Source organism: Monodelphis domestica, chromosome 2 (genome assembly GCF_027887165.1).
Source record: "Monodelphis domestica isolate mMonDom1 chromosome 2, mMonDom1.pri, whole genome shotgun sequence".
Classification (NCBI taxonomy): Eukaryota; Metazoa; Chordata; class Mammalia; order Didelphimorphia; family Didelphidae; genus Monodelphis; species Monodelphis domestica.
In genome coordinates, this window is record NC_077228.1 from 285,664,039 (window position 1) to 285,874,333 (window position 210,295).

At 36.3% G+C, this 210,295-nt stretch overlaps 2 protein-coding genes across 3 annotated transcripts; one reads left to right on the top strand and one right to left on the bottom strand.

The window, feature by feature from the left end:
* Window positions 1-944: 944 nt before the first annotated feature.
* On the top strand, window positions 945-169,880 carry UBR2 (ubiquitin protein ligase E3 component n-recognin 2). Of its 2 annotated transcripts, none has more exons than XM_001362230.4 (47): window positions 945-1,460; window positions 20,837-21,096; window positions 41,346-41,424; window positions 44,439-44,552; window positions 62,564-62,694; window positions 63,484-63,622; window positions 64,077-64,139; window positions 71,159-71,279; window positions 74,037-74,144; window positions 74,809-74,897; window positions 76,143-76,241; window positions 80,763-80,926; window positions 81,302-81,401; window positions 82,846-82,974; window positions 85,783-85,966; window positions 104,818-104,879; window positions 105,305-105,415; window positions 106,438-106,503; window positions 107,332-107,454; window positions 108,871-108,934; window positions 109,950-110,074; window positions 111,133-111,185; window positions 113,457-113,559; window positions 115,125-115,173; window positions 115,903-116,057; window positions 117,309-117,411; window positions 122,881-122,990; window positions 123,283-123,363; window positions 130,153-130,331; window positions 133,594-133,793; window positions 138,286-138,379; window positions 139,690-139,851; window positions 143,789-143,889; window positions 145,894-145,972; window positions 146,623-146,771; window positions 147,054-147,109; window positions 148,957-149,053; window positions 149,386-149,453; window positions 150,198-150,333; window positions 152,109-152,199; window positions 157,032-157,162; window positions 158,634-158,742; window positions 160,700-160,756; window positions 161,652-161,729; window positions 162,611-162,781; window positions 164,897-164,998; window positions 167,270-169,880. In XM_001362230.4, exons 1-47 carry the CDS (start codon window positions 1,383-1,385, stop codon window positions 167,409-167,411), a joined length of 5,265 nt encoding a protein of 1,754 aa, XP_001362267.1. In that variant the 5' UTR covers window positions 945-1,382; the 3' UTR covers window positions 167,412-169,880. The 2 variants fall into 2 exon arrangements, with proteins under 2 accessions (XP_001362267.1, XP_003340529.1); XM_003340481.4 differs by lacking the exon at window positions 76,143-76,241 and adding an exon at window positions 76,312-76,410 and having other exon boundaries at window positions 946-1,460.
* Window positions 169,881-172,751: 2,871 nt separating this feature from the next.
* Window positions 172,752-202,306, bottom strand: PRPH2 (peripherin 2). The gene is made up of 3 exons (XM_056818251.1): window positions 201,426-202,306; window positions 176,496-176,742; window positions 172,752-174,043 (listed from the first exon to the last, which is right to left on the bottom strand). The coding sequence occupies exons 1-3, from the start codon at window positions 202,004-202,006 to the stop codon at window positions 173,831-173,833; spliced, it is 1,041 nt and encodes a 346-aa protein (XP_056674229.1). The 5' UTR covers window positions 202,007-202,306; the 3' UTR covers window positions 172,752-173,830.
* Between the last annotated feature and the right edge of the window lie 7,989 nt (window positions 202,307-210,295).

Genomic DNA, 210,295 nt, shown 5'->3' on the forward strand with positions numbered 1-210,295 from the left:
TAAAATTCTGGCAGATAGAAAGCTGACAGTGCCAACATGTTACTCCTTCAACCATAAACAAAAATGGACCAGATCCTTATTCATGATACTTACAAGTTTTGTCTCTGTTGTATTTAGACAACACCACACATATACCTTAGATATGAAATTAAATCAAAGTGAATTTTGGCGGGGCAGGTTAGGGCAAAAACAACATTCTATAGGGGCAAAGTTGAGGTGAATGATATAACCAATTCCTGATTGATGCAGAAGATATTTTGGGAAAGAAAGAGACTCATTAGGAGAATGCTGCAATAGTCCAGGTGAGAAGTAATAAAGGTACGAATTGTGGTGGTGATCCGGTGAGTACACTATAGTAATCAAAGTTTACTGAATGAATAATAAGTGAATGAATGAAGAGAAAGGGACCAATATGAGAACTATTGTGAAGCTATTGTGAAATGATAAGACTTGGCTGCTGTTGGATGTGTAGGGCGAAGGATCAGAGTACGACTTCAAGGAGAGTGCTGAGGATGCTAACTTGAATGAGGCACTCTTGAAAGAAATAGGGAAATTCCGAAGGAGAGTGGGGGAGAGGGGGAAGGAGGTAACCAATCCATCCATCTATAAGTATTTATTAAACGTCTATTATTGCTCGACATTGATGATTCAAAGACAAAAAAAGAAACAGTTTCTGGTCTTTTGGGTGGAAACACTCGTACACATATGAATAAATTCAAACTATATGCAGTGTAAATATACTGTGATTTTTGGATGTGGGAATTAAGAGGAAATTAAGAAATACTTCATGCTGGAAGTAGCTTTGAGCTAAACTTTAAAGAGAGATAGAGAACTTCCCCCACGCTGTTTCCGTGGCAAAGTCACTCTCGTTTCATTCCATGCCTTAACTCCCTCCCTACTCCACCCCTTCCCCGCGCTTGCATTCGGAAGTTGGACTACAACTCCCACAATGCCCTTGTGGTTCGCCTTCCAGCACCACCTCCCTCCCGGCAGCCCCGGGGAGAAGACTACAGTTCCCACAATGCCCCGCTCGCTCTCCATGGTGTTATTGCCCCTTCCTTGGTTTGGGACGCGATAGAGGAGATCTCCAACGCTAGGCCCCGGGGCCCGCCGTGTCCTTTCCCCGGGACCGGGAGGCGGTGACGTGCCGCTGAGCCCCGGGAGGTAGAACTAGGGGCTTCCCCCATCCCCGTCCCCCATCCTGCTCCCGGACCCCTGTCGTCCTCCTGCTTCCCTCCCTTCCCTTCTCCACTCTATCCTTCCTCTCGGCCCGACCCCCCCTCCCCCGGCGGGTTCCGGGGAGCGGAGCTGCCTGAGGCGGGGGCGGCAGCCGCTGCCCGGGTAGCTAAGGCAGGCGGGCGGCGGCGGCCGAAGGAGAGAAGATGGCGTCGGAGCTGGAGCCGGAGGTGCAGGCCATCGACCGGAGTTTGCTGGAATGTTCCGCTGAAGAGACCGCGGGGGTAAGCACCGGAGCCCGGAGGACGGCCCTTGGAGGGGAGGTCGGGTTGTCTGGAGGCACTATGGGCACCGAGGGACCAGCTGGGCCCCGCCTGCCGGAACTGGGTCACTTTCACTCCGCTGTCTGGAGTAACGGCCCGGGAGAACTAACCCGCTCACGTCGTCCCGTCGTGACCCTTCCCTTCATGTCCCCGAATCGTCGAGCTCCGGCGGCGGGGCTCCCTCCTCTTCTCTTCCCCATACCGGGAGAGTGCGAACCCTCCAGGCATGGACTCTTCCTTCCCCCCTCCCGCCCCCCCCCCCCCCGACCCTTCCACAGCCCCAAAACTGTAATATGCTCCCTTCAGCGGCCCCGGCCGCTTGTTCTTGGCAACTTTGTAAAGATCACCCTCTCTAGGTTATTGGGTGTCATCGAGTGGCTGCTCACTCACCCTAGAAAGGAGCATGTAAACAATTGTAGCATCCGAGGACCCTCTCCCCCTCACCCCCAACTCCTTGGTATTCAGCATTCATTGGAAGTGTCCAGAAATCGACTCTCCTAGGGGACAAAAGAGTAGGTAGGCCTTTTTTCCTTTCTCCCCCTAGCCCCACCTCTCTCTTTCCTCTCCTCTCTTCTGCCTGTTCTGTCTTCTCTCTTCTTATCCCTCTCTACTCTGTATTCTCTCTCCTATGTTCATCTCTCTCCTTTTCCTCTCTCTACCTCCTCTCTCCCACCTCTTACCTATCTGTGGGACTCTCTTCTCATCTGTCTTCTCCCTTCCCTCTCCTCCCTCTTCTTTGTTTGCCTTCTCTTTCCCTTCCACTTTTTCTGTCTACACCCTCTTCCTCTTTCCTTCTTTCTTTTCTAACCCCTTCCTTTTTGTTCCAAATATTCACCTCTCCCCTTCCTCCTCTTTCCTTTCTCAGTCATTTTCTCCTCCCCTTCTTTCTTCCTTTCTGTCTCTTCTCTTGGTCTCCTCTCTTCTCCCTCTCTTTCCCCCTCCCTTCCTCTACCCTTTTCTTTCCTTCTTCAGTTCTCTCTGTCCTTCCTTCTCATTCCCCTCTTTTTCCTTTTCTCACTTCTTTTTTCTCTTCCCTCCCTCCCTCTTTTTTTTTAAACCCTTACCTTCTGTCTTAGAATTGATATCAAGTATTGGTTCCAAGGCAGAAGAGAAATAAGGGCTAGGCATTGGGGGTTAAGTGACTTGCCTTGGGTCACACAGCTAGGAAATGTGTGAGGTCAGATTTGAACCCAGGACCTGCCAAATCTCCAGAGACCTGGTTCTCCATCCACTGAACCACCTAGCATCCCTCCCACCCCACTCCATACACACCTTGATTTCTCTTCCTTCCTTTCTCCACCCTCACCCCTTTTCTCTGGAAGAACAGAAATAAGAAATCATTTTTACAGAAAAGCAGATCTACAAATGCAATAGAACACCCAAACCTTTACTTTCTTGTTTTTTGTTGTTGAGGCTTGTCTGACTGGTGACCCTGTTTGTGGTTTTCTTAGCAAAGATACAGAAATGGTTTAGGGTTTCCTTTTCTAGCTCATTTTACAGATGAGGAAACTGAGGCAAACAGAGTTAAGTAACTTGCCCAGGGTCACACAGCTTGTAAGTCCAGATGTCCAGATTTGAACTCTAGAAGATGTCTTCCTGACTCCATGCTCAGTGCTGGATCCACTGTATTGATATTAGAAGAGTTATGATTAGTAGTGCCAAACTCAAACAGAAATTAATTTTGACTTAGAAAAGCAACATAATAACATTAAATATATGCTATTTTTATTTATTTTGTTAAGTATTTCCCAATTACATTTTCATCTAGGGAGTTTGATAGCTCTGTACTAGACCATTCTTTTGATTGTTTTTAAACAAAACTATGTCAGATGAAGCTATGGAATTGCACCTTGTATTTTTTTAATGGCAGTAAAAACTAGCAGACTTTCAACATGACCCCCAAATGGTGAAGGGACAAATGGAAGAAGAGCAAATCATCTAGACTGCCTGTAAACCAAACTGAAAATAACTTTAGTTTCTTAGTGATTTCTTGGCATAGATACATTCTCTAAGGCTGGAGATCTTTTTTTTTTTTTAAGCTACTATTTGCCTTGAATGGCCTGTGAACTTATGGATGGCTATGTTTGAAAGGAACAGAGAGGCTGTTAGTGTATTAAATGAATGCTTAGAAGTTCTTATGAATGAAAGAGTGAACTGAAGTTAATTTGCCTAAATAAAGGAAAGGGGTGAGGGAAGGGATTAGGAGGTGGGCTCCATATAGATCTGTAAATGGAATTTAGTTAACTCATGTATTGAATCTGTGTAGCAACTTTCCTCAAAGAATCAAAACAATTTAGTCTTTTTATTTATAATATATAACTGCTTGGTTAGACTTTACTTTCACTTTATACTGAATTGTAACTTTTTCTACCCTACATCTAAAGATCAGAAAACCTTTGGCTAGATTCTGGCCACATATTCTGTATTGACTCATGGAAACAAATGGGAATAATCTTCACTAAGTAAATAATGAGATAAATGGCAGCTAATATACATTGTTAAACTGTTCCATCAACACAGTCCATATTTGCTTACTACTTGTTTGACTGGGCAAGTAACCTCTCTCCACCTTAGTTTTCTCATCTGTAAAATGAAGCTGCTGACTAGATGACATTTGACATTTCCTCCAACTCTGGAGCTATGATTCTGCTTCCCTAAAATCCTCCAAATTCTCCTCTCTTTCTGCTATTACCTAAGTTTAGACCTTTATTACCACTTGCTTGGTCTATTGAAAATACTTTTCTATTTTTGAAAAAAATTTTATTGATGTCTTTTTTTTTTACATCCTTATAGTTTCCCCTCGTATTCTTCCCTTACCGCTAGAGAAGCCATCTCATATAACAAAGTCAAAAGATAAAGCAGAGGAGAAAAAATCAGGACAACCGATCAACACATTGAAAATGCTGAAAACATGTACACACCACTTGTGGACTTCTAAGGAGTGAATTGGGAGCATCCTCATATCTCTTTTTGAGTCATGCTTACAATACTTTCAAAGGTCTTTCCTTGTTTGTACATTTTGTACCTTTCTACCTCTGTTATATCAACCTATTAGATTGTAAGTTTCATGAGGTAGGGATCCTCATCTATAAAACCTTGCAACTTTCCCTACAGTTATCAGAGCACTCTGCACAAAATAAACATTTGACAAATATTTATTCAATTGAATAGAACAGTGAGATTGTAATAGAAAACTAGTAAGAAAACCTGTCTTAGAATCCCAGACTACCTATAAACTATATATAGTCTAGTAGTAATAGACTGTAATACTCTAATTGAAGTGCAGCTGAATTCATTAGTTTGGATTTTTACTGAATTAAAATTTTTGGTAATTCAAACTTTCCAAGTTTTGTACTCTTTTAAATGGGATAAAGTGAGCCATTGCTATGCACATTAATAATGTAAAGAAGAAAGAAAGTTTTGTCCTGAGAATTGAAGGTTAACTGCATAGGATCATTGTGCACACTGGTTCAATAATGACTATTATAATTATTAAAATATAAATTCCATGAACAATATAATATAGAGACCATCTCATCTCTGTTTCCCCTTATCACTTAAGGGTTATTTGGGAGGTGAGGAAGACATCCTGTAATGCAGATTAGCTGCTGTTCTGCCTCTTATGGTCTTAGAGAATTTGCTGAGGTACTAAGTGGTTAAGTGACTTGCCCCGCTTCACAAAGTTTGTGTTGGGATGAATTTTAACTCAGGTCTTCACTCCAAGGTTAATTTCAATAGCTTTTGCTGCCTTTCCACCAGAATTATATGCTTAAGACATTTAAAGGAACACTTTTTGTCTTCCTTCAGCTAATTAAATTCTAACTTTTCTAAACTTTGGTTAATTTTTCTGGGTTGTTGGTTGAAAAAAGAAAATCATTGCCTGGTGGCCAGCCTGATAATAAGACTCTTAAGTTAGATCAGCCATGGAATAATTTATACCATCTCCAAACCTGTTCACAAAATCTTTCCTATTAACCTCCCTATTGGTATAGTAGAAAAACACTGAGCTGGCATCAAGAGACATCCAGGCTCAGGCTCTAATTACTAGCTTATAAGTTACTTGACTTTTTTGAGCCTCTGTGTCCTTATCTGTGAAGTGGGGATATATGGTTTGTTGAGAATCAAATTAAATAATGCATGTAAAGTACTTTTTAAATCTTAAAACCCTAAATATAATTTATGAGGACATTGTCATTAGATTTTAGATTTAGGGTTGAAAAGACCCTAGAGCAGGGGTCCCCAAACTACCACCTGTGGACCACATGTGACCCCCTGAGGCCATGTATCCGACCCCCACCAACCACACTTCCAGAAGGGGCACCTCTTTCATTGGTGGTCAGTGAGAGGAGCACTTAACATGTTGCAGTGCTGCAAAGTGCGGCATCGCTCACGTACAATATTATTTCCAGGGACATAATCCTTTGCGTGGCACCTTAGAACAAGGCACCACACAAAGGATTATGTGGCTGCGCAATGGAAGATATCAGCATGGTGAGTGGCAATCTGGGGGAGGGGATTCCGCACTGTGTATACTGCTGCCTGGTTAGGGTTAGGGTTAGGGTTAGGTTTTTATAGTCTGGCCCTCCAACGGTCTGAGGGACAGTGAACTGGCCCCCTGTGTAAAAAATTTGAGGACCCTTACCCTAGAAATTATCTAGTTAACAGAGATCCAGAGAGATCAAGTTATTTGCCCAGAGTCACATAAGTAGCAAGTGAAATTGTTCTCCTTCCTTTATTTCATATTCCAACCAAATTGGACTAATCACTATTCCCAAGGCATCTCTTGCCTCCATGCATTCACACAGGCAGTCCCCCCTACTTAGGATGTTTGCTCTTTTCATCTGTGCTATTGGAGGAATATTCCCTCCTCCACTACCACCCAAAAGACTGAGTTCAAGTGCCACCTACTTTGTGAAGTCTTACCTGAGCCTCCCAGTTATTAGGGTTATTTTTTATTTTATAATAAATAATTTGTAAATGATCAAATTTTCCAGAACACTTCAATTTCTTTTTTGCCATCTTTATGCCATACTTTGTATCTTATACTTCTTTGTGTGCATATTGTTATCATTCCATTAGAATATTCATTCCTTGAATGTAGAAATTGTTTCATTTTTGTCTGTTTCACCAGTGCCTAGCACATTCCCATGCTGTGGGTGGATGGTTAATGTTTGTTGTATTGAATTGTAAGGGAGCAAGCACATCAGGAATTGCCTTCCAATGTTATGGCCTTTAGAAATTAGAGGTCACTGGATATGTCAGATAGTTAATGAACTGGTATTCTTTTCACAGTATTCTCCAAGCCTAATTTTAAAGTCAGGCTGAGTTTCCCCTCAAATTAAAATGAATTAGTAATATTTTATTAATAATGACTTTCATGTTGGTACTATTATAGGGCTAAATAGGTCTTGAAATTATTTTTCAATTATATAGTTAAATTTAAAGAAAGGCAAACAAGTAACTTGTTTTTAAAAATAGCTTTTCTTTAGCATCTTATTTTAGTTGGTGACTGGTTGGAATCACATTATCTTTGGAAATTGTAGCTAATAAACACTTGTCTCATCTCTTCATTCCTTTTCCCTAATCTGTAAGTATATCAAATGACTGGGAACATACTGCTTTTCCTAACACTATATGACTGAGGATGTTCTTCTGCCTATCAGTGATCCCATCTGTCACTTGGAGCTAAGGATTACATATTAGATGTTGCAACCAGTCAGTCCTTCAGGGAAACCCAGAGAAGCCAGTGTCCTGGGACACAAGCCCAAAGGGTTTTGGACTTGGAACTTGACTCTATTCCTGACTTTGGATTTTCTTTACCATGCATGCTACCAAAGGTTTCTCCTGTAGGAGGTTCACCCCACCCTTGGACTTCTAATGGAAGTATACTCTGCTCCTATGGTCTTCCTTGGATTGGCTGTTTCTTCCCAGAATGTGCATTTTAAGGAAAGAACCCTGGGCAGCCATGTAACAACAGCAATAACAATAGCTAGCTTTTACATAGTGCTTTAAAGTTTGCAGATGAAGGTATGCAGGTTAAGTTTTTTGCTCAGGACTGCACAACTACTTCATATTTGAGGTGGCATTCAAATTCATCTTCTAACTCCAAATCCTCCCTTTTATATGCTGCTTTATATTGCTTTACCTAGCTACTTCTAAATGTTTTCATTCTTCAGACTCCACTCTTGACTACCATGCCACCTCTCAAATCTTCCCTATCCCTACTTAGTTTTTAGCTTCTATTTCTGTGTTGTCTTCCCCAGTTCATAAGAACACATAATGGCTGGGATTATCATTATTTCTGCTTGCATTTGCATTCTCAGTGTTTAGCACAGTTCCTGGCACATAGTAAGCATTTAATAAATGCTTCTTGACTTGACCTGTCACTGCTTTGTGTTGATTAGTATAACTTTGAAATTTCAGTGTCTTAAGATAATTCTTCATCATATTACACTTTTATATAATTACAGAAAATGGCTTTTCCTCTCCTCTATTTCCAATTTCATGACAGTGTTGTTTTCACAGCAGGCATGGTTGTCCCAGACCTATGCTATATGTCTACATTTCTTGAACTGGCAGGTTTGAGTATAATGCCACAATTAAGTATTTATAGTCTCCAGTTGTTACTTTTAATTATTAAGGATATGTCTCAGTGAAAAGTAAACTTCTATACTTGGAATTAATTTTTAGAGTTCCTTTGAAATTTTGCTAAATATTTGATTTTACAGGTGACTTTTTGTTTTATGTTTCATAGAAACATAGATGTGCATTCCTACACAGAAACAGCTCTGGTGTTGGAGTCAGCAACTTGTGTTCAAATCCTCTGATGATTATTAACTGTTTAACTGTAAAAAAATTGTTTAAACTCTAGACCTTAATTTCTTATCTGTAGAAGGGGGCTAATACTTGCACTACTTACCTTATCATACTGTTATGAAGAAAGCAGTAGGGTATGGTGGAGAGAAGGCCAGATTTGGAATGGAAGACATTATGATATTCAGATCCTGGCTCTTAGACCTTGAATAAGTAACTTTTACCTCTGTGAGCCTCAGTTTTCTCATTTGTAAAATGAGGGAATTGGACTAGATCACCACTAATGCTCCTGCTAGCTACAAATCTTATGATCCCATGAAAGCTTTTTGTAAAACTAAAAGCATTATGTAGACAGACATTTTTATCATATTGAAAGAGGAATACAAAAGGAAAAGATAGTTTCTTCCCCTAGAATTTGTTTTTTGTTTTTAAAACCTTCACCTTCTCTCTTAGAATCAATACTATATATGTACCAAGAAAGAAGAGTGATAAGGGTTAGATAATTGGAATTGAATGACTTGCCCAGGGTCACATAGTTAGGAATTGTCTTAGATCAAATTTGAACCCAGGACCTCCATCTCCAGGCCTATCCACTAAGACACTTAGTTGCCTCTTCCCCTAGCATTTGTAATCAGTGATTTAAAAAAAAATTTTTTGAAATATCTTTTTATATTATATTATGAGAAAACACTCTTCCTAATAAAAAATGTATATTGAGATGTTTTCACAAAAACTTCATCAGATAAATGCAGGTTATTATTGTTTTAAGAATTGTTCATGAGCAATCCTTACCCTTTCTAAACAACATAAAATAGTGTGTGAGAGTAACTGATACTTTTTAGGATAAATGTCTAACAATATGACAAAATGAGAACTTATGGGCAGGCAAGGAAGGCAGCTGTCTTGAGCATTGAAGAGGAGGGATGCATCAGGGAACATCTACAAAAATGTACTTGTTTCATTACTTAAAGGTTAGTCTTTTTATTGGCATGAGTGGCCCATTTACTTATGTCACAGGAGACCCCTTTATACCTTAGTCGATGATCTTTGAGAATTGCTGTGGTTGTAATTCATTACCTTGCTGTAAGCTAGTCATAAGCATTTCTGAACTAAGCTCTTTTGGTCTTTGAAAGATAGACATAACAGGCCATACCTAAAGGCTTCCCAGTTTAATAGGACCTGCCAGAGCTTGCATTCTACTCAGGTGTATACTTTAAAGCATCAGAGTCATCATTTCCACACCATGAGGAAGTATTAGAGCAAGATTTTAGTGATGATTAAGAATACTTTTCCATAATCATGTTTTTTTCTGTGGAGTATAATTTTAATTTTGTACTGTATCAAGTTTCATATAGTACATTGAAGGCCCAAATCTTGCAAGAAATGGTAATACAAAAACAGTTCTGTTTTCAACACTTACATATTGGTGACTACCTCCATGGTCCTAAAGCTTTGTGTTAGGAATAGATTATTTATATCCTTGTAGTTTAATGAGACCAGAGGGGAGACTTTTTAGGGTCTCACCATACTACTTTCAGATATAGTACTTTGTATCCAAGGAACTAGACCAGTGACGAGGAACCTTTTGGAACTTTTTAGGGACCTCATGCCTTGCCATCCCCCACCCCGAATGCTCAAAGAAAAGTTTTGTTTGTTTTTTTAAACCCTTACCTTTGTCTTAGAATCAATACTGCATATTGGTCCCAAGGCAGAAGAGTGGTATGGGCAAGGCAGTGGGGGTTAAAGGTCTTTCCCAGGGTCACACAGGTAGGAAGTGTCTGAGGTCAGATTTGAATGCAGGGCCTCCCATCTCTGGGTCTGGCTCTCAATTCATTGAACCACCTAGCTTGCCTCCAGAAAAGAACTCTTTACAAAGTAGAATTGGCCAAATGTAAAGGGAGATACAAAAGCTCACTCAAGAAAATGATGTCTTAAAAATTAGAATTGGGCAAGTGGAATCTAATGACTCCATGAGACATCAAGAAACAAAGTCAAAAGAATGAAAAAAAAAGAAAAGAAAATATGAACTATCCAGATCAAGAAGAAAATACTATAAGCAGCTAAAGAGAAACAATTCAAATATCATGGAACCACAGTCAGGATAACACAAGACTTAGCAGCTTCTATATTAAAGAATTGGAAGGCCTGGAATATTATATTCCAAAGAGCAAAGGAGCTAGAACTTGAACCAAGAATCACATACCCAGCAAAATTGGTCATAATTCTTCAGGGTAAAAAATGGGGATTCAGTGAAATAGAAGACTTTCAAATACTCCTTATTAAAAAACCAAAGCTTATTGGAAAATTTGACTCTCAAATACAATATTCAAAAAAATCATAAAAAGGTAAATAGGGAAGAGGATCAAATAACTTTCAGTAAGGTTAAATTATGTACATCTTTATATGGGGAGATGATTCTTGTAATACCAACTTTGTCCTTATTAGGACAGTTATGTAAAAATTAAAATCTTAAATAATAAAAATATTATATTTTAAGAGGTTTATTAAATGATCATTAGAAATCAAGGAATAAAGAGGATACAAATAAAGACCATGGGTCCATGACTGGTTAGCCATTTTCAAAATCCCCACTCACCACCATCACTACTGGCTGCATGCCAAAGGAAGGCCAGGTAGGACTGCCCACTAGATATTTATTCCCTGTCTACAAGAAGTACGTAATGACAGGAAGTCAGTGGGATCCTGGGAAATGTAGTTTTTTTTTTTTATGGTAACAGATTTTCAATTACACATTCCCCCATGAGACCTGCGGGAGATTAGTCTTTCCAGTAGGTCTTGTAAATGTACCAACTTAGAAATTACAATAATTTGAGGATAAAAGGAAAAGAAAACAAAACCAATTTATTATTAGACACATTGATAAAAAACCTGTTAGGGGGCAGTCCCCTTTGACATAAGTATGTACATACAAAACAAATGCATTCAACTCCACACAGTTCAAATCACCATACCCCAAAGTTCACTCTGGATCTTCTGGTGCAGTGTGTTGTCTGTGTAGGCATCTTCATGGTGCCTTCTCCAAACAGTTCACTTTCTGGATTCAGAGAGGTAGCATGTTTCTTAACCTTAAATTACTCTCAAAAAGAATTTAAACTTTGCGACTTTGAATAATTATACATTCCCCCCTGAAGAGGGTGTTAAAAAACACAGGGATTATTTGGGAATGCATGGCTGAGTTATGAGGTATATGAATCAATCGACAAGAGAAATAAAAAATATTTTAAAAATCCAAATAAAAGAGAAAAGATAACTTCTGGATGAAATATCAAAGTCTTATGTGTAAAAAATTTAAGTAAAGGAAAATAAACATATAACAGGTCCTTGAATTAGTGCCCAATTTAATACATTTCAAACAGACCCTTGTATTAGGGTTCAATTAATTTTTATCCCACAAGTCTGTAGGACAAAATGCAGTAATATTTCACTTACCCATTTGCAGCCAAGGCTACAGGAAGTTGCCACACTATGAAGGACAGAATAAGGACTAAATTATAGGAGCTAGGCAGGAGCCAAATTTAAGATACTTGGTAGAATGTGGCACAAGGAAGACCTGCCTTTGACATGTCAAAACAACCGCAACCTCAAACAAGTTCAAGTTCTTTTGTCTTGGCTCAAAATTTCATCAATCCCATTAGGATTGGTTGGTCTCTTTGACCTTGTGCTCGATTGGCACTATGCAGTTTAGCTTTGTGCTTCTTTAGCACTGTGCAATGACTCTTTTTGTTTTCTCTTGTCCTGGAATCAGACAGAATCATTAAGCAAAGTCCCATAATTTTTTTAAATGATCAGTGACATCATTTTTATAGTCTAAAGCCTTTTGAATATGTTTTGACATTAGGGCAAATGTATCAAACTTATATTACTGCAAAATCAAAAATTTTAAAGAAAATCTCAATACTGATGACATGTGCTTCAAATACAAAAAGGAGAGAAAAAAATAAGAAGTTGAAATAGTATATTTATATTGCACATGCAAACGTTTAAAAACAATAATAAAAGGGTTTTAAAAATAAAAAATATATAGCTTATAATCATTGACACACTTTGTCAGCCAAGGAAAGGTAGAGTACAAAGGTTCCTCACCCAAAAAATGAGATCCATTTCCTTTTTCAAACCTGGCCATGATCCATTGTTTTCAAAGTAATAGTTTTTTATAAAGAACAGTGATACAACAGGTAATGCACATTCTAAAAGTATCAATATCCCCAAATTATAATAGCCCATTTAATGACAATAGCAAACAAACCCACTATCATATTTTACATGAATATTCTGTATGACATTTAAAGAAGAAAAAAAAAACCTTAGAAGCTAATGGATACTTATTACAAAATTTTCAGGTGTAGCAATGTTTCAACCTTGGCTGAGATATTTTTTTTAAAAATCTATTACTGCCATCATTATAAAAATATGCCAGAGGAGTCTAGGAAAAAAAAATCTCTATACTGTTTATGTTGGGTTTAAAAATGTCACCAAGAATCTAGAGATCATTCTGGTGGAAGGGTATAGTAAACTGAGGAGTTATAAATGAGAGATGCTCCCTTCTTGGGAGCCATCCAGGGATACCATGCCCTGGGATCAACTTCCCAGCTCCTTTGGTATGAGACTGTAATGTCCCATCCATTCACATTTTTACAAATGCAGGAGGTGGGATGATAATTGTACTTCACTTCAGCTACTAAAATGGACCTTATGTCTTGTTAGAGGCAGTCAAAATGATCAGAGTTGTTGAAAAAAATCTAAAAATCATGTTTGAAGACCCCTTAAAATCAATTTGAGATATTTAGCTCATTAAATTTTCCAAAGGTTACAATTGTAACAAGTTTTGATGAAGTCCATCCATCCTCTATGTGACAATTTATAAAGCCAAAATAGAAAAAAACCCTTTTTTTTTTTTAAATGGGCTTATACAAGGAAATTTTGTTCAGTATAGTTATAGGGGAAAGGTAGCCAAATATAACAGTAGTTAAAATACAGTAGATTAAAATTATTCAGGGTAACAGAATAGTATTGAACACATTAATAGATGAACTTGAAACAAATTTTAATCTTAAAACAATCAACAAAATACAATGAAATCCAGAGACTTTCATTAAAGAAAAATGGAGTCTGAAAAGGCTTAAAAGTTCTCCTCCAGACTCTTTAACGTTCCTTTTTCTCTGTTCAGATCCCTATTGTCAGTGCTCTTGGATCTCCCATAGCAAGGGAGAACTCCTTGCTGAGCACAGTGTGAAGGAATCCCAAATTGAATGAATCTTAAGAGACTGGACAGGCCAGAATGGCAAAGGGTTGATTCTCCCCTGAATCTCAAGCAAGATAAGTGAAAGGATCAATGCACTCATGAATGGTAGAAGCTATTTGAAATAGGCAAGGTACCGCTCTTTCACAAGAGTACCCATCCTTGGAATCAACTTCCTCTTTGGAAGAATAACTTCCTTCTCCCCATCCCCACTACTAGTTTCCCCAGAGGGAGTTAGGAGGCTAATAGTTGCCCTAAGGAAAAAGACACCTGGTTTGTTTGTTTTTTTTACCATCTGCCCTGAGGAGATACTCCAAGGACTCCTAGCTTCTCAGTGGCAACAGTCAGCAACAGCAGTCAGGGGGTGGAGGCCGATTTTAGAAGCAGAGCTGGAGATCAGGAGGAGGATTGCTCGGTGTTGGGGGCTGGGGCCAGGCCGGGGTAGGGGCCGGGCTGGATGAGTGAGGGCTGGATGAGTGATCAGGGTCAGGTCTGGAGGAAGCAGTATCAGCAATGCCAGAGTCAGCAGCGAGGAACTGAGGAACATGGACTCAAGCAGATGGATGAGAGAAGCCTCTTATCTCTTCTTTACCAAGAATCCCCTGGCTAAAACTAGCCCGGCCAGTAGGGAGAGCAAGCAACTGGGCAAAAAGTAGGAAAGGAAAAAGACTTCAGAAGCTCCAAAGAGAGTTCAAGTTCTCTCAGAGTTTGTGAGGGTGGGTGGGTGAAAAGTCTTGGCAGGAGAAATGTGGCTTCAAAAAAAAATTGTATCTAGGCTATCTTTAAAAGAAAATTGAGAGTTTTTCTCATCCCTTCTGGTTGCCAACTATAAAAATTAAAATTAAATCTCAAATAACAAAAATATTATATTTTAGGAGGTTTGTTAAAAAAAAGTCATTAGAAATCAAGAAATAAAGAGGATACAAATAAAACCAGCCCATGGCTGGTTAGCCATTTTCAAAATCCCCACTCACCACCATGTTAGATTTAAAATGGTTGAGGTCTTAAACTGTAGTAATTAAAATAGTGGAAGATATAAATTGTGATAGATATAAGAGAGGGTGAGTAAATTTTACCGCAGAAATATGTTTCACTACAGTGTCTTGGTTTTTAAATCAAATATAAGGTGGTCGCCAGGGAAATATTCCCAATTATTCAATTACCCAAGTCAACTGGATTTATAGAGATTTTTAATTAATACAAATGTGGAATTAAAGAAAGAGAGAAAGAGAGAAAAAGGAAATAAGTATGAAGGGCCTTAAGCCAACACGGCCTAGACCAGAGTCTTAAGAGAGAGAGATCAGTCAGTCAGTCTTTTAACACTCACCACAAGGTCTGTCTAAGCAAGGATTCTAGTGACACCAGGCCAGCTCCATCTCAGCTGACTTCACCAGAGAGAGTTCCAAAGGGCCTCTCTCCAGAGCCTCCAGAGGGACAGAGTCCCCTCAGAGGAGCTCCAGTGAGATCTCCTTAGAGATTGTCCTCCAAGAACTTCCCTTCTCCAGAGCCTCTCTCAAGAGATTCTTCCCAAGCGATCCTCATCAGAGATCCTCCAAAAGGATCTTTTCTCAAGAGATTCTGCTTTTTCTCATGTAGGGGTTTTTCTCCTATGTCACCTCCCCTAAGTCCTTACATCTACCAATCACTGTAGACGTTTTCCAAAGGACTGCCCATCTGAATTCTTGCTAAGTCGACAAATCTCAGTAAGTCTGAACCAGAAAAAATGCTGCTGTGTCGACTAATCTCCTCAGTAAGTCTGAACCAGTGAAAACACAGCTGAGTCAACTAATCTCATTAAGAGAAAACTTGCCCGACCCTTTTAGGTACCTAGCATCTCATTGTATCAATTCTAAAAAACAGGCATGGCTCAAAGAACTCCTTGCCTTATTATAAGCATGGGTCCAAGTACTTTCTTTGTTTAGCAAGGAGTTTTCTCCCCTAAAGCAGTCTTAAGTACGGGTGGAGTAGAGGTCCTCCCATAGCAAGGAGTTTTCTCATCAAAATGGGGAATGTTCCCAGTCCAATGGGGAAATTTTTAACATTCACAAGTCTGAGAAATTTCAAGGTTTACAACCATCACCACTGGCTGCATGCCAAAGGAAGGCCAGGTAGGACTGTCCACTAGATATTTATTCCCTGTCTACAGGAAGTACATAATAACAGGAAGTCAGTGGGCTCCTGGGAAATGTTCTTTTTCTTAGGGTAACAGATTTTCAATTATACAGTTAGAAGGAGTATATACATCAATGGAGGGCAACGGTGTGAATTGAATATGATGGGATGCTGTAAAAAATAAATTAAGGTATGAGAAAGAGAAATGCATTAGAAGGGGGAAGGGAAAACTAGATGGGGTAAATTGTTGCATGTAAAAGAGACATGAAAGAGCACAGTAGAGGATAAAATCAATCCAGAAGGTAAGGAGAACATGGGAATCTTAATCTCTTCAGAATTGGCTCTTTGGGAGAAGAACACATATATAGTCAGTTGGATTTGGAAAGCTGTTTTATCCTATAGGAAAATAGGAAGGGAAGGGAATAAGAGAAGAGAGTGGGGCTAATCGAAAAGAAGGCAAATTGGGGGAGGTGGAGGTCAGAAACTAACCTGGTAAAAGAATAGAGAATACACAGTAATTATAATGTTGCAGTTTTTTTACAAGTCTGTAATAAAGACCTCATTTCTCAAATACACATAGAAATGAGTTGAATATGTAGGAATACAAGTCTTTCCTTAACTGATAAATGATCAAAGGATATGATCAGGCAGTTCTCAAAGTAATTAAAGCTCTATTGTCATATAAAAAGTACTCTAAATCACTGTTAGAGAAATGCAAATCATAACAGTTCTGAGGTACTACTCCACAGCTATCAGATTGGCTATTATGACAGAAAAGGAAAATGACAAAACGTGGAGGGGATATGGGAAAGCTGGGACACAAATGTATTATTGGGGGAGTTGTGAACTGATTCTTGGACCTATGTCCAAAGGGCATATGAAGACATACATACCCTTTGACCCAGCAGTACCATTACTAGGTTTATATCCCCAAAAGATAAAAAAACAAAAAAGGAAAGGACCTATATGCAGAAAAATACTTAAAGCAGCTCTTTTTAGGGAGGGGCAAAGATTTGGAAAATGAAGGGATACCCATCAATTGGAATGGCTGACTAAGTTATGACATAAGATTATAATGGAATATTATTATGCTATAAGAAATGACAAACAGGAGGAGCTCCAAAAAATATGGAAAGACTTAAATGAACTGAAACAGAATAAAATAAGCAGAACCAGGAGAACATTGTACACAGTAATAGTAATACTTTGCAGTGAACAAATGTGAATAATAGTTATTCTCAGCAATACATTGATTTAAAACTATCACAAAAAACTCGTGATAAAAAAAAAGCCACCTACTTTCAGAGAAAAAGAACTGTCTCACTACAGACCAAAACAAACTTTTTTCATTTATTTGTGTTTCCTTCCACAAAAGGATTAATGTATACAATCATGTAAAATGTATATGGAACTGCTTACCATCTCATAGGAATGGGTTGTTGGAAGGAAGGGAGAGAGTTTGAGACTCAGTATTCTTTGAAAAATATTGGAAATTTTTTATATGTAATTGGGAAAATTTAAAAAAAAAGAAAGTGATAACAATGGACTAAAAGTTTTGGAAGGTCCCACCAAATTGAAAAATATTCAGGAGCAGGCTTAGTGGGAGTTGGAGAACATGCCAAGTTCATGTCAAAGAAGTTTGAAGCTTGACTAGTAGATGATTTTTCCCCCTTTGGGTACAACAATTAAAAACTACCCACTAGAGGTTAGCAGTCTTCCAGTTGAAAATGTACTCACATTGATGAAATCTTAAATCCTTAAGTATTAACAACAGTAGTTGAAGCAACTGCTGAGAATGTCAAGGAATTTAATTTCAATTTTAAGCAACAGAATTTCTTTTGTTTAGAAATTCATGGCTCTTGATTTTTCTAAGGGAATTTTTTCCTCCCTTTTTTCTCATTCTTTTTCTCTTCTGTCATTTCCAGTAATTAATATAAAAAATAAAAAAATAAACCTAAATATACACAGCTTTACATAAGACATACGTGTTTCTGACAAGTTATTTGTAAATCAGGACACTTTTCAACTAGTAGGAGAATTGAGGTTTCCAGTGATCATTTCTTTCATGATATAAATAGTTTCACCTAGTTTCTTTTGTTTTATAATTTCAGATTTTAATATATTATACATTTTTAATATGACTATACCTTTTTTGAAACAAGAGACTTCTTAATTCAGCTACTTTTTAAAATCTTACCATTATAATGAAATGTTACATAATTAAAACTGGATTTTGAGAATGGTTTGTGCTATGTAAGTTTGTAACTTTGATTTGTCTTATATAATTTGTATTTCATCAGTGGAAACATTGATTTAACCTCAACTGTTAGTTTGTTTAGTTTGTTTCAATGATCTAAGAATGTTTGACCCCTTCCTGACTGGTAGATATATTAATTCAGTGATAGTGAACCTTTTAGAGACTTAAGTGCCTAAACTGCAAACTTCATGGAGAGGGGGAGGGGAACAGCCCCTTCCCTCATCCCTCTGGCTTTCTAGTAACAAACTCTAGCAAACTCTGCTGGGATGATGGCACGTGTGCCCATTGAGAGGCTCTGGGTGCCCTCCTCTGGCATGCATGTCATAGGTTCACCAACATGACATTAGTGCTTTTAGATAACTTCATCTCTTGCCTTCCTGGAATTAAAATACTGGGAAAGGGGGTCATTTTTACAAGATTCGAGACAATAAATAAGATGAAGGAAAAACAAGAAGTGATTTATTTCTGTTTTTTCCCCCCTACAAATCATTGAAGTGTTTTGCTCCAAAATAAAAACTAAGAGATAGGAAAACTTTTTTAGGATTGTATAGAGATGATTTTTTTCATTAATCTTTGATGATGCTTTTTATACATATTATGCTTTGCTAATGATGCATTGAAAGCATCTGATTCTCTTTTTTGAAAAGCTTTTACCCTTTTATTTGCTGTGAAACTTGAAGGGTTTTTTTTTCCTGAACACTCCAGTAAAAATAATTACCTTATATATTTTGTTTATTTATTGTTTGTGAATTTGTATAACCTGACACTGTTGGCTATTCCATTCATTTGTTCCTGTTTTAATCTCTGAACCTAAGGTATATTCTCAGGCCCAGTTACTCAAAGGAGAGACTGAATTCTTGAAACATCATAGGTTGAAAGGATCTCTCTTGTACAAGACAAACACTACAAAATTAGTGGTGTTTGGAAATGATAGTTTAATTTAGGAATATTAGCTTAACCTGTCTTCCTGATAAACTACCTTGAGTTAACTTGCATTCCATTTTTATGTCTGCAAGAGAGACAATCTGCTGTAGTGGAGGGGTCAGCATTGACCTGGATTTAAGTTGTACTTCTACAATATACTGGCTATATTGTATAATCCAAATTATTTGACTTCTCAGTATCCCAGCAACTTTATTATTTTTAAACTTTATTTTTTTTTCAATTAAAAAGCACTTTTTTCCTCCCTTCCATATCTTCCCCGTCAGTTAAAAAAACAAAAAACAGAAACAACAACAACAACAACAAAAATCCAAAACTCTTGAAACATGCATAGGTAGGAAAACCAATTCACATATTGACCATGTTCAAAAAGCATGTTTCATGCTGCATCTTAAGATCATCACTTTATTGTAAGAAGGTATGTAGCATGCTTCATCAGTGGTTCCCTGAGATCATGATTGGTCATTTCATTGATAACAAACCCAAGCAACTTTCTAAGAATATAAATTATTGAATAGTTAGGACAGTTACTTCTTTATAGGAAGTTCTTACCCTCATGATATAGATCCTGATCCATCAAAAACAAACCAAAAAAAACACAAATTAAACTTCTTAAGAATTCTTAAATTCTTAATGTTCTCTAAAAATATGAAATTGACTAGGAAGAATTTTTTTTTAGATCTTCAGAATTAAGAACTTTCACTTAGAAGCATTCTTTGTGCCAATAATATCTTTTTTCATTTTGATTATTTAGCTCAGAATTAGGAACCATTTACTAATGTTAACCTGTTTCAGTGAGAAATCTTCAGTGTTTGCAGGTGGTAAGAATATTTTGTAGAAATACATTTTTATCCTCAGTTGTACAAATTTCTGGAGAGTTAGAAGAAATGTAGCTCTAAAGTGTATATTAGTACTGACCTTGGACTTAGGTTGTTAATAGTATTACAGTGAGAGAGCAGCTAGTTGGGTTAGTGGATAGAGAGCTAGGCCTAGAGTTGAGAGGTCCTGGATGCAAATGTGGCCTCAGATACTTCCTATCTGTGTGACCCTGGACAAGTCACTTAACTCCCGTTGTCTAGCCCTTACTGCTACTCTTCTACCATGGAGCCAATAGACAGTATTGATTCTAAGATGAAAGTTAAAGGGGTTTTTTGTTGTTGTTGCTAGGAACACAAAAGAAGGGATAAGTGAGAATAATACCAAGTTTTTGCATTTAGTTTCTAAAACTAGATATTCTACCTTTCATGTGTTTAGATATCTCAGAAGGAAATATTACTATGTTTGTGCAGGTGATCATTATTGTGGTCTCATTTAACTACTGGACAGTTTTGATAGTTTAATGTTATCACTTTGAAATGTTTCAAAAGTGTTTTCTGTGCAAAATGCTAGCCAATTATGAGTTGTTGGTTATGTTCACTTAATTTTAGTATGGGAAGGAACAACTTAGTCTTTTTTTCATATCTGAAATGCCAAATTTGATTTGGTTTCCATCCAAGGTACAACATAGAGGTGAGAGAGAGTCTAGTTCTAACGTTGGGGATGAATGATAGAATTGGAGAGGTAGAGCATACAAAATGGAACTAAAGAAAAAATAATAGAACAAATTACCTTTAGAATAATATGTGACAGATTTGAAGAGTAATTTCCTCTAAACAGCCCTGTGAATTAAGTAGTTTAAGTATTGTTATTTTCATTATACAGATAAGAAAACAGTGAAGGAACTGGTCTAGAGTATGAGTCTTCTAATAGTGCCTCTTTCTATGAGGATGACAGGCATTGATCATAAAATCATGGATCTATCAAAGTAAAGCAGACTTTTAAATGAAATGAAATTTATCTTTGAAAGGATCAATCAGTAGCACTTAAATTGCATGAAAAGTAGTTGGTTAGTTTCTTTATTTTTTACTTGTAAGGTGTTGACTTTGCTTTTTTGCTTTTTTTTATTTTTTTAAGAAATGGCTACAAGCAACTGACCTGACTAGAGAAGTATACCAGCATCTAGCCCACTATGTACCCAAAATATACTGTAGGGGTCCCAACCCTGCTCCACAGAGAGAAGATATGCTGGCACAACATGTTTTGTTGGGACCCATGGAATGGTATCTTTGTGGTGAAGATCCTGCATTTGGATTTCCAAAACTTGAACAAGCAAACAAACCTTCCCATCTTTGTGGCCGCGTTTTTAAAGTAGGAGAACCTACGTATTCTTGCAGGTAACATATCTTCCTCCTAAAATATTAAAATATTTTTACTTAAAACTTCTAACATGTTTTTCCCCTATTTCTTCATATTTTATTTTAAGAAAACAATTGGGACATTCCTAAAACAAACACTTATTAAGTGCCTGTTGTGTAAAAGGCACTGTGCTAAGAATACTGAGACAAAAGAACAAATTATCTACCTTTTTGGAATATACATTCTTTTGGAGGTACAACATTTACACAGATAAGTCAGTACAAGAAAATTTAAGGAAGGAGAGAACAGTAGTAACTGGAGGCAGCAGAAAGACTTCAGGGAGGTGCTGGGCTGCTAGGGAAACAAGTATTCAAAGAGGCAGTAGTTAGATTGTATTCCAGTCCTGTGGGCCACCTTGTGCAAAGGCATGGAGATAGAAGATGAAATATCACGTTTGGAGAACAGCAGGTAAGTCAATTTGTTTATAACATATACTATGTGAAAGAGAATCATGTAATAAAAACCTGGAATAGTAGTCTGGAGTTTATATGTAAAGGGTTAAAATGCCAAGAAGCAATTTTTATCAACTCTAGGAATTCATATATTGGATATGAAATGTTCATTTTTGAAGTGATGAGATTTGCATGTCTTTAGGTGTTTGATTCTCTTATGTTACACCGGGCCTGAAAGCTTTGTTTAAAATGGGTTACTCTGTTTCTGTTTTGTTCCCTGGCCTGCTAGCCTATTTATTACTATTTCTTGGGTAATCCATGACTGCTGCATCATTAAACTTTGCTTTGGTGCATAGAAGTAAATTATTAAGACATTTCTTTTGCTTTATCTGATGCAACTTTGTGTACATTGACTGCTCAAGTTGTTTGCTATTGCCCACTATCTTTCTAAAAATAATTTTTCATTAGAAACTTATTAACAATCTCAATAAATATGAACAAATAAAATGTGGAATAAAATCCAGACTAAACCTTAAGCTCCAAACTATTTACATTTTGTTTAAAAAAATGTAAATTTTAACAAAATGCTAACAGTATTTTATTTCTTTTCCATCTGTATACTTTAAAATTTTGTTGCTGTTATATTTGTATAGTCAACATTGTATCTCTTCTCTTCTTTTTTTTTTCCTGCTTTGCATTTCATGTATCATAACATTTCTTAGGCAACTCTAAATATTTATGTAAGCATCTTTAGGCTGTCCCAAAAGTAGGATCATTGGGGATTAAAAAATTTTTTTTTCACTGTTGCCAGATTTCACTCCAAAAAGATTGTATCAATTTATATAGCTCTATACTTATTTTTCCATAGCCCTGCCAACATTAAATTTATCATCTTAAGTTATTTTAATGGGTATAGCATAGTACTAGAGAGTTGGTTTTTTTTTTTTATCTCTCTTTGCAATAGAAAGTTTGATTAGTCTTTCAAGTGATTAATAGTTTATATTTACTACTGTGAATATTTTAACCATTTATATCTTGGGGAATTGGTTTTACTGCTGTGAATTTGTATAGATTTTAGATGTCAGATTTTTGTCGAATACATTTTATGCAGGTATTTTTTTCATAATCTGTATTTTATTTTATTCATGTTATTATTTTTTTAACCCTTACCTTCCATTTTAGAATCAATACTATGTATTGGTTCCAAGGCAGAAGAGTGGTAAGGGCTAAACAATAGGGATTTAAGTGACTTGCCCAGGGTAACACAGCTAGGAAGTGTGACCTCTTGTCTCTAGGCTTCGCTCTCAATCCACTGAGCCACCCAGCTACCCTCTGTTTTTTATTTTGAATGCATGGCGTTAGTCATGTTTAAAGCCCTTCTTTTATGTTTTCAGATCCATCTTTTTTGTCTCTAGTAATTTCTTGTATTTGTTAGAAATAGGGTTCTTCTAAAACTGAGAAATTTAATATTTTTATGCTTTGGTGTTTTATGTTTGAATATGAATACAGTTGGAGTTTATTATAATATGTGCTATGAAGTATGAATCTAAAGTTCCTTTTTTTTTTGCCAGCCTGCTACCAATTTTCTCAGCAATTTTATTGAATCCCATTTCAATAATTCCTTTCCCCAGGGTTTTGTAATCTTGCCTTTATCAAACATTGCTTTCTACATACATTTGGTTCCTTATCTTTCATTGATATATTTTTCTGTTAATTATCCAAAATCTGGTCATTTTGACTATTACATTTTTATAATGCATTTTGAAATAATGACAGGGTAAATCACCCTATGTAAATGTTTTCCTCCATAATTCCTTTTGATATTCTGCTATGTTTTTCTTCTTTAAAAATAAGTTTTGTTGATGGCTTTTGTTTGTACACTTGTCTGTTTCCCAATGTAGAAATACAGTTAATGAAAACTTATAAGTATCTACATATGGCATATAATATCTTTCACTGATAATCTTGCACTTTTTTTTTAACCCTTACCTTCCATCTTGGAATTAACACTGTGTATTGGCTCCAAGGCAGAAGTTAAGGGCTAGGCAACGGGGGTTAAGGGACTTGCCCAGGGTCACACAGCTGGGAAGTGTCTCAGGCCAGATTTTAACCCAGGACCTCCCATCTCTGGGCCTGACTCTCAATCCACTGAGCCACCCACCTGCCCCACCCCCCTTTGCACTTCTCCCCTGATAGGGAAGACCTGTTATTATCTATTCTCTGAGACTGATTAGTCATTCCAGTGATTCAGAGTTTGGCTTCTTTTTAGCTATTTATTTTCATTATAATTATCATAGAATAATAAATTTAGATCTTCAAGGTACTTCAGAAGTTATCTAGTTCAGCCTCTTCATTTTGTAGATGGTGCAGCTAAACTCAGAAAAGTCAATTGACTTGCCCAAGATCACAGAGGTAGTAAGTAGCAGAATTAGAATTTGAACCCACATCTTCTGACTCCAAATCTTTACACTTAACTACAGTTTCCCTACTATGTTGTTCTCCTGTTTCTGTATCAGTTCATAACATCATATGGGTTTTTTTTTAATTCCTCATGTTTGTTTTTTCTTTTGGCATAATCATTTTGCTTAATATACCATCATGTGGTATCAGCTCTCCCTAAATGATAGGCATATACTTCATTTCTTTTGTTTTTCTATAATAAAAATTACTGCTGTAAATATTTTGGTATATAGGGGGAGCCTTTCTGGTTTTCAGCTCCTTAAAGCCAATTATGGGATTGTTAGATAAAAAAGAATCAATAGTTAAGTGACTTTTGTTGTATAATTCTGAATTTTTTCCCAGAATGATTGAACTAAAGCCTACCTCTAGTGGTCAGGGAGATTGCTATTAATATTTTTTCTCCTACATTTTCCTTTGATATTCTTGTCTGTTTATTTTTTCATATAAATTTTATTAATATCTTTTCCAATTCTGGCAAGCTGTTAATTGGCATCTTAATTAATTTTGCATTGAATCAATAAGTATGAGAAATATTAATGTTTTAGCATATTGGCTCAACCTAGCCTTGGGTAAAGGGATAGCCCTCCATAATTAATTTATTACTTTTTGTCAAGATCACTTAACATTTGTTTTTATTTAAACCTCATGTCTTATAAATCAATGACCAAATATTCATTAATTTGGTTATTATAATTTCACTTTCTGTCTTTCTGATTTTTGTTAATGATAGTATAAAAAGATAGATATTTTTTGTGCAACTATCCCAGACTTTGTTACTTTGCAAGTCTTGTTCATTATCAGTTAATTTGTTTAGCTCCCTTATAGAGTCAGGAAGTTCATATAATCAGGAAATGGGGATATTTTAGCCTTTTCATTGTCCAAACTCCTTTTTTTCTTTTTTCTTGACTTTTTTTGCTAGAGGTAACATTTCTAAAATTGTTAAACAGATGCAATAAAACTGGGCAGCCTTACTTTTAACCCATTGTTAGCATGAATATCTGTAATGCTTCTCCTTTCAATTAAAGTTTCAAATATTTTTAAGTTATTTAATTTCAGGGACAGAAATGAAATAGTCCTATCCTTAAGAGGCTTAACCTTCTGCCTAGAGAGAATAAAGCAAACACATAAATAACAGTACAAAGAAAGTTGAGGAAGAAGATTATAACAACTGGGGAGTGTTTAGGAAGACTTCATAAAGGAAGCTTCCAATTTGGACATTAAAGACATGGTCTCTAAAAGTTGGAAAAGAGAAAAGAGTTCTCTAGTTATAAGAAGTGTGGTAACTGGGTGAAGAAGCATTGAATTCTCAGTATGATTAGTAAAATAGTTTGTCTGGAGCATAAAGTTCTTAAAAGGTAATAGTATGAAACAAACCATTTTATATAATGCTAGCTCTTGGTTTCAATTGTAAATTGTCATCCCTTGCTATATTATGGTTCACTTACTGCAGATTTACTATATTGCAGGGTTTGTTTGTTTTTTTATCTAATTCTGTATCATGGAGTTTTTGCTATATCATGGGGTTTTGTGGATGAATACCATACTGTACACATTGGAAAGGAAGTACACCACTACTGCTTGTGCAAATTTGCCAATATGAGATTGTACACTATTGGCTAATGGAATGAAAAACAACCAACCACAGTTCTGTGTTCTGTATCCTGGGCACCAATTGACTCAGATTATAGGTTAATAAGAGTGTGGAAAAGGTTTATAGGAGAGTGGGAAGGGTTCATAAAGCCTTAAAATACAAATAAATAATAAAATAAATACAACAGTCCTACTTCGTGGATTTTCACCTATTGTGGTGGTTTCTGGAATGTAATTTCTGCAGTAGGTGAGGGATCACTATATATTTTAATCTAATTGGAGAACATAGTTTTTTTTTTCCTGTATTTTGTTGTTTGTTTGTTTTTTTTTTTTAGTGCAAATGAGATATATTTTATTAGAGTTCTTTTCTGTTAACCTCTGTCACTTTAATCATATAATGAGAACTTTTATTATATTGTTTTTCTCATGTTGAACAATTCATACATTTCTGGTATATGCTATCTTGGTTGTGCTACATTTTAAAATATATTACTGGATTCACCTAGCTAGCTTTTAATTCATTATTTTTGCATTTATAATCATTAAAGATATTAGCCTATAATTTTCTCTTATCTGTGTTAAGTTTGAAGGTTAAAAATCATAATTAGCAACACAGAAAGAACTAGATAACCTATTGTTATATTTAGAAAAGTCTATGTAACATGGGAATTATTTGTTCTTTGAAGGTTGGGGAAATTCACTTGGTCCTAATACCTTGGTTTTTTTCCCCCAGGGGAATTCTTTAATAACCTGATTTTTCCTTCTGAGCTTGTTTACTTTAGATTGTCTATTTACCATTTTTAATATGATATTTTATATTTTTTGAGATAAATCACTTTTAAGTTAAAATTTTTATTAACATAAATTTTTAAGTATTATAATTTGTTTTGCTCATTTCTAATTTTGAGTTTCTTATATCCTTTTAAAAAATAGACTTTTCTAGCTATTCATCTATTTCACTAGATCTTTTTAAAAAGCCAGCTTTTTGTTTTATTAATTCATTTTTTGTTTGTTATTTTATTAACGTATTCTAATGTTAATAATCTCCTTTTTTTCTCTTTCCTTAAATGTACTCTTGTTTGTTTTCTCTTTCTCTTAGTCATCCAGCTCTTTTAACTTACTTATGTATGCTACTCAGATTGCATTCCATAAAAACTTTTTTGGTTAAATTTAACAAGCATTTGTTAAGTTTTAATATATACAGGACACTATGATTAGTACTGGGGAGAGAGAAAGATGAAAAATAGCATTCTGTCTTGAAAAAATTCACAATCTATTGGAAGAGTAGAAGTTATCTCTTTGGTGCACTGTGTATTTTCAGGTTTTTCTAATATACACTCTCAGCAGTAGCTGAACTCTCTTTTTCCCTAGCACATTTAGTGTACCCTTCCATGCCTTTCCTTGTGTTGTGTTCTTTATGCTTGATGTTTTTATATGTGTCATTTGTTGTTTTGGTTGAAGTAACCTTTTACTGTTTTTATAATTAGTTTCTTTAACACAGGCATAGTCTTAATTACTTTTAAATTTTCTTGAAGATTTGTATATCATTTTTGTTTAATTCTGTTTTTATTAAATTATGGTTCATAAATGTAGTATTTCACATTTCTAGCTTTTAAAAAATAGCCCTTACCTTCTGTTTTAGACCCAATATTAGTTCTAAGGCAGAAGGGTGGTAAGGGCTAGGCAATGGAAGTTAAGTGACTTGACAGTTAGATTTGAATCCAGGACCTCCTATCTCTGGGCCTGGATTTTTATCCAATAAGCCACCTAGCTGCCCCCAATTTCTGTCTTTTTAAGTTTTCCTAGGATTTTTCCATGACTATGAACAGGATCCATTTTTGTAACTATTCCATGTGTATACCCCCCAAAATGTACATTTTCTATTTTAATTTTAACTTATTTAATGATTTTTTCAAGTCTATAATCTTATGTGTCATTTTAAAACATGTTCTGATCTGCTATAATTTTCAATTTATTTCTCACAATTTTTACTTTATAATTGTAGCTACTTAATGCATATACATTCAAAATAGACTTATTTTCTTTCTGAAATTTTACTTTTATTGATGCTTTTCATTTTTTCACATTAATTTCTAATTTTTTCCCCTTTCATTTCCCCAACAAAGATATCCTTTGTAACAAAAAATTTAAAAGATAGAGTAAAATGGTTCATCAAAATCAATGAACATATTAGCCAAATATGACTATTTCATACTCATTGTTTTCTACCTTTAAAATCAAAGATATATTTTCTTATTACCTAGTACCAAGCTTGGTAATTGTAATTTTAAAACATTCAGTTTCTTTTTGGTGGTGTTATTGTATATGTTGTTTTCATGATTCTTCTTTATTGTGTATCAGTTCATACAAGTCTTCTGATCTTCTGAGTTCTTCACATTCATTTCTTAAGGTATAGCAATATTCCATTTTATTCATGTATGATCATTTGTTTGGCCATCCCTCAGCCAATGGGAACCTACTTTGTTTCGACTACTTTACTAACCCCCAATCCCAAGTGCTATTATGAATATTTTTATATATTTGGGACTTTTCGTTCTTTGACCTCTTCTAGCAGTGGAGTTCCTGATTTAATGTGTATATGCATTCCATTCAATTGGTTAGGGGAAAAATACCATAATTCCAAATTACTTTCCAGAATGGTTGAACCAATTCATAGCTCCGGAAACAGTGTACATGACTTCCCATAGATCTCCAATATTGACTTATTTCCATCTTTTATCGTTTTTAGCAATTTATATGCTCATTTTCAGTGGTGCTTTTCAGCATGATATACTTTCCTTACTTATCTGTCAATGTTTTTTTCTTTAAATTCGGCATCCTCAGCTATCATCAGTATAACTCTGTATTTATTTATTTTTACCTAGATGTAGCATATGATGTGTGTGTGTGTGTGTGTGTCACTTTCAATTTGAAATCTTCACAGGAGTTAGTTAATAATATTTAGAGATAGGTTTTTGAAATTATCTAGTCAACCTCTTTATTTTTTAGGTTTAGGAAACCATGTCTTTTGGGGGAATGAATGCTTCCTGTGTAGATATAGTATTGAATTCTACTTTAAAATCCATTCCATAGTTCTTTTATTGGGAGAATATATCCATTTATATTCAGCTGATAAACTTTATTCTATCTTTGTTGCTAGTCATTTTGTCTGAAAGAAATAGGAACTTTCTTATTTTACTTTGCTGTTTCTAAATCAAAATTGAATCAGTGCAGTATATAGTAGATAGAGAACTAGCCTTGGAGTCAGAAAGACCTGAATCAAATCTTATTTCTGACGCATACTAGTTGTATGCTCTTTGCAAAGTCCCTTAATCTCTCATTGTCCTAGGCTACATTTTAAGACTACATGTTACAAATAACTTGTTGGTCCAGGAAGTTTCTTCACCAGGAGTTCTCCATACTGACAAAGTCATAGGTACCCTTAAAAAAAAAAACCAACAGCTAAACTTAATAAAAGAATACTAAACACAGTTCCTATATTTTATGCTATTAACTTTGTAAATACCTTGTTAATAGGCCTTAGAGATGGATGATGCCTTAGGGACCATCTGGTCTAATTCTTTCCTTTTGCAGATGATTACTCATCTGTAAAACAAGTACCTGAAGTACTTTACATCTGTAAAAGAAGAACCCAGAGAGATGAAATGGCTTGCCCAATGTCAAAGCAGTAGTAAATAATAGAGCTGGGATTCTAATCCAAGTCTTTTTTAAATTAAGTGATCCTTTTACTATACCATGTTTCCATTGTAATTCTCTAAAACTCAGCCTCATCCCCTTTGTCAAACACAGGAGTTTAACCCTGAAACTACCTCTAACACCATCAAATATTTTTTTGAAACACAAGATTTTCTGGAAAACTGATTATTTGAAGGCCAGTATTATTTATGGTATGTTCCTCCTACTTTATTCTTTCTTTATGAAGAAAAATCATGTGAGATCTTTTATGATAAGTAATCTCTTTCTTCCTTCTGACAGCTTGAAAGATTTTTTTTCTTTGTCAGTCATTGTAGTTTTGAAGTTTGATGGTGATGTGCCTGGATGAGTTGAATTTTGAATCTCTCCTTGGGTTCTGTGAATTCTTTCTATTTTCAATATATCACTTGTTTTAGTTGTTCTGGATTTTTTTGGGGGGGGGTATAATTTCTTGAAAGAGAATGATCAGATTTTTTTTCTTTGTTATTTTATGTGACCTCAATAATTCTGAGGCTTCCTTTTCTTTATTCTATCCTTCAAGATCTTCATTGCATCAGACCTTCCTCATCTTTTCTGGTTAAATTATTTTGAAGCCATGTTTTTCTGTTTCAGCAGCATTTTATGCCATTTCATCTTCTACCATATTACTTTTGTTTGCCATTGTTGATAATTGTCAAATTCTCTTTATAGTCTCCTTAGTACTGAGTTGTAACACCATTTCTTACTCAGATATTTTAGCAACATCAATTATTTTATTTCACATAAATTTTTTGCTGATTTTACATTCTTTGAATGTATCCTTATCTACTTAATTGTATACTTTGGTATTTCTTGTATTATTTTAATGTTGCTACTCTTTCAATATTAAAATTTTAACTTTTTACTTTCAGTGACAAACATACATATTCAATTATGAATGAGGGCATAACTAATGAAAATAAGAAAATGGAGCATACAAGCTGAAACAACAAATGTGAATGATTTTATTTACATGTCTCTAACTTCCATTACTTACTGATCATTAACTTCATCTCTAAAAGAGGTACATATTAACTTTAATATAGTAATACCCACATTGTTTTTCTTTTCCAATTCCTTTTTGACCTTTACTACATATATATAGCAATAATTTGTTGCTGTTATTGAGGTTATTCATTACATGATGGTAATCAAAATGTATATTTCTCTTTTGGTTCTGCTTTCCTTACTCTTGATACTACATCTGATTTTATTTTCATGTAGTTCCTTCTGGTTCTTTTCCTAAAGCTTATTTCATTCCATAGTGATTTTTTTTTTTAGTTCTCTGCTGTTGTGTTTTTTATGGGTTACATTTTCCATGTGAGATTGTCTTGCAACTTTTTTTCAATATTTCTGCAATTTTGTAGGAAGTTCATGAGGTACCAGATAACTATACAACCTCCCACTCTCATCTTTCTTAAAGTCCCTATTGTTTCTTCCTTCACAATTACTCACAACCATTCAATCCAGTGGATTTGTATTGAATTGATGGTAGGTAGACTGTGTTCTAGGATATGGCTACTTGTGATTCTGTGTAGAAAACTGTCTAGGTTTCCCATTCTACAATTTCAAATATTAGCTGCCCACAAAGTGCAGCTGTTATTTGAAGAAGTTAACTTTAATTGTTCTCTGATTCAATCAGAGGACTATACCTATATTAATTTGCTGGTATGGATTGTTTTAAAATTTTAATTTTATTTTTCAGTTAGCCTACCTAATTTATTGTTAACACAAAGCAAATTGGACCTTTATAGAAAGCTTTTCTTAAGTCTCCCACAAGTACAGAATAGACTCGTATTTAAAATGGGAAGATATTTAGTCTAAATCTCCTCATTTTACAGATAGGAAACCCAGGTCCCAAAAGTTAAATGACATTATAAGAAACCATAGGAAGAAATGACAGATTTGGGATTTAAATCATTTCTAGAACTTTTCCCATTAAACTACAATATATCCAGGATATGCAGAGATTTTACTGTTCTTGGGACCAGCCAGTAGAAGAGAGCCTCCTGTCCTTTTTTTGCCATGAAGTATTAGATTTATTACCGTCCATTACTACTATGTCATGTTGCTGACTCTTTTCAGTCTTGGAATAGTTTTCTAAAATTGATATTTCGGTACTTAGAACAATTCTAGGCATAATCTGGTAATATTCCTCAGATGTATCAACAGTTGATTTGTTTGCTTTTTCAAGTATGATTTCTCATAGTTTAAATGGCCATGAACTAGTGGATCATGTGCCCTGGGCATTAGGTAGATACTAGTTTTAGAACTTGGAGCAGCAGATATTTCTTTTCTTGTAAATGTAGATATTCTAAAGAGATCCTGTGTTCTAAAGGATGGTGGCCTAGAGGTGGTGAAATGAGTTGTAAGGGACTGAGGAGGTTTTCTAATATACAGTATTTCCTCAGAAATGTCTTCTACATTTTTGACAAGTTATCAGTCAATGAAGATCTCTAGCAAGTTGGGAGCTCATTATCTTATCAAGCAGTCCAGCCTATTTTTAGAATCTTAGTTTTAGAGCTGGAAGAGACATTAAAACCTATGAAGTTTCAAATCCTTATTTTACAGATGAGGAAACTAAGGCCAAAAAAAAGGTTAAGCAACTTGCTCAAAGATGTATGAGTAATAAGTAGCAGAACTGGAATATTTAACCCCAATCTTTTGTCTTCTGTCTCTAAATCCAACATATTTTCACCATTTCATACTGCCCTCTCTCTGACTTTTCATACTTTGGCACTGGTTCTGCCCTTTGGAGCCAAGCAGAACAACTATCATCCTTTTTCCACCTGAGAAACTGTTAAATATTTGAAAGTAACTATCATCTCCTCCCTCCGGCTTCACCTTTCCAGGTTAAACATCCCTTGAACTTTAATCAATCATCATATTGCATAGTTTTGAGTCTCCTCATTATACTTGTCACTCAACTCTGGACCTACTCCAGTTTGTCACTACACTTCTAAAATGTAGATCCCAGAACTGAGTAGAGTTCTCATCTTCCTCCTCCTCCTCCTCACTGTCCTCCTCTTCCTCATCATCATCTTCCTCCTCCTCAGAATCCTGTTTGGACAGAGCTGCTCCCCCCTTGGCGGCTTTGGGGGGCTCAAATTCTTCATCGTCCTCATCTTCACTATCTTCTTCTTCAGACTCGCTGTCCTCTTTCTTGGCATTTTTTCCATTTTTTGCCCCTTTGGCCGGGGTGGCTGCTGCTTTAGCTGGGGTGGCTGCTGCTTTACCTCCCTTCTTGCCTGGTGTGGGGACAGCTTTGGCTGGGGTGGCCACTTTCTTGGCTGGGGTCACAGCGGCCTTCTTACCAGGAGTCACAACTGCTTTCTTGGCAGGTGTGGTAGCAACAACAGCTTTTTTGGCTGGTGTAGCTGCAGCCTTCTTTGCTGGGGTAGCTGCAGCCTTCTTGCCCTTCTTCTGAGGGACCACGACCTCTTCTCCACTGCTTTCTTCTTCCTCTTCTGACATGTCTTCATCCTCACTGTCTTCTACCTCCTTGGGGGGAGGGGCCATCTTCTTCGGCTCACCTTGATTTTTAGCAGCCTTCCCGAGCTTCACCATGGCGGCGGCGCGCGACTAGGGAGCGGGGGTGATGAGAGATCCGTCGGCGAAGGCCCAGGCAGCGGCGGCGGTGATGACGGAGAGCGCGAGGAGGAGCCTGAGTAGAGTTCTCAATGAGCACACAACAGGTTGCTTGCTAGTTAGTCCTGCTCTTCTAATCAGATCCCTAGTTCATTTTCCAGAAACTTATCCAAAATTTTCTTCTGTTTTCTAACTATATCCCTGTTCTCTACAGATAATATAGACATAAAATTATGAGCTACTTGAAGGAATGGACTTTTTTTTTTTGCTTGCCTTTTTCCATATCCTTAATGCCTGACATAAGGCCTGGAACATAGTAGGCAATAATAAATGTGTGTAGTCTTTTTTTTTTCATTTAGCTTGTAAAATTCTTACTATCTCAACAAACTTCAGTCCTTAAAACTTAACATAATTTATGCTGTTCTCCTCTCAGGTTACAGGAAGAAATAACATACTTATCCCTTGCTAAATGCCAATGCCTTTAAGCACCATCCCTTCATTCCTACTCTATGACTTTGCTTTAGCAGATATACCCCTCACTTACACTCTTCTCTTTTTTTTTTAACATTCTTCTCTTTTTACCAACTTCTTTTTTTCTTCCTCTAAGTTCAGGTCTTCCCAATATTTAAAAAAAAAAAAAACTTTTTTTTTTGGTGGGAGGACTTCCACTCCATTCCATTCAGTTATTATTTCATCTTTCTCTTTCCTTTTATACTACCAAAATTCTTGAAGAAGAATTGATACTCTGTCCTTGTGTACTTACTCTCTCCACTCACCCTGACTCCTCCCCCCCAATATTGAAATTAATCTTTCAGAAGTTATTTATAATAACCTAACCACCAGGTTGGTTTTCTGTTCTCATTCTCCTTGACGTCTTTGCAGTGTGTGATTCTGTGTTACCTACTACACTTTGGCCATTCTTTCTTCCTTTGGGTTCAGAGATACTACACTTCCTGCTTCTTTCTCTGCCTATCTTACTATTTTCCCTATATATCCTTTGCTAGCTCTTTATCTTTTAAATTCTTTGAAGTAGGAAAGATATTCTCCAATATTGTATCCTTACCCCTCTTCTCTCTTATATTCTTTTCACAGCAATCTCATTTGCTCTCATGACTTCAGTTTTTACCTTTATATAAATCATTCCCAACTCTATACCTCTAGCCCTGACCTCTCTTTTTAGCTTTTCGTATTTCTAAACATATATGAGACAACTCTATTTTCTTTCTATAGCAAATTCTTTATCATCATGGACAGTGAAGCTACCATACCACTATCTTCTCAAACTAAAAATGCCCTAACCTTACTCCTGAATGCCCATTTTTGTCATTATTCATGTAGTATTTAGTATTTTGAACTTTGATTTGACTTTTTCCTTTATTCTTTTCCATTTCTTAGCTGTTCACTTTCTTAAGTCCACTGATTTTGTTATTGCAATATCTCTCATGTTCTGTATTTTATCTCTGTTTACATAGCCACCACATTTGAAGAGACTCATCTTCTAGACTCTTGCAATACCATCCTAATAGGTCTTCCAATCAGTCCTTCATACAGCAGTAATCTTTATTCTATATAAACCAGGCTAATCTTTATTCATGAATCTTTTACTCAAATTATTTTGTTCAGATCTTTTGTGCCAAAATATTTAGTGGCTTTCTGTTATCCATCAAGTAAAGTTCAAATACCTTACCTGGTGCTGAAGGCTCCATTTTTTTTAACTACATTCAACTTTTTAAGCCTTATATCTTATAATTTACTACCGTGTATTTTACATTTCAGTCAAGGTAGACTATTTTGCTTCCTGAATGTGCTTTGAGATTTCCAAGCTTTTTAACTTGGTCAATTCAAGAACTTTATGCATATATCAGCACACTGTCATCTACAAACAGGAGTAACTGGAGAACCTCTACTTCTATTGAGAGTTCTTCCATTTGGACTCTGTAGTGAATATCCTCAATGATAATGACAAAACACCTTTAGGGAAACTCTCCCTCTTTTATACCTCACTTAATAATCAGATAGTCATTGGAGTAAGTTATCTCTGTTGTATATCTTTCTTCATGTATGATTTTATTATAAGCATGAGGGAGGTACTTTGTTGAAGAAGATACTTTAGGACAACTTTTTATTCTACTAAATTAAATGCTTTTTGTGGTCAACAAATACAGTGGAAAAAATTTTTTTCCTCCACACCACTTGTCAGTTTTATAACTATAAAGATGTGGTCTCTCTCTCTCTCTCTCTCTCTCTCTCTCTCTCTCTCTCTCTCTCTCTCTCTCTCTCTCTCTCTCTCTCTCTCTCTCTCTCTCTTCCTGTGTGTGTGTGTGTGTGTGTTTGTGTGTGTGTACAGAGGTGTTTGTATTTGTAAGTTATTCTCACATAAATTTTCTAGAAGTATAAAAGGCAGATAATTTTATTGATACTGACTTTTTCTTAGTCATTTGCCGTGGTCAGGGTCCAGCCCCACTCGTGACTCCAGGGTTCCCGACAGGTGGCAAACGATCAGTCAAAATAAATAAAACGGAAGACAGCTTAATCATTACCGCCATGGTACTGCTTTGCATCTGATAGCTGCTCCACTTTCCCAATGTCTGATCTTTATTTTTATACCCATTCTCTTGTCATGCATATACACAAAATCAAAGAGAGATAATTGGAAAAGTGATACATCAACTTTTAACAAATCACTTGATTAACATTCTATATTTTTGTATTGTGATTACAGACAGAATAAAGTTTGCACACAAGATATCACAATTTATTCACTTATTCCCCAATTAGTTAAAAGGTTATTTGAGTCACCCTCTTAAAACTCTAGTTTCCTTCTTTATCTTTTCCTATTAACTCAGAATCAAAAAGTTTTGTTTTGCTTATAACTTCCCTCTTTTGTATTGCTTCTATTTTTTTTATCTCATTCTCCATATTCCTATTTCTTTACTTGTTGAATTTAATGTATTTCTATACCAAATTCTTCTTATGTTGTGTTCAACTTCTGTTCATTTCAGGTAAGATTGAAGTTCGTTGCTTGCTTATTCCCCCAACTTCTTCCTCCATGTTTGTATAATCTTCTTACACAAATATCTGCCCCTTTTTCCTCCCATGTACACTACTAGTATTTTCATATTCCTTTTGCCTTTCCTTCTTTTTTACTGTAAGATTAAAATTATTATCAAATAATGCCAAGTATTATCTTTTATAAGATTTATTAATAATCACTTGAAGCAGAAGAAATAAAAGGACAAAAGTAAAAGCCTCAATAAAAACCCATGAGAAAAATTCTCCTGCCTGGGACTCACCCCACCTCTACAAACTGTGATCAGGGGAAATGAAAGTGTGAGGGCGGAGCTACACAAAACTTATATCTTCCCTACATTAGTATATAACATGAGAATGAACATGGGAAGTTGGGATTTAGAGCCCTGGGGAGCAAATCCTAATTACACAATACCTTCCTCAAAACCTTAGCATAGTACTAATTCATCCTCATCACTTCCATTTTTCTTTATTAACTCCCTCAATATCCTTAGAAGACATTATGGTTCTATAGAGCATATTTGTCCCCAATTAGAATGTTAGCACTATATCATCATGCTACTCTTTCTAATTCAGATAGATATGTCTTTCTAGGTTTCTCTGGATTCTTGTGTTTGAATTTAGAATTCCTACTGAACTCCTTCCTACTTCTGTAATATCTTTAGATTTATAATAATTTTTCATATTGTTTGTTGTTTTCTTAGATTTACTAATTTCTTCAGTTTAAGTTTCTCAGTTGAGGCCTTAGATTAATTAGGACTAGGCTCTGCCTCTAATTTGCTTTTGGGTGGGAATGACCTTGATTTCTTGAGTTCCCTTACTTTCAGTTTTAGGGGCTGGCCCCATCTGGATCTTTGAGGTTTAGACTGCAATCTCAAGATAGCTGGTAGAAACCTCAGAACCATTGGATCTGGGGTACCCTTCTGTGATACCTCTTGCTGTGGTATGCTTCCTTTTCAATTCTCTTTGAGCTTCTGCTTTGACCTCTTATACAGTTCTGGGGTGGAAGAAGTCACTGTAGTTTTTCTTTGGATTTCTTCATCATTATATGTTGCCATATGAACTTTAGGATTTTGCTTTAGTAGGTTTATGGAAGCTGTACCATTAACTTTGTATTCAGGCAACCATCTTGGCTGGAAGTAGAAACTTGGCGTTTTCTTTGTCTGTTAGATTCCGAAGTTACTCCCTTCCAGTATTCCATTCACTTCTGGTAAGACTAACATTCTCTTCTCATTGGTTTAAGTTGGATCCAAAAGCGCCTTCTGAATGGTGAAAATGGTAGCAAGGTTTTAGGTTGGATAGAAAGGAAAGGATAGGTGTAGGAAGATCAATTAAGCTATTGCAGTATATAGTCTAGGATAATAGTAAAGGTAGTCTGACTTAAAATTTCAGTTTCAGATATCCTGAGTTTGAGGTCCTTATGAATTATTGAAGTAAAGATGTTCAGTAAGCAACTGGTAATGGTAGGTCTGGAACTTAAAAATGGCAAAAGCTGGATATGTGGATATATGAGTTATTCACAAAGAGATGATAGCTGAATGAAGAAGTACAGATGAGATTTTTCCAAGTTAATAGTTTAGAGAGAGAAAACAGAGATCTGGAGCATCCACACATGCAATAGATCGTAAACACTGAATCTGCAAAGGAGACTGAGAAGGATTGGGCAAGCAGGAGAACTTGAATGTAGAAAGAGCAACATGAAAATAGTAGTAAAATGTATGTCCAGAAGGAGAATGTTCAATAAGTTTATGAGACAGATCAAAGTCAGGATATAGTGATGATGGGGAACCTCAATTACCCATATATCCTTGAAATATCTCTGCTTAAAAAGGAGCTGAGAAATCCTCCCTTCCCTCCTCTTCCCTCCCCCCTCCCATCATACAAGTTTTATACTAAAGATGTTTCCATATTGGTCACTGTTGTAAGAGAATATTCACATAAAACCAAAACCTCAAAATAAAACCATAAATAAACTGGTCTAAAAAATAGCATTCCTTGATCGACATCTGACTTCAATAGTTCTTTCTCTGGAGGTGGACAGCATTCTTTGTCATAAGTACCTCAGAAATGTCCTGGATCATTGTATTGCTGTTAGTAGTAATATCTCTATCACATTTTTATTGTTCTGCAATATTGCAGTTACTGTGTATAATGTTCTCCTGGTTCTGTATCAGATCACATAGGTCTTTCCAGCTCTTTCTGAAATCATCCTGTTCATCATTCCTTATAGCACAATAGTATTCCATCATCATTGTCTACCACAATTTGTTCAGTCATCCCCCAATTTGAGGGACAACCTTTCATAAAGCCCAGTTCTAACCATGTCTCTCCCCTACTTAAGAAGCATCAGTAGCTTCCTCCCTAAAGTCTTTTTAAAGAGTAGATACAAACCTGATTGTTTAGCATTTAAAGCAATTCACATCTCTTCAGTCTATCTTTCTATAATGATTTTACATTATTTTCACAGGTTCTTATACCTCTTCCTAGATTGTCAGTGTGATTTGTAGGATTACTAAAGTGTTCTGTTCAGGGAAGAACTTAAAAATATATTTTTTTAAATACTAGATGAAATGGATGTCCTTTTGGCCTCTTGGGTTACAATATGTGAGGTTGTCCCAAAGATTATTTTGGTTGAAACCTGTGATATCAATCCTTTTTACCTATTGCTATGTATTTCAATAGCAATTTTGTCTGCTTAACTTTTGATAAGGGGAGGAGGTAACAACCGAAACACTTGTAATTGGTGAATTGTTACTAAAGAAAAAAAATTCTTTTTTACTCTAAAAAAAGTTATTTTGAGCATAATATTGACATAATTAATCTTTAGGTATATTTTTAAAGAAGTATAGTAGTTCCAGTAGAATTGGAGGACAATTATAAGTGCTATTTAGTGTTCACAGTTGATGTGTGATTTAGAGCTATAATTTGATATGGCAGTACTTAATTAAGTTGAATGGGTTGGCAGGAAAGGAAAGGTGAAACTCAAGGTTTTCTTTGTACAGTTAAATTGATAACCTCATTCTCTAAACATATTTATTACCAGGCAATGATAGCGTTATATACAAAGTATTCTTCATAGTGGAAATTTTTCTAAGAGTTTTGTTTTGGAAATTTTAAAAACAAAATACTTATTCTCTCCAGTTCCAGTAGCTCATGCCTAGCAACAAGGAGAAAGGAAGTTTATTTATTCATTTATTTTTTTTTTATTTTTATTTTTTTGCTTGATAGTTTAAAGCACCTATTTGGAGGAATTTATCATACTGGGTATTACAGGATTGTTGCTTTCTATTTCTTGCCCTTGTGAAATTTTCAATTGCTTATATCTTTGTAGCAGATTTTCTTTTAGATCTACCCCACTTCTGTGGTACTCTATCCTAAATACCAACATACTGTTGTAAAACTAGAATTTAAGTTTCATGGTTTTTAAATATTCTTAAATTTATTCTATCTCTAGTGTATACTTGTGCCCAAATTGGGAAAATAGGGAGAACTGACCAAATTCTCTAGGTTGTTTAATGTTTCAAACAAGTCTTTATATTTTAAGTTTTGTATTGACATGCAATCATTTTCATATTAGACCAGCATTAGTGATATAACATGATTTTGATAAGCAATTGCCCATTTCTAAATGGCAGGTAGGATTTTTAATTTATTTTTTTTTTTAGTATGAGAGACAGTCTGGTGAAGCCTATGGACTCCTCAGAATATTGTTGTTAAATTTATGAAATAAATATGTAGGATTACAAAGGAAACCAATTATATTTCAAATAAATATGTAATGTTCTGCCTACCCAAATTTAAGAATCCCATGAAATTTATTCATTAATTCCATCTTTCTCTTCTCTATCACAAATTTTAGTAGGGAAGAGTCACGGCTCCCACCATTTTTATTTAAAAAATTAGTTTCCCTTTGATGGTGAAAATTAGAACCTGAAAAGAATTTCCCCTTTGTTAATTCCTTTACCTTTAGAAGGATGAAATTATCACTAACAAAAGTCATTAGGCATTTTTTGGACCCTGGTTAAGAAAAATCCTGTTCTAAAATTTTTCACAGAATTCTTTTATATAAAGCTTTGCTTAGCAGCTAAACCAAGCTTAACTGTTTTTAAAAATAGATCTTTATTGAATCCTCTACATTTGCTGCTGCATTCCTTGTTATCCTCTCCCAGAAAGCCAACTCATAACAAAGAATTTAAAAAGTAAAAGAAAGAAAAATTCAGCAAAAACTAATCAACATTTTGATAAAACCTGACATATGTAGCATTCTGCAGTTACAGACCTCACTTCTTAAAAGGAGCGAAGAAGATGGTAACTTTTATCTCTTAATATCCCAGCTTGATCATTTTAATTTCACAGTATTAAGTTTCAGAGGTTTGGTTCTTCCCAATTGCTTTGTTAGATATTGTTTTCGTACTTATCCTAACTTCACTTTGGTTACAAATCCTTCTATGTTTCTGTATTCATCATGTTCATCATTTCTTAAAACATAGTATTTTCCACTACATATATGTACCACTATTTTATTCATTCCTTCCGTAATTTGGGGGCATTTGCTTTGTTTACAGTTTTATGATTCCACAAAAAGTGGTGGATATGGGACATTTTGTTATTGACCTTCATGAGTGATGTGTTCAGTACTAGAATTTTTATGTCAAAGGGTATAGACCTTTTAGTCACTTTTCTTTACTTAATTCAAAATTGAAAAGGCTTAACAGTTGATAGCATGTCTGAATTTTAATAAATTCAAACAATCCTTTCTATATAAATGACCCAATACTAAAATGAAAAAAAAAATCCCAAGACTGAGTATTGTATTTCAAATGCAGGCAGTCTGTTAGGGTGGTGGTTTAATTTCATCTTCAGTAAATTGCTTTCATAGTCCTTTTCTCTAAATACTTCTGGGTGTTTATTCAACCAAATGGACAAATGAAAAAATGGTTAAACTTTGATGATAAAGCAAGTTAGAAATGTATTTAGGAAAATACTTTGCCATGATCATTTTTTTTATTAATGCCAACCAATCAGCAAGGGTTGCTCCCTGATTTTTCATTATAGAGGAATATTCTTTAGGGAAATTCTGCAGTCCAAAGTCTATGCTGGAAAAATAGCCATTAAATCAAAATTAATCTATTTTCAACTTCTTAAAAGGTTTGGGGTGATCTAACAAAAATTACATGGGGGTTTTTTTAGAACCACTTTTAAATGAAAGCTCTTACAATTGTCTTTGCGCTAGGATAAATGAGTAAGCTTTTTGCGTTATTTGAAATTGACTTAGGGATTTGACTTCAATTACAGGTTTAGGGCCAGAATTCCCTCATTTTTAGTTTAGAAATCTGTTGGCATCCTGTTTATAGGATTCTCATTTGAAAATATTACATTGTTAAAAACCTCATTTTGTAAATTATCCTTAATTTTTTTCTTCTTTAATTTTACAGAGACTGTGCTGTTGATCCAACTTGTGTTTTATGCATGGAGTGCTTTTTGGGAAGTATTCACAGAGAGCATCGATATAGGGTTAGTAATGTCTATAGTATAGTATGTTGATATTCTACTGTATTTTTTTCCTATGGTAAGATTAAATGATTAATATAAGACTTAAAAAGATATTAAGTAATCTCCTTAAAGGACATGACACTACTAGTGAGAGGTGAGTTTAAGAAAAAAACTAGATGCTAGACCTTGAGGAAGAGATGGTTCAAAAATTATTTTAATCAAAGACAAATATCAAATAGAGTTGTCAACCACATTTTAAAAACTTCTCTATTTTGCATTTTTTCTGTTTGTTTTCTGTTTATTATTTTTAATCATTGCTGTAACTTCATTGGGTGGATTATTAGTAAATTTTAGGAAAGAGTACAATGGTCAAGAGTGAGGAAAAGAAAAGGAGAAAAGGAAAGAAAACCAAAAGTAACAAAAATTACCATTAAAGTAAAAAAAAAGTCTTCTGCTCCCTGTGACAGAAAGGTTTCATCTCTCTGCTTCCATCTGTCTCCTTTAGAATTCAAGTATTTTAATGTTAAGAATCCTATCAAGTTAGGGGAATGCTCAGTTGCAGAGGATGGGACCCATTAACACTTTTGCTCATGGTTGTTGCTACAAATAATTAGGACTTTTAAAAATTCAAAATATATGTTGCTTTGGCATTGATTGTACAGATAAAAAGTAGACATTTGCTAATGCCTTTTTCTGATGGGTTTCCTTAGAAACCAAGAATGAAGCTAGGCATATTTAGAGGCCAGACTACCCAGGGTTGTTACATGAAAATCTCCTTTTTCTATTCAAAAAAATAAAGTTTTATTGATATCTTTTGTTGTAATATCAGTCATTTTGGGTTTATTTAATCACCTCCCCTAACTCCTCATAAATTGAACCCTTCTTTCTAACAAAGAAAAATAGTAAAGCCAAGATGGGAATGTCTACAAGATTCTTTCCCCATTGTCCCTTTTCAATATCTATTCTTTAGGACTCTTACTGGTTTTTCAGTTCCTCAGTTTGTCTTCCTTTTTGTGATTTTTTTCGTTTACATTGTTATCATTATGTATATTTTGGGGCTCTGTTTATTTCACTCAGTTTCAGTTTGCATAGATCTCATCCTTTTTTTTTTTGACATTTTTTTATTTGGTCAATTTCAAACATTATTCCTTGGTTACAAAAATCATTTTCTATTCCTCCCACCCCTCCCATAACCGACACACAATTCCACTGGGTATTACATGTGTCCTTGATCAGAATCCATTTCCATGTTGTTGGTGTTTGCACTGGGATGTTCATGATCTCATCCTTTCTTGAATTAACCTTTTTTGTAATTTTTAATTGCACTAATATTTTATTATGCTCATTTACCATAGTTTATGTAGCCATTCCTTAATTAATAGGAAACTGTTATTATGAATGTTGTAATTTTCTTTTCATATATTCCATATACTTAACAAGGTAGAAAAACAGAAATGACTGTTGTCTGCTATGCTAAGAAAATCTGCTATGTTAAGAGTTACCTCCAATTTGTTCTTATTGACTGCATTCTTATGTTGGTGATGTGAATAATAGGAATCATGAAATTTTAGTGAGAGTAAACTTGATTCTCGAGGATACTTTTATTTACTACCTCTTTGTTAGAGTAAAGAAATGTCCATTTCTCTTTGAACCATCCTACATATATTAAAAGTCTGGAATAAATATATAGAGAGAGTGGTAGGGTGCTGGGAGTTGGGAGGACAGTGTGGCACAGTAGAAACAGGTTTAGGTCTGGTGTCAGAGTACTTGATTTCAAATCTTGGCTCTTAAATTTGCTAATTGTATGATCTTGGCCAAATCAGGTCTCTGATCCCTGGTTGCTAAATGAAGGGTTGGACTGTGACTTCTAATATTCCTTCCAACTCTAAATCTATAATCCTACTTCTCTTGACAAATTTGCAAATGCTTCTTAGAGTTACTGATTGCAGAACTGAATCTCTATGGGTAGCTTGGATTTTTCTTCATTTATTATAATCTTTTGTGACAGTAAAGCCATTCTTTAGGGAGAATTTAATAAGCTTCCTCCTAGAATTTTCTGTGTCTAGATACCTGTTTTTAGCTTCATTGTGATATTAAAAGTAAAATTTCCTTTTTTCTTACTTTTAATCAATAGAAAATACTTCAAGGTAATTTTGCATTTTAAAATGATTAGTAAGTTCAAAACCCTATAGGTTTTTGTTGATTTTGTACATGACATCCAACTTTGTCCCAACTTTCCTGCATTTTGGGAAGGAGGAGGAATAAGTCATTTAGGAATGTGGGAAAGAAAAATTGTTAAAAGATTTCTGTAGTTGGTCACTTAATTTGAATCAAAGTGCTGTGCAGTTTAAGAATCTTTCCTTAAAAGGAAAAGCAATAAATGCTTAGTAAAACTGACAGCAGAGATATCATTATCCAAGTGGCTTTTCTATTATATCTGGCTTGCCAACATCCTTGTGATTTATCCACATGAGAGAAACTTAAATAAACGATGGTGTCAGAGAACAGTCTCTGCATTTTTATAAGATTTGCTTAATGTTTCTGAGCATGATAGACATAATAGAAATATCCAGGTCACGTACACAAAAATGTTCTCCAAAGGCTTTAAAGTTTAAATGGAGCTTCCCCTGTTATAACCAAAGTGCTGTTTCAAATGAAAATACTTCATGTTCTTGGGCAGTTTGACACTAAATCCTTTTAAAATGTCCATAAAATGTTAGGGATTATAAAATAGCTTATATCCTGAAATCACTTAAATTAATCTATAATTATGTTCTTTTAATTAAAATATTAAGAAAGCATGTACAGTTTGGAAGTTACAACATTGGGGTATTATATTGAAAGACATTACAAACTGTCTAATGAAGGTGCTTGAAAATAACTTCAGAGATATTTTCTATTATGGAGGGGGAGAGTTATCAAAGTAGTTTTAATTCTTTAGTGCAGGTATGTACCCTTTAGGCCTTATATAAATGTGTAATATTTGTGTAAATGTGTAAAATGTGACCAAGTGTTTTCTTGCCATGTTTCAAAAGATGACAACATCTGGAGGTGGAGGCTTCTGTGACTGTGGTGATACTGAAGCTTGGAAAGAGGGTCCTTATTGCACAAAACATGATCTGAACACATCTGAAACTGAAGAAGAAGAGGTATTTTTCCCCCCACAATAGTCTTAAGAACTATAATTTTGTTTTTGTTTTCATTAATAGAATTTATTTACATGTGTCTCAGCCCTTCTCTCCTTTCTCTACATCATAGAAGCATCATCTGGGAGACATATATATATATGTATATATGTCTTTCATGTTTCCAATTTTTAGTTCATTAAATTTATTCTTAAAAGTATTAAATGTGTAACTTTGTATAATGTTTTCTTGGTTCTACTAATTTTGCTGGTCATTATCCCATGTAGTTTTGCCCAAGTTTTTAAAAAATTAGCCTAATCATCATTTCTTTTGGCAAAGTAGTATGTCATCATAATCATATACCTTAATTTGTTTAGCTATATGTTCTAAAATATTTAAAGCAGCTCCTCAATTTCCAGTTCTTTGCCACCATGCAAATAGCTGCTATAAATATTTTGGAACATATAGCTTCTTTTCCTTTTTCCCTGATCTTGGAAAATAGACCCAGGAATTATATTATTGGGTCTAAGGGTATACATAATTTTATAACTCTATGGATGTAATTCCAATTTGCTCTTCAAAATGGTTGAATCAGTTCACAGTTCCACCAACAATATATTATTGTCTCCATGTTTCCACATCCCCTCCAACATTTGTCATTTTGCCTTTTTGTTATTTTATCCAATCTGATGGGTATAATTTCTCAGAATTGTTTGGAGGTGGTAACTAGGTGGGTCAGTGGGAGCCAGGCCTGAAGATGAGAGGTCCTGGGTTCAAACTTGGACCCATCCTAGCTGTATGACCCAGGGCAAACCACTTAACTCCCATTGCCTAGCACTTACTGCTCTTCTGCCTTAGAAATAACACACAGTATTGATTCTAAAATGGAAGGAAACAGCTTTAAAAAAAAATAAAGAATTGTTTTGCATTTCTCTAATCAGGAATGATTTAGGGAATTTTTTCATATATCTATATATAGCTTTGTTTTCTTCATCCAAAAATTGTTTATATCTTTTGCCCTTTTATCAATTTGGAGAGGTGTCCCTTCTACTTATAAATTTGACAGAATTCCCTACATATTTTAGATATGAGACCTCTATCTGAGAGGTTATCTATGAATTTTTTCCCCAAATTTTCTGCTTTCCTTCTAATCTTGGCAATATTTGTTTTATTTCTACAAAACCTTTTTAATTTAATATACTCAAGATTATCCATTTTACAGCTCATAATGCTCTCCAACTCTTGTTAACTCATAAATTCTTCTCCTAACCATAAATTTGATTGGTGTTATGTTCCCTGTTCTAATTTACTTTTGGGATCTCCTTTTATGTCTATATCATGTCTCCATTTTGATCTCATTTTAGTGAATGGTGTAAAATATTGGTCTATGCTTAGTTTCTGCCAAATATTTTCCAATTGTCTCAATTTTTGCCAAATAGTGATTTCTTACCCCCCCTCCAATTCTATGCCTTTGTTATCTGCAAGCTTACTATAATATTTTACAACTATTTGTTGTATATCTTGTCTTGCTCCACTGATCTACCTTTTTATTTCTTACCCACTACCACATAGTTTTTTGACAATAACAGCTTTATAATACAATTTTAAAACCCGGTACTGCTAGATCTCCTTCCTTTACATTTTTTTTATTCATTCTTTTGCTATTCTTGTTCTTTTGCTCTTTCAAATGAATTTTGTTACATTTTCCTAGCTCAATAAAATAACTTTTTGGTAATTTAATTGGGATGGCATTGAATAAGTAGATTAGTTTAGATAGGATTAACATTTTAAGTATATTGGCTTTGCTCATCTATGAGCAATTAATTTTTATCAAATTACTTTATTTGTATAAACATGTTTTATAATCTGTTCATGTAGTTCCTAGATTTGTTTTGGCAGGTTGCTCCCAGATATTTTATTTTATCTGTGATTATTTTAAATGGAATATATCTCTCTTCTTGTTGGACTTTGTTAGTATGTAAAAATGCTGATGATTTATATGGGTTTATTTTATATCCTACTTTGCTAAAATCATTGATAGTTTCAACTAACTTTCTAATTGAATGTTTAGATATATGTCTGGGTGACATATACCATCATGTTCTCTGAAAACAGAGGGTTTTATTATCTCTTTGCCCATCCTTATTTCTTCAATTTCTTTTTTTCTCTTAGTGCTATTACTAGCATTTCTAATACTATGTTAAATAATATTGGTGAAAATGGGCAACCTTGTTTCACTCCTGATCTTATTGAGAAAGTTCATAACTTATCCCCATTACAAATAATACTGATGGTTTGGGATAGATGCTTCTCAGGATTTTAAGAAAAAATCCATTTACACCTCTGTTTTCCAGCATTTTTAATAGGAATAAGTTGTATTTTGTGAAAGGCTTTTTCTGTATCTATTGATATAATCATATGTTCTTATTACTTTTGTTATTAATGTAATTAATTAGGTTGATCATTTTCCTGTTAGATCTAAAATACTTTTGAGTGTTAATTAGTTGTAGATAAGAGAGTAGGAGCCATAAACTGTGATAATTAAAATGTTTGGGAGCAAGGGCAATATATATATATATCAATTATGACCGCTGAAATATGTTTTCTACTGTGTCTTGGTTTTATATAAATATAAGATGGTTGCCAGGGAATATATTCCCAATTTATGAATATGCCCAAGCCAACTGGGTTTTATAGAGAAATTTAATTTATAATACACTGATTAATCAATAGAAAAAGAGAGAAAGTAAGAAAGGAATAAGAATGAATAAATCAGTCAGTTGGCTTTATCACTCACCCAAGATCTCTCTAGGTAAGGCTTCTCATGCCAACCTCAGGCTCCACCTTCAAGAGAGCCTCCTTTCAAGAAATGTTCCCAGAGAATTCTCCTCCTTCAGAGCCAGCCTTCTCTCCTGGTCCTCCCACAGAGCAACCTCCTCAGTCCTCCTTCAGAGCCACCTTGCTCAGAGCAAAACCTCCTCCTTCTCTTCTCAGACCCCGCTATCTTTAAGGAAACCATCTAAGTTCTCTCCCCTCAGTTCTCACATCTACCAATCACTGTCGATGTCTCCCCTGTGCCAATGGTGGCTGTAGCTTAACCCAGGACCGCCCAGAGGTCTGTGGCTTTGCACATGTCTGTTGAAGGTCATATTCTCAAATAATTAAATCTTGATCTTTGCTGCAGCCCTTCCTAAATCCTGTTACTCTGAGTAGGGTGGAGATTGTATTTTCCAAGACCTGGTTCTGTCATTCCAAATATCTCTATTGTATCAATTCTAAAATCAATCATGACTCAAAGAACTTCCTGTTCTATGCTTAAGCATAGGTCAAAACCCTTTCCATTGTTTAGCAAAAGGTTTCTGTCCTAAAGTAGTCTTAAGTAGGGAGGAGAAGGATCCTCCCTTGCCAAGGGGTTTCACATTCCAATAGAGTTCTTACTATCAGTAGGAAATTTTTTCCAGTATGAAATTTCCCAATGGTGAAATTTTCAACATTCATAAGTCTAAGAAGGTTTACATTCCTCATACTAAATCATCCCTACATTTCTGATACAAATCCTATTTGGTTATAATATTTAATCTTTGTGATATATTGTTGTAATCTCCTGTCTAGTATTTTATTTAGGATCTTTGTGTCTTATCTTCATTATTGAAGTTGGTCCAATTTTCTTTTTCTGTTTATGCTTTTCCTGGTTTAGATATCAACACCATATTTATTTCATAAAAGGATGTCGTGACCATATGTGGGCGACATAGTGTTAAGTGATTGGATCTGAGGGCCATTGTAGCTGTGGAGAGAGTTAGCCTGCTAGGGAGACTAGCAGCTAGAGAGAAAGAGTGAGATAAGAGGGAAGGACAGGAAAGATTTGAGTGCCAACTTGCCTGAGAAGGACCAAGTGGAAGAATCACAGCACCATGTCTGGGGGCTATGATGATCTTCATTTATTATGACAAAGATAAAGACTTTTATACAGAGTAAAATATTAAACATTACAATATTCTTTGGGGGGGGGTACTTTCCCACAGGATGATGTTTATGAAAATGACTTCACACGTGAACGTTACCTGGGTTACTATTACGACGTGAGCAAGTTCAGAAACAGTGATTGCTAAATGTAGCAGCCTGCTGCTACAAGATCTTCTTGCATAGGTTGAGCACCTGAAAGGGAAGCCAGGGCCTGAGGAAATATGGGTGGAAGGGTTGAAGGTTAAGAGAGGAAGGGCATGGGTAGAGGAAACAGATAAAAAGACACAGAATCCCTCAGCATCATGTTCTTCCTGTCAGCAGTTCCTCCTCAGATGGTCAGAGAGAGAGAAGCAGACATTAGAATGGATTTTTATTGAGGTTTCAAGGTATGGGGGATGTGGAATAGTCAATAAAACAGGTGGTATGATAGAAACATTAGCATCATATTGGCAATCAACAACAAGACAAAAGAAATGATACCAACATAGCCAGTGCCCAGACCAAAGGCTCGTTTGAAAGTCTTACTTCCTACCATCTCATTCAAATATTGAGTGTGTCTTTGCCTTTACAAAGAAACTATAGAAATTGCATACCAGCCTTCCAAACTGCAGGCAAGGGGAGAGGTTTGAGTTCAACAAAATTTTAGCCCCAATTCAAGGATTCAGAAATCAATCATGTGAAATATTGGAAATCTATCCATAAGTCTCATCCATGAACACTGTGCTCATTAGAGTCAGCTTTTGAATACATCTTTAATATTTTCATGATTCATTTATACCTGGAAACCTTCACTAATCTGTTCGTGGGGAAAGGCAGGTTTGGTACTATCAGTCATGATGTTACAAGGACTTCTTTACTCTTTTTTTTTTAATTGAAAATTTTTATTTAATTAATTAGAATATTTTTCCATGGTTACATGATTCATGTTCTTTTCTTCTCCCCTCTCCTTCCTCCCTTCCCCCGTAGCCAGTGTACAATTCACTGGATTTTACATTTATCATTAATCAAGATCTATTTCCCTATTATTGATAATTGCACCAGGGTGATCATTTAGAGTCTACATCCCTAATCATATCCCCATCAACCCATGTGGTCAAGCAGTTGTTTTTCTTCTGTGTTTCTGCTCCCACAGTTCTTTCTCTGGATGTGGATCTCATAAGTCCCTCAGAATTGTCCCATATCATTGCATTGCTGCTAGTAGAGAAGTCCATTGCATTCTATTGTGCCAGAGTGTATCAGTCTCTGTGTACAATGTTCTCCTGGTTCTGCTCCTTTCACTCTGCATCAATTCCTGGAGGTCATTCTAGTTCACATGGAATTCCTCCAGTCCATTATTTCTTTGAGCACATTATTTCTTTGAGTAGAGAAGTAAAGGACTTCTTTATTCTTCAGAGTGGGGGAGGGGAGGGGAGGACTCATGATTTAGTGATGACCTTTGGCCAAGTGTGAGAGATTTGGGCCTTACCAGCAATCTCAGGCAAGCATGGCTGCTTTCCTCAGTGGGCCTCCCAAAAGGAGTTTGGCAAAATTCTTTTTTTAATTATTTCAAGTAACTTATTTAATATTAGAATTAGTTGATCTTTAAATGTTTGGTAAAATTCACTTGTAAATCTATCTGGTCCTATCCTTTTTTTTAAGAAATTTCATTTATGACCTGTTCAATTTCTTTTTCTAAAAAAGGTTTTATTTAGAGATGTTGTTTCCTTCACTGAATCTAGGCAGTTTATTTTTTTTTTGTAAGTATTCTTCCATTTCATTTCACTAACATTGTTAAATTTGTATATAATTGATTAAAACAATTCCTAGTAATTATTTTAATTTCATTTTCATTCGTGATATGTTCACCTTTTACATGCTAGTTATCTGGTTTTCTTTTTCCCCTCTTTTTAAAAATTAAAATAACCAATCATTTATCTGTTGTTGTTTTTATTCATAAAATCAACTCTTAGATTTATTTATTCATTGGTTTTCTTACTTTTTAAGTTTTACTGATACCATCTTTAAATTTTTAGGATTTCTAATTTGGTGTTTAGCTGGGGATTTTTCATTTGTTTGTTTTCTAGTTTTTTTAATTGCATTCCCAATTCATTGATCTTTTATTGCTCTATTTTATTAATATAAGCAGAGATATAAATTTTCCCTTAATTGCTGCTTTTCCTATATCCCATAGGTTTTGGTATGTTGTCTCCTTATTAGCATTCTCTTTTAAAGATGTTATTTTTTGTTTCTATAATTTGTTCTTTAACTCATTCATTCTTTAAGATTAAATCATTTAGTCTCCAATTATTTTTAATTTTTGTTTCCATGGTCCTTCATTATATACTATTATTATTGCATTATTGATCTGAAAAGACTGTACTTAATACTGCTGCTTTTCTACCCTTAACTATATTTTTGTGCCCTAATATGTGTTTTTTTAAAGGGTACTACAGCTGAGGAGAAGGTATACTCTATTTTGTTTCCATTCAGTTCTTCCCAGATATTTATTATATTTAACTTATCTAAGATACTATTTATCTCATTTAATTTTTGGTTAGATTTTTCTAGTTCTCAGAGGGGAAGATTGAAGTCCCCCACTTGTTGTTTTATTATCTATTTCCATCTGTAACTCATAATTCTTTTCCTTTAAATTTTTGGATGCTATAATATTTGTACATGTAGATTTAATATTCATAATGCCATTATCTATGGTACTTTCAAACATAATATAGTTTCCCTGTTTGTCTCTTTTGATTATATCTTTTTTAATTTTAACTTTGTCAGAGATCATGATTGTTACCTCTCCTTTTTATCAGCTGAGAGTACATTTTCTGCTCTAGCCCTTTATTTTTAAGCTATGTATATCTCTCATTTTTAAACATGTTTCTTATGAACAGCATATTATCAGGTTATGATTTTTGTTCCATTCTGCTATCCATTTTTATTTTATGGGTGAATTCCTCCCATTCACATTCAAAATCACAATTATTTGTCATGTTTCCCTCATTATTTGTTCTACTCTTCCTTTTTTTCTGCTGTATGCCTCCTCAGACATCCAATTTCTTCTGTTCAGTATCTCCAGTTCATACCTCTTAGAACCCTTCCATTAACCTCTCCCTTTGCCCTCCTAGTTCTTAATTATCCCACCCTTCTGAAGGTTCTTCCCTTGTCCTTTCCTCCTTTCCCATCTTCCCAGAAATCCCTTTTTTATCCCCCAGACCTGCCTTTCTATTTCTTTCTTTTTTTTTTTTTGTATTGGCTCTAAGACAGAAGAGTGGTAAGGGCTAGACAATGGGGGTTAGTGACTTGCCCAGTGTCACAGCTGGGAAGTGTCTGAGGCTGGATTTGACTAGGACCTCCTGTCTCTAGGTCTGACTCTCAATCCACTGAGCCACCCAGCTGCCCCCCCCTTTCTATTTCCTCATATGAGTTCAATTCTAAAAATCTCTCCCTTATCTTGTTCTGAGTTCCTCCTTTATTTCTTCTCCTTACCTCCCCGCCCCAATATCTTGATATGTATTCCCTTATAGGTATCCCTCCTGTTTCTTAGCCTGTAGTCATCTTTTCTCTTAATATATCCTCCCTTCTCTTTGTTCCTTGAAAGGAATCTTAGTTCCTCTCTTATCCCATCCCCTTTCCCTCCTGTTTCTCTGTACATTAAGAAGACTTGCCTTTCTAGATGTATATGTTGTTCCCTCTTTAATCCTATTCTGATGAAAATAGGGTTCTAGTACCACCAACCCTTCATCCCCTTCTCTCTGTTTCTGTGACAGTTCTTCCATTCATTCCTCTTTTATATAAGAGAATTGATCCATTTTACCTCTACCTGCTCTATTTTGTTACCATTTTTAGCTCTTTTCACTGTATTCAGCTCGACCTCAAGTTTTATCTATATTTGTATATATAATTTGAATATATGCTCTTTCAAAGTACCCAGTTAATAATGTCATTCTTAAGGTTTAAAGATGATGTTTTTTCTATATAAGAAGTAAACAGTTTGACCTTTTAGGTCACTTATAATTAGTCTTTCATATTTACTTATGTTTCTTCTAAGTAAGATTTTCTACTGAATTTTGGGTTTTTCCCCAAGAATAGTTGAAACTCCTTTAGTTAATTAAATATCCATTTTTCCCCTTGTATAATTATGCTCAGCTGGGCATATAATTCTTTATTGTAAGCCCAGTTCTTTTGCTCTATGAAATGCTGGGTTCCATGCTCTGCATTCTTTTAATTTTATGGTTAAGACTTGTGTTCTTCTGGCTGTATCTCCACAGTATTTAAAATTAGTCACGACCCCTCGGTGTCATGGAAGTAGAGCATAATTTTTTTATCATTAATTCTTTATAGTCATGATTGACCAGATTTTTAAGTCTTTCAAAATTGTTTTTACAGTGTTAATGTTAAAGTCTAAATTGTTTTCCTATCTTTATTTACTTCATTGCATTAGTAAATATAATTTTTCTTAGTTTTGTCTGAAATTGTCTTTTTATTTCTACTAGCACAATAGTATTTTTCCACCATAACTTGTTCAACCATTCTCCAATTTAAAGGGCAACCCCAATTTCCAGTTCTTTGCTGCTATAAAAAAGAGCTGCTAGGGGCAGCTGGGTTTGGGAGTCAGGCCTAGAGATGGGAGGTCCTAGGTTCAAATCTGGCCTCTGCCACTTCCTAGCTGTGTGACCCTGGGCAAGTCACTTAACCCCCATTGCCTAGCCCTTACCACTCTTCTGCCTTGGAGCCAATACACAGTATTGACTCCAAGACGGAAGGTAAGGGTTTAATATTAAAAAAAAAAAAAAGAGCTGCTATAAATCTTTTTGTACATGTGGTAACTTTTCTACTTTATTTTATCTTTTGGAATTATAGGACCAGTTTTATTATTGCTGAGTCAAAAGTGTGCAGAGTTTAATAATAGTTTAATTAATTCCCAATTGCTTTCCAAAATGTTTGGACCATTTCACAGTTCCATTAATACTGTATCAGTGTGCTTTTTTTGTTGTTGTTGTTTTTAGCAACCTATTCAGTATTTATAATTTTCCCTTTTTTTGTCAACTTTGCCAGTTTGAATAAGGTGAAAACCAAGAGTGGTTTTAATTTACATTTTTCTGATTTTTAGTGATTTGGCCATTTTTTTCATATGACTATAAGTAGCTTGAATTTCTTCCTTGAGGGCAGCCTATTCCATGACGGCAAACCTAAGGCACATGTGCCAAAGATGACACACAGAAACCTCTGTGTGGGCATGTGCGCCATCACCCAATAAAGTTATTTACTAGAAAGGCAGAGAGACTTGGACGGAGCTACTCCCTTCCCTTTCTCCCCCATGACTCCCAGCCCCTCTGCCCAGCAGCCCAATGGAAGCTCTTACTCTCTCCCCTGAGCAGAGTGCCCAGGCCACTCCTCTCCCTGTCTGGGGTAAGAGGAGATATGCAATCTCTAAAAGGTTTGCCATCACTGGCCTATTCATATCCTTTGAACATTTTCAATTGAGTTATGGTTTTTATTCTTATAAACTTGAAGCAGTTCCTTGTATATCTTGGAAACAATATTTCTGTCAGAAAACTTACTCCTAAGATTTTTTTTCTCCATTTAATTATTTCTCTTCCAAACATTAGCTGCATTAGATTTGTTTGGATTAAAACTTATTAGTTTTATATTTTTTCTCTCCAGTCTATTCTTATACTATTTTTTTCTCTTTGCTTCCTGCCCCCATTTACAATAGAAAATGGTGGAAGAATAAAAATGCTTGACACCAGTGCTCTATGATTGATGCAAATAGTTTGTACTCATTTGCCTCTCTTCTTCTCCCCACATCCAGACCCCAATCATAAGTTCTTATCCTTTCCTTCTAAAACTCTTCAGCATCTCTCCTCTGAACTTAAAGTTTATTTTGCTTATAATTAAAGTCATCAAAACATGATGAAAAAATCACTCCTAGATTCTCTACCTTATTTGATTCTCTCTGTGACCCCCAAGTAGCATGTGGTTCTTTTGTTTTTTCCCTTTACTTTTTCAATTACATATAGAAACAATTTTTGACAATTGTTTTCTGACATTTTGCAATTCAGATTCTTTCTCCTTCCCCAAGGCAATAACTAGTCTGATATACATTATACTAGTGCTTTCATGCAATACGTATTTCCATATTCCCCATGGCATATGGTTCTTAAGGAATATTTGTATCATCACATTCACCAGCTTCCTATTAGAATGCAAACACTTCATCCTTATAAATTCTTTTTTCTGTAATTTTTATTTAATTTCTCACTTGTATACCTTTTTATGTTTCTTTTTTGCTTTTGTTTTCATCAGGAATGCTTAGAAGTCTGCTATTTTATTAAAGGCCCATTTACCCCCAGTCACTTTTTTATTTGGTTTTGCTGTATAAGTTTGTTGTCCATGCTTTCATCTTCTTTTTGGTGGTAGTTGCAAAATTTTGTGTGATCTTAACTATAGTTTCTCAATACTTAAACTCTTTTCTTTTTGACTATTTGCAGTATTTTTCCTTTGACTTTGAAAGCTATAGATTTTTGTCTCTGATGGTCCCAGAAGTTTTCATTTTGGGGTTTTGTTTGAAAGATGGCTGGTGTTTTTACATTCCTCTTTGGTTCTAAGTGACCTGGATAGTTTTCTTTCGTTCTTTCTTTTTTTTAATTTTATGTAATTAAGAAAACTTTTCCACAGTTACATGATTCGTGTTTTTTCCCTCCCCAATTCCCACCTCCCTCCCATAGCCAACAAGCAATTCTACTGAGTTTTACATGTGTCATTGATCAAGACCTATTTCCATAGTATTAGTGTTTGTACTAGGGTGATTGTTTCTACATCCCCAATCATATCCCCATCAACCCATGTGATCAAGCATTTGTTTTTCTTCTGCTTCTACTCCCACAGTTTTTTCTCTGGATGTGGATAGTGTTCTTTCTTATAAGTCCCTCAGAATTGTCCTGAATCATTGCATTGCTGACAGTAGAGAAGTCCATTACATTTGACTGTGCCACGGTGTATCCATCTCTGTGTATAAGGTTCTCCTGGTTCTGCTCCTTTCACTGCATCACTTCCTGGAGGTTGTTCCAGTTCACATGTGAAATAATGATACTAATGATGAAGATGTTGTTGAGATACTGAGGTTTATTTCAACCCTTAGTTCCCCTCAGTGAAGTAAAGCTAAGAGCCTCCCTCACTGGCACCAGTGAGTTTTAAGGCCTCCATTCCAGTGTTGGTAAAAACAGATCAGAAGGGTTTATTTTTATAATAACAAAGGCATAGGAAGTGAGGATTAAGGAAAAGGGGTTCCCTAGCTCTAAGGGTTTCTCACTAGCCTCCCCTTTCTATGATTCCCTCATGGGAATTTCTTCTGTTACTAGGCCCTGGCCTATCTCTGGCTAAGATTCCCAAAACCTCATTAGCTACACCTGACTAATTAATCCTTCCAGGTTGGTTTATAGGATGAGACAGGTCTCAAATTATAGTCAGGATTGAACTCTTGATGGCTGAGTTCAACCTGGCTGGGCCAGGCCAGAGTTGGCCTCAAGCCCTCACCAACACTCTTTGGTTAGATCAGGCTAAGGGTTCACAGACCTTCTTTGGGTTACTCTTCTCAGTAGGCAGTATTTCTCAGCAGACAGCAACTCTTTAAATTTACTTCAAAGTAGGTTTTCTCCAAGCAGGAACAGAGATAAAGTATCTTAACTTTCCTTAGCTCCAGGACAGGAAGTCAAGAGCCCTGAGGAACAGTCCTTTCAAATACTCTTGTGTTCCAGAATCTGCTGTTATTTGATTCCTAGCATGCAGCTATCTCTTCTGCAAAACTTTCCTTGCTTGCATTTCACTCATTCTTCTCTCTTTCCCTCAACACATAGAATTCCTCCAATTCATTATTCCTTTTAGCACAATAGTATTCCATCACCAAATACACCACAGTTTGTTCAACCATTCCCCAATCGAGAGACACTCCCTCATTTTCCAATTTTTTGCCATATATATCTTTGTACAAGTCTTTTTCCTTATTATCTCTTTGGGGTATAAACCCAGCAGCAGTATGGATGGATCAAAAAGGGCAGGCAGTCTTTTGCCTTTTGGGCATAGATCCAAATGCCATTCAGAATGTTTGGATCAATTCACAATTCCAACAGCAATGCATTAATGTCCCTAGTTTGTCACATCCCCTCCAACATTCATTACTTTCTTTTACTGTTATGTTAGCATTATTTCTTGAAGTATAATATCCTTGGGGGTTTTTTGTTTGTTAATTCTCTGTGATCCATTTTTTTTGTTTTTGATACCTTACATTTTTTCTATTTTTTTTTTAAAAAATTTTATCTTATTTTCATATTTCTTACTATTTCATGTATTTAGTCCAATCTAATTTTCAAGAAGTCTAAGATTGGAGGGCAGCTGGATGGCTCAGTGGATTAAGAGAGAAGCCTAAAGACAGGAGGTCCTGGGTTCAAATATGGCCTCTGACACTTCCTAGCTATGTGACCCTGGACGAGTCTCTTAACCCCCATTGCCTACCCCTTACTGATCTTCTGCCTTGGAACCAATATACAGTATTGATTGTAAGACAGAAGGAAAGGGTTTAAAAAAAAGATGCCTAATATTGGGTAAGGTTTTTTACCTCTAGTGTTCAGTTGTTAATTACCTGTTCAAGTATCTTTTGCCTCTCATTTCTTTTCCAGTTCTTTCTTCTATTTCTCTAATTTCATTTATAACATAATTTTAATTCTTACATCATTTTTTTTTCTAAAAAAAAATCTCCTTGATCTTGTGGGCAAGCATAGTTTTTCTCTTAAGGCTGTGAGTGTATATTTATATATATTACATATTTTTGTTTTTATAGATATTTTGGAGTTAGTTTCCTCTTCTGGGTTTATGTCTTTAGCATTTCTGGGATCATAATAGTTATTTATAATTTTCGTTTCCCTGTTCATTTGTTGATCTCCTTTGAACATTTTGGTCAGATTTTTGTGCCCTAGCTGGGAAATCTAGGATCTGAGTCTGCAATCCTGTCCCCTCTGGAATATAGTCTCTTCCTCCCTCTCCACTCCCTCTTCCCCCTTTAGCCCCTGTGGGGTTCCTCTAAATGACCCAGGATATTGAGTCCATCCTCTTACCCCTTGGTAATGGCCTCATATTGTGCTACCTTCTGTGAGACATTGAGTCCAAAATCAACTCTGGGCATCCTTGTGCTGCTGGTCTACCTCTGACCTCCAGATATTGAGTTTCTGCTTTGCTCCACTGAGAGACTCCATGCTGCTGCTAAGTTTGAGATCAGCTCTGGGTATTCCCATGCTTCTGTCCTGGGCCTTGTCAACTTTGGGCATTCATTCCTACACTCTTTAATCATTATTTTTGCTCAAGATTAAATATTTCTCCATCCTGCTGTCAGCTGTGTTATTCAGATGTATAATTCAGATTATATCCTCTTGAGTTACTACTTTTGTTGTCTGTGATTTTATACTCTTTAATGTTAACAAAGCATGAATTAGAAAGGAGAATGGGAAAAGTGGAATGCATTTTTCTTCAATTTTTGACACTTTCATTAATTTTTTTCTGTGCTTTTGATGTGAAGTTTGAAAGAGAAAAATGGGAACCTCCTCTTAGTGCTATGGCATTATTTAAAAGCACTCTTTGCCTTAAGTATCCAGTATATCCTCCACTTAGCTGTCAAATTGGTCTTTCAAGTACAAATCTGACCGTATTACCTCCTATCCCCAGTTGAATTAATTTCAGTGATTCCCTTCTCTACCCCCCCCCCCCCAGCTGACTGTCTCTCACACATCAAATGATACTGTGGGCATTTTCATTGGCAAATTTTTTTAAATTCTGGTTTCCCTGGTTTATATGCTGTCTCTTCTGTATTTTATATGCTGTCTCTTTTTGTATTTCCAGCACTTTACCTAAGTCCTGCAATATCATAAGCATTTATAAATGCTTCTTGATTTGACTTCACTTTAAGTAATACCAACTGAATTAAAACTATGAATTAACCAAAAATTGTATATATCTTTGCTATTATCACCTTAAAAAAGGGTTAGAAATCGGCACAAATTTTAAAAGCACACATTAAGGAATTGGTTTGGGTTTACCAGATATATAGCAAAAAAATAAAAGAGAACAATTCATTTTACTTCTGCCTCTGAATGAGTTATGCTGCAAAAAGTAACCATAAGAAATAGTTATTAGGAATTAGTGTAAAGGAGGCCCATGTTCTAATGTTATATTTCTTCCTGTGGCTTAATAAATGGCTCATGATCAAGTTCCTTATATTCATCACTGCCAGCTGTTTTTACCCCCAAATTCCTAAAAACAATAACAAGTTATTTCCCAGATAAAAGAATTCCTAGTTCTTTCTCTGTTCTGCTCCCTCATCCCCTATCACGTCAAGACTCTCTGCTAGACTGAACTTTAGTGTGTCCAATGGAGAAGAATAGTTCCCATGTAGCTCTGAAAGAACATGGATAACTTATGTATTTTTAGTGTACTTATGGAAGAGCCTTTTGGTTTCTGTCCTGAAAAGGGAGGACTAAAACTTCCATATCTCAATTTTCCTATTTATAAAATGAGTGCATTATTACTTTTAGCTATTACTTTATTGTTCTGCTCTTTTCTTTTTCTTTTATAACCTGTACCTTCCATTTTGGAGTCAATACTGTGTATTGGCTCCAAGGCAGAAGAGTGGTAAGGGCTAGGCAGTGGGGGTTAAGAGACTTGCTCAGGGTCACATAGCTAGGAACTGTCTGAGGTCAGATTTGAACCCAGGATCTCCTGTCTCTAGGCCTGGCTCTCAATCCACTGAGCTACCCAGGTGCCCCCAATTGTTCTGTTTTTTTAACACAAGATCTGAAAATATTTAAAAAATTTTACCCTCTTTGATGGCACCATATAATGTTTATGTACTTTATATTTTTTAAGTTGTGAATTAAGTTATAAATAATTCAGAATATCCCATAAGTCTTAGTTCCGTTTTAAGCTTGAATACTTGAACATATAATTAGCTATGGAAGCTTAAAACTGCAGTAAGACTTTGGGATGTACTGTATGGAGTAAGTTAATAAATAAATCTTGAAAATCCAAATTATTTGCATTTTCACTGGGGGAAAATATTAATATAAAAATTAACTACATAATAACTAAACATTTATTCTCTTTATTTCTTGCCAAATCATTCTGTGTATTTTTTTCCTTAAATTAATTCATTTTTGTTTTTAAATAACATTTATTTCCAAATACATCTTTGTGCCCCTCCTCACTTTTCTTACCCAGTAAAACATCCTTTATAATAAGGAATTTTTTTTTTAAGGTGGGGAAGAAGAAAGCAGTTCAGTAAAACCAACCTATACAATAGCCAAGTCTGACATCATGTTTTGTGTTTCATGCCCATAGTTTCTACTTCTTCAGTGAAGGGAGATGTTTTATTAATTGCTTCAAGGTCAAGCTTGGTGTCATTTTGATTATGTAGTATTCATTTTTGTTTTATTGTTCTTTTTATTTATTCTGTCATAGCCATATCTATTATTTTCTTGGCTCAGCTTATTTGATCCTGCATAAATCCATACAGTTTTTTCCATGTATTTCTGAATTGTATTAAGTTCTTTCTTAGACTGAAATAGTAATATTACATTTACATTTGTTCATTCCCAAATGATGGACAGCTACTTTGTTTTCTTTTCTTATTTCTTTTCCTTTCTTTTCTTTTTTTTTTTTGCTACTTAAAAAGGGCTGCTATGAATATTTTTAAACATTTGGTAACTTTCTGTCTTTGATCTCCTTGAATTATATACCTAGTGATATGATCTCTGGGCCAAAGAGTGAACATTTGAGTCATTTGTTTAGCATAATTTCCACTTTGCTTCCCAGACTGGTTATGATGATTCACAGCTCCTGAAGCAATGTATTAGTGGACTTGACTTGACATACCACCTCTAGAATTGACTATTTCTTTCTTCATATTTTTTGCCTATTTATTGAATTTAAGGTGAAACCTCAGAATTGTTTTGATATGTATTTCTCTTGTTATGGGGAAATTTGGAGCAATATTTCATATGATTATTAATGGTTTTCAGTTCTTTTTACTACTGTTTGTTCTTATCACTTATCTCCTGGGAATGATTCTTGGCATTTTCTAATTGTGTTAATTCTCTTCATATTTTAGATAACAGAAGCTTCTTTGATCTATGTATTTTTTATTTGAATTCTTTGATCATTTTTGGTTTTTAAAATATATAGCTCATGTTTTTAGCATTCTAGATTTAGAGCTTGAGCTAAAAGGTATATTTGAGGTCATCAAAATCTAACCCGTATATTTTACAAATGAGGATAGAGATTCAATGATCCCATAAGTAATCCCCAAGATCCACAAGTAATAAGTAGTAAATTTTGAATCCAGGTATTTTAAATACATGATTAGTGTCTCAAAAACAAGCCTTTAAACAGCACAATTCAGATTCACTAAAAGATGAATTGTAGTTCAAGTTTATTGTTGGCCTTGTGTTTAAAATTTTTATATTGTTTGTTTTTGTTTCATCTTATTGTTTGTCTTTATGTCATCTTACTTTCTGAATACGTATCTTCCATAATTGCCTACTTAGGGAGGTCCATTTCTTATAACAAAAAATAAAAGAGAAAATAGTTCAATAAAATTAATCAGCATATCAACTAAGACTGACAGTAGGTGCAGTGTTCTACAGCATAGGCCCTCATTTCTTCATTGGTGCTAACTTTTCTTTAAAGATGAATTTAGACATTCATTAAAATCATATAGCATTTGGTTTGCTTTTGTTTCTTGTTCTTTTCATTATTGTCATTGTATCTATTCCTGTTTTTGCAAGCTTTTCTCTGACTCAGTTCATGTAAGTTTTCCCTTACTTTAAATTCCTCCTGTTTATTGTTTCTCATAGCATAGTAATTTTCCATTACTTTCATGTGCCACAATTTGTTTAGCCATTCTTCAGTCAATGGATGGCCCTGTTTTTAAATTTCATATATGTCATATCCCAATTTCTTTTGTTGTTCCTGGTCTTCCTAGAAAAAGATCTACTATGTTTTTCTGACTTTTTAATATATTTGCCAAGAAAACCCCAAGTGGGGTGAGAAAGAGTTGGACATGACAAAAAAAAATATTAAAATGATTTGCCAATTCCTTCTCCAGCTTGTTTTATAGATGAGAAAGCAGAGGCAAATTGGCTTAAATGACTTGCAGAGGGTCATATAGCTAGTAAATGTCTGAGGCCAGATTTGAATTTGGGAAGATAAGTGCTCTTTAAGCCATTGTGTTTTGATACTTTACTTTAGCTTTGTAAAGCTAATCAGAATTTCTTTCCATTTGATCTATTTTGTGAGTTTGTCTTTCTACATCCATCCTGTTAACTGATTTTCTTTAAAAGCTGATTCTATTCTTGATTCATTATTTGATTTTTTAGATTTTCTATTATTCTTTTATTCATATCAGTTATTTTCTCCATTTTTAATTTATTTTGGGGTATCATTCAGCTCAAACTCATTGTGTAGTTGTTTTCAACTACAACTTTTTTTATTGCCTATACTGATTTTGTTTCCAGTGCTAATTTTTCCTTGAATTCTTTAAACCTGTCATTTATCCATTTGAAGATGTTTCTGGGGTTAATGCCTTCTCTAATTTATTTTTCTATCTGCATTATTCCTCATGCTTTTGCTTTATGGTTTTCAAAAATTGTATTGATGTTCTTTTATCTATCTAGTGTCAATTTCTCTATCCCTTGTTTGGTGAAGAATTTTCCACTGAACCTTTCCTGTATAGGTACCTGCCCTCCATCACTTCTAATTGCTCCAGTTTTTTGCTTATCTAATCTTTAACACTTATCTACTTTTACATATTTTAACTGTTGCCAAGCAGTTTTGATGATTGTAAAATTATATTGTAGGATGATAAATTGAAAATGTGTCTAAGAGATAAATTGATAGATCTTTGAAAATATGTGATTGGATTATTGGCAAATTGACTTATTAGACTATTGTAGTAGACATAAGAGAAGAGTCTGAATAAGTTAGTGACTGTGGAAATGTAAAGAGAGATAAATAGTTTCAATCCACTGTGATATCTCTTTCAGGATCCTCTTGTACATTTAACAGAAGATATGATCGCAAGAACCTACAACATTTTTGCAATCATGTTTCGCTATGCAGTAGATATATTGACCTGGGAAAAAGAAAATGAACTGCCCCCAGATTTAGAGATTGTGTAAGTATATAATTTGTTTATCCTTTGTGTTTCAGCATTTGTGGGGGCCTTAGTGCATTATTTCTATAGTGGTCATTATTAGACTTTGAATACCTAGAAATTTGTCTTAAGAGCTTCCTGGGTCTAGGAGGTAGTGAAAACAAAAAAGGGGCTAACCACTAGAATCTGTTTTGGAGTCAAGTCATATTAAGTTAGATGAGGTCATAAGGTTAGAATTCCAGGTTTGTGTTTTCAGGGAAACTAAGAATGATGGAAAAAATGTAATTCTTTTTGAGATTTATAGTTTATAGTTGTATCCTACATACTTTATAGTTGTGTTCTAATTCCTTTTAGTTTTTATCTTATGAAATATAGAATTTTTGTGATAGCTAGACAAAATATTAGTCTATATTTTTACAGGGTTTTAGAAGATCTGAACTCTTTGCATCATCAATCTTTGATTAAATCTGAATTATGAACTTAGCCCCCAGAGTATCAAGAACTTATATGATAGAGAGGAAACATTGGCTTCAACCTTACTGTTAGCTTTTTCAGCAGCTGAACCAGGATAAAATGTAGACAACTAGAAGGAATTTTGTAATGAGCAACACAAGCAATACACTTTGAGCTTGCTACAATTTCATTATGAATGGCTAAATGGAAAAACTAAACTATCAGATCACTTAACCTTGACTCTCATTTTTGGAACTATTAAAAACCTAAGTTTAATGATTCCACTTATTACTGTAAGCAAAATAATTTTTTTTAAATTTGAGCAACTGGTAACAACATGATTTCTTAATCCCACAGAGGGAAGAGTGATACTTATTATTGCATGCTGTTTAATGATGAAGTTCACACATATGAACAAGTAATTTATACTCTTCAGAAAGCTGTTAACTGCACCCAGAAAGAAGCCATTGGCTTTGCAACCACTGTGGATCGAGATGTAAGTAATTTCATTTCATTGTTAGTATAAGAAGGAGCATCTTCTAAAGATAATTATAACAATTTAATTTTCTATAATAACTCTTCTCAAAGATAAAGTGTATCTGAGCTATTTTTCTTTTTTAAAAATATCATTCTATACACATTATAAAGTAATTTCATAATGTTCCTTGATTCTAAAGATATTAGAAGATATCATACTACTATTATCCCACAAGAATAAAAGTGCTCAATTGTTGAGCCAGAAAGAATTAATTCTTATTATACTTTAAGTTGAAATTTGTTGAATGATGCTTGAAAATTTTAAGGTTAATCTTTGAATTTGCTTCCTATCTACTAATAGTCATAGCTATTACTTAAATGAAAAAGTGTAATTATGAAAAAAATATTTGAAAATTTTATTCTTGTTTGAATTTATTTATGCCGACTGTAATTCAAAAAATGTTTATCTTAAGGGACGTAGGTCAGTTCGATATGGAGATTTTCAGTATTGTGAACAAGCAAAATCAGTGATTGTGGTAAGTAATATTAAAATGATTCTATGTCAATTATAGATAGTAATTCCAGAGCTCAATCTTTTTGCTGCTTCTTCTGGCTTTAAGGTTTAGTTCTACCAAAAAAAAATTTGAGGAAGTATTTCTAATTATTATATTTGCCTGTTATAGATATGTCATCCTTGTCCCCCAGTTATTTAATAGGTATAATTACGATTTAGGGCTTATATAAATTTTAGATCAGATTATTTCACCTTCTCTGATACCTATTTGCCAGAATAATGGTCTTCCACTGGAATGGTCACTGTTCTTCCAGTAAAGTTTCTAGAGCATCCATGGAACTTAAGGCAATTCCACTGGGATAAAATTGCTATATTAGCAGCCAAACTATTCTTTTTAAGAAGACTTTGTCTTTCTTCTGAAATATTCTCTTCCAACTCTATATGATACTATAATTATCTTAGAAATTCTCTATACTATTTTAACTATCATAAAAATCTTGCTACATTTTATATAAATATAATATCTAATTTTGTAATTGCTTACTCATCTGAAATAGTGAAGAGACTGGTTTTGATGATCAGATACTTAAATATCTATATATGTAGTAGTGAGTACAGATTACTACTGTTGTCTAGAAATGTGTAGACTTATAAACAATGATGTCTTTTTAATTTGGGGGATTTGTTTATTTGGAGTGAAAATTAATGTTTTCAGTAATGTATTGTCAGAAAGACAATTTGGTGTAACAGTAGTAGTAGTAGTAGTGTTAGTAGTAGTAGCAGCAGCAGCAGCAGCAGTAGACAACACTGGATTTAGAATCAGAGTGCCTGGGTTGAAATCTGAACTCTGCCATTTAAAAGCAATGGGACCTTGGCTAAGTCACTGGGGCTTAGTTTCTTTACCTGTAAAATGAAATAATTGCATTAGAATGACCCTTTAAGGTCCCTTCTAGCTTAAATATATAATCCTCTAAATAAATGATAACTCTTTTGTAGACTACTTTTAGGTTTGGGGAAACTGACTCTTTGAAGTCCAATGACTTACTTATGGTTACAATTTCTGAAGTAGGTTCATCAACTTTATCTCTGATACTCTTCATAACATGCTACTTAAGTATTAAACACATTTTCATTCACACAATGAACTTAACTAATTATACGTGATTGCTAGTCTTGCTTTGTATTTGGGCTAGTAGATTCAACTTTTAGGAGGTTTCTCTATCACTAAGAAGTACTCAACCTGTATTTTTAGGGTATATTACTACAAGTTGTTAATCATTGGCTTGAAAATGTGGATTTTCTGCCTCACCAACTTGAATCATAGTGATAGGAACAAGGGTAAGGAAATATTAGCATATTTTCCCATTTGTCCTTTTTAAAAAATGTGTTGTTTTCTTTAATAAATTATTTATTAATACATAAGCAATAAGGAGTGTATTTGAATAATAATAATATGTAAAAGGGAGATTTTAAAGGAATAAACCAGTGCTTTTTTGGTACTTTTTCTAATCCTTAATTATTATCAGTCTTAACCTGATTAATTAAATTTAGAAAATTTTCAACTTATTTTGAATTTAGTTTTTAGTCACACTTTTGGTTAATTTAGACTAAGAAAATACCTTTGACTCTTTCCTCAGTTAAGTGCAAGATGGAGCCAGACTGATTTGGTTTCTTTATGTTTTCTGACACTCCAAGTCTAGGATTAAACTCAGTTTTGAATTTTCCATCAGTACCCTCAAAAAAAAGAAAGAAGCCAGACACATTGCTGAAACTTCATGCCAGATAGCTTGAAACTGCATAAATATCTTTTTCCAGTCAAAAGAGAATAATTCACTCTTTCAAATTAAAGGAGTGGGAAACTTTTCCCTCCCACTAAGAATTTCAAATAATAGCTGCTGGCAGCTAAGGGTTACCACAGTAACATAACTTTTACAGAATACCTTCTGTCACAAACTTACTTTTTTCAATATATAGAGCTTATATTACTATTAGAACAAAATATTTCTTTTTTTAAAATTTATTTTATTTAGTCAATTTAGAACATTATTCCTTGGTTACAAGAATCATATTCTTTCCCTCCTTCCCCTCCCCCACCTCTTTCCATAGCCGATGTGCAATTCCACTGGGTTTTACATGTATCCTTGATCAGAACCTATTTCCAGGTTGTTGATGTTTGCACTAGGATGATCAGTTAGAGTCTTTATGCCCAATCATATCCCCTTCAACCCATGTAATCAAGCAGTTGTTTTTCTTCAGTGTTTCTACTCCCACAGTTTTTCCTCTGAATGTGGATAGAGTTCTTTCGTGTCAATCCCTCCAAGTTGTTCTGGATCACCTCATTGCCACTAATGGAGAAGCCCATTACATTCAATTGTACCACAGTGTATCAGTCTCTATTAGAACAAAATATTTCTTTTTTTTTTAATATTTTATTTGATCATTTCTAAGCATTATTCATTAAAGACATAGATCATTTTCTTTTCCTCCCCCCATCCCCCATAGCCGATGCGTAAATCCACTGGGCATTAGATGTTTTCTTGATTTGAACCCATTGCTATGTTGATAATATTTGCATTAGAGTGTTCATTTAGAGTCTGTCCTCTGTCATGTCCCCTCAACCGCTGTATTCAGGCAGTTGCTTTTCCTCGGTGTTTCCACTCCCATAGTTTATCCTTTGCTTATGAATAGTGTTTTTTTCTCCTAGATCCCTGCAAATTGTTCAGGGACATTACACCGCCACTAATGGAGAAGTCCATTACGTTTGATTATACCACAGTGTATTAGTCTCTGTGTACAATGTTCTCCTGGTTCTGCTCCTCTCGCTCTGCATCACTTCCTGGAGGTTGTTCCAGTCTCCATGGAACTCCTCCACTTTATTATTCCTTTTAGCACAATAGTATTCCATCACCAACATATACCACAGTTTGTTCAGCCATTCCCCAATTGATGGGCATCCCCTCGTTTTCCAGTTTTGGGCCACCACAAAGAGCGCAGCTATGAATATTTTTGTACAAGTCTTTTTGTCCATTATCTCTTTGGGGTACAGACCCAGCAGAGCTATGGCTGGATCAAAGGGTAGATATTCTTTTGTCGCCCTTTGGGCATATAGAACAAAATATTTCTAAACAAAAACTTAACTTGCTTTTTTAAACAGAGATTTAAATTTTTGTGATTTGAGGAGAAAAATTCTACAACATGTAGTCAGGCAATAGAATTGGTTTTTATTTCTAATAACACCTTATGCAGACTTCATCTAAAATCTTAATGATGAATTAGTCATTTTCATAGCCAAAAAGTCAAATTAAGTAGTTAGAATATATCTTGAACATTTCATGTAACTCTTCAATGATGATAATAATACTTAATCTCCGAAAAATTGAAGAACTTTTAAAATTGAACCATCAGCATTTATTTTAAATTGTAATATTCTTGGAACAAAACATTTTAAATGCCATTCATAATTATTAAGAAGTTGGATAGAAAAAAAATTTCCACTTGGAGAGAATTGTGGGAAAATGGTGGAATAAGGCAGGTATTTACCTGGTTCTCCCAAGTTTTCCCCCTACCAAAAAATAACTTAAATGCCGCAAAGTAAATTTTTGAATGGCAGAAATAATTAAAGTCAGAGTAAAACAATTGTTTAGCCCAAGACAACTCAGGAGTATGTTAGGAATGATCTAACCTACAGGGTGATAATCTAGCTTGGAGCAAGGTACAGATACTGCTATATCAACAAACTGAAAATGTTTAGGGCAGCTGTGTTTCAGAAGCCATAGCTTTAGGGAACCTTTCCCCCATGAACAAGTGTAGAAATTCTTCTAATGGCCATGATCAGAAAGATTGCAAGTGCCTCTCCTGGCACTAGATGGGTAGGGGGGCTCCTCAGGGACATTGGTTGGACATGGTCTGAGTCTGTGCTGCAGATGAGAAATGCAATCAGTGCCATTGCAGAGAGGTGGGCCCTTATTGGTTGTGGTCACTTTCAAGAGAACAAAGTCCCTGGTTTCAGTTCCAAGGCAGAGGATCGCAGGGAGAGAGAATGTTTACTGTGGCCGTAGTGTTGGCACCCCTGGTCACAACTCAAGAGCAGAAAGGAGTACCTGAGATCATTCATAGATTAAGGCATCAGCTGAAGGAGCAGTGACCATATTTGGCCTCAGGTTCTAGCACATGGGAAGAACAAAAAGTCAAAGACACACCCTCCCCATAGAAAAAGCTCTGAAAACAAAAGCCTGAAAAACCTAAAGCCTAAGACATTATACCTCAGGACTAGCATCTGGCCCTAATATAAAATTAACAGCCAAGAAGTGAGCCACTTAGAAAAGAGTAAATAACAGAGAAAGAACCCATTCATGGATAGTTAATATGACAATAAAGAGGATTACAATTCAAACTTAAGATAATGAAGTTAAAACAGCTACCAGCAAAGCTTCAAAGAAAAATATAAAATGCTTACAAGTTCAAAAAGAGTTCTTAAAGAGTTTTTAAAAATCAAATAAGAGAGGTAGAAGAAAAATTGAGAAGGTAATGCAAAAAAATTATGAAAAGAAAGTCAATCAATTGGAAAAGGAGATCTAAAAACTTACTGACAAAAATAACTCTTTAAAAATTAGAATTGGACAAGGGGAAGCTAGTGACTTATCAAAACATCAAAAAATAATAAAACAAAAGAATAAAAATTGGAAGACATCATGAAATATCTCATTAGAAAAACAACTAACTTGGAAAATTGAATGAGGAGAAATAACATAAGAATTGTCAGACCTTAAAGTCATAATCAGAAAGAGAGTCTAGATACTATCCTTGAAAAAATTAAGAAAAATTAAACTGAAGTTTTAGAACTGGAGGGTAAAATATAAATTTACCAGTTACCACTTGAAAGAGATCCTAAAATGAAAACTCACAGGAACGTAATAACATAAGTATCCCAAGCTCTCAGGTCAAGGAGAAAATATTATAAGCAACTAGAAAGAAATAATTTAAATACTGTAGAGCAACAGTTAAGATAACACAAGATTTAGTAGTCTCTACAATAAAAGACCAAAGGATATGGAATATGATATTCCGAAGAGCAAAGGAGTTGACTGTAATAAAAGAAAAACTAGACTGAAATGACAAGTATATATACTCTGTCTAAAACATATAATATTAAATAGAAAATTTGACATTACAATTGATTTGTGTGAATTGTTTAGATGACCATTTGAAACTTTAGTCTGTTTAGTTGACTCACCATTAAACCTTCCCAAGAGAATAATGCTTTTTACCATATGTTGACATATTGACTGCTTAAACATTGATAAAGAATTTATAAAAGGTACATTGATCAACATATAAGGGAAAGTTATAAAATTAATAAAGATTTTTTAAAACTGTTTAGGTATTAAGCCAACCCTTTATGGTAGATTTTCTTTGGATGGATACCAGATGATTAGGTTTCATATAAAGTATGACTCAATAGCTTTTTTGATATAATTTTCCTTCAATTACATGAAAAAAACATTTTTTTATCTTTTGTTTTAAAGTTTGAACCAGATTCTTCTCACTCTTCCTCCCCCATTTCCTCTCCCCTCTCCGAATTGATATAACTTTAAAGAAACAATTCACCAACCATTTAGCACCTCAGGGAGGAGGAGGGAAGGAGAGGAAAGAATCTGAATCACAAAATGTCAGAAAACAATTACAAAAAATTGTTTCTACATGTAATAAAAAAAAAAGGTAAGCAAAATAAATAAAGTAAGTAAATTTAAAAATCTCTATGTTTTAGTTGAACAAATAGTTGCCCTTACTTAATTCTAAGTATTTTATTTAAGACAAGCCAGTTGTAGTCATGGTCTATCTTGTGCCTACTTGCAATCTTGCACTTTGAAACTTTGAATCCATTATTTCATCACTGTGATAACTTTTTTCATCAGTGTAGGTCCTAGGGCCTTCATACATTCTCATCTGTCATTCTTTTCCATGTTTTCCTACAAACCCAGCTACTATTGAAGAGGTCTTCTTCCCCTTTCAATATTAATATTGCCCTATCACTGTTAATAATGTACCAGTTAAGCTGCTTCTCTGTTATATTTATTCTTATTACATGTAGTATGTATACTTGAATTATTTATTTTCCCATTCACAAATAGCCTCAGTTAAGTCTTTTGCACCATTTCTTACATTTAAATTATCTATCATAATGTGCTACAACCTTGTTTATCCATATATTATACTTTTTTTTTTTGGCCTTTTGGGCATCAAATTCAATACAAAAAAATCTTCATTTACTGGGTTTTTTTTTTCAATAATACTATAGCATTCATAATTAAGAACCTTTTCTGTTACTTGCAATTTTAATTTTCCAGAGACTGAGGTTTTTCATCTAAATAACATCACTGAAATAATATTGGCCTTTAAAACTAGGGATTTGGCAGGCTTGAGCAATTAAGAATCACTGTGTTGGTAAATAGAACAATTGCTTAAAATATCTCCTTAAGTTCTGTTACTCATTTTGGTGTTTTCTTTTTCAAGTACGTAAAGTTCTGTTGTTTACATGATGCCTTTTTAAAAAAAATCTATATTTTCTTACATTTTGAGTACCTAATCCTTTCACTTCCTTCCTTCTCACCCTTCCCCCTCCCCTCCTGAGACAAGAAGCAATCTGATATAAACTCTACATGTGTAATCATTTAAATATTATTTAATTTATGTAATTTATTTATGTAATCATTTAAATATAATATCTTTCCAAATTAGTCCATTTGTGGCAGTAAACTCCAACAAAAAAAATGAAGAAAGTGAAACCTAATATACTTTGGTCTGGATTCAAGCTCCATAAGTTCTTTTTCTGGATGTAGATGGCATTTTTTATCATGAATCCTTTGGGATTGTTTTGGATCATTGTATTGTTGAGAATAGCTAATTTGTTTACAGTTATTAATCAGACAATATTGACTTTACTGTGTACAATGTCTGCCTTGAAAGACTTCGTGTAAGTCTTTCCAGGTTTTTCTAGATTCATTTTGATTCTCATTTCTATATTTGTTTTTTCTTTTTAAGAGAAACACCAGTCGACAGACTAAACCTTTGAAAGTTCAAGTTATGCATTCATCTATTGTTGCACATCAGAGTTTTGGTTTGAAGCTTTTGACTTGGCTTGGCAGTATTATTGGATATTCAGGTATGTTATCTACTCTCAATATTGGGCTAGATATTGATAATGAATGTTGTAGCATCATCATGTAGCAAAAAAACAGCAAGTGAAGAGATTTTTAAAAATTGAATCTGATGTCCTTGACACCCCCCACTTTTCATTGATTTGCATGCGTAGATTATACTAAGGATAATTTGTGTTTATTCATAGTTTGACTCTTTATTGGTATTATTCATGTTTAGACATGGATTACTATTTTGTGGGGAGGGGAGGGGATTGTTTTGCTACCAGAATGTTTTCCCTTGTATTTTTGTCATCAGAATCCCAACTGGTTTGTATTTGAGTAATATAGTTAAATAGAACATCTTACTTTGCCCTCCTCCATATAGTTTAAGAATTTGCTTATAAGGCGTTTTGTATATATAGTGGTTACAGAATTAAGAGCCTTCATATTTCTCTATTTCTCATGTGACTACCAAAGCCCAAAAAGCAAGCATTATTCCTGGCAGTGAAGGGAAGAACAGAGGTGTATCCGAGGTACCCCAGCATACTTTATTCAAGAGAAGTGCTGAAACAGAGAAGTAACTTTGAGAGCTTATAAGTGTTTTTGTTAAATACCTAGAATGTTTTTGCTGTAGAGTTTTCAGAATCTTTTCACATTACTTTGTGCCTGCCTCATGGAAATGGCCTGCCTCATGGAATTGCAAGATTCTGGAAATTTAGGGGAACTTTAAATTGGCCATTAAATTACCAGTGAATTTCACAGATTTTATTATGCCCTCATTAAAGCCTTTTTCTTTGGTGCTAATAAATAGGAATATTTATAGCTTTATTTCTATTCATTCCATGTTGCCTCAAAAGAAAAATTCCTCATGAGATTTCTTGATAGTTCTTTCTGTCAGAACTTAATAATTTACTAATTTTAATATCATTTGAAATTTTAGGAAAATTTTTGTCCATTTTTTTTAGAGTATGGATCTCCCTGTTTTCCAGGCTGAAATATAGTAGCCATTTGTGCTTATAATTCCAGTGTTGATTGGCACAGGAGTTTTGACCTCCTGCTTTTCCAACTTAGACTAGTTTGCTCCTTCTTTGGCCATTTGTTGGCCCCTCACTTCTTGGAGTTGACTATATTGGTTCTGGACTTATAGACATTTCATCAGTTTACCACTCTACAGTTCACAACTCCTGAGCACAAGCAATCCACCCACCTTAGCCTCCACCATAATGGATTATAGGTATGCACCACCACATATGGCTTGAGGGCTTTTTTTTTTTTAAAGAATGAAAAAAACACCCTCATTTTCCTAATGATCTTAATATTGGAAAATGGCATAGATCCGATTATAGATTGTTCATTATATTGATTATAAAGGGGAAAGGACTCTTCATTTGAATTTACTACTTTGGGGGGCGAGTAATCTGGAAACTCTCGGTTTGCTTTGTTAACTTTTGTCTTAGTAATTGTTTTATATTCACCTTGAGACCCAAAATACATTTTAGTGATTTGGTCACAAATTAGAAACTTCTTAACATTTGTTATATAAGTTATGAATTACATTTTTTAAAATTTGTGTACATAGATTGACAACATTTTGTTAACTGTTGCACTTACAGGCCTCCTTTGTATTGTTTTGCTAACTAAAGTCAGATTATAAAAGAATATTACATACAAATATAATTTATGAATAAATATTAAATATGAAGTAGAATTATTCATTGTAGATTTAGGTATAGAAAGGTCTTGAGAGGTCACTGAGTCCACCCCACCCCCCCATTTTACAGATGGGGAAACTGAGGCCCAGAGAGTTGAAGTACTTGCCCATGGTCACACAGATAGTAAGTAGTAGCCAGAATCTGAACCCAGGTCCTTTGATTCCAAATCCATTATTTACACATTTATTAAACTTTTAATCCTGATTTACTTGGCACTTATGATTATTTCAAGTTTTATGTTTAAATGTATAGTAATATAATAATAGTAAACTAGTAATTAGTATAAAATTTGCTCAAAGAAAAGGGTTTTTTTGTTTGTTTTTAAACCCTTACCTTCCACCTTAGAATCAATACTATGTATTGGCTCCAAGGCAGAAGAATGGTAAGGGCCAGGCAATAGAGGTTAAGTGACTTGCCCAGGATCACAAAGCCTGGAAGTATTTGAGGCCAGATTTCAACCTAGGACTTCCCCTCTCTAGGCCACCTGGCTCTCTATCTACTGAGCCACCTAGCTGCCCCATCAAAAATAAGTTATAATAATAACATACACATATATACATATTATATATATACACTACTGAGTACTTTATAAAGCATTTTCCTTACAATGACCTTGTTAGGATAGGTATTATAATAATAATTATTATTATTAAGCCATTTTACTAATAAAGAACCTATGGAATAGAGAGGTTAAATGCCTTTTTCTTGAGAATATAAGAAAAGGAAATCTAAGAGGTTAGAATCCTCAGATCTTTTTATTCTATATTTTGCTTTCCCTACTCCACAGGTGCTTTTGGTGATAGGCATATCATTTTTTTCTAAATAAAATTTTTTTGAAGCATGAGGACTCATTGCTTCAACTTTCTTATTGCCTTTTAAAGTAGAGTTATAGATTATTTTGGAAGATATTGATAAATTGCCAGCCCTTTTAATTTTTTAAAAATATATTTGAACTTTAAGAGCCAAATAGAATACTTAGATTTAAGTTGATATTTACATTAAAACCTTACTTTTAAGATATTTTCCTGTTTGAAGTAGTTGTTTTAACCCTCTTCATATCTTTTTAAGATGGGCTTCGTCGAATATTATGTCAAGTTGGTTTACAAGAAGGACCAGATGGTGAAAACTCTTCTCTTGTGGATAAATTGATGCTCTGTGATTCAAAATTGTGGAAAGGTGAATTTCTTTAACTTTTGGTTTTTTAAATTTGAAAAGAAAAATACTCTAAGTTCTTTTTTGAAAATTTCATTTTAGAAGATATATTTAATGGTTTCATGTTTTTGGATTTTTTTAGTAACTATTAGAAAGATAAACCTTACTAGTTTTCTGGGTCCTTTTAAAAAAACCAACCTTCGCTTCTAAAATCTAAGTATTGGTTCCACAGCAGATTAGTAAAGGTTAGGCAATTAGGATTATGTGATTTGCCCAGAGATACACAACTAGGAAGTGTCTGAGACCACATTTGAACCCAGAATCTCCTGTCTTCAGGTATGGCTCTCTATCCATTTAACTACCTAACTGACCTCTATATATCCTTTTACAAATAGAAATTTTTTCAGTCAGGAAATTCAGTCTTATTTTTAGACAAAAAAATGGGGTGTAACAAATACGTTTTCTCTTTTGAGATGTTGAATTTATAGCATAAAATTAGAGATACTTTATTTTAATGAGTCACTCTAAACATAAATATGAATTTTCACTCTGTGCTAGTAAAGTACAAATGTACTGTCCCTGAAGAGCTAAAGATGAAAACATGGAGATTTACAATACAATTTTAAAATTCCCTGACAATAACTTTCTTTCTTGTTTTCCTCATATTCCCTTATCTTTTTCTTGATAGGAGCTAGAAGTGTCTATCATCAGTTGTTCATGAGCAGTCTACTTATGGATTTGAAATATAAGAAACTATTTGCCATCCGGTTTGCAAAAGTAAGTAGTTTTTCAACTTTGAAAACCTCTAAAATAAGTAGCATAAATAATGGATTAGTTTAGACCAATAATCAGAACTATTAATTTAACTGCTGATAACAATCACAAAATTTCAGAACTGAAAAGGAGCTTAATCAAAATAGCTTTTGAACTAACTACAACATATCTGACAAGTGGTCTTCCAGCTCTTTTTTTAAGACCCCCAGTGAAGAGTAATCCACTATTACCTCCTCATGCAGCCCATTCCACATTTGGACATCATTAATAGTTTGGAAGTTTTTCCTTATATCACCTAAGTTTTCTGCTTTGCTCCTAGTTCTTTGGGGCCAAACATTTAAATCTACTTAATGTGTATTTAATTGAATTTGTTGAAATGTTTTGGAGCTCAAAAGAACAATCTAATAAGGGGATAGCTACTTCTTACCTTTTGTTAGTTGCAAAATTAATAGGGGTGTAGGAAAGAGGAATGTTCTCTTTTTAACTTCCTTCTGTCATGGACCCTTTTGTCAATCTGTTGATGCCTATGGGCCCCTTCTCAGAATAATGTTTTTAAATGCGATGAAATAAAATTACATAGGAGTATAATAGGGACAATGTAAAATGTAAACGATATTTGTAAAATAAGTACATAGACTGACTTCAGCCCAATAACTTTTAGCTTAGATAGTATTTATACCAATATTGTGTACATATACTTATATTTCCTAATGAATGGGACTTGAAATGGCAGAATGAATATGGAGAAATTAAAACTATTAATCACTATGAAGTTATGGTGCTACCCCTTCTATAGACTTTTGTATAAAGAGGATAGTCTTTAATATATATGTACTGTCTCCTTTAGAAGTCATGAATTCTAGATAATATGCCTTTGGATTGTCTCTCCTTCAGGCAGCCTGAAATTGAATTGCCTGCTCTGTAGGTATTAGCTACAATGAAGTAAGACCAAGGAATAGTGTTATCAGGAGTCATAACATTGCTAATATTTACCTTCTCTGTTATAGGATAATATTTTGAGAACTACTTATATTTCATTGTTGGTACTAAGTTTCTACTATGTACCTCACAGATATACAGTAACTTAACCGTAAAATTGAAGTTCTCAGATTATTTGAATGATTTTGGGGGGAAGGGGGCATTCCTTTTTATACCAGTGTTTGAATTTCCTCAGAACAAACTTTTCATTATAACTATTAAAAATTTTGTCCGTGTGGATTAGAGGTGAATTTCCCCCTTGTTGTTTAGAATTACCAGCAGTTGCAGAGAGATTTTATGGAGGATGATCACGAGCGAGCAGTGTCGGTGACTGCTCTATCTGTCCAGTTCTTCACTGCACCTACTCTGGTGAGTAGTGCTCGCCTTTTCTTCTTAACTGATAGTTGGCACTCCTTGCCTTTTTTTGCCTTCTTAATAGAACTATGAGCGTTTGCAGAGTGATTATGTGACAGATGACCACGACAGAGAGTTTTCAATCGCAGACCTCTCGGTACAGATATTCACGGTTCCTTCACTTGTAAGTACTGAAAGACTAAGAAGAATTTTCCTATTTACTGTTAGTGGCATTAAAACCTTAAATTTTGGCCCCCTGAGATTTTTATCTACCCATAAACAGTAATGCTCCTCCTATTTTGAAAACCTGACTCAGGGCAACTTCAAGCACTTGGAATATAGCCCCATAAGAAAAAGCTTCTTAACTGTGAAAATAGCTGTCACAAGATATGTGAATTTTATATGGCAGGGGAGTTACTCTCAGACTACAACAGTCTAGAGCTGTGGTCAATTAGGTTCTTATATTTCTTGTAGCCAGACAGCCAAAGGTAAGGGAGCTGCTAGAGTCTGATATGCTGAGCTATGTGAGGGAGGGAAGTGACAACAAAATTATCAGCCCTAGCAGATGTATTACTTCCCAGTCTAACAGTTCATTGAATAACTCCTAGTCACCAAGATCAGATTAAGATATAACCAATAACCTGTTTTAAAAAGCCATAAACTTATATATCTTTGAAATATTTTCATCAAAAACAAAACAACAAATAATCTTATCTTGAAGGAATTTTTAAATTTTTTCATATATCTTTCAAAAGCTCTATGCTAGGCGCGGTCTTAGTGAAATTTATTTGAAACACCATTTGCTGATATTGGATAAATGAAGTATTACAGCCTTGTTTTGTATCACAAATTCTTTGAGAGAAGAGGTTGTATAGCTTTCTGTATTTGTACATATAGTGGGTCCTGTATAAATTCTTGATGATTTATTGAGAAGACAACCTTTGCTATACTAATCCAGTATTCTCTAGTAGTACAGATTTCAGTTATAGTTTCTGGAACTTTATTTTCTGAAAATCTTTAATACAGATTTGTAAATAAGTATAAAAATTCTTAGACAACATTATTTTGTTATCAGCACTAGCTAGCCCTCCTTAAGAGGAGGTGAAAGCCCTCTTTGACATTTGCCTTATATAAATTATTGTATACTACAGACATTGGGCCACTGGCATTTGGGAAATGGTTGAGTATATTTTATCAAGTTCTAAATGTAACTAAGAGAAGTACAGAATTAAATAAAATTATATTACTAAAGAGTGATGATGATGATGATGATGATGATGATGTTTTTGCTGTTGTTGTTGTTGTTGTCAAGGCTGATTGACTTATTTGATTAAAGCTAATGAGTCTAAATCCACAGGTCAAATCTCCTTATGGGCCAGGTTAAAAATTATTCCATGGTCACATTATGCCTAAACCTGAATAGCCATTCTGCCCAGTCTATGGTATCCCTAAAAGAGTTTAGATAACTCAGTATATTCATAGCTGGGAAAAACTACTTAGACAGCATGTACATCTGGCAGTTTTGGGGGGGTTTTTAATAACAACTGCATATAAGGTTAAACTTTAACTTTAAAATTTTCCTGATTAAAAAAAACAACCACTGTCTTCAAGGTTCTATTTTTCAACCTTTTAACGGTCATTTAAATTTTCCCCAAAATTATCACTGATTTTTCATATTCCAAGTCTAATTATGATGTGATAATATATTCCATAAAAATCAACATTTTGAGTACTTATTTGTTTATCCGGGTGCCTGACTTTCTTTTAGCACTAACTCTGGCTTATTTCTTGTTCAACCTAATCATGATAACATTCTCTGTTCCAAAATACTCTTCTTCCTTTGTTTTTTCTCTCCATGTGTATTATTGTTTGCTCCTGGTCACTTCTCTAATTTATGATTTCTGTCCCTACCTTACAAAATGCTAAAGTCTTTCTCCCATTCTTTTCCAATTTGGTGATATTCTTGAACATAATCTCTTCCTCTGAGTATTGACAAAAGTATTAAATATTACTAAACCATCCTTGAAAAAACTCAATTTGTTGGTATACGTGGAATAATAGGTAGCAGTTCTTGAGAGCTGGGTAAGAACTAGTTTCATTCTCACTTAATAATAGGATAGTCTACAGACATTGTATTTTTAATAATCTGATTACATCTTACAGTTAGTTTGCATTCCAATTTATTTGACTAAATGTGTGTCTTGTCTACTACACTACATACAGTGCAACTCAAGAAGAGTTGGTGAGCACTGAGACTTATTCTTATCCTATGAATTTTTCCAGAGTATTAGAGGATTTGCCTTGTTATTTTGAACATACTAAGTTAGGTGTGTGGTGGGAGTCTGTCATCTCTAAATGAGGCTGAGAATTACATAGTGAGAATGTTTAAGGTAAGTAACAGACTGATATTCTGAAACAAAATGAAGAGAAGATATTTATATATATGCACAAAAATAATGTAGGAACCCCCCACCCCCACCCCAAGGATAAGTGTTATGGTGAATTGGAGCTGAATAATTAACTCTAAATATCTATTTCATTAGTATACATAGACACATTGAGAAATTATTAGAAATTGAGGGGTAAGAAAGTTTCAAAGTAACAGACTTTTAATAAACAGTTATTAAAGACAATTACAAGCCCCTTTTGAGCTTTCTTACTTATTCATAATTTTGTCAGTGGGACAATAGTAGGTTAAGTCATATTTGAGCTTTGGGATTTCCTGGTATCAAACTAGTGGATAACTCTTTGTTGAGAAGGAGAGTAAAAATAGCCCATTCTGTGAATTATTGAGTTTGATATCCAAGACAAGCAGAACCCTGATCCATAAGTTTAGTGGTTATAGGATTATAGATATAGAGCTAGAAGGTACTACCAAGGTCATCTAGGCCAACCCTCTCATTTTATAGATAAGAAAACTGAGAGCCTGAAAGGTTAAATCACTGACTCACACTTATACAGAAAATAAGCAACAGAACTTGGAGTGTGAATTCAGGTCCCTTGATTCCAAGTTTAGTATGCTTTCCACTATGTCATAGTGCCTCTAAGTAACTATTTTAGTACCTGAATTTGAACAAATTATAGCCTTCTAAGAACCTATTCTAAAACTTAAGATAATAGTAAATACCACGTTTTATACCATTGGTTTTTATTAACAACTTCGAGGTTTCTTTTAGCCTAAAAACTTCTCACCATTTATTTTCTCAGTACCTTGTGTCTAGTCTCACTTGAGAATGAACTAATCAATATTTGTGTATCTTCCCTTTCAGAATATTGTTCTCTTACCTTTTCCATACAAATTTCTGAATTTATAATCAACACAAGAGTATGGTTAACCTCACACTGCTTGTTACTTCCTCGTTGTTTTATAAATAATATGTGCACAGTCTAATCTAAGTAGTCATTAAGTCCGTTCCATGACATTGGCCCATATTCAAGTAGCTTTAATACTTAGTAGGGTTGGAAAGACAAGACTTGAGGGACAGTCTATTGGAACAGGAGAGCAACATGGGATTGTTGGGAATATCGAAAGATAACATTCTGTAATTGTAGCTGGGATGTTTTGTCTAAGGCAAATACATGAAATAAGGGCCAGCACTTCTTAAGAGCTCTTCTGGCATAGATTTCTTATTACATATCTTTCTTATGTTTATTCTCTGTTATCTTGTATTTCTTATCTATATAGTAGGACTTTGTTTTTACGTAATCTCAATTCAAATAAATTCAAACATATGCAATTAGCATTTGGAAAAAAAACAACAGAAAAATACATAGAATTTTAAAAGTTATATGCTAAATCCATGCCGTTTTCCAAGCAGTATAAAGTCTTACAGCAGTTTACCTAATCACACTCATTCTTGCTCTAGGAAAACATGAGTATTAGTTATTGCATTGTTTTAAAGCAAATATAACTTCAGCATAAATCTTTGGAGCTCTCACTTGTAACAAGTCATATCTGCATTAGAGTATCCTCTTTTGTTTCATCAATGCTATTTAGTTATTAATACTGGCCCCAAAATATAAGAGCAATGATGCTGGGAGCTCTGATGATCCTCAGAAAAGTCATGAAGTGCTTAGGTATGTTTGTATAAGAAATACTTATTAAATAATGAGGTTCACTATTACATACAATTTTCATCTTACACAAAGGATCTTGGAACATATTAGTGGCCTAAAATAAGGTCCTATTGTACACACATAATCAGTTTCTGCCAAGCTGACATCCTTTAATTCAAGTAAATATGTAGCTTAGTTCTGCCATCAAACAGACCATTGTGCCTTTGAATTGAAAACCCAGGACCTGTGTAATACTTTAACTTCCCAGAATAGTTTGTGTCCTCAAAAATCAGTGTGGAAACAGCATATTTAACAGTTACTAAGAAACATAATGAAACCTCTAATATTATCATGTTTGTAAGGGGAAAATAGGCCCTAACTAAAAAAAAATATGTTGTTTATGAGGTCCTGTGATTCATGTTTTATCTCTCCTGTGAATAGTTTTTTTGTTAAAAAATATTCTAATATACTTTTGTTTAGGCTCGAATGCTAATCACAGAAGAAAACCTTATGACTACCATCATCAAGACTTTTATGGACCACTTAAAACATCGAGATATCCAGGGCAGGTTTCAATTTGAACGATACACAGCCTTGCAAGCCTTCAAATTCCGCAGGGTTCAGAGCCTTATTTTAGACCTCAAGTAAGCATTTGCTTCATAATTAAACCAATTAAGACTTAAATGTTTATCTGATCAATGCAGTGCCTGGCCATAATTCCAGAGGACCCATAATAAAATGTGTTGCCTACCTTCTGATAATAATCTCAAGAAACAAAATGAAACATTTTTTTGATGTGGCCAGTATGGGCCCTTATTTTCCTTGACTAGGCCTACTTCTTATAGGATTTGTTTTTCTTTTTCCTTTTTTCCATTTGGAAAAACCAAGTTGGACAAAACAAGGAAAAATAAAATAAAACTTGTTAATTGGGCGGGGGGAGAATGAAAAGTTTTTTTAAAAGACTTTAAATGTTCAAAACTCTTTTGATTTTTCATCATTTTCTTTTCCATTTCATTCAGATATGTGTTGATTAGTAAACCCACTGACTGGTCAGAAGACCTGAGACACAAATTCCTAGAGGGATTTGATGCTTTCTTAGAACTGCTGAAATGTATGCAGGTATGTGAATCAACCAATGTTAAAATGTCAAGAATGACTCTTTTTTCAGTTTATGACTAAAATGAGCCCTGTCACACTTAATACATTTTTTAATTTGGGAGTAAGTTTACATATGAGAAATTAAGAGGACTGCAGTTTGGATCCATTTAATGAAAAAAAGCATTATTAAGATGTTAAATGAAAGGGCTTTACCTGGCAATGATTTATTAATCTAGTGTTATGACAGTCTTTTTTTCATATGCTGTTAACACTTTCAACTGTTTATTGCCTTCATTTTTTTTTGAGGAATACAACTATATTATTACATTCCACATATAAATAAATACATGCAAATAATGTTGTTACATTACAGTTTATTTGCTTTGGAAACTATAATGCTAAATTTTTACTCACCTGATTATTTGCTTCTTGGCTATTTGTATAGTATGAAAAAATTGTTTTTTTTCTCTGTTTTATATTCCTTTTTTTGAAAAGACCCAAAAGAGAGGCTGAATTTTCTGACGAAGACTAGCTATTATACTTTAACTAGTTTTAATTATAAAAAGGGGGCACCTAGGTGACTTAGTGTATTGAAGACCAGACTTAGAGGTGGGAGGTTCTGAGTATAAATGTGACCTCAGACATTTCTAGCTATGTGCCCCTGGGCAAATCACTTAACCCCCATTACCTAGCCCTTATCATTCTTCTGCCTTGGAATCAGTACACAGTATTGATTCTAAAATGGAAGGTAAGAGTTTTAATTTAAAAAAAAAAAGGTAGAGCATTTCTGGAAAGTTTTTTTTTTTAATATATTTAAGATATTTTGGGATTTGGCTTTTCCATTTAATTAGGTTTTCTTGACAAATTAGACCTAAATTCAATAAATTTAATTTTTTTATAGACTGAAGGTGAAGAATTTTGTTTTTCTCTTTTTTCCATTATCTGTTTTCTCTCAGACTAGAAAAAAATGCTTTAGTTTCTAAAACAAGAACAATCATGAAAAAAAATTATGTTCTGAGAATAAGTAGGGGAGTTGAACAAATTTAACCAATGACTTTATTTATTTTTTAAAATCTTACAACAGTTTTTACACAGAATTATAATAGTGAATAGAGATTTTAAAGATTCCTCTTAAGAAAATGATGTCTTTTCCATAAGGACAATTAATTTTTTTTCCCTTTTAAACATTATTTTATTTGGTCATTTTCAAACATTATTCATTAGAAACAAAGATCATTTTCTCTCCCCACCCCCAACCACCCCTCCCATTGGCGATGCGTGCTTCCTCTGGGTATCACGTGTCCTTGGTCTGAACTCTTTTCCATGTTGTTGGTATTTTCATTAAGGTGTTCATTTAGAGTCTGTCTCAATCATATCCCCTCCACCCAACAGTTAAATTTTAGTAGATTATTATATTAGATTTATGATGTATTTTGATTTCCAATTAATATTTGCTTACTCTTAGGGAATGGATCCAATTACACGCCAAGTAGGACAGCATATCGAAATGGAACCAGAGTGGGAAGCAGCTTTTACACTACAAATGAAATTAACACATGTCATCTCCATGATGCAGGACTGGTGTGCTTTGGATGTAAGTTTTTTTTGCTATATTATGTGTCAACTTGCATACAAGCTCAAGGAGGCATGTAAAGGGGAACTTTAGGAAATCTTGTTTTCACTGAAGATCTTTTATCTTAGAGCAGAAGTTTATAAATACATCAAAAATAATTTTCCTTATTGATACATTTGTACCTCTGAATTGTAAAGTCTAGATCAGAAATTATTTTCACTTATTCTCAATGATTCCCAAACTTTAAGTAATCATTTCCACCTTCTAGGAATGATTTCAAGGCAGTCGAAGTCATTATGTCTAGTGGGGGAAAAAAAACTTAAATTACACATTATGCTATTTGATTAACACTGTTTGCTTGCTTTGCCAGGTATCTGACTTAAGAAGATCCCTAATTCACCATTGAATATAATTTCCTGGACAGCAGGATTGCAAAATAAATAGACCCTGTATCACACTATATGCCTGTGGCACTCCAAAAGGTTGCCATGAATTATATAACATCCACAATTGCTGGCTTATGTAGAATTATTAACTCCAGTTTTATGAAACTTAGACTTTAAATTACATGTAAGCCACAGGCTCATAGTGTGCTTGAACTGCTATGCTGTATTAGATAATACTCTACAGTAGACACCATGATGAAGACAGTCCTTGCTCTCTAGATAATAGGGTTTTTGTTTTATTTTTTTACCTGAAATTCAATTTGAGCCATTTGGGTTCTTTCAAACCAAAATAAGACCTAATCCAAATATACATTTGATATATTTATAATACATGTATTTACATTATATGTGTATATATGTAGTGTAAAAAAGGTCTTTGTAAATGTTTTTTTTTTTTGTAAAATGACTTTGTAAAAGTCATAAAGAAACCTTACTTGAGACCAAAAACAACTCAAAATATTTTCATGACTCAGTCTATGGTGAGCAATCTACTCACTGGGGAAAGATTCAGTTTTCTACATGAGTTAACTATCCTAAATAATCAAGAAGCAATTAATTATTGTTTATCAATCCCCTGGTCCTTCTTCTGTTATACTTCTTTCCTCATAGATGCCACCTAGCTTCACGTCTTCATTTGCAGATATTTATTGAATTAAATATACTACCAACCTAGACAGCTGACTTATTTATTATTCACACATTTAATCCTATTCTGTCACCTGTGCACAAGGCCTATATATGCAACTGGAATCTCCATTTTTTTCCCCTTTCTTAAAGTCACAACTTACTCTAGATTCTTATAATTTTATACCTTGATAACCACAACAACCAGTGTCTTTGCCTTTATTGCCTTCCACATATTTTCTTCTTCTCTCCTGTAATAATTATAATGTCAAAAAAATAGGGCCATTGAAACTTTTTAAATAATGCACAGAAAAGAGCACAAGGAAATTTTCAGAAGGAAATACAAGCAAGTAGAATAATTTTGAAAGTAATATGTGAAATTATATGCTTTTAAAAAAATAAATGGTATAAAATGTCATAGTCACAGTTGGAAATATAGTTCCTCTTTTTGAGTTATTATGTATATATGTAAATGAGCAAGTTTTGTGTTTTATTTTCATAATAAAAAATAAAATTTAAAAAAAAATTGGATTTGAGTCAGATAATCCAGGTTCAAATTTACAATCTATGTAGCTTTGGACCAATCCTTTAACCTCTTAGTCCTTTATAAAATGAAGTGTGTAACTTAGATGATCCCTTCAGTTTCTTCTAGCTCTAAATCTATGCTGCTATCTATTCAACTTTGATCATTTTTCACTATTACTTTTCAGTCCTTTCTTATGGTTCTATATACACCTTACTTTTTCTTATCCCTATCACTTTGTTTATGCTGCTTCTTAATCTGAAATACTGTTTCCTCTCCTCTGCATTTTGATGCAGATGTCCAACTGCTTGGTACTTGATTATATATTTTGCACTTACATTGTTTGTATAACTAGTATGTAAGTTTGGTGAAAGGATATTTCTCATACCTCTTAGTGCACCTATTGTAGGACTGGATATGTGCTAGGTACTCAAATGGCATCAGTTGATGCTTTTGTTGTTGTTACTATTGATTCTCCAGGGCCAGTAGATAAATTTGAAATAGATGGAATCCCTAGTGTCTGTTGCTTGCCTTCCCAGCAATACCTCTGGACTTTTAAGAGATCTTTATGCTGCCCCCAACTATTCTGTCAAAAGATCCTCTTCTGCTCTTAAGTAGGAACCAGTTTCCCTAATTAATATGTAACTGGATAATAGTTTTTTTGTTTTTAAACTGGATCTTTGCTTATGGATAAAGGGAACCTATTATGAAGAAATTCCTTCTACCAATAAAGGCTGTCAACTACTCTGAACTTGGACTTTTACAAAGTTGCTTGGGGCACTGAAAGGTCAAGTGATTTACCCAGGGTCACCAAGCCAGGATATTTGCGAATTGGACTTTGACCCAGCATTCTTGGAGCTAGTGTCTGAACACAAATTTAGGGACAGGTGAGTGAGAGAGGATCTCTCTGGGCAAATACTGCTGTGTGCCCAGAATCATACCCTTTTTGCTAGGACTGGTCTTTCCACCTTCTACAATTATCAGTAATTTTATAATAAATTTATAGGAAGTGATGAAAGAGACAGTAAAAATTCAGAGTAATACTGTGCTGATGCCCTGTGATTCTATTGGACCTCTCATGCCACCCCTTCTCAAATAACTTCAGAACACTATCTAAATGAGAGCTTTGATTTTATCATCACAGGATAATTGTCGTTTCTGGCTTTGGAGACATCTTTTGGTTATTTTTGGAGTCTGGCCTTTACTGAATACTGTGCATTCAACCCTCCTTCCCAGGAAAAGGTGCTGATCGAGGCATACAGGAAATGCCTGGCGGTACTGATGCAGTGCCACAGTGGATTCACCGACGGGGAGCAGCCCATCACACTAAGCCTCTGTGGGCATGCAGTCGATACCATCAGATATTGCGTCTCCCAAGAAAAAGTTAGCATTCACCTGCCAGTCTCTCGCTTACTTGCAGGTAAATAATCCCAAAAGACTTGCAGTTTTCTTTTTTCTTTATTTATGATGCTATATATTATGAAGCATAAATTGACCTAACATGTAGAACAACCTAAATTTATCTGTATATTCAGACCTTTTGGGGAAAAAAACATTTTTAATGTTTTATTAATGTATTTTTTCTTTATATTAGAATAATTTGTTATGCTATGCACTCCAGGTAGTTTTTTCCTTTGTAATTCAAGAATATCCACTTCAGAGATTATATCATAAAGCAGTTGTTAATAAATAGAAGTTAACTAAATTTTTGCTTCCTCACACCTGCTACTGTTAATAAATGTCTAATTAAAATTCAGATCTAGGAAAGCACTCTCACCTATTGGTTATTGCTACCAACAAGAATGTTTAGGGAAAGATTTTTTAAAAGTTTTTTTAAAGTTAATTCATATGTCCCAAGTAATCAGTCAACAAGAATTTATTAAATGCCTACCATATATCTGTCAAGGACCTTGCTTTGCAGTTAACATACAACTATAAAGTCTTAAACAATCTGCCTTCAAAGAGCTTCTCTTCTCTTGAAGCAGACAACAGGTACATGTAAAAGTTCAGGTATGAGTATTTATAGAAGAAATGTAAGGAAATTCAATTCAGGAGCATTTAGGTAGCACCGTAGATAGAACACTCGGCCTGGAGTTCAGAGATCCTGTGTTCAAATTTGACCTCAGTTACTTCCCAGCTGGGTGACTCTGGGCAAGTCACTTAACTGTCATTGCCTATCCCTTGCTACCCTTCTGTCTTCAAAATGTTACTAAGACAGAAGGTAAGGGTTTAAGAAAAGAAATTCAAGGTCATAGGGGAGGAGTCAGAAATGGGTTCATGTAGAAGAACAATGAAATCCCACACATAAGAAACAAAAGTCCAGTTTGTCTGGCTTATAGAATGTGGGACAAGGAATAAAGTTGAATGATGTTAGAAAGATAGGTTGGATCTAGGTTATTTTTTTTTAAAGGCTCTAAAAATCAAACAGAAGTTTAGAATTGATCCTAAAAGCAAACTTTAGGAAGCCACTGAAGTTTATTAAATTAGGGAGTGACATGGACAAATCTACACTTAAGGAAAATTACTTTCACAGCTGGATTGGAGGATGGACTAGAGTATAGATAGTGTTGAGGTAGGGAGACCTGCCTCATTGCAAGAAGACCATTGCACTAGTCTAGGCAAGAGGTAATGAGGGCCCAAGATAAGGTAGTAGTTCCTAGGAGATAATATATAAATTGAAACTGTTTGCCAGGGTTAGAAATCTATAACTTGAAGCCCTCCCCTTCACCATTGTAAACCTTAAAATTTCTTAGACTTATGAATGTTGGAAATTTCACCATTGGGAAATTTCATACTTAAAAAATTCTCCTACTGATAGTAAGAACTCTATTGGAATATGAAACTCCTTGGCATGGGAGGATCCTTCTCCTCCCTACTTAAGACTACTTTAGGACAGAAACCTTTTGCTAAACAATGGAAAGGGCTTTGACATATGCTTAAGCATAGAACAGGAAGTTCTTTGAGTCATGATTGATTTTAGAATTGATACAATAGAGATACTTGGAATGACAGAACCAGGTCTTGGAAACTACAATCTCCACCCTACTCAGAGTAACAGGATTTAGGAAGGGCTGCAGCAAAGATCAAGATTTAATTATTTGAGAATATGACCTTCAACAGACATGTGCAAAGGGGGCAGACCTCTGGGCGATCCTGGGTTAAGCTAGAGCCACCATTGGCAGAGGGGAGAGATTGACAGTGATTGGTAGATGTGAGAACTGAGGGGAGGGAACTTAGATTTTTGGCTAAAAGATAGCGGGGTCTGAGGACTGAGAGTGGATGCTCTGGGAGAGGTGGATGCTCTGAAGGAGGTCTGAGAGGAGAGAGGTCCTATAGGGAGAGCTCCTGGAGAGGTCTTGAAGGAGGCTGTGGAAGGAGAACTCAGGAAGAGTCAGGAGGAGAATTCTCTGGAAACATTTCTTAAAAGGAGGCTCTCCTGAAGGTGAAGCCTGATGTTGGCATGAGAAGCCTTACCTAGAGAGATCTTGGGTGAGTGATAAAACCAACTGACTGATTTATCTCTTAGGACTGAGGTCTAGGCCTTATTGGCTTGAGGCCCTTCATTCTTATTCCTTTCTTACTTTCTCTCTTTTTCTATTGATTAATCAGTGTATTATAAATTAAATTTCTCTATAAAACCCAGTTGGCTTGGGCATATTCATAAATTGGGAATATATTCCCTGGCGACCATCTTATATTTATATAAAACCAAGACACAGTAGAAAACATATTTCAGCGGTCATAATTGTTATATATTTCCCTTGCTCCCAAACATTTTAATTATCACAGTTTATGGCTCCCACTCTCTTATCTACAACTATTAAATGCTAAAAACTATTTTAAATCTAACACCATGGAGCTATTTTGGCAGAGCTATTATAGTTTTGGTTGGTCCTGTGCGCCTTACTGTTTTAGGCAGTGTTAAGGAAAGGGTTCTCTAAAATGCCTATCTCTTTAGTCTTATCTGATTCTACTATTCTGAGGTAAGTGCCAGACCTATACCAGGATTCTTTATACTTTTACATTATTTTATGATATGAAAAAACTTCCCTTTTATTCTAGAAGATCAAGGTTCAAGTTCTTCCTCTGGTGCATCATAGCTGTGTGGCAATGAGGAAGTTACTTAACACTTTAGTGGTCCAAGTAGTCTCAAGATCATAAATTCTGAATGCCTTAACCACCACCAAAAAAATTATACTGAAGTGGTACCATGACTAATTTACTCAGTTTATGAGTGTCATTCAGTGCAGTGTACCATAAAGTATGATTTTCAACATTAGAGATTTAGACCCATTTTTTTTATACTGGGGAATTGTACCCATTCTTTTCTGTCCCTAGAAGTTAAAACATCTCTGGTTATGAAGTGTTTTTCCCAAAATAATTCAAGAAAGCTACACGTGTGCCTACATGTGTATATACATGTACTTGTATATTTATGCACATATGTGTGTATTCGAGAACATTTATATGTGTATGTAAGTAGACATTTAGATATATATATATTCATTCATCTACAATACATATAGGTGTGAATACACATACAGGCAGCTAGGTGGCCCTATAGAGAGTGTATAGAGAGAAAGTTGGATTTGGAGTCGGGAGGAATGAGTTCAAATTCTGTTTCAGATACTAGCTGTGAGCACATGGATAAGTCAGTTAACCCCTTTCAGCTAATATCTGTCTGACAGGGTTGTAAGGATGAAATGAAATAATATATGTAAAACATATTGCAAATCTTAAAGGACTACTATAAATGTCAGTAATTATTATCAAGAGTATCCATATAAGGGGGCAGCTGGGTAGCTCAATGGATTGAGAGTCAGGCTTAGAGATGGGAGGTCCTAGGTTCAAATCTGGCCTCAGCCTCTTCCCAGCTGTGTGACCCTGGGCAAGTCACTTGACCCCCATTGCCTAGCCCTTACCACTCTTCTGCCTTGGAGCCAATACACAGTATTGACTCCAAGATGGAAGGTAAGGGTTTAAGGGAAAAAAAAAGAATATCCATATAAACGCTTTGATCAAAGAACCCAAACCAGTGACACTTAACAGAATACTAAAAAGCACATTGGACTTAAAACTTTGGTGCCAAGCCTGTTTATCATTAAGTAATTCTTAGACCTGAGCAAATTACTTAATCTTCCTAGTTTTTTGTTTTTTTTTAAATCAAATGCCAGTGTTGGACATTTTAAACTAGAAGATGTCTAAATTCTCTTTTTAGTTCTAAAATTCTACAATTTGCATATTATATACCTATAAGGATACTCAAAAGCAAAGACCAAACAAGAGATAGTAAACATTATAAGATGTAAAATGAATAGTTTTGATTATATTAAATTTAAAATGGTTTGTACAAACAAAACCAATGACACCAAGATTAGAAAGGAGAAGAAAATTGGAGAAAATTTTTATAACAAATTTCTGTTAAAGGTCTAATTTCTCAAATATATAAAGAATGAAGTCAAATGTATAAGAAATCAAGTCATTCCCCAATTGACAAATGGTCAAGGAATACAAATAGGCAGTTTTCAAATGAAGAAATCAAAACTATCAATAATCATATGAAAAATGTTCTAAATCCCTCCTGATTAGAGAAATGAAAATCAAAACAACTTTGAGATACCATCTTACACCTAGCAGATTGGTCAATATGACAGTAAAGGAAAATAAAAAATGTTGGAGGCAATGTGGGGAAAAAAAAACAAAAAACTAATGTATCACTGGTGGAGTTGTGAATTGATCCAACCATTCTGGAAGGCAATTTGGAATTATGCCCAAACTACTGCATGCCCTTTGACCCAGCAATACCACTACTGGATTTGTACCCCAAAGAGAATGAAAAAATGGGCATGAACCTGTTTGTACAAAAATGTAGCTGCGCTTTTTGGGGTGGCAAAAAATTGGAAAATGAGGGAGTGTCCCTCAATTGGGGAATGGCTGAACAAATTGTGATATATGATGGTGATGGAATACTATTGTGCTATATAAAGAATAATGAATCAGTTGATTTCTATAGGAACTGGAAACACTTAACCTGAACTAATGCAGAGTGAAATAAACAGAACCAGGAGAACATTATACACAGTAACTGAAACATTGTGGGATGATCAGTATAATTGACTTTGCTACTAATAGCAATGCAATGATCCAGGACAATTCTGAGGGACTCATGAGAAAGAACACTATCCACATCCAGAGAAAGAACTGTGGGAGTAGAAATGCAGAAGAAAAACATAGGCTTTATCGCTTGTTTCTACGAGTATGTGATTTAAGATTACTCTATCACAAAAATGAATAAAATGGAAATAGGTTTTGAGTGATTTTATATATATAAAGTTTCAGCTTTTGGGATAAGAACTCACTATTTAACATACACTGCTGGGAAAATTGGGAAACTATGTAGAAACTAGATATAGATCAATATCTCACACACACAGAGGAAAGAAGTATTGGAATCCTGAGCTTTTTTTCTCTAAGACTAGTTACTGCCACCAAATTCACTTAGCTGGCATTATTAAAAACCTACTGATTGTACATACAACTGTGTTCTTTAGGAGAATAAACAGTTCCTTGACCTTGATGTATATTTGTCATTAAGTACATAAAGTTACAAGCTCTGGAGATTTATGGGGTGGCATACATTGCAGCCAAATTGTCTTCACATCTGTGAGGCAAAATGGCCCAGAGCTAGAATGGGTGTTTGGTCAGCCTTTCATATTAGAGAGAATTTCTTCCTTGGAGTTCCTTATGACTTTGAAATCCCAGGCCTGGTCCCTAAGGATATTGACCTGAAACAACCAGAAAATAATTTGGAATGTAAAAAAATCATGTGATAGTCAATTATAATTAAAGCACATTTAAAAACTGAAAGATAACAGAGTAAAGAAGTCCTTTGTAAGGAGTGGAATTGAAGAGAAGATTCTTTTGGAGGTGTGTATCTTAGAGCCCAGCTTAAAAGAAGTGATAGACTTGGATTTGAATAAAAGGAGAAAAACAACATAAATGGAATAATCAGAGTGGACTGTGGAGTAAAAAATCCCTAAAGAAGCCCAATTAGATAGATTGTGGGTGTTATAATTCTCCTCTGTTGAGTCTAAGGAATTTAATTCTGTGGTCAGAGTCAGTGGGATCCCAAGCCCTAAGGCCAGTACAGTATTGATGGCCAGATACTGCAGCCATTGCACTAACAAGATATCTCTTCATCTACAAGTGAGTTTTCCCTTTCTGATCTTGTTGGGAGGTGGGATAAGGGACTAGTAGATTAACCCTTGGTCCAGGGAGGGTGCCCTTTCAAGAATGACAGACTCCAGTGCAAACCCTTTAAAGATAGAGAGATTTATTTAGGTTGAATGGTCAGGAGGCAGTGTGCAGGACCAACTGCTTCCCTGAACAGAGAAGAGTTCAGGATTTTTATATCCTAAAGGGATGGGGTCTAAGTGACTTGCAAAGGCAGGAAGGGGGCGGGGGGGGGGGGGGGCCAATAAGAACAAACAAGTGAGGCAAACAGGAAAATAGGTAACAGAATAAGTGCCTTTGGGTCTGGGGGCTTACACATTTATGACATCCTGATCATACAGGTGGGTCTCAGGGCAAGTACACATCCTTTATGGCATCCTAATCATGTTACCCATCTCAAGAAACCTTGGAATATTTGGGAACATAGGTGATGTTTGAGAGGTAGGGATAATAAAAGTGGGTAAATTATCTGGAGGAACCTAATCTGTTTGAGATGTAAACATGAGGTATCCCCTCATGCTCAGATCTTAACTTAGGACTAGTGTAAATGAAGTGGTACATTTCACAAATGAGTTCAAACACCTAGAATTTCAATTGTTGGAACTGCAATTTATTAATAAACAACAAATAAAGAATCTACCAGCTGGGACAGAATTCCCTAATGGAAGACTGCATCGGTTTGACATTGAGATGGTTTATATAGGGTTACAAGATACAAGTTATTTCTCTTCACATACAGGTTCTTATTTGACAACAAATAAACTTTAACACAGGAATGCGAGGTCAGAGATGAGGAGACAATCCTTAGATTTACTGGGGTTGTTATCTAAGGAGTGTTTATCTTCACATAGCCAAATGTTAGTTCGCTTCCATTCTGACCTTTTAATATTCCTGAAATTCCTCTTTGCCTCCTGCCCCCAAGCTAAGTAGAGACCAGTTTGTTGTCTGCATAAACAGCTTGACCTCCTGGGGGAGGGAAGCCAGATCTGTTCCTTAAAAAATGCTGACAGGGTTTTTTTATTTGTTTCATCTATTTCAATTTTTCTATCTCACCCTCTTCAGACTACTTCATTCCCTCCTTTTTCTGTTGGGGGGAGTCAGACCCTTGACTCATCAGACAGAGGAGGATAATGTGATCTTAAGACCATAAGCTTAATAGCCTGAAGATGCTGACAGATATAGGTCATAAGACAGTTGATCAGGCAAGGTCCTATCAAGAGACCCACTATTACTAATATGAGTGGTCCTGCCACAGCCGTGATCAAGGTAGTCAGCCAAGGAGACCAAGAGAAAAGACTAGAATACCAGTTGCTGGATTGACTATTAATCCATTCCCTCTCTTGTATCCTTCCCTGGCGCAGGGCTAGAGATTCCTGTATAATCCCAGAATGATTAGCATAAAAACAACAGAATTCTCCTGATGATTTGCATGATGTTGGCCCCGTGAATGGGCAAGCATAGACAGGGGTTTCCGCTAGATACAGAGTCTCTGCTGGGATTGCGCATGAAAGGGTATGTGAGGGATCTATCCACTTACTACCAAGTAAATCGCACAAATCAAAAAGAATTTTGGGGTTGAAATGCACAATGTAATTCCCAATTTATGCCCAGGGTCTTAGCCAATTGCTGAGTCACCCTAGCTACAAAAGCAGGCCCATTATCTGACCCTATTCCCACTGGGAGCTCAAACCTAGAAATGATCTCTGATATTAATTTCTTAACTACCACTGAGGCAGTTTTGTTGGATATGCTTCTACCCATCCCAAAAAAGTGTCTACCAGGACTAAAAGATACCTGTACCCATATTTCCCTGGCTAAATTTCTGTAAAATTTACCTCCCACTGTCCTCCTGGCTCCAACCTTCTTAACCTGGTTCCCCCTAGTTCCTTCAGTCCCCCCTTTTGATTAACCCACACACATGTTTCACATCTTGAAGTGATGTCTTTGCAGATTTGGTGCATATTATGAAAGAAAAAGTCTCTGTCCAGCATATCACTCAGTTTTGTGCCTCCCATATGTGTGGTGTTGTTGTATTCTTTTTGCTAGCTGTCTCTCCGCTGCTTCTAGTAAGAGGGTCCTGCCATCTGGCAGGACCAGCCATCCATAGGGGAGCCACACAGCCTCCAGGAGGGCCAGAATCTCAGGCCCATTCTGGATATCTTTGCCACCAAGAATGAGGAATCCCTGTTCCTGGTACAGTGCCCCATGCCGTCCCATCCCCTCTCCTCTCCAAATATCTAAGGGAAAAGGGGCGATGGTCTCAGTATTCTGTAGCTTCTTCAGTGCTGAGAATGGGTGTAGAGCTGTCCCTGCCTATGATCAGGAGAGAGGTATTGGCAATGTCCAGGGCTTTCAGGCTGGAATAGTTGCTGAGGTTACAAATGCATACAAATACATATCCCACAGGGGAGTAGCCAAAACTTGAACAGGGAGGGAAAGACTGCAGACACAGGGTCTTTAGGGGCGTGTTCTCAATAAATGCCTGGGTCCTAGGTAGGTGAGGACCTGCTTGAAGATCTGAAGTATGTCCAGACACTGCTTCCCCTATTGGCAGACAGGTCACAAGGAGGAGAGCCAATCCTTAAGTAGAAACCAGGACTGGGGCAAAAACTAGAACACCAGAAGGAACAGAAAATTAGTACAACGGCAATTGGCATTACACATTTGCATTTTGGGTATCTTAGCCAACAGACTTCATCTTCAGAAATCATCTTCCAACAGGAATAGATTCCTTTAGGAAATCAAATTCCTGAGTTGTTTGCTGAGTTGGTATGTGATGTCCCTATTAAATAATATCCTTTTGCAAAGTACGCATTAACTATAAACATCTATAAACACTTAGTAACAATATTTTACAGATGTATTCCTTTACTCCAGATTCTGGGGGAAATTCAAGAAATCTTTGAGCTATATTTCCAAGCTCAAGATCCAAACTTCAACTGTGGTAAATTAAGGCTACAAATACAAGCCATCTATGAATAAACTTCACCTACTTCTCCAAGTGTATTCCCTAACAATTTGAGAATTTTCAATTACTAACCTAACAGGTTGTTTGGGGAAATGGAAACTTTTAATTTTACAATTTGCATTATGTGCTAATTATGGGAATTTGTCACCAAGGAAAATATTTCCTCATGTCCCAAAGGACACAATGAGTGGCTTCACATAGTGGCTTCACATACAGGTTGAAGCTATCACTGGCTCATGCCATCATTGTATCACTCAAGAATTAACAGCCTAGATGGTCAGAAAAGGTCTTAGCCCAGAATATGCCTCTGTAACCATCCCAGGACATTCTCTGTCCTTGGTGTTCTTTGTCACCATTAAATCCCAGAAGCCTTCTTTTGCTTTAAAAGACAAGTCTCACCCATTTCAGCTGAGAGAAATTCTGCTTATCAGCAGTCCAGAAACAAATCTCCATACCCTCAAACAAGCCTTTTATATCCCTACAAGTCTGATCACTTAATTATTCTTATGTATTTTGGCAATAATTTATATATTACACTTTAGTCACAAAACCTGAAATAAAGAACATGAGTGCTGAATTGAGAAGCTCCATAGTAATATAAATCAGAGATGTATCATCTCCTGGATCTAGGTCATCTGAAAGACTCAAACAAGGCCATAGAGAAGTTACTTCAGGGTAACTATCCAGAGAAATTATAGAATCATTTGTGATTTTCCCACAATACATACATTAATTTTAGAGATTATCCCTAGGTCAGGGATCCAATTATAAGAGTAGAACATCTATCTGTTTTCTTTCATCTTCTTTCTCCCTCTCTGTCTGTCTCTGTCTCTGTCTCTCTCTCCCCACCCCCCCCCCCCCGTCTGTCTGTCTATCTCTCTCTTCTTTCAAAACCCCTCTGCTAAAAAGCAGAACACAACTTCCATTCTTCCTTTACAAACCCACATACTAAAGCTTTATGGACTTTAGATCAAAGTCCTTTTCTTCCAAATTCAAATCCAACACACCATCCCACCGACTAACTTAAGTCAAACAAACATACTGTTGGTATCACTTCAATTGCTAGTCGGTAAACCAACAAATTCTGATTTAAAGGATTACATCAGTTATAAATTTCAGTTCATAGTACAAGTTGGTAAACTGAGGTAACCACTGAGTATTGAACAAAATCTATGGCACAGTCAGGTTCGCAATGAGCTTTTGTTCACATCCAAACAATACTTAAAACACATGTTTTAGCAGCAACTCACATATCTGCCATCTTCAACATCCTATCCACTCCTTGGTTACTGTTTGCAACATATATCCTTATACAGATCAAAATGTAATCAAAATATCAACCAACATATCTCCAAAATTCGTGTGAGGTAACTTATCAATTACATATCATTCAACTCATTTTATCATTCTGGACATGGAATGTTTACACTAAGCTTCAAACAAGTTTCTTGGTCAGACAGGGCTGGCAACATTTGCTTGCTTGAGTACCTTAAAACCTCCGAAATCTACAATTAAAATATACTCATCTTTAAGTTCTTTCACACAGTGATTGTCAACTCTTTGAGGTCCCTATTTTAGTCTTTAAGTATCAGTGTGGAACAATTATAAACACTTCTTTCTCCTTCCTGTGTGCAAGGAAGGGGTTAATAACTTCTGAGCAATTTATCCTAAAGCTGCTTGGCTTGATTTAGATTTTATTACTTAGCAACCTTGTCCCATCCTTCTTTAACCAGTGAGCTTACTATAAAAGTTTGAATGTATCAGACCCCTTTCATAATAATTTACTCTCAGTAGATTTCAGTTTGAACTCCACACTTCCAACTAACTTTAAGTTCATTAACAATGTTTCAGTGTAACCATGCTGAAGTGCAAAGCATTTACCTGTACTATCTCAAACCTGTCTAAAGTAGAATAGAACCTCCAATTTAGTTTCTTTTTTTTAGCTCAAAACATTGCCTCATACCTGATTAAATTCCATCAACATTATTCCAATTTATAATTTGTTACTTAATCCTCATGACAAGCCCTTCTTGATTTCAGGGATGGTCAAATTTGTCTTGTTAAGGACATATAGTTTGCATATCATATACCCTTAACCTATTTAGGTGGAAAACTTAATTCTCTCTATAGTACAAATGCATACATAATTTGTATTCACTCCATTACTTTCCAGGAATTTGTATCTGAATACATGTTCATCTCTAGATCACAAATTCCTTCCTATGCATTGTGCATATTTTTTAAAAAGTAATTCATATGACCTTAGTCAAAGACAACACCATTTAGAAATTCTCTCTTTTGCAAAATACCAAAATTCTTAACACTTATATTATTAAATCCCATGCACAGATTAACCACTTTAAAAACTTCTTGTGTGTCATGATTTCTTGCTGCTAGTTCCGACAGCATATATTAAAATGAATCTGATTTGAAAAAAATCCCAATTTTAAATTCTAGAATAAGTTCTTCTCAACAACATAACAACTTTTTCTGAATGACTTTTACATCTATAAATAGCCAGTACAATTTCTGTCCTTATAGAATAAACATTCCTCTCTGTGTCAGGCTGGCTATTAATCACATTTAGACAATTCTCAAATTCACTGAAACCATTATGCATTGCAAGGTTTAACAAAACAAACCATGAGTTTTGGGGTTCAATAAGATCTATCTAACATTTCACATTTAACTTGACAAACAGTAATACATGAAATTACATTTGTACCATATCAAAATCATTAGCAAGTCTCCCAAGTTGCATACATCAACCCTTAGAATTAATTTTAAGTGAAAATTGCTAACTGTGGAGTAAAAATCTCCCTTTTCTGCTCAGAATTCCTCTCTTTCGCTCCTTTGGGGGCCCATCCAAAGGAAGAAAGAGGGGGAAAAAATCATTGAACAGGTTTTTATCCTCTGTGAGGATTTTTTTCACTGTGGGAAGTTTAAGCTTGCAACTCCCCCCTTTTTCATAGAGACAAGACTGTGACAAAGGCAAAGATAAACAGTAACATACAATGCTGTGACAAGCATGCTTTGAAAGGAAAAAATAGGTGTTTTTAGGATCCATTCTTAAGAAACAAATATTTGCAGGGGGAAAATTCATTAAAACAGTTTCAGCGTACTGCCCCTTTAACTGGGGAAGCTGTGCTGAGCTAAGCCATCTAATTGGCTGAGCTGACTTTCTTGTTCCCTAACTTTCTCTGAACTGATCTATCAAAAACTGTCTCTCTTTTTGACTGTGATTTCTAACAAAAGGCTCTTGTAGTATCTGGACAATACTATCTACTCCCAATTGGGGTTGGAGGTGAGCTGTTCCTGAGGCTGACTGGGTTTCTCAAGGAAGGAACTTTTAAATCCCCTCCTATTCAGATTCTCTCTCCTGCTTGGAAGCTTGCTGCAAGAGCTGGCACAGCCCCTCCCCCATAGCCTGCCTCATTGGGATGCAGTTGGAGGGAACGGGAACAGCCACTACAAAAGAAATTCCCCTCTGCATCTTAAACTCTTTTTGCCTCTTTCTTTGCTTAATTTAGCCACACAAAAACAACAAAAACTCAACAGAAACCTATAAGACACACTCTCTCACACATTCATACACCTTTGAACCCAAAGGTTCCCAGAAGTCACTGAAAGATCTCTTTAGTGACCTGACTATGGGACTAAAGCTGAGTCCAGCAACCCAACAGCCTCTACTGAATCCAGATTTACAGAACAGAACAGAACTCCATGGCCAAACAGTATACCCAGGGCAAACAGGACTCTAGGGCGCAAACAGAACTTCAAGACCTAACCTTCAAACAAACAGACTCCTAGAGTAAAACAGGCCCTGGGGCAAAACAAAATAGAATTCTAGAGAAATGGAGCTAACTTACCAGAACAGAACAGAACAGATGGTTCCAAAATCAGCCTAAATTTTGTTCAAAATCTCAAATACCAGAACCATGGGCGGGCTCTGGAGAAGACACCATTCATTTCCTTGGATTTCTGACCCAATCCCTCGTGGGAGTTGGGAACTGCATACTCTCCAAGTCTGCACTCAGAAACACCCCCGAAGGGGACAAAAGTTCAAGTCTCCTTCACAGGCTTCAGCTTAGCAAAAGCTACAGCTGTATGCCGCAGGCCTAGAGAACTCTCCCCCACGCAAGTGCACACACACACTTACAGCAGCCCTCTCCAAAGTCCTTACCTCCTGGTCCCAGGGCTCGAGATCTCGCTGAGGCCTCCAACTAAAGTGGTACACTTCACAAATGAGTTCAAACACCTAGAATTTCAATTATTGGAACTGCAATTTATTAATAAAAGAACAAATAAAGAATCTACCAGCTGGGACAGAATTCCCTAATGGAAGACTGCATCGGTTTGACATTAAGAGACAGTTTATATAGAATTACAAGATACAAGTTATTTCTCTTCACATACAGGTTCTTATCTGACAACAAACTTTAACACAGGAATGTGAGGTCAGAGATGAGGAGACAATCCTTAGATTTACTGGGGTTGTTATCTAAGGAGTGTTTATCTTCACATAGCCAAATGTTAGTTCGCTTCCATTCTGACCTTTTAATATTCCTGAAATTCCTCTTTGCCTCCTGCCCCCAAGCTAAGTAGAGACCAGTTTGTTGTCTGCATAAACAGCTTGACCTCCTGGGGGAGGGAAGCCAGGTCTGTTCCTTAAAAAATGCTGACAGGGTTTTTTAATTTGTTTCATCTATTTCAATTTTTCATCTCACCCTCTTCGGACTACTTCATAAATACATCCAAAGTTTAGAGGTAGAGGATCCTATGTTTGTTCAACTGTCAGCCCTGCAAGGTGAATTCCTCACATAATCTTTGACCTTTATTGTCTCTAGCAATTTGGGGTATATTGGGGGGCCCTGGTGCCCACCACAATCTCATAGCAATTCATACTCTTTTATATCATATTTTAATTTGTATTCTATTTATCTGTGTATGTATCTTATCATTTAAGACTGTAAATTCTTTGAAGGGAGAATATTGTGGAGTTTTTTAACTCTTAATGCAATGTATTATACAGTGGTGCTTAATAATGATTTAAAAAATTATTACTTTCAGCTACAGTTAGATGATACACTTTAAATAGGCCATCAACTTATTAAGACTTATAATGGTCATTCTAGTTAGTTAGCTTCATTTGCTTTTGCTGTGTTAGGACTGTATATTTCCTCCTTTACTACTAGCATATTCCACTAATTAGCAAGTATTTATTAAAAATTTCTATGTGCCAAGCTCTGTGCTTTACCCCAAGGTAAATGACGATCCCATTTATGTGGGGCTAAGCATAAGCTAAGTAACTCTTTTTACCTTGGAAGCTTCCCCATTGTACCACATCCCCATTTCGGGGATCAAATTCAGGACAAGACTGGTGCTCTGCTTACTACGCTAAAGACTCGCTTTTTTTACCTTAGGGTCCATTATTCAGTCTGAAATTGCTATACTGAAATTCCCTTCAGGTTGAATTCTCACAGGAACAGGGAACAAGTGCAAACTTTGGGGTCTCCAACTTACAGTTTAGTCTTAAAACTTGAGGTTCATATCAGACCTTAATAGGCTACAAGTTTGGGATTTCTAGATTCCATGTTGACACTTCTCACCTGGATTTATTGCAGGGGCCTCCTAATTGGGCTCCCTGCCTACTTCAAGATTCTCCTCTCTTCTAATCTATTTTCCAGATAACTACAAAGTGATTTTTGCCTTAAGAACAGGTCTGACTTTGTCATTTCCCTGCCCAGTTGACTCCACTGACTCCCTATTACTACTAGGATAAAATAAACTCTATTTAGATTTTAAAGTTCATTATGACCTGACCTTTTCAGATTTTATTTCATATTAGTTGCCTTTCCACACTCTAGGACAGAGATGAAGTGCCAGGCCATGCCCTCATCCCACCCCCCCCAAACCAAGTAGCATGCCCATGCCCCCACCACCACATTCTGTACTCCCCCCCCCCTGAGTGCCAGGCACATCCTGCTTACCTCCCCCCCCCCTTTATTCCAGGGGAGGGAGGAAGCACTTCCATTGGACTGCTAGGCAGGAGGGCAGGTGATGCAGTCAAGCTTGGGAAGAGGCAGAGGGGTGCAGGGGCAGAAGCAGAGGCAAAGGGCGCAAACACTCTGATCTGCTCCCCTCTAATTATGTGAACTATGATTCCTCTCAAACCTAGCTCTTCTCCAAAATGGAAATTGAGGGAACCTTGAAAATTTCAGAGTATACACTCTTAGCAACTATTCAAGTGTTGACTGGGAAAAAACACAGAACTATTAATAGTCAAAATCACTTTTTAATCAAGGACAAAAAGGGGTTCAGCGCTAGTAGGCCCCGACAACAGAGCTGCGTGCCACACATGACTGTGCAGAGTGCGAGTATTGAACTCTAGCCACTCTGGTCACTGACCCCTGGGAGTGCCACCATGCTAGATGGACTCCAGGGAACAAAAGAATTTGGGGAATTCAGGGGCAGGGAAAGATGATTAACATTACTATAGCTACATAGGAATGGGAGTGTTCAAATCTACATTGACAAGATACAATCTAGCTTGGGAAAGGAACCATAGCTAGAGGCTAGGGTATAAGAGAAGGGGCTGTTTACAATGGATACTAAAGGATAGTTCCTGCCCAGGTGTGGATCTTCTTGGGAAAGGGTCTGATACAATAGGGGAGACTACCTAAAACAAAGAGGGTCCTTATCTCACCCAACTAGGATTGTCATTCCTCTGAGGATCTCCCACTCAGTCTGAAACTGCCAGCCTGGGATTCCCTTCAGGGTAGATTCCCATGGGAAAAGGGAACAAGGACAAGCTTTGGGGTCTCCAACCTATAAGCTACTCCTGAAACTTGGGGTTCATCAGATCCCACTAGACCACAAGTTTGGGATTCCTAGATTCCATGTTGACACAAGGAACCAGAATCCATTTCAAATGCAGCACTTTATTGAGAGAGAAAGAGAAAAAAGTGACTGGGAGGGGAACTCCCAACTTACAGGAAAGCCCTTTATTTATAGGAAAATATAACCCTCAGGTTAAATGACGTTATTCTGACACATTCATCTCATCACTGTCCAACCTTCCTGAAGCAGGGCTATCCTCCAAATTAACCTTTTTTAGCAAATGTTTAAGGGTTGAAGTCAAGTTTTAATGTGGATGCTGGGCTGATTGGGAGATCACTATCTTCTGGAACTTATAGCCCATCTTTCTCCCTAAGTCAGGGACCCCTTTGAATGCAAATAGAACTGGCTGGGTCAAGGGATTAAGAATGCAAATTAAAGCAGCCCAAGTTTGCTTGTGAAAGAAACTGGGAATAACTGAAGAGGCTGTTAGCCCAGACATCATAAAAATTATTCCTAAATCACTAGACTGCAGTTTTTAACATTTTTAAAGTACAGATTACAAAGACACATCCCCAAATCCCAAAAATACTTTGTATAGTAAAGACACTGGTTGCTTCTTATAGTAAAAACATAAATTATTTCTGTCTCATTCAAGCCAAAGATCATTAAAGGCCATTGTATTCTGAATGGGGTGGAGGAATCTTGTCCTGTAAAGGAAGCTGTCTTGAAGAGCCCTGATTACTAACTCCTACTGGGAAGAGAGGAAGGGGAGCAAGCATCCCAGTGGCCCCTCCCTTCAGCCTTCTAGTTAGGAACTGTGGTGAACTCTGTGCTACAGGGTCCAGCTTTATGAGTCCTTGGCATACCTGCCCACAGAGAGAGGTCTGTGGGTACCATCTCTGACATGTGTGCCATAGTTTCACCATCATGGCCCTAGGGCAGTGATGGGCAACCTTTTTGAGCTTGGTGTGTCAAAATCCACCAAAAAACTGAGCATAACTCAGTCACTTTGAGGAAAAAACCATAATATCACAATAGTAGTAGTAGTAGTCTCTCGGTAACTGAGGATGATGATTGTCTTTGTGCGTTTTCATCTATGGTGTATAGATGAGTGTGCACAAAGACACTTGTTCATGGAGATTTAAGTGGAAAAGTCGATGCACAGAGACAGTCCCACTCTCTCGGCGTTGGAAGCCTGGGTCCAGTGGCACGAAAAATCGTTACACCTGGAGACTTCCTCAGCTGCATTGAATGGCCGTGTTGTCCTTTGTGCTCCAACACGCCCTAAGCACTCCACAGTGCTTTGCTGCGTCGCCATCTCAGCCGGTGAACCTTCTCATTGATTTCTTCCGCCTGTTCTGCCAAAGCAGTCTTCACATGCTGGGTGAGCAAAGCCCTGGTTCACCAGGGGTCTATGACCCGATGGTTACCCTCACAAAGTTTAGCTGGCCTGTCGAAGCCGTTGCCCGGGGTGTGGCCGCTGCTGCATGCTAGCAGCTACTGAGAGCCACAAGTGAGAGCTGGGTGTCAAGTGAGGGTCAGAGGCTGGAGAGCTGCCCTAAGAGGGCACGACAAGCCCTCCATACCAGAGATACTACTCCTCCCTGAGCACCCCATATACCCCAATATCACAATATTTATAGTTTAAATAACAAAATGTATAATTTTAATATATAACTATTTAATGAACCAAAAACTAATTATTTCACTGCTTAGTGACTTCTTTGTTCATCTGTCAGTCAGTTTCTTTTGTTGGTCTTGATATTATTTAATTTGTATGGGGTATCATGAACTAAGATAAGTGAGGGGAAGGGGGAATTCTTTAACTTACCTATTAGTGACTTTTTTGTTGCTGAATTTCACTGGCTAAATCTTCAATTGAAGGTTGGTATTTTGTACACTTCAAACCCAAGCAAGCGCTACTAACTTCATCTGTTAGTCTGTTTCTTTTGTTGGTTTTGATAGTATTTAATGCTGAGAATAAGGTCTCACAAAAGTACAAAATGGGGAAAATTGTGAGTAAAGCCATTGCTATATTTTTCAGGGTGCTAAAAGTGTCTGGTAATCAGTTCCAGGCACACCTCTGTTGCACTTGGACCAGAGTCCTGCCCAGTCTTCCATGGCCCAGCCCTGCCCTGGCCCAGCCCCAGCTGGCTGGGGGGGGGGGGCAGGGTTCTGCAAGAGCTGTGACTGCTGCCCACCAGCCTACCTGCCCTCACACATTCCTCCTCTCTGCCCCCGGGGGAGCCCCACTCACCCCAACCACCTGGAGTGCGCAGTACCCTCTTCCCCTTTTGCCTCCAGTTCCCATAGCCAGCAAGTGGCGCAGCCTTCCTCCCTGGGTAGGCCCCAAGGTGCACTGAGCCCACATGCGGCTGTGTCATAGAAAATGGCTACATGTGTCAGTGCTGACACATGTCATAGGTTCACTATCACAACTCTAGGGTCTTGCTAACCTTCCTTACCTGCTCACTTTTCCTAATCCATGGCACACTCTTTCCTCTCCGTGATTGGCAGTAGCTGCCATCCTCTCTGGAATCCACTGAAGTCCCTCCTCACCACTTTAGAAAATTCCTCAAATGCCACTTCTACCTGGAGGTTTTCCTGATCTTCCCTTCCCTAGCTGCTAGCCTACCCTTCTTAAGCATATAACATACTCTACATTTTGCTGTTTTCTGTATATACTTCTTTATGAAAATGGTTATGTCAAATGTAAGCTTAAAAGCAGAGACTTTTTAATGTTTGTATCCCCAGTTCCAGCACAGTGCCTGATATAATATAGAGCTTAATAATTGTTCTTTGTTTGACTAAGATTGAATTTAAGATTTAGAACTAGAAAGGACCTAAAAGATCATTGAATCTAACATCCTTATTTTACAGATGAGGAAATTGAAGTCCAGAAAGGTTAAGTGGCTTGCCCAAGGTCAGAATTTGAAGTCAGATTTCCTTACAACACAGTCACCATTCTTTCCAATTTGCTGCTCTGCTTCTCTAAATCCAGAATCCCAAGGTTCTGCCCCATGTAGGTTACTGTCGAAATGGACTACATTCATGCAGTCATGTCAAACTATTCAAATCAAAAGACTTGTTTTATTGTACAGTTTGTTTAAAATTTTGATTGGTAACTTTATTGATATGAAGTAATAAAAAAGCCAAATGGAAGAATTATGAAAGGAACAGTTAACTTATATATTTATTTCTAAAACAGTTGGTTTTTTGTTCCTATTTAGGTTTACATGTATTGCTAAGTAAAAGTGAAGTAGCATATAAATTTCCAGAGCTACTTCCTCTGGTAAGTGGAACTGAAATTTCTTAATTTTTTTTAATTTTTTTTTTATTTAAACCCTTACCTTCCACCTTGGAGTCAATATTATGTATTGGCTCCAAGGCAGAAGAGTGGTAAGGGCTAGGCAATGGGGGTTAAGTGACTTGCCCAGGGTCACACAGCTGGGAAGTGTCTGAGGTCAGATTTGAACCTAAGACCTCCCATCTCTAGGCCTGGCTCTCAATCCACTGAGCCACCCAGCTGCCCCCTGGAACTGAAATTTAAAAGCAAAGTTTTATTTCTATAGCATTCATATCATCTTGGAGTCCTAATTATCTTTATCTTTTAAAGTAAATTTTTAAAAATTATCGATATCTCAATGTCTCCCTGCCCATCTGCTGCTATTAATAAATTACACTAGCTAAGATTTTATGTGGCTTCTTTGTTTGCAGAGTGAACTCAGTCCACCCATGTTGATAGAACACCCCCTTCGATGCCTTGTGCTATGTGCCCAAGTGCATGCAGGAATGTGGAGGAGAAATGGATTCTCTCTTGTTAATCAGGTTAGTATCTCAAATTTGGGGGGAAGATTTTACTCCATTTCCCAATCTCTAATCACAATGACTGCAATGAAAATGCAAGTGGATAGAGGTCAGAGTAAAGTGGGTAGAGTGCTGGACCTGGAGTCAAGAAGACAAGGTAAAACTCAGCATCAGAAACTACTTGTATGACCCTGGGCTTTTTTAATGTTTCCCTGGACACAGAGTGAAATACAAGGAAAAAAGAATTGAAAATCCATGCCACAGAAAGGGATGATAGAGGAGTACATGATAGATATAAGCAGGCTTAAGAATGTAACCAGGGAAGACTTTCGAAGAATGGGAGTAAAAGAGGTTATCAGAGCTTATGTGATAAGAAGAGAAATTGGGTTCATCCTGTCAAAAGTGAAGGATGACAAGTAAACAGCTAGAGTATGCTAGATTTATCTTTGCATCATTGAAAAAACCAAGGAGGGGCCTCTAGGCAGTTGGGTGGATGCCCTAGGGGAAAATTATGGGAAGATTCAGACAACAGTAGCATTCACTAGACAAGCATGGATAGATTATGATCTGCATCATTGGAAGAATATCCAAATTGATGAGATCAAAGATTCATTTGACTATCTTTTACACAACTTCTTGTGCAGGAATAATTATTAGTATTATACCACAGCCTGCTTAGTCCCACCATGATCCATGTTTTTTCAACTATTTCACATACTGATAGATTAATAGTGTTTACAAGAATAGGGTTTTCTGAGTTAAGTGCCTTGAAATCATTGAATGCATGTTCTCACATGCATCCAGCCTGTTTATTCCTCCCACTTAATTTTGAGACCATCTCATAACTGTTCATCTGCAAATGACCTAAAACATGTAGTATACCTTGATTTGTAGAACATGAAATTATTCATTGCCCTAAAACTACATATACATAATGTGTTGATCAAAAAGGTTATCATTTATTATACATTTATAGTTTTTGTACAAATAAAAGAGTGTACAACTTTTTTTTAGAAAATTGATATATATGTGTTTTTTTACAGATTTATTACTACCATAATGTGAAATGCAGACGTGAGATGTTTGACAAGGATATAGTAATGCTTCAGGTAATAACACAGATTTTTTTCAAAATTGATTTTATTACAGCATTTAGGAAAAAATTTAATTCTAGGTAAGACAGTGAAGATAATAGCATGGAAATTGGAAATAATAGCACTATTAAAGGAAAAAATGTCCAGAAAAGAGAACTTTGAAGAGAAATAAAGTATTTGGTGAAAATTATATAACAACTCTGTGGATTAAGAACCAGGCCTAGAGATGGGAAGCCTTGGGTTTGAATATAGCCTTGGACACTTCCTGGCTGTATGACCCTGAGCAAGTCACTTAACCCCCCCCCCCCCATTGCTTAGTCTTTACTACTCTTCTGCCTCAGAACCAATACACATTATTGATTCTAATATGGAAGGTAAGAGTTTTTTTTTTAATTACATAATAAGTATAGATTACTTCAGAGCTTACAAAAATGCAGTTAAACTGGAGAGATATTTGAAAATAACAGTAGTCAAAAAACTGTCACATGTCAATTGCATATTCCTCCCAAGAACATGATTGAAAAATCCCCTATTTGGTATCATACCTTTGTGAAACTACTATTTTTACTGGTTTTTATAAATGTGAAATTTGCCATGCATTAAAAAAATAATAATAGTAGTAGTATTTTTAAAGTGTCCATGTAAGTCAGTGTATTTAAACTTGTTAGCCACCAACAAGAATATCAACTGATGGGAAACTGCTGTCAAGGGTCAGGACTACAAAACTTTCAGAAACTGTCTAGGGAATTAGGAGGAGTTAGACACTCAACAACACTCCTCATTAATGAGTTCCAAATCTCAATTTTCAACTTTCTCTTTTATTCCAACCTTTGTTTTAAACAGACAGGTGTATCAATGATGGATCCAAACCATTTCCTGATGATAATGCTTAGTCGTTTTGAACTTTATCAGATTTTCAGTACTCCTGACTATGGGAAAAGATTTAGCTCTGAAAATACCAATAAGGTAAGACACAGTTTTCCAAATATCTATAATTATCTCTCAAAACCTTTAGAAACCTTAAAGGAAGGTCAGTAAAGCTGAATAATAAACATAATTTGGTTTTTTTTTTAATATGGATTTCTTCAGAGGAAGAACTAAAGAACTCCAAGTGTACATTAAAACATATTGTTCTTCATTTCCCTTATTTTTCTTTCTTCCTTTTTTTTGTCAGCATGGCTAATACAGAAATAACTTTTGCCTGACTTCACATGAATAATGGATATCATTACTTGCCTTCTCAATAAGTGTAGGAGGGGATAACCAGAGGAAGAGAATTTGGAACTCAAAATTAAAAAAAAAAGAATGTAAAAAAAATAACAACAGCCTGGACTTGCATGAAGCCTAACACAAAGTAGTGTGACATGGCAATCAAAAAAGCTAATATGACATCAGTTGTATTAAGAAAGATCTAATGTCTGGGAGTAGGGGGAATAATAGTCCCTATGTGCTTTTGCCCTTAGACGGTATCTAGAATAAGAGGTTCAGTGCTGAGCACTGCATATCGAGGTGGACATTGATGATTGGAGAGTATCCAGATTAGGGCAAATCTTGAAGAATTATGCCATATAAGGATTATTTGAAGAGACTTCAAATATTAAGCTCAAAGAAAAAAAGACTTAGGGGAAGGGCATGAATAACTTTTTAAGTATTTATGTCTGTCAGGTGAAAAAGGAATTAGACTTATTCTTCTTATTTCCACACCTTAGAACTAAGGGAAATGGGTAACCTGATACAAGGAAAAAATTTCCCAACAGTTAGTGATATACGAAAGTGAACTAGTAGTGGGTTCTTTCTTAATAGAGGTCTTCAAATAATAGCTTAAAGTGGTATTGCTTTTCCTGTGTTGTAGAAGGCAAATATTCTTTTGATCAGGAATTAGTCAGACTCCATGGCTTTTGACATTCTCCATGACTCTCAGATTTTGTGCAGTATTAGACAATGTTTATTAAGCATGGTGAAGTAAAACAGATGCCATTCCTCTCAAGTTTCCACAGTGATATGAGATTGAATGATCCTAATTACATTATTTCATTTAATTACTCCTAATTACTCTCCATTCATATCTTTTAAAATAGGTACCATAAGTACTGAACTGTGAAATAAGAGCTTTTTGTAGGATTTGTATGAATCATGCAGAATGGTCAGTGCCAAGTAAAATTGGCAGTTGTTTTAATTTTATGAACAGTATGAGATGTTAGATTCTTTTATTATGGAATAATATTATATAATATGTTATGTATATTTTTTACAAAATTGATCAGTATATGGTTTGGGTACTATTTGAAAGCCTAAATGCATCATTTTCTTTTTGTCTATAAACCATGCAGTTTGCTTTTTCAAACTTTTTCACTTTGTTTCTCCATTCTTTATTTATAATAGGATGTTGTTCAGCAAAATAATACTCTAATAGAAGAAATGCTGTACCTCATTATAATGCTTGTTGGTAAGTTTTTTATTCTATCACTTATAAATTTGGGTGAGTCTTACAATTGCACATACCTCAGAAATCCTAATGACACCTTTGGTGTGTTGCTGATACTCAGTTCCTAGGAAAAGATGTCATGCTCTTAATCTTTCTCTCCTAGTTAGATATAATGGGGAATTTGTGAAGGATGTTTTCCTAGAGTACCTTAACCTGAAGGGTTTTAAGGTTTGAGAAGATTAACAGAATAAATGGTAGCATACTAGAAAAGAGAATATTCAAAAAATTAGTAAACTGCTGTTGTTGCTGAGATTTTTGGGAAGTGATCGAAATAGCTCCTCTCTCTCTTTGGGAAGTAAAAAGGGTTTCTTGGCAGTCTTAAGGGTGATTATTTTTATTAATGAACTGTAGTTACAAAGGATTTATCTGTCCTTCCTTTTTTCATCTGTTTTCTCTTGCCTCTCCCCTCATTCTCTGTTAATTTAAGTCCCCTTTAATACCTCCTCTGCACTCCACAGAAGAAATAATTGTAGTTACTGCTAGGGGAAGTGAAAAATGGAACAAATGTGATGGAAAAACAAAGGTGTTTTGTTGGGGGGTTTTTGTCACAATATAGATGGACTTTTCCCCTGCTTGTCTAGTAGTAGGTGAAATGAAGAGAGTCGCTTTTGCTGGTATTTTTACCATCTGCCTGTTATCTACACTCATTTTACTACCATCTACTATCCAATCCTAACAAGGCAACTACCTACAGTTACCTTATGTAAATATGATTCAGCATGGTTGAGATTGTTGGCTAAATATGAGATCAAGTCTTTCTACCCATCCATTTTCCAAGTCCAAGCCTCTTTCCTGCCTGTTTGTGGACTCTTTAAACACCCATTGATTTTCATGACAATTGTGAAACTTCCCACTGCAGAGGTGAACAGAGGGACACAAATAGAGAAATACAATACAGACAATTGCTTGGATTTCAAACATTGTAATTCTATTAAATGTGTTTTTTATCATATTCTTCTTTTCCCCAATTTAACAGGAGAAAGGTTTAGTCCTGGAGTTGGACATGTAAATGCTACAGATGAAATTAAACGTGAGATTATTCATCAGCTGAGCATTAGACCTATGGCTCATAGTGAATTGGTAAAGGCTTTGCCAGAAGATGTAAGTATATAAAAATTCAAAATACACAGCTCAACATAGATATTTATCAGTATCAACTTTTCCTTTTCTTTTTTTTTCAAGTTTTCCCAAACTAAAACACATTACTTGAATGTGCTACAGGGAGCAAATAGAAAGTCCTTAAAGATTTGTGCTTTTCATATTTATTGTATAATAAAATTTTTTATAATACAATAAAAAATTGTATATTCACTTTCCTATATAAGGAGAAACCAATGGAGGTGGTAAATATATTTTAGTAACTTGAGAATCTGTGGCATGTGGGTGTGGGTACATGTGTGACTGTTTGTGAGTGAATGAATCAGTGGGTAAAGATTTCCCTTCCACTGATGTGGAATACTCTGTTGACTCAGTGGATGGTTTTCCAGAATTGTAGTTGATGAAAAATTAATAATCCTAGGATTACATTGATGAATCACTCCAATTTTAAATAGGCTGATCCCATGTTTAAAATTTGTTTTGGGTTGGTAGCAGCTATCACCTCCATATTACAATGACATTGGAATAAGATTTTGTCTAGGTAGTTTGAAAAGTGAATTTTAAATTTCCTTAATACTTTAAGTAAGGAATATTTAAAAATTAAAACCCAAGTTTTGAGTTACCAAATGCCCTATACATTGCAAATGGTTTAATGAAAAACAATTTAGAGAGAAAGTGATAAATTTCTCAAAAAAAAAATTTTTTTTTAATTCACTTTCAAGTTGTGGTTAATGGAGGTGATGTATGTAGATGCATCTATGAAATAATGCATGTAAACCTTAATGTGATATATATGTATATGTATATATGTGCATATATATATACATATATGTATAAATGTCAATAATTAGTATTAATATGAGCTTAGTGTTTTCATTTAACCCCTTCCAGGCCTTGATCTCTTATGGTAGTGGCATTTGATGCTGTTCTTTAAAGTTATTTTAAACTTCGTAAATGTCAGCAGACAAGAAGAGCTTATACAAATACATACATTGTGTATGCAATCTCTGGTACTATTAACTAGTGATATGAAACACTTCTTTACCTATTATGCCATTCAGGAGAACAAGGAGACGGGAATGGAGACTGTGATTGAAGCAGTTGCCTGTTTCAAGTGAGTTTACTTTCTAAAGTAATATATTCTAAAATTCCATTTTCTGAGGATAGCTGATTTCTCTAGCAGTAAGTAGGCAGTGAAGTGTGAAATTTAATCTCATAATCTTTTTGGATGATGTCTTCTTGACTGACCCAAAATCTATTGCATGTCTTACAATTTTAAATTAAGCCAGCTTCCCTTAATAATTTGGGACTACAAGAAACACACAATTCTCATTTAAATCAGTGTGGCTGCTACCACTGAAGCTCACTGAATTACCCAGAATGAATGCCTTTTTGAAATATTGATTACCTTCCCAAAAAATAGTGGTTAATTTAAGAAGCCTTTTCAAATGAGTATACTTCTTTAATATACTTCTTGAAATCTCTTTCTTTGTTCTCTTTGGCATTTAGTTTTTCTGGCAAGACTATGTTAACTGTTTTCAGTAATTTTTAATAACTTCAGATTTTTGAGGTTTAGAAAAGTTTCTTAATTATACTTTATCCACCCTCCAAAATGAATCACCATCAATATGTTTAAAATGACCATTAAACTGGATAAAGTAAAGAGGGAAAACCCTCATTTCAAAAGGAAATTGTAGTTTTTTTCAAAGCTATGGTAAATATAATTCTATGTACATTGAAAAACATTAACATATCTTTTACCTTAATAATTTTTCTACTGAATTTATTACAATAAATATTTTTTCTTTTGTGTTTCCAAGTGCCAGATACTGGAACAAGGGAACACTAAATCCCCATCAGAAACAAAGAATTAAAAAATCAGGAAATGCTGTAGTATCATTCTCTCTCACTCTCTTTTATTTTTAAATACTTAATGCCTTTTATTTTTGCATTACTTTTCTGGAAGCTTCTCTCACCAAAATTGAACTTTCTATTGTAACAAAAACAAGTTAAGCAAAAGCAATTTATTTCTAAAGAAGCATAATTAATCACATAAACAAAAAAACACTTGGTGATTTCCATAAAATACGGGAAAAAACCGTTAGCAAAATTAATTAACTCATACATTGAAATTTCTTAAAAAAGAAGTCTATGAGGGATTCTTTTTTAATATGATGTAAAATAGATATGTGTAGAACCAAGAGCATCATTTGTGATGAAAACATTAGAAAGTTTCCCAGTACATATCGGTAAAAGTATGACTGCCTCCTTTCATACTGTTGTTTGACATAGTTCTTTGGGTCATAGATCTAGAGCTAGAGCGACCTTAGAATTTATCTCCATTTTAAAAATGAAGAACAAAGGCCCAGCAAAGTTACAAATGATTTGTTCTAGGTCATATAAGTGATATAATTGGCAGAGGTAGAATCTGAACTCAAGTTTTATTAATCCCAAATTCAACTATCCACCTTCAGCATTCTTTACTATGTACTGTAGTACTTCTATAAATGCTTGCTATAGCAATAAGCAAAGAATAAGATTAAAGCTATAAACATGGGCAAAAATGGAGACAAAACTATTCTTATTTTCAGAGAACATAATGATATACTCAGAAAACCCTGAAATCAGTATAAAAACTAATCAAAAGGATTATTGGCTTTCATAAAGTAGCAGGTATAATCACAAAAATCACTAGCATAATCCAACCCTAACAAAAACTAGGAAGAAAAAATTAAGAGAAATTATTTTCAAAATTAACTACAAAATGTGTAAAATATCTGGGAACCAACCTACACAGTTCTACAAAATAGATAAATGCAAATACAAAATATCCTATAGAAAGGAAGACTTAAATAGCAATTCAGCAGACTTGGTTAGACTAGGTAAGTAAAATAAAAATGATACTATCTAAAGTAATTTATGGATTTGGTGCTATACTCATCAGATTATCAAGGAGATACTTAATAGAAATAGGAAATACAGAATTCATTTGGAGGAATAAACAGTCTATTATCTCAATGGAAATAATGGGGGGAAAGAGAGGAATGCAAAGGGAATTGTACTCTCAGGCCTCAAATTATTATAAAGCAATAGTCATCAAAACCACTTGGTAGTAATGAAAGATTGCATTAGCGGAAAGACTAGATAAGAGCTTGAAGCAACCAAAAAAACTAGTTCAGTATTTGATAAATATGAGAACATAAATTATATGTAAAAAGGACTTCCTATTTGATAAGAACTCCTGGGAAAACTGGAAAATAGTCAGAAATTAAGTTTAGTTCCTTCTAGATTCTTAATCTTAGATCAGGGCCTTTGTCTTTTACAAGGATAATTGTAATTTGAAAACTTTAGCAGTAACAAGTAATACACTATTTTTTGTTTATAGGAAACCTGGATTAACAGGACGAGGACTATATGAACTAAAGCCAGAATGCACTAAAGATTTCAATCTTTATTTCTACCACTTTTCAAGGGCAGAGCAATCAAAGGTAATTGGGGGAGAGGGAGAAGGAATGTATTCAAATGCTTTCTATTAACTATTTAAAGTCTAATTATAGGCTGTTATATATTAAATCCATTTATAAAATTTTCAAGGTTCATAGTCTTGGTGTTATTCTTTCTCCTCATTCTCCCCTACGCCATGTATCCAATCAGTTTCTAAATCTTGCTTCTTCTATTTGTATATCATCTTTTAACATTTGACCCATTCTTTCTTTATTCAACTATCATCTTAGATCAGACCCTCATCACTACTCACCTTTATTATTGCAGTGGCCTCCCTGCAATAATGGAGGTCCCCATCCTCTTCATTGCTACCAAAGTGATTTTCTTTAATTGAGTATCTGACTATGACTCAGTAAAATCCAGTGTCTCCTTATTTCCTTAAGGATCAAATATAAACTCCTCTCTTTAGCTTTTAAAGCCCTTTACAACCTTTCTCCCTCCTCTCTAATTGTACAGTACATTACTTTCCCCTCTCACACTCTGCTTTCCAGTCAGCTGGTCTTCTTGATTTTCCCAGGTGACACTCCGTCTCTCATTGCTGTGCCCTAGGATTTGCCATCCCTCTTACCTAGAATACATTCCTTTCCTCCACAGAATAGAATCTCTTGTCTTGTTTCATGACTCAGATACCCAATACGTGAAAGCCTTTCCTTAACCCCCTCAACTGCTCATTTCCTCCCTTCGAGATGACTATTTTTTTTTATATTCTCCTTAAATCTTTTTCTATATGTACTTAAATAAATCCTTATTCTTGCCCATTATGATGTGAGCCCCTTATAGGTAGGAACTGTTTCATTTCCTTGTATTTGTGTCCTCACCACCTCCCACAGTTTGGTGAATAGTAAGCAATTTTAAATACTTATCAAATGATTGATGAATTGTTATAATATTGCAGTCATTTTTTTCATGAAAATTTTATCAGTCTAATTTTTTAAATATCTAGTTTAAAATTTGGTCAGATTTCTATAAATTCTCATTCTAATTGGACTTTTCATAGAGTAATATAATCTAGAACTAGAAAGAGATCTTGGAGATCATAAATCCAAATTCCTAATTTGACCAGTGTGGAAACTAACACTTATTTGAATTTCATCACTTGCCCCAAATCACAAATTATAAATGACTAAGTCACAATTTGAGTGTAGATCATTTGACTATGAATTCTTCCTGTTACCTCCAGTTATGAACTATAAAAATTCAGTGGTTTTCAGTGAGTGAGACTAAACTCTTCGTCTTATAATCAGAGTTTTTAATTTGCTTTTTTGTGTTAGTCTTAAATCTTTTCCTATATTTCCCTCCCCTCCATTTTTTTGTAGTAAAGATACTTTGAGTGATGAAAAATAGACATATTTAAATGCTCTCACAACTTCTGTTCAAAACAACTTTAAAGAATATAAATTTGCTGAAGCTAAATGATATTCCCTTCATTTACTAATAATTTGTGTGATTGATAATTTGTATAGTTGAATAATTTATCAATAATTAGTTTAGGATTTTTAGGTATTCCTTATAGTTGAATTTTAATCTGAATATTTTCCATTTTTATTAGGCTGAAGAAGCTCAAAGAAAATTAAAAAGGCAAAATAGGGAAGATACGGGTAGGTGTACTTCCAAAAAGAACATCTTTAATTTCTCTTTTTTAATTCAATAATACTAATTGGATATATATAGTGTGCAAGTTGCTGTAGATTTGATTTGGTTTAAGAATTTTAAACACTTTTATGTGTAAGGCTCTAAGATATAAGCTAGGAATAAAACCAGTTCCTATTCTCAAGAAGCTTGCATTCTATTGCTAGAGAACAATTTGTATATCAATAAGTAATACAAAAGTGAATAAAAAGTAATTTTTGCATGGAGATTGTAAGAGATTAATGCTAAACCAGGAAGAAGACTAATAACTAAATGAATTATGAAAGTGCCAACATAGGAAATGGCACTTGAGTTGATCCTAGAAGTAAGGTAAGATTTCTGAGGAGGGAGTGCATTCACAACATAGTAAGTAGATACTAATGAAAAGAGAGAGGATATAGAATAAAGGCAAATCGGGCACAGATCTGGCATTCCTGCATCCTAGGATCTATATGGGAAGATAAGCTTTACATAAGGGATTATAGTCAATAGTAATTAGTTTTGAAAGTATTTGGGGGTGGGGAGAACCTACAAGTGATAAAAACTTTGCTTTCCCAAGATTAATCTGGACTGCCAAGACAGTTTGGGTTGCAAGGAAACCAACTAAAAAGGTATCCAGATAAGAATTAGACTCTGAAATAGTATGGGAAAAGATTAATTAATCTGGAAAAGAAGCCAATAATAATTTTTTTTTCCAGCACTTCCACCTCCTGTTTTGCCTCCATTCTGTCCTTTGTTTGCAAGTCTGGTTAATATTTTACAATCGGATGTTATGTTGTGTATCATGGGGACAATACTGCAGTGGGCTGTAGAGCATAATGGATATGCTTGGTCAGAGTCCATGCTACAACGGGTAGGTTTGAAGATATTTTTTAAAACTTATTTTTTCATTTTTAACTCAACAGTCACTAAATTATCAGTTTTTACAGATATAAAGTAAAACAGCAAAAGAGGTTTTACATATGAAACCATGAATCTGATACAACTTTTTTAGTATACATAAGTTCAACATATAAGTTGTCTGTATTTCTTTCTGTCCTTCCTTTTCTCTTGTGTACATTTGAAAAAGTATTTCACTGACCCTCTTCTTTTTTTTGACCACCTGTTCACTAGCTTCCCTTCTCCCAATCAAGACACTTTAATAAAAATTTTTATGCTTTTATTTTACCTATATTTTTTATTTAGTGCCTGTTGTGTTTGAGAAACTCAGAACAGTGTTTTATAGTATGAATTTTTAAATGCTACCAGTTATCACTTATCTGTCTCAAGAAAAATGACTTTGTGATGGATATTTTACTACCATCACATAAATGTGAAGTTTCTTCGATTTAGAATTGTAGCCACCATTTGTAGGGCTTATTTGGAAGGAAATATACAAAACAGAAAAATTACATCTTTATTCCTAAATAAGGCAAAATAAAAATGAATATATGGAATATGTATATAGAATTTGAGAGAGCTAAGTTGGTTCAAGAATTTCATATGGCTTTTGAATTTTGGAAGAATTTTAACTTCTTCAGATATTTAGATTGAATTATAGAAGGAAGGCCATATCTTTAAATAGATGTTTAAGAAAATATTCATTAAGTCTTTCTCATGTTAGTTTTGACCTCTTTGAAAGGTGGGACTGGGTTCTATGGGCTGGGTTTAGATGACATCTGATTCCAGGTTCTGGTGATTAATACCAGGTAACTAGTTAAGATTACAGATTGTAGCAAGTGTATCAAATCCATAGTACAGGACCTTTGTCATGAAGTAGTATTGATAGCTATTTGAGAAGTGGTTTTACATGGCAACTCCAACTGAGAAATATAAATCACCTATTCTTTGCCAGGCACCTGTTAGGAGTATGAATACAGTGACAAAAAATGAATCAGTTTCTGCTTTCAAGGGGCTTGTAGTTTTAAATTTAGCTAAGAATTTACCATTGTATTTGATTTTCTTTTCTTAAGAATTTCTTATTGGAAAAATTACTTTTAAATTTCATTTGAAACCTAATCTATCTGTCTTTAAAATGTAACATTTTTACAGCTTACAATTTGGTCTTGCTTACAACAATTGAATTATCAGGTATGTTCTTCTTAAAATTTCTATTTTACTTTAGGTCTTACATTTGATTGGAATGGCCCTACAAGAGGAAAAACAGCATTTAGAAAATGTCAGTGAAGAACCTGTAGTGACATTTACTTTCACCCAGAAGATATCAAGTATGTATCAACTTTCTTTATTAATTTTTTTATCACATGTGATTTCATTGCTATAGGTATCTCCTAGTGAGGTACTTCATTTACTCATGCAGATCAGCACCTTCTCTTCAACCAACAGTATTCTAGAATTGCCCAGTGCCTAGGAGTAACTTGTGACTTGCCCATGGTCACCTGACCAGGATTGGGGAGGTTGGGGGCTGGAGGTGGGGGGTGGGGGAAGAGGTTAGCTTGGAATGAAATTTAAATCTTCATGACTCCATGGGATCAGCTTATCCATTTTGCTTCTCTTTGTGAAGATGAAGGTTGTACATCTTTTTAGTCAACTATATAATCTCTAATAATCACAAAAGTAGCTGAATATTCATTTGCTTACTAAGTATCATTACACTCTGTACAATTACAAATTTAGATATATTTCTTTAACATAAAAATTGCTTTTTATCCCTAGACACAGGAAAAAGTATTAGACGATAAACTCCTTCAGAAGCAAAATTGGTATTTTTTGATTCAGTCTTGTTCGTCCCCTCTCCCTAGAATCCTTTTCCTTCTCTTTTCCTGTAGAACTCCTTAACTTCCTTTAAATATCAACTAAAATCCCATCTTTACTGGAAGCCTTTCATAACCCTTTCCCTTAATTCTTGTACCTTCTCTCTGTTTAATTATTTCCTATGTATTTTTCATAAGAGTTTGCTTCTAGGGAGCAGCTGGGTAGCTCAGTGGATTGAGAGCCAGGCCTAGAGACGGGAGGTCCTAGGTTCAAATCCGGCCTCTGCCACTTCCTAGCTGTGTGACCCTGGGCAAGTCACTTGACCCCCATTGCCTACCCTTACCACTCTTCTGCCTTGGAGCCAATACACAGTATTGACTCCAAGACGGAAGGTAAGGGTTATAAAAAAAAAAAAAGAGTTTGCTTCTATGTACTTGTTTGCATGTTGTCTCCTCCATTAGATTATAAACTCTTTTTGAGAGCAGGAATGATCTCTTGCCTCCTTTTGTATCTCTGGTGCTTATTAGCACAGTGCCTGGCACATTGTAGTCACTTAATAAATATTTATTAATTGACTGACTGAAAGATAAATCAACATATATGACTTAATTTAGCCCTCAGAGTATAAATAGAAAATGAGAAATCCATCAGAAACATGTACCCAGCAAAAATGTCACTGTCATGAAGGATGTCTTCTATAGGGTCCAAATAGATCTTGTTTGCAGATGACATTTTACTGATTAAAACTCCTGCACTCCTACTAAGATACTTTATGATACATTTTGAAATTCCCAACTTCACATTCCCCCATGACCTTAACTCCCATGAATACTCTTATTTCTTATTCAAATACACACAGTGATGGTCTTGTCCTTGATCTTGCTGTCACTGACAAGTATTCTGCATTCATTTTCATGAACTCTGAAATTCCTTTATCTGATCATAATATTTCAGCATTCTGTCTCTATTCTTAGTTCTCCATCCTAATGATAACCTTCAATTTTGCCATCCTTCAGTACTTTGCTAGACCATGATTCCCCAATATCAACCACTTAGTAAACCAATACAACTCTGCATTAGCCTCAACTCTAAAATCCCTTTACCCCCTTTTTGTATAGCCATTCTGATCAAACTCTCAACCTTGGACTGTTCTCATCGTGTACCTTCTCTTCTGCCACTTCTACATTCCTGAACAGAGCTGGAAAAAGTTACAAAATCATACTGTACCCACCATAAATTCATGTTATCTAAACTCACCTTGACCCTCACTATTGCCAGATAATCCTTCTCTTCCTAAAGAATTCTCTATTCAGTTTCCCATAGCACCTTTTCCAGTTTCTCTCCTCCAGCCTCCCACAGCTCTTCCTCTTTCTATCATCCTTTCAAATCATAACTTTGCTCATAATTAAGCAAAAAAAAGAAACAATTTGTCACAAACTATTTCTTCTCTTCTCCTTATATCTCTCTAACATCATCTCCCATTGTCTTTTCCTTCATGCACTTTGATCTTAACAGATTGCCTCTTCTGTCATCCCCACTCTTTCATTTTCAATCTCTTTATCTATTAGTTTCTTCCCTGATGCTAGTAAATATGCCTGTCTCTTCCATCTTCTAAAATCCCTCACTAGATTCTATCATTCCCATAAGCTATCATCTTATATCTATCTTCCCCTTTTTAGCTAAACTCCTTAAAAGTTGGTGCCTTTATTTACTCTCCTCTCATTCTTTTCCATCATGTTTTAATTTTTACAGAGGGCAAACCAAAGCAGATTTCTCCATAAGGTAACCTTTATTAGTAGGTGCATGCTACTTGCCTCCATTTATGCCAAAGATCCCAAGAGGACAGTTCCCTTTTATAAGATTTAGGAATTGCAGAACAAAGAACAGAACAAGCTAGATGACACTATATAATTAGGAGCAACATGATTAGTTACAAAGCTGAGGCACAGGAAACTACATAATTATTTGGAAGTTTAATAATGAGGACTAGTAACAACACCCCCTTCTTCTCTCATGAGATTAAGAAGTGGTCACTGTTGGAGTCCAGGTGCAAGATAGTGGCCCAGTATTTGGGACAGCAAACTAGACATTCTTGAAGGATAGCGTGGTGGTTTAAAGATATCAGACCCAGCCCCCTTTCTTTCTCACACATTCCCCAAGGTTAGCAAAATTTCTTGAGATCAGTGAATAGTAGGAGAGCTGGATTTTGAAACTTAACCCAATAAAGATTAGCTGAATTTTGAATTAAATTCAGAAATAAAGATCCATGACTTAACCAGTTACAGGACAAAAATCAATTACTTGTAAATAGAATGAGGGAATTTTTGCCCTTTATTCTATCCTAGTATTATTTATTTAGTATATGGTACAAAGTAAGTAAAAATTTAAATGTTTGCTAATTGATTGATGAATTAAACACTAGAATTGAAGCCTTTTGAATGAATTCCACAGCCACCCCAAAGATCTTTAGCCTAATTTTTCACACAAGAAAAAACCAAGTAGATGGGAAATGTCATACTGTTGTTTGCAGTCAGGTATGCTGCCCATCAGACCAAGTACATTTTTTTAGACAAACAACGTAGTTGAATGTTGAACTTGTCTCAAGAGTTGATTAAGAAAAGTGGAGTTAATTATAAAATTGGGAAATTCACAGTGTTTTTTATGACCCCAAATTGTTCCCTAAAAACAAGAGTCCATCTTTTCTAACAATGCTGGTATTCTTCCAATGATCCTTTACAGCTATGAGACTTAAAGTTACAAGTCACACACAGGACTATGGAAAGACATTGTAAGGGTTAAAAATGGTTTGATTAAATTTATGAGTTAAAAAGAATGATTGTGGACACATATTTTATAAAATTAACAAAAGTCACATGGCTGATTAGTAGCTTTATTACATAAGGTAGAGATAGTAAAGGGGGAAATGTAGGAAGGAAGGAGGTAGAAAATATTGTCTAGCTAAATACCCTATAATTGCCAATCCGAAGAAATCCAGCTCAACTCCGACAAAGGCTCCCTCAGGTCCCAATTTCCAACCAGGAGAGTATAATTATTCTAAATTGAGCCCAGCAAAACATTGGTTTTGCTTTCTCTCTCTTCTCTTTCCCTTTTATCTCTAACTATTGTAGTTTCCTTTTAGAGGGTGAAATTTTTCATGCACCTGTAGTTAGAAGATTTTAGAGGTACAAGATGATTATGTTAAGTTCTCAATTGGGAGACCAGTCCCCCAATCATCATGGGGTTGGGGATTGTGAATTTTAGATTTACTCCACCCTGCTTAGTCTTTAGAATTTTAGCAACCAAGAATGCAAGAATGTATACACCCCCACTTAAGGATTAAGTGTGGGGGAGGAAGGTCTTTGACCCACTTGTGCTATCAAGTGACAAATCAGAAACAACTGACAGACCCCCTGGGCTGTCCAGAGCCAAATTTAAGCCACTATTGGTACATGTGAGACACAGGAAGTGACGTAAAGAACACCTTTATATTTCATATCACTTCCTGTGAGAGGGACTTGGTGGTGGTGGTGGTGGTGGTGGTGGTGGTGGTGGTGGTGGTGGTGGTGGTGGTGGTGGTGGTGGTACTTGACCATGGAGGAGCTAAAGGATGAGAGCCCAGACTACTTCCCTTAGATTGTCACGTGGTGAGTGTAAGGCTTTCTCCCCTTTCCTTGGCTTTAATGTAGGCACCAGCCTCTGAGGAGGCCCCTCATCTTGGAGGAGGCCTTGTGGCTGGAAGCTGTGTTAGATTTAATCCTCTGCCCCCTTCCCCCCCCCCCTTTGGCTGGGGTCTCAGAACTCCTGCCTGGTATCTCTCTCTTTCTTCCTTAATATCTTCACTATTATTATTTACAAATAAACCATCATAAAATTCCATTCTGACTTGAGTATTTCATTGGGATTTAAAATTTAAATCCCTGGCTACCAACTAAAAAATAAATATAACCATGAATTTTACCCCTAACAGGAGTCACAGTAGTCCCTTTAGAAAAAGTCTTACCAGCACAGAATCAATCTCCAAGGCAGAAGAATCCCTCCAACAAAAAGACACCAATGCAGAAGTCTTCCCTCAGGAAGAGCCACCAAGGCAGTAGAAGTGAATCAGAATGCCCTGGGCTAACTTTTATAAGCAGTTTTCTCCACATCACTTCCTGTCTCTCTGGTTTCTCCTTCCTTTCACTGTGGGCTGGTCTATCACATCTCAGGAACCAATCAAAGTCTCTCAATTTTTGCCTAGCACTGGAAGGGTGGGGCAGGAGTGCTTGTGTCTTTTAGGACAAACTAAGTGTTAATGACTAAGTAAGTGTGAACTCTCTTATTAGTGACTTACTAAATGTTAAATAGGGGTACTTCAAGTTCCTGATTGATTAACTTAAAATAGGTAAAAGGAATAAAAAATTCCTTTTCACAACATATTGTTTGTGTGGTAGGTGGTAACATATTACCAATGAAGAAAAACACAGGAGAAACTGTAAAAGATACTGTCAGAGGAATGTATATCCAGAAAAGGAGGTAGACAACTAACATTAAAAGGAATAGTTTATGTGCTCCTTTAGTACCCTTGCAGTATAGGAAAGCCTACACTAATTCAGTGGGTAAAACTAATGTGGTGGAATTACAAGAAGACCTGTACATAATTGTTGCATAAAATGAAAATATGTAAATAAATTGTGATTTCTGCCATTGGGGAAGAGCACCACACAGCTCCATTGTTAATGCTATTATTACTATTAATAATATTAGTGGTTTGAATCAAAAACACATGTGATACCCAGTGGAATCGCGCATCGGCTATGGGAGAAGTGGTGGGAGGGGAGGGAGGAAAAGAAAATGATCTTTGTTTCTAATGAATAATGTTTAAAAAAAATAAAATCTCAGCTAAATTCTCACCTGTAAAAAAAAAAATAATAATATTAGTAATGCCAGGCCTAAAAGATACAGTTGTAAACAGCATTTATCACCTTTCCCCTTCTCTTTCTTAGGACCTGGTGATACTTCCAGCAATTCTCCTAGCATACTAGCTATGCTAGAAACATTACAGAATGCCCCCTACTTGGAAGTTCACAAAGACATGATAAGATGGATATTGAAGGTAACATTTCCTACATTACTGTTGGCATTTTTCATGGGTAACATGTATTATTGATGGCTTATGAATAACTGAAAAAAATTAAGCATTTAACATGTCCCAAACTGTGCTGAGCACTGGGGATACAAATACAAAATATTTTGACAAAAGAATTAGGGGAAAGAAACATACTCTATTGAAAGAATGCTGGGCTTGAATACAGGAAACCATAGGTTTGGGCCCCAACTCCAGCATGAATTCTTTGTCTCTCTCTGGGCAAATCATTTAATTTCTATTTTCTTCTCTTATTTAATAGACTTTTAATGCCATTAAGAAGATAAGAGAGAGTTCTTCCACCAGTCCTGTGGCTGAAGCAGAAGGAACAATAATGGAAGAGGTATAAACTATGGTTGTTGATAGTATAGGCATAAGTGATACGCTGAAGTATTAACTCTTTTTATTTTAAAATTTATTAAACCAGTAAATGGTATCTTTATTTTCCTCTCAACCACAGAAACATTTGCCACTTGCAATTCTGTTTAGCAATTTCCCCTACAGCATTTCGGGTCACATGATCTTTTCTAGAATATTCAAATTTATGCGAACATGATTCAAATTATCTTTTATTGTTTATGTTGTTTTTTTTTATTAAAAAACCAAACAAATATTATGGGGAGAATTCTTTTTCAGATTAACTATGAAGTATTCACTCATAAAACAGGAGGTGAGCTTATGAATTTAGAGCCTTAGTTGCAGGCACAGCTTGTACATGTGAATCACTGATATGAAACCACTGCCCCTTTGTTGATTCATTTTCAAATTGTATTGAGAAGAAAATTTAAACCAAAAGATTAAGATTCTGGTATATTTTCCCTACTTAAAATAATAATACATTTTCTAAGACGTTTACCTTGTGGACTAGTCCCATTAAGAAAAAGATTATAAAGATAACTATTTGAAGTTCTTGTCTTCACATGGGCAGTTTAATGCCCCCACTTCATTGTACCACTGTGTTCAATAACACCATATAAAGAATACAATACTTTTGTATTTCCTTCAGCAATATTCTTATACTTTGTGGTACAAAAAGGAACCAAATTATCACATCTGGAAACTTTTTTCTTAAACCCTTACCTTTCATCTTAGAATCAATACTGTGTATTGGCTCCAAGGCAGAAGAGTGATAAGGACTAGGCAATGGGGGGACACAGCTGGGAAGCATCTGAGTCCAGATTTGAATCTAGGACCTCCCATCTATAGGCCTGGCTCTCAATCCACTGACCTACCCAGCTGTCCCACATCTGAAAACTTTATATGCTTGTTAACTTTGCACAGATTCAGACCAGCCTATTGAAATCTCTTCAAATAAAGAGTTAGAATAGGATAAGCCTGAGAAATAAGCATTTGCTTTTTTGCTTTAGTGTAAATATGCTTCTCTTCACCTTTAATATTTCTCTTTGGTCTACACTACTGCCTCTGTACAAACATCACAAAGCAGCTTATTTGAGCCTTGCAGTTTCTCATCACTAGTAAACTTATATAAATAATCATTGATAGAACATTTATCAGTATCCACAGCTCCCCTGTCTATTAGGGTACAAAAAGCAGTTTCTGGAATTTCATTTATTACTTCATCTTTCAGAGGCAGGATTACTGTCATTCAAAATCTCCATATTTATTTCATCAGGTTGGAGAGGTATATCCAACTTTTTCACTCTCTTCCTTGAGATATATACCATTTAACTTACTGGCACATTCACTGGGAAAAAAAATACTAGTGTCATCTGCATCATTTGAATTTTTTACATCTTCCTCTTTGGTATAATTTGCATTTCCTGACAAAGCTTCCATGTCTATTTGTCACATATCTTTTTGATTTAAACACACTTCAAATTTTTCTTCTCCTTGTGAAAAGTTGTTGGAGTCATCATCTGTTTCTTCTTCTGGTAAAGTTTTATTAATGTGTTGATGTTCTTTAGGATTTTCATTGATACAGATATTACTTAATTGAATAATTTTTTCTTAAATTTTTTGTTGCCTTCATTGATTCTTTGCTTGCTTTTTGGCTTGCTTCTTTGCTTTTTTTCTGTCAGTGCTTACTTGTACAAGAAGGAATAGTATTCTTCTTCATATAATTATTATTATATTTCTCCTCACTGTCTTTACCTTCATCTTCTTCATATATATCATTTACGATATATATATCATTTATGCTTTTCTTACCACTCTGATAATCTAAAACAGGGAGAGTCAAATCAAGGAAAGATTCATGGACCAACAAGACAGTTTTGCATTCCTCACACATGATTGTACTAGTTAGTTCTCTACCAAATATTTGATCCATGTGACTTTTTTCTTTCATGCTCTTTAATTTCCTTTTTAAGTTCTTCATCCAGTTTTTCAGTGGAACTGCCAAATGCTTTAAGAATCTCAGTGCTCACTCTGGATTTCTTCTCATCCCATCCACTAGATACCAAAGCAGTTCCTGACTATCTTGCTACTGATGGCCTTTAAACTGGACTGCTTTTGTATAGATTTGAGAAAATATCTTTTTGTGTATCACAATTCCCCTTTTGGTTTCATACATCTCATTAAAAAATTGGCACATGGCTGAAGTAAAAGGACCTTGGAGGCTCAAGTTTTTCTCCTAGTGGTTCTGTTAGGGACTAATCAGGTGGTTTAATTTTCACTGTTGTTCCAGACATTTTTACTTCTTTCAAGAGTTGTAATACTATAGAGTCTGTGACAAATTCTATAAAATTGCATTAAAGAAACATCTGTTCCCCAAATTAGAATCCTTTCACAGTCAATTGAATAGTAAATCCAGTGTCATGTTTTCCTTTTTCTCTCCCATTCATTTTTGCTGCGGTTTTCCTGTTTTGTTTTGTTTTTCAACCTCATTTTTCCCTTGATTTTTTGATGCTGATCTTGAAGTTTTAACATTGTTTTTTTTTTCTAATATGATCCACAAGTTGACCCAATTAACTATATTGGACCTCCTCATCACACAAGTAATACCACACACTCCAGTTGTACAAACTAAACACCAAACAATGGGGTTCTGATCTTGGTGTGGTATAGTGCTTCAAAGCATACTACTCTTAAGAATCTCTGCCACGGGGGCAGCTGGGTAACTCAGTGGATTGAGAGCCAGGCCTAGAGACGGGAGGTCCTAGGTTCAAATCTGGCCTCAGACACTTCCCAGCTGTGTGACCCTAGGCAAGTCACTTGACCCCCATTGTCTAGCCCTTACCACTCTTCTGCCTTGGAGCCAATACACAGTATTGACTCCAAGACAGAAGGTAAGGGTTTTTAAAAATAAATAAATAAATAGATGGATAAATAAATAAATAAATGAAGGAAGGAAGGAAGGAAGGAAGGAATGAAGGAATGAATGAATGAATAAATAAGAATCTCTGCCACAACCCTGATGGCTACATTTAAGACACAGCCAGATTGAAGGATTTTCTTCATTCTCCCTTTCCGGTTTATTGTTTGTCCTATTTGTCAGTCTTGCTTTCTTGGCAAACGTTCCATTGCACATTCATCAAAGACTTTTTCACCTCTGTGTTCTAATCCTTTTCAAATATGTCTGCACAGAAGTTCTAAAATTTCAGAGTCATCATCAGCCTATATATATATTTTTTACCATGTTAGAACTCTGCAGATTACCTAGTAATGCATAAAAATCTACAGACACTGCTCCCATAGCTTCCTCTCTAAGGAGTCTACGATTACCCTTATGCCCCACCTCATCTAAAGGATTACTAATATTAATTCTTAAATGAAATTTTGAATCCCATCTTAAATTACTGATGAAATGTCAAGAAATTGACTGCTATATTTTATTTTAGAAAACTGATTTGTACTTGATTTCTTTGCTCTGCCATTTGACTTTTAAAATCTTATATTTTAGGCCAGGGATCCCCAAACTTTTTACACAGGGGGCCAGTTCACTGTCCCTCAGATTGTTGGAGGGCCGGACTATTTAAAAAAAAAACTATGAACAAATCCCTATGCACACTGCACACATCTTATTTTAAAGTAAAAAAAACAAAACAGGAACAAATACAATATTTAAAATAAAGAACAAGTAAATTTAAATCAACAAACTGACCAGTATTTCAATGGGAACTATGGGCCTGCTTTTGGCTAATGAGATGGTCGATGTTCGGTTCCATATTTGTCACTGTTAGCCGAAACAAGTGATGTAAGTGTGCATCAGTTAGTCTAGATCTGGTTGGAGATTTCAGATGTTTCATTCTGGAAAAAAGTCTGTTCACAGACATAAGTGCTACCAAAGATGGTTGCCATTTTGAGTGCATGGTTCCTGAGATTAGGATATGTCTCAGAGGAGAGAGATGCATAGAAATTAGGCAAGCTGCTTGACTTGAATACATCTTTCAGAGAGTCACAATTCTGCAGTTCAGCCAGTTTCATTTGGTAACTTGTATCCACATTTTCAATGTCAGTAGAAAATGGGTTACAGAAAAGCTATATATCCTGTTCATGGAGATGAAGCTCTTTAAATCTGAATTGGAACTCCTTTTGCAATTTTTCCAGTGAATCCACACATGTTTCTTTTGGGAATACAACCAAGGGTTTTTCTGCTAACAGATTTTGAGTTAAGGGGAGATGGCAGAAATTTTCCTCCTTCACTTGTTTAATAAAGAGGTCTAATTTTACTTCAAATGCTGCTTTCACATGTGATTGCATATCACAGATGAGCTTCCCTTTTCCTTGAAGTTGCACATTGAAACTGTTGAGTAGCTCTGTTACATCTGCATTCTGCATCATTGAGTTCTGATACTTCTTTGTTTTTTGAAAGCATAAAAGCTGTAATCTGGGGAAGTAAGTCATAGAAATGTCTCAAAACTCTCCCTCAACTCACCCAACGGACTTCTGTGTGGTACAGAACATCTTCATAGGCAACATTTAGCTCAGACAGAAATTCCTAAAATTGTCTGTAGTTTAGTGCATTAGCTCTAATGAAGTTAACACAAGATACCCCAATTTTCATAACAGAGTCCCACTTCTGTGTTTACTATATAGCAGTGCTTATTGATGGATGAGTCAGTGTATGGCTATTGGATGAGAATGTTTACTACGTTTATCCATCTCTTGGTTAATGCAAGCAATTACTCTTTTCTGAGACCCCACCATGCTAGGAGCACCATCAGTTGTCACACTGACTAGTTTAGCCCAGTCCGGCTCCAAATCCTTCACAGTTTGGGAAACCTTTTCATAGATATCCTCTCCTGTAGTTGTTCCTTTGATGCTTTGCAGTGCGGCAAGCTCTTCTGTGACTTTGAAATTGTCATTTGTCCCACAAATAAAAATTAGAAGTTGTGCAGAATCACAAACATAATTTCTCTCATTGAGTGCCAAGGGAAAATAGCAAAGTTTTCTTGCAGAGTTTTGCAAATGCTGATGCAAATTGTCTCCCATTTCTTCAATCCTTCATGTAATTGTAGATCCTGAAAGATTAACTTTACTAAATAAATCTGCCTTTTTCTGGGCAGATCTCTTTGGCAATAGAAAGAAGGCACTCTTTAACAAATTCTCCCTCCACGAATGGTCTGCCAGTGCATGCTATTAGCTTGGCAATTTGAAAACTTGCTCTCAGTGATGAAATATTTAGCTGCTTCTGCTTCACAGAAGTATTTTGCTGAGTTGTCAATGTATTTTTCAGTTTTAATATTTTATCTTTTCTCACATCACCAACCAAATAATCATATTTATCTTTATGTTTATATTTGATAGTGTTGACGCAAATTGTATTCTTTGAACACAGACACTATATTCTGGCATATCAGACACACAGCTTTTTCCTTGTACTGCATGAAAAAGTAATCATAAGTCCACTGTTCTTTGAATGATATCTTACACTCTGAGTCAATTTTCTCTTTCTTGACATCATTGTTTCCTAGGGATTCCAAATTGCTATTAGTAAAATACATTTATATATATAGCCCTACAAAAACAATATACCAACAATAATTTTGCCCACACAGGCTTACAGACTGCACTGCCCATCAATGCAGTCTGATCTGTGTCCATCAATGCAGCTTTCCCAGTCCACATCATTTCAGCCTCACCAGTGGCCATATTGGTGGAACTCCACTTTTACCTCGGGTTCACACTGGTGGGGTGCAGGAACCAGCACAGTTACAGAGCCGGTTCCTCCACCACCTTTCCAGTTCACACTACCATGTGCGAACCACACTGCGATCTGTGAACTCACACAGGAATCTGATCGCATGGGTGAGACCCAAGCGATCAGATTCCATGGCAGGAAAAAAGAAGGCAGGACACTATTAAGTGTCCTCTTGCGGTCCATATTTATGAATCTGTAATTATAGACCATAATACAAAAAATACATGCCTCACTTCCCCCACATAGTACAATGGTAACCATACTCCCCCAGATGCACAACATAATGACCCCTATTATAGAAGTATGGGGGCCACTATACTACCGTGTTTCTCAAAAAAAAAAAAAAAAGACAGTCTTATATTCATTTGACCAAAAAAAAAAAAACAGAGAGTGTCTTATAAAACACCCAGTGGCAGTGGTGGAATTCTCACAGTAGAAGCCCACCACTGATGTCATAGGCCAGATCACTTCTATCCAATGCTTGTATACAGTACTGGAGGTGGTGCTGGGCCTCTGACACTTTATGCCACTGTCTGGGATAGCAGAGGCTGCAGCGCTGGCTGTGATGGGCCTGTCACACCTTGCACAGGCCCATCACTGCCACCACTATACTGGGCAGCAGTATACACAGTGCGGAATCCCCTCCCCCAGATCGCCACTCACCATGCTGCCATCTTCCATTGTGCAGCCACATAATCCTTTGTGTGGCACCTCGTTCAGTTCAGATCAAGGCGCCATGCAAAGGATTGTCACTGGGAGTAGTACTGTATGTGAGCACCACCATGATTTGCAGCGCCACCACATACAGTACTCCAGGAGCACAGAATGCTCCTCTCACTGGCCACCAGTGAAAGAGGTGCCCCTTCCGGAAGTGCAGTGGGGGCCAGATAAATTGCCTCTAGTTTGGGAACCCCTGTTTAAGGCTAATGCTACAGCTAAAAACCTTTGCTCAAAAAAGGAAGCTATGAACAGTACAGAATTAAATCTAATCATTATGCTTCTAAAATGCCTAGTTGAATTTCATTTCAGAACTCAAAGGATAAAGATAAAGCTGAGAGGAAGAGAAAAGCTGAAATAGCCAGGCTTCGGAGAGAGAAAATCATGGCTCAAATGTCTGAAATGCAAAGACACTTCATAGATGAAAACAAAGAACTCTTTCAGCAAACATTAGAACTAGATGCTTCCACATCCACCATTCTTGATAACAGGTAAAGAAATATTTCTAGCCTTTTGTGGAGTTGACTTGATGGCAGCTCATCTATAACATATATTATAGAGTTGAATTACTTGCCTCTAGTCACACACAGTGAGACTATGTATCAGAGGCAAGGCCTGAACCCAGACCTTCTTGATTTCATGTCTAGCTCTTTCTCAGCTGGGCTATGCCCTCATTTCTTTTTTCTTTCTTTCTTTCTTTTTTTTAAAAACCCTTACCTTCCGTCTTTGAATCAATACTGTGTATTGGTTCCAAGGCAGAAGAATGGTAAAGGCTAGGCAATGGGGGTAAGTGACTTGCCCAGGGTCACACAGCTGGGAAGTGTCTGAGGCCAGATTTGAACCTAGGACCTCCCGTCTCTAGGCCTGGCTCTCAATCCACTGAGCTACCCAGCTGCCTCTTATGCCCTCATTTCTAAACTAAGATAATTTAAATATTTCATCTTAATGTTTTAGTTGAGCATTTTAAAAAACTTAGATTTGGTTAGTTTTTAAAAATAGATTTTTATATAAATTCTTTCCTCCTGCCTGTTGCTCTCCATTCAAAATATTTGACATCTTGGTCTAGACATCTTTAGTATAGATTTTTTGAAATACCTTATCCATACTGCCTTCCAGGAATTTTTTGTAAAGGTGACCAAAGAGCATATTAGAAGGAATTTCTCGGGAGCTTAAATTGTATTCCATGTCTAACTTCAGCTCTCATGCAGAAAAAAAGGTCCCTACTTTTATCCAGAGTCCCTATAGGACTTTAAGAAAACTTTGCTGCTGAAAATGGTATGGTGACAGAGTTTTAAGATGTGTTCTTAAGCCAAGTTGTAAATCATGTAAAGAATAGATGGAATGGACTTTTGAATAGCTCTGAACTCCCTGTAGTTAAAATAATATTTTTTTCCTATTTTTTAACTTATGTGGAAATTTATAAAATTTAAGGGTTTAAAGAAACAACGGGCTTTTAATTTTCTCACACCAGGATGCAGTTTTACAGGAAAAACATGACTGCCTAGGACTAAATGATAGGAAAAAAATATATAGAATATAGAGAGGAAATGGATTCAGGCAATTATTTGGGGTGAATAATAGTTGATAAAATTCTCAGGTTTTGGGGGGTATCTGGGTAGCTCAGTGGATTGAGAGCCAGAGAATCATGGCTGCAATCTAGACGCCACAAGCTTCCTCTCCCTGGCACCGAACAAAATAGACTACATCAAAGGAGCATAAAAATCACCTTTGGCGGAACAAGACTCCCCAGTACCCCACAGAGGCAAAGGTACGTGGGGTTTGAACATTTCCACACTATAATAATAAGGAGGAAAAACTTGCACAGAAATGTGAACTGAGCCGCCCTCCCCCCCCCCCCCCCCCCCACCAAACCAGAGTGAGCTACCGGAGCGATCACCGGGACAGCGAGTGAGTGGGGAATATCTCTGTCTGGGGGGAGGGGGGCCACTCCAGGGTCCTTGGGATCTGGGGACTGCCAGGAAAAAACGTCTCAGGGCAGTTTCACAGGAGAACTGGGCGCTGAGCACAGGGGTCCGCGGAGCTGTACTTGGGGAGGTTGCACTAAACATCTGGGCGGAGCTAAACACCAGGGGCGGACCATGCGCTGACTGTCTGGGCGCAGCTGAACACCTGGGCAGTGTGGCTGTGATCAGGGGCCCAGCTCTCTAAGAAACCTCGGAGGCTGGGAAGAACTAGTCTGAGGCAACCTAAATCCACATAAAACCTGCCCATATCACCCAGACCCCAGACCAAAAAGGAAAGGGGAATAAAACCACCAAAGGGATGGCTCACATGGCCCAAAATCAAGCCTCCAGGAAGAAAGGGAAAAAGGTGACTATTGAAAACTTTTATGGAGGGAGTACCCAAGGAAAAGAAGAGAATGAGGAGGAAATTCAAAAAAAATCAGAACATGCCTCCCAAAATGGAATCTATCAACAAGCTCTGGAAGATCTCAAACTGGAACTTATCCAAAAGATGGAAACCTGGAAAGAAAAATGGGAGAAAGAGATCAGCAGTCTGACAGATAAGACTACTCAATTGGAAAAAGAGCTCGAAGCATCCAATAGAAGGGCAAACAAAGCTGAAAAGCAAAACCAGTCCCTAACGACCAGAATTAAGCAACTTGAAGAAAGTGAGATCATAAAACAGCAAGAATCAATAAAGCAAACCCAAAAAATTAATGAATTAGAAGAAAACATAAAATATCTCACTGAGAAGGTCACAGATCTGGAAAACAGAGGGAGAAGAGACAACCTCCGAATTATCGGTCTCCCAGAAAAACCAGAGATAAACAATAAACTCGATATTATTCTACAGGAGATTATAAAAGAAAATTGCCCCCATGTTCTGGAGCAAGGGGGCAAAATAGAAATAGAAAGGGTTCATAGAACACCCTCTATACCAAATCCCCAAAAGACAACCCCTAGGAATGTAATTGCCAAATTCAAGAGCCTCCAAGAAAAGGAGAAAATCCTACAAGAAGCCAAGAAGAGGAGCTTCAGATATAAGGGGGCTCCCATAAGGATCACACAGGACTTAGCGGCTAACACACTAAGAGACCGCAAAGCATGGAACACGATATTTAGAAAGGCAAGAGAGCTGGGTCTCCAACCAAGAATCAACTACCCAGCAAAACTGACTATATACTTCCAGGGGAAAGTATGGGCATTCAACAAAATAGATTTCCAAGCATTTGCTAAGAAAAGACCAGAACTTAGTGGAAAATTTTATATCCAAGCACAGAAAGCAAGAGAAACATGAAAAGGTAAATATGAAAGAAAGGGATTGAGAGCCAGACCTAGAGATGGGAGGTCCTAGGTTCAAATCTGACCTCAGATACTTCCCAGCTGTGTGACCCTGGACAAGTCACTTGATTCCCATTGCCTAGCCCTCACCACTCTTCTGCTTTGGAGCCAATATTGGCTCCAAGACAGAAGGTAAGGGTTTAAATTTTTTTTTTTGTTTCTCAGGTTTCTCATAAGATTTAAGCATACTTTGAATCTGAAGTTTTATATTAATTCATGTTGATAGAAGAGTTTTGTAATGTTTTCTTCTTGCTAAAATCTTTGAAATCTTGATTTGTTAACAAGTAATTTGTGAATAGGTGTTTGGATATGTTTCAAATTCAAATACATTTAATTAAATACCAAATAACATAACTATGGTCATTATTGGGTACCATCATTAACCAGAATGTTTTAGGGTCATTCATTCATAATTAGCCATATATTCACAACTTTCTTTTTATTTTAGTCCTATGATTTCAGATACCCCCCTCATAGCCTTGGGCCCAGAACAAACTCAAGTCACCGAACAGAGGCAAATTGTTACTTGTATTTTGTGTCAAGAGGAACAGGAGGTTAAAGTTGACAACAAAGCTATGGTACTAGCAGCATTTGTTCAGCGGTCAACTGTATTGTCAAAAAACAGAAATAAATTTATTCAGGATCCAGGTATGTCACTTCAGTCCTAGCCATAATCCTAGTCTAATTCAGTATTTGGCAGTGGTTTGCTTTGTTGCTTATTAACCTTTTTTATTGCATAATATTTTTAAATTTCTAATTTTTTCTGTTATCTTTATTTAAACATTTTTAATTTTTTTTTAATTTAGAATATTTTTCCATGGTTACATGATTCATGATTTTCTCCCCTCCCAGAGCTGACAAACTGGGTTATACATGTATCATTGTTCAAAACCCATTTCCATGTAATTCATATTTGCAGTAAAGTGATCTTTTAATATTAAAACCCTAATTATATCGATATCAAATTACATGATCAATCATAATTGTTCTGCGTTTCTGTTCCCACCGTTCTTTCTTTGTAAGGAATTAAAATTATGGGTTTGATTAAATATATGAGAATTCTAAGATAATACTGTGATCACCAATTTAAAAATAGTATAGCTCAAGTCAAATTGACTTTCAGTAACTTTATTAACAAAGAGGTGGAAATAGTGAAAGTAGAAAAATGTAAAAGAGGGTAGAGTAAGAAGTCTAGCCTATCACTCTAAATGTTGCTCTGGTCCCTGGCTCAACCTATGCAGGGCTCATTAACTCCTCAGCAGGAGAACTTGGTGGTAAATTAAACAAGGGTTCAATCCACATAGCCTCCTCCAAAAAGGGGAGACCTCTCTGGAACTAATCTCTCCAGAAGCCAGGAAAGGAGGGTCAGCTTCTCACTTACCCAAATGAAACTCCAAAGGAGAATTACCAGAAGCAGTCCAAGAGCCAGAGTCCCAGGTCAAAGTCCCACGTTGTAGCTCCAAACCACAGTCCCAGTCCAAGATCCTCTAAGCCCAAGATTCACGCTGAAGACCCCCCTTGTACAAGAAATTCGGGACTTTTATAGTCCTTTTTCCATGTCCTTTCCTGTCCCTTCCTCGACTTTACAGGAGCCAATTGCAGTCTTTAAATTTGCTTAGCATTGCCCAGGGGATGAGTTGACATCTACTTTTAGCAAGTAGCTTGCAGACCTCCCCTACCTAGTGTTAAGTAGGGATGTTTTCAGTTTTTGTTGATTAAATTAAAAATAGGCAAGGGGAGAGTTAATCCTATCTTCACATCTGAATGTGGACTGTGTTCTTTCTCATAAGTTCTTCTGGACTTCTCTGGGTCATTGCATTGCTGCTAGTAGAAAAGTCTATTTACATTTGATTTGCCGTAATGTATCAGTCTCTGTGTAGTGTTCTACAAGTTCTGCTCCTTTTGCTCTGCATCAATTCCTAGAGATCTTTCCAGTTCACATGGAATTCCTCCAGTTCATTATTCCTTTCAGCACAATAATATTCCATCACCATCAGATATCACAATTTGTTCAGCTTTTCCCCAATTGATGGACACCCCCTCATTTTCAAGTTTTTTTCCAACTACAAAAGAGTGTGGCTAAAAATATTTGTGTATACGTATTTTCCTGTTATCTCTTTGGAGTACAAACCCAGAAGTGGTACAGCTGGGTCAAAGGGCTGGCATTCTTTTAAAGGCCTTTGTACATAATTCCAAATTGCCCTGCAGAATGGTTGGCCCAATTCACAACTTCACCAGCAGTGAATTAAGTGTCCCAATTTTGTCTCATCTCCTCCAATACTTAGCACTTTCCTTTACTATCATATTGATCAATCTGCTAGGTGTAAGACTAGAGTTGTTTTAATTTGCATTTCTCTAATCAGGAGGGGTTGAGAACACTTTTTTCATGTGCTTATTGATACTTTTGATTTCATCATGTGAAAACTGCCTATTCATGTCCCTTGACTTTTTGTCAATTGGGGAATGGCTTGATTTTTTGTAAATTTGACTTAGTTCCTTATATATTTGGAAAATTAAACCTTTTTTCAGAGAGTTTGTTATAAAAATGTTCTCCCATTTTGTTGCTTTCCTTCTCGTTTTGGTTGCATTGGTTTTGTTTGTACAAATCCTTTTTAATTTGATATGATCAAAGCCATTCATTTTACATTTTGTAATGTTCTCTATCTCTTGTTTGGTCTTAAATTCCTTCCTTTCCCACAGATCTGACAGGTATACTATTCTATGTTCAATTAATTTATTTATGATTTCATTCTTTATATTTAAGTCATTTACCCTTTTTTTTTTAATTTATCTTGGTATTAGGTGTAAGATGTTGATCTAAACTTGATTTTTCCCATACTGTTTTCCAATTTTCCCAGCAGTTTTTGTCAAATAGTGAGTTCTTGTCCCAAAAGCTAGGATCTTTGGGTTTATTGAACTCTAGCTTGCTGAGATCATTTACTTCTAGTCTATTCCATTGATCCTCCCTCCTGTCTCTTAGTAGCCAGTATCATAATGTTTTGATGACCATTGCTTTATAGTACAGTTTAAGATCTGGCCCCCATCCTTCACATCTTTTTTCATTATTTCCCTTGATATTCTTGATCTCTTGTTCTTCCAGATGAACTTTGTTATATAATTTTATTAAATTATTTATAAAAATAATTTTTAATTCTATAAAAAGTTTTTTGGTAGTTTGATAGGTTTGGCACTCAATAAGTAGATTAATTTGGGCAGAATTGTCATTTTTATTATGTTATTACCCTTCCAACTTTAAAATCATCTTAACTCCTTACTTTGTTTGCTTCATCCCACATAGCTAATCAGTTTCCATATCTTGTTTCTTCCTCCCCAACACCTATCAGTTCTGTTCTCTTTGTTATACTCAGCAGCTATCACTTTAATCCAGGCCCTTATTACCTCTTGCCCTGGAGTATCATCATAGACTTCTTATTGGTCTCTTTGCCTTGAGTGTCTCTGAAACTCATTTTCTACACCACTACCAGACTGATATTCCTAAAGCACAAGTCTAACCATATCACTACCCTGCTCAGTAAACATTAGTGGCCCCTCTTACCTCTAGGATCAAATACAAATTCCTCTATTTGTCATGTAAATTCCCTCACAACATGGAGCCAACCTACCTTTCCAGCCTTAGAGAGAGAATGTGTGTGTATGTGTGTATTTTTTATTAAGTCTTACCTTCTGTCATAAAATCAACTGAGTATTAGTTCCAAGGCAGAAGAACATTAAGGTCTAAGTAACTGGGGTTAAGTGACTTGTCCACAGATACACAACTAAGAAGTGTCTGAGGCTGGACTTGAACCTGAGACCTCCCATCTCCATCTGCTGCGTCACTTAGCTGCCCTGCCTTAGGGTATATTGTTTGCCTTCATTCACTCTACAATCCAGCCAAACTATCCTTGCTGTTCCCCATACATGACATTTAGTCTCCTGTCTCTTTACCAGGTTATTCCACATTTCTTGAATGCACACCCTCCTCACCTCTGCCATTTACAAAATTCAGAGCTCAGCTGGAGGGCAATTTGGAACTATGCCCAAAGTGTTATAAAACAATGTAAACTCTTTGTTCCAGTAATATCATTACCAAGTCTGTATCACAAAGGGATAAGAAAAAAGAGAGCAAGTTCCTACTTGTACAAAAATATGTATAGCCACGCTCTTTGTAGTGGCAAAGAATTGGAAATTGAAATCATGTCCATCAATTAGGGAAAGGCTGAACAAATTGTGGTATATGACAGGATGAAATACTATTGTGCTATAAGGAATGATGAACAGGATGATTTCAAAAAGAATTGTAAAGATCTGCATGAACTGATGCAGAGTGAAGTGAGAAGAGCCAGGAGGACATTGTACACAGTAACAGCAATATTGTGGAATGATCAACTCTGGTAGATTTAGTTACTTTCAGCAAATACCATGATCCAGGACAATTCTGAGGGACTTATATAACAAAGAATCCTATCCATCTCAAGAGAAAAAACTGTTGGAGTTGGGATGCAGATGAGAGCAGATGATTTTTCACTTGTTTATTTAAGGTTTTGATTTTATATGATTATTCACTTACAAAAATGAACAGTATAGCAATATGTTTTGCATGATAATACATCTATAACCCAGATTAAATTATTTGCCAACTCTGAGAGTGTGGAGGAAAGGGAGGGAGGAAGGGAGAAAATTTGGATTGTAGAATTTCAAAAAACTTATGTGGAAATTTATTATTATATGTAATTAGTAAAAATAAATCAATCAGTTTCAAAACTCAGCTCAGGCACTACTTTGAGCAGGAGGTCTTGCCCAATTCTCCCCCCGCCCTCAACCAAATGTCAGTGCTTCTTGCCCAAAATTACCCTGCATTATATTTTATGTGTTTCATATTTGCTTATTTATGAGCATGTTATCATTTCCCCTCAATAGAATGTAAGCCAAGCTATTGAGGCCAGAGATTATTTGTTTTTTTGTTTATCATCAGCAAAGGATATGACACATAGGAGGTGTTTAATAAATGTTGGTTGATTGATTTAGCTTTTGTGAACCTACAGTTATCTCCAGGCCATGATGGAGAATTTAAATAGAACTTTTGGGAGCGCATTTTTCATATGAAAAATAAATACTCTCTTTTTTCCCTCTTTTTATCTAGAAAAATACGATCCATTATTTATGCATCCCGACTTGTCCTGTGGAACACACACTGGTAGCTGCGGGCACATAATGCATGCGCACTGTTGGCAAAGGTAATTGTTGATCAATATTTATAAATATTAACATTACTTTCAGTTCTCAAAATTGAACTTAAGGAAGTTCAATACCAGAAAAGGACTCCAAACTTGCAAATACAAATAACTTATCACTATTGAACTAATTATGGATAAAGTTTATTATTTATTGATAATAAAAGGGATTATTTACAAATATTCATGAGACTATATAGATACATATATAATGCAGCATTGCAAGTAAATCTAACCCTTTTTTCCTTCTAAGGAAGATAGTACATAGTGACAAATATTAAATAATGTAACTGAGGAAGGAGGATCATTAGAGTAAATTCAGTTCCAGGAAGGAGTTGTTGAGAGTGGTGGAGTGAGATTTGACCTTGTGCTTGGAAAATGGTGTCTTTTCTGTCTTTAGGTCTAAATTAAATTAAGTAATCTTGGATCCTTGGTAAGTAGTACTATCTACATATTCTCTGAGTTATCATGGCTCACTGCTGCTAACTAAAGAGGACCTAGTGCTGCCACCACCTCAGCCATGCCAGTTTGTATAGAGTAGGGTCTAAGCCAGCTGTAGGATTCTTTTGAGTTTCCCCAGGCCCACTGGGGTTCTTGGAAAATATGACAAAAATATTATGATGCTGGATCATCTTTACTACTTGCATCATTACTTATACTCTCCAAATTAATATAATATTAGGTGATTTGACCGTTGTAAACAGATAAATATTTTATCTTAAACATTTTCTATATAAAAGTGGGGAGGTAATTAAATCTAGGGTACATATCTATTGTCATTAAAAATCTTTTGAGGTGGAATGAAAAAAAAATTACATGCAGATCACTAAAAGTTCACCTCTAGTAAAACAAAACTCTTTATACTCCAAAGAGTAATATACTCATACTGATTATAAACGTTAGGGAAATCATTTAATAAGAAACCAAGATAATTCTGCCTCACTGTAAAAAAAACACATTATTTGCTTACTTTGATAAATATATTAAATATTTCCTAGGATTCTAGTAAACACAGAGTTCCTTAGTAATGCAATGCAATTTCTTGCTGCCAGCTCTTTGTTGAGCAATGGAGTAAAACCTGTGATCCTCTAAACTTCATCTCTGTTCCAGATTGTTATTTATGGATTATAGAATAGCACTACAATTGACCTTAGAAGTCCTCTAGCTTTATCCTTAGATGAGACTAAGATCCAGAAATCTTTGATTTGTCCAAGGTTACATGGCTAGTTGATGCTAGAGCTGTGGGAACTATATAATTAATGATATTTTTTTTAATGTGAATTTCATTGAAAGACCTAACTCCTGTTTTGAAGGTATTTTGATGCTGTACAAGCAAAGGAACAAAGAAGACAACAGAGATTACGTGTGCACACAAGCTATGATGTAGAAAATGGAGAATTCCTTTGTCCCCTTTGTGAATGTTTAAGCAATACTGTTATTCCTTTGCTTCTTCCTCCAAGAAATATATTTAACAGGTACTCTAATTTATAGTATCTCATTAATGAAGTGAGAATATTCATTAAAGATAACATTAATCATCTAAGTTTGCAAAAATTAGTTATATCATTTTTTCTCCTATTTAATGTTTTCAAAATTCTCTATAAACTTCCTTTTTCATTTCTTAGAACAAATCCATGCAGTATTTTTTCCATCTCCAAGAACATGATGAGATATATAATTGCTACTCACAAATGCCTCTGCATTGTAGAAATATTTTTTAAACCTTACATTTGAAAATTAAGTCCCCTTTTAACCTCGTCTTTTGAACATTAAAGGACCTATATCACATGTCCAATGTTTTCATTATTTTCCTCTGTACTTTTTCCAACTTAATTTAGAGGCCTCAAATTGGACACATTGCAATCTGTCTTAGCAAATAGAACATTGTTAAGTACTGCTAGGAATTGAGGACCTAAAAATAATTTAATGCATTTGCATGCATATATTTTAAAATACTAATGTTTTTTTAATATCTCCAGGTGGTTTTTAGGATTTGGAGACCTATTATATTCCATATATCATCAGGAATGCTTGAAAGTCTTCTATTTCATTTAATTTTCATTCCCCTAAAGAATCAGTTATACTACGTTTTGCTGGGTTCTTGGTTATAATCCCAACTCCTTTGTCCTCTAGAACATTATATTCCAAGCCCTCCAATCCTTCAGTGTAGAAACTCGTAATCACTATGTTATTCTGACAATACCTCCATAATATTTGAATTGTTTCTTTCTAGCTGCTTGTAATATTTTCTTCTTGATCTGGATGCTCTAGAATTTGAATTTGACTATAATATTCTTAGAAGTTTTCATTTGGGGGATCTCTTTCAGGAGATATCAGTGTATTTTTTTCAGTTTCCCTTTTCCCTCTTGATTCTTGGATGTCAAAGTGGTTTTCTTAATAAGTTCTTGAAATATAATCTCTAGGTTCTTTTTTTTTTTTTTGGTTTGTTTTACCATGGATTTCAAGTAATACAATAATTCTTAAATTTATATCTCCTTAATCTATTTTCTAGGTCAGTTGTTTTCCCAATGATATAATTCACATTTTCTTCTGTTTTTTTTTTCACTCTTTTGATTTTGTTGTATCATTTCTTAATGTTTCATGGCATCATTAGCTTCCACTTGCCCTTTTTTTAATTTTAAGGGAATTGTTTTTCTTCAGTAAACTTTTATACCTCCTTTTCCATTTGTCCAATTCTCCTTTTTTCTTTTTAAAAAATCCTTACTTTCTGTCTTAGAAGATATTAAGTATTAGTTCCACAGCAAAGGGTTGGTAAGGTCAAGATTAAATGTCTTGCCCAGGGTCACACAACTCAGAAGTGTCTGAAGACAGATTTGAATGCAAGATCTCCCATCTGTTTCTCCTTTACCAAGCTGTTGATTCTTTCTTGCATCACTTTCATTCCCCCCCCACCCCCATTTTTCCTCTGCTTCTCTTATTTGATTTTTTAAATCCTTTTTGAGCTCTTCCATAATCTGAAAGCAGTTCATATTTTTCTTTGAGGCTTTGCATGTAGCTTCTTTGATCTCTTCTGATTTTGTGTTTTGATCTTCCTTATCACCACAGTTATTTTCTGTGGTCAGGTTCTTTTTTTATGTTTGCTCATTTTCCCAGCCTTTTTCTTGCCTTTTGACTTATTTTTTGGTTGAAGAAAATCAAAGATAAAAGATGAACCCATAACCCACTTAGATTCTTGTATGGTTGAATATTGGATACTTTTTCTCTTATTAGAGATTTTTTTTTTACTTTTTAAATTTTTTTTCAGTTACATATAGAAACAATTTCTGACAATATGTTTTCTGACATTTTGCAATTCAGATTCTCTCCCTCAAGGTGGCAAAATAATGTTATCGTTTATACTAGTGCTTTCATGCTGTATGGATTTCCATATTCCCCATACTGTGACAGAAGATATATATCCACACATATAATAAAATGAAAGATAACATGCTTTGATCTGTAATCAGATTCCAACAGTTCCTTCTCTGGCTGTGGATAGCATTTTTATCATGGTCCATTTAGGTTATCTTGGGACCATTTTTTTTGCAAATAACAGTTTAGTCCTTCACAATTGATCATTGTACAATATTTCTGTTGCTGTTTATACTATTCTCATTCTGTTCACTTCATTTTGCATCAGTTCATATAAGTCTTTACAGTTTTTTTATCCTGTTCATTATTTCTTATGACACTATATTTACCACTATTTGCCACTATATACCACAACTTGTTTCTCCATCCCCCGATTAATGGGCACCCCCCTCCCCAGTTTCTAGTTCCATGCCACGGTAAAGAGAACTGCTAAAAATATTTTTGTGCCCATAGATCCTTTTCCCCATCTCTGATCTCTTTGGGATACAAACCCTGTAGTAGTATTGCTGGGTCAAAGGATAATGCATTGTTTTATGGCCTTTTGGGTGTGGTTCCTTATTACTCTCCAAAATGGTTAAATCAGTTCACAGTTCTACCAACAGTGTATTAGTGTCCAAATTTTCCCACATTCCCTCCCAACATTTGTAATTTTCCTTTTTCATTGTATTAGTCTGTTAGGGTGTTTTAATTTGCAATTCTCTAATCAATATTGATTAGGAGCATTCTTTCACATGACTATAGATAGTTTTAATTCATTTGAGAACTATATCTGTTTATATCCTTTGACCATTTATCAATTGTGGAATGATTAGTTTTCTTATAAATTTCACTCAGTCCTCTATATATTTGAGAAATGAGTACTTTGTCAGAGCCACTTGCTCTAAATTTTTTTTGCTAATTTGTTGTTTCCCTGTTAATCTTGGTTGCATATGTTTTCTTTGTATAAACCTTTTAATTTGTCATAATGAAAATTATCTGTTTCATTTTTCATCATGTTCTCTTTGACTTGTTTGGTCATAAATTCTTCTCTTATCCACAAGTCTGACAGGTAATTTTTCTCTGTTCATCCAATTTGTTTATGGTATCACTTTATTTCTATATCAAGTATCCATTTTAACTTTATCTTGGTGTGAGATGGTGGTCTATGCTTATTTCTGCCATATTGTTTTCCAATTTTCCTAGCAGTTTTTGTCCTAGTGAGTTCTTTGCCCAGTTGCTTATATCTTTTGGTTTATTGAACACCAAATTACTATGGTCATTAACTACTGGGTGTTGATTTCCTAACCTATTCCATTGTTCCAGTACTCTATTTCTTAGCCAGTACCAAATTATTTTGATAACTGCTGCTTTATAGTATAGTTTGAAATATGGTTTGGCCAAGCTTCAGATTTTATTTTGAAGGAAAGGGATGATATATGGTCTATCGCTGATAACAATATAAGTGAAAGGGAACTATTATGAGAAACAATGCTAAATTGTTTCTTATAGTACCGGGACTTAATTACTATACCCTGTTGTTTTGTTTTATTTTGTTTTTTTAAACCCTTACCTTCCGTCTTGGAGTCAATACTGTGCATTGGCTCCAAGGCAGAAGAGTGGTAAGGGCTAGGCAATGGGGGTCAAGTGACTTGCCCAGGGTCACACAGCTGGGAAGTGTCTGAGGTCAGATTTGAACCTAGGTCCTCCGGTCTCTAGGCCTGGCTCTCAACACATTGAGCTACCAGCTGCCCCCTTACCCTGTTGTTAATGAACAGCTCTTTGTGAAATGTATTTTGCTTTAAGAAATAATTTTGAGTTACTCATAATTCAAATATAGAGTTTGGGGGGGTTTGCAGCTCAAGTAAGAGTGATTAATGCTTTAAACCTTAAAAATAAGTTATTTTTATTAATAATAAACTGATAAATAGGAGTTTTTGTTTTGAAAGCATTTATAGATGATTTGACTTATTAATTCACTTAAATGTGTGATTATTTGAAGAAATGCTTTGTTCCCTATCACATTCTTGCCTGTTTTTTAATATTGCTCATCTTTTCTAACAGGCTGGATTTTTCTGACCAACCAAATCTTGTTCAGTGGATTAGGACAGTAACTCAGCAGATAAAAGCACTGCAGGTTCTACGGAAAGAAGAAAGTACTTTCAGTGAGTTCTGATTTCTCTCCGTCTAGCTACTTCCACAGGGTCTGACTGGGTTACTGTTTTAATTATAAGATCTTCCATGTCACTATTTGATTTTAAACTATCAGTTTTACTATATAGTTGCCTGTTCATTCAAAATATAACACAAACATTTGAAGCTTACAACAAAAATATTCAGGCTCTCCTTTTCAGAGCAGCTGGGAGTAAATGATATAAAATTGAATGTTTAATGTCAAGCAATAATACTTAATTGAGAGGAGCCATCATGACATAATGTATAAAACCTGAACTTAGGAGTTAGGAAGACCTGGATTATTCAGATCCTACCTTTGACACACTAGCTGTGGCAATGGAAAGTCCCTCTTTATTAATATCATTTGTAAAATTTAAATGGTAATACTTATACCTATTGTTAGAATTGTTTTGAAATGAGACAGTGTTGTAAAGCACTGTGTAAACTTTTAAAAGTGCTATATAAAGTCAGTCATTATTAACCAACCAGCCACTTATATTATTATTGACACTGTTTTATAATCAAGAAATAGGAGCACATTTGTATCAGTGTTAGAGGAAGTAAAGCAGTTTAGCCTAGTCTCTTTTATCCTCCCTCTTTGCCTTCTCTCTCTCTCTCTCTCTCTCTCTCTCTCTCCCTCTCTCTCCCTCTCTCCCTCTCTCTCTCCCTCTCCCTCCCTTAACTTCTATCAGTATCAATTCTAAGACAGAAGAGTGGAAAAGAATAGGTAATCAGGATTAAGTGCTTGCCCAGGATCACATAGCTAACAGGTGTCAAAGGCCAGATTTGAACTCCAGTTTCTCCCAACTTCAGGTCTGATGCTCTATCCACTGTACTGACCTGACTATAGTCCCCCCTCCTTGCCTTTTTATTTCTCTCCATACTTGCCATCTGAAAGTCAAGGTTATTTTAGAAAAGATGATGGTTATGATAATGATGATTATTGCTAACTAATCACACACCACCTGAGAGGCAACTATTCCATTTTTTAATTGCTCTTAGGAGGCTTTCTTTATGTCCTCTAAAATCTATCTCTTTGTACCTTTAGGATCTGAGAATCATAAGTTAAAGTTAGAAGAGACTTTAGAAGAGGTTATCTAGTCCAGTGCCCTCTTTTACATCTCAGAAAACTGGGAAGAGAGGTGGAGTAACTTTCCCAAGGTCACAAAGGTAGTAAGTGAAATAGTCAGGATTTAAACCTAAATCCTCTAACTGCAAATCTAGCATTCTTTTCATGGCACATTTCAGCCTTTAAACCTAGTTCTGCTCTCTGGGCTCAAAACAAGTCTAATCTTTCCATGTTGTCTAGTTGGGAGTAAAGTGGGATTCTTGCCTTTTGGATTGTATTCTGGAGAGTATGTATGTGTGTGTACACACACACACACACACACACACACACACACACACACACACATACACTAATGAAACTTAAGAAGATTATCTGAATATATTAGTTTAACTGCCACATCATATTGTTAGCTCACTAATCTCATACTCCTCTAAAGTATCTTTCACATAAACTGCCACCTAGTGATATCTTCCCCATCTTGTTCTTATATAGTTTATTTTTATTGTAATATTTTACATTTATCTCTTAAACATACCTAACACTCAAGTTAAACTCCATTTTATTAAATTTAGGCCATTAATTTCCAGCCCTGTTGGAATCCTTTAGGGATCCCAGTTATGCTATCCAACATCATATTGTCTGTCTCTCACAGTTCTAAGAGTCTTTAGGGCTAATCATTCAGCAAATTGTCATTATAATAGCTAGTATTTCTTATTTATTCCAAAGAAGGGTTTAAAGAAGCAAAGGAAGCCTCCTGTTTGATGCCACCATTATAAGTGATGTTACATAGAATTCCTAGGATTCTGTATCTGTAGTTTCTTCGACCTATCATTGTTTTTAATAACCAGAAAAATATTTTTAGTTGGTTCAAATAAGGTGTGTGTGCTTGTTTGTGTGCCTACATAATATATGACTTTTCTTATAGATCCTCCATCTTCTGAAAATTCAGAAAGTATGATTGAACTACAATTCCCTGAAGGGTTTAGGCCTGATTTTCGACCGAAGTAAGTCCCATCTTAAACAAGTACCTTAACTATAATGTTCATTTTTTCTGTACCTGCCTATTTTTATTATCATTTAACTTTTATATGATTTTAATTTTCAAGTATATCCTTTCCCTCTCCCCTACTTATAGAGCCATCTCTTATAACAAAGAATAAAAAATAAAGGGGAAAAAGGTTCCACAAAACTAACAAATCTGTCAGCCAAAACTGAATGTATAGGTGGTGTTTCAAACCATAAGGCCTCCCATCTTTTCATTAAAGAAAAAGAGGTGTATTTATTTTCTCATCTGTTCTTCAGAGCCAATCTTGATTACTATTTTTGTTATATAGCATTCAGTTGTTTCTTTGCTTATTTCGTTTATATTATTGTCATTGAACATTTTGTAAGTTCTTCAACACACTCCTATGTTTTCAGAGTTAAACATTGTAGTATGATTCTGTTTGATGTGTTTCTTTCCCTCTCAAAACAAATATGTTTCTTGCTGATTTAAATTTATATATGTGAAGTACTTGATATCTTAAAACACTTTAAAACTTAAATATTTAGCACATGCCAAATAGATTGAATTTATTCAGTCTAAGAAACCTTGTATTCAAATTAATGTGAGGGTATAATCTTTGGGAGCTAACTCCAAATTTGTCCATTTCAGGAATCCATATTCTGAAAGTATTAAAGAAATGCTGACAACATTTGGAACAGCCACTTACAAAGTGGGACTAAAGGTTCATCCCAATGAAGAGGATCCCCGTGTCCCCATAATGTGTTGGGGTAGCTGTGCATATACTATTCAAACCATAGGTAAGCATTTGACTTCCATAAGGCCTACTCATATGTCAGAGCTTATACTAATATAAATGATAGATATAGAACTAACTCAGCAGTAGTTTACCTTTACCAATTTATAAATTGTAGATTACAAATAAACATTTTTAAAAATCTCACTTTGAGAACTTATGATTCAGAAGGAACATGGTTTCAGTTTTAATACTTCAATATACTGACATGTAATACTGACATATTACAGTAAAAAGACCTAAAAATTGTAACACCTAAATTTCATCATTATTTTGCTTTCTTTAGAAAGAATATTAAATGATGAAGAGAAACCATTATTTGGGCATTTGCCTTGCCGACAGGTAAGATGTCACCTTGCCCTTGATTCCTTCAAGGTTGTTGGATGGGATAAGTTTCCACTGTTGTTTAGTGTTTTCGTGTTGTTGTTTTTTAATTATGAAATGGTCACTGATATCTGTATTCAACTCCCTCATATTAAAATCTGTTTTCTTTTACAGTACTTAAAATTATTTGATTTGCTTTTCATGAAGACTTAGTTTCAATAGGTTGAGTTTCAGCAAACAACAACAACAAAACCAGACAATCTGCCTTGTCAAACACACTGCTGGGACCCATACAACCCACAACACTCCCAAGTGTAGCCTAAACCAGATTAAAATGCAACTCAGAAATATTTAACAAAATAAATAAAAATACAATTTAAAAATAGGTAACTATTACATTTCAAAGCTAAGTCAGTAGGTGACCTAAAGGGATATATCTGTACAGATTAGTGACCCCTGTTTCTCCTTGAGTTTGACATCTGCTGTAGGAGTTCTTCAAGGGTAATAAAGGAGTGCAAGTGTGCCTATGAGGAGAAATAAAGTGTAGTCACTCATGGAAGCCTTCTCACGTGAGACTTATTTATTATTTTCCTGTGTGGCAGTTATAAATGATAACTAGTTCTTCTTTTGGCTACAACTATGTAAATGTGATCCCTACTGATAGTATATTCCCTTGAGCCCTTCTTATGTTAATAAATCACTGAAATTGAAGGATTTGATGGAACACTTGAAGGAATTATTATGGCATCAGAAATATTGATCCCAAAAAAAGAAAAAGAAATAACATTCCTTTTTTGTGTCTGTCGTGTATCTCTTAGTCCTTTATAATAAGTTGATGGAGTAGTTGTCTTAAGTACAACAATGTGCTTTTACATCGGAAAATAAGGTGAGCAAAGATGTATTAGATGGATAACAAATCTAATTTATCCAGCTAGCTTCAGATGAAGTATTTGGCAGATATCTTTCAATCTTTTAAACTTCAAAATGGCCTTCCTAAGTATAAGTATATTATTGTTCCACAGTTGTTGGTGAGTTGTTGGGCAATCAAGTCAGTCATGTTTGACTTTGTGACCACATTTGGAGTTTTCTTAGCAGAGATGCTGGAGTGGTTAATCATTTTTTTTCCAACATTTCACAGATGAGGAACCTGAAGCAAACAGGGTGGAGTGACTTCCCCAGAGTCATACAGCTAGTAAATGTCTGAGGCCAGATTTGAACTCAGGAAGATGAGTCTTCCTGATTCCAGGCCTGCTACTCTATTCACTGCTCGCACCTAGCTGCCCTGTTCTGCAGTATTTTTCTATATCTCCCCTTGAAGTCTTGAAAAAATATATTTTTCTGACTTAGCTAAATTCACCTCCTTTTCACTTACTCTTGTGTGTGTGTGTGTGTGTGTGTGTGTGTGTGTGTGTGTGTGTGTGTGTGTGTGTGTGTGTGTGTGTGTGTGTGGAAAAATGTAATATATAGAGATATAAAGAGCAATAGGGTGTGTATACATTTATATGTACACACACACACACACACACAATATATATATATATATAAAACCATTCCTCTTTTAATCTCATACATCAAAGTCTTTCTTCAAGGTGTCAGAGATAAAAATCCCTTCTTCCAAGTAATAATCAATACATTATCTACTAAACCATTTTATGATATTCATGGTATAAATGTAACTTTACGTGAGATATTGCCTCCTGAGGGCAAATCAAAAGGCTAAGTATAACAGGAAATTATCATAGTGGTCTCCCAAATAGAATAGAAATTTCTGTTATGCATTTTAAATAGCTTTCTCTGAAGGAATAGAAATAATTCATATGTTGCAATTTCTTCTTAATAGTTATATTTCAGTTTTCACATTTTAGGACGACTGTCTGAAGTCATTAACAAGATTTGCAGCTGCACATTGGACAGCAGCATCATTTCCAGTGGTGCAGGAACATTTTTGTATACTTTTTGCATGTAAGTTTTAATATGTTAGAGTGCTTTTTGTTAAGTAATGAGTATAAAATATGATAAATATATATTTTTACTTAAATAGTTTTTTGTATTTAGCATACTTTAAAAAAATAGAGCCAGCCCTGAAATAGTATTTTGACATATATGTCTTCAAAATAAAACCAAATTCTCTTTACAAGTTGTTAATTGCAGATTCATTTGTATCTTGTGGAAAATTAAAGTTAAATAGATTTTATTAAGTTTTCAAATGAATATCAGCATTGTGTTACTGTATATGATGTATATACATTGATTTATTTAATATTTACTAATTTATTTTTATTTTTAATATTCAGCACTAGTACCTAATGAAAAATATGGAAATCTTCCTTGCATATTAGATATTGACATGTTTCATTTATTGGTGAGTATGTTCATGATAATCCTTTCAATAGAGCTGGGTTATCCACATAAGTATAGTTTGAGAGCAAGTATGGGGATGGATTGGGAATGATTATCACTTATAATTGTTGTTATTTTAGATTTTTTATTAAAGTTTGGTTGTTGAAATGCAGTCTCTTTTAGGGAATACTAAAAAAGAAAATACTGAGGAAGAGAATTGTTCTAGTTGAAAGAGTTGTAGCTGTGGGCATCAGGAGATGTGAGTTCTTGTTCTGAGTCAACCTCTAGAACAACCTGTGGCTTCAGCAAGTGACCTCCATTCCACCTAGTTCACAGTGTAGTTATGAAGATTAGATGTGACCATATAAACAGTTTTTATTACAATTCACAAGTTTTGTGTTGGGGAAGCTATAGGACAAATTAAATGAGTTAGGACAGAATGTTCATTTCAGCCCCTTGGTTCTTAGGTGTTAGCCAAGGATGAGTGAGAATTCTAGTTTTGTTCTCTAGTGAGATCATTTGTTCAGATGAGAAATATTAGAGTATAGAATAAAGAAATACAGAAAATGCTCTGATGAAAGAAAGTAAAGGAAAAATTAAAATAAAAACCATGGTAGTCTCTATTTCATATATAGTCCTTTTTCTGTCTTTTTTAATTATGAAAATGTTCATGAATATTGATAATTGTCACACTTACAATTTTTTTTTAATTCAAAGGAAGAAAGTGAAATGAACACATTTTGATATTTAATATTATCTTTTCCAGGTGAGCTTGGTACTCTCATTCCCTGCCTTGCAATGTCAGGATTTTTCAGGATTTAGTCTCACCACTGGAGATCTTCACATTTTCCATCTTGTCACTATGGCACACATTGTGCAAATCTTACTTACCTCATGTACAGGTAATGACTTCTGCTTATATTCTTTTGAGAACTTCTTTCAGAAAATATCAAGTTATCTCATGGTTTTTTAAAAATACTACTTAAGAGGGGGCAGCTGGGTGGCTCAGTGGATTGAGAGTCAGGCCTAGAGATGGCAGGTCCTGGGTTCAAATCTGGCCTCAGACACTTCCCAGCTGTGTGACCCTGGGCAAGTCACTTAACCCCCATTGCCTAGCCCTTACCATTCTTCTGCCTTGGAGCCAATACACAATATTGACTCCAAGATGGAAAGTAAAGGTTTATTAAAAAAAATACTACTTAATAGATGAATAAAATATAAATCATAATTCAGTAGCTCTTTTCATTACAACCCCATATAAAGTATTTTGGATTTGAAGCAACTCATTTTTCTAATACATAAAGTAAAATTCTGTGGAGATAGAAATGTTTTGTTTTTAATTTATTGCCTTAAAATAAATTCTCTCTTGACATACCACATGCATTTAAATTAATATAAATAAGTTATTAAGCAAATTTAGTAGGTTTTATTGATTTTCAGATTTGTTTTAAAAATAGAACATTTAACAAACCCTCAAAAAATTCTCTTGAAGCACATTTAATTATGTCTGTATCTTACTGCCTCATAATACAGATAGTACAGAAGGGAAGGTGTATGTAAGCCCCGAGAATTTACAGTGTAAAGGCTATGCTGCTAATACATTGATGATTCATATAAGACTTGTATTTTAAAAACATTTCAAAACAATATATTGAGCCAGTTTTATTTAGTGAAATAAGCTCTGAAGAATTTAGATGCGATCCACCCAAACATATTTGATAGAAGATTAAATATTTGACTGAAGTCAAAGAGTTCCTTCATTAAACAAGTTAATATTTTAGGGTTTTGTTATTTATGTTAATATGGTTAATTGTGGTTTACTCTGTTAGCACTTAATTATTTCTAAAACATTCTATTGGTACTTGTTTTGTTCATCTATCATAGTACTTTAAGTCACTTTTCTCCCTTGCATTCGAAATTCTTTGTGAGGGAACATGTGAATAAATATAGGCAGGTGGGGGGGGGGGGGTATAGGCTCAAGTAGAAAAAGTAAATAAAGTATAAGAATGAACTATGGGACAGGTTCAGAGAGTGAGATGAAAGTTAAGAATAAGCTGTAGTATGTTTTCCAGAGGGTTCAAAACAAATATTCAGGATTTGTTTGTTTTCAAGAAGGGTTAAAGACCCAAAGCAGTTTTTTCTTGATTCTTATCTCCTAATAGCTATGCTCCTCTCATCTTAACTCTTTCTTCTCTAGTAGGTGCAATTTTTCAAAGTTGATCTCAAGAGTCAAATTGTGATCAATATTTCATTAGTTAACTAGTTTCTTTATAATTACATTATTCTGTCCTAGAAGAACTCTTTTTTAGTCCATGGCTGGCCTGCCATACTGAGCTGAGGATGACCCTTTTTTGTGTTGTCAGATTCTGTTCCTCTCAAGTGACTAGGATTCTTTCACTGTTAGGGAAACTGTGTGTGTGTGTATGTGTGTGTGTGTGTGTGTGTGAGAGAGAGAGAGAGAGAGAGAGAGAGAGAGAGAGAGAGAGAGAGAGAGAGAGAGAGAGAGAGAGAGAGAGAGAGAGAGAGAAAAAGTGTAGGTGAAGCAATCCCATCTAAAAGTGTTTTATTTGAGAGCATAAATGTGCTCCAAATTATTTGGAAATTAATTGGTGGTGTTTCTTTTTTTAATATACCTTGCTGGCAATTATAATATACTAATATTTTCTTATCTTTTTAGAAGAGAATGGCATGGACCAAGAAAATCCTACTGGTGAAGAAGAGTTAGCAGTGCTTGCTTTGTACAAAACACTTTGTCACTGTGCAGGAAGGTAACATCTGTACTACACAGGGAGCATGTTGCTCATCTCTATGAGTTTTACCATGCAAAAAAGGTTGTTGATGTGCAGTAGATGCTTGTAGTGTAGCATTTTTTCATTTTACATTTAAATTCCTTATGATAGTTAGGTGGCACTTTTGACCCTTCCCATTGTAAGTGGGTGAACCATCTACTTTGCATTGTCATTGAGGCCAAAGAATGGAGTTGAACTTTTTTTGCCCATTTTTGCATGAACAGTGAGTAGCAAAATGAGTAGAATTCAGAAGCAGAAGCACTTCCTGTTTAATTACTTCAGATATCATCCAGTTATTTTCTTAACCAACCATGTCAGTGATTCAATGATTGAGCAGCACTTTGAAGTGTTTGCTATAGAAAATAGGAAGAGATACCAAGAAATTCTCAAAACAAAATTATTTTTGATTCATTTTGACTTTTTCAAGTGGTTGTTTTCCCCACTTAAGAACTTGCTCAGCTATCCCAAAGCTTTGTTACCAACAACAAGATCAGAGGTTATTATTTCCATTAAAAAGGCTTTACTATGACTTTTTTAAAAGTACTTTCTCTTCTGCATTTTAAGTGTTTACAGTTTACATAATTTTTATAGTTTACAGTTATATAATTTTTGCAGTTTATAGTTACATAATTTGTAGATATCTACAAATATGTACATAACTGTTGGTACTTTAAAGTAAGATCTTTGACCAAAGACTGAAAGAATATATAACTAAATTAGGTGTTTATAACTCTGGGGTCTATGAACTTGTTTTGTTTTGTTTTTAATATTTGATAATTATATTTCAACATAATTGGTTTTTTGTAATCCTATGGATTTTTTTCCTGCCTTTAAAAACATTATGAGAATGGTTCCATAGGCTTCACACAACTGTCCATGAGGTTCATGTCACAAAAAGGGTTAAGAACCACTAAACTACAGGATCACATTTACATTATTGCTCTAAATGAAGATAGAAGATAAAGGGAAGTTTCCATTAAATGGAAGGACTATTCACAGGTTTTTCTTAGAGAGGCAAATAATGAGAGTTACTGGAATTTATTTTATTGGGCATCAAAAGGCAACAAGCAAAGTTATTTCATGGGATTTGGTCAGCTCATGGCAGTGTCATGAGCATTCATCAACAAACCACTTTGAAGACAATTGCCATATCTGAAGAAGATTAGGAGGAATAGAAATTATAGAAAGAACTAAATCAACTCACACTTGATGACTTTAGTGCAAAGCTGGGCATAGTAGGGGTTGACAAAAAACTTACTGGAAAATGTGACTCAGTATTAATATACAAAAAAAGCCAAAGGTTTGTAGATTATAAGGAAGCCTTGCACTTACACAAGCCTCTTGCCTTACTTTATGTATCAGAAAAACTGGTTTCAGTAAGAAAGGTTAGGCACTGGATATGATAAGAATTAACGAACATCACAAAAATTGGAATCTATTCTAATAATCAAGAAATAACCAGTTATTGATATGGAAGTCTTTTCCAAATCAATTGTCTTTATACAGTTAGACTTGTTTTTCATTGACTTTTTAGAACAAGTGTCAAAATGAGAATAAGATATAAAATTAAAACTCCAACCCAACATATTTAAATAAGCTATTAATAGTAAAATTTGGGAAATCAACATATATTGTAATATTTTAAGGAAGTTGAACTAGTGTAAATCAAACACTTATTTTCATCAGGCAAAACAATATGGCAGCCAAGAGTAGCACCAATTTAAAATATAAACTTATTTGGAAAAAATCTTATGGAAGAGAATGATGGAAAAATTATGAGCCTTATGTCTCATAAGATAGAAAAAATGATGGAGAAAACTACAAGTTAACAGCTTGGGGAAAGGTAATAATTTAGCTAGATGCGCTTGATAGCATTTTAGAAGAAAACTTGGAACATATAAAAAAGGAAAAATATCTATCAAGATTACAATTAAAAACTATTCTTTTGATCAGTGATAGTGGAACTTCTACATTTATACCACAACAACAAACTTGATGTGCTATATTAAAAAGTGTAAAATAGTTCTAAAGAAAATAAAACTGAAATCCATCTAGACCAAGGATACATAAAAGAGGTCTGTGCTGAAAGTAGCACAATTTTGAGGGCTTAGTCCTCAAAACACCTGAAAGATGGGGAAGATACTATATAACTGAAGAATATCATGGATATAATTATTGCCTATGAAAAGTGATTATTAACTACATATATGTCCATTTTCTCATCTCTAGAAAATAAGAGAATAATCTATATACTTCTCAAAAGCAGCCTAAGGAAAGCATGAAAAGAAAACAGATTTTTAAAATCAAAAATATTTTATTGATATATCTTTTTAAAGTAGTCATTTCCAAATATACTCTCTCCCAAATCCCCCAACCCAGTGAGTCTTCCAGTTGTCTATTATTTGATAAACCCCCAAATCCCAGCTATTGGGAGAAGAATTCTATTTGATGAAACTCTATTGAGAGAACTGGCAAGCAATCTGGCAGAAACTAGGTATAAACCAAAGTCTCACCAATAAATACCAAGACAAATTCCAAATATGTTCATCTTAGGGCACATGACATACACATAAAGAACAATATCATAAGTTGAAGGAGCAAAGAAGAAATATTACCTTCCAGATCTTCCAGGGAAGAATTCATGACCAAACAAAAATGAGAGTCCCAGAAGATAAAATGGGGGCAATTTTGATTATATGGAATTAAAAAGGGGTTGCACAAACACAACAATGCAAGTAAGATTAGAAGAGAAGCAAGTAAATATGAAAAAATTCTGCAACATATTTCTCCCCCAAAGGTCTCATTTCTAAGATACATAGAAAACCGATTAAACTATATAAGGCTAAGAACCATTCCCCAATTAATAAATGATCAAGGATATGAACTACCCTTTTTCAGAGGAAGAAATCCAATCTATCAATATGAAAAAGTGCCCTAAATCAGTGGTGTCATACATATGGCCTGAGGGCCACATATACCCCACAATAAGTGTGGCCCCAACCAGATTAAAATGTAATTGCGAACTTTTTTCCAAAACAAATGAAAATACAATAAAACATAGATAATATTACATTTTAAAACTGAGTTAATATGTGGCCTTCAGGGATCCTTCTGTATAGTTTAGTGGCTCTAGTTTCCATTTAAATTTTGAACTATGACTCTAAATCACTCATAATTAGGAAAATAACAATTAAAACAACTTTGAGGTTCCACTTCACACCCATCAGATTGTCAGAGTTGACAAAAAAGAAAAATGACAAATCCTGGAGAGGCTGTGGAGAAAATGTATATTAATGTACTGCTGGTGGAATTCTTGAATTATTCCTTTCATTCTGGAAAGCAATTTGGAACTGTGCCCCAAAAGCTGTTAAACTGTATTTATCCTTTGAATCACTACTAGGTCTTTCAGATTCAAGAAATAAGAATAAGGAAAGATTCAAGAAAAAAGGAAAAGAATCCATATGTACAGAAATATTTCTAGTGGCTCTCTTTTTAGTGGCAAAGAATTGGAAACTGAGGGGATGCCTATCAATTGGGGAATGGCTGAACAAGTTATAATACATAAATTTGATGGAATACTATTGTGCTATAGGAAGTGATATAAAGGAGATGGTTTCCGAAACACCTGGGAAAACTCATATGAGCAGATACATAATGATGAGAACAAGAGAACAGTTTACACAATATCAGCAATATTATAAAAACAATCAGCTTTGAAGGTTTTAGAACAATGATAACTCAGTGACCAAGTGTGATTCCCAAAGGACTCATAATGAGACAGACCAAGCCCACTCCTGCCCCCCAACTCCCACTACAGAGGTGAGGAGCTCAAAGTACAGGTTCCACCAATGCAGTTATTTATTTTCCTTAACTATACATGTCTATAAGAAGAGATTTTGTTTTTCTTGCTTTCTCATTTGGGGATGGGGCAAGAAGATGGGAGAGAGAAAAGGCAATCTTCATTTAAAAATATAAAATTTAATGGGAGGAAAAAACCAACAACAAAGAACAATAGTTAAGAAAAACCATAACAGATCACTTATTTAAATAGAGTTTAAAGACCCACTACATTTATGGTTTATTGGCTGTTGTTTTTAAAAGCATCTAAATTCTACAGGAAAGTCTATGTAAAAGCCATTATCAGAAAACTGCATGAAGTGGAGGAGGTGGGCTTATAACATATAGTAAGAGCAAGGAACAACCAAAGAGATTGCCCATTTACACTTATATAACATTAAGTGATATTAAGGACCACCTACATATTTAACAGATCTCCTGTGGTACAATTACAGGTGAATATGAATTGCCACAATGAAAAGGCATGTTTTGACTGAACTATTAGAGACACAGTAAGATCACAAGTCTATCAAACTTGATAAAAATGTGTAGCATCTGGTCTGTAAGCCAGCAAACACTTGTATGAGTCATGTAACATTTATGGAAGATGGAAAGGTCAAGGCAAAATGTTACAAAATTAAATAACAGTGTCAGCTCCAGATGTTGGAGAGTCACTGACAAAGGTTCTTGAGTATCTGATTTATTTTGGATACTGTAACCTGCCAGGATCCAGGGGGGTAGAACCTCTCTATTGTGTATATCAAAAAAGTAATTTAAACCATGCCTGGGACTTCAACATTATGGTTTATACCTGCTATCCTGCATGCGAGGTGGCATCATTAGTTTATTAAAATGTCTCTCTGAAATAGATCCAGCATCATACTCGACCATTCTCCTGATTTCTATTCTATGTTCTAACTAAAGTGACCGTTTCTCATTACGCATCCCAAATAACAATTCATTTTGTACTTAAGTGCCTTGAAAGAAATTCCCTCAGGCTGGCATCTGTGGAGGAGTGTCAAAGCTGGAATTATGCCTTTCCTGAGATGCTCTGCCTTGTTCTTCCATTACTTAAATGGAGTCCCTGCTCCGTCTGAAATCCAAGGTAAATTACTCAGTTATGAGTTATTGGAAAACTTGTTCTGTCCTTCTTCCACTGTGAATATTTGGAGAAAGATTAACTCAGGGAATGAAAACAAACTAAATTACTAGCTATGTAACCCTGGGCAAGTCACTTAACTACCCTCTGCCTCAGTTTCCTCACCTATAAAATGGAGATAACAGCACCCACCTCTCAGGGTTGTTGTGAAGATAAAATGAAATAATATTTGTAAGAAAACAGGTAAATTCAGCTTTTATACTATAGTTAATTACTATAATTAAGTCACATTAATTAATTCATGGAGAGATTGAAATTTTCACTTGTACAGATCTAATTTGATATGCTGTGCCAAGAAGTACATGATATCAAAAACATCTTAAAGCAGCTCGGTAAAATCTATAGGTTTTTCTTCTTTATGTATATTATTTAATGTTGTCTATCAACTGGCATGATGGGATTTTTAAAATAAACTGAACCAGTTTCAAGGACTGTGAATATTTTGAACCTTGAACTACACATGGAAATTGTAACTTAACAATCCTAGTAGTTTCCAATAAAGCCAATATAAATGTTGTTTCAATTGCATGTTTTACTCTTCTTATATATATTTTATATTTGTTTCATTTAACAAACAATCAGTCTGAATGTGGCTATCCATCATAAATCAAAAGGAAAGAGAAATGATATCTAAAATAGTCCACACTCATGAGAAAATATGCTGCTCCTCTTGACAGAGATGTGACAGTCTCAGGGAACAGATTAAACTATATAGATTTTGGGATGGCTGGTGTAGGAATTTGTTTGGCTTGATTATACATGCTTGTTACAAGGTTTTGGCTTTGTTTTTCTTTTTCAAGGCGCCAGTAGAGATGGGGAGGTGGTAGGGAAGGAATGAAAAAAGATTTTTGTTTATTGAAAAAAATTAAATTTAAAAACGTTTAAAAAATAAATAAAAACAGTCCAGACTCCTGGAATATTTACAATTCATGACAATTACAATGTGTATTTTAACCTTTAGCTTTTAGCAAGGATGCATTCATCTCTCAGAATAACATTTTAAATCTACATAAGACTTTTTCTAAAATACTGATATATTCTTCATTTCATTTAATTCTTATAATAGCCTTGTGAGCCTAGGAATATTATAACCATTTTTTAAAAAGGCAAAATTGAGTCCCAAAGAGGCTTAGTAATTTGCTAGAGAGAAAGCAGTATGTCAGCGAGTCTGTAGTCCAAAGCACAGGTCTCTTAGTCCCAAGTCCAATATTCTTTTCATGATAGTAAGTTGCTAGTCATTTCAAATTTATCTTAAAAAGTTAGAATATTTTCTTCTTTATTCATACATTGAGCTTTTCTTAAAAGGTTTTCCACTGTTGATTTTGTTTTTATTTCAATCCTAATAATATGGTTTTACTTTATGCCACCTATAAAAGGTGTACATTTTATATTTTTTCCCTCTTTTATCCTCCTGCAGTAATTGGAGCAAATCAGTTTGAACATTTATGTAGCTATCTTTCTCTGCCAAACAACCTCATTTGCCTTTTTCAAGAAAACAGCAAGATAATGAACACATTAATCGAAAGGTAACAAAAACTTTTCCCTCATTAATTATAATTATCCTGAATCGAAATGAAAAGTTTTTTTGTTATGTTGGGTTTATCTAGAGATACACAGCATAACTGCATTAGAGTTCCACTCATTGAAGATTGTGTTCCATCTGAACATTTCCCCATCTTCGACTGAAGCATTTGCAAAATCTATTAATAACAAAAATGGAATGGAAACAGGCTTTTTTCACCTTCTTAAAGCAATAAACTTTAAGGACTTTAGTAAATTATAATATATATGTATATAAATTCTAAATTTATACTTAAGTATAAAATCAGGGCAGCTAGGTCACTCAGTGGATAGAGAGCAAGGGCTGGAGATGGGAGGTCCTGGGTTCAAATGTGGCCTCAGACACTTTCTGAGTGTGTGATCCTGGATGAGTCATTTGACCCCAGTTGCCTAACCCTTACCATTCTTCTGCCCCGGAACCAATACTTAATATCAATTCTAAAACAGAAGGTAAGGGTTTTTTCAAAAATATATAGAATCAGTATTGGGTGAATTCTTAAATATCTAGTCCAGTTATGAATGAATTTAGAATGAAGATTCTAAATGAAAAGAAACTGAGGCCCAGAAGAGTTGAGGGTCATGTGACTTGCCCAAGGTTACAAGGCTGTTGAGGAATAAACTGAGACTGGAACCCAGATCTTCTGGTAAGCAAACATTTGCTTTTTCTAATTCTTCCAGGTTCTTTCCATGGTATGTGAATGGAGGCTACTAAGTCAAAATGAAGCTTGTATATTCATTAATTCAACCTCAAAGAATTCTTACTTGGAAACCTTTTGTAGTTGTTTCCAATTATACATTTGTTAATAACAAAACTTTATTTTTTAATATCTCATAATTCATCTGTGCCACTGATTCACAATGGCTGTTCCTCAGTTATTTTTAATTCATGTCACTTTCCTGGATTTGCATACTTGAATACTGATCATTGTGGTACAATGGAAAGAGTAGTTTGTTCTGGAGTCAAAGGACCTGGGTTTAGAATCTGGTGCTTACTATTTGAGTAACCTTCAGTAAGTCACTTAACTTCCATTAGACTCCATTTCCTCATCTGTAAAATGAAGTGGTTGAGCTAGATGGCCTCGAAGTTCTTTTTCACACTAGAGCTATGATGCAATGAGCTTGCATTCAGAAAATTTGCAGGATAGAGTATTTTTCATCATCTTTTAGCATAGAGAATATACAGCATTGGATTTTAATAACTACTTAACAGCATAAGTTTGCATTTAAATTATCTTAGACTAGATAAACTATCAGAGAAATTGAATAGATCATTAGAACAAGAACGATATATATTAGATTCATGTTTAAAAGTTAATAGCCATACAACTCTGCAGCATAGTAAAAATGGAATTAGATACATCTGACACCATACACTATAAATTCTGAGTGGAACAGTGATCTAATGTCAAAAAAAATAATCACAATAATTAATAAATGGAACTTCTTTTGAAATCGTGAAGAAGAATAAAGATCCTAACCATCAAAAAAGACAAAATCACAAGTTGAAAAAAAAATGGGACACAGAATCAAATAGGCAGTTTTGATTATCAAAAATTATTACAGGAACCCCTCATAGCCCAGTGAATAGAGCACCAGGCCTGGAGTCGAGAAGACCTAGGTTTAGATCTGGCATCAGACACTTCCCAGCTGTGTGTGTGACCCTGGGCAAGACACTTAATCCTAGTTGTCTAGCTCTTACTGCCCTTCTGTCTTAGAATTGATACTAAAATTAAAATTAAGAAAATTGTTATATACTTTTAAACAAGCTATGAAACAGAACTTTATGAAACTATAGTTTCATGCAAATCACTTAATTTTTGTTCATGTATTTGAATATTTTCTTGATAGTTACTAAGATTAGGATTTTTAAATATTACAATTATTTCATGATAAATAAAAATATAATTTTCTTCCCCATTAAAGTTGGTGCAATAACAGTGAAGTCAAAAAATATCTGGAAGGTGGAAGACAAGCCATAAGGTTAGTGAACGTTTATAAGAAATCTGAGAAAGGGGGAATGGGTAATCTTTTTTTTTCCCTTAGTTTTTCCTTGATCATATTATATAGACATTTTCCACCAATAAAAATGGGCAATCATGAGATAGCTAGGTGGCTTCATGGATTGAGAGCCAGGTCTAAAGATGGGAGGTCCTGGGTTCAAATTTGGCCTCAGACACTTCCTAGCTGTGTGACCCTGGGCAAGTCACTTAAACCCCCTCCCTTCCCCCCATTGCCTAGCCCTTACTACTCTTCTGCCATGGAACCAATACACAGCATTGATTCTAAGATGGAAGGTGAGGGTTTAAAAAAATGGTAAGTCATAATTTAAAGGGACAAATTGACTGAATGAATTACACATAGACATATTCCATTTTGTATGCAAAGTCAGCAATTGTTTTCACTGTTTTGGTCATTGCTTTCATCCATTTAGGAGGAATTTACTTTGACTCAAACTGTTCTCTTTAGACTCAAGAATGCCACAGAGCATAATAAATATTTAGTAAAAATGAAGTCAGTTCAGAAATTCCAAACCACAGAAAAATTTTCCTTACATTTCCTACTAAGCTTATTTCCTTCCTTGGTTTTGAGACATACATATTTGTTTTTCCCTTCTTTGATAAGCTTCAGATAGGCATCTTGACTCTAGAAAGAATTGCATTCAAACTAACATTTTGTTTGTTTTTTAATCTCTAGAGGATATATAGTCTGTGCTAAGGATTGTTGAACTTTTAATATATGTATACAACAGTGCCACTACAGTGGCTTTATAGGCAGAGCAATAACTTAACATTGTTCACTGTTGAATTTGGATATGTGGACTGTGTCAGTTATAACTTTAGTATCTTCATTGACATCATATTCTGTTTTGTTATAGCTATGCAAGAGAGTCTAACAAATTAATAGACCTTCCAGATGATTACAGCAGCCTCATTAATCAAGCATCTAATTTCTCGTAAGTTTTTTGCCCTGTTACCATATTAAGCCATCGAAATCTGTTGCCTCTGGGAGTACTCGGCCATTTTACATGAGTTTGGGGTGGACATTTTTTAAATTTCATTTTTGAAAGCCACAAAAATTAACCATCCATAGTCACAACTTAATTTCTTTTATTTATTAATTTTTTTGTTGGTTACATTAAAAATCTCAGCTCTTTCTCTCCCTTTCCTCTCTGCTCTAGAGAAGGCATCATTTGACCAAAAAAGTTATGTATATATAAACCATGTCTTACATGTCTTACTCTTTGTCAGTTCTTTCTCTGTAGAGAAAGTTTGTAAGAAATCTGGGAGAAGGAGAAAGAATCATTTTTTTTTCCAAAAAGTTTTTAGAAAACTCTTTCAGAAGTTGTTCTTCAAACATTAATTTCATAGCTACATATAATATTCGCTTGGTTCTATTCATTTGGCTTTTCACAATTTCATGTAGGTCTTTCCATGTTTTGTTTTGTTCTTAATTGACCTTAATTGACAGCACAGTAGTATTCCGTCACAATCAGAAACCACAACTTCCCCAGTTGATGGTCATCCCCTCAGTTTCTAGTTCTTTGCCACCAGAAAGAGAACTGCTATAAATATTTCAGAACATATCGCTTCTTTTCCTTTTTTTCCTTGGGAAATAGACCCAAAAGTGGTATTTCTGGGATTAAGAGTATGCCACAACTTAATGTTTAAGTATGTCATCCCAACGTGTTTTAGAATAAAGCACAAAGAAAAAGCTTGTAACAATCACCTGGAAGTTTTCCAAAACAAATATATTCAAAAAATCTAGAATCATAAAGTTCTAATTACATTTGTGTGTGTTAAAGAAATGGCTTGTGTTTCCCTTGACTTCTTGAAGGTGCCCCAAATCCGGAGGGGATAAGAGCCGAGCACCAACCCTGTGCCTTGTATGTGGGACCATGCTGTGTTCCCAGAGCTACTGCTGCCAGACTGAGTTGGAAGGGGAAGATGTTGGAGCCTGCACTGCACATACCTATACCTGTGGGTCTGGAGTTGGCATCTTTCTGAGGTAAGGACTTTCACAGTTCTTAACAGAATTGATCCAGGCTCTATAAACCCTTTTTCTTCTTTTCAGTAACTATTAGGTCATTAAGGGAATTCTTGAGACTCTTTTGGCACAGTGACTTGAAACCCACAAGACACAAGTTCAAATCCTATCTCAGTTTTGTCACTAAGCCAGTAACTTAACCTCTCAGACTCAGTTTTTTCATCCATAAATGGGGATAATAAAAACACCTACTCCAGAAGATGTGAAAATCAAGCTACAATATCTTAAAAAGAAAACAGTGTAAAGTGTAAAAGTTAAATTAGGGTTTTTACAAAATATGAGAGCAGCTTTTAATAGCTTAAGTTTTAATGAGAATATAGTAAAGTTGTAAATTAATATTATCCCTTTAAGCCAGAGAAAAGAAAACTTCTAGCAGCTTTTAACAATGAACAATTTAGTTTTATTAAAATAGAGATAGTAAAAGAATATAGTAAAGGAGGGAATATAGAAAACAGAAAAAGAAATTTTCCTAATGTCTATATAATTTCCTAATTTTCCTAATGTCTATAGTTATCCTATAACTGCATATAACTATTATCTAAAATATTTACCTATAATAACTACCCCACAAAGATCCAATCCTATCCACTCAATCAAAACCAACCCATTCAGTGTTTAATCCAACCCCAATTAGGTCTGTCATCAAAGACCAGCCACCTTCCAAAAAGTTCAAGGAAGAGGAAAAAATCTAACAACCCAAACCAAAAGCCAAAAAACCAAAAGGCTGAAGCCAAAAGCCTTCTCAATAAGCTCAGGTCCACCTTTATATTCCAGCAACTAAACACCAACCACCAACTAATCAACAACCCATACCACCAGCAACCAACCCCCAGCAACCAACTCACATCCAGCAGCCAACTTTACCACAACTGCCAGCCCTAACTGTTAGCAACTGGCAGGCCAACCAACTAAAGTCTGGCCCCTTTTATAACCTCCTACCTCACTTCCTGTCTCTATGGTTCCTACTTGCTGTCACTGTGGGCTGGTTAATCCCTACTCAACTCCTCCAGGTCCCCTGTTAAATTAAAAAAGGAATAAAGAATTCCTTTTTACAAAATATGAGCTAATCACTCTATAAGAGCAAAAGTTAATTGATGAACTAGCTACTTAACTGCTACATTGTTAGCTACATGATATAAAGAGAACTCAAAAAAGGTTCTAGCAATGTTGAATGGATCCCCATGGCCAGTGATGGTGAACCTTTTAGAGACAGAGTGCTGGGACCCATACCCACCCCACCTCTTTTTTTTTTAATTAATTTATTTAATCAATTTAGAACATTATTCCTTGTTTACAAGAATCACATTATTTCCCTCCCTCCCCTCCCCCCACCCTTCCCATGGCCGATGCACAATTTCATTGGATATTACATGTATCCTTGATCAGAACCTATTTCCATGTTGTTGCCCACCCCACCTCTTAAACCGAGTACTATGCCTCTCCCTGCCCCCTCCCTCATTGGACCACTGGACAGAGGGGTGGGTCATGTGAGAAATGTCACATAGAAAGGGAAAGGAATAGCTCTGCCCTGAACCCCTCTGACTTTCTAGTAACAAACTCTGGTGGGTGTGGCATGCCAACAGAGGGGGCTCTGCATGCCCTTTTTGGCACCCATGCAATAGGTTTGTCATCATGGCCCTAGGCTAATTTATAGGGAAATGAGAAGAAGAGTGACACAGGATTGATAGGCATGAATGCAACGTGCATTGTTCAAAGGATCAGAGATCCATTGGAGAATTGGAGTTTCAGGTTCTTTAAAATCCCTTATCCAGTTCCTACCTTTACTTCCCTTGTACTAATTCATAGCATATGCTGAGTTATATTTTCAAATATTTTCACCTTGCATATTAATGATGCTAATATGTAATGCATATATGATGTATAAGTGGGTTTACAGTGAGGAAGGACCTATTTTAGGTCAGTTCAAGCCATGATGAGGTTCAGTGGTGTTCCTAAGTAGACCCATACAAAATTGTCTGTACATTCTGTTCTATAGCTGGTTGCATTATAAGTCTTCCATTCATTTGAAGTTATACTCAGACTTTGGTTACTAACAGAGAAATGTGTTTTTTACAGAGTACGAGAATGTCAGGTGTTATTTTTAGCTGGAAAGACCAAAGGCTGCTTCTACGCTCCTCCATACCTTGATGACTACGGAGAGACAGACCAGGGCCTCAGGTAATAAATATTATGTTCTTAGATGATCATGTAGGTGAGTTCAATGTGGAAAAGTATCTCAGACCCAAGACCATCTTATTTGACACTCTTATTTTAAAAATGAGACTCCTACGAGAAATGACTTATTTAACATCATACAGTTAGTAAGTAACCAATCTAATGATAATTCTACACTAAAACATGCTGCACATCTAACATTGACCACATTTCTGGGTCTTCAGAGCCTCTTTTTCCCAGAGGGCAGGGAAATTAGTTTATGATCTTCTAAATGACCTTAAATGACTATTTCCTACCAAAGTTTAGGGAACTTTAGCCTTCAATTAGGCATAGTGATCCAGGCCCAAGAAATCTGATGGTCACTGGTGCCACAGTGTTGGATGCCTGCGTGGTCTGTGGGGTTCTTCTATACATGAAAGTCCTCAATAATTCAAGAGAATCTTTAGCATAGTGATATTCACAGAGAAGTGCCTTCGTTCCCCCAGCCTTCACTTTTGATAACTGGCCAAGTTGTGGGCTGCTGTGTAACAGTGTGGGATAGTATTGGCTTAAGTAGGAAGGTGAAGACATAGCCAAACCAGCTTATTCTAACATTCCTGGTGGCATGGTATAATAATGTCTCCAATTTAACTTAGATAAGTAAGAAAGCCTTAACTGAATTAGAAAATGTTGCTTTTTTTTCAAAACCCGTACCTTCCATCTTAGAATCAAGACCATGGATTGGTTCTGAGTCAGAAGAGTGGTAAGGGCTAGGTTTAGGCAGTGAGGTTAAGTGACTTGCCCAGGGTCACCCAACTAGGAAGTGTCTGAAGTCAGATTTGAACCTATAACCTCCCATCTCTAGGCCTGTCTCTCCATCCAGTGAGTCACCTAACTGCCCCCAAGGATATTACTTATTAAGGCAGGAACATCAGTAGAGTGAGAATGAGTCTGCATAACAGTAACACTATTTTGAAGTTCTTACCTATATATATGTGATTTATTTACAGAACAAACAGATTACTGAGGGCATTCCCCATTTTCCTTACCTTTCTTATGCATACTTCACCTTCCAAAATGTCATTGGACAGTTAGTTCCAGAGCCTTGGTGCAGTGTGCCTTGCTTCCCTTGTGGGAGCACTTAGCTGCCAGAACATAGTTACAGATCATGCCATTGCTTCCCAAAAAGTTGTGAAGTTTTAGTTGAAGTAAATGACTGCCTTGCAGCGACAACACTGAGGACAGGGAATGTGGAAGCTATAGAGGAACTGAGGCGAGGCAGAGAAGGCATCTGGACCAGACACAGCACAAATCTGAGTTGTATTTCCTGGCCCAAAGCTGTTTTTCATCATCATGATGATGGAGGTGGTGGTGATGGGAATATGGGAATATAAGATTTTCAAAGCACTTTCCTCATTACAGCCTTGTAAAATAGGTATTAGAAGTATTATCATCCCCATTTTCCAAATGAGAAGAATGTGGCTCAGTGATTTGCCCAAGGTCACACACGTGAGCCCAAATCTCTGCCAACTCCCAAGCAAGGACTTTCTACCTCACTGCACCTCCTGCTTCCTGATGCTTCCACCACTCCATCTACCCTCTCCTAAGGCCAGGCTTGTCTCCTGATTATTTCTACAGCCCTAACCTAAATACATTTTTGTCCTTTCCTATCTGTGCCATCTAACTCAGACACTAGGAGTAATGTCCCTGAGTAAAGGGAGGAGGAAGAAGATGGAGAGGACAGATAGACCAGAGACAGGAGTGGGAAATGCACAGCTGAAAGAATTCAGGACTTTGTGTGAAATAAGCCATTAGAGCTGTAGCATGGGATTGTATCTTACAACTAGACTTGAAGTCGAGTGAGTTGGATCTTTCTGAGCCTCCGCAGCTTCTGAGAATGATAGGATAATAGTGGATGGGGAGTTTGGAGGGCCTGGGTTCAAATCCCACTTCTGACAGTTGTTTAGCAGTGTGGACCCAAATGTGTCCCTTGACATCTCTGAGCTTCAGTTTCCTCACCAGTAAAATGAAGGGATTGAACCTGATGACCAAAATGATCCTGTCTTCTTCAGTATCCTAAGCCCCATATTTAGCCGATGATTTCCCTTTCTCCAGTTTTAGGAGATACTTTGGATACTGTGAAGCTCATGAAACAACCCCTTTAACAATTCCCTGAAGGGTGGTTTTCTGTTAACCCCAGCAAGGGAAATTTCAACATTTTCCTTCTTTATCTTTAGGTGGAAGGGAGAAAATATTTGCATAAATGTACCTAAGGAAGATGCTTCTCTATTACAGGCGTGGAAATCCCTTACACTTGTGCAAAGAGCGATTTAAGAAGATTCAGAAACTCTGGCAGCAGCACAGTATCACAGAGGAAATCGGGCACGCCCAAGAAGCAAACCAGACACTCGTTGGCATTGATTGGCAACATTTATGATCACTTAGCTTTGGAGAACATGAACTTTGATTTTTGTAACCCAGTCGGCTTTTCAGACAAGAGGGAGTAGAAAATAAGGTCTACTGAGTTTGGAAAATAAATTCTTTATTTAAGCTTTTTTCCCCCCAGTTTTATTTTCAAAGTTTTTGGTTCCAGGGACTGGGTAAACATCATCTTCCCTTGGCGGGCTTCCTTCTGTCAGCACTGTTTGCACTACCCTTCCTTTGGATAAAACTACTTGGGGTTGTAGCCCCCAATAAGGCGCTTCCTTTTGCTGTTCCAAGAGTGTGACTCTTCATGGAAGCGTGGCTGAGAGTTTACTAAAAAATGGAGAGAGGAGATTATCGCCAAGATGGATATTTCCCCCAGTTTGTCTTTGGCCATTCTCCAGTGATCTGAGCCATTTTGCATTATTTATTATCCTGCATTTCAGGCCCGAAGCCAATCGCATTCAGGCAAGGAAATGAAGCAATTACGCCATTGGGCGTGTGAGTGTGCGTGTGCGCGCGCGTGTGTATGTGTGCATGTGTGTGTTTGTGTGGGCGGACAGCCGGCTGACCTTTTTATCTCTTAGAATCCAAGTTTTCCCTGGATAACCCCTTATACTTGGAGCTTAGTTTGCCTTCCAATTTTATTTTTCCTTCTGCTGAAGGAACAATAGCTTTAAAAGCAACAGTTAAGTCTAATGTGTCTCTGCTGCATTGCACTGTTCCCTATGATTGTGTGGAGGGCATGGGGAGGGGGGGAGCGGTGCCAGGGGAGGAGTTTTCCTGGAATGTGCTGATTGGTTTTCAGTATTTTTAAAAGGTTGACATTGTATTTTTAAGGCTCATGTTTTTTGGTGGCTTTGAAATTCCGTGCACAAAGAACTCACATTAAAGGGCTTTTTGAATAATTGGGGGGGGGGGGGAATGGGGAGGGAGGGTTGTGTAAGGAATATATCACTAATTTTTTTTAATCTTTTAATATCCTAATTTTTCAGACGCAAATGCTGTTTGGCTTCATTTCCAGGAATAAATTATTGAAAATGTTTGCTCCTGGAATCAAAGCCTACAAGAGGATAAAAACCCACTGTTTTAAGGGTGTCTTTCCTCAAAGGCATTTCTCTGGACTGATTTCTTTTCTATTTAACCTGCAGCACTCACTATGTTTCTCAGTCAGCCCATGTCACAGTGGGTCCTCTTTAATATCATTCTTGGGCCTCGTCCACCCTTGCCTAGGACGTGGTTTCCTGGAAAGATGTTTGCTTCAGGTCTATTTTATAAATAAATGCTAGAATAGCACAGACACTCAAACTTGGTATATGTGTGCCCATATACCAGGAGCCTTTGAGATTTGCTCTTATGTGCTTGGAGATCAGCATTGCCAGATGGTGCAAGGTGCAAATCTAGACCCTCCATTCTTTCTAAGTCACCATGTTGGTAAAGGACTAATGAATACAATGAATTTCCTTGTTTTTAACTATGTGAGTGACCCTTTCATCTATTTTCCCTTGAACCCCTGAGAAATTAATCCTTTGAATGTCTGCTATGACTCCAAGTCACTTTCAGGGGTTTTATAGAGTTAGTATTTTAAATCCTTTTTGCGTACCACACGGTGTGCACTGGGAGGAAATCCATGAGTAGGATTACAAATCCAGACTTGTAATAAACAGTGATGCAAAAGCGATGTAAAGTAGCCAGCATTAGCTCTGTTTCCTCTCAAAATCGTGTCTGAAAGGGCTCATTCCTTTCTAAAGACCACTACTGAACTGTCTTCCTACTTCTGACAGGCACACCTAGCCAAGAGCAGCAAGCAAGGCCAAACTGGAATCCAGTAACTCACCACCTTTTTTGCTTTGCCTTCAAGTAAGACAAAATCCTAATGTTTAGGTTGTGCATGGTGTAGACACTTTTTTAACAGTTGTTTCTGCCTCAGCTTCCTTTAGGCTCTTCTCTCTAGATTCACTGAGCATTTGTTTAAAATCACAAGGCCAGTTTGATGGGGTTTTTTTTTCCCCAGAAGTATTATAAGTGTAGGCACTTCCTAACACGAATACACCAGCTCTTGTGCCTAAATTCACAACATCCTGGATTAGCAAAGAAAAATGGATTCTCTCAGGTTCCATTATCTAAAATAGTGAGGCTTAGAGGCTTTGAGAGAATTATGAATCCGCATAAAATAGCAACAAATAGTTTTGAACTTTTCGAGGGTTTATTTGAGAGGGAAGGAGTTGGGTTTGCTCTTAGCCCAAATCCTCTTCTCTCCATAATGAACTATCTTTGTTTTGTTATTTGTTCCGCATGTATTTATGTTCATTGTAGAAATGTTTATATAAACAAGCTTTCAATATCAGGGGAAGTCATATCTGTTAATAAATTGGCTAGAACTTTAAAATCTGTGGACAACTTGTAAAATTTGGAATGTATCATATGTAAAAAGTTTAAAAGGTATCCAAATAAATGCTTTAGGTGTTGATGTTACATCATACTGGCCTAGTACATTTTATTAAATTTATCATATTAAATGCTTTGGGACTGTTTTCACCCTGTCACCTTGCTGACAACGCGGGGCATTTGTATTAAGCCGAAAATTTAAGGTGATTATATTATTAGTGTCAATTATGGCCATTAGCCGGACCCTTTGCTTCACCTTCCTAAAGAACGCTTGGTCATCACTTTGCCTGATTAAGTTGCACGTTAAATTGGGATGACAGCTTGTGACCTTTCTACTCTGGATCGTGATGGATCTAAGTCAAAGCAGAAAAGAGGCCTTGTAAGGGCCTCCCCCCAGCCAAAGGCTTGAGTATCGTCATTAATGATCTAGGTTTACGTTCTGGAAATCTTCTTATTCTGGTTTCCTGGTCTCAAGTCTTTGTGCTACATCAGACATCACAGACTTACAATGGGCCTAATTAGGAAAAGGAGCCATAGGTTTACTACTTCTGACAAATTTCCAAAAACTAGTAATAGGAAGATGGGAAGAGGAAACACTTTACGAGAGAGATGCGCTTTGTTTTCTAATCCTGCCTTTCCCTTTGGGAGATAAAACTAAAAGAAGGGGGGGCAGTTAGATCAATCCGTTTGATTTCCACAATACCTTATTTTTCTACTCATTCTCTGCTTTCAGAAGAAAAGAGGAAACGGTACATTCCTTCACTCAGAGTCCTGCTCTTCCCTTGTTCGGCCTTGAATATGCGTTAGGAAGATCCCAACTTCATTCTCTCCTACTGCCCTGTCACCTTTGATTTTAATGATTTTCAGAGATGCTCCGAGCTCTATCAGCATCCCCCTAAGCCCTTTGGATCCTCGTGGTTGTGGCGTTGGTGGCCTACCCTTTTCTTGACCATCACTAGGAGTGAGTTTTGTTTGACCGTAGAAAAAGGAGTGAACATTATTGATGTCTTACCCTGTCCTAGCTAAGCTGCAAACCTGCTGGCCTGGGCTGTCCCCCGCATTAAGAGTGTCCTGGATCGGGTGGGAAGATGCAGGGCTGGTAGTTAATCTTCTTAACTATATTAAGGTTACTCAAGATTTATAGGTCCTGAAGTTACCAGCTAGCTGTATTTAGGTCCTGGAAGATATTAGAAGTTGTTTCATGTTCTCAGTCTGTGCTATCGTTCCCCCAAATCCCTTAAACTTGGGTGTTTTAATAAACTTTATAGTTTCCGTATCATGATGGGTTACTTCCCATAAAATTCTACTCTGATGCCTTATCATGGTGTAGAGGTACTTCTGGGGGCTTGGAAACCAGGCGGCCCTACCTACCAATCTGGAAAAGCCTCAGGTACAGACCTGGCAACCAGGTTGTGCAACTGTTGCAATATGGCCAGCCTGGCTCGGTTAAGAGAGGGAGGAACAGGGCTGCTGGGTGGCTCAGTGGGTGGACAACCAGGCCTAGAGATGGGAGGTCCTGCTTTCAGATCTAGCCTCAGATACTTCCTAGCTGTGTGATCCTGGGCAAGTCACTCTCCCCATTATCTAGCCCTTCCCTTCCCTAACACTTCTGCCTTGGAACCAATAAGAGTTTAAAAAAAAGGTGGGGGGTCGGAGAATCATCACCAGATAGTGGGCCACCAAATGATAAATGTTTTCAGTCACAAAAACTCCTGAAGCCCCTTACTGTAGAAGAGGAATAATGTGGGAGGTGCCCTTGCCAAATGACAGGCTCTTAATTGAGGACAGAAAGGATTTTATCTTTGTCCTCCACAATGCCTGGAACTGTTCTGTGCATGCCAGATGTTCACTAAATACAGAACTGAACTCATTTGGCAAGCTAGCTTTCTAGCACCAGTGAAAGTGGGGATGACAAGAGGCTGATGATAAAGGCTTATTATTGTGCCGGCGAGCAGAATCTTCCCAGAGAATTTTTCATCTGTGAGATCACCAAGATCCATGGTGTAAAATGAGTTGACTAGACAATGTTTTTAATGTCTATCTTATAGCTGACAACAGCACAGGTACAAGTGTGAGCCTAAAATAGCATTTGCATGGTGCCATTTGGCCCCGGAAAGGGGCGTGAATTTAGGTAGATGATACATAGCTTTGCTGTTATAGTGACAGACTTTTAAGTTAATACAGGGACTTTGGGGCAGAAAGAACTGTTGCTGAGCGCAGTTATTGTCTTCATCTACTTTGAGAACAATGTTCCATTCTGAAAAAAAAATAATGTGGTCCTCAGGTCACGTCTTCCTTCAGCTGCAGGATAGAAAAACCAGGGTGGGTTGCCTGGGGATACAGGAAAACCAATGGCAAAGCAGAGATTACAACTTGGGGGTCTGGACCCCTCTATCCAAGGTTCCCTATTGTTTCACTCTACTCTCAATGGTAGAGCAAAGGGCAGCGATATGCAGTCAGATCAGTGGTGATAAAACCTCAGAAGTTCCCATCACAGATGTAAAGAAAGAAGGCAAGGAGTGGACCGTGGAAGGTACTTACGTTTCACTGGGACGCATCACAGGGAAAACATCTCTAAGCAGTCCCTTCTCTAGCCCCTACAGCAGGAGAGGTGTTCTCTCCCCCAGTCTTGGTCTCAGGGGCTGCAGAATGGGTCTTTAATTGAATGGCCGGCCAGCCAGCAAACAGATTCCTTAACTGACCCTTCAGGCTGCAACTGATGAACATCTGCCTTGTTCTACTTTCTAAGTTTCTAGGTTGGAGGCAAAAATCAAGAGTTCTTCCACTGTATCTGAATGTATCTGACCCAGGTTCCTCTTCTCATGTCTAGGTTCTGGGCACCCCAAGGGGCCTTTGTCCAGATAGCCATCCCCAGATGTGTTGGGAGTATTGCTTATGGAGTCCTACATGGCACTTAGACTTATTCCTGCATCCCTACCCCCAAGAAAAATACACAACACTCCCCAAAGGGCAAGTGTTCTTTTATTCGGGAGGCATCCCTTCTCTCCAGGGCAAAGGTATAATTTGATATTTTTTAAAAGAAAGAAATCTAACGTGGCAGTGTTTACCTTTGACCCGCTCTGCTCATCGCTCTATCTAAAGTGAATCGCTGAGGAACCTGGGACTATGTCAAAGACCACACTTATGTCTAGAGATGGGAAGGGCTGGAAATTATTTGTCTTCTTTGCTCACACACTGGAAGAATTCTATTTTAGAACCACCAAGGCCTTGAAGGTTCTGCCCCTCTAGGAAAGGAGAAAACTTGGTCTGTCAGCTGGCCCTCCCACCCCTATCCCCCACCTTCCAACATCCCCAGCATCAGCTGGGCAAAGGTGCTGGGCTACGACTTAAAATGAACAGCTCGTTTTTCAGACTCCTCTAATATGATCCCATCTAGACTCCTCAAGGGGTGCTTTTGTCCACTTGGTCTTAGCAACAAAGCAGGCCTGGAATTAGTGAGGGAAACCTCTCTGACTTACACAGAGCAGAACCCCAGATGGAGTCTCTCATTCTGGAATTATTTGGGTGATACCTACCCAAAAAGGATGCAAGGGAAGTGATAGAAAAAAGAAAAAAAAAGGAGAGAAGCACTGGAGAGGATGAGGAACAGTGGGAAGAGCATATATAAAAGCAGGCAGCCATCCCAGAGATGTTAGGGTCACCTTTCTGTACTAGGGGAGCAAGAAGGATCATGAATATAGAGCTATTGCCCCTTTAGTAAAGCATCCCTATTTATGGATTGGGGGTCACACAAAAAAAGAAGAGAGAAAGCCTTTGAAGGGGAGAGTGAGGGTTTCCCAAAGAAGAATAAGCTGGAGGGAGTCCCCTTTCCATTTGAAACCCCCCAAAGATGGACCCCTTCGCCCATCCACCCACCCACCCACTGAAAATTATTTATTTCTTTGAGATGGTCATTCTCCTCTGGGGGTCTGAATGTACATTAGATTAGGAGAGCAGAGTTTCCACTGCCCCTCTGAGTCCCTCCACTTCCCACACGTCATTGTTCAGTGGGGGTGTCCCTGGCAGGGGCTCCCTAGAGACACCTCAACTGGCTGCTGGGGCCTGATCGCCTTCAGCACCCTCTGCTTCCACCTGGCTGCCTTTGCCAAGTTTTTTCAAATTCTCCAGGACAGATTTCCAGGTCTCCGACACACTCTTCTCCAGCAGCCAGCCTTCACTCTCACACTCGGGATCCTCAGGATTGGCCACACTATCCAGGGCTGTGTGTAAGTATCGCAGTCCAGCTGTGACAGTCACCTGGAAAGAGGAGGGGAGAGAAATCAGAGTGCAGCCACCAACACGGTGAAGTCCCCTCGCAACTCTTCTAAGCAGCCCTGCTTAAAACCGCCTCATCCAAGAAGTCTTGGGTCATTGAGTCACGTTTTGTTTGTCTCCTAGATTAGACTGAGTTCCTGACTATGTTCTCTTCTATCCAACTGGCCCAGCCTTTTTTTAACCCTTACTGTCTTAGAATCAATACTAAATACTGGTTCCAAGGCAGAACAGAAATACCTAGGCAATAGGGATCAAGTGACTTGCCCAGGGTCACACAGCTAGGAAGTGTCTGAGGTTATATTTGGACCCAGGATCTCCCAACTCCAGGCCTCACTTGCTATCCACTGAGCAACCTTCCTGCTCCCTACATAGTCTTTTTTTTTTCAAAGTTCCAAATTTTAATCAATAAAATTGCTCATCTACTCCCAAATTAATCTTTAGGCAGTAAAGTGACATTTTCAGGTCTTTACACACACCTGCAGGGTTAAACATTCATTTCACTTGTTCAAGCAACCTTTAAAAGTATATAAACACTGAGGAGAGTAGTTTGAACATTTTTTGCACACAAATAAATTTCATTACTCAATAGAACATGGTCAATTCAGCTTGTGTTCATTTGAAATCTGTGATAACTCACACAGGCTAAATTGAAATCAGCTGTTCTGTGCCTATTTTAAGAGTTAGCTGGGCTAATTAATAGTGAAAATAAGATTGCAGAGAGGAAACGTTGATATTATTTAGGAGAACAGATAGCCCTCATGCTCTTTAGTAGCACCTTTTACTTCACTTCATTATGTTCATTATAAATCACTCATCTTCTTAGGGTCTATGCTGGACATTGCTTTGTTAGCTAGTTAGCTTTTGTATATGCACTGAAAAATGATATCAAAATTGCTTTAAGAATCATCTCTGGGGGCAGCTGACTGGCTCAGTGGATTGAGAGTCAGACCCAGAGTTGGGAGGTCCTGGGTTCAAATCTAGTCTCAGACACTTCCCAGCTGTGTGACCCTGGGCAAGTCACTTAACCCCAATTGCCTGGCCCTTACCTCTCTTCTGCCTTGGAGCCAATACACAGTATTGACTCAAGATGGAAGGTAAGGGTTTAAAAAAAAAAAGCACATGAAAGTAGAAATCTGATTTAATGTACACATTACCTTTTATGAGAATGTCAGTATTATTATAAATATCTTAAACAAAGTATACCTGTAATTCCTAGTACCTTACCTTAAATATTTTATTTATAAAAAGTTTTGATCTAAATTTTTTTTAATTAAAGTACATGAAAGTAGAACTTTTTGCTCTTTCTGCAGTATTTTTTTTAAAAAACTCACTGACGGGGGCAGCTGGGTGGCTCAGTGGATTGAGAGCCAGGCCTAGAGACAGGATGTTCAAATCTGGACTCAGACACTTCCCAGCTGTGTGACCCTGGGCAAGTCACTTGACCCCCATTGCCTAGCCCTTACCACTCTTCTGCCTTAGAGCCAATACACAGTATTGACTCCAAGATGGAAGGTAAGAGTTAAAAACAAACAAACAAACAAAAAACCTCACTGACAATTCAATTTTATAAGCTAAATTTATATATTTATAGTTATAGTTATATCATTTACATAATATATAAATTTTATTTATATTTTATTTATAAATTCTATAATTTTTCTATTAATTATATAATTTATAAATTATATTTATATTTATTTATATAATGTATAAATTTATATCATTATTGTATAATGCATAACTTTTATTTTTATTTATTTAATTTACAAATTTTATTTATATTTACATGAACTGGATTTTTAAAAGAGATATATCTCAATCTCTGCAGCCAGTGATGTGCTCCTGAATTTTAAATGTACCTGAGGAGCTTCTGATATAAAAATGTGAGGATCCCCATACCCTGAAAGCCTTCATGATACAAATGATTACCCCCAACAAGTTCAAATTTTAGCTCAGTAGATAGAGCCCTGGACTTAAGTTAGGAAGAGCTGAGTTTAAATTCAGCCTCTTATACTTCCTAGTTGTGTGACTGTGGGCAGATCACTTAACTGTTTGCCTCGGTTTCCTCTTCTATACCAAATGGGGATAATAGTATCTCCTTCTCAGGATTGTGAAAATTAAATGAGATCATATTGTCCAAGTGCTTTTCAAACCTCAAAGAGCTATACAAATGCTAGCTGTTCTATGTGGGATTGGCTTAAAGCAAAGCCCATCTCAATCAGCATCTCTGTCATCACACTCTGTCTCCAAGCTGGTGCCATCTTGGTCTGTTATGGGGACGATGCTATTCTTGGCAAGATCCCAACTAAAAGCAGCCAACCCTTTAGAACCCAAAGGATGATGGGATTTTCCCTGCCTGCCCCCCTCCCCCCACAAACTCCTCACTGGCCACTCCCACCACAGAGACCTAAAAGTAAAGGGGCCAGATGTGTACCTCAAAGAGCCAGACCAGAAAGACAATGACGCCCATGGTGTTCATTATATTGCTGTAGTAATGGAGCAGCGCCTCCCGGCAGCCGCGGACCCACAAATTGAGCTCCTCAGTCTGGTAGTCATAGCTGTAGTGGGCAGAGTTGTTGGTGAGCTGGGTCTGAATGCAGGGCCGAGGAGAATTTGGGTTGCAGCAGCTGAAGGGAACACCATCCACCAAGTACCGTCCATCCACATTGCTCTTGATGCGGCTGCAGGGGAAGCAGAGAGATGTAGCTATATGAATCAGTGGTCCCTGAGGTCCCTAGTTACCTGGGGCTTGCCTGGAGAGAAGCTAGGCAGGGGAGTGGATGGAGTGCTGGACCTAGACTCAGAAAGTTGCCAGTTCAAACACCCCTTGAGACACTTACTGGCTGTGTGACCCTGGACAAGTCACTTAAACACTGCCTACCTCCATTTCCTCATCCATAAAATTCAAATAATAGCACCTACCTCCCCACATTGTTGGAAAAATAAATCATTGTAAAGGACTTTGCAAACTTTAAAGGGCAATATAAATGCATTTATTATTAATTATTATTATCTCTAGAAGTCAATGTCTAGTATCCCTCTGCCTTCACAGATGTTATTTCTAAGCCAGGGGATTGAAGAAGAGGGAGTTTTCTGCCTGACTTTCAAGATCCTCCACAACCTAGCACCTTTCTATTCACCATCGCCCCTCAGGGGTCTCTCATGGCTCCAATTAGGCCAGTCGTCACCTGACATACCTTGATCTGTGTTGTCCCTCCTTTCCAAATTCTACTTATTCTTCAGAGCCTGCTTTGGATCACCTCCTCCATGAAGCCCCCATCCCCAACCTCTCTAAATTATACCCCAAAGAAAACGAAGGGAAAAGGAAGATAACTTATAAAAGCGTAAAAACACTTACCACAGCTATTTTTGTGGTAGCAAAGAGCTAGAAAACTAAGGGAGTGCCTATTAACTGGGGAATGATTGATCAATATAATGGAATATTATTGTCTCTATGAAATGATGAAAGAGATAGTTTCAGAAAAACCTGGGAAGACCTCTCTGAATTTGGGAAGAAGGAAGTAAACACATCTAGAACAGTTTACATGACAGCAACAACACTGAATAAATTAATTTTGAAATCTTTAAATATGCTAAACAGTGAACACAATAACCAAACATGATTCAAGAAGATAAAAAATGAAGTTTGCTACCTGTCAGAACCAGATAATGGACTCAAGGTGCAGAAGGAGATATTTTTTGGACATGGCCAGTATGAGAATTTGTTATGCTTAATCATATTTATATATGATGTATATTTGCTTTGTGTATGTATATTTGTATATAGAGATACAGATATATGCCACAAAGGTTTAGATTTTTTTTCCGTGGTGGGTGGGACAAAAGAAAAAACCAGTTTTTGCTCATAAAAAAATTTTAATTTAAAAAATCAGCTTCTATTGGGCTTATAGTCAAGACATACACTTTGAGCAGCTATCTTCTAAACATTTTATTCAAAAGAGTTAGTCCTCCTCCAAACCAAATTATAAAGTCTTTGACGGTGGGAAATGTCTTCTCCTTTTCTGGTCACCTCTTTCAAGACTGGGAATACAATGACTGTTCAATAATTATATGTCAAGGATTATTCACTATGACCAGATAGTATTTATGCCAGGAACGCAAGGTTGGTTAAATATCAATAAATATATATCGGCTCGATTTCCCCAATCCTTTTGCTTTAGCAAAGGGGTGTGGAGGGACCTTGATGGGCCTTAGGGTACCTCAGAGAAAAGTAAAATATGATAGGACTAAATTCCCATATGTTTGGCATTGAGATTAGCTGTTCTTTAAATGTTTTATAGAATTCACTTGTGAATCCATCTGACCCTGGGGATTTTTTCTTAGAGAGTTCTTTGATGGCTTGTTCAATTTCTATTTCTGATATGGGATTATTTAAGTATTCTATTTCCTCTTTTGTTAATCTAGGCAATTTATATTCTTGTAAATGTTCACCCATTTCACCTAGATTGTCATATTTATTACCTTGTATTTGGACAAAATGGTTTTTAATTCCCATATGTTTGGAACAGATTTCTTAAAAAAACAAAACAGAACATTTTCCTTGACCCCAACCAAACCTACCCTAATCAATAATTTATATCAGGCACTTACTATATGCCAAGTGCTAGGTCAGAAACTAGTCTATACAAGAAAATCAGATTCTCTGACTTTCTGGAACTTATAATTGAGAAGGAGAATACAACTAAAATATAAATAACTACAACAATAATGACTAGTAAGGGGGAGATGTATGGCAAGCAGGTGGTTAAAGCATGAATCCAATAAGGACAAATGCTTATGATATAGCATAGAAGACTTGGGGGGGGGGGTTATACAATGTCATTAATATAGAGAATTCCAAAGAAGGAAACTCCCTCTGCCTATGCCAAGTAGTGCCTCCTGGAAGAACTGAAAGGTCAATAATGTGCCCAAGAACAAACAGCCATGGTGAGTAAGAAGTCAAACTTGACCAGGTCTTCCTGAGGCCATGACTTCATTGGCTAAATCAGGGTTTCTTAAACTAGGTCTCATGAACTTACTTTTTAAAATCCTGTGATAGCTGTTATTTTAATGTTATTGGTTTCTTTCATAATCCAATTATTTTTATTTTATGCATTTAAAAGCATTCTTTTGAACAAGGAATCTCTGGACAATCTGCCAAAGGGGTCCATGGCGCAGCAAGAGTTAAGACATCTTCCATTAAGCCAAGACACCTTCTCAGTCTAAAGTATTTCTTCAAGGCAAGTTATGACTGGAGAAGGACATGGGCTGGGCACAGTGGCACACACCTAGAGTCTCTGCTCCTGGAGGAAGGGAATACTTGTGGTTTGCCCACACTTAAGAATTCTGAGCTGAAATAAGGCTAACAATGATCATATGTCTGTACTGTCTCATGCCAATATGGTAAGCCCATGGAAGTGGGGACCACCAGGTTGCCTTAAGGAGAAGCACATTGCCCAGGTTGGAAACTGAGTGGGTAAAAACATCCATGCCAATCAGTAATGGAATTAGGCCAATGAGTGAGCATGTAGTCTAGCCTGGGGAAAATAGGTAGAATCAGTCTTCCCCCTCCCCCAAAAAAGAAAAGGACAAGGGCTAGTAATTTTATGAAAGTAAAAGATGACCAGTGGACAGCTTCAAAATTCTCCCAAACCCCACAAATTTGGAGAAAGGACCTAGCTGCTCAGGTACCATTTTCTGCATGAAATCTTCTCTGATACCTACACCCCACCCCCATCCCAACCCCAACTACTATTGCCTTCCTTATACTATCTTTTATTTAACTAAGTACCTAGGTGGCACAGTGAATAGAGTTCTAGGCCTGGAATGGAGAAAACTTGAGTTTAAATCCAGCCTGACACTTTGCTGCATGACCTTGGGCAAGCCAGTTTACCATTCTCTGCCTCAGCTTCTTCAATATGTAAAATGAAGATAATAATAGCATCTGCCTCTCAGGGTTGTTGGGAAGATAAATCACATATTCATAAAGTGCTATTATTACTAACCACTTTGTGCAGTATGCAGATAAACTTTATATTTAGGCTGTCCTTGAAATCTCCGCAATTTGAATACAAGCTCATTGGGAGTTTCATTTTTTGTCCATGTATTTCTATTGCCTAGTACAGGGTCTGGTATATAATAGGTGCCTAATAAATGCTATTTGATCAATGTTAGAAGAGATCTTTTGTAAAGGAGCTACTAGAGAACAACACCAAGATTCTCTCTCATCCCCTAAGCCTGAGAAAAAGGTGAGAACTATAACTATGCCCATGAGCCCCAGGGCTCAGACAAAGCAGTGTCTCCCCAAACTGAAAATAACAAATAGTTATTAAATATAGATAGATAGATAGATAGATAGATATTTAAAAAATAGTAGGGAAGAAAGAATGTTGCTCTGGAGTTAGAAGATCTAGATTCAAATCCTGTCTCTTACACATGGCCTTCCACAAGTCACTTTTATTTCTCTGGACCTCAGTTTCCCTATATGTAAAAATATCTTTTGTAAAAATATCTGTTATCTTCTAGCTCTAACATCCTGTGATTCCAGAGGGCTCAAAGAGGTAAAATCTCCTAAAATAGACATAGGTTTTATTGGGGGGGGGGGTAAATTTTATCTCAACCTAATGAACAAGATATAGGAATTACCTAGTCTGTGGGTAGATGTGAGGGATATGAGACATAAGAGACATTTTCCAATATGTGGTCAATTCAAGGACATTGATGCTGATAATTGCACATACAGTAGAAAGAGGAGGCCTGGGTCCTAATCTTGTTTCTGGTGTTGGTTAGTTGTAGGACCTTAACCAACTTCCTTCATTCCTCAGGGCCTTGCATTCTTCATTTATAAAACAGAGAAGACAGCTTCATCTCACATTTACATAACACTTCATACTTTCCAAAGCATTTTCTCTGATACTGTCTTATGTGAGAGATAGAGGAGCATATTTGATAACAGTATCAAACCCAGAATCCAGCAGGCCCAAGTCTCAGTCTTGTAGAAGACTTGCCAGCTATATGACCCTGACCTTAGAAGTTAAACTTTTTTTTGCCTCATTGTCTGCATGTGTAAAATGGGGACAACAAGAGCACCTACCTCAAAGGATTGTTGTGAGGATCAAATAAGATAATATATACAATCCTTTTTTCAAATCTTACCTTGATACATAAACATGAGCCATCACTGTTGTTGCCCTTAAAAATATGGCTCTAAAGGCGAGAGAATGGATGAACTAGTGAATGCAGATCAAATTGTACTTTTTTCACTTAGAAAAATAAAAACAAAGAAGAAAAAAATGGCTCTGAAGAGGTTGGTATGGCAAGGGTTGACAAACTCATTTCATAGATGAAGAGACCATGGCCCAAAGAGGCCTATTGATTCTTGTAGGATCACAATTTCATCTACTGCCTCCCCTTCCAATCTAATTCTTGTTTGGATCTTAATGGAGGACTCAAGAGGTAAGGATAATCATAAAAACTTCCTTTTGCCTCAGAATCATTTCCCTAGGGTAAGAGTAAATCATTTATCCTTTTTCTTCCTCCCCTCCTTGCTCATGGCCTATTTATTTACTGGATCAGCCTTTACAGAAACCTGGCCACCAGCTTAAAACCCAGAGACTATGTCTTCAATGGCCCATATCTAGTCCTTAGAAGGTTCCTCTCTGTCCTTGGTGCTGAAAAGACACAGCCTGAAATGCTGCAAAATGAATGAAATGGACAGAACCCAAAGGCCAATTTTGGGCAATAGAAGCCACATTGTAGACCCAAACAATTCTGAAAGACTTGAGGAAAACTCTGATCCACATGACGACCAACACCCAATTTCAGAGAACCCAGGAGGAAACATGCTACTTGACAAAGTGGTCAAGATAGAAAGAATAAATCTTTTGGTCATGCCTAATGTGGGAATGTGTTCTTGACTATATTTATTATTTGTTTATCTCATTGAAGGATGGGGGGAAAGGAAAAGAGAGAAAATCAATTTTTATTAATTAAAAAAATAATTGTTTAAGCTGCAATAGCCTGAGCACCTGCACAGAAAACTACGCCAGTGACCCTATGGTTGGTGTGGTTGATAGCTACAGCATTGAACCCACAACCCTAAGCTCAGCACTGTGCTTGAAGATATGTAAGATGCCATCAGGGATAAGTTGAAGCCAAATTGAACAAATCAGAGAGCTGATATTTAAATTTTCAGTGTAAGCATTTATACCTCTGATATTGGCAGCACTACAAATCAGGACTTGGTTTATTGTTTTGTTGATTGTCTAAATTCAAGTGAAGGAGAAGATGTTAATAAAGCAACATTTTTTAAAAGAGAACTGATTGTTAAGCATTAACAGAACTTCCCTGGGTGCAATTAGACTATTTCTGGATAACCAGGCATAGTTCTAGAGAGCATGATGTACCTAGGGCATTAACTAACCAGGGCAGGTCTAGAGAGGGGTGAACTACATGAGGAAGGGCCTCAAGATCATGCCAAATGAGGACTGGTTGAAAGACCTGAGAATATTTATCCTAAGAAAGAGAAGAATTAACAGGGAGTGACATTAGTTTTCCAAGTCCTCGAGGGGAAATGGTGAGAAAGAGGGATCAGACCCCAGAGATCAATTAAAAGAGAAAAGGGTAGCAACTGCCCAGAAGACTCAGGTTCAATAAAAAGACATGCTTTCTAACAATTGTGGATCTGGTTCTGTTGGGGGGGTGGTGAGCTCTCAGTCACTGGAGGTCTTAAAGCAGATCCTAGATGACCATTTGTTGGGGATATAAGAGAAAATTCCTTTTTAGATACAGATTAGATTTGATGAGCTCTGAAGTTCTTCTAACACTGAGGTTCAGTGATTCTGTGATAGAAAACTCAGTCCCTGCCCTCAAGCTTAACCTGTCCCTCAGGAGACTACTGGAGGGCCACATAATTAAGAGGGAATTGTGCTATAGGAGATAAGGGAAGGATCAGTGGAAACTACAATAGTCAGAGAGGGCTTCATGGAAAAGGAAAGGCTTGAACTAGACCTTGAAGGAAGAGGAAAATTGGGATTTTCTGAGAGGAGGGGAAAAGGTATAGGACAGAAGAGGGATATTAATATGGTTTCTTTTGCAATGAGCTTTGAACATCTATATTTCTCATTGTGGCTTACATAAAGGGACAAAACTAGAATATTTGGGGGGTGGGGAGAAGGATATCCTGGGTTTAATCAGCTTGACTACTATCCTTGGAACTGTTTTCTCTCTGCTATAGACCAGCATCATCACTTTCCCACAGTCTTCTGCCTTCTCTCACTACTAAATCTTGCCAAACTCAACTGAAAAGGTTTCTCCCTGACTCTTTGAAGTGCTGAGAGATGTAACCTGGGGCATGCATCTCTCCATCTTTCTCCTATTAACAAGGTAACATACTGGTTTGTCAGATTACCAAGTTCTCTGAGGGTCTGGTCACTTGGCATAGTGACCTAGCCCAATCCCATCCTTTTTTCAGGGAAGGAAACTGAGGCAAAAAGAGAGGAAATTATTTTAATAAGTCCTAGAATCTCTGCTATCATCTAGAAGATTCTAGGGATAAATAGAATCCTCTTTTTGGCATCCCTGACAAGTGATCATTTCAGCTCCTCTCAAATATCTCTAGTGGGGCAATGTATCACTTCCAAGCAAAGCCCATTTATTAGAGCTACTTCCTGACTGAAGTTCTTCCTTATATCAAGCCAGACTCCTTTATAAACCAGGGACTCTTCATTTTTTGCTTTTGAATTCTCTATACCTAGCACAGAGTAGGCATCCACCACTCTTTTGGCAGTCAATAAACATTTATTAAGTGCCTGTTCTGTGCCAGGCACTGTACTAAGTGCTAAGGGTCCAAAAAACGACAAAGGACAGCCCTGACCCTCAAGGAGCTAACAGTCTAATATGCAAATAACTATGTTCAGACAAGATTAATTGCTTGGAATATTGCCTATATTTTCAGACAATTAATAAATTAATTGGTTTTGCTGTCCTGCTTTTTCCCCTCTTTCTTTTTTTGTTCTTTGTTACAAAGGAAGGGGAAAAGAAGATATCCAGGAATTAAGGTAACATGACAAATAATTGACCCAAAATCTTCCTCTTTACAACTTTTAACTGCTGGTCCTAATTCTGTCCTCTGGGAGTAAGTGGGAAAAAAATAAATCTGATCTTTGTCATGGTTCCTCCAATACTTCAAGATGTTTCATTTGTTTTGCCAAAGGCAGCTAGGTGGTATAATAGATAGTGCTGGGCTTGGCATCAGGAAGACAAGTTCAAATTCCCTCTCAGACTCTTTTTTAGCTATGTGACCTGGGTATGTCATCTAATTGCTCTCATCCTTTATTTCCTCATCTGTAAACTGGGGATAATAATAGCAAATACCTCACAAGGTTATTGTGAGAATAACTGAGATAATATATGTTAAAAACACTTTGCAAACCTTAAAGTGGCATGTAAACCCTTGTATTAGAGACAGCTAGGTTGTATCAGGAAGAGAGCACTAAATCTGGAATCAAGAAGACCTAAGTTCAAATCCAGACTCAGACACTTACTAGCTATGTGACCCTGAGTAAATTATTTTCTTGGCCTCAGTTTTCTCGTATGTAAAATGGGGGTGATAATAAAAGCATCTATCCCAGGGTCATAAAGATTGAAAGAGATAATAATTATGAAGTGCTTTGCATACCTCAAAACACTATTTAAATATTAGCTATTTATCATTAATTTTATTATCTCAAATAATTTTCCTTTTGGACTATGCAGCCCCAGTTCCTCCATATGTATTGGCCCCTGGCCCCCTCACTATCTTGGTTACCTTTCTTTGGACATATGCTAGTTCATCAAAGGCCTTCCTAAAATTTCACATTCAAAACTGAACCTAGAACTCCCAATATGTGACCATGACATAGAACAGCAGAGCCAGCACCCTCCTTGTACTGAATGCTACAATCCTATTAACAGTCTAACATTTTTTCACTTCTTGTATTTGTTTTGCTTTTTTGTTGTCAACAGGGCTAATATGGATACATGTCTTGCATGACTTCACCTGTATAATTGATATATTTCTTGCCTTCTCAAAATGGATGAGAGAGGAATGGAAGGAAGGGAAAGAATTTGGAAACCAATTTTTTAAAAAACAAATGTTAAAAAGAATTTTTTTTTTCTAAAGGGAGAACATTCTCCTCACCTCACCTCTAAGTCATACTCCTATTTGATTAACGTGCACAACTATACCAGCTATTGAATTACCTTAACATTTGGTAAAAATGTGCCATATTAGAGGGTTAGCTGTAGTTAAAACTAAGGAAGAACCGGGATTCAAATCCCACCTCTGTCCCTTACTTGCTGTGTGACCACAAGCAAGTTGCTCAACCTTTCTGGGCATTAGGACATCCCTCAAGACTTACCTAATAAGGTTCTGTGTTGTCAGAGGAAATGCCTACAAGTACACACACACACACACACACACACACACACACACACACACACACACACACACACACACTAGCTCCTTGCCTTATTGGCCACTTTCTACAACCAACTTGAATACAAGTATTAAAGATATTTTTCTTTGAATTCTCAATTCTTTTTATTTCTCTCTAACTCTGTCTCTCTACCTTTCTATCTCTAACTCTATCTCTATTTCTTTATCTCTCTCTATGTCTCTGTCTCTCTTTTAGCTTACAAGTAAAAATAGAAATCAGATGTATAATCCCAAAGTATTACTTGGACATCAAAAATGCAATGAAATAACAAAAATTATGTTGGAGCCTACTTTCAATAAGTTGATTGATCAACTGAGAACTGATTTCATATCAATTGAAACCTCCTTTCAGCCTACTATAGTATGAGTATGAACTCATATGAACATAATCCCAATCATGGAACCATAAAATCCTAGAATTGCAAAGCTAGAAGAGACCTCAGTTTATCTCATTCAATTCCTCCCCCCCCCCATCATTTCAGAGACAAAGAAACTGAGGTCCTGACAGGCACACGAATGTGCCCATGGTCATGGAACAAGTTATTAGCGGCTGAGTTCTAGCTCTGACTCTGTTGGACCTTTTGTGTTTATATATATTCTGTATCTATTTATAGACATCTACATTGTCCCCCCTGATAAAATGCAAACTCCTTGAGGGCTGGGACTATTTCATTTTTGTCTTAGAATCCCCAGCAATTAGCACAAAACCCAGCCTGGTATATAGTAGTTGCCTAATAGATACTTGCTGGCACCTGCCCTCTTAATACCTCATCCAGACTGTGCCCTTGGGACAGCTGCCCCATTTGCACTCTCTTACTTACATTACTGATCTCCATCTCATCACCATCTTGTGCCATCATCTCTTCTAGGACAGTCGTTGGCCAAACTACCCCTATTTCCATTTGCCTTCTGAGCTGACCCATGGACCTGAGCTCCCAAGACCTGGCTTCCCTTGACCACACTCCACCCTATATACAATTGAGTGAGATGCAGATCATAATCTGAAATCAGTCGTGAATGCATCGCTGCCCAGCTTGGGCAATCCAAATAGCCTGGTCTTTAAGGCAGTTATGTGGTATGGCAGATAGAGTGCTAGACTTCAAGTCAGGAACTTATGAGTTTGAATCCTGCCTCAGCTACTTACTAGTTGCATAATTCTCAGCAGGATCTCTCAGCCTCAGTTTCCTATCTGTAAGTGAAGATAATAACTTGCCTAGCTCGGAGGGCTGTTGTGAGGATCAAAGGAGATAACATAATTGAAACATTTTGAAAACCATCAAATTGCTATATAGAAATATTAGCTATTAATTTGAAGTTCCTTTTGGTCATTTTAGTAGTTCACAGAGTCATCAAAAAAAGTAATGCCGTCTTAGCAGCAAACATGGCTTCCAGAAATAAAGGGGTGATTGTGCCTATGTTCTCATCTCTCATATGGAGGATTGTGTTGGGTCAGGGCACCACAGTTTACAAATCAAATACATAAACTAGAGAATGACTAGAAAATTACAACCAGAAAAGGGAAGGACTTGAGTCCATGATATACAAGTACCAACCAAAGGAAATGGAGATAATAAACCTGGACAAGTTGATTCTCGAAGCAGAAATGGGAATGGTTGTCAAGGAAGAGGTGCCATCAGGAAGACATAAATTTGACTTGTTCTATTAGACTCCAGAGGCAAGAACCAAGACTAAAGAGTAGAAATTGAGAGAGATGAGTTTAGAGTTGATATCTTTGAATCTTTCTAAGGATTCAAGTTTTCCCAAAGTAGAATGGCCTGCTTTGGGAAGGAATGAGTTCCCTCTCCTTTAGAGGTTTTCAGGCAGAGGGTGGATGACTTCTTGTTGGGTTAGTGGGGATTTCTTTCCAGTAAGGGAAGGACTAGATGGCCCTTCAAAGCTCTAAAATTCTGTGATGTTTCCTTACCCCTTAGTCTAACTCTCAGATCTCCTGAAGACTAAGAAATCTATGAGGTCCCCCACAGCTGACAATTCCCATCTATTCACTCTTCACTTAATGAACATTGGTTAAATGAATGTCATTAGATGTCCTACAGAGATGAAAAATGACAGTGAAGGAAGTATCTCCTATGCTGAGTGCTTGGCAAAAATTATTTCATTTGGGGGGCAGCTGGGTGGCTCAATAGATTGTGAGCCAGGCCTAGAGATGGAAGGTGCTGAGTTCAAGTCTGGTCTCAGACACATCCTAGTTGTGTGACCCTGGGCAAGTCATTTAACCCCCATTGCCTAGCCCTTATCACTCCTCAGCCTTGGAACCAATACACATTGTTGATTCTAAGACACAAGGTAAGGTTTTAAATATGTGTATATATATATATATATATATATATATATATATATATATATATATTTCACTTGATCCTCACAACAACCTTAGGAGAAAAATGCTATTATGATTTATTATTATGATTAAGAAAACTGAGGCAGATAGAGGTTAAGTGGCTCACCCAGAGACACACAGTTAGTAAAGATATGAAACTAGATTTGAACTCAGGTCTTTCCGACCCCAGTCTAGCTCTCATCCATTATACCACTCAACTTACAGGAAAATAAGCAAGAGATACCAAAAATAAAATAATATAATTCTAGTGTTTACTATTGAATAATTTTAAAATAATTTATCATTTAATTTTATGTATATTTTAAATATTTTATATAATTATACATTTATAATTTAATTATAAAATAATAAAATTTTAGTTTAATAATTACTAATTATTTCCTTTTTAGCCTGCGCATAGTTTGTTTATCCATATTTGTTTTTTATCTCCTCTCCCATTAGACTGCGAGTTCCTACAGGGCAGGACAAGATCAGGGATTCACTTGAATTCAATTCAAGAAATGTCTAGTAAAGCCCTACTATGTTCCAGGCAACAAGGTACTTGTGCTAGACAATGGACAATCTAGTTTCATGCCATTCTCTTCCTGATTGGCTCGATTGTGAGTGGAGTCCCCTCCATCCCTGTGTATTTTGTCTAAGTTCTGGATTTATTCCTCTCTGAATATGGCAGAGTAGAATGTACGTTTGTTGAGGGCAGAAATGGTCATTTTTGCATTTTTTCCCCTGCAGCTTGGCTCATAGAAGGTATTTAACAGGTGTTTATTGATTAATTGGTTGAAATAAAGCTGGAGAGATCAATGAGAGCCAGTCAGCGGATGACCTGAAATGACAGTTTGCATCTTCCCCCAGTGGCCATGGAGAAGCAGGCACAAAAGTCTTCTGAGCAGGTCAGGGCTCTGGGACATCTTCAAGGGCAAGGATTATCTTTCTTTTCTCAGAATTAGCGCTTCCAAAGAGGAGGTCAGGAAGCCTCTCTCGCCATCATCCCACACAGAATTGCCAATGGACAAAGTTCGAACCTTCTCTTTCTGCATCTGCCTTAGTGTCAACCCCAGGGCTGTAGAGATGAAAGCAGGTTGGGGAAAGGGGAGCTCTGGGGCTACCCAGGCTTCTCTAAGCCTTGCGCCCCTCTCCGGGGGCCTCCCATACTCCTGAATCAGCCTATCCTGAAGCCTCACCTTGTTTGCCTAGGGGTTTGTCCTTGTGCCATTTCTGGATTAAGCTCATGCTCTTAAGCCAAAGCCAGGCCAAGGAGATCTCAAGTCCTGGGTCACTGAGGCAACTATTTATAACCTGGTTCTTTCCTGAGCACCAACGATTTCCCCCTCAGCTCTATTACAAATCTCATTTTTATGGGTGACTTCAGGTAGGGACAGGTTTCATTTTGACTTTTGTATCCCAAATGCTTTATACAGGGCCTGGCGCACAGTAGGCACTTAACACATTTTCTTAATGACACAGTGCAGATATTTTATGACACAAATAGTATGTTGATTGGTTTTGCTGACCTTTTTTTCTGCCTCTTTTTTTATTCTTTATTACAAAGGATAGGGCGGGGAAAATGAAGAGATGTTTTCAGAATTGAACAGGATGGGTCAAGAAAAGGAATCCTTAATAGGTCTTGACCAAAGACACATGTAAAACCCAGTGGAATTGTGCATCAGATATGGGAGGGGTTGAGAGGAGGGGAGGGGAAGAACATGATTTTTGTAATCCTGGGAAAATGCTTTAAATTAATAAAATAAATAAAATTTTAAAAAACTAATAAATGCTTATAAATCTTAAAAAAAGAATCCTTTTCTTAGTATTCCATGATTGCACATATAAAATTGGTATCAAATTGCTTACCATCCCAGGCAGGAAGGAGGGGAGGAAGCATGGGAGGGAAGGAGAGAATTTGGAACTCAAAATAAAAAAAGAATGTTAAAAACTGTTTTAAATATGTAATTGGGGGAAATAAAGTATTATTTAAAAAAGAAAAAGAATCTGTTTTTAATATAAAAGGGAAACAATTAAGTCTACTTCAGTGTTGTTAAGTATGTTAGATTCTTCTGGTCTTAACAAGTGCTGGAAGAGAGGTCATGCAGAATATTTATGAGAGTGAATTCCCTCAGGCTGAAATATTAAGGCTTAATAGGTATTCATTCAACCTTTTATGCCAAGAGTTAGCACTATGATTTTTTTTTTAATTTTTATCTTCTGTCTTGGAATCAATACTTGATTCCAAGGCAGAAGAGCAGTTAGGGCTAGGCAATGGGGGGTTAAGTGACTTGCCCAGGGTCACACACCTAGGAAGTGTCTGAGTTCAGATTTGAACGCAGGACCTTCCATCTCATCTGGCTCAAGCACTATAATTTAGTACATGACTTTTCCATTACACAATTTTCTCTCACCCCCATACTTTCTCCTAGGCTGCACTCCATGCCTGGAACCTAGTTCCTCTCTACCTCTGTCTTCTAGAATCCCTTCCAGGGTCAACTCAAATGTTATATCCTACACAGGACTTATTCTGATCCCCCTGCGTGGTAGTACTCCCTAATTACTTTGTATTGAATTGACATCTATTTTGTGTTTGCTGATCTGTGTCCATGTTGTCTCCCTCCTCTCTAAAAGAACATATACCCTGTGAAGTAAAGGATTGATTGTGCTTTTGCATCCCCTGCTCCTAGCTCAGTATCTAGGGTCTTGATCAATTTTCTTGAATGAATAAATGAAGAGATATGCATTGATAGGTATTTAGTTTTGAGTATCTATTGGACTGATGAATTCTGACAACAAATCAAAGGGTATTTTCCCTTTGGAAATTCTTCTTGCTTTCTTTTTTGTAATATGGCTAATATGGAAATATGTTCTGCCTAATTTTACACATATAATTGCTATTGTATTGCTTCCCTTTTCAAAGAGTGGAGGAGGTGGAGGGAGAAAGAATTTGGAACTCAATTTTTAAAAAACTAATGTTATAAACAAATTATATATATATATGTATGTATGACATACATACATATATATATATATATATATCTTAACCTTCTGTCTCAGTAACTACTCTAAGAAAGGAGGGTGATGGCTAGGTAAACAGGGTTAAGTGACTTGCCCAAGGTCACACAGTTAGGAAGTAGCTGAGGTCAAATTTGAACCCAGGTCCTATGACTCTAGGTCTGGGGCTCTATTTTTTAAGTGTTTTTGGTTTTTTTTACCTCAGTGTTCTGGGTATCTAAACTCTCTAAATAATTTTCATAATGTTGAGGTGGTCATGCTTACCCCTGGGCATTGTACATTATTTGATCAAAGAATAAACATGTGTATAATAAATATAATAAAGAATAAATATGTGTATGTATTTTTTTATTCTGCACACCATAACCCTGTGAAGGGTGACCAAGGCAAGGAATTTCCAAGTCAGAGAAGTGACCAAGTGACCAAGCCAGAGAAATTAACTGACTTGCTTCAAATCACACAATCAGTGAAAAAGCTGAAACTTGAACTCATGTTTCTCTATTCTCATTCTAGTGTTTTCTCCACTAATTCCCACGGCCTCTCCAACTGGGATATTCACATAGATTTGTTCATCAATTTAGCCAGTTGGTCAGTTGGGCCTCAAGTAGATGAAACACATAAAATGTAATGGTCACTGGTGAGAGTAAGATGGGAGGGTAAAGAGGAGCCTGACACAGAACAAACCAAGTGGCCAACAAGGGATAGGTGGGCATAGGGTGATGGGATGCCCAAGATGGGTACCTGGGATGGTAGGAGAATTGTCACTGAAGACAAATATCACTCCCTTTGCTTTGCATGCATACATGTGTTTGTGTGTGTGTGTGTGTGTGTGTGTGTGTGAGAGTATATGATATATACACTCAGAAACATTGTTGTGGGCTGGGGAAAGATGTGTGCCATGATAGAGATCAGAGTTTTCTAGGTCTTGTTTTGTTTTATTTTTCTATGTAATGCCAATTCTCAATATTCTGTGGTCATTGGGAACCACATTTAATCCACAAATGTTATCTAGCCCAATGTACTACCAAGAAACATCCTTTTTTTGGGGGGGGGGGCAGCTGGGTGGCTCAGTGGATTGAGAGTCAGGCCCAGAGATGGGAGGTCCTAGGTTCAAATCTGACCTCAGACATTTCTCAGCTGTGTGACCCTGGGCAAGTCACTTAACACCCATTGCCTAGCCCTTAACACTCTTCTGCCTTGGAGCCACTACTCCAAGACAGAAGGTAAGCATTAAAAAAAAAAAGAAAGAAACATCTTTTTTTAACCAAGAATTACTCACAAATAACAAAATAAGCTAACAAATATTTACTTCTCTGAATGATTTGAAAGATGCTTGACTTGAGAGGAGTAGTGGATTCTAGTCCTGGATCCTTAACTAAGGAGTTATATAAACTTAGAGAGGTCACTTCTATTCTCCCTGTTTCTTCTCTTGGGAAATGAAGGAATTGAACTCAATGATCTAAGGTTTTTGTTTTTAAAAAGGAAAGAAGGAAGGAAGGAAGGAAGGAAGGAAGGAAGGAAGGAAGGAAGGAAGGAAGGAAGGAAGGAAGGAAGGAAGGAAGGAAGGAAGGAAGGAAGGAAGGAAGGAAGGAAGGAAGGAAGGAAGGAAGGAAGGAAGGAAGGAAGGAAGGAAGGAAGGAAGGAAGGAAGGAAGGAAGGAAGGAAGGAAGGAAGGAAGGAAGGAAGGAAGGAAGGAAGGAAGGAAGGAAGGAAGGAAGGAAGGAAGGAAGGAAGGAAGGAAGGAAGGAAGGAAGGAAGGAAGGAAGGAAGAAAAAGGAAAGAAAGAACTATTTCTATTAAAGTATACAGTTTACAAACCATTCTTCTCACTATGATCCAATGAAGTAGATAAAAAGGTTATAAATCATTTTACAAATATTATCTCATCTGTCCATGGACAGAAGTTAAGTGATTTGCTCAGGGTCTCACAGCAAGTGTTTGAGGCCAGATTTGAACTCCAGACCTAGTTTACCATCTAGCTGCCTCACTATTAGTGAAAATGTTTGTTATTAATGCTATTTTACAAATAAGGATACTGAGATCAGGGAGTTTGAGGATAATAATATAAGAATAATGGGCTCTAGAGCTGGAAGGGAAGAAAAGTAAAAGATCCCCAAAAAAGGATCACAGATTTAGCGCTAGAAGTAAACTTTAGAAACCATCCAGTCCAATCCCTTCACTATCTAGGTGTGGGAAATGAAGAAAGTTTAAAGGATTGGTACAAGGTTATATACATAGTAAATAGAAGATCCAGATTTGATTCCAGGTCTTCTCTGACTATGCCAAAAGCAGTCTCATTTCTACTGCCGCATGAAATTACTTACCCAAGCTAAAAGTCAAAGCCAGTATAAAACCCAAGTTTCCCATCTTGGGTGCAGTTGTTTTCTCTGCTGAGCCATGCTATCTACTTGTGGGAGGAAAGCAGAAAATGGAAGCAAGGACAAGGACAATGGTATATAAGAAGGTTCGAATTTAGGATTTACACAATAACAGCAGAAAGATTGGAAGCCAAAGAACCAGGGGTCGAATTCTAGCTCTGCTATTGACGATCTCTGGGACCTCAGGCAACATATAACCTTTTTTGGACCTCAGTTTCCTAATCTTTAAAATCATGAAACCAGACTAGATAGCCTCTAAGGTTCCTTCTAGATCTAAAACTCTGATTCTTTTGAGGGTTTCACTTTTGTCTTTTTATCCCTGTGGCTGACCCATAGTAGGCACTTAATGAATTCTTGTTGATTGATTGATGGTAATATCCCATATACTCTAATTCTGACCAAAAGAATCAGAATAGTCTGAAGTATCCCTGATTTCTTCAGATTTAAACATGAGTATATCCTGGATTTCCACCTTAGTCTTACTTTGATGCTTCCTAAAGAAGCAGCAGGCATGGTGTAGTGAGAGCTAGAAGTGGTGGCAGGAAGGTCTGTGTTACTCCACCTCTAACACTTACTGGTTCTGTGACCTAGTCATTTAACCTCCCCAAGCCTCAGTTTCCTCATTTGTAAAATGAGGACTGAACTAGCAAGTCTCCTCCTGCTCTAAATCTATGATCTCAAGACTCTCCATTCTCAAAGTCTTTGAGGAAAAGTCTAGGAATGTGTTTGTGTCCAAAGACCAATCTAAATATTATAATGAAATCTCACCACAATGTCATGAAGCCCCATTGGAATACTAGGCTCATAACATTGTTTTTCTGGGACTCATTGCCCCCAGTAAGGTTGTTTTACCTAGTCTTGTTTTTGTAGAACCCAGGAATCACATCTGGTGTGTATAAGGGATGGACAGGCTCATCACCAAAAGATAGGTAGCAGGAAATGACATTTTTTGAATCTTCTCAACTCCTGAAGATTATCTACCAAAGCATGGAGGATGTGGTTATAATCCTCTCCTTCGGTACACTGCCCATCCTCCATTATTTAAAGTGTTTTTTTTGCTCACAGTGATTTCTCCAAACCCATCTGTCTTATGGTCACATTGCTGTCTAGTAGCTTTTCCCCCAGATAAGGATAGTGGTAAGAAGTGAGGAAAAATATTAATAAAAACCCAACCTAACCAAGACTGCTTACTGTGTGTTAGGCACTGGGTCAGGTGCTGGGGAAATAAAAATAAAAAGCAAACAAGTCCCATCTCTCAAGAATCTTAACTTGGGTGATGACATGTCTATAAATAAAAGATAAAAGCCTGGATGTGCGATTCATAGGCAGATAGATGTGTGATGGATAGAGAACACTGGATCTAGAGTCAGGAAGATAAGAGTTCAAATCCAGACTCAGACACATGCTAGCTGTGTGACTCTGGGCAAGTCACTTCATCACTATCTGTCTCAGTTTCCTCCTCTGTAAAACGGGACCAATAATACCAGCTACTACCCAGTTATGGTATAAAGTGGTACACAGTGTCTGGTATAAAGTAAACTCTCATATAAATGTTTATTATCATTTGCTGTTATTATTTCATCGGTATGAGGAGAAACATCTTTTCTACAACTTGATCTTACAGACTTGCCTAGAGTTGTTGATGTTCATTCATTTCAGTTTTGTCTGACTTTTTATGACCCCTTTTGGAGGTTTTCTTGGGAAAAGCACTGGAGGAATTTGCCATTTCTTTCTCCATCTCCTTTTACAGGTGTGGAAACTAAGGCAAAGCAGGTTAAGTGACTTGCCCAGAGACCTACAGCTAGTAAATGTCTGAGGCCCCATTTGAACTCAGATCTTCCTCACTTTAAGCCTTGTGCTCTAGCCACTGTACCACCTTGCTGCCTAGGGTAGCAAGAGGACTTTCCAAGGCTCACACAGTATGAATCAGAGGCAGGACCTTAACTGGAGTCTTCTAATCTCCCCAGGCTCTCTATTCACTATCTCTACAGCCCTTCTTGGTGGTGATTGGAGAGCTGCTAAATGTATCAGAAGAGTGAGTTCATATGATTACTACTAATAAATAATGGTAATAGCTAGCATGTATACAGTCCTTTTAGTTCTTCAAAGTGCTTTACAAATCATCTCTCATTTGATACTATTTCCCTCAAATAAAATCACTCTCAAAATGGTATCCTCAAAATCCATGGCATCCACGAAAAAACATAGTTTTAAAGATGATTTTTAGGGGCAGCTAAGTGGCTCAGTGGATTGAGAGACAGACCTGGAGATGGGAGGTCCTGGGTTCAAAAATGATCTCAGACACTTCCTGGCTAAGTGACCTTGGGCAAGTCACTTAACCCCAACTGCCTAGCCCTTAATACTTTTCTGCCTTGGAAGTGCTGCTTAGTATCAATTCTAAGACAGAAGGTAAATATTTTTTAATTAAAGAAATAAGGATGGTTTTTTAAAAGAGGGGACTAGATTGCACAGTGGATTTCGGTCTAGAATCAGGAAGACTCTAGTTTCAAATCTGGCCTCAGATACTTCCTAGCTATGTGACCCTAGGGTTTATTAAAAAAAATGAATAAGAAATGATACCAAAATAATAAATAAATAATATAAAAATTGTATTTATGATATATTATCTTGATAAAGAAGGAAGAAACAAAGAAAGAAAACTGCAGCCACTGTGGTATATTATAAGTGTTTGTGCCCTGCTAGTCTATATCCTCCATGAGAACAGGAGCTAAGTCTTATTCATCTTCATAATTTTCTTTAAAAAAAAAAACCCTTACCTTCCATCTTGGAGTCAATACTGTGTATTGGCTCCAAGGCAGAAGAGTGGTAAGGGCTAGGCAGTGGGGGTCAAGGGACTTGCCCAGGGTCATGCAGCTGAAGTGTCTGAGGCCAGATTTGAACCTAGGACCTCCCATCTCTAAGCCTGGCTCTCATTCCACTGAGCTACTCATCTTCATAATTTTCTAAAAAGATACCAAGGAGGTGGAAAGGGTTATGAACATAGGAGGCACTCATTTTTAAAAATGGAAACAGACTGCAAGGCAGATTTCATCAAGTAGACTTTCCTTACTTTTACTCTAACATTATTATAACAAGCCATCAAATACCCACTGATGGCCAATAGGTTTGTGCAGAGAACAGCCAACATCCTCAGGCCTCCTAGTCAGTCACCCACCATCCCTGACCTGTGCAACCATAAACCACTTCCTTGCCTGGCCTCAGGCTGCTCCCTCAAGAGTCTTATCACCTTGTCGTGCCTTTCCTAGGCACCTGCCTGCCAGAGACCTGCTACCTTCCACAGCCTCTTGGAGTACTGGAGTTAGTGTGGACCTTGGGACCTGCACCATGCCTTTCATAGAACTCTTGAATTAGAAGGGACCTGAGAGCTCCTCCAAACCAAATCCTCATTCTAATAGATGAAGAAACAGAGGCATGGAAAGTGACTTGCCCAAGATCAAACAAGTAGGAAATGTGAGAGAGGAGATCACTGTTGGAACATACCACCCAAAGTGAGATCCAGATGCCTTGCCACGTTCCAGGTATGCTTTCCGTAGCCTGGTTCTATCCTGCTCCCTTCCCCATCAGTCGTCCCAGCTATGGTCTGCTAGGTTGTCTTCCCCTGAGGGGACATTTGGGATATCTACCTCCTCACTATTGCCATATCAGCGAGTCTTTCTCCCTGGGGCCCAAGGTGTCTCCCCAAGTCTTCCATGTCCGCATCACCTGAATTTATCTCATGTTCTAAAATTCCTACTTGCTTCTTTGTTGCCACAAACCCATTTGGGGTTAAGAAGACACACATCACCCTCTCTAAGAATACAGGGCAGAAATAACCCCATGCAGGCATTAATGCATTATGATAGAATCCTGGCGTTTAGTTGTGAACCCCATTGTGATATGATAGTTATAACATTGTTCTCATGGAACTCAGCCATTTTGAGGTTGCTTCATATAACCTTGTATTTCTTTGGAACCAAGAAAACAACATAAATAGACAAAGAGAGCAGCATGCCTTTCTGGGAGTGAACAGTCACAGGGTGAAGAAAAGGACAAAGCAGAGAATGGCAGAGGAACTCATCCCTATACTAACAGACATAAGGGGCAGCTGGGTGGCCCAGTGGATAGAGTACCAGGCCTGGAGTCAGAAAATTCATTTTCCTGAGTTCAAATCTGGCCTCACTTACTAACTGTGTGATCCTGGGCAAGTCACTTCACTTCCTTTGCCTGTTTCCTCGTCTATAAAATGAGCTAGAGAAGAAAATGGCAAACCAGTATCTTTGCAAAAAAATGGAGAGGCAAAGTCAAACAATACTGAACAGCAGGTGTGTGTGTGTGTGTGTGTGTGTGTGTGTGTGTGTGTGTGCGCGCGCGCGCGTGCGTGTGTAGGGGGGAGAGACAGGAACAGGGAGGAGGAGGGAGAGGAAGAAAGAGAAGAGGGAGGGAGAGGAGAGAGACAAACAGACAGACAGACAGATAGAGAGACAGACAGGCAGATAGACAGAGAGAGAGCAATATTTTTAGTCCAAACTTGTGATTTTATCAGTATAGGGACCTCCTGATAAGGAAATCTTCCTCTCCTAATACATATCTGCAACTGTTCTCCATCAGAGAGTTCTACAGGGTTGATTCGGAGATGAAGAGTTTTGAGAGACTTATCCAGAGCGTCACAACCAGGCTGTTTCAAGAGGTGGGAACTAAATCCAATCTTCCTAAGGCTGGTTCTTTCTTCATGTCACTTCTTGTAATTGTGCGTAGATTGAAGCAACCTGTACCCAGTGACCAGTCTGCCTACAGTCTAATTTTGCGCTCTTTTGGGCAGAAGTAAGGTTTTGGAGAAAGTCCTACTTTCTGGCAATGGGATTTAGGGATTGTCTGGAGAGAAGATAAATCCAAGTGCTGGGGAGCCCTTGGACAATTGGGAGCTGGCTATATGTGGGTCCCCACAGGATAAAACCACCAGCTAACCTGCCTCTTCTGCCCAGGAAGAATTGAGTTTCAGATCTGCCTCTGGCTCCAGTGTTGTCTTTATGAAGCTGGGAAGATAGTTTAACCTCTCAGTGGCCCTGGTTGATTCTTTGAAATTATAATTACAGTCAGAGTGAGTGCCATTCTGCATTGATGGGCGCAGTTTCCTCCCTGGAAGGTCACTATGCTGGCAAATTCATAGGTCCTAACAAAAATCATTATGGAAAATATAGAATGAAATACTGTATGGAAAGCGTATGGTTTGCAAAAAAACCTTAAAACTTGTTTGGTCAAACACCAGCGTGCTAGGAGAGTAGGAGAGAAGGTTAAATAATGCTACTTGTAACTATACACACACACATGCACTCACATATATAAAGACGTGCTCACACACACACACACACACACACACACACACACACACACTTCCCCTTATGCATGAAGGACAGAGAGGCTTATTGGTCCCCTCCTCCAACAGGGATTTACATCTTTAATCCTCAAGCAAGGAGAAAACAAAATCCTCCAGCAATGACCTTCAATCTGAATCTCTTTAGGCTTCAGGTAGAGTTAGGCGCTGGGGTTCACTGATGTCGGAACCATAGTCTACTAGGACTGTAAGAGGCGGAAGGCACTTTAGGGGTCATCTAATCCAAACTTCTTGTTTTGCAGAAGGTGCAACTGAGATCCAAAAAGGGAAAAGGATTTGGAATTCTAACATGTTTAAAGCGGAGTAGCTAATAGAAGGGGTAACTAGGTAGCACAGTAGATAGATTATCGGTCAGGAAGATCTGAGTTCAACTACGGCCTCCGACACTTATTACCTGCGTGACCCTGGACAAGTTACTTAACCCTGTTTGTCTCAGTTTCCTCATTTGCAAAATGGGCTGGAGAAGGAAATGGCAACCCCCTTCCAGAATCTTTGTCAAGAAAACCCCAAATGGGATCATGACGAATCTGATATGACTGAATGACTAAACAATAACAACAAAGTTAATAGAGATATCTAAACCAATCCTTTCATTTCTGAGAGCTGAATCTGGAATCAGAAAGATGGAGGTTCAAATCCTGTTAGACACTCATTGTGTGAGTCTGAGCAATTCAATTAATCTCTCCAGGTCTCAATTTTTCATCTGTAAAATAAGAATAATAATAGTACCATTCTCACTGGGTTATAATAAAACTCAAATTAAATAAAGGAGATCAAGTACTTTGCAACCCTTAAATCACCATATAAATGCTAGCTATTATTTGCTCATCTATCTCATAGATTTAGAGCTGGGAGAGATCTTTATTTCAATATAATTGCTTTCCTTTGTAATCCTATTTATTTTGTTTTACAGTCTTAAAACCATTATTCCAAAAAGGGGTCCATAGGCTTCATAAGTCTGCCTCCAAAAGAATCCATAACACAAAAAAGGATAAGGACACTTCTATAATCTGGTCTCCTCATTTTACAAGTGAGGAAACTGAGGATCACAGAGGTTAACTGTGTGCCCAAGTTCATAGTAACAGAAATTGGACCCCAACCCCAATTCTCTAACTCCAAATCCATCATGATTCTTTTCACTCAACTGAGTTAGAAGTCATCTGGGTCCAGGGTCATAAAACACTAATGGGGTCCCAGAAAGAGTTCTGGTAGGTATCTACTTGTGATTGTGGGAAGGAGCAGTGCATGCTGCTGAGACCAAGATATCCTCCATGACAATGCCCTATTGTGTCTCTGTCTACCTTTTTCCAGTGTGTATGGCTCATTAGTCTATTTTGTAATGTTGGAATGTCTATCAAGTTGCCTTTTTATCATAATCACCCACTGTACCATATCCTCTGATCCAGTCATCTGGTTTCTATGGGTTCTTGATAAAAGGAGGACTAGAGCATAGATAGCTCAGTGTTATCACTTGAAGAACAGCTCAGTGTCTGCTCCTATAATATCAATTTTGTGTATTAAATGAAGTCAGGTCTATAGTTCTCTCAAGTGCAAGAGAGGGGAGTGTGTCTCTTTACTTTTTATCTCCATTCCAGCCAGTATCTTCCCTCTGAATCTCTTCTTTTAAATGACCTTCACAGTTAGCTTTTGAGTCATATAAGAAAATCAGTGGGGACCTAAACTGTCATTCCCTTGGATGCAACATTTTTATTCTCATTAGATTGACAATGAATAGCTTTCTTTTTATATGAATTTGAACTGAGCAACCAAAGGTGTGGGTGGCCTGTGGGCATTGAGACAGGAAGATACTTGACACAGAAGGAAATGTTGGTTTACTATGAAAAGCAACATGATGAAATGGATGGGCCATGGAGTCAAGAAGACCTAAGGCCAAGCCCTACCTCTGATAAATTGCTTATGTATTCTCTAAAATCGCAAATTGCAGTCAAATGACTGATCTCTGTTAGTGGAAAGAATTTCCATTCTAGGAGTTCCACTGGTGAAATCACAGAGCAGTCAACCAATCTACACTTACTAAGCACTTACTAAATGCCAGGCATTTGAGCTAAACCAAACAAAAAGTATTATTATTATAACCTTTAGCCACAAGTTAGAAAACATGAGATTGATAATTAATTATTTCATATTTTATCAGTCAATAAACATTCATTAAGCACCTACTATGTGGCAGGCACATGCTAAACTTATATTTATATGTCACTTTCCTTGTGAGGAGAAGCCCTTTAAATGACCCATTTGTAAAGTAAAGGTCACCACTCTTCCTTTCTTAGAGAAGTCATCCTTTTTTTTTGTTAGACAACATAGAAACATTTAAGATCTTACTGCAATACTGTGACTTAAGAAGACTGGGCTTCCTTGGAATGGGATATTATGTGGCAGAACCTTAGAAAATAAATAGGTAACAGGAATAGAAAATAAAATACTTGAGTTTGGGCAGGATGACATTTCTAGATTAAGTTTCCTGGTGTGAATCAATCTAGTCCAAAAGCTATGGATGAGTAAATTGGGAAATAGTTTCTCAGGAGAGCTGATCTGGAAATGAACAGTTCTCTCCCAATCTAATGAAGTCAACTCAGACACTTAGTAGTTTTTTGTCCCAAAGGATTTCCACTCCTACATAAGTAGGATATCCTGACTCTCTCCCTTCTGCATCCATATGGGACATACATACATACATACACCTGTACACATACCCATGCATACACCCATAAAGAAGCAAGAAACCCCATGTCACTACTCACTCTTTTACTTCTTTGGAGGCAAAGTCCAGGTATCTGTTGCTGATCCACTGGACTTCAAACCAATCCCGGAAGCCATTATTTCCACAGCATCTGAACTCAATCTGCAACATGTCAATAGTCTTCTTCATGAAGCACCGACCTGGGGTGTCTGTGTCCCTATAATACTTCATGCCATTCTTGAGCCCATGGGCCAGGGTACTCTCCAGGGAACCCCTCATCAGAAAGCAAAAAAGGGAAACCATGAAGAGGATGATGTTGAAAAGAACGAAGATGATCAAATAGGGCTTCAACCATGGCTTCCATTTGGAGTATTTTGCAGGGTCTAGAGCATCATAACAGATCTTGCCTCCAAGAGCATTGAAGACACAAGCTAGCACCCCTACTCCAATCAAGGAATTGGGCACAAAATGGCTCTCAGAGTTATTCATTACCTCACTTCTCTTCTTGAGCTCAATCTTGAGGAATATTCCCAGGCTGAAGATGATAATTCCAGTCAGCACTGAAAGCCAGTTCATAAGCCAGAGCCCCTGGGCTAATTTGACCCTCTTCTTCTGGTCGAATTTGACTTTCATCAGTGCCATTTTTACAGGCTGGAGCCCAGGTGGGCTCTGCAGAATAGCTCCTGCCCTTGAATTTGGTGAACTTTGTGAATAAGAATTCAAGGCTTTTGGGGCACAGCAGATGGCTCAGTCTTCAGGGAGCCCTTCTCTGGTCTGGCCATGTCTCCACCCTTATCCTAGGGCTCCAGTGAGCTCAGGAAAGGGGCATTAAATTTGCAGTTCATCAAAGGCAAGCAGAACTCACTGCTGTCTCTGGAACTCCCCGTTTGAGCAAAGGAGAAACATTCTCAAAGTTGCAGACTATTAAAGTAGGATCTGCCAGAGAGGTCACCCTAATCCATATAATCAGACTGATCCAATTAGAAAAAGCCCTGCCAGCAGCAGATAAGGAGCAGTCATGGACTCCTCCATTTTCCTCCCTAGACCCTCTTTGGAATCTCAGTAGGAGCACCAGGGAGGCGGGTGGGAAACCAAATCTCATGAAGAAGTAACACATTTTTTTTAAAAGGCCAAATGCACCCAACAAATTAGAAGTCACAGGTGCAGTCTGGTAGGATAGATAGCTTTTCTGAGGAAAGAAACTAGTGAGAGCTGAAGGAATGGGCAAATTACTACTAGTAATACTATGGGCGCCTTCTAGTGGCCAGAATCTGATGTTTTCAAGCAGAAGTATGACTACCTTCCCAAGTCTAGAGTTTACTTTAGCTTACCACAGAAAGGGAAGAAGGAAACACACACACACACACACACACACACACACACACACACACACACACACACACACCCGACATAAAAATCCACTTTCCAAAATGTAAAAAAATTACTTCTCAAAGCCCAAAATAAGCATGAAAGTGTCATCCTGAAACAATGACCATAGAATCATAAATTAAGAGACTTAAGAAGCTATCCAGCCCCAAATCCTGAATTTTACAAATGAGAAAACCAAGATCCAGAGAAGTTAAGGAATTTTTTTAAGGTCATACAGGTAATAAATTACAGAGATAGGATTTGAACCTAAGTACTCTGGCTCTAGTGCTCCTTCCTTAGTTCCATACTACATCTCTCAAAAGCCATCACTTTCCTGACTAGGTACCTCTGCTCACATTGTTCCCTATGCTCAAATGCCATTCATCTCCCTTTTGCCTACTGAATTCCTACCCATTCTCACTCATAGCCCATGTTCCATTCTCAGAAAAGGAGCTCTGACTCTGGGCTGAAACATAGTGGACTCCATATTAGGGAGCATGACCCCAAAGAAAAGAAATTGGTCTTTTTTCTCACATTTTCTGACTCATTGCCTCTTCACTGGCACTCTAAGGAAAATATCCAAAACAATTCTTGTAGTCATGATCTGCCCAAAAGAGATTAAGAAAGGTCTTTCTCAGAAAAGGTACCCTGTTTGGGAACAGCAGAACAAGTTGTGGTATATGGTCGTGATGGAATACTATTGTGCCATAAGAAATGATGGGTAGGATAAGTTCAGAAAAACCTGGAAAAATCAACATGACCTGATGCCAAGTAAAGTGAGCAGAACCAAGAGGACAATGTATACACTAACAAATATTATACAATGGTCAACTGTGAAGGACTAAGCCATTATCAACAAAGCAAATCTCTAAGATAACCACAAGGGACTCATAATGAAAATACTCTCCACAATCTAAGAAGGAACTAATGGAATCTGAGTACAAATCAAAGCACTCCATCTTCCACTTTATTTCCTTATGGGATTTCTATTGTATGTGTGATATGTCTTCTTCCACAACATGAACAAAATAGAAATATGTATTACATGAAAGTATGGGTATAACCTAGACCAGACTATTCACTGCCTCAGGGAGGTAGAGAGGGGAGAGAGGGAGAAAATCTGAATTCTAAAATGTTAGAAAACAAATGTCAAAAATTGTTTCTATGTGTAAATGAAAAAATTTTTAATTAAAAAAAAGACAAGGCATTCCATTTAGACAATGGATACAGAATAAGACAGTTATTTGTTTTCTCTACTGGAAAGAAATGCTTAAAACACAAAGACTCATAAGCACACATTAATTACAACTTAAAATGTGAAAAAATAACCATCACTTATTATACTCTAAAAGGCAGTAAAGAAAGCTGTATATGACTCAGATCTGCATTGCCAGAGTAACTCCCAAGGTCAAAATTTTCTGGCCAGCCAATACTTAATACTTGGGCAACTTATTTAAACTCTTTGAGTGTCTCTGAAGTTCACTGTCTTCTGAAGATGCCATTACACTGCTCTCTTGAACTGTTGTAACCTCTGCTGTTTCCCACTAGATGTCATATCTCTAATACTTCCCATCTCTCTCATTCTCTGGGGATTCCCTGCTCTCCTCTAAATGTGCTAAATTCTACTGGTCTCATGGTTGCTAATGGGCATTGCTCCTGTTTACTAGCTCCTCAGCTTTATCTAGTTTGGGTTATTGTCATCAATCTCAGTTTTGGTCCACAATAATATATTTTCCGACCAAAAAGCTGGTAGGACTGCTCTTTAGCCATACTTTAAAGGCTACAAGCAACTAGTAGCTAATTAAAAGCAGAGTGCCATCAGGCTGATTATCTTTCTTTTCTTTTCTTTTTAAATCCTTATCTTTTGACTTAGAACTTATAGTTAATATTGGTTCCAAGGCAGAAGAGTGGTAAGAACTAGACAATTGGGGTTAAGTGATTTGCCCTGCAATACATAGCTAAGAAGTATCTGAGGTCATATTTGAACCCAGGACCTTCCATCTCCAGGCCAGTCTCTTTATACATTGAGCCTCCCTCTTTTCTTTTAATACTTCTATAGAAAGCTAAATCACAGTTCTTTTACTGGAAAACTATCTGATCTCAAATTAGAAGTTTCCAAGATACCCCTCTGGCTTGGCATACTAATGAATTTGAGCCAGGACAAAAGATTAAGAAAGGAAGGAATGTAGTTTTCCCTCTTCATCTGCCCCATATTCCTGCGTTTATTATGTCTATCATTTAGTCAATCAATAAGCACTGACTACAGGTCAGGTACTATACAAATAAAGCCAAAAACATAATCCCTGCCCTCAAGAGACTCTTTTTTTAAAAATAACATTATTTTATTTGGTCATTTCCGAGCATTATTCATTGGAGACAAAAATCATTTTCTCCCCCTCTCCCCCCACCTATCCCATAGTCATGATTCCACTGGGTATCACAAGTATTCTTGATTCGAACCCATTTCCATGTTGGTATTTGCATTAGGGTGTTCATTTAGTGTCTCTCCTCCATCATATCCCCTCAACCCCTGTAGTCAAGCAGTTGCTTTTCTTCGGTGTTTTTACTCCCACAGTTTGTCCTCTGCTTGTGGATAGTGTTTTTTCTCCTAGATCCCTGCAGATTGTTCAGGGACATTGCATTGATACTAATGGAGAAGTCCATTACATTTGATTATACCACAGTGTATCAGTCTCTGTGTACAATGTTTTCCTGGTTCTGCTCCTTTCACTCTGCATCACTTCCTGGAGGTTGTTCCAGTCTCCATGGAATTCCTCCACTTTATTATTCCTTTTAGCACAATAGTATTCCATCACCAACAGATACCACAATTTGTTCAGCCATTCCCCAATTGAAGGGCATCCCCTCGTTTTCCAATTTTTGGTCACCACAAAGAGCGCAGCTATGAATATTCTTGTACATGTCTTTTTCCTTATTATCTCTTTGGGGTACAAACCCAGAAGTGCTATGGCGGGATGGAAGGGCAGACAGTCTTTCATTGCCCCTTGGGCATAGTTCCAAATTGCCCTCCAGAATGGTTGGATCAGTTCACAACCCCACTAACAATGAATTAATATCCCAATTTTGCACATCCCCTCCACCATTCATTACTTTCCTTTGCTGTCATGTTAGCCAATCTGCTAGGTGTGAGGTGATACCTCAGAGTTGTTTTAATTTGCATCTCTCTGATTAAAAGAGATTTAGAACACTTTCTCATGTGCCTATTAATAGTTTTGATTTCTTTATCTGAAAACTGCCTATTCATGTCCCTTGCCCATTTATCAATTGGAGAATGGCTTGATTTTTTGTACAATTGCTTTAGCTCTTTATAAATTTGAGGAATTAAACCTTTGTCTGAGGTTTTTATGAGGATTGATTCCCAATTTGTTGCTTTCCTTCTGATTTTGGTTACATTGGTTTTGTTTGTACAAAACATTTTTAATTTGATGTAATCCAAATTATTTATTTTGCATTTTGTGACTCTTTCTAAGTCTTGCTTGGTTTTAAAATCTTTCCCTTCCCAAAGGTCTGACATGTATACTATTCTGTGTTCACCTAATTTTCATATAGTTTCCTTCTTTACGTTCAAGTCATTCACCCATTTTGAATTTATCTTGGTGTAGGGTGTGAGGTGTTAATCTAAACCTAATCTTTCCCACACTGTCTTCCAATTTTCCCAACAGTTTTTATGAAATAGTGAATTTTTGTCCCAAAAGCTGGGATCTTTGGGTTTGTCATATACTGTCTTGCTGAGGTTACTTACCCCGAATCTATTCCACTGATCCTCCTTTCTGTCTCTTAACCAGTACCAAATTGTTTTGATGACTGCTGCTTTATAATATAGTCTGAGATCTGGGACTGCAAGGCCCCCTTCCTTTGTATTTTTTTTTTCATTATTTCCCTGGATATCCTTGATCCTTTGTTCTTCCAAATGAACTTTGTTATGGTTTTTTCTAAATCAGTAAAAAAAAATTTGGAAGTTCAATGGGTATGGCACTAAATAGATAAATAAGTTTAGGTAGGATGATCATTTTTATTATATTGGCTTGTCCTACCATGAGCAGTTAATATTTTTCCAATTGTTCAAGTCTAGTTTTAGTTGTGTGGAGAGTGTTTTGTAGTGGTGTTCATATAGTTCCTGTGTTTGTCTTGGGAGATAGATTCCTAAGTATTTTATTTTGTCTAAGATGATTTTGAATGGGATTTCTCTTTCTAGTTCTTCCTGCTGAGCTGTATTGGAAATATATAGAAATGCTGATGACTTATGTGGATTTATTTTGTATCCTGCAACTTTGCTAAAGTGGTTGATTATTTCGATTAGCTTTTTGGTTGAATCTCTAGGATACTTTAAGTAGACCATCCACAAAGAGTGATAACTTGGTCTCCTCCTTGCCTATTTTAATGCCTTTAATTTCTTTTTCTTCTCTAATTGCTACTGCTAGTGTTTCTAGTACAATGTCAAATAATAGAGGTGATAATGGGCATCCTTGTTTCACTCCTGATCTTATTGGGAATGCATCTAGTTTATCCCCATTGCAGATGATGTTTGCTGATGGTTTTAGATATATACTGTTTATTATTTTTAGGAACAACCCTTCTATTCCTATGCTTTCTAGTGTTTTTAATAGGAATGGGTGTTGTATTTTATCAAAGGCTTTTTCTCGTCTATTGAAATAATCATGTGATTTTTGTTGGTTTGTTGTTAATATGGTCAATTATGTGGATGGTTTTCCTAATATTGAACCAGCCCTGCATCCCTGGTATAAATCCTACTTGATCATGGTGAATGATTCTTCTGATCACTTGCTGGAGTCTTTTTGCTAGTATCCTATTTAAGATTTTTGCATCTATATTCATTAGGGAGATTGGTCTATAATTTTCTTTCTCTGTTTTTGGCCTGCCTGGCTTTGGAATCAGTACCATGTTTGGGTCATAAAAGGAATTTGGTAGAACTCTCTCTTTGCTTATTTTGTCAAATAGTTTGTATAGTATTGGGATTAGCTGTTCTTTGAATGTTTAATAGAATTCACTTGTGAATCCATCAGGTCCTGGAGATTTTTTCTTAGGGAGTTCTTTGATGGCCTGTTGGATTTCTTTTTCTGATATGGGATTATTCTATTTCTTCTTCTGTTAGTCTAGGCAATTTATATTTTTGTAAATATTCATCCATATCACCTAGGTTGGTATATTTATTGCCATATAGTTGGGCAAAGTAATTTTTAATGATTGCCTTAATTTCCTCTTCATTGGAGATGAGGTCCCCCTTTTCATCTTTGATGCTATTAATTTGCCTTTCTTCTTTCCTTTTTTTAATTAGATTGACCAGTACTTTGTCTATTTTGTCTGTTTTTTCAAAGTACCAGCTTCTAGTCTTGTTTATTAGTTTAATAGTTCTATCACTTTCGATTTTATTAATTTCTCCCTTAATTTTTAGGATCTCTAGTTTGGTTTTCTTCTGGGGGGGGTATTTTGTTCGCTTTATAGTTTTTTTATTTGCATTTCCAATTCATTGATCTCTGCCCTCCCTAATTTGTTAATATATGCACTCAAGAATATGAATTTTCCTCTGAGTACTGCTTTGGCTGCATGCCATAAGGTTTGAAAGGATGTCTCACCATTGTCATTTTCCTCAATGAAATTATTAATTGTTTCTATGATTTCTTCTCTAACTAACCAATTTTGGAGTATCATATTATTTAATTTCCAATTAATTTTTGATTTGGCTCTCCGTATACCCTTACTGATCAATATTTTTATTGCCTTATGATCTGAAAAGGTTGCATTTATTATTTCTGCTTTTCTGCATTTGAATGCCATGTTTCTGTGACCTAGTGTATGATCTATTTTTGTGAATGTGCTATATGGTGCTGAGAAGAAGGTGTATTCCTTTTTGTCCCTATTTATTTTTCTCCATATGTCTATTAACTATAATTTTTCTAAGATTTCATTCACCTCTTTTACCTCTTTCTTATTTATTTTTTGGTTTGATTTATCTAAATTTGATAGTGGTTGGTTCAAGTCTCACACGAATATGGTTTTACTTCTATTTCCTCCTTCAATTCTCCTAGTTTCTCCATTAGAAATTTGGATGCTATACCATTTGAAGCATACATGTTGATTAGTGATAATTCCTCATTGTCTATACTCCCTTTTAACAGAATATATTTACCTTCCCTATCCCTTTTGATCAGGTCTGTTTTTGCTTTGGCTTTGTCAGATATCATGATTGCAACTCCTGCCTTCTTTCTATCAGTTGAAGCCCAAAAGGTCTTACTCCATCCTTTAATTCTAACCTTGTTAGTATCAACCCGCCTCATATGTGTTTCTTGAAGACAACATATGGTAGGGTTTTGGGTTCTAATCCAATCTGCTATTTCTCTATTTTTTATGGGTGAGTTCATCCCATTCACGTTCAAAGTTATGATTGTCACTTGTGGATTCCCTGGCATTTTGATATCTTCCCCTAATACTGACCTTTCTTCTTTAGCTATAACCTTTTGAACCAGTGATTTACTTTAGGTCAGTCCCCTTAGTCCCCTCCCTTGATATGCTTCCCTTTCTGGCCCCTCCCTTTTTATACTCCCTCCACCCTCCCCCTCCTTAATTTTCCTTTCTCTCTTACTCTGTTGGAGAAGATAGAATTCAGGATCCCAATGGATCTAGATGTTCTTCCCTCTCAGAATTGATTTCACTGAGAGTAAGGTTTAAGTAATACCACTTCGTGCTCTCTTCCTCTCCTTCTCATATGAGAGTTCTTCCCCTCCCCTTCCCATGTGTTTCTTTGTGTGGGAAATATTATTCTATTTAGTTCCCCCCCTCTATTTCTTGAAGTAAATCTTAGTATCATCAATGATTCCCCCCTCCCTTTTTCTTTCTTTGCCCCCCCTTTCACCAAATCTTCTTGATGCCCCAATCTTTCCCTATGCATGATTCTTCTAACTACTCTTATGATGAATACAATTTTTGAGAGTTACACAATACATTTTCCCCACATATTAATATGTATAATTTGATATAAATGTAGTCCTTATAGAAGAGAGTTTGACTTAAAGAAAAAAATAAGATTTTTCTCCTTTTCCCTTTCTTTCATATTTACCTTTTCATGTTTCTCTTGCTTTCTGTGATTGGATATCAAAATTTCCACTAAGTTCTGGTCTTTTCTTAGCAAATACTTGGAAATCTTCTATTTTGTTGAATGCCCATACTTTCCCCTGGAAGTATATAGTCAGTTTTGCTGGGTAGTTGATTCTTGGTTGGAGACCCAGCTCTCTTGCCTTTCTAAATATTGTGTTCCATGCTTTGCTGTCTCTTAGTGTGTTAGCTGCTAAGTCATGTGTGATCCTTATGGGGCCCCTCTATATCTGAAGCTCCTCTTATTGGCTTCTTGTAGGATTTTCTCTATGGCTTGGAAGCTCTTGAATTTGGCGATTACATTCCTAGGGGTTGTCTTTTGGAGATTTAATATAGAGGGTGTTCTATGAACCCTTTCTATTTCTATTTTGCCCCCTTGCTCCAGAATATGTGGGCAATTTTCTTCTATAATCTACTGTAGTATAGCATCGA

What these genes read in the sequence shown, in the direction of transcription:
- UBR2 (XM_001362230.4), top strand. Translation starts at nt 1,383, where the DNA reads ATGGCGTCGGAGCTGGAGCCGGAGGTGCAGGCCATCGACCGGAGTTTG. An exon ending in GAAAGAAGAAAGTACTTTCA is followed by an intron (nt 143,890 to 145,893) that starts GTGAGTTCTGAT and finishes CTTTTCTTATAG; the next exon opens with ATCCTCCATCTTCTGAAAAT. An exon ending in CTTTGTCACTGTGCAGGAAG is followed by an intron (nt 152,200 to 157,031) that starts GTAACATCTGTA and finishes TTTGTACTTAAG; the next exon opens with TGCCTTGAAAGAAATTCCCT.
- PRPH2 (XM_056818251.1), bottom strand. Translation starts at nt 202,006, where the DNA reads ATGGCACTGATGAAAGTCAAATTCGACCAGAAGAAGAGGGTCAAATTA. An exon ending in GCCTCCAAAGAAGTAAAAGA is followed by an intron (nt 176,743 to 201,425) that starts GTGAGTAGTGAC and finishes CTTCCCCTGCAG; the next exon opens with CCGCATCAAGAGCAATGTGG. An exon ending in TTCTGGTCTGGCTCTTTGAG is followed by an intron (nt 174,044 to 176,495) that starts GTACACATCTGG and finishes TCCTCTTTCCAG; the next exon opens with GTGACTGTCACAGCTGGACT.